At 40.1% G+C, this 252,329-nt stretch overlaps 2 protein-coding genes, 1 long non-coding RNA gene and 2 pseudogenes across 8 annotated transcripts; 3 read left to right on the top strand and 2 right to left on the bottom strand.

The window, feature by feature from the left end:
- Positions 1-28,564: 28,564 nt before the first annotated feature.
- Positions 28,565-73,141, top strand: TC2N (tandem C2 domains, nuclear). 4 transcript variants are annotated; one of them, XM_042990389.1, is made up of 13 exons: positions 28,574-28,651; positions 34,913-35,047; positions 42,506-42,628; positions 43,993-44,226; positions 50,497-50,664; positions 52,233-52,324; positions 53,528-53,603; positions 54,367-54,467; positions 54,849-54,965; positions 58,877-59,068; positions 65,625-65,739; positions 68,002-68,201; positions 70,142-73,141. In XM_042990389.1, the coding sequence occupies exons 3-13, from the start codon at positions 42,562-42,564 to the stop codon at positions 70,250-70,252; spliced, it is 1,473 nt and encodes a 490-aa protein (XP_042846323.1). In that variant the 5' UTR covers positions 28,574-28,651; positions 34,913-35,047; positions 42,506-42,561; the 3' UTR covers positions 70,253-73,141. The 4 variants fall into 4 exon arrangements, with proteins under 4 accessions (XP_042846324.1, XP_042846327.1, XP_042846323.1 ...); XM_042990390.1 differs by lacking the exon at positions 34,913-35,047 and having other exon boundaries at positions 28,565-28,651; XM_042990393.1 differs by lacking the exon at positions 68,002-68,201 and having other exon boundaries at positions 28,573-28,651.
- On the top strand, positions 57,259-58,607 carry LOC102959537 (annotated as a pseudogene).
- A 12,795-nt stretch (positions 73,142-85,936) lies between the features above and the next one.
- Positions 85,937-106,019, bottom strand: LOC122239302. 2 transcript variants are annotated; one of them, XR_006218262.1, is made up of 4 exons: positions 105,784-106,019; positions 101,663-101,757; positions 98,854-98,995; positions 85,937-85,999 (listed from the first exon to the last, which is right to left on the bottom strand). It is a non-coding gene; the product is annotated as an uncharacterized LOC122239302 (long non-coding RNA). The 2 variants fall into 2 exon arrangements; XR_006218261.1 differs by lacking the exon at positions 85,937-85,999 and adding an exon at positions 89,254-90,128.
- Positions 106,020-106,132: 113 nt separating this feature from the next.
- CATSPERB (cation channel sperm associated auxiliary subunit beta) lies at positions 106,133-213,754 on the top strand. 2 transcript variants are annotated; one of them, XM_007094959.2, is made up of 27 exons: positions 106,133-106,301; positions 109,972-110,050; positions 112,700-112,788; positions 115,263-115,403; positions 119,807-119,867; positions 131,013-131,108; positions 135,681-135,830; positions 140,756-140,851; positions 140,989-141,107; positions 142,774-142,806; positions 147,617-147,683; positions 147,954-148,000; positions 148,629-148,781; positions 150,327-150,479; positions 157,702-157,846; positions 170,425-170,579; positions 172,978-173,132; positions 184,708-184,898; positions 186,852-187,190; positions 192,284-192,423; positions 194,981-195,178; positions 196,000-196,110; positions 199,869-199,979; positions 201,341-201,476; positions 202,998-203,098; positions 203,782-203,856; positions 213,346-213,754. In XM_007094959.2, exons 2-27 carry the CDS (start codon positions 109,972-109,974, stop codon positions 213,547-213,549), a joined length of 3,345 nt encoding a protein of 1,114 aa, XP_007095021.3. In that variant the 5' UTR covers positions 106,133-106,301; the 3' UTR covers positions 213,550-213,754. The 2 variants fall into 2 exon arrangements, with proteins under 2 accessions (XP_007095021.3, XP_042846322.1); XM_042990388.1 differs by lacking the exon at positions 194,981-195,178.
- On the bottom strand, positions 127,850-128,861 carry LOC122239254 (annotated as a pseudogene).
- Positions 213,755-252,329: the final 38,575 nt, after the last annotated feature.

The following is a 252,329-nucleotide window of genomic DNA, read 5'->3' as shown; positions in this document are numbered from 1 at the left end:
CTGTTCCTAGGATTAGTTGAAAGTTTCTTTAGCAGAGGAAATAGTATATTTGGCTCCCTTGCCCAGAGAGCATTTCTCTCACCCATACTGTGCACCTGACTTTGCTCCCAGCTGTGTTTTTGTTTTTTAATTTCAAAGTTGATTTATTTTGAGAGAGAGAGAGAGAGAGAGAGAGAGATCCAACAGGGAAGGGGCAGAGAGGTGGGCGGTGGGGCAGAGGAGCCGAAGCAGGCTCTGTGCTGGCAGTAGAGAGCCTGATGTGGGGCTCGAACTCATGAACCATGAGCTGAAGTCGGACACTTAACCGACTGAGCGACCCAGTCGCCGCCCAGCTGTGGTTATTTTTTAATTAAAACCAAGCACAACCAAGCCCCTTCCCGTTGGGCAGCCGGTTTCCAGTGACGTTAACTAACAACATCGACGCCTCGGGTGCAGAGCTCAGAAGAATCAGGACAGGTTCCTAAAGACGTGCCAGCATGCAGGCCCGGCTCAGCTCCCTGCAGAGCACAGAGCAGGAGGTGGCCCCGAGCCTGGGACTCCCCTCATGTGGGCGGCTTAGGTGACGAGGAAAAGGTGTGTGTAGAACGCTGACAGTTTATGTGAGCTCGGCACCGGGCAGCTCTCAATTACCCGCTTCGGCTCGACACAGCACAAGGGTAAGGTTTCCTTAATGTCACAAAAAGAAGGCAGGAAGGCTGTCTCTTGGTGATTCGAGGACCCATTGGTGCCAAAGGTGCCACATTTGGAACCGGACCCGCGTCTCCGGGGCTCGCATTTTATTTGTCCACGTCAAAACGTGGCTTCCTGCTTCTGAGAAACAAAAAGGCACGGAGAGACTCATAAAAGCAGGCTGAAAGAGCTTCTTGGACCTCAGATCGCTCTTTCCAAACATGGCCTGATGAGTTCAGTGTAAATGAATCAGAAGCATGTGGGATCAATTTACCTTCAAATACACCGGGGCCTAAAAATTAAGGGACAAAAAAAAAACGCCCCGGGGCAAAGTGTATATTGACTGTAAGGCCCAACCCCAAACATTTGGGAAACCGTTCTAGAGGCTCCAAGAACCTGAAAAGCTGTCGGTTTCACCCACCCCTTGGGAAATCTTATTTTCACAAGATTGGGGATAAGCTTGCTCTTTGAATCACGGCATTGTGCTTCTCTGGAGTCTGATGGGGCTGGCTGTTCCCTCCGGCTCAGATACCTGGGCTCTGCATCGGGGTCGATCGTCAGCTTTGACCCATCCCCGAGCGGTGCTGAGAACTTGTTATATGAGCCCTGCTCTGGACCGCTCCGTCAGGTCCTGAAGGAGGAAGGGTTCTGTGGTGGGAGCGGCACCGGATTAAGAGCGGAGACACCTGCACCAATCCTTGTGTTACCTCCTAATCTTCTGGGCTCGATATGGATGAAAACTTCCATTTAGCTGCCTCTAATTCTAAAGCTTGGTGATTCCTTGAAATGTACTTTGGGGATGACAGCCAGCATTTCCATTAAACTGCAATTTTAGAGTTTCATCGTGGCTTGCCAATCATAACATTTTCTAATTGGCATGGAACCCACCTACCTGTTGCCTCGAGGCCTGGGTAATGTACTCAGAAATGTTCTTAGGTAACTGTCTTGGCCCTTGGGGTGTGATTTTTCCAGATGGTGAAAACATTTAAGGAGGTCTGATTACTTCATTTGCGGTGGTTTTAGGTGTGTTTCTGTGACCTGATTGTTTACTGTAATGGGTACAAATTCTTCTTCTGGGCGAGCCACCCAACGTCGGCTCCTCTAGTTTCTAGATTCAGAGAGGTGAACAAGACAGATCCGGTCCGGTCCATGGATAAGAGTTTCCCCAGGGTTACGCAGCCTGTGGAACAAAACTGGAATACAATGTGCTAGGTACCTTTTAGCGGTGTCAACAAAATGATTTTGATTAGAATGTAATAATTACTAAGACATATCTACTTTATACAACAAAAAGTCTTCTTTTTAAAATGAGTTAATTAGTTAATTAATTTTGAAATTTACATCCAAGTTAGCATATGGTGCAACAATGATTTCAGGAGGAGATTCCTTGGTGCCCCTGGCCCATTTAGCCCACCCCCCTCCCACAACCCTTCCAGCAACCCTCTGTTTGTTCTCTATATTTAAGAGTCTCTTATGTTTTGTCCCCCTCCCTGTTTTTATAGTATTTTTGCTTCCCTTATGTTCATCTGTTTTCTCTCTTAAATTCCTCATAAGAGTGAAGTCACGTGATATTTGTCTTTCTCTGACTAATTTCACTTAGCATAATACCCTCCAGTTCCATCCGCGGAGTTGCAAATGGCAAGGTTTCATTCTTTTTTGCTTACACAACAAAAGTTCTTATGAACATCTATAGATACACATTTGACATTTAGTATAAAATGCCTCTGCTTACAATTGTTACATACATGGCAAGAAAACACAGAATCAATGTTGGGTGAAAATATTCTTTCTTTTTGATACGCTTTGTACTTTGAAACGCAATGTTTTCTTTTCTAGAAGAGAAAAAAAAGCAAACATTTTTTAAAGCTTTTCGTTATTTTGGAATTGGCCAATGTTCATCAACCACAAACAAATACACAGATTGTTCCTTCTTACTGATATTTTTGTTCTTGAAGTTCTTAGTGTCTTTACTTAACAAATGGCTGATATCTTCATTAGAATCCATGAGCAACTGAAGATTAAAGAAAAACAAAACAAACAAACAAAGCAAAACAGGAGGCTTTAGGACAAAGGGAGGCCATAGAGGCAAGACTTATCACTTTGGTAGCTCTTAGAATGACAGCCTCCAGTTAGAATGTTTGACTTGCTAATGCTTCCTCCTTATGAATCTTTGCCTCCAGTCATCAGTGAAAAAAACCATCTGGGCAAGAAAACAGGTGTCAAATGGGTATGGCAGTACATTGCCATGGAAGGGAATTCCATATTCGCAGGCAGTGACTAACAGCACTGTTTTCTGAGGAGTTTGGCATATTCTTGAGCAATGGTGTAAAATGAAGGCAGACGCAAATTGTACATAGATGCAGACATCAGGGTCATTGGGATACTAATTTGTCAAGGTTAATTAATTAATCACTACGGATTTAGAGCCAGAGAGTCATGGGACAGCTTGATATCGTTTAAAAGTAGTTTTTGTTTCAGGAGGATTGTTTTGGTTTCAACCCAGCCTTTTTTTCTAATTCTTGCAATCCACCCTTCTGCACAAGGTATCTGATGTTGCACAACTGACTTGTATCACAAGAGAGCAACTATACTTAAAAACTGTGCTCTAGGGCGCCCTGGGTGGCTCAGTCGGTTGAGCATCCAACTCATGATCTCGAGGTTTGTGGGTTCGAGCCCTGTGTAGTAGGGTCCACACTCATGATGTGGAGCCTGCTTGGGATTCTCTCTCTCCCTCTCTCTCTCTGCCCCTCCCAGCTCCCTTTCTCTGTCTCCCTCAAAATAAATAAACTTAAAAATTTTTAAAAACTGTGCTTTAAAACAGGTACCTTGAGTTCTTCTGTGTTTTAATGTGCAAACCATTTATAATTTATCTGTAAAGAGGAGCATGGATTGCTGTTATATTTGTGAAATATAATATACCCTGTTCTTAAGAATTTTATCAAAAAAGCCATCATGGATGCAAGGCCAGGCTATGGCATTTGCAAGTAACCTAGCTCCTTACAGAGACCTGTAGTCTTACATTTTTGTTTTGTTTTGCTTTTGTCTAGTTCCACATCGAAAAATACCCCATGGAGGTTTCCACTGTAAGCCTGGCATTTCCACACAGCCTCTTGCCAGTTTTTCTGAAAAGCAGACCTATGTATGGTCCAATAACACTGCTGAATTTTTATGTGCATGGGCACTATTGAAACTATAATCTACTTCCAGTAAAACCATGGTTAGTCAAGAGGATCTTTTCAGCTCAGAATTTATGCATAGTTGGGGAGAGCTAGACGCCCTTGCTGCCTGTTTTTTTGTTTTTTGTTTTTTGCTTTTTTCCTGTTGGGAATTTGGAATGTATTATCTTCTTAGGGTTCTCTGCACTGTTAAAAAAAAAAAATTCCGTGACATCATTTTTCCTCCTAAAAGCCAGGGCTTTCCACAAGTAGGTGGTGAAGAGCTCTCAGGTATCATGCAAGAATTCGGGGACCATAAGGGACACTACAAAGGAGTGGATTGCCTCATTTGGAGCAACATGTCTAGATGGGGCAGGCCTGCCATGCTCCTGAGTGAGGTCATAGGCTTGGGGAAGTTCTTCGCCCTTCCACTTTCTCTTCCCAACTCTTCCCTGTCCTCTCTTCTCTCCCCTTGTCCCTTCTCTGACTTGTCCCTGCACCCCTGCCATTGAATCTCCATCCAAAATTGGAAGGAAGTGGCCGAGGCTAGGTCCTGTCCAGTGAGAGCACAGTGGGGTCTGGGGGGCAAAGCACAGCAACCCCCCAGCTCCTCTTTAAAAAAAAAAAATTAACGTTTATTTATTTTTGAGGCAGAGAGAGACAGGGCATGAACGGGGGAGGGTCAGAGAGAGAGGGAAACACAGAATCTGAAACAGGCTCCAGGCTCTGAGCTGTCAGCACAGAGCCCGACGTGGGGCTGGAACTCATGGACCACGATATCATGACCTGAGCCAAAGTGAGATGCTTAACCAGCTGAGCCACCCAGGTGCCCCTCCTGCCTAGCTCCTCTTGACTTCTCTTCCCAGCACACAGAATTTCTCCCAGACTCCAGAACACCCCTTCCTGAATAGAACCGGGATCTCCTTTTCCTTCTTCTCCTCCTGTTGTCCCTGCACAAAAAAAGGAAAGCATCTTCATCTGGTGATGTGACCCTGGGTCTTTCTTGCAGCTGTTTTTCATAAGGATTCATTTTCAGGGTTCCTTCTTGATCTCCAGTCTCTCCACTCTAGGGTCAGTCTCCTTTATTCCAACACCCCCTGTCCAGGAGCCAGGCTACCCCCGTCGTTCCCATTAAAAAAAAAAATCTTTCCATCTCTCTCTTGGTCTCTAGTCCATCATGGCACCTAGTAGCTGGACATAGCACCTATATTCTTCATGTAATCTGGAGCAGAGAGGCTGGGAAAGACTGGAGTCCCTTTAAACATGGGACGGTGCACAGTCTCCAGAGACCGGAGTCTCTGTGCCAGTAACAACCCTTCACTTTCTTTGTAAAACGCAGTCTAGCACTCTTCACAGAGTCACAGACTGCAGAATCATTCACCCAGACTACTCCCAAATGGTACATAGTGTGGTTTTATGGATAGTAGCCTTTAGTCAGGCTAATATATATCCTTGCAACGATCACCCATACACCACTTTTTCACAGTGGAGTTGATATGTGGCTATGACTTAAAGAATTCCTCAAGCATAGGGAGGGAAGGGCGCTGAGACCAGTGTGGTTGGAGCAGAGGAAAAGGGGCATGTGGATGGCAGGAAGCGATGGAAGTCGAGGTCAGATTGTTTATGTCCCTGTTCATCTAACTGAACTTGGTCTTTGTTGTGGAGGCCAACACTTCACAGAACACTAGTCCACGGAGGTGCTAACCAGTACTCTAAGACAAAAGAGTTCACTTGTTTAATAAGTTGAGGAATCTGAGTCTCCTCTTTAAAGACTGGCAAATGACATTAGAAAATGAAAGGCTCTGAAAAGTTCTGCAATAAAAGGAAACATGTTTACTTTTGTATGAAGGTTAACCAAACTTATTCACAAGGGATACGTCTGCCCTACCCCCCCCCCCCCCCCCAGATAAAACAACCATCAACATCGCCAGGAACAATCTTCTTTAGAGTTTGAGAGTTGCTGTCTCTGCTGCGGGGAGCTATGGTAGGGTTTTTATTTGATCTTGTTTTACTTTTTAATTAGGGGAAGGGGCACGGTCTAATCCCTTTGGAAATGGTGTGTGGAGATGGGAGAGGCAGAAGTCAAGAAAATCATTGCAGTTGTTCCCATAAGAGATCATGATCTCTAAACTGGTCTTTCTAAAGAGTGAAGCTGGCTAGTTTCTTGCTTAAAACTCTTTATCGACATCCGCTCTGCCCACAGGTGAAGGTTCAAACACCTGAATGTGGTTGACGAAACCTTCCTCAGTCTGGCCCCTGCCAGCCTCTCCAGCTCCGTCTCCTACCTCTTGCCCCTCCTTTATAAGCCATTTCGAACGAAACAAACCTGAAAAGGCTTATGTATTCTCTCCAGCTATTCTTGATAGAGCTGTCCTCCTTGGCTCCTCTCTACCCACTTGGCAAATGCCTTTTGGCAACATTGCCCTCACAGGTCAGGTGCTCTGGGAGCTTTCCAGACCCATGCCCGACACTCCAACTGCACTGCCACCCCCCGCCCCCACCCCCCCCCCCCCCCGTGTGGAGCAAATCACTCCTTCTGCATGACCTGCATCTCCAGCATTGTGGTCACCACGTGGAGCTCCAAAATGCAAACTCCTTCAGGACATGGTGTGTTGCTTCTCGCTATAGGCTTAAGGGCTAACGCAGTGCCCGGCACAAACTGGGCGGTCAGTGTCATTTGATTGAACATGATCATGGAAACTGACAAGAAAAAATGGAGGAAAAAGGGAAAGATTCAAGAGAATTGCAGTAGATGGAATCAGTAGGTCTCCGTGATTTATTGGGTGTGGAGGCTAAGAGACACCCTGAACCAGGCTAAAGAATACTTCAGGAAGAAGAGTTTGGGTAGTGGGGAAAGGTAAATTCCATTTTTTAAAAGTAGGCTCCACACCCAACGTAAGGCTGGAACTCACGCCCCTGAGATCAAGAGTCAGATGCTTTATGGACTGAGCTGGCCAGGTACCCCCTTCCCCCCAACACACATACCTTTTTTAGATGAATTCCATTTTTTTTTAAGAGAGAGAGAGAGAGAGAGGGAGTGTGTGTGTGTGTGTGTGTGTGTGCATGAGCAGGGGAGGGGCAGAGAGAGAGAGAGAGAGAGAGAGAGAGAGAACCCTACGGAAGCTCCACACCCAGCGCGGAGCCCCGATGCAGGGCTCAAACTCACCACCATGAGATCATGACCTGAGCTAAAATCAAGAGTCAGACACCTAACTGACTGGGCCACCTAGGTGCCCCTGATGAATTCCATTTGAAACCTGCTTCTTTAGTTCTATTTTTCGGTTGAGGTATAACTTACATACAGCGGAATAAATGCATAGATCTCAACTACACGGATATCTTGGGCAGGAAAACTATGCTGAACTTGCGATGACTGTAAGATAGCCAGCTGGAGATATTCTGAAGATGCTCAGAAGCATGTGTGGAAAGAGAGAAACTTGGTGCTAGAGATTGGACCCTGGGGGTCCTTCTGAGAAATGCCCATGGAGATGTAGATGAGGTGGCCCCTTGGAGATGAGAAACTTGAGGATCCAGTCTTTGAGCTAGATGACCAAACACACTTAGGACAGCAGTCACAGAGCCAGTCACTTCCTTGAGTGAGTGATGGGGCGCCTATCCTCATGGTCTGCACAAACCACATACGAGGAAAGAATGCTAAGATAAACCAAAGTGACTCAGAGCCGCATATGAAAATTGAAAATTGCATTAACCATGCCACCTAGTAGCTTCTTGAAGCAGCAGAGTCATTTTCCAATTAACCCATTAGGCAAATAAATGTTCCTGGTTGGAGGCTAGCATTTATTTTCCCCCAGAGTATACTGTATTTAATTAAATGTATAGGAAAAATTCTGTTGGCCTAAGGAGTTATGGCAATGTGGTAGGAAGAGCGCTAGTCTGGAAGTCTAGACATCCTTGGCTCTTTTGCCAACTCTCTCTGGGGAAAGAGAATTTTTCGAGGTTCTCTTAACCTAGGGCAAGGCGCGTGACCCCCTCAGAGCCTAAGGTCTTTCTTTTGTGACCTGCGGAACATTTTAACCCTGAATCCTGTGTTGACTCAACTCCTCAATTTTTATCCAGCTGCCATCTGGCCCTGGCTCTGACCTGGTTAAGAATCCCTGCTCTCACAACTCTTTGCTCTGGCCCCTGGCCAGATAACCCTTCTCTCTCCATTCAAAAGCAGCCTGCGTTCTTTACACCAGCAGATGGAAAAGTGAGCTGGGTTCTTTATAGGAATTTTATTCTATAAAATTCGGATCCCTGGGTGTAATTGTGTCAGCCTGGTGAGGCGGGAGGAACACTGGGATTGGAGGTGACTAGAGCTGGATTTGGGTCCTCATTCTGCCACCTAGCAGTTTGTGACCTGGAGAAGGTGCTCAGGGTTTATGAACCTCACTTTCCCCATCTGTTAAATGGAGATAATGATACCTCCTTGTTGTTTTGAGAAATAAGATGGTGCGTGTGGAAATGCTTGGTGCTTCTCTTCTAGCAAACAGCAATTGCCCCGTGCCTTTCTTTGCCTCAAATATTCTGAATATCCAAGCCACGATTCACCCGAGCCATGACTCAGTTTATAAACAATTCCTGGAACTTGGAGGACCAAAGTGGCCCCATGTGCTTTAGCACACCCTCAGCAATTTCCATTTCATTTCACTTCAGACTTGAAATCTGACCCATTTCATCCTCACTTTCTACAAACTGGGGACATGGTTTCTAGCAACATTTCCACTCTTCCAGTGCCCTACGGATGTACCAGGGAGGTGGTTTTAATTGCATTTTCTTGATGATGCCCTGTAGAGACCATATGGATCTGAAACAATTTAGAAATTATGCTATGCGGGCCAATTACTTTGTGCACAATGAGGGATCTGAGGTGGGGCTAGGGGGTTGACTAGCTCTGGTGACCTGGTGATAGATGGGCATACAGGTTTCTTGATTGTTGGTCTTGTTCTTTTCCCCTTAGACCACAGAATGGGTCTCACCCTAAACTATTTTAACTGCTTATATCTCGTGTAATCGGAAAGCTATTTCCTTAATCCACAGGGCTCTCCTTGTTCGTTTGTGTTGAAGGACCTTCACTAATTGAGGACAGTTTCGTGTCCTTTCTTGAGATTCAATAGGGTGAATTCTGGCACCATGAGGGACAGCAGAAACCACACATATAGAGGCCAGAGGTGTGTGCAGCTCCAGCTAGAGTTGAGGTAGAATACGCATCATCAGCAAAGGCAAGAGTTCACAAGCCTTGGGTGGAAAATGGACAGCTGCCTCTTCAGTCTAAGGATCTGTGATACAGAGAGAGAAGCAGAAAACGTTCCCATGCGGTGCTCTGGTCTTTGGAGTTCATGGAGGATCATGAGTAGGCAACCATCGTACGGACAGCTCTGGGTGATGGTGGAGGCCATGTTTGGTGACGGTGCGCGAGGACTGCCACACACACCTCTCCCTCTATCCTCCCTCTCTCTCTTTCCCTCCCTCCCCCTCTCTTCTTTTCTTTCTTATGCAAACTTATCTTGAGTATTCTTTATATACCAGGTCTTGTGCTGGATCCTTAACCCTGACTCTAAAGAACTTACGCTTCTCTCTCCTTGATTGTCCTTCAAAGACTCACCCATCTTTCTTACTCATCTCCCTACTTTTTTTTTTTCTTTTGTTCTTCCTTCTTTTCCACCTCTCTGTTTTTCCTTTTCCCATGGGTCTTTGTTTCATTGGTAATCCAAAAGATAGCTGTGGTCTCCTTGGTCTACCAGGTCTAGATAATATTGCCTTGAACTTCTCATTCCATGCCCTATGGAATTCCAAAGCACTCGCTGATTTCTGAAAACTTCCATGGGACATAGAGAGGGCTTTTATTTTCATGGTCACCTCTGACTCCAAACACCGAACTTCTCTTGAATTCGCTTGTTTCATAGGCTGTCTCACTACCAACCCAGTCCCTTGCCAAGTTGACCCTGACACGAAACTCTGCCTCTTGCTTGATTTCCAGAAAAACAAGATGAAACAACACTTCAGTGGGTTGAACAGTGTCTGCCCACCGCCCCCCCCCCCCGCCCCCCCCCCCCGCCCATGTCCCTCTGGAACATCAAAATGTGAACTTATTTGGAAATAGGGTCTTTGGATATGTAATTAATCAAGTTAAGAGGAGGTCGCATTGGAATAAGGTGAGCCCTAGATCCAATGACTGATGTTTTTATAGGAAAAACAGAGGACATACAAAGATACACAGAAAGACGGCCATGCAAAGACAAGGCAGAGCTGGACTGATGTGGCCACAGATCAAAAAGAACCAAGGATTTCCAGGAGCCATCAGAAGCTAGAAGGGTCAAGGAAGGATTCTTTTCTAGAGACTTCAGAGGGAGCTTGGCCCTGCTGACACATTGATTTTGGACTTTGAGCCTCCAGAAATGTGAGAGAATAGATTTCTATTGTTTTTAGCCAAGTTTATGGTACTTTGCTATGGCAGCCCTGGGAAACTAACACAAACACCGTTTTCATTTGGGTGTGCAGTCAGCTTTACAGAGGACGTGAGAGTGGAGACAAAGCAGAGAGGAATGCACATTGTAGCTCTCTGTGCCTGCTGTTTTGCTGGCTCCCTCTTCCATGCTCAACCTGCCTCTGCATCGCCTCTCCCCATGAAGTCCCCAAATTCCAAATCCATCTTACCCTATCATGCAGAACTCTGGGTCTCAAACTCGGCTCCCAGCCCACCACTGAGGCCAAACCCTTCCCGACACTTAGCTGTATGAAAATACTTTGCAGGGACTAGCAGCCCCTCTTAGAAGGGAGATGTGGATTGAAAAAAGCCACACCTATTCCCCTTTGGGGAGACATATTTCTTTTCTACTTCCTGTTCTGCAGCCTGCCAGAGACTGTGGGTTAGGCTCCTTTACCTGCACCCATCTTTAGAATGCTCAGGGTGTGGGTTGTAGAAATCAGAGCGACTTGTCTGACTGTCAGTCAGTGGATGCTGCCCTGGGTACTCTGGGGAGACATTCAAAGAATACAAGAGGTTATCCTGTCCTTGAGGAACATTCCAGAAGACCACCCTGAGCTTTTCTTTGTTCAGAGCTTTGTTCAGCTGGTTCAATCTCTCCCGTGTTCTGATAACAATCTCTTACCTTCTACTTCTTCCCCCTCCCCCTCTGTATTTCCAGTTCTCCAATGTGCCTACTATTAGCTTTAAAAGTTCTGTCACCCTTAGTATTCTGGTGTTTTATGGTTGTAAATTTCCAAGACCTGGGGGCAGTATTGTTTTTCTTCAGTTTTTTATAGGAGATAAGGAAAACCAAGCCCAGAGATGGAGTAAATTGTCCAAGATCAGCTGTGTTTACGTGACAGAGCTTGCTATCACTTTCTGAGAGTGGTTGATAGCCTCAGCCTTTTTAGCCTGGAAAAATCTACTTAATTTAGACTAGCCTTCTTCTCATTAGCATGAGAGCTCTGGATCCGTAAGCTTGATTCCACTTAGACACTCTCTGTTTTAAGAACTGATTTCTAGCCTGATTTTAAATTAAGTTTATTCAATGGTTTGAAGAACTCTGTGTTTAGACTCCGGTTTCAGAGAAATATTCTTACTAGGTTACACGAATATTTTGAAACTCAGCCCTTACTTTTTTTTTTTTATTCAATAAAAGTTTGCACAAACAATGCATCCCACAGGAGAAACTTATGCCAGATCCCAGATGTTTAACACGTTTGCTTCAGATATTGGAGTTCATGGCCTCTTGTGCTTGTTAAACTAAAAAATGTAAGACCATAGAAATGATTTTTAATATCTAAGAGCTCTGCAAGGCCAGGCTGGACTCTGGGCAATTGCATCATTTCAACAACCTTTTGATCACAGGTTTCTCATGTGTGTATGTGTATGCATGTGTGTGTGTGTGTGTGTGTGTGTGTGTGTGTGCATGTGTGTGTGTGTATGTGCCTGCGTGCATGTGTGTGTATAATTTTTTTAAACAATCCAAGCAAACGTTTCAAGCAGAGGAAGCATAAACTCTTTTTTAAATGTTTATTTATTTTTTTAAATTTATTTTGAGAGAGAGAGAGAGAAAGTGCAAGCAGGGGAGGGGCAGAGAGAGAGAGAGAGGGAGAGAGAGAGAATCCCAAGGAGGCTCCACACTCAGCACAGAGCCCAACGTGGGGCTTGATCCCATGACCACAAGGTCACAACCTGAGACGAAATCAAAAGTTGGTTGCTTAACCTGGGCCACCCATGCACCCCAGAGCACAAACTCTTTAGTTTTGACTCGTTTTCAGTTTATTTTGGTTTGCTCTATGCAGAAATGTTCAGAAAGTTCCTTTTCTAATCCTGATGTTGACTCTTACTTGTAACCACGCAGCTGGGTCTCCCATTTGATTACCCAACCCTGTATTGATGAGTCTCGGGGTTCAGAATGCCATCGTACATGATACTATCCTGCATCTCCTGGGGGCTGACTGTGCCAATCACTGCGCTGTGTCTTTGCTCGTGTTGTATCATTCAACCCTCACACCCATCACCTTCACACCTACTACTTTGGTCCCAGCCACCCTCCTGTCTTGCTTCCGTTATAATCAGTTGACTATCTAGTCTTTCTGCTTCCGTTTCCTCCCGGCTCCCTGCCATGTCTTCTCAACCCAACAGCTGGGATGATCCAAATAGAAGTTAAATCTTTTAATGTCATTCCTCTACCCCCAAACCGTTTAATGTCTTCTCAGCCTATTCAGAATAAAAGCAAATGTCTTTTTGATGGCCCATGCTATCTCTCTCGCCCCAAACCTTACCCTATGCTCCTCTGTCCCTAATTTCCCCTTCTCCCTCTCTTTCTCTTATTCTAGTTGCTGTGGCCCTCTTACAGCTCCTCAGATATGCCAGGCAAGTTTCTTCTGGATGGCTCAATAGAGCAGCAGAGGTTCGAGCACACATATAATATTACGTCTATTAAGGAAAGTGGAAGATAATTTGTTTCAAACAGTTAACAACAGGTTGGTGATCTACTGGTGGAAATTTCAAAAATAAGTTCAGCAGAGGTTAAAGCACACATAATATTATGCCTATTTAAAGTAGGAAAGTGGGAGATAATTTGTTTCAATTAACAATAAGTTAGTGATCTACTGGTGGGATTTTAAAAAAATATCTAAAGCCCACGAGGATTCACATTTTTTTCAACAATCTTTGTTATAGGAAACTTGGCCAAAGGCAAGTTTCCCTTATAAATACAAAAAGTTAAAATTAGTGGGGCAAAGCATTTTCGTCCCAACAGCATGCACTTAGTTTTGGGGGACTGTTCATTTCACCTACTGTGCAATGTTAAGGGTTGGGAGCTTTAAGTTATGGGCATTTAGTACCTGCAACTAACATACTGAACCAATGAATGAGCAATGATACCCAAAAACTAAGGCTCTCTTAAATAGCCAGAAAATAAATCATTTTGGGAGATGTGTTTCAGATCATTCAGAATACACTTTTTAAAGCACTAAAACTTTGAAATAATTGTAGTCATTCTGATGGATCTTAAAAGTAAAATATTGTCCACTTTCTTGTCCTGGTAGCCAGACTATGCCATATGGGAAGTTTTACTTGATGATGATTCAGGATTATCATTATAAACATTGGTGGCTACACTCTGCTGTATTATAACATTAGTGTATAAGTCAGTTTGTCCATACCTTGAATGGTCCCAGGCAATGGTGCTTCTTAAATCCCCATGTCTTCCTTGTATAATTTTATAATAGGCATGTAGGAAGGGAAAAAGGAGTCACAAATGGGCAATTTCCATCCTGAGAGTTTTGTGGGAGACTTAGCTGTGTTGGTGCTTCAGAGGGAGAGGTAAGCTTTATGTGCTAATCATAAGCAAAAGGGCCTTGGATCCTTTTAACAACCATTTTCTTCACCATCATTTCCGTCTTGACGCTTCTGCCAACACCATCCAGCAGCTCCAAAGCATTGGCCACATTTAGAACTGGGGACCAGAGACACTTTGACACACTGCCTGGACCAAAAAGAGGGAGAATAACCAAAGGGAGGGTGGAGGCGTACCGGACACAAGTTCTGTTCACTTCACATCTTGTTCATAGGAACCTTATATAGGAAGGTACAAAATTGTCATTCAGCCCAAAGATCAACTTAACCTGCCAACATACATCTTTAAAAAAATTTTTTTAATGTTTTTATTTATTTTTGAGACAGAGAGGCAGAGCATGAGCAAGGGAGGGGCAGAGAGAGAGGGAGACACAGAATCCGAAGCAGGCTCCAGGCTCTGAGCTGTCAGCACAGAGCCTGACGCGGGGCTCGAACTCACAGACCATGAGATCATGACCTGAGCCAAAGTCGGATGCTTAACTGACTGAGCCACCCAGGCGCCCCACCAACATACATCTTTATACATATACTCCACCATTGCGACACGGTCTTAATCACTTTAATTCACACTTAAATAGTGCTTTGGTGTACAAAATGCTTTGTATTTTTTTCTTTCCCTCATCGAATATTTGTTCAGTATCTACACCACTGTCCCAATACTTTCTGGTCGATATTAGGAGTACAAGGACAAATATGGCCTGTCCCTCCCCATTTTCTTCTTTTGAGCATCATAATGACCCTGAGAGGTTGCTAGGGCAAAGACTATTATCCCCACTTTGCAGGAAAGAGGTTGAGGCTCAGGTTCTCGCACTGTCACAAAAAAGTACAAGAGCCAGAAATTAAACTCGGGTCTTCTGCCTGTAAACCCCATGTTTTTTCCAGTACGTTATGCCTTAAGCCAATACTGAGAGGCGAGCATCATGCAAAGCAAATGAAAATGTATGCGCATCACAACCGAATGAAAATGCCAAAGACTCAGTTCCAAAGAATCTTGTAAGGACCTAGTTTTTGGAGAATTCCCGTTAAGCGTCTCGTGTTCGAGTGACAGAAACCAAACATGTGTTAACTTAGGCAAAGATGTAATTTGTGGGTTCATAACTGGTGTGGCTTATGTATTAGAACAGTGGTAAAAACAGGGTGAATCTTCCCTAAGGACTGAATGCAACCAAGAAATCTAGTGCAGACTGAATGCAACCAAGAAACCTCCTATACCACTTTTGCTTCTCTTGGCATATCTCCTTTATTCTCCTTTATTGTATATTGACTTCTTTCTTGGAGATATGGCCCCCAAAGGGTCTTCCATCACCAAAACAGAGGACTGACTGCTCTCTTCTGGTTACAGTTTGAAAAAAAATATCCTAGACAAAGATTCTGATGGATGTTCCTTGGGTTTAGGTGCCTTCTCATGAGCCAATCAACTCTGACGGGGGGTTGGGGGGGGTGAAATCATGGGAACATATAGCAGCTGCTGCTGGAAGTCCATGTTTGGAGTAGAGGACAGGGTGATTCTTATGATCAGATTATAAATAGATGTCTACTTTGAGCACCCTAAATTTAATCTACTCATGTATTTTTTTTTCAAGCAACATCCTATTCAGTTTTAGGAAATTAATTTTTGCTGAATGCCATCCCAACATTGTACTGTATTTAAAGGAGTCAGCGTAATGCCAACAGGTATGAGCAGGAAAAACTCCATGTAGAAAAGTTAAGGAATCCTCATTACTTTTAGCCAGTCTAGGATGTGAAGAAGGAAGGCAGAATTTGGAGATGACCCAGAGCAGTGAAAGCACTCTAAAGATAAGGGGATAGTGACTCTAAAGGGGAGCATAGAACATGACTGCCACAAAATGACATTGATTTTCAGGCATGGCTATAGCCATCTTGGAGAAGGTAGGAGGCAGAATGCAGAAACTTTTGGAGCTAGAAAGGTTATCAATCTTCTGGCTACTCTCTTCACTTTTCATAACAGTAGATAGATCCAGGGAGAAGTAATATGCCCAAGTCATAAAGCCTTAATTATTTTATCAGCAAAAATAGGAAAAATAGTGATACCAACAATTGCCTATTCAGGGGAGTTATTCTTCTGAGGGAAACTGGAATGAAGTTACCAGAAACTGAATAGTGCAATTTTTTCCTGCAAGGCCAACCTTCACCAGGGAGTAGAAATAAATATGCAGATGGCAGATAAAGGTGGGACCAGTGATAAAAGTGGAGATGCCAGGAGAGAGGACAAGGGAAAGGTTCCAAGTCAATGGGTTTTGAAAGTAGACCTCACAATCTATACAAAGGTAACTTTTGTGTAGTTTCCTCAGCACAATCCCAATCCTGTGACTCTTTTCCTAGTCATCATATGCTGGGGTTGGCCACACCCTGAGAGCTCTCCCCTTTACCTGACCCTCTTTTCAAATGTCTTAGGTCAATGAAGTGGCTTTCCCAACATCAATTCTACCCCATAAGTAGCAGCAGTATGGTTTGGGGAATTGATCTCAACTTAAGGGGTAGACCTGATTTGTCAAATTGTTATCTAATCCTCTTTGCCAAGTCACTGGTTCAAGAATGAGCCTGTGAGCCTGTTCTGACCAAAGGGACAGGAAGAGAGACGTTTGTCTGGAACAATTGATCTCTCAAGATTGGTTCTGGGGAATTCATTCTATCCCCCTCATCTGAATTCAAGAAAAAAGGTCTGATTGTCCATGTCAGCCATTATAGAAACATGAGGGAGGTCAATTTAGGGTAACGTTTACATAATCTCAAACAGAGCAAAGGGGAAGAAAACATTCAGTGGTAAATGATCAGATTGGGGAAACAGTGACTTGGAAGTTCAACCTACCTTTGCACTTCTTTTCAATGATCTGTGGTTGTGCAACAGACCTTCCCAAGATGTAGAGGCTTAAAACAACAATGTTTTATCATTATTTAGCTCCTAAACGCAATATGGGCGGGGTTCAGTGGGGAAGGCTCATCTCTGCTCCATAAGGTGTCAGTGGGGGTAGCTCAACCAGGAACTGAAGGATCCACTTCCAAGGTGACTCACACACATAGCTGGAAAGTTGGTGCTGGCTCTGTTGGATCAGAGGGTCTTGGCCCATGGTTCTTTTTATGTGGGCATCTCCATGTGGGTTTCTCCGCAAACTGCTTTGGCTTCCTCAGAGCAAAGGTGGCTGGATTCCAAGAACAAGCACCCAAAGACAGCCAAATAGAAGTTGTACTGCCTTTTATGACCTAGCCTTAGATGTCCTATTTCGTTATTTCCACATTCTGTAATTGACGAAGTATTCTCTTGGTCAACCAGTCACTATGGTTAGCCTACATAAAGGACAGGGGACATAGAACCCAACCTTTGAGAGGAGTTTCAAAGAACTATGAACATGATTTAAGTCACCACACAAGTTAATACATTTCCTTACTTTTATGACTACTTCAGCTGGGTTTTTTTTGTTACTGGTGGCCAAAAGTATCCTCATTGATACAGTTAGTGTCATCTCAGCTGTTGGCAGTAGAGTGTCCTAAATTCACAGCTTCCAAGTACAATGCCAATTGTAGCATGGTTTCCAATAATTTGTTACTAGTAATTTAATAACAAGGTTTCGAAACTATGATTTTTTTTCTGTTTGCAAATCAGAGCAGAATCAAGCTGACCCCTATAATAGCAGAACCGTCATATATTTTAATTCTATTAGACTTCTCTGAATGGGTAATTAAGGGATAGAATCAGAACAAGGATATGGTACATAGGAGCGTTATTCTAGGTTGAGGGCCATTGGCCTGGATGCCTCTTCTAGTAAGAGTGAGAAGAAACTCTGGGGTGCCTGGGTGGCTCAGTTGGTTAGGGCGTCTGACTTCAGCTCAGGGCGTGATCTCACGGTTCATGGGTTCGAGGCCCGTGTCAGTATCTGTGCTGACAGCTTGGAGTCTGGAGCCTGCTTTGGGTTCTGTGTCTCCCTCTCTCTCTGCTCCTCCCCCACTTGCACTCTGTCTGTCTGTCTGTCTTTCTCAAAAGTAAATAAAACATTAAAAAATTTAAAAAAAGAGAGACAAAACTCTAGATAGTCTGTGTGCTTAGAGTCAAATTCTTTTTCTTGTCCATTATGCTGCAGCTAAGCCAGTGGGGTTAAAGACTTGTGATCACATTTTATATTCTCTTTCTAATTCTTTTGGCCTTTCTGTGGGCAAGAAAAAGGATGAAGACATTCTTCTCGGTCATCTGCATTGTCCTGCCCCACGATGAACCCTAACAAAGCAAGTAATGTTTAAGTGTCCATTGTGTTCTTAGCACTCGGCTAGGCATTGCAGGTATAAGGATAAGATGTGGTTCTCTAGGAAACTAGAAAGTGAAAGGCACTTGGAGAGCAAGAGGAAGCAACTTAAAATTAAACCAGGTGCATAAGCCAGCCTTGTAAAGAAAAGGAGAGTGAGTAAGAGCTGAGCACTTCTTGGATTTTAGGGTGCTTCCTGCCCAGGTATAGCAGCAGATCATGTGATTCCCCCTTCCCTGCTGCCTCTGACTGAGCCAAGGTCAACATCTGACCCAGCGTGCCCAACTGTGTGCTGGGAAGACCGGCCAGCAGCCTGTGCCTTGTGTCTGGAAAGTCTGAGCTGAGCCCATCAGATTGCTGGAATCTGAAGGGAGCTGCAGTGTCTTCTTTTGGGCGGTAGGCCCTAAGCTCAAAGTTCTAGCAGATTTGCCACCAAGGCATGCATCATGGACTCCAGTGCAGACTGCAGCTCTGAGGGGTCAGAGACCCCAAGAAGCGGGTTGGGGTGTGCAGGCATGCAGAAAGAAGCAGCCTCTGGGAGATGAGGGGCCACAGGGTGTCTGGACATCCTTGGGTTCTGCTCTTCTTGGGGCTCACGTGTTCAGATTCCTGAAAAAGTATGTTCCCTTTGTTTCCTTGCCCAGTATGCCATGCTCTGTCTTTTACTCGAACTAATTTGAGTGGGTTTCTGTTCCTTGTAACCATCGGAGCTCTGTCTAGAACAAGTCAAGAATTCGTAGAAGAGATGGCGATTTCAATGGGCCTTGAGTTATGAATTGGATTTATGTAAACATAACTCCTATGTCTGGACTTTCCAGTTTGCTGACCGAGCCCGTGATTTAATGAAAGGAGCTTGACCTTTAAAGTCACACACACACAGCCTTAAGGTCAGATCCTGACTCCTTCATCACTTCCTTGTGATCTTGGGAAAGTTACTTCTCTATAAAGTTTAGACAATAATCCCCACTCTGCAGGGTTGTTGGAAGAATTAAAAATAAGTCTATTCATGTGTGTGTGTGTGTGTGTGTGTGTACACACACACACACCATTAACAGTGCTTTAGACAATAATCCCCACTCTGCAGGGTTGTTGGAAGAATTAAAAATAAGTCTATTCATATGTGTGTGTGTGTGTGTGTGTGTGTGTGTGTGTGTGTGTACAGTGCTTGGCATGTGATAGGTCAGCAGAGAATGGCAGCTATTATCATTCCAAATGTATTTGGATGGGAGAAGGGAAGTAATTTTTAACCCTGTTCTCAGTAATGCAAAGTGGTTTTGATTGAGGCATTTTATGTTTTTCAACTTTTTCTTGAGTTTATTTATTTATTTTGAGAGAGACAGCTTGAGTGGGGGAGGGGCAGAGAGAGAGAGAGAGAGAGAGAGAGAGAGAGAATCCCAAGGAGGCTCCGTGCTGTTAGCACAGAGCCTGAAACCGGGCTTGAACCCACGGACCGTGAGATCATGACCTGAGCTGAAACCAAGAGTCGGATGCTTAACCCACCGAGCCACCCAGGCGCCCTACATTTCTTCACATTTTTAAGTGGCTTTGTACGCTGGGGGCAAGTGTGTGGGCATGTGGGCATGCGTGTCTGTTTGGCAAGGATATTGTTTGTTCCCCTTGCCTTCTTTCCCACTGAAGTTGTATCCACTATGTTCTCCGGCTAGTTATTGTTATTAATCAGGCTTGCGGTATGAGACGAACAGCGGTGATGAGTTGGTCAGGCTTCCAAGCAAGCTCATGTTTTGCAGGAAACGCCAAATTGTTTCCTGAGGGGATGTTTTTTAGGAATGGAAGGGTATGCTTCATTGGCCCTCACAGACCCCGTGCTGTCCCCGGAGTGCTGTCACCTCCCAGGGTGATACAATAGCTCTTTAAAAGCCAGTGCGTGGAGCTGCTGTCCAGTTTTGCTGGAAGTGTGTTTGCGTCGTTGTTTTTCTTTTTTCTTCTGGTAAATGAGGCTCAAGTAGGAAATGGATTGCAGACCTCCCACATTTCCTCAAGAAAGATCCCAACTTCATCCGTCCCCTCATAAACTAGAAGGGTGGGGGAAGCTAACAACAGGCAGGGAGTCATGGAGGGGAAAGGAATGCCCGAGAAAATAGGACTGAAAGTGTTTTGAAGACACTCCTCCCCCAACCGATGCCTCTAATTAATAAAAAGATCAATGCGTACTTCAAACTAACAAATTAAGACGCAATTGTCGTAAGAATATGTCTTTGGATATTTGGCTCACCTACCAACCACATTTATTCGTGAATTCTCCTTTTGGAGCAGTTTTAAAGAGAAGGAAAGAAAGTCTTGGCATCCTAAACTGCCTGGGGATTTTTCTGGGCGTATGAGTTTTCCTCAAATTCTGATGAAAGCAAAAATCACAAATAATAGCCTTCAAATTTTATTTCAGATAGTGAGTTTGAGTTGCATTTGTAAACAACCACTAATATTCAGATGTAGTCATCCAAAGAGTTTTTAAATCTTTCTCTTTTCTGCTGTGACACATATTTTGATTTCATATCTGACCAAAAGGATAGAAAATTGTTAAACAGAATTTTACTGAAGGTTTTACTGAGGCTGAATCCTCTGATTTACCGTTGGCCGAACGGGAGCCCCCTAGTGGCACGAGAGGGGGTCTGGGCACACTGGTCTGGAGCTCTCCTCCACCTCACCACAGAAAATCATGGTTGGAGGGTGTGTCAGGAAACCATTGCCCTGCGACGGTCCCAACACGCCGAGGCATGAAATGACAATCATCTATTGTTTCTCATGTGTCTGCTGGTCAGCTGGAGATGAGCTCATCTCGTCTGGGTTTATCTGGAATGACTCTCATTCCATGTCTCTCATCCTCGTTGGACCACCTGTCTTGGCCCAGGCGAAATCTTCTCATGGCTTTGGCAGAAGCACAAAGGGCAAGCGGCAACATACAAGGCCTTTTCAGCTAAGCGCTGACATGTAGCACTCTTGGTCCTATATCACTCTATTGGCCAGAGCGAGCCGAATGGCTGAACCCATAATCAAGGGCTAGGCAAATCTAGTCCACTCCTTGAGTGGAAGGAAATTCAAAGTCATGGCCAAGAGTATGGGTACAGTGAGGGATGAAGGGCTGGGGCCAATACTGTAAACGGTCGCAGAGAAGAAGTTCTATGACTACTCTTGGTGAGTGAAACCATACTGCTTGCCTGCAACTGGGACATGCTGGTCTGTTCTGTGGCAGTGATGATGGCTATCATAACTTGGTGCTTTTAAGCCCTCAGTATTTCTCCTAATTTCTCTAATTTTGGTTCCACGTCTCTCCCTGGGCAACCTTCTGATTATCACTCAGCTTCCTATATGGTTGTTTCTGTAGGGTATAGTATAATGTTTGGACCATGAGCTAGAAGCATCTGGGACCCATAGCGATTGTTTGTCTCATGTTCTGTTCACAGACAGGCCCTATTAATATTGGTAGAATCTATTGTCTACCTCAGTCCCTAGGGAGCTTGGCTGAGCCTTCTTCTTCAACAGAGTTTTGCTTAAAATGCTAATGGTGAAAAGACACAAGTTTCTAAGCTTGAAAAGTCAAAAGTCAGTTTCCATACTCCAGTGAAGTCATTCTGTGAAGCCAGTGAGCAACTAAATAACTACCCTTCTTGGGGAGACCCCTGTTGGTGTATGATTCTACCCAAATATTTGTAGTTCCTACTTATAACACCAGCACTTTTTCTTTCACAGGGGAAGGGAAGAAAAGTATAACCCACGTAATCCTCCTGTTGGGCAGCCAAGGACATGCCTGGCGAATCAGAGGGCTCCAGCCAGGGAAGCAGAAGCACTAAAGTGTTACTGATACAAGAATAGGATCTTCCAGAGTTATGGGAGAAACTTGGGGGAATAAAGGTCTGGAAGTGGGGTTGAAGGATCAAAGCCTAAACGGCCCCCTATGAGGTACAGGTGCAGGTGAACGTACTGGGTCGGAATTTGCATCTAGGAAACCGGGCACACCTGGCCGCACAAGCAGACTCCACGGAAGAACTGTGGAAAAATCTAGGGATAGCTCTCAGCTCTGTAGGTCTTCAGCCAGGCTTTGGAGGAGGGCCCGGGAGGACTGGCTGTGGAACCTGACAGCATCTCTGTTGGTCTGCCACTGTAATTTTGGGGGGGTCTTCCAAGAGGAATAGCTCTGTTTCATTTATACCTTCCAGATCTTGTCCACATTCCTCTTGTGCTCAGACTAACATAGAGCCATACATAGGGAAAGAAATTTTGGGAGATGTAGTTACAGCTTAAGCAAGTTGACACAGTTTAAGCCATTGTACACGGGACTGCAGAAGAATGGAGACACATTTACTTTAGGTTTGAATCATTTCTTCCAATCCATCCAAAGTTCACAGGAAGTAAGAATTTAGATGTTTCTCTCCTTCATTAAGGGAGTCTGGGGGCATTTGTTCTGGAATCCTGGGGCAGTTCCACATGATGTGCTCCACGCATCTTTCATTCTCTTTAGACCAGCTTTCCAGTCTGGGTGAATTGATGAGGTGGTTGGTAGAAAATCCTCTTTTTTTTTTTTTTTCCTGAATCCTCTCTTCTTTTCCTCTTTTATAACCTTCCTTTGATCCCAGCGGTGCTATTGCCTCTTGTCCTAGGGGCTGAATAATTTTCATTTAGGCTTCCGTGAAACTGTCAGCCTCTTGGTGCTCTGAAGCTTCATTGATTAATGGGGCTTGGCGAAGGAGGAGGATGGTGATGTGTTGGGGAAGGGCTTTGGGGCGAGGGCACTGGGAAAAGAGGACTTCATCATGCTAGGTCTCTTGGTGGAGCATCTATGACCAGCCATTTTCCCACTGTTCCCTAGCTTTGGTGGGTACTAGTTACCCAGGAAAGAAGAGGATGGGGGAAGGAAAAGAAAAAAAAAGAAGCTCACTCCATTGCAAACAGTCCCGGTTTATTCATCACGTGTCCTGGAGATCAGTAGACAAACTCCCTGGTGGGATACTCAAGAGCCTTCAGAGCCAACTTCTCACACTTAGTTTCTATCTCTCAATATACAGTTGACCCTTGAGCAAGGCAGTGTTAAGGGATAGGACCCGTTGGGCAGTCAAACATCTGGGTGTAACTTCTTTTTAATGTTTATTCATTTCTGAGAGAGAGAGAGACAGAGAGAGAATCCCAAGCAGGCTCTGTGCTGTTAGCGCAGAGCCTGAGGCGGGGCTTGATGTTATTAATGGTGAGATCATACCCGAGCCGAAATCAAGAGTTGGATGCTTAACTGACTGAGCCACCCAGGCACCCCTGGGTATAACTTTTGTCTCCCCAAAACCTTAGCTGCTAATAGCTGTTGACTGGACGCCTAACTGACAACAAAACCAGTCAATTCACATCTATTTTGTACATTATATGTATTATATGCTGTATTCTTACAATGAAGTAAGTTGGAGGGAAAAAATGTTACTAAAAATCATGAGGGAGAGAAGATACATTTACAGCACTGTATTGTACCAAATTCACGTGTAAGTGGACCCAGGCAATTCAAACCTATGTTGTTCAAAGGTCAACTATATTCTCTGAGTGACACCAGACCTCCTGAAGCTCACTCAGGGAAATTCTTCAACGTGCAGGAAAGAGATTCACAAGGGCTGCTGAGTGATGGTGACTCTATGCCAGTTTTCAGGTCAAGATGTCAGCATTCTGATCAGGTGGCCACCCAAAAGAGAGCACAAAGAGCTGTGGATTCATAAAGATATTTATTTGTCCAATTGGGACAAACTTAAAGTCTGTGGCCTTAATACCTTTGAAAAATTTTCATGTTCCGTGTCTCCCATGCAATGCTTAGAGCAGGAGACAACATTTTCTGGTGTCTTATGTAATCTATATGCCATCATTTCTGACAGTGTTAATCAGGGTAAGTAAAGTTACCTGCTTGGTGGGGGTGGGGTGGGGGAGCGGAATCCCTAAATGTTAGGAGTTCACACCATAAAGTTTATTTTTCACTCCCATCACAATCCCGTCAAGATTAGCGGGTGGTGGGGAGAGCTTTGTTCTGTGAAGACAATCAGGGACCTGGCCTCCCATCTGGTCACATTTTCAGCTTCAGCAATGGTCTAAGGTGGTCAGGGAGAGAGTGGGGAGAAAGCTCACCAGTTCTTAATTAGCTAGACCCAGAAGTAAAACTCTACCTTTGCTTAAATTCTATTGGTGAGAACTGGCCCCATGCGAAGGGGAAAGGACAAAGTAATTCAGCTTTGTGTTCAGGAAAAGGAAAGGAAGTTTGGTGAGCATTCATGGCTCTGCTGAAATGTCACTTTCCCTCTGAAGCAAGTGCTTAGGATTGTTCCTGATGTACCATTGGTACTCAAGAATGTTAGTTGAACAAGTACATAAATGAATGAATGAATGAATGAATGAATGAATATGTATAGGCTTCTGCTTTTCTAAGGCAGAAAATGAGAAGAAAATAATTTGGGGGGAAGCAGAAATCTGTCTGCCACCTCCATTTTATTCATATGGCCATTTGTATTTGTGATATTACTTCACGAGCACTCTAGGAATTCATATTCTTTTAAAGACTTTTTTTCTCATTCATTCAACAAATATTTGAAGGCCTTCTATGGGTCAGGTGCTAGGCTCAGGAAGTTATAATTCCTGTCTATTTGGTAACTTACGTAGGATGAGGTTAGTAGGAGGAGGGCAAAGAAGCCAGCAATCACAATGATCGTGTAGGTGCCATGATCGAAATACGGATGGCTGGTGGTGGGAGTGCTGGGGTTAGGCACCTAATCCGCTCTGGGATGGCTGTTATGGCGTTTCATCTTCCAGAAGAGGTGATACGTCAGCTGAATGAACGTGAATTTGCCAACTGATACCCATACAATAGAGGTAAGGGAAACAGTAGTGCAAATTTGGCAATTGAGGGAACAACAGTTGGTTCAGAAAGTCAAAAATGTACCCCAAAATGGGTAGTGGAGGGGAGGCTGAAGGGGTAGGACTGGACTGAGTCATCCATCATTTATAAACTGCACTAAATGCAGGATGAATGAAAAGGGATTGGGACAGGGATGAGGTGATTTCTCTCTCAAATGAAAGAATATGAGTAGGAAAATCTAAGCAGCAATGTTATCCACACCAACCTGGTTATATTTTTCTCCTCAGATCTGCTTCAAAGAATATAAGACATTAAACATTAACATTTAACATTAAAACTAAGCCAACAAAAGCCACTCAGAATGTTGCAAGAACCATCACTTTATGGGAAGAGTTTAAAACACAAGGGCACAGAGAAAGGTATATAGTATCCTTTATTCCTATCTTGCCTCTGGAACAGGAAGGAGGCCCATTTCGAGGAAAACAGAGGACACGGTTTCATTGTTTTCAAAGAACTATGTTTGTCAACAGAAGTGTTCTTTTAAGGACACCTTTTTAGATGGAAGGTGGAAGGAAAGGAAGAACATTTCAGGGAACGCTTTCTCTTGGGACTTTGGCATCAGCGAGGAGGTTGGTAAGATTGTTCAGTTAGGGACCCAAGGGCTCAGTCCAGTTAATAAGTATTACTAAGCATTCACTCATTTTTTTTTCCTTCAGCACATCTGAGCGACACTTTTATGCCCTGCATTATGATGTCAGTTGCTGCAGGAGAGTAAAGGATAGGTGAAGGTCCCTCGCCTTGAGAACTAACACGTGCAGCTAGAGGTTTCTAGCTAAGGATGTGCTCTATTGAAGGGTGTGAGATGATAGAAAATAAATATCGGTCTCTTAGGAGTGCCTGGGTGGCTCAGTGGGTTGAGCATCCGACTTTGGCTCAGGTCATGATCTCGTGGTTCATGGTTCATGAGTTGGAGCCCCACATCGGGCTCTGTGCCAACAGCTCAGAGCCTGGAGCCTGCTTCAGATTCTATGTCTCCCTCTCTCTCTGCCCCTCCCCTGCTCGCACTCTGTCTGTCTCTCTTTCTCTCTCTCAAAAATAAAAAAAACAATATATGTATCTGTATCTATATCTATATCTATATCTATATCTATATCTATATCTATATCTAATCTATCTATAGACCTATCTATCTATCTATCTATCTATCTATCTATCTATCGTATTGGTCTCCGCCCCAGGTTCCTGGCTCAGGAAATCCTAAAATCCTTGTAAATTTCCAAGTGATAAGAGCACTAGGTGACTCTGTGTGGGCTCCTGGATGAGGAATGGTCACCAGAAAGACCATGATTACAAAATTGCAAGAGGGGAAAGTGGCTGAAGTGGGGCTAATAAGTGATCATGCCTATGTGAGGAAGCCTCCATAAAATCCCAATCAATAGTGCAGGGTTTGAAGACCTTCCAGGTTGGCAAACACATCCACACTGGAAGGATGATGCACCCCAACTCCACGGGGACCCTCCCAGACCTTGCTCTATGTATCTCTCTTCATCTGGCTGTTCACCTGCATCCTTTATCATATCCTGTAATAAACTGGTAAAACTAAGTAAGCATTTCCCTGTGTTCTGTAAGCTGCTCTAACAAATTACTTGAACCCAAGGTGGGGGGGCGGTTCATTGGAAACTTTGACCTATAGCTGGTTGGTCCGAAGCACAGGTGATAACCTGGCATGTGATGTGGGGGTGGGGTGGGGTGGGGGTGCAGGAAGACAGTCTTGTGGAATTGAACGCTTCACCTGTGGGATCTGATGCTCTCTCCAGGAAAGTGATGTCAGAATTGAGTTGAATTGTGGGACATCTATCTGATGTTGCAGAGAATTACTTGGTGTGGGGGGAAAACCTCCACATATTTAGTGACCAGAAATGTTGGAAATGAAATGTTTTATATGAGGAATAAAGGAGATACACGGGCAAGAGATAATGCAGGAGGAAAGAACTGGGTTTTCCCCTACAACAGGTGGGAAACTGAGTTTTTCTAATACAAAGTGTCAGAGAAAATAGACATATTCTCTCTCTCATTTGACCTTTAAATAGAGCACATCATATGTGTATATACACACGCACACATTTTATATAGTATATATTTAAGAGCCTTGGAGTCTGAAGTCCAGAGTCGGTCTTGACTCTTTACTCAGGCAACCACCATTTGTTTGACTCTCAATATTTTCAACTGTAAAACAAGGATAATAACAGTTACATCATAATTGTGAGGGTCGAATGAGATGACTCATGTGAAAGCTTTGTGTAAACAGTACAGAACTTTGCAAACATTTGTAATAGAGAAATGATTGAAGGTGAATGTACGAGGACTTTTAAGCAGTGTTTATCAAAGTGTGTGAGTTGAAACACTAATTCCCCAGGATGGCAACAGGCATCTCTCAGAAAGAGAGTTGTGTGGTGTGTAAGGGAGGTGAAACTTCACCGCCACCCTTTTAGGGTTTCTGGCTGGGACTGAGAATTAAATTGGCATAGATGAACAGGAGTGAAGCATACAGATCTTTAACATGGACACAGCAGCCCTTATGGGAGAATGAAGATCCAAAGAAGCAGTTAGAGATGAACATTATATACTAAGTTGAACAAAGGGTGCTAAATAATAGAAAAGGGGCTTGAGCTGGGGCAGATAATGGTGAAGGGACCAGGAAGATCAGGGTTAGTTTCACAAGGTTTGTGCGTATAGACTTCCTTTATCCTCTACTCCCTGGTGATAAGAATGTTTCTTGCCTCCCAGTATAGGGAAGACATCTTTCACTCGGGAGTTTCATCTTCCACTTTCAGGAAGAAAAAGGAGGGTCAGAGTGATCTTCTTGTATCTGCTGTTGTTCAAGTGCCTTTAACTTAAAAGAACCCTTATGTCAAAGTGGCATATTTTGGCCTACCACCCTTCAGGTCAAATAAAGTTGGGAACTACAGGATGATACAAAGCAAAACACAGTTCTTAAGCGTGTTAAGTGCCCGTGACTCTCAAGGAGGGTAATTATACTGTGTCTGTTTCCCAGATTAATTTGATCTTGGGATCTGGCCCCCCCTCCACCTGCACTCCAGCATCTGTAGGGCCTGGAGATGAGCAGAACCCACTTACCCCCTTTGGGACAGACTGCTCCTTGGGAAGAAAAGGCTGACCTTTACTTCAATTCGTACTTCCTCAGCCTTTCAAAAGCTGAGCCATTCATCAACAGGTAATCTAGGAATCCACTCAACAACTTTCCAGGAACCGGGCTGAGACTCCCACCGTGGGAGGCACAAAAGAAAAGGGCGAGCCCACTCCTTGCCAGGGTGCAGAGAGTGGATTCTAGCATAATATGGGGGCCCGGGCACTGTAGTAGACACCTTCCGACAGGCCTATTGCTAGCAAGGTGGTAGTAGATGTGAAGCCACAACAGTGAAGAGAAGCGGGCTGATCCTTAAAGAATTTAAAATTAGGGTGTAAAGTCAGGTGACGCTACAAGGCAGCTAAGAAAAGCTTCTTCCGTTTCCAAGGGTGCAGCCACACCTCTGGCAAGAAAGCCTGCTCCTCCGTCCCCTCTACATAAAAGTTCAGGTCCCAAACGTTCCCTCTGTCCCTTGGTTAGTTTTTATCTCCCTTCTGACCCCTCCAGGCACTCCGAAGACCTCTCCGGAGGGGCCCAGGGCGGCGGCTGGGAGAGGCGGGGAGGGAGGGGCCGAGCGCGCAGGCCCGCGCGCTCAGGTACCGGCCGGGCGGCCCCGCCCCGCCCCTCGGCGCGCACCTCCCGAGGGGCGGGGCGGACTTGGAGGGACCGGGGGCGGGGTCTCGGGGCGCTGCCGCACGAGGTGACCCCGGGCCCGGCTCCCGCTGGAGGCCACGGCGGAGCGCCCGCTGGCTGCAGGAGGTAACCGGCCTCGGCCGCGCGGCGCCGTCTCAGCGCGGCGTGGAGCGGGGGGGCGCCCGGGAGCGGCGCGTGGAGACCCCGCGCGGGGCGGCCGGGCGGCACGTCTCGGGCGGGGAGGGGGCCTTGGGCCCAGGTGCGCCCTGGGGCCGCTCCCGGGCGCGCAGCGTGGCGCGGGCCTCGAGCGGCCGCCGTCGGGGGCCTCCGGGGGTGGGGGGCGCGGTGTGAGAGCGGCCCCTGCCCCAGCCGCCCGGGGCTTGCGGATGTGTACGGTTTTTCGTCTCCTTTCACTCTTTAGAAACGTCGCCTTGCTTGGGGGCTGGGGGTGGGGGGTGGGGGGCGGTTTCCCGAGTCTCTCAGTGACACCTGCTCTCCGGAGCCCTCGGGGAGGTCCGAGGTCCCCGGACAGCCGAGCTCACCGTGGCCTGGGCGGGGAGGGGGCTCAGTGACTTGGGGGTGGGGGGCGAGGCCAGGCCCCTGCCCTGCCCGGGTCCGCTCACTGGGACGCCCGGACGGGAGGGAAGGGACCCCAGCCCGCACCCTGCACCCCGCACCCCGCTCTCTGCCCGGTACAGGTGGCCTCTGGGCAAAGAGGGAAGCGAACTTCCTTTGCCTGGAGAGTCCGGTAAGAACACATTAGCGGAGTGTCTTTAATCTGTGACGTTTCTGAAACTTGTAGAAGCAGAGAAGGGGTATTAAAATGTCACTTCCCTATGGTTTTTGCAAAACAGGAATTATACACCCAGCTTGATTTTAGATTTGCTTCTGTCTCTTACAGTTTTTTTTTTTTTCTTCTTCTTCTTTGCTGTGGTTTCCTTTAAATAAAGGAAAGTAGGATGACTGATTTGTGGGGTATATTGCACACAGGTAGGCGTCCAGGGATAGGCAAGATAGTTGCCAAGCCAAAAACACCGATTCCTTTAGAATACTAAAAAATACAGCATGTAGAAGGATTGCGTTAGTTTTTAGAATATTATTAATTTTCTCACTCCAGGTAGGCATGTAGTAGAATTTTGTCTTCTGATTAATACTGCAAAAAGTAGCCTGGAAAATACGAAGAGTTAACAACAGCAACACCGTCTATTTACTAATTTGATATTTTGGTACGTAACTTCATTGTGGTGAAAACTGCTTCTTCTGGAAGGACATGTTGATATTGCTTGCCTTTGAGAGCTGGGATTGGAGGAGATTTGCCTTTTATCTCTTGTGTTTTGTACTTTTTGTTACTATGAGTTACCTTCATAACTGGAGGAAAGTCTTTATAAAAATTTGTGTTTCTTTAAACCCTTCAAGAAAAATATTTCAAAAGTATCTCTTGTATTTTATGGCTCCACTTGAATAGTTGTATTCACGCATAAAGCTAACAGACTGAGATTAATTCAGGCTGAGAGAAAAGCAGTGAGATTCTTGGAGACCATCTGGCACACCTGTCTGGTATTGGGATTTTCCGAAGTCAGGATAAGAGTTGTAAATGTTGGAAGCATCATGGATTTGTGTAGTTAGTCCCGTGAGAGTGGAAGAAATCTTCCAGTAAGAACAAGAAAAGAAGACCAAGCACGGGAAACCAACATTGAAGTGCCGTATAGAGACAGCCATGGAGAGTGAGGAGGAGAATTCAGGAGAGAAGGAGGAAAATCTAGCAGATAATGGTGCTTAGAAGGCGGGAGAGGAAAGAGTTTTAATCAGGAGGGAAGTCTATCTCAGTCAAATGAGTCAGAAGGATCTGGAAGATAGGCGCTGATTAAATGTCTCTTGGCTTTGGTAGTTAGGATAGGAGGAGGTCATTGACCTCAGCAAACACAATATAAGTAAAATGATAACGATAGAAGCCAAATATGAATGAATTTGAGGAGTAAATAGAGAATGAAGAAATAAAGATAAGGAGTGTAGAGTCCTTATTTTGAGAGACAAAGATTAGAAGAAGTTACAGGTGGTAGAGGGGAGTTTATGGTCCGTTTGGAAAGAACATAAGGACAGTCGAATACCTTTATGTTAAAGTGCATCTCACAGCATTGTTCCCCTCTCGTGGTTAAGTAGCAGAAGCTGAGAGCAAATAGCTGAGCAGACTGAATAGAACTATTGTAAGAAAGATTTTCATCGTCCCTCATTCAAATTATCGCGATCTTAGTGGTATTTTGGTCTCTTGGGGTCTGGTGTTATCCGTATTAAAGTCACACTTTCACAAACTGTGTTGGATTGTATTTCACCTGAGTTCCAGTACTGTGAGACTCCCAGCTTGCATTTAAGTCATGTGATTCCTCTTTAGATATTTCAATGATTCTTCTAAATCTCTTATGTGGAAATCAGACGTCTTTACTAAATCGGAATTCATGAGGCGTGCACCAAGGGCTTTGCTTCAGTTATTACCATGCATTCAAGGGAAAAGGCCCTTAACGTGAAAATTTCTTTACAATGAGTGTCACTTCGGTCATCATTGAAGTTTAATTTTTTTCGTTGCCGTTCAGACAAGTAGTTTTATGTATATTTACCTGGTGAATATACAAATAATCGCCACAGTGGAAAAGGCCAGTAACCAAATGTTGCAAAGGATATGGAGCACCTGGAACGCTCATTCTCTGCTGATGGAAGTGTCGATTGGTAAAGCATTTTGGGAAACCTGACAGTGTCAAGTAAAGTGTGACATATGCATAAAGTGTGTTCAAACCTGACAAAATCCTAGAAAATGCAAAGTAGCCTAAAGTAACAGACAACAGAGGGTGGGTGCAAAGGAAAAGGACTGGAAAGGGGTGTGAGGAAACTTTTGGGAATGGTGAGTGTGTTCATTTTCTTTTTTTTTTTTGTTTATTTATTTTGAGAGAGAGAATGGACATGGGGGTGGAGGGAAGGGCAGAAAGAGAGAATCCCAAGCAGGCCCCGCACAGGGCTCGATCTCATGAACAGTGAGATCATGACCTGAGCCGAAATCAAGAGTTGGGCGCTTAACCGACGGAGCCACCCAGGCACCCCTTCATTTTCTTGGTTGTGAAGATGCTTTCACCAGTGTATACATATGTTTGACTCATGTAATTATACATTTTAAATATGCATAGGGATGCCTGGCTGGCTCAGTCGGTTGAGCTTCCGACTTCGGCTCAGGTCATGATCTCACGGTCTGTGAGTTTGAGCCCCGCGTGGGGCTCTGTGCTGACAACTCAGAACCTGGAGCCTGTTTCGGATTCTGTGTCTCCCTCTCTCTCTGCCCCTCCCCCTCTCGTGCTCTGTCTCTCTCTGTCAAAAGTAAATAAACATAATAAAAAAAAACCTTTTTAAATGTGTATAATTTACTGTAAGTACCTCAATAAAGCTGTAAACAAATAAATAAAAATAGTGGAAGATGGGGTGCCTGGGTGGCTCAGTCGGTTAAGCATCCAACTTCGGCTCAGATCGTGATCTCACGGTTTGTGGGTTGGAGCCCCGCATCCGGCTCTGTGCTGACATCTCGGAGCCTGGAGCCTGCTTCAGATTCTGTCTGTCTCTCTCTTTCTGCCCCTCCCCTGCTTGTGCTCTGTGTCTCTCTCAAAAATAAATAAACATTAAAAAAATTTTTTTTAAATAGTGGAAAAAGATATGCTAAATATATTTTTTCTTTTAAATACTGTAGTTATCTCAGGGTGATGGGATTATTGATAATTTTTATTTTCTTCATATAGTTTTCTGTAATTTTCATGTTTTCAACCACAGCCATGCATTTACTTCATTTTTAAATGAGAAATTATTTCATATGTACAAAATAGTACTTTTCACACAGCTATAGATTTAGAGAATACAAATAAAATAAATGCCCCTGTACTCATATCATGCTTTAGAAATAATACTTATTGGGGCACCTGGCTGGCTCAGTCAGTTGGGTGTCTGACTCTGGCTCAGGTCATGATCTCACAGTCCATGAGTTCGAGCCCCATGTCGGGCTCTGTGCTGACAGCTCAGAGCCTGGACCCTGCTTTGGATTCTCTGTCTCCCTCTCTCTCTGCCCCTTCCCCACTCACACTCTGTCTCTGTCTCTGAAAAATAAACATGAAAAAAAATTTTAAAGAAACAATACTTATGAATATTTTCAAAGCCCTGACTGTGTCTCTCTCTTTCCATGCTGCTACTTTTTTTTGGTATATTATATTTATGAGATTCATTGATGTTGCTATGTTACAGTTCATTTACTTTTTATTGCTCTATATCATTCCATTGTATGACTTGACTGCTGTTTATCTGTTTTCCTGTTAATGGATGTTTAGGGATATTTTCCATTTTCTTTTTTTTTTTTTTTTTTTTAATTTAATTTTCACTCTTTGCCGCTAAGCGCTGTTTTGTTATGGCCATTCTAACGCATGTCTCTTTGCCCAGAAGTAGAGTTGTGGATCTTCAGTTTTGCTAGAACATACTGAATTTTTTTTTTCCTTGACAGAGAATGTGAGCGTGAGTGGGGGAGGGGCAGAGAGAGAGAGGGAGAGAGAGAGGGACTCCCAAGCAGGCTCTACCCTGGCAGTGTGGTCTATCTGCACTGCCAGACCCGGGCATCTGTCTCACAAATGGTGAGCTCATGACCTGAGCGGAAACCAAGAGTCAGACGTTTAACCGACTGAGCCACCCAGGTGCCCCCATACTGAATTGTTTTGCAAAGTGGTTATACCAGTTTATACTTCCACAGGCAGTGTGTTCAATGTTCACCTTGTTCCCTTCCTCAACATTTGAGACGTTTGTACAACAACATTTGTAATGATCTGAATTGTTTCTTTTCGACAATCTGGTAGGTGAGAAATGGTCCTCCACTGAACGTTGAATTTACATTTCCTTAATTACTGATGATGTCAGATGTTCCACAATTCTGTTATGTCTGTTTATGTCTTTTGCCTATTTTTTTGACTTAAAAAAATCTCCTTCTAGAAGTTGCATTTATTTATTCATGGTACTGAGTCTTATTGGTTATGCATGTGGGAAATATCTTCTCCCCAGCAAGTGGCTTGTCTTTTACTTTATATGGTTTTTGATAGATGTATTCTATAGTTTAGAGTACTTGAGTGTTTCAGACTTTGTCTTTATGGTGTATGCTTTTGGCATCTTTCTGTTTTTAAGCTTTGGCTTTTTTTTTTTTTTTAATGTGTATTTGTTTATTTTGAGAGAGAGAAAGTGTGTGTGCGCCTGTGAGTGGGAGAGGGGCAGAGAGACAGTGAGCGAGCGAGCGAGAGAGAATATCCCAGGCAGGCTCTACACTCAGTGCAAAGCCCCAAGCAGGGCTCAATCTCACGACTTTGAGATCATGACCTGAGCCGAAATCCAGAGTCAGACACTTAACCAACTGAGTCACCCAGGTGCCCCTTGGCATCTTGCTTAACACATTTTTCTCTTCCTTGAGGTTAGAAAGATGTAGTCTTATATTTTCTTCTGAAAGCTTTAAAATAGTATTGCCTTTTGTATTTACGTCTTTAATCCATATGTGATTGATTTTTGTGTCATGTGAAGTGGGGGTCCAGTTTCATTTATTTTCCAGACGGGTAATCAGTTTTTCCTAGCATCATTTATTGAACATTCTGGTTTTCCTCCTACGGATCTATACACATCATATGCCAAGTTTCCATATATGTGTGTGTATGTTTTTGGACTAATCTTTCTTTGGTCTCTTTGTGTATTCTTGCTGCAATCATATTTACTTTAATTGTGTAAAGAGCCTTGATACCTAAGAGAAGGAGTCACCTACTTACAATTCTTTTAAAACTAGACTCCCCCTCAAATTAATTTCTAAAGTAAACTTTCATTGGAATATATTTTAAATCTTAAATATCTACTGTAATCAGCTGAAGTCACAAGGAATACTGAAGCTACTTTAATGTAGACTATATCAGGCTTTTTGTTTTTGCAGATCCTGTCCTAACTCATTAGAGTTCATTCTAACTTGAAAAGTAAATAGAGAATTTTCATTTTGGGAATATAGTTAAGATTTGGAAAAACTTTCACACTGAAAATAGCTAAGAATGCTGCAGTGCAATTTTTAAAAAAGGTACTTATGAATTAATATGCCAAAATCAAAGAGAAAGCTGAAAATCAGAGACTAAAGGAGCCCTTAATTCTTATTTGCTCTGAGTGCATTTGCTAAACTGGGGAGACTTGATTAGGTTTGATTAAGAATTCAGTGGATTTGCAGGACAGGAGGCGTAGTTAGAAGTCAGCCTAGGGCTCGTTCAAGGTAAGCTAACAAGAGAGTCTCTGCCTCTAGTTCTGGAAATCCCAAAGGTCTGTGGCCTCAAGGACTAAAACTCATTCTACCTCTTTTAGGGAACCACAAGGAAAGTTGCCTTGACGCCAAGTGAAACAGGAGAAGAAAACGTGTCCTTGGAAAGTTGTAACCATCTGGACGGTGGTAGAGAGGTGGTTCACATCACCTTGGTGGTCCCCCAAAAATTCCAAGATGTAATTTTTTTAATATCTTATTTTTCTTTAGATACAATTCACATACCATAAAATTCACCCTTTTGAAGTGTACAGTTCAGTGGTTTTTCATATATTCACAAAGTTGTGCAACCATCATCACTAATTCTAGACCATTTTTTCCCCTGGAAAGAAACCTGTACCCATTAGCAGTCACTTCTCATTTCCCCGTTTTCCCCCAATCTCTGGAAATCACTAATGTGCTTTCTATTTCTATGGATTTGCTTATTCTGGGAATTTCATGTAAATGAAATTATACAATACGTGGCCTTTTGTGTCTTGCCTTTTTCACTTAGCATGTTTTCAAGGTTTATCTGTTTGGTAACATGAATCTGTACTTGATTCGTTTTTATTTATTTATTTATTTATTTATTTATTTATTTATTAAAAAAATTTTTTTTAACATTTATTTATTTTTGAGACAGAGAGAGACAGAGCATGAACGGGGGAGGGTCAGAGAGAGGGAGACACAGAATCTGAAACAGGCTTCAGGCTCTGAGCTGTCAGCACAGAGCCTGACGTGGGGCTTGAACTCACGGACCGCGAGATCATGACCTGAGACGAAGTCGGCCGCTTAACCGACTGAGCCACCCAGGCGCCCCAGTACTTGATTCGTTTTAATGGCTGAATAAGATTCTACCATATTTTGTTTTTGTATTTCTGTTTGTTAGTTGATGGACATTTGGGTTGTATCCGCTTTTTGGCTATTATGAATAATGCTGCCGTGAGCATTTGTGTACAATTTTTGTATGGAAATATAGTTTTCATTCTCATAGCTGTTATCTATGGAGTGGAATTCTTGGGTCGTATGGTAATTCCATGGAGGAACTCCCGAACCATTTCCCAAAGCAGCCGCACCAGTTTTTATTCTCCCCAATAATCTTTGAGGGTTCCGGTTTCTCTAGATCTTTGTCAACACTTGTTTTTTTCTGTCTTTTTGGTTATAGCCGTCCTCAATGTATGTGGATTGGTATCTCGTGGCTTTGATTTGCATTTCCCATTACTGCTGATGTTAAGCACCTTTTCATGTTGTTTATTGGTCATTTATCTGTCGTATTTCTTTAGAGAGTCTATTCACATCCTTTGCCCATTTTTAAATTGGGTTATATGTCAATGTGAATTTAAAATAATATGGTAAACAAATGCAGATATTCTCTGTGGCAGTGTATTTTTATCTTTGTCTCTAAAAAGTTCTGTGAATAAAGTTTCAAAGTCACTGAATAATTTGTCAAAGATAACCAAGTGCACAGGAAATAAGACAGCCTGAACAAGAGTCAGCAGAAACAACAGATGATAAGAAGTAAACTTACAAAAGCTTACATATTGGAATTACTACTTATGGATTATTAAAATAACTAGGATGGGCTCAGGGCACCTGGGTGGCTCAATCAGTTAAGCATCCGACTCCTGATTTTTCACTCAGGTCATGATCTCAGTCATGGGATCGAGCCCCGCGTCAGGCTTTATGCTGGTAGCACGGAGCCTGCTTGGGATTCTTTCTCTCCTCCCTCTGCCCCTCTCTCTCAAAAAACAAACAAACAAAACTATGATAGGCTATATTTAATGAAGTAAAATACAAGTCCTTCCTTTTTTCCAGCTGCTTTTGAAATTTCCTCTTTATCACTGGCTTTGAGCCATGTTATTGTGATGTGTCTTGGCATAGTTTTCTTCATACTTCCTATGCTTAGTGTTTGTTGAGGTTCTTAGATCTGTGGTTGGTAGTTATCAAATGTGAAAATTTTTAGTATTTCTTCAAATGTTTTTTCTGCCTCCCCCCATCTCCTTCATGGATTTCAATTACACGTTTATTAGGCTGCTGGAAATTATCTCATGGGTCATAGATGTTCTTTTTATTTTGTCTTTGTTCTTTTTTCTCTTTGTTTCATTTTGGGTAGTTTCTCTACCTGTGCCTTTAAGTTCTTTAATCTTTTCTTCTGCAATATCTAATCTGCTATTAATCCCATCCAGTGTATCTTCTACCTCAGATACTATAATTTTCATTTTTAGAAGTTGCATCTTTTTTGTATCTATCATGTGACTTCTCAACTTTTTGAACATACAGTGTCAGAAATGTTTTAAAGTCTAACTGTCCATGTATTTCTGTGTGGTTCCAGTTGGTTGATTTTTCTCAATGGGTTTTTTTTTTTTTTTTTCCTTTTTGCATGTTTGGTCATTTTTTTATTGGATGCCAGATATTGTGAATTTTACCTTGTGTGCTGGATAGTTTTAGATTTTTAGAAGTATTTTTTGCTTTGGGACATATTTGTTTGTTTATCTTGAAAGAGAGAGAGAACCAGTGGGGGTAGGACAGGGAGAGAGGGTGACAGAGGATCTGAAGCGGGCTCTGTGCTGACAGCAGATGCAGGGCTCGAACTCATGAACCATGAGATCATGACCTGAGCCAAAGTCCTCAGGTGTTTAGCCAGCTGAGCCACCCAGGTACCCCAGGACATAGTTTTTTTTTGAAAATGGTTTGATCCTTTTGAGTCTTGCTTTTTAAATTTGTTGGTTGGAAAGCAGACTAGCATTTAGTTAGGGCTATTTATTACCCCACAGAGGCAAGACCCTTCTAAGTATTCTACCCAATGTCCTGTGAATTATGAGGTTATCCCAGTTTGGTTGGTGGGAACAGACATGAGTCCTGACCTTGGCGAGAGATGGTATGGTTTTTGTAATCTTTTCTGGTGGTCTTTGCCCAGTCTTGTGCAATTTGCTTGTGTGCATGCTCTGAGCAGTGCCCGGCTGAATCCTGGGGGGTAGGGGGAGGCTTTGCTGAGGTCTGTGGTTGTCTCTGTGTGTACCTCTCTACTCTCCAGTAGTCTGTCATGCAAACTCTATCTGCCTTCTTTTTCTTTTTAAGTTTTTATTTACTTTTGAGAGAGATAGAGAGAGAGAGAGAGAAAACGAACACATGAACTGGGGAGGGGCAGAGAGAGATGGAAAGAGAGAATCCCAAGCAGGCTCCGTGCTATCGTGACCTCAGCCGAAAACAAGAGTCAGAAGCTTAACTGACTGAGCCACCCAGGTGCCCCATCTATCTGCCTTATTCATATTCACATAAAGTTGTTTTCTTTTCTGCATCCCTCCCCCATAGTCCCCAGTTCATTTTGGATGACTCAAGGCCATCAACTTTGAGGACCTTTGAGAAGCAGTAATGGTTTTTAACCAGTCCTCCCACATTCCTTTCATGATTAATGTAAAGTATTTGCAGTCTGGCTGGGGGTCAGAAATGTGGTTTGATGAGTTCATTAGGAGTTTTTATGTGAGGTAGTTATACTTTGTTCCCTTGTCGATCAACTATATATTTGCTGAGTTCCTCCTATGTTCCCAGTATCATATAGGGTGCTGAGTGATAAGTAGAAAGTAAGTATAATATTGTTTCTGAAAAGTTTATATTTTAGAAGGGGAGAGAGAACAAGTATCATAAATGTCAAGAATGAATATATATATATATATATATATATATATATATATATTTTTTTTTTTTTTTTTTTTTTTTTTTTTTTTAAGTTCACTGGATGTTTAGAAATGAGAGAATTCAGTATGACCTGAGTGGTCAAGGAATACATCCTTTAAACTAGGGCTAGGGGCACTTGGGTGGCTCAGTTGGTTAAACATCTGACTTCAGCTCAGGTCATGATCTTCCAGCTTGTGGGTTCTAGCTCCGCATTGGGCTCTGTGCTGACAGCTCAGAGCCTGGAGCCTGCTTTGGATTCTCGGTCTGCCCCTCCCCCACTCATACTCTGTCCCTTTCTCTCTCTCTCTCATAAATAAACATTAAAATGTTTTTTTTTTCAACTAGGGCTAAAAAAGGGATTTTGAAAATGTATCAATTTTTAAAACAAATCAGTTACAAGATATAATGGAAGAAAAGATGCCGTTGCTGATAGCCAAACAGATCTTAAAAGCATACACTTAACAAGAAAAGTTCTGCATTTATATGAGAAAAACTACAAAAACTCTTCAAAATACAAACACAGGGCGCCTGGGTGGCTCAGTCGGTTAAGCGTCCAACTTCGGCTCAGGTCATGATCTCACAGTCCGTGAGTTCGAGCCCTGCGTCGGGCTCTGTACTGACAGCTCAGAGCCTGGAGCCCATTTCGGATTCTGTGTCTCCCTCTCTCTCTCTGCCCCTCCCCTGTTCATGCTCTATCTCTCTCTGTCTCAAAAAAAATAAATAAATAAACGTTAAAAAAAGTTTTTCAAAATACAAACACAGACTAGAACAAATGTTCTGGGTAGGCATGCACAACATCTTAAGAATGTCAGTTTTTTTTCTAAAATCATTTATAAATATAACAGAATCCCAACAAAAGTACCATTAGATTTTTCCTCCTGGGGCTAGACAGATTATAAAGTTCATTAGTAAGAACAGACAAGCAAGGAAAGCTGGGAAAACCTTGAAATTAAAGAGCAGTAAGGTTGGGGGGGCCAGCCCTGCTGCATATGAGAGCATATTACTATAGGCCATTATCATTTTATTTATTTTTTATTAATTTTTTAATGTTTATTTTTGAGAGGGGGGAGGGGCAGAGAGAGAGGAAGACACAGAATCTGAAGCAGGCTCCGGGCTCTGAGTTGTTGGGCACAGAGCCCGACACCGGACTCAAACTCATGGACCACGAAATCATGAGGTGAGCTGAAGTTGGACATTTAACCACCTGAGCCACCCAGGTGCCCCTGCACTTTAAAATGTGTTACAGGAAAAGACAGTCCAGTTGAAGAGAATAGAAAATATATAAATATCTCAATTATATGTGGAAGTTCAGTCTATAATAAAGGCAGCATTCTAAAATCATTGGAGAAAATACAGAATTTTAAATAAATGGTGTTTGTGATACTGGAATAGCCAACTGGGAAAGGTGGGATTGAATCTACTTCTCATACTGTATGTACACTGGGGTGTTAATATAGAAAGTAGCACCATACTAAGTATTAGAAAAGACCATGGGTAAAGTCTTTTATGACCTATGTATGAGGAAAAGTTTCCTGTGAGTCCAAATCCAGAAACAAAGAGGGAAAACTTAGGTAACCATAACTACGTGTATGTGTATTCACACATTCATGTATGTTTTTATATGTGTATATATATACACACACATCCCCCCCACGCCCCCTCCCCCCCCCCCCCCCCCACACACAAGGCAGAAAATACCTCAAAAAGACAATGACAGACTGGAAGAATGCTTGCCACTTATATCATGGACAACGCATTAATCTCTCAACTATATAAAAATCCTCTAAAACTGAGGCAGGAAAGGACCAATAGCTTTATAGAAAGATGGGCAAAAAAGGTAATGAACAGTGAGTTCATAGAAACAAATACAGATTAGCCTTATATGAAAAGGTGCCCAACCTCACGTAAAAGAGATGCTAATTAAAACAACACAAGATACCATTTCTTTCCTATCAGATTGGCATTTTAACAAATACTTTGTTGGTGTCTGTATTTGGAAGCTGGAGCTAGTGTATTGCATTAAGAATTTGCAGATTATGACCTGCTGAATGGGGAGGTACAAGCCACCGGCAGGGGTCTGCAGGTAGTTAGTTCCCTCATCATCCGAGCTCCCACTTTGGGGAAATGAAAACCCCCCGGGGTCGTTTTGATTGAAGGCACAGTGTCAGTACACCCACACAAAGGAAGTAAAGTCAGCAGATTTGTTACTTACAGATCCCAGAAACGGAAGTGGGAAGGTAGAGATGAATTAGGATTTGCTGTGAGTTGATAACTCTTTCATCTGGGCGATAGGGATTTTCTTACATCATTTTATCATCTTTTGTATACATTGGAATTTCCTATGAAAAATGTACAGAGTTTAAGTAGGCATAAATGAAGAGAGTGCATTTGGAATAAAGTCCGTGAGCCCAAGGTGGGCAATCGGACATAAAGTTCTTAATACAAACTTAAGTTCCTGGTAAATTTAAAACAGACTCCCAGGGCGCTTGGCTGGCTCAGTTGATGCAGCATAGTACTCTTGATCTTGGGGTTATAAATTCAAGTCCACACTGGGTGTAGATATTACTTAAAAATAAATCTAAAAAAAATAAGACAGACTCCTTTTATTTCCATCTTATGTTATATGTGACTTAGCTGATAACTGTGTGTGTGTGTGTGTGTGTGTGTGTGTGTGTGTATGTGTGTGTGTGATACAGTGTTTATTTTTATTTTTTTATGGCAATCACCTTTTATTTTTTTTTCTTTGCTTCTCTTTATTTATTTTTTTTAATATATGAAATTTATTGTCAAATTGGTTTCCATACAACACCCAGGGCTCATCCCAAAAGGTGCCCTCCTCAATACCCATCACCCATCCTCCCCTCCCTCCCACCCCCATCAACCCTCAGTTTGTTTTCAGTTTTTAAGAGTCTCTTATGCTTTGGCTCTCTCCCACTCTAACCTCTTTTTTTTTCCTTCCCCTCCCCCATGGGTTTCTGTTAAGTTTCTCAGGATCCACACAAGAGTGAACACATATGGTATCTGTCTTTCTCTGTATGGCTTATTTCACTTAGCATCACACTCTCCAGTTCCATCCACGTTGCTACAAAAGGCCATATTTCATTCTTTCTCATTGCCACGTAGTATTCCATTGTGTATATAAACCACAATTTCTTTATCCATTCATCAGTTGATGGACATTTAGGCTCTTTCCACAATTTGGCTATTGTTGAGAGTGCTGCTATAAACATTGGGGTACAAGTGCCCCTATGCATCAGTGCTCCTGTATCCCTTGGGTAAATTCCTAGCAGTGCTACTGCTGGGTCATAGGGTAGGTCTATTTTTAATTTTCTGAGGAACCTCCACACTTTTCCAGAGTGGCTGCACCAGTTTGCATTTCCACCAACAATGCAAGAGGGTTCCCGTTTCTCCACATCCTCTCCAGCATCTATAGTCTCCTGATTTGTTCATTTTGGCCACTCTGACTGGTGTGAGGTGATACCTGAGTGTGGTTTTGATTTGTAATACAGTGTTTAAGATATATTTTTCTGTTGGTGTAATTCTGAATGTTAAACCAACTTATAAAGTATGAAGTTGTATATTGGCTCCATTTATAGGACCTTTGGATTACTAAAAGAATTGATTTGGAGGAAGTGAAAATTTTTCTCAAACTTTTTATGAGTGCCATATTTTCTTGCAAATTTTGCTTGGGCATTGATTTGGGTATACCTGGCAAAAAAGAAGACTGAGAGTGGAATTTTCCCTTTTTTTCAGGTTTAACATTGAGATTTTTCATCTAGTGATTTTTGAGTATCTCATTTTAATAACTTATAAGAAGCCTAGCTTATACAAAATTATATATAAGATAAAAAATCTATCTTCCTTGAAACATTTTTGCTTTGTATTCCTCATTACATCTTAGAAAGACAGATAATATGATTTGTTTAGTGATACCTAACGCATTAAGCCTGATCATGTTAACTTGTTTTCTGTTCTGCCAACAGATTGATACTAAAATTGGAAGTTTGTATCAATTGCTGACTGTTAGAAATTGTATGTAATGGCAACAGAATTTCTAAAGAGCTGCTGTAGAGGATGTTTCTATGGTGAAACAGAAAAGCACAATTGTGAGTTTGGCTTCTTTTTACATCAACAAACATTTATTTAATATCTTTTTTACTTGTGGCATTTTGTAATATAAAGATAAATGAGAAATATTTCCTGACATCATGGGGGAAGCAGACATAAATGTAAGGCACACCAGGTAAGTAATAAGGTACCCTGGGGCATAAGAGACAGAAATTCAACCCGGCGGACACCCTGGGACATGACCACTGAGAAGATGGCATTCGGCATGGGAGTCTGAAGAGGACTTCAGCAACTGCGTGGGAAGAAGAAAGTCAGAGAAGGTGAAGATTGGACACGAGGGTTAGTAGTAGGTGGATGAAATTGCACAGGCGAAGGCAGGGAGAGAAGAGAACTGTTGAGTGTGTTTGGGGACACTATACTCCGGCAAATGTTTTAATTCGAATAAAGATAGTTCTAGTTGATGACAATGCATTAAAAAACGCCTTTCACAAATGAATGACTAACGGAGAAGAGACCCATTATTTCATGAAGACCCCATATTTATGAAGGACTTCTGGAGATTTCCCTTTCTATTTAATGGTCTCTTCATTTTCTTCAGAGTTATGACTGGAACTTTATTTGTCTTTGGCTTTTTCTTGTGTTTTATTGTCTGGAGCATAGCTCCCTAGTATATTTGAATAGGAAGGCTTCTTTTTGCATTAAAACCTTTCCCAAATTCCTACACAGTAGTAGTTGTACTTCCATCCAGTCGACAGACAACACCGCTCATACATAAAGATGAACTCTGGGTGTCCCTTACCTCCCCAGCCTAAGTCGCCAGCTTAGGAAACACATATAATTTGAGACCAAGGACAAAATAGGTCACAGAAGCTAATACAGGGAGAGTTGCTAGTGTATTAGGGTAAAAATACATTTTATTTTGTGATTCAGTAAAGATTTTTGGAGACTTGGGAGACCTTTAGCTTCTCTTCAGAATTGCTTTATATATTTAAGACCGATACTAACCACTAGTTCTGACAACAAGAATTGCTTCGTTGGCAGTATTTTTAAATGCCTGGCTTTTACTTGAAAGTATTGTGGAATTAACTACAAAATAAACTTATTTTCCATCTGTGAACTCTTTTTGTGGGAATGAGTTTCTTTAAAAACTGCTTTTACCATTATGATAAGTTAATATACTTTGGCAATGGTATGTTAATTTTGCAAATATTGCCTGGACAGAATTAATGTAGATTCCAGAAGTGCTTGATAGGACCAAGAAGTGGTAGTTTTTCTATCAGCAGTTTCTTCTAGAAGATTAAGTAAGTACCAAAGCATGGTAACTTTAGATTATTATATATAACTGTACATTCATATTTGTGATTTTTCTTTTTCTTTTCTTTTTTTCTTCTTTTATATGTAGTTTCCACAGAAAGAGACTTTAAAGCAGCAGTCCCAGAATGTCAGAATACCACTGTCTGTGTACCTCCATTGACTTCTGTCTCGGTAAAGCCTCAGGTTGGCTGTACTGAGGATTATTTACTTTCCAAATTACCGTCTGATGGCAAAGAGGTACCATTTGTGGTGCCCAAGTTTAAGTTATCTTATATTCAGCCCAGGGTACAAGGAACTCCTTCGCATCTGGAAGAACTGGAAGGTAAACAATAAAATGGCAGGATTTAAAAATCAACATGTAGCGTTTAAATGCTATTGTTTCTGTTATTTTGTTCTTTCATATGTTTAAAGATATAAAATCCTTTTATATATAAATTTTATATTTTGTTTCTTATATGTTTTGCTCTTTCTGTAGAGGAACTTAATGTATAATATTTTTGAAAGATCTCATTATGAAATCTGATCACATTCAACACATCTGTGTATAGATGTGTCCTTTTTGAAAGGAATCATGTAATATCTCAGTTATCTTTAACAGGTCTGGAAAGAAAATGAGGAATTTGTTTTTATTTGATCAGTAAATATAGAAAGCGTTCTTAAATTTTTTTTGTTTGAGGATAGTTCTTATTTTCTATCTTCTAAAATTTGGTGTAAAGAGAAGAAAGGAAGCAATGGAGTAGTCTTTCTTCACCACTACACTACATGACCCAGTCTCAATAGCCACTTGAATGAAATAGTCATTGGGTAGATTTTGGTTGATGTTGTTAGAGGCCAAGAGAGTAATGGTAAGAAGAAACAACATGTAACTCTTGTATTTTAAAAATAATTTGCTTCGGTCCATTGAAACACTCTCACAGTGTCCCCCCCCCCCCACCTCAAAGTTTTATTATGAAACATTTCAAACACACAGAAAAGTTGAAAGACTATAATGGTGAATGTCCACCACATAGAATCTGTTGTTAATATTTTACCAAAATTAATCACATGTCTGTCTATTGATCTATCCATTATTAATCCTCTTTGAGTGGGGCATGGGTGAAGAACACATTTCAAAGTAAATTGCAGACATTAATATACTTCTAAATACTTAAGCATATATGTAATTTATTAGAGTTCCGTATCTGTTTATAGTTTTCTTCTTTTGATATAAACGTTATACATAATGAACTACCTAAGTTTTAAGTTTGTATTTGTTGAGTTTGGTTAAATGCATCTAACAGTGTAATCCAGACTCCTGCCAAAATCTAGAATATTTTTCCAAATAGTCTTTTCTGCCCCATCCTTCTTCTCTTCTTTTTAAAAAAATTTTTTGACATCTATCCATTTTTGAGAGACAGAGACAGAGCATGAGCAGAGGACAGGCAGAGAGAGGGAGATACAGAATCTGAATCAGACTCCAGGCTCTGAGTTGTCAGCACAGAGCCCGATGTGGGGCTTGAATCCACAAACCGTGAGATCATGACCTGAGCCAAAGTCAGACACTTAGCTGATTGAGCCACCCAGGCACCTCCCATCCTTTTTCTCTTCTCATTTTGGGATTCCAATTAGACACATGTTGGACCTTTTTATATTCTTTTATGTGCCTCTGAGACTTTTTTTTTTTTTTTTTTTTGCTGTTCAACTTTTTTCCCCCTCTGTCAAGATTGGGTATTATTGACTGTCAAGTTCACTCTTTCCTCTGTCATCTCCATGCAGCTGTTAAGCTCATCCAGTTAATTTTTATTTTAGACATTATATTTTTCAGTTGTTGAATTTACATTTAGTTCTTTTTTTGTAGATTCTATTCTTTGGCTGTGATTTCATTTTCTTTTTTTTTTCATTATTGTGAGCTTATTTTCTCTTATGTCTTTGGACTCTAGCATCTTTGGTAATTCTAACATCTGAGTCACTTAGGTGTGGATTCTGTGCTTTTCTTTTCTTTTTTGAAAGTGGGTCAACTTTTCATGTTTCACTGTGTATGGAGTAATTTTGGATTATATTCTGGATGTGGGGTGTTTTGTTGTAGACACTTTAGAATCATATTATATTACTCTGAGAGGGTTTTTTTTTTTAAATAGGTGATTAACTTAGTTAGACTATGCTGCAAATTCTGGGTCTTTGGTGGCAGCTCTTAGCTTAGTTTTTGTATCTTTTCTTAAATTATTAAATTTTTGTTTTTTAATGTTTTATTTTATTTTTTGAGAGACAGAGCCAGAATGAGCAGGGGAAGGGGAGAGAGAGAGAGGGAGACAGAATCAGAAGCAGGCTCCAGGCTCTGAGCTGTCAGCACAGAGCCCGACGTGGGGCTTGAACCCACGAATGCAAGATCATGACTTGAGCCAAAGTCAGATGCTCAACTGACCGAGCCACCCAGGTGCCCCATGTATCCTTAGTTGGGGTCCGTCCCATATATGTGTGGCTCAGGGATCAGCCAGATATTTGAGCAGACTGTATTCACAAAATTTGGAGCTTTCTCCTTTCCAAGATTCCCACCTTGCTTTCTAGCAGCTGTGGTTGCTCTGAACTCCGCCCTCTGGTTCTTCAGGCCAGAAAGAGTGTGGATTTTTCTGTTGGAGTTTATCCGCCCTGTGCAGCACCAACTTTGGCTTGCCCTCAGGCTAACAGTCATTAAAACAGGCGGCCCTGTTCCCTTTCTTCCAAGAGTCAGTGCTCTCCAGAATCTGCCCTGCTTTTGATCACTGTCCAGTCCCTTCAGGGTTTTTGTTCATTTTGTTTTTGGTCTACAGTGTACTGTTGTTATCTATAGGAGAGTTGGGTTTGGTAGGAGGGATCTTTTTTCCTTCCTTCGTTCCTTCGTTTTTTCCTTCCTTCCTTCCTTCCTTCCTTCCTTCCTTCCTTCCTTCCATCCATCCATCCATCCATCCATCCATCCATCCTTTCTTTTTTTCTTTTAGAGAAACAAGGAAAGAGGAACCCTGTGCCTGGCCCACCACCTTGTTTTACACATATCAGTTGTATCTCTCACAAACAGTGTTTAAAAGCTTTGTGTCACAGGATACCTTGATAATTGGTCTTTCTCCTTTTCTTGTGCTTGTTAACAGCATTGAGATTAAGCCATATAAACAGTTTTGTAATCTGTTTTATTCCTATCACACATTGTGAACATGTTTTCATACTCATTGCTTTTTAATGGCCCCATAGTATGAAATCTATAGATGTGCCATAATTTGTTTAATCAATTTTGTCTTCTTAAAACATTTAGGGTATTTTATGTATTATTTTCATAATAAAAATGAGAAATACCTACCTAGCAATATGTGATAATTTTTCTTTTGTCTTTTCATTAAATCACTAGAAAACAGATTGCTTTTTGGTTTGAATGAGTGGGAAATTGGTTTACACTTAAATTATAGGCTCAATGAAGATGTGGTAAAGCCATCTGATTTTTATTATATTGGAGAGAAAATCATCAGAGTCAAGAAAGTATTCTTGGTGCCTAATTATAGAAATCAGACATGCGCAGGTTGTATGTGTATGTGCCTGTGAATGATGGGTTGACAAGGAAATTTTGAGAAGAAGACAGGACAGAGCACTGTCAGTAATGACTAAACTTATGTTTCAAGTATTCGGATTGTGTTTTGTTTCATTTCTTACTTACCGGTGTGTCTGATGACAGCCATAGATTACTGCTTTGTAACCCAGAGATCCCATCGTTAACATCTTACTGCACTTGCTCTGTCTCTTATCTACCTATCCATTAAGAGAATGTGTTTTGAATAAATACTGAAATTTTAAATAGAGCTTTCGAGAGGTGTAAAGTAAATGTTACTTTGCATTTCGTTTTATATTTATAGCACTGTGGTTCTGTAAATTGAGAAACATGCCTTTTGAGCTTTAAAAATAATATCACTGTATACTGTTTGAGAGGAGAATTGGAATTCTGTAAAGGAAAAATGAAATCAGAATATTCTTTTTTAGGTATAGCCCATAAAGGTAGTGAGTCATTTTTGGTACTACTACTCCTGACAGCATATTCTTGTTACCATAAACAGACTTGTAGCAGTGTTTGTGTGCTGAATGATTTAAGGGTTAGCTTATAAGGTGCACAGGCTCCTTAACAAAGCTCTCTGGCATCAGAACCCCCTCTTGGCGCCCCTCTGCCTATGTATTATGCTTGGATTGCACACATAGCTATTTGAACGGGGGTGAGGATAAGATCTCACCTCATAACCCCATATTTTATTTTTCTTTTCTGAACTCAGTGTGAAGCCACCTGTTTTATTGTTTAGCTCAATTCAGAAAATATTGGTTTATACTCTGGGTTCTATTTGAAATGGGACAAAAAGAATGAAAAGATGGCAATAATTTAAACTCTTAAAAACTTTATGCCTCTGTGTTATTTCCAGTGTGATTCTTAACTTTGAAAGGAACTTGATCTATTGTTTTACCCTTTTTAAATTGTGAAATATGCACATGTAGAAAAAAGGAACAACAGAAATATGTAACTCAGTGATTTACTCCAATGCAGGACACGTGTATGGTCACCACTCGAGTAAACAAATACGCACTGGCAGCAACCCAGATATGGTCTTTTGTTTATGATAGGTCCTTTCATTCAGCATTATTTTTGTGAGCTTCACTCAAAGTGTTGTCAGTAGCTTCAGTTTTAATATCTGTACAGAAAATACATTTATTTTCATTTATTATAAATGGCGTGGTATAGTGTTTCTGCATAGCATACAAAAGGTCTTTTTATATAGTCTATATAGACTACTGTTCATTTTACTGTTAATGGGCATTTGAGTTTTTTCCAGTTTTTGGCCATGGCGGATAATAATGCCTCTGAGCGTTCTTGTACTCGTCTGTTGGTGCACATGTGTGGGCATTTCAGTGGTGTGTATGTCCCCAAATGGCACTGCCATTTCATAGGGCATACGTCTCCCTCAGTCTTGGTGGAAATTGCCAAACTGTTTTCCATAGTGATTGCCTCCGTTTATATTCCCTCCGGCAGGAGTGCCATTTCTTGTCAATGCTTGCTTTTGTCAGGCTTTTTAGTTGTAACCCATGCTGGTGAGTTTGTAGTGGAATCTCACTGGAGTTTTCATTTGTGTGTCTACCTCATGACTAATGAAATCGAGCACTCACTCACGGTTTTGGCTATGTGGATGGCTTCTCTTCTGAAGTGCCCGCTTGAGGCTTACAGCCAATTTCTGTTTGGGGCTTGCTTTTTCTTATTGATTTGTGGGAGTTCCGTATACATTGTGGATATAAGCCCTTTGTTGGTTATATGTGTTGCACATAACTTTTCCCACTCTATGGGTGACCATTTCACTCTCTTCGATGGTCTCAAAAAATGGAAAATTTCAATTTTTAATGTAGTCCAGTTTATTAAAAAATGTTTTTTATAATAATGCTGTGTTGCATTTAAGAAGTTCTTGCCTGCCGTAAGGCTGTGTAAACTTTCTTATAAATTGACTGAAATGTAGACGTTTTATTGGTTTGCCTTTAACATTTAATTTAGATCCGCAATCCACATGCAATTAATATTTTGTGAATTTTTTTTAGTTGGGATGAGGTTGTTGTTTTTTTCTTCTGTATCAATATCCAATTGTCTTAGCACCTTTTAGTGAAAAGACTGTTCTTTCTGCATTCTTATCCAGTGCTGCATTGATTGTAAATCTAATGTCCATAAAAACAGTGTCTCTTTCTGGTCCTCTGTTCTGTTCAGTCTGATTTTATTGTGTACCAGTGTTCTGTTCTTAAAACTCAGTAGCACAGATCTTTCCATCTTGTTTTACTTCTTAAAGTGGATTTCGTTTTTTTGTTTGTTTTTGTTTGGTTATCCTAGGCCCTTTGTGTTTCCATGTAAATATTTTCTAATAATCTTTTTGTTGATTTCTAACTTTATTATATCGTGGTTAGAGAGCACACTGTGATTTCTGCCCTTCCAAAGAATTGCTCTGCATATCTCAGCATGTGGTCAGTTTTTATAAATGTTTTGTGTCTTCATCAAAAAACGATCTTCTTTTTACTTGAAAGATGTTCTTTATGCAAGTAGAAAAACAAAAGGAAACTCAGGGATGCCTGGATGGCTCAGTTGATCGAGTGTCCACCTTAGGCTCAGCTCATGATTTCACGGTTCGTGGGTTCGAGCCCCGCGTCAGGCTCTGTGCTGACAGCTGGGAGCCTGGAGCCTGCTTTGGATTCCGTGTTTCTCTCTCTCTCTGCCCCTCCCCCACTCACGCTCTGTCTCTCAAAAATCAACAAACGTAAAAAAAAAAGAAAAGAAAAGGGAAACTCAGATTAAAAAAATACAGGAAAATACAGGATTGTGTATAGGGCAAAGAGAAATGCCACAGCACAAGAGAGAAATTACCAGACTGTCTTGAGAGCAGGTTTCATGGCTGATCCCTGGCAGGATGCTCCATGCAGAGCACAGTAAATAAACGTGCGGATTTCTATTTTATATCCCAAGCACATGTGATTTAGTATTACTTGAGGAAAATTTTTTTCTTCCTCTTGCGTTGGATACACCAGCTGTTAGTTAATAACTTCAAGAAAAGGGTAAAACTGTAGAAACACTTACTTTCAGGATCTGCCAGAGCATCTTTTGGAGATCGAAAGGTAGAACTTTCCAGTTCATCCCAGCACGGAGCCAGCTACGATGTATACAACCCATGCTATAGGTATCAGCACATTTCACCTGATTTGATCCGGCGCCTTCCTCCACGTTCAGAAGCAGCGAGACTGTATGGATCAGGTATGAACATTTTTTGTGTTTTTTCTTTTCGTGTTCCTCTTTAACAAATGTAGAAATCAAATAAAGTCTAAGACCCTGGGAGAGATGATTCTCATGATGAAGAAGAAAAAATAAGTTAGAGAAAAGCAAGGCTTCAGAAGTGATATGAAAAACATTATGGCTTCTCTGTGGTATTCTATCTGATGTAAAAATTGAAAGATTAATGAATTATGTGTATTGAGAGTTCCAAGTTCCATTTTCTTTGTCCTTTTCTGAAAAGTTTCATTTTCAGATTATTTCTGTATTTTATACATCATCTGCCTATTCAGAAATTCTACAACAGGTATTTATTAGCTTTTTCTTTCCTGCTCTGTTCAGTGAAAATGATAAATTTACAAACTCATGATGAGATGACAAATGTAAAGAAAGAAAATAGAAAATGCCCAAATAAGGAATGCCTGGGTGGCTCAGCCGGTTAAGCATCTGACTTCGGCTCAGGTCATGATCTCATGGTTTGTGAGTTCGAGTCCCACGTCGGTCTTTGTGCTGACAGCTCAGAGCCTGGAGCCTGCTTCAGATTCTGTGTCTCCCTCTCTCTGCTCCTCTCCTGCTCACTCACTCTCTCTCAAAAATAAATAAATGTTAAAAAATTAAAAAAAACAAAGTGCCTAAATGATTATAGAATTTTCTCAGTTTAATATTTGAGGACTGTATCAATTTTAGACTGCTATAAATGTACATATCTGATTCATAAAATCCTGTTTTTCAAGATTTTAATGTTATATATAGCTACCTCAACAACTGAATTCAGGGTGAGGTACTGGAAACAAAGCCGAAGTATTTATTTAAATACTTATTTCAGCACTGTGTTAGAATACACAGTATACAGAGTTCCATTCTTTAAGAATCTCCTAATTTAGGAGAGAAGCTAGAAATATAGACTAGAAATACAGGAGCACATGGAATTCAGTATTTTTTTTTTTAATGTAATAAGTACTCATTAAATAGTTGAATTGCATTTAGCACAGAGGACCTATGTTCTCTTATATCATTCCTATGGGATATAGAATTGAGTAATGAAGCAAAAAGAATGAATATTTCCTGCTTGATGGTTGATGTGGATGTGAAAATGTATTGTTTGATTTATATTGGTTTCTGTTTGGAACAAAAGTAAAATAATTGTAAAAAGTTTTAAATTTTATTAGAAGAGGTTTTTTGTTTTTTTTCTCATGTTTATTTTGAGAGAGAGAGAGAGAGAGAGAGCGAGCGAGCGGGTGTGTGCACGCACGTGGGGGAGGGGCAGAGAGAGAGGGAGAGAGAGAATCCCAGCAGGCTCTGTGCTGTCAGTGCGGAGCCCAACTTGGGGCTCCATCTCAGGAACTATGAGATCATGACCTGAGCCAAAATCAAGAATCAGATGCCTAACCGACTGAGCCACCCAGGTGCCCCAAGAAGACTATTATCTCTTAAATCGATTGCATTAATATTCATGATAGATAGAACTAAACAGAGATTTAGTTCATGGTGAATAAGTAAAATTCCAATGTTTCTTCTTTAATGTAAAGACATTTTTCCATGTCCATTCGTAGTTTGTGATTTAAGGACCAGCAAACTTTCCAGTTCCCCTGGGCTAAGCAAGTCTATGTTTGATCTTACAAGTTCATCCCAGCGGTTCATCCAGGTGAATTACTTATATAAATGTATACGATAATTTATTTTCAAGCTAAAAACTCAGAAATGTGTGAATTACATTAGAAACAACATGTATAAATCTTTTGTAGATAAATCTATGTTAATATCTGAAGAGTTAACACTTGGCATTTCCCATGTATATTATTTCAGGAAGCTCTCAGCTGAATAGTAAAAGGCAGTAGTTTTTTTGTTTTTTTGTTTTCTTTTTAATGAATCTTATGTCTCTTGGTGTACACTCAGGCAGTCTTGAAGGCAGTTGGAATTTAAAACGGTATGGTTAAAAGTGCTTATTGATTTAACCTTCCTTGTTGATCGTAACTACCTAGTAAATAAAAAATACTATTTCTATTCAGACATAGGGCCTAATTAACATTAACACAGCATCCTCCTATTTTTTAAATGGGATAACTTTTCGATGTTTAAAAAAGTTTCTTCTAAAAATATAAGTAAATTGTAATCATTAAAAATTGGAAGATAGAGTTAAGCAAAGTGAAACGACAAATCACCTATATTCCTGTAACTGAGAATAAAAGTGCTATGAAAATATTGTTGCATATACTTGCGGGCTTTTTTTCCATGTGAATGTATATGCATACATTTTATTCAAATGGAAGTGTATTCTAAATAATCCTTAGCATCCTCAGTGGAGTTAATATTTTACAGAATTAATTCTTCATAGCATCAACTTTTTAATGTGTATCAGAATTGGTTGGAGAACTTGTTAAAATACAGATTGCCAGGCCTCACCCCCAGAGCTTTTGAGTAGCCCTGCACTGGGGCCGGAGTTTGTATTTCTAACAAATTCCTGGATGATGTTGATGTTGGTGGTTCAGAGGGACTGTGCTTTCATAACCACTACTTTGCAAGTTTTTAAGTAACAGGGCACTTCCAGATATATTCTTATTTTTACTTGTACTTTCAAGTATGAACGTAAACGGTGATCTCTTCCTCCTTATTATAAAACCAAACCCCAGACAGCAAAGGCTTTCCCCGTGTATGATCTAGTAAGCTCTTTAAGACTTTCCTGTTAACACACACAGAAAGCTTTTCTTCCTCTTTACTATCTGACCAGTGACACTGTTGATGGTTAGCATGCAGTTTGATGCTGGGGGCGTGGGGAAGTTGGGGCATAAGTTTCAGATCCTTGAACTTTGCTGTGTGATATCTGACTAGAGACCAATTTTATCTGTAGAGACATGATTCCCTGTCCAGTGTGCCTAGCAGCTCTTCTTCCAGGAAGAACTCCCAGGGGAGTAACAGAAGCCTGGGTAAGGAGTAAAGAACCTTCTTTTTATATTCTTAGGGGAATGAATTCTACCATGTCGTAATTTGAACATATAGTTGATAAGGTAAAAAAGGAAAACTCTAGATGGTTGTATCCATGTTACCGGCATATGAATACTCAGATTAGATGGCCCACTTTTTGTGTTCGGGCATGAATGCATCTTTAAAAAAGGCATAGCAGTTGCACACATCTTGTTTGTTTGATATAAAGTATACTAGTGAAGGAACTTCCGGTAGCATATAGGATTAAAGCCATATCATTTTTTTGTGGGAAAGTTTATCTTAGTTTTAACTTAAATCTCATGCTATACTTGGGTTAAGTTCTTAAGCCAGGCACTTTTTACAGCATGCCTTCCCCTGATATAAAACGTTGATGTGTCATTTTTGTCTTATTAAAGTGGCAATTTAAAAGAGTAATTTTGCCATTTTTCAGTTGTACTCTTAAAACTGGATTGTATCGGGGCGCCTGGGTGGCTCAGTCGGTTGAGCGCCCGACTTCAGCTCAGGTCATGATCTCGTAGTCCGTGACTTTGAGTCCCGTGTCGGGCTCTGTGCTGACAGCTCAGAGCCTGGAGCCTGCTTCGGATTCTGTGTCTCCCTCTCTGCCTGCCCCTCCCCTGCTCATGCTCTGCCTCTCTTTGTCTCAATAATAAATGAAAACATTAAAGAAAATTGGATTGTATCAAAGCATGATTGGATTAGAAGGATTGCATAACATTTCAAATGTCCCTGTCTTTTACAATTCAGATACAATTACTCTGTCAGGAGATGAAAGAGATTTTGGGAGATTGAATGTGAAAGTGTTTTATAATTCTTCAGTAGAGCAGATCTGGATCACAGTTTTACAGGTAAGTTAACTTAGTTAATACCAACTTTGCTTACAAAACTGAATATTTTCACTATAAGCATCTACTGCTCAATGGGGAATGGGACAATACTTTCTTTGGAATTTAGGATTCTGTAACATTTTGCAGAAAACTGTATTTAGTAAAGAGTAAAGAAAATAAATCTGTAGGTATGATGGAATTATGGTTTTAACCTCAAGAAGGAGATTGATACGATGTCTAGAACATTAAATGTCAAATTATTTCAATGTAGATGAAACGAGAGCTCAGTAGATTAGTTTACTTTTATAGTTTGTATTTAAGTCATTAACTCAAGAAATACATCAAATATTTGCATTGTCAGAGTCCTTTATAAAATTCAATCTGTATTTTCAATTTTTTTAGTGCAAAGATTTAAGTTGGCCTTCTAGTTGTGGAGACACTCCTACTATTTCTATAAAAGGAATACTAACATTGCCCAAACCAGTGCATTTCAAATCTTCAGCAAAGGAAGGCTGTAATGTAAGTGGCTGTTTTTGTTTTAATTTCTTTTTATGGGTTTTTTTTTTCATATTTGTCACTCTAAACCACTTAAAAAATTGGAATAAGAAAGTGTTTTTGGGGGGGAAATTGCAAATTATATACCTCTTGCTTTTTAAAGATAATTTTGAGCCTTAAAAATATTTGATACATCAGTGTCCAATATTAAGATGTATTTAAAAAGAAAATCTTTCTTTTTTTTTAAGTTTATTTAATTTGCGAGAGAGTGAGAGAATGAGCTGGAGAGGGGCAGAGAGAGAGAGAGAGAGAGAGAGAGAGAGAGAGAGAGAATCCTACGCTGCTCCACACTGCCAATGCAGAGCCAGATGTGGGACTTGAATTCCCAAACCGCATGATCATGACCTGAGCTGAAATCTAGAGTTGGACGCTTAACTGACTGAGCCACCCAGGCACCCCTAAAAAGAAAATCTTAATCACTAAAGTATGTACAAGATAAACAATATCTAAGAAGACTGTTTTTCTTGTATGAAAGGAAAATAAATGTCTGTATTTTTATCGTCCCTCCTCCTACCCTGCTTTGGCTTTGTGAAATAATTGCATGATTGCAATAAATTTCTTTTAAATACTTCCAGCTATTATAACTGGAAGACTTATCCTGACTTTGGTTTTATAGATTTCAGATTTCACATTAGTTTAAATACATCTTCATTTTTGTCTCCTGATACATGTTGAGAGGTTAGTGTTTTTCCATGCCAATGAAAGGTGTTTTCTGTAAGTACATATAATTTAAAAATAAGGTTTCTCAAATGACTAATACCATGAAAAAATTTACTCTCACTAGTAATTATAGAAATATGAATTTAAATTGCATATTGCTTTCTCTCTTTTTTTCTTTGCTTATTAAAATGAAGAAAAAAATTCATAAATACTCTAGAATATAGAACTTTCTGGAAATTATTTTGACAAAACACATCGAAACCTTGAAATATTTATGTGCTTTTACATAGTAATTCTACTTGGAATGTGTTCCATGTAAGGAGTTTAAAAGGCAAATAAAAAATGTGTAAAGTATTCTTGGCAGTTTTGTTCATAGGGGAAAAGTTGGAAACTATCTACGTGTCTTAATAGGGGATCGGTTGAGAAAATTCATGGTATATATACCATGTGTATGAGTTTCCTCTGGTTGCTGTAACAAAGTACCACAAACTGGATGGCCTAGAGCAACAGAATTTTCTCTCCCACAGTTTTAGAGTAAGTCTGAAATCAAGATGTCATTAGTGTTGGTTCTTTCCTTCAGCAGCGAGGGAAAATCTGTTCCATGCCACTCTCCAAGCCCCTGGTAATGGTTAGCAGTCTGAGTCATTCCTTGACTTTGTTTCATGCTTCCATCTTCCCATGGCATTTTCCTTCTGTCACTGTGTCTTCATGTGGCCGCCTTCTTACGAGGACTCTAGTCCTAGTAGATTGGCAGTCCACCTACTCCTGGATGACCTCACCTTAACGTCACTAGCTACATCTTCAAAGACCCTATTTCCAAAGAAGGTCACATTCTGAGTTACTGGGGGTTAGAACTTCAGCATATCTTTTGGAGGCCAAATTTAAACCATAACACTGTGTGATAGAATACTGGGCAGCTGTAGAAAATTTTTAGGTAGAATTTTTAAGGACATGGAAAAATGCTCTTAAGTAAAAAGACAGTAATCAAAGTTGGTTTATATGTATTAGTATCTCACACTGAAAATATGCCTTTTAGAAAGTCTAGATGGAAATAAATTTTAATTGGTTATGATGCTGACACTCAAAATGAATCCTTCCTGAATTAAACAATTTCACTTTCTGATTTTCAAATGAAACTGTGAGTTAACTTAGGAAAAGTTAGGAAAAATTGTTCTTACATTAAAGTTGCCATGGGATCTTACTTTTAAGATTTATTACTATTTATCAACTTGTTTACCTCTATTATAGCAAAATGTGAAGTCAGCCAACACACTTATTACTTCATGTGTAATCTCATTGCATCTCAATTTAAAAATTAAACATTTTATGTATACTATATTGTTGGTGTGGTCCTGTGGTTGAGACTCTGAGAGAAAAAGATAGCTCTGGTGGTTGGGAGGCTCTCAGAAACAATTTTGATTATACAGACATAAGCAATTACAATAAAAGTGAAAATTTGGGCACCGTATCTAAGATACTGATTTTAGTTACCCAGATCAGATATCTTGTCTTTTCAAAAGGAAAAAAAAAAAAAAAAACAAAACTCCTTTTCAAACGAAAGCAGTAAAGATGGGAAGAAGGAAGTGTATAGCGAAAATCAGTCTAGTGTCAAGAAGATGTTAGAATAACAAAATATTAAAAGTAACAAAAAGAACATTTGGGAAAATATTCTGAGCATGAAAAACACTAACTTGCTGCCTGGACTGGATGCTAATGAGAGAAGATAGGACTTTTTAAGGAGATTGATTTTCAGATTGGAGAGAGTGGAACAAACATCACTAAAAGTGAAATCAAATCCCAAGGTAGGTGGGAAGAACATTAGAAAAAGAATAGAAATAATTTAGGTCTCTTAATGTGAATGGATAGATTTGGGGTACTTCCTGAGAGAGCACATGTGAGATTCTTGAACCACTTACTGTTGAAAAATTGTGGTGGATAGCAGGAATGAGGCCCCAGAACCAAAGATGGAAAACAAACCCAGTTTTCAAAAAGGAGAAAAGCTATATTCTGCTAAAGTTGGTGTTGATATTGACCTGAATCCCTTAGTAATTAAAAGGATAATTTGTGACTTTCGCCCTTTTGGCTCCCTGAGCAGTGCCATCGCGGTAGGCAAGAACAAGTGTCTTATGGAAGGTGGCAAAAAGGGAGCCAAGAAGAAAGTGGTTGATCCATTTTCAAAGAAAGATTGGTATGATGTAAAAGCACCAGCAATGTTTAATATAAGAAATATTGGAAAAACACTAGTCATGAGAACTCAAGGAACCAAAATCACATCTGATGGCCTTAAGGGTCGTGTGTTTGAAGTAAGCCTTGCTGATCTGCAGAATGATGAAGTTCCATTTAGGAAATTCAAGCTAATTACTGAAGATGTTCAGGGAAAAAACTGCCTGACTAATTTCCATGGCATGGATCTTACCTGGGACAAAATGTGCTCCATGGTCAAAAAATGGCAGACCGATGATTGAAGCTCACATTGATGTCAAGACTCCCAACGGGTATTTGCTTCGTCTCTTTTGTGTCGGTTTTACTAAAAAACACAACAATCAGATTCGGAAGACCTCTTATGCTCAGTACCAACAGGCCCGCCAAATTCGGAAAAAGATGATGGAAATCATGACCTGAGAGTTGCAGACAAGTGACTTGAAACAAGTGGTCAATAAATTGATTCCAGACAGCATCAGAAAAGACATAGAGAAGGCTTGTCAGTCTATTTATCCACTCCCTGATGTCTTTGTTAGAAAAGTAAAAATGCTGAAGAAGCCCAAGCTTGAATTGGGAAAGCTCATGGAGCTTCATGGTGAAGGTAGTGGTTCTGGAAAAGCTACTGGGGATGCTAAAGTTGTGCTAAAGTTGAATGAGCTGATAGATATGAACCACCAGTCCAAGAATCTGTTTAAAATTCAGACATTTAATGGTGACAAATAAAAAATCTTATTTGGGATGTTTTAGATAGATAGATGGATAGATAGATAGATAGATAGATAGATAGATAATTTGTGACATTAAGAAAGGCAGTATCCAGGATAAATTCTGGAAAAACAACTCATGGTCATTGTCATCTTAATTTACACTGAAAGATATTTTTTTGTTGTAAAAAATTAGATCTTTCCTAGATTATAAAATGTTATTTTCATTTCTTTGGTATTGCCATATCATCTCTTTTTCAGTCCTTTTATTTATATATTTTATATTATTTTCCTGCATTTTTTTTTTAGCGTATTGAATTTATGGAAACTTTTGTATTTGCTATTAAACTCCAAAGTCTACAAACCGTAAGGCTTGTATTTAAGATTCAAACCCAGACACCCAGGAAGAAAACCATTGGAGAATGCTCACTGTCACTCAGAGCTCTTAGCACACAGGAGATGGATTACTCTTTGGATATAACGCCACCTTCAAAAATTTCTGTAAGTGATAGTAGTATCACTATAAAAGTGTTTTATTCTTTAAGAATTATTTTGTGGATGACCTTCTGTTGGGGTATAACTTGAACACTCTAGAATATATTAGAGGATCGGGAAGGCTCTCAAGAAGCAATAATAATAGTAATAATAATGATGTCATTGTTTAATAAGGCTTTTTACATAAGTGATAAAAGGTTAACAGAGACCCTTTGCTTTCTCCATTGAAAAATAACCTTAGGGTTACCTTCTCCTAGGACATTTTTATTAATGTTTCATATTTTATACTTCAGGAAAATCATCCTGAAGTTAGGAATCATTTTATTAAGTTTTTAAAAATTTCTTTTATAGCTGATAATTTAGGAAGAGCAAGAAAGAAAGTTGGGAATCATAAATTCCAAATTCAAACAAGATTGCCTTAAAAAAAAAAAATTCTGTTGGGTCACCTGGGTGGCTCAGTTGGTTAAGCATCTGACTCTTGATCTCAACTCAGGTCTTGATCTCAGGTCATGAGTTTGAGCCCAGCACTGGACTCCAGGCTGGGTGTGAAGCCTACTTAAAAAAAAAAAAAAAAAAAAAAAGAGTGCCTTAAAAGAGATTAGGAAAGTGATTTTAATCATGAGCAAGCTCAATATCTATCCATAAATTGGGTAGAATGGAGGTTCTTAACAGCTAGTTTGTCTGTTTTTGTAAAGAACTTGATTATCTGTAGTGCTGATTGATTTTTGAGACCTGATAATTTGTTTCTCTCAACTAGCCAGCTGAACACTGTCTTAAAATTGTTTAGAAATCCCTAATAATTTACTTATATAGTTTCTGTGTCAGGATAACAGTTATAGAAATTTTTTAATCTTTAAATCTTTATAAGCTTTTATAAGGCCAAGACTGTATGTAATTTTAAATTTATATAGGATTTATATTTTACCTGCCTTCAAAAATATTTAATGTGACTTAAAGTGGTTCTTATCCTGGCTACACATTAAATCAGAATTTGGTGGGGGGTGGAGAGGGTGGGTGGAGATGGGAGGTGGGAGGCCAGAATCATCTATAGTTGTTTTTTTTTTCTATAATTTATTTATTTTTTATAATTTACATCCAAGTTAGCATAGAGTGCAACAGTGTGTTCATGAGTAGATTCCTTAATGCCTCTTACCCATTTAGCCCATCCCCCCTCCCATAACCCCTCTAGCAACCCTCTGTTTGTTCTCTGTATTTTAGAGTCTCTTATGTTTTGTCCCCCTCCCTGTGTTTATGTTATTTTTGCTTCCCTATGTTCATCTGTTTTATATCTTAAAGTCCTCATATGAGTGAAGTCATATGATATTTGTCTTTCTCTGAATAATTTCGCTTAGCATAATACCCTCTAGTTCCATCCACATAGTTGCAAAGGGAAAGATTTCATTCTTCTTGATTGCCGAGTAATACTCCATTGTATTTGTATCCCACATCTTCCTTATCCATTCATCCATCGATGGACATTTAGACTCTTTTCATACTTTGGCTATTGTTGATGGTGCTGCTATAAACATTGGGGTGCGTGTGTCCCTTCAAAACACATACCTGTATCCCTTGGATAAATACCTAGTAGTGCAATTGCTGGGTCATAGGGTAGTTCTATTTTAATTTTTTGAGGAACCTCCATACTGTTTTCTAGAGTGGCTGCACCAGTTTGCATTCCCACCAGCAGTGCAAAAGAGATCCTCTTTCTCCACATCCTTGCCAACATCTGTTGTTGCCTGAGTTGTTAATGTTAGCCATTCTGACAAGTGTGAGGTAGTATCTCGTTGTGGTTTTGATTTGTATTTCCCTGATGATGAGTGATGTTGAGCATTTTTTCATGTGTCGGTTGGCCATCTGGATGTCTTCTATGGAGAAGTGTCTATTCATGTCTTTTGCCCATTTCTTCACTGGATTATTTTTTTGGGGGGGGGTGTTGAGTTTGGTGAGTTCTGTATAAATTTTGGATACTAACTCTTTATCTGATAATGTCATTTGCAAGTATCTTCTCCCATTCTGTCAGTTGCCTTTTAATTTTGGTTATTGTTTCCTTCACTGTGCAGAAGCTTTTTATTTTGATGAAGAAGCATCTGTAGTTTTTAGAAACTTCCCAGGTGATTCTACTCTGCACTCTGGCTTGAGAACCAGCGAATTAGAAGGGAATTAAAGTAGAGATTAAAAAATAAAAAAGGATTTCTATAACTGATCAAGAAGTGAAATTTTTAGATAGTTCTTTCTTGTCTATTATTTTCTGTCTCCATCTCCAATGTGTTCTCTGTACGGTATTTATTACAACTTAGAATTCAGTTACTTGGTTTAAACAAAACAAGGCTCAAGCTTCCATCCGTTTTCTTTATGTTTTACTGTGTTCTTAGCAAGGGCCTAATTATATTCTTGGCATTGACTGTTGGTACGTAGGTAGGAATGAAAGAATAAATGATTAAACGGAAGCATGCTATATTAGATTATTTTTATATTCTGTTTAAATGTAGGAAATTTGCTTTGTAACTGTGACAAGGAGTTTGTCACTTGCATCTTTGAAACTAGGTTTGGTAGACCTTAAGCTGCAACCATAGTTTACAGAAGGCACAAAATATATTATTCAAATGGATAATTCATTTACTAAAACTTTAAAGACGAGTAGAGTATATCAGAAGATAACTCAGCAAAGGTATTTTCTGGAGAATTGAGTTGTTATAATCTTATCTGCCTTGGAGAATCTGAATGAATGATTTTGGCTAAGTTTCTACCAAATTACTTCATGTTTTAGAGGTCTTGCGACAACTGTGTATCTGTTGTGTGTTAGGTCCTAGGGGTACAAAAAGATTGATGGCCTGAAAGAAGAACTTAGGGGCTATATTGGACCAGTGGGTTTATATTAGTGTGAATGTTTCATATTATTGGCCAGTGCAAAAATAGTATGCTTTGTTTCCTGTGTCGAGGAGGAAAATTGATATTCTAGTTGACAGAGCCGGACTTTCACACCCATCCTCCACGGTGACAATTATGCCACCACACACAGCAGAACTTTCATGTAGAGCTAACGTCTTAGTAGAGAGTTCTTGACCCTGACAAATAGTAACGTAAGTATTTATTTGAGAACCCAAGTCTCTGTGTTGAATAATGCGGAAAAGATGAGATTTTTATTTACAGAGCCTTACATACAACTGATGTGGTGTTAGGTGATTTAATGCTCACACTCAAATCTATGAGCTTTCTGCTCTCGGTATCCCTACTGAGGGCACCGACACACCAAAGCACTTACATGATTTCCTCCAGCCAGTAGTTGGCGAGCCAGGATTTGAACAGAAGCATCGATTTCAGGACCAGCTCTACCATATGTCACTTCCCCTCAAGAAGATATTCTCAGAGATCACCAGATCATGGTTTTCTCTAACTATGCTTTTCACTTTCAACAACGATTCAAGGAAGGCTTGGAAAGTTTTCTTTTCTTTAAAAAAGGATACATGTTGCAGGATTAGAGATCATGTATCTTCCATAGTTTTGTGGCCATTAAAAATGCACTTTAGGGGCGCCTGGGTGGCTCAGTCGGTTGAGCATCCGACTTCAGCTCAGGTCACGATCTCGCGGTCCGCGAGTTCGAGCCCCGCGTCAGGCTCTGGGCTGATGGTTTGGAGCCTGGAGCCTGCTTCCGATTCTGTGTCTCCCTCTCTCTCTGCCCCTCCCCCGTTCATGCTCTGTCTCTCTCTGTCTCAAAAATAAATAACCGTTAAAAAAAAATGCACTTTATACGTGCTAATTGGAATTTTATTTTATTTTATTATTTTTTAAAAGTTTATTTATTTTGGGAGAGAGAGAGCATGCACAGTGTGCACGAGCTGGGGAGAGGCGCAGAGAGAGAGCGACAGAGAGAATCCTAAGCAAGTCCTGTGCTGTCAGCTCAGAGCCTGACGCCACCCTCAATCCCACAAACTGAGATCATGACCTGAGCCGAAGTCAAGAGTTGGACACTTAACTGACTGAGCCACCCAGGTGCCCTGATTGGAATTTTAATTTTTCGGTTATAGGGACATTGAAAACCACTTTGAATAGTTTTTCACAATCTGAATTAATATCCTGGAACATAATAAATAAGTTGAATTCAGAAATGACACTGGCAAATTAGAAATAGCAAACCTTTGCCAAGCGCGGCTTTGTTTTGTGAGAGTGAGCTCTACAAGTGTGTAACACTGAGGGAAGTTTTGCCACCTTTAGGTGTTTTCATAAGTGTTGTTACATTGTGGACACAGAACCATAATAACAAAAAAATTTTACCCATAGTTTCCTTGGTGTTTTGTAAATAATAAATAGCTGTCGTTGTTTTTTTAATGTTTATTTATTTATTTTGAGAGAGCGCCAGCAGGGGAGGGGCAGCGAGAGAGGGAGAGGGAGAGTCCCAAGCAGGCTCTGCACTGTCAGCACAGAGTCTGACATGGGGCTCCATCTCACAGTTGGAAGATCACACCCCGGGGCCAAACTCCGGAGTCGTGCTCTCAACCGACCGAGCCACCGAGCACCCCAAGCAACTGTATTTAATCTATTTTTTTAAACGCCAAGAACAGCAGCATTTTTTTAAATAAGAAAGAGCTCCGTTTTATATATGGCTACCAAAAAAGATTTATTAATCCATTCTTAAACTCTGATTATAAAAGCAAAAATAGTACTTTCACTTTTTTATTAGAATTCAGCATTTGTTGCCAAAATAGACAAGTTTGATCATCATTTTAGACTTTTCAAGGGGGAGTCTAACCTTGACAGTTGAGTCTATACTTTAAAGTGGTTCACTTTTCACTGCCTCGCTCTCGATTTATGTCATGACCAATTTAATTTTAAAATTTTTATTTACTTATTTATTAAATATAATTTGTTGTCAGATTGGTTCCCTACCACACCCAGCGCTCATCCCAACAGGTACCCTCCTCAATGCCCATTACCCACTTTCCCCTCTCCCCCACCCCCAGAAACCCTCTTAAATCCAGGTATAATTGGCATACAGTGTTACATTAGCTTCAGGTATACACCATAATGATTCAGTGATTCTGTACATTACTCTGTTTACCACAGTAAGTGTAGTTACCATCTGTCACATGTAGTGCTATTATAGTATTCCTGACTATATTCCCTATGCTGTACTTTTCATCTCCATGACTTCTTTATTTTATAACTGGAAGTTTGCACCTCTTAATCCCCTTTATCTACTTCACCCATCCCCTCACTCACCTCCCTCCTGGCAACCACCAGTTGGTTCTCTGTATGTGAAAGTCTGTTTGTTTGTTTTGTTATTTAGGTTCCACATATGAGTATCATCATACAATATCTGTCTGTATCTTATTTCACTAAGCATGATACCCTCTGGGTCCATCCACATTGTAGCACATGGCAAGATCTCATTCTTTTTTATCGCTGAGTAATATTCCACTGTGTGTGTGTGTGTGTGTGTGTGTGTGTGTGTGTAGACACATGTACACATCTTTTTAATCCTGGCATGAGCAATTTTAAAATGCCAAATCCTGTCTTGAAGGAAATGTCCATGATTCAGTCGATGGCAGATACATGGAAAGGTTCTTTTTCAGTGAGTTATGTGCCAATGGTTGGGGAATACTCGGTAATTATCAAATACAAATCTCTTCATCAAGTGTCATTCAGCCATTCTGTAGCTTTGTTGGAATCCATACTCACAAAGATTTTTGTGCCTGTCTGTGCTGGGCCCCAGGGAGGTCTGTTAACCTGATGTTCTTTCTTCTCAACATGTGAACAGTAGTATTTTTCTGTTTGGATGACTTTGTGTTTCTCTCCTTGATTTTTTACTCCAAGGACTTTGAAATCCACATAAGTAGGCTGGCTTGTGTTCCATCTCACGGATTACTAACTTTCTTCTTTAGTCAGTGCTACAGAAGAGCACATTTTAACTTTTTCCCCTCTGAATCTCCTTCATTTCATTGTTTGCCTCAGGTTTTCTTTGACCTTTTCCTTATTATTTACTGCCTCCGTCGCTTTCATTAGCTTCCTTTTTGCCAACTTTCTTGGCTGGCTCTCATTCAGCATAGTAATTCAGCTCTTAACCTACACATTTATTCCTTGTAGTAATCCTTTGTCTTCAAATCTTCTAATCTGGGTAGCATCTACTGCTGTGTCTATAGTCATAAAAAATGATGGTGGTTCTTATATATGAAGCTTTTCATTATAGTTTATGTATTCTTAAAAACAATTCAAATGACTAAATGTTTTGAAAGTGGCCTTTTTTGGTGTTTATTTCATGGACATTTTCTTTACAAAAACTGCTGAAGAATTTCATTTGTTTTCAATTTGAAATATCTTTTGACCTCCCTGGTTTTGAAGGATCAAGTATGTAGGTTTAACTTGGCTTTTCAGAATCCGTGAAAGTGAGTACCTCATATTTACAGAATCCATGCATTTATCCTAACCATATTTTCTATCATAATTTTGTGTGTCAATAAAAGGCATCGCTTTCAAAACTTAAAATTGTAGCTCTTTGCTTTTGAATTTTTGAAATATCTCCAAAACTTTATTCTTAATTATCAAATGGTACTTTTTTGATACCTAGGTTTGCCATGCAGAACTTGAATTGGGGACTTGTTTTCAAGCAGTAAATAGCAGAATTCAGTTACAGATTCTCGAGGCACAATACCTTCCAAGCTGTTCATCACCTCTCACTTTGAGTAAGTATATCTGTGGTTCAAAGTGAAATCTTCGGAAAATATTAGTCAAAGCTAGTTTTTCCTATATTTCTTAACAATGGAAATTAAAATCATACTTTTGTTATTTAACTTAAATACTTACCTTTTAACTTAAAATTACTTTATTGGATTTCAGATTTTAGCCATGTGTCTACTGCATAGTCTCTTGGATTTTTATCCATTTGATGCTATTCCTTATTTGGGTCATTAGTTTATATAGGTTGAGTGTCCAGAGGACTGTCAGATATATTTCACTAGCCTAGATAATTTGTCTTTTCTCTAGGTCTATGCCCATTGTTGAGTATTCTGCTAACTAGAAACTTAATTCAAAAAGCCCCAGAAAATATCACACATAAACCTTGAAACACTTTTCCTTCCCTGTGCCTTTGGGCACCAGAAGGGGCTCTGATGTTTTGGTTGCATAGGCCTGGTTTATATGGCTGTTCCTAGAGCTGGAGGTGTGAAGTCAGTCCTCCCTAAGGGCTAAGAGTGGCGTAAGAGTGCTCCTTTATTCGGCTACAAGAAGAGAAGATCCCTGCAGGTGGGCAAAAAGCAGTAGATGTCTGAAAATAAACGCAAGCGACCATTCAGCTCAGGAAGTTAGGAAAAAAACAGCAAACACAAAGGAAAGTAGAGGTAAGGAATTAAAGGTAAAGCCAAAGTTGATAGATACGGAGACAACAGCAAAAGACATAATCAATAAAGCCAAAAACTGTTTCTTCGAAAAGATCAGTAAAATAGACAAACCTACAGTAAATTGGATCGAGCAAAAAATAAAGAAAACAGGCACAAGGAAAAAGATAACATTTCAAATTTGAAGGTGGTTCAATAATAAATAAGACAACCCCATTTATAACTATATCAATTCATTTGAACATCTCTGTAAAATAATTGATTTTTGGAGAAGAAAATTGTTGAAATTCACTGCAAAAGAGGGAGAGCATCTGAATAAAATGATAACCATGTGTAGGTAGTTAAAGAATTTCCTCTAATAAAAGCACCAGGCCAAGATGATTTTACTGGTGGATTCCACCAAACTTTCAGGGAACATTTAATTCCTATTTTATATAAGCTGTTCCAAAGCATGAAAAACGATGGAAAAAGTAACTTTATGAGGTTAGCATATTCTCGATATCAAAACCGAAAGGATAGTGCACACAAAAAATAGCTCTAGACTGTTACCACTTATGTAGATAGATGGAAAAATCATAAAATAAAAATAAGCAAATAAAATCTAACGTGGTATTAAAAGAATAAATTACCAGGGCTACATAGGGTTAATATTCTAGGAAATAAGGACATCAGTAGAAATCCACAGATGGAATTTATTTATGACATTAATAGGGTCTTTCTTTGATCAAAACTGCTATCAGGATTATCATAATCTCCATGTTGGAAATCTGATGGTCTGTCTAGGTCCTCACTTGGCAGCTCCCTTTTTTCTGGAAGTTCCCTCCTCACTCTCTTGCTGCCCTGGCCACCTCAGCTGTATCCCATGACTACTCAAACTAGTCAGACTGCCCTCTCTGCCTGAGCTGTAGGGACCACGTGTCAGTGAGACGGGGCAGACGGGGGAGTATGCTTAGGGGAAAAGTTATATAAACCTGAATTTTACCCAGTGCAGTTCCCATCTGTAAAAGCTGACTCTCCTCCAATTTCTTCCTGCTTTTGGTCAATCTTTAATGGCTTGTGCACTTGTTTTTTATATTTTTTTCCCCAGAATTTATAATTTTAATCTATGGGAAGGTTAGTTTCTACAACTATTCTGCCATTACTGGAAGCTCTCTATCTCCATTTATTTAAAGAGTAAATTTTCTCTAGTGGGTGTGTGTTTAACCTCAGGAGTCTCGAGCAAAGAATTTTATCTGTGTAAAACCGTGAACTAAATTCCTCCAGCTGTCCAAAGAGTTGGCCCCTCTCTTTTGTATAATACTTTTCAGTGTGTGCTGCCCTATTGCTGACTGTCCTGTATGCCTCCAGTTTCCAGTCTTTAATGGCATTCAGGTTAGAGAAAGATTAGATTCATTGGAGGTTGCTGTAGTTTTTTGTAAAGCGTGATGAGAACTATAAAGTTTACTAGAGATGTTTTCCGTTATGCCAAGAGCTCGTCAGATCTTTTTTTTTTTTTCGTCAGATCTTGAGAAGCGGCTTATCTGTATTTTCACACCAAATATAACATATAGATATGTATCTTTTATGACATTTAAAATAAAATTTTACATATCAAAATTTCTTATTGTTTAGGTTTTTTTGTGAAGGTGGCAATGTTTAGTTCAGGAGAGTTGATTTATAAGAAGAAGACACGCTTACTGAAGGCCTCCAGTGGCAGAGTAAAGTGGGGAGAAACTATGATTTTTCCACTCAGACAGAATGAAAAAGAAATTATTTTTCTCATTAAGCTTTACAGTCGGAGCTCTGTAAGAAGACGACACTTTGTGGGGCAGGTTAGTAGGGATTTTTTATCTTGAATTCTTTGCTTGCACTTCTGTATGCTCAAAGCAGTTAGTCATCAAAGGGAATACGGGATAAAATTGAAGTTGAATAGAGTAAAATTCTTCAGCATCATAAAATTTAATGTTGCCACAAAAATGAAATCTTGTCACACTTTGCTTTAATACAAATAGTTGGAATTTCTGAGCAATCAGGCTTCTTATCTTGAAATAAGTCTATTTCTGAGCTTCTCAGCTGTAAACACTATAAGAAAGGTCAGTTTTTCAGTACTGTTGAGTTTGACGCTAAGTATTTAAATCAGATTTTGTAAGGCTGGAGATATCCAACTTTCTTCTTTCTGTGTCCTGTTCGATTTAATGTTTAACTCTGTATGCTATTAACTGAATAATGTTAGATTTGAATTTGAAATTTGAATGTTAGATTTGAATTTGAAAACATTAGTGGTAGCAGTGGTTGTGGTGGTATTTAGATAGTATTGGTGTCTAGATTAATCTATTTAAAAATTTTTAGTCATCTGTGTAAGACAACAGAACACTTGCTTACTTGCCAATCCTATAGGGACTTGTTTCCTTTGTAGTTTCCAAAAGTAGCTCATTATCTTTTATCTTCATTATGATTGTTTGGCTTGAATTTAAGTTCCAAAATCTACATTACTGGTTTAAAGGCTTCTGTCTGCTTGATAACAAGATGTTATTAGCAGCCTATGTGAAATCCTTAAATTACATGTGAATTTTCAAAGATTGATAATAACTTTTTGACCGACTTCTTCATGTGTTTTACCTAAAACATTTATATAAAAAATTACAGTTTTGTCGTTCTTCATTTATTCCTACTTGGGAAAGAGTTTGGACTCAAAAACTCATATAGGTAGCATACTTTTCAAAGCCGTGAGGCCTATGAAGTGGATTCAGTTTAAGGCTTCCTATCTCACTAAGCCTCAGCGATCATGTAGGAATGGAATGGGAGATTTCAGGTGATTTTCAGCATAACGTTTTTGGTAATTCCATTTTCTTGGTTGACAGTCCAGTTAAGAATAATAATTCTGGAAGGGTTCTGGCTGTTCGTCTGTTCCCTCTGGCTTCTCTGGTGTCCTTAGTAGCCATCATGATGGGGTAGCCAAATGTGGACTCAAGGTCTCCCCACCCTTACATCAGCCAGAGCATGCTGGCGTTATCTGATTCATATCATATACTAAGGTTCTTTGTAAGATTTTATATGAAGTAAAGTTCTTCAGATCAGGAAATTAAGGGGGGAAAGGTTGAAAATCAGTGACCTGCGCCAGTTTCTTTATTTAAAAGAATTAGAAACTCCGTCTCACAGAAGTTAATTCCGAAGTAGCGGCACTTGGCAGGGCTAAAGCTGAGGTGAGAATTCAGGCTTTGGGTTCCTTGCCCACCTTGCCTCTGTGGTGTGTAACCAGTGTGATGTCTCACATTTGCATAATGCTTTGCAATTTTCTCAAATTCATTCATGTCTGTTACCTAAAGTTAGTTTAGATTTCAATTAAAGTCACAGCTTTATCTAATGTAAAAGGTGCTTAAAATGGACATTTCTTACCAATCTAACTTAAATCATGATTAGTCTCCATTAATCCTCACAGAAGTGTTTCAGATGATTAGGATCCATTGTAAGTTGAGCTCCTAGGCTTATTGAATAACGAAAGATACTAATTACTGTTTTGGGAGAAATGATTTTTATAATCTTTCATGTTGAATTTTTAAATTGGATTGATTCATCTAAAACAGTCTGTAGGGTGACTAGGTTAAGTATTTTAACATTTACGTTTCAAATAGAAATCAAACAAAATTTTGGAAAAATGGAAAGATGTTTAATTGAAAATACGTGAACCAAACTTCCACTCGTCTTTCATCCATAAGAGTTATTAGCAGTTTGAATTCAGACTCTGTTAAATGGTTGTACTGTTCCTTTCTAGATTTGGATAAGCGAAGACAGTAATAACACTGAAGCAGTGAATCAGTGGAAAGAAACCATTACAAATCCAGAAAAGGTTGTTATCAAGTGGCACAGATTAAATCCATCTTGAAGACATCACACATTAATTTGATGAAGAATTTGACATTCTTTTAGAAGACTTAGGATTTCAATTTGCTACCAATGAAAAGAGACAAATCAATACATTTGTCAATTTATTTATGGAGGTCATCATTGTAATGTGTAATGGATCTTATAGAAAATTAAATTTGATTAAAGAAAATGGGATGACTTATATCTGATATCCAAAATAAAGGGGATGTTTTAAAACTATGCCAAGATAGACAGTGAAATAAAGAGTAATATTTCTGGGGCAACTAAATAAATTATAAAATCAATGAGAATTTCAACCATAGGTGGTGATTGCTATCTTACATTTATGGGTTTTTTTGAAAGCTTTCCCTAGATATTTAAAATCTAGTATATCAAGTCTCTGTTAGTACTGTTAGACATGTAGAAGACTTTACTACTGACTGTTTCAGTGCCAGTCATTCTTGATTAGATCTTGACTCCACTGTTTACCTCTTGCTACCTCTCTTCTCTCAGAAAACAAATATGAATCATCGAACCACTTCAGCTCTTAGGTATTCGGGGAAGAGTTGTGCCCTAGGTTTCTTACTTCTTACCCATAAGGCGTCACATTGCCACTGTATAAATTATTTATCTCCGAGAAACTTCAAATATAGAACGCTATGTTTTGGCAAGAATAAACGAAAACACCAGAAGGTTGAAGTTTAATTGGAAACCTTGTGTGTACACATTTTGCTGTGTTTTCCTCCCTCAAATATTTTACCCTTTGTTTTAATTGGAGTTGGAATAAGATTATCCTCCATATAGCTCCTCCTAATTAGCAGAACTAAATGAGCTTAATTAGCAAGTTCAATATTTTATATAATTATTTCCCTTTTTTTAGTGTTTATATATATCTCTATAGATATAGAGATATAGAGATATATATATGAACTACTTGTTCTATAATCCACAATGCTATTTTCCCATGTTTTTTAAGAAACTGTACGTGATAGCATTATATAGCACATATTTTCTGTTGCAGTTTCTCTCAGGAACTCACTAGAAGTCAGTATGTGGGCCTGATTTCAGGTTAGTCAGCTATGCAAACTATGCCCCAAAAGAATAGCTGCTTGGAGAAACAGATAATGCCTTCCTTGATCTTGGCAAGTCTGACTTTAGTTTTGCTAATGAGTAGACCAACTGCTCTGTGGTCATGGTCTTCCATTTTTCTTTCTCTCTTACCTTGTCCACACATGCCAGGAGGTAGGTGGTGATATTTTAGACCAGAAGATACTTTGGTATAGCTGTAGAATACCCTCTTCATTCTAGTTCTTATGTTCTGTATGTCTCATTAAGATTTTCTGAAGTAAACCCTTAATTCCTTTTTTCCTAGGTATCATCTCCACAAGCTACAAAATATGCCTAATTTACACGTTCTTTGCTTCTGTTCCCTAGAGTTTATGTTATACTGGTGGTGTTGACAGTGTGCATTTGGAAATAATTTTCTGAGATTTGTGAACAATGAAATATTGGTCAGTACTCACGTGAACTTTCAAGGGAAATCACCTTGACTGTAGTGTTTTACATCTTTGAGACAAATGACTTTATTTTTTTAGAGCAGTTTTAGGTTCACAGCAAAATTGACAGGAAGGTACAGAGAGTTCCCAGGTACCCCTGACCCCCACATACACACACCTTGCTCATCATCAACATAGCCCACCAGAATGATACATTTGCTAAAATCAGTGAACCTACATTGGCATAGTGTTATCACCCAAATTTAGGGTTCGCTCCTGGTATTGTCCATTCTGTGAGTTTTGACAAGTGCAGGAGGTCGTATAGTCACCACTGTAGTCTCATACAGAGTAGCCTCACTGCCTTAAAAATCCTCTGCAAATACACCTGTTTTAATAGCCACCAAATAGGTATTTTGGCTTTTGGACAATAAATAACAGACTTTATTGTTTTTTTTTTTAAATCTAGAATTTAATTTGAGCAGTTTTTTGTGTTCTATTAATGCTTCCAATTCCTAAATTTATTATATGTAGTCATGTATTTAACTCAATTTAAATTATTTAATGTTTAATGTTTTTGCAATATGTATACAATGTATAATTTCAGAGAAAGTGTGATTTTTTGGTTTCTTGCATGTCTTAGAATCATAGGTAAATAAAAAAAATTTAAAAAAAATCTTTTCACTTAAAAGACCTTTCGGTTAGAGTAGTATTGACACAACTAAATTCCCAAATATTTTAATTAGTTTTACTTAAGCCTTTTTCTGGTGCAAGAGGTACCGAATACAGATGATATTCTGGTTGTCTTTGAAGCTTTACATGAAATATGAAAAGAAACACACTTTTTTGTTAATAGCTACTCAAATTATGAGAAAAAACATTAGCTGGTAATAAAAACATGAGATAGTAAGCAAAAATCACTTGTCTTTGTTTTTACTCGGGTATTTCTTGACCTTTACCCACTTATCACAAGGACAAGGGAATCAAAATGGTGCTAGATGACCAGAGAAAGCCATGGAAGGGTTCACACTGATAGCTGATAGTTTATACAATGCTAATCCCTAACACTGTGCTTACTTATGTATAAGCTTTCAGATTGATACAATTAGGTAGCTACAGCCCATGTCAAAATACAACATCACTCTTCAGCTTTCATTTGGTTTTGCATGACTTTTTCTTTTAGCAGACCTCCTAGGGAAATTATCATTGAAGTGTATCAGTTCCAGCATTTACCAGACCGTTAAGAAGAAACCAATGGCATTTTGAACATATGTAATTATGAGCTGAAAATAAGCTAAAGTGAACTTCTGCTTAAATATAGTTATGTGAATTTCTGTGATACTATTGTACTGAAACCATATTTCCCAAAATTTCCCCCCAAATTGTTACTGTTTGTTTAATAAAATAATTGTTTATTTTTGAAGGATTTTAGAAATTTTCAGTAAATTTCACTATTTTATATCATGACAGCAATATTTCAAAGGATACGTTATTTCCTTTTGGTATTTGATGGGGTATATTGAGGGAAGTACCAGATAAAATATCTCTATGTATACTATATTAGGGTTTTTTCAGAGAAACAGAACCAACAAGGTATATATATACATTTTTAAACATAGATATTTTTTTAATTATGAGAAGTTGGCTCATGTATTATGGAAGCTAAGAAATCCCACGATCTGTCATACAGGCTGGAGACCCAAAAAGGCCAACAGCATAATTCAGTCTGAACCTGAAGGCTTGAGAACCAGTGGAATCAATGGTATGAATCCCAGTATGAGGGCAGGAGAATATGAGATGCTCAGCAGTGAGGCAGGAAAAAAGGGATCAGTTCCTTCTTCATCTCCCTTTATTTTATTCAGGTTCTCAGCAGACCAAAAGATGCCCACCCACATTGGGGAGGGAAACTTTCCCAGCCCAGTGATGCAAATGCTAATCCTGTCCAGAAGCATCCTCTCAGACACACCTAGATATAACATGTAATCTGGGCACCCCTGGCCAGTCAGGTTGACACATAAAATTAACAGACATCTACTTGTGTTCTCTTGGTGGGTCAGCTGAAATGACTGTTCAACAATTTCAAATGCTTGAAGTTTTGGCTGAAACATTGAGTTGAGGAAAGAATTATGAAAAGTGAGTGTATATGAAGTACCATGTCCATTTTGAAATAGAGGTTTAATATTTTAAAAGATATTAAAAGAGTTAGTGTTACCCTCCAGAACTGGGTATTTTTTGGGTAAATTGTCTGAAGATGAATGCTGCCTGCGTTTTTAGTCCTTTCCTGGTGGGATTTCTTTAACTTGGCAATTACTGATTTTTAAATTTTTTTCATGTATGGAAGATCTGATGTCTAAAATGACTATTTTATTAGTTAAAACTGGTAAGTAAATTAAATTATATAATGATAACTATATTAACTATCTATATTAAGCCATAGGACTCTGATAACAGCAGCAGATGTCCAGAAAGTTCCGTATGTCTTCTCGGATGACTAAAAGGTATCTGATTCCATACTGAGCTAAATCACTGAGTAAGATAGATGATGATGTTTATTTAGTATTGATTTTCATATTGTCGTGCCATGGAATTTGTTTTCTGAGTCACCATTCTTTAGTTTCTGAGGCAGGAGGATGATAAAAAAATATCTGCCCTTAATGATAGGACTAGATTTATTTAAAAAAAATTTTTTTTAACGTTTATTTATTTTTGAGACCGAGAGAGACAGAGCATGAATGGGGGAGGGGCAGAGAGAGAGGGAGACACAGAATCGGAAGCAGGCTCCAGGCTCTGAGCCATCAGCCCAGAGCCCGACTCGGGGCTCGAACTCATGGACCGCGAGATCGTGACCTGAGCTGAAGTCGGACCCTTAACCGACTGAGCCACCCAGGCGTCCCAGGACTAGATTTATTTGAACAGATTTTGTTGACTGTGGCTCTTGCTGTCTTTTAGTTTAATTTCTCAGTCTTTAGTATTTCTTGATTATACAGTATATGGAGACTTGATCTTGAAACAACTAAATTTTTAAATGAGCCATTTTGTGTACTTCATAATTATAAAAATGTCTATATGTTACCTTTTGCAAAGAACTGTTGTAGGTGCTTTTAGGGGTAGAGGTGGCTAAGCCATCACTCTTTACTCTGGGGTTTTATATTTTAGTAGGGGAATAAAACAGCATAAAGCAGAATTGTAGTAAAAAGCAGGATTAGAGGTATGGTCAAAATGCTTTAGAGGCTCAAATAAAGAAAATCAAGTCAGCTGAAGGAATTAGGAGCATCTCTGATTTTTTTTTTTTTTTTTTAACACACGTAGCCCCCACACACAACATGGGGCTTGAACTCACAACCCTGAGATCAAGTGTCACATGCTCCACGTGCTAAGCCAGCCAGGTGCCCTTCTCCCTCCTGGAAACCATGTCTTCCCTTAGTTTTCATGTTCTTATGCTCTGTTTGCTGTCTTATTAGGCTTCTAGCCTTTTCTTTCTTCTCCGTTGGCTCGTCTTTGTGCACTTTAAACACTGGGACTTCTTTAGGACTCAGTCCTAGACCATTTTCTCTTCTCACTCCACTTTGCCCCTCAGGGCAGTCTCTTCTATTTTCATGGCTTCAACTGCTGTTTACTGGCCAAAGGCTGCCAAATATAAATTTAAAAAAATTTTTGAACGAGAGAGAGAGAGAATCCCAAGCAGTCTTTATGCTCAGTGTGCGCTCCATCCCACTACCCTGGGATCGTGACCTGAGCCGAAATCCATAGTCGAGCACTTAACTGACTGCACCCCAAGGCTGCCAAATTTATATCTCTACCCTAGTTTGCTAATGAGCTCCACTATCATTTGGCTGACACGGACATCCTGTCTCGAACATATCCCAAGCGAAACTTTGGGTTTCCCATTCTCCCACAATCTGGCCTGCACTGTTCCCTATCTTAATAAAAGGAGCCTGGAGCCACCTTGGAGCTTCTCTGTCTTTCATTTCCGGCACTCAAATCAGTCACCCTAGTCGGTAGCATACGTGCTACGGAGATCTTGAATCCACCCGCTTTTCCGTCCTGACTGTAAATTCCCTAGTCAAAGCCAGCATCGCCTCCCACCTGTAAGTTCTATTCTCGCCCCCTAATTGGTTTCCTGCCTCCCTCTGTTTTCCCTCCAAACCATTCTCTACACAGTGGCCAGGGTGATAATTTTTTAAATACAGATGTGATTGTCACTCCTTAGTTCCTATTGCTTTTGGTGTGAAGTCCAAAATGTTTAAGTCTACAAGGCCCTGCATTATCTGAGCTCTGCCTTTGACTGCAGCCCCATCTTTCCCACTGATCTGCTTTCAGTTCTTGGAAGGCAATACGCCCCTCGCTTCTACAGCATCTTCACACATGCCATTTCATCTAAGTGTAGTAGTCGTCCTTTTCACCCTTCCCTTTGCTAAATCCCTTGTTTAGGTGCTCACTTAAATATCTGTTCCTCAGAAGTCTTTGCCTTCACATCTTAGGCAATGTTAGAGGCTGTTTTCAGATGTAATTTTCCTTTATTGATTTTATCATAATTGTCATTAAATAATTACACGATTTTTGTTCAATGTATCTTCTACTCTGCAGTTTTCATGAAAGTGGGGTCATGTTTACTGCTGCATTCCTGAGGCCAGCATCGTACCTGGCACATAGGAAGTACATATCTGTTTACTCATCCACTTAACTGATAGGCAGTGGTCTGAGTGTTTGGGATACAGCAGTGGACAAACAGAAGAAAAATGAATGAACACATTGAGTCATGTCTTATTGCACAATAGAGTGGGCTTAAAGACTAATATCATCTTGTGGAGAGAGATAATGCTGGATTATTTAGCAAATTTACTTTTAAAATTCATTGACGCATTTCTTAATTATAGAAAAGAAGAACATGATAGCCTCACACTATGAGTTCTGGCCTAGGAAAAAAAATTCTGAAATTCTCAGCAGTGTTTAAAACCTATGATTCTATTCAGTAACACTTAATTCTAAATTTTGTAGATTGCTGAGATAGTAATCAGATTTTACCTTATTATTGCATGACAACAGCTTCATGTATATCATTACCAAGCACAAAAAGTATATTAATTTATCTAAAACATTTGTTTTTTTGAAGTTAAGTTTGCTTCCTGTATAAAATAGGAAGGTTACTTAGATTGTATTCAGCTTTGAACATTTCCTGTAAGATGTAAATAACCTCTTTAAATTAGCAGCCCAAACAGGATCCATATGACTTCCGTAGAATAGGTGAGTAGAAGATTGGTTTGTTGACAGTTCTAGTCCTGGAGGATAGAATGAGAGATTTGGAGGCCTACTGTGATAGAATTTAGGGAAGAGACTCAAGCAAGATGCTGTCTGAAAAGCAAGCCTAACCCCGTGTATGTCTCAGTGGTAAGGACGTGTCCTTAACAGGTAATGAGTCTGGAGATGAGGAAGGTGGGGAGGATTGCTGAGGAATGTTTTCTTATTCATAATGGAAAAGGAGCCCCAGGAAGGAGGACTGACAGTCACCAGAAGGAAGAGAGGCCTCAAGGAGGAAGAAAAGCCTGTGGAGAGCAGTTAAGGATAGAGGTGGGAAGGTAAGGATGTGGTTATATGAGGTGCCTATATGCTTCCTGATACTGTATCTTCTTTCTTTTTATAGAAGACACTTGTAATTCAGATTCCCTTCAGTGTACAAAATTCTTAGACTGTCCCTTCCTCTCCTCCTTTCCTCCATCCTGTTCCTGCCCCTCATTCCTCCCTCTCTTCCCCTCCCTGCCATTTACCAAAACCCGTGCTCAGTTTTCACTTTCTTTCTAGAAAATCTGAAAATGAGTTTGGCCTAAGATAGTAAAGTCATTGACTCTGACTTCTAGTAAAGTCTTCCAGGGTAAATGCCCATCATCCTGGAAGACAGGGATATTTATTCAACAAATAACTATTGAGTAACTACATTGTGCCACTCATTTTAGGTGCTGGGAATACACCCAATACACAACACCTCCACTCCCACCACCGAGCTTATATTCAAGCAGATGTATCAGAACATACAGAATATTTCCATATAGAATTTGATGGATTTCATACAACGGGCAAGCAAATAGAAGATCAGAAAATCTGTTCCTGGTCTTTCCTTCTGTATGACTGCTTCATATACTAATCGTCCTAATTTAAATTCCTTCTGTCTTAGTTTATTTCAAATACTCATGTTCATAATATATTGATGAGTTACTATGTAGGGTTTTTTACAAAAATACATTTTTTAAAATATTTATTTTTGAGACAGCGCAAGCGGGGGAGGGACAGAAAGAGGGGGAGAGAGGATCTGAAGCAGGCTTTGCCCTGACAGGCTGACCGCAGCAAGCTCGATGTGGGCGCTCGAACTCACAAACTGCGAGATCATGACCTGAGCCAAAGTCGGACGCTCAACCAACTTGAGTCACCCAGGTACCCCTAAAAAAATACATTTTAAAATGCTATTTTCCTTAAGTTACTCTGAGCTAAAGCAGGACATACAGAGATGTCAAGTGACCGTCTGAAGAGAAGAAACTCAGAATTCTTAACCCAGGCAAGTATTGTGATTATTTTAAGAAAAAAACACTTGTAAATAAATTTTTATCTGTGTTGCTTGTGTGTTTGGGTTTTCTTGGCTTTAAAAGACAGCAGAGATGAAGTTTATTTTCTAAATGTGATTTTGTTTTTATTGAGTTTAGACAAAAAGGCAACAGACATCTTTGTATTTTCTGCATTTACTTCCTGTGTGTGTGTGTGTATTCATATTTATAAACCTCACTGTAGTCCCATGTCAATCCTTTCCTGTGTTGTAAGGCTGGGGGTAAAAGGAAAAAAGTCAAAAGGTATCAAAAACATTTTCTTAAAATGTTAAAACTAGATTGTTTATTAACTAAGTATAGTTTCTTCTCTGGGACACTGAAAAAAGGACTTGAGTCTTTTCTAAAAACATTTCATTTCTTTTTTTCTTAAAGAAATTTTTATTGTTTTGAAGCCTATGGGCAAGGCAGCAGGAAGGGTGGACTGAGATAGTGGGCTTTTGCAGGGAAACGGTGACATCAGGGGTCCAGAAAACTGCATCAGGTGGTGGGATTTGGCTTATGGGGTGCATGTGTGTCTGTCTGTCCGTGCACTCTACACATGTGTCCATTATCTTGTAGAATTAGAAAAACGACATCTGTTTTCTTGAAAGGAATGGGAATAGATGATTCCAACAGGACTGGGAGAGTGAGGGAAACATTATGACAGATTTGATCTACGGTCCAGTTTGTTTCTTTTCCCAGTCCAGAAAAAAATAAACTTGAGAAATAACAAAGGGAAAAGTTTTCCCTTTCCTAGTCCAGAAGAAAGTAAGTTGCAGAAACAACAAAACAGGAAAATGTTTGGAATGATGCCTCTGTTTATTTGGCTTAGAGAGTGTGGTTCCAAGAGGCAGGAGTTGCTCATTGAGTCTAGCGTTCTAGTTCTGCTGTGTGGGTAATAAATAGTACATCCTACTCCTGGCTCCTTGAAAGCTGAAAGAGTTAAAACAGTCTTATTTTTTTTCCCCTAATGATATTACCTGGGTATATGAAACAAGATAATGGTTTTTGGCTTTTTTTTTTCTTCCCCCACGTGCCTGAGGGTGTGACACACTTCCGTCACTAACAATGAGTCACAGTGGTAATAATTTGCACCAGCTTGTGAATCTTGAAGGAAGTCCTCTGGGTGATTTATTGAATTACTGAAGTCAGTAGACCATGGTGAAATTCACACACATACCTAGACTTTGTAGTTTTCTGATTTTTCTCTTTTAGTGTGTGTGTGTGTGTGTGTGTGTGTGAGTGAGTGTGTGTATGGTAAAATAGACATAATATTTACCATCTTAACCATTTGTAAGTGTATAGTTCATTAGTATGAAATATATTCATATGTTCTGCAGCCATCATCACCATCCATCTCCATAACCCTTTCCATCTTGTAAAACCCATACTCTGTACCCTTTAAATTACTCCCCATTTCTCTACCTCTCCCCCAGCGCCTGGCAACCACCTTCTACTTTCTCCCCTTAGGATTTTGACTGTCCTAGGTCTCTCCTGTAAGTGGAATCCTATAGTCTGTATCCTTTTGTGACTGGATTATTTTACTTAGCATAATATCCTTAAGGTTCGTCCATGTTGTAGCACATGTCAGTATTTTCTTTCTTTTTTTTTTAAATATGAAATTTATTGTCAAATTGGTTTCCATATAATACCCAGTGCTCATCCCAACAGGTTCCCACCTCAATACCCATCACCCACCTTCATCAGGGGCACATGTCAGTATTTTCTTCCTTATTATGGCTGAATAATATTCTATTACATGTATATACCATATTTTGCTTATTCATTCATCCCATAGGGTATTTTTGGGTTGGTTATATATTTCAGCTATTGTGCATCATGCTGATATAAACATGGGTGTGCAAATATTTCTTTGAGATTCTACTTTCAATTCTTTTGTGTATGTATTGGCAAGTGGAATTGCTGGATCCTATGGTAATTCCATTTTTGATTTTTTGAGGAACCACCATACTATTTCCATAGCTGCTAAACCATTTTACGTTCCTATCAATAGGGTGGGAACAATAAAGCTTCCAATTTCTCCACATCCTTACCAACACTTGTTATTTTCTGTTTTGTTTTGTTGATCATAGCTGTCCTAATGGGTATAAGGTGATATCTCTTGTAATTTTGATTTGCATTTCCCTGATGATCAGTGATATTGAGCATCTTTTCATGTGCTTATTGGCCATTCGTATTTCTTTTTGGAGAAATGCCTATTCAAGTCTTTTGCCCATTTTTGAATTGGGCTTTGTTTGTTTGTTTGTTTTTTATTCAGTTTTAGGAGTTTTCTATATGTTCTGGTTATTAATCCCCTACCAGATATATGGTTTGCAAATATATTCTTTCATTTTGTGGACTGCCTTTTACTATGCTGATACTGTCTTTACTGTCTTTTGATACACAAAAATTTTAAATTTTTATTAAGTCCTATTTCTCTGTTTTTACTTCTGTTGCCTGGGCCTCTGGTGTCATATCCAAGAAACATTGACAAATCCCAAGTTATGTAATTTTATCTTTAGGCAGTTCAGATATTAAAATGTAATTTATCCTTTTGAATGTTTCAAAGTCCTTATTCCTTATTGATATTATTATGTAGATATTTTTTAAGTCCTATGGCTTAATGAGGAATGTGGAAAATAAACAAGTTCATATATTTTATTTTTAAAATCAAGATGTTGGAAGGTTAATCTTTTGGACTTTGGGCCACATTTGAGAAAAATTGAGTTAATTACTCAATTTTTTCCTTTATAAAGTAGAAAAACTTTTTTCAAGACCTTGTGTCATTGAAGTAGATAAAGACAGTAGATAAATGTGGTTGTTGCTGAAGAAGGGAGGTGGAAATAAGGGGAGACCAGCACTGCTCAGGACAGCTTCACCTGAGTGAAGTCTGGTGGAGCGTCTGGGCCCTCAGTTTTACAAGGCTTGAATTTTCATTCCGTCAGAACACTAATAAATTTGGGCGGTTGGCTAATGAGACTTTCCAAAGGCCAATGTACGAAGTACAATACCAGTTTACTAATTTACAAAGGAAACCTAGTCCCTTCTGTTAACAGAAATATCTACGTCTGCCTTCACAATCAGTGACGAGTTGAATTTTGGAAGCTAGATGATTGGGCGGAGAGCATGAAGTCAAAGCAAAGGGACATGGATTGTAGACAGAAGCTATTACCCAGGCTCTGGCGTGGCCGATCTAGCATCGTGCCCCTAACAGGAGACTGCTGAAGAGCCTTAACTTCTGATGTCTGTGTTTAACGCCTTTCTCCTGGAGGGCACAGGACCCGCACAGTTCGTTCTGCCTCTTCGGCGTTCTGGTTTGCGATATATCATTCTGATCATCCGTACCTATTCAGAGTCTTTGGCTAGGCAAGTTTTCACTCACTTGGTGAGGTTTCAGCTTGCTGCTAAATTATAATCCCCTTTGATGGCGCCTCCCAGACACAGGTCCTCTGAAGTGCAGCTTTACGAATTCCCCTCACATTTTGGTAATATTTAAACGTATGTCCAAAGTCTCCAGGTTTGTAATTTCTGTTTTATTAGTAGCGTTTGAAGTATTTGACACAGTTGATTACTCCCCACTTACAAAAACACTTTTCTTCATTTTTGAGAAACTTTTTTTTCCCCCATGTATTCCTGCATTAGTGGGAGTAGCTGTAAGCACTTTATGAGATAGGAAGGAAAATATGGCTCTGTCATCCACAGGGTAAGGAAATTCGACGGGGTTTGTATTGTGCTTGTTTGAGAGCCTTCCTAGCGCAAGGAGGGGAAGAGAAATTGATCAATGCAGAATTCCTCTCTGGCTTGTCAACAAACATCTTCAGTCATCATCCTCGTGGGAAGCTGCATCCCAAGAATATGGCATTTTGAGATTTGGATGACTGGAGCTCACATCATACAGCTCCAATAATGATCTGTTTCCCAAAGATAACAGGGAAAACGTTGTTATGAAACACCTGACTCGTCTTTGTGTGCTTCTCACAGTCCAGCAAGATTTCCATTTTTATTACCAGGTCATTTGAAAGTGCTCAAAGTGTACTTTTGATACCATTTGTCATCTCAGTTTACTTATCTGGAAGTGACAGTGTTCTGCTGTTTTTCTGCCTGAGGAAGAAAATGATGAGAAACAGGTTTGTCACTCCAAGTATGGTGTAGAGCTGTTTTGAAAGAAATTAGTCTTATATTGGTATCATGTTTTCAAGATTGACTGAAATTCCTTTACTGTTACAGTAATTCTCTGCAAGTTTCAGAAGTAGAGTTTCCTTATTATGAGAACATTAATTCATAATATAAAACTCTAAATTTTATATTTGAAAAATATAAATTAGTGGGTTGCCCGGGTGGCTCAGTCGGTTAAGCATCTGACTTTGAAAGCTCAGGTCGTGATCTCACAGTTTATGAGTTTGAGCCCCACGTCAGGCTCTGTGCTGACAGCTCAGAGCCTGGAGCCTGCTTTGGATTCTGTGTCTCCTCTCTCTGCCCGTCCCCTGCTCATGCTGTGTGTGTGTGTGTGTCTCTCTCTCTCAAAAATAAATAAACTTTAAAAAATATATATAAATTGGTTTATATGTTCATAAATTTTAAAGAAAGACTCCTTCAGTCAATGCTGCCTTTCCCGCTTCTGTGGGGTGGTGGTACTGAAAGTTATCTGCGAGCGATTTATCTTCTGCATTATGAACCCACATGGCAGGTTGTCACCATCCACTTGGCATATTACCACGGTGTTTGCTAGAGAAGTTACAGGTTCTTACAGCTACAGCTGCTGAGGAGTGTGCTAACTCTAAGGTTAACCTTTATGCTTGCTGTCTTTAGGATATGGCCACAATGACAGGAACCATCAATAATGTTTTTGGAGGGGAGGAGAGTTACTATAGTGTACTTACAAAACACAGCTGAAAGTTTACGTTTATGGAAAGGACTGTTACCTGCTAAGATTCCAAAGAATTTTGTCATGGAGGTGGGGTAAAAATGAGGAAACACTTACTTAGCTCCCAAGCATGGAGAAAAAACATCGCTTGTCACCAAGCTTATTGGTTTTAAGTGTAATCGTTCCATTTGAAGAGGTTCATGTCCATAAGAAAAGAAAATGTTAAATTATACACACATGAGAAATAGTTTATCTTATATAGATAAGTGACTTTCAAATTAACCAAAGTATACTGAGCGTCTATCATATGTGGGATCCAGAGAAGTCTGTATCTCTATTTTTTTTTTTTCAGTTTTACAATTAAAGCTATTTGCCAGTCATTTAAAATATTTAATTTTTAACTTATTCAGCATGTGTTTATATGCTGCCTCCCATACATGTCTAGGGGAATGAGGTGGGAAGGCTCAGCTGTGTTTTGTGTAACAGAAGGATCATTAATGGTTGGACAGCTTCCAAATTGAATCTGACTCAAGTTAAATAGCAGCAGTTAATAATAACCAAGAGAGATTAGTTACATGCCAGAAGTCTCTTGAAATAGGCTGTCCTGGGAAAAAGAGAAGTAATTTGATAATATGTAAATCCCATCTTCTTTGGGAATGCTTATTTCTCATTTTCTCAGGACACAGTATAAGAGACAGACTCTGATCACATCTCAGTTCCTGGTATCGTTAGCTCAGATCTTGGGCTTTATATGTGGGTGCCTCATCTACAGTCTTGCCCTTTGGGGCCGTGCTCATGGTGCTTTCCATTGCCTTCCTCTTTCTTCTCCACCTCACTACCCAATTCTAGGTGTTGTGAGAGTCTCAGAATCACTTTTTCTAGGAAACCTTCTGTATTAGGGTTCTCTGGAGAAACAGAATCAATGGGGTATATCTATATCTATATGTATGTATATGTATATACACATATATCCCATATGTATAATTCCTTATTATATATAAGGAATATATAAGGAGTATATTACTCTATATTGTATGTATAATATATAATACGGAATTAGCTCACAGGTCTGCAGTGTAGGCTGGCAGGCTCAAGACCTGGGAGAGCAGATGGTGCAGTTTTGGTCCAAAGACCAGTGGGCAGAGATCCAGGAGAGCCAGTGCTACAGATGAAGTCCAAAGGCAGTATGCTGGAGAATTCTCTCTTGCTCTGGGAGGCTGATCTTTTCATTCTATTCAGGCCTTCGGTTGATTGGATGAAACCCACCCACATTACAGAGGGCAATCCTCTTTACCAAAATGCACCAATTTAAATGTTAACCTCAAGGAAAACACCTTCCATGTTGACCCATAAAATCCGCCGTTACACCTTGCCTCTTCTCAGGCTAGCCCCAGTTTGGGTGGGGGCCCTGGATGCCTGAATTAATGTTGTCAGTGCTGTGCTTGTGCTTTTGAAGAAACCCTTAGCAATAGCTTATTTTATAAAGTTAAGAAATTGTAGCGTTTATGGTTTGAAGTTATACTGAATGTTCTAGATGTGATCTCACTGGCTCATAGCACTTGCCACAAGATTATTCTCTTCTGTGGTCTGGCTGCTATACTTCTGTTAATGTGACCCAAGGTTTTATTCATTTTACCCCATTTTATCACTGTTTGAATTTGTGATTAAACCACTAGTTCTTTTTCTCTATATGAACTGTTGTTAGACCAGTTTGCTTCCTCTCCTTCCTGTCCTGTTTTTCAGTACTTGATGGCATTTAACATTAAGTATACATTTCACATTATAATTCCTATTTTAAAATATTATTATTTAGCCCATCTGGTTGATTTTAGAACCATGGAACCATAGAGGCAAAATGAACATTTTTGTAGCAAAAAACTGGGATCCAAAGTCAATGTTGCATAGATTTTTTTAGCTAATTAGTGCCAAAGCTAAATCAAGGATACATATTTACTGGCGTCTAGTCTAGTGATTCAGCAGACATCAAGTACCTGTTATATCTCCAGGTAATGTGTTAAATTTTGGTTAATGTGCTATATTTTGGTTAAAATAATTTTAGAATATATAACAACTTTATAACATAAGTCACTGTCCATTTTAGTTATAGAGAAGGAAATAATGAGGGATCAGTTTTTATTCAAGCCTATGTCTTTGTATAATTCAAAATTCAATCGTTTTGTTATATCTTTGCCTTAGTTGTTAAAATTCTTTTCTTTTTCTTGTTTTCTTTTTATTTATTTATTTTGAGAGAGAGAGAAAGAGAGAGAGAGAACGAGCAGGGGAGGGGCAGAGAGAGGGAGAGACAGAATCCCAAGCAGGCTCCACACTGTCAGTGAGGAGCCCGATGCGGGGCTTGAACTCATGAACCGTGAGATCATGACCTGAGCTGAGATCAAGACTCAGGCACTTAACTGATTGACCCAGGTGCCCCTGTTGTTAAAATTCTTAAAGCATCCAAGGTAGACATGTTGCTCTACTGTCTGTTACAAGGAGCTGTTTACTTTAATAAGCATGCTTTAGGTATTTACTTAACAATAATTTAATCAAATAGAGATCTACCTAGTTGAATTACATTACTTCCCTTCTCTGTCCTTTATTTTTAAAAAACTTTAAGTAGACTGCATGCCCAGCTTGAGGCTTGAATACATGACCCTGAGATCAAGAGCTACATACTCTACTGACTGAGCCAGCCAAGGACACCCCGCCCCCCACCCTGTCTCTTCTCTTTCAATAATGAAATGAGGCTATTTGGATATGATTGGACAGGAGACATACCTTACCATGACGTTGTGCTTTGCCTTTTTGTTTCCACATCAAATAAGGGTTGACATCTCAAACTGTGAAGAAGTCAAGAGAAACTTGTTTTCAGGTTTATTACTGTTTCTTAAATACTACAAGTGGCAGCAAAATAGCCTTCATTTGAATCAGTACCCTCAGTCGCCCCACACTTTGAAGAATAAGTGCATTTTACTTAAACGTATTGGAGAATTTGAAGTTGAATCTCAGTAAGTGTTACTTCCTTTCTCTTTGGTTGTACACAGTGTCCCCAAGAGATGAAAGGCATAACATGGATTTCTTAAAAATGCCATTTAGGTTTTTTTTTTTTTAAATGTTTATTCATTTTTGAGAGACAGAGTGCGAGTGGGGGAGGGGCAGAGAGAGAGGGAGACACAGAATCGGAAGCAGGCTGCACGCTCTGAGCTGTCAGCACAGGGCCTGACGCGGGGCTCGAACTCATGAACCATGAGATCATGACCTGAGCCAAAGTCAGACACTTAACCAACTGAGCCACCCGGGCGCCCCTAGGTTTTTTTAATTTTGCATTTAGTAACTGTAAGCAGTGTGAACACAGCTTAAAATGTTTGCTTTTCTTCTGACTAAAATATGGGCAGTTGTATTACTGAGAGCAAATGCTCAGCTTTGAGATCTTAGATCTGAAAAGTCAAAACTGTATTTCTGTTAAACATGTTTTGGTTTAATGATTGACAGCAGGTAGTTGAAGTGCCGTGTGGTGTGAGTTGTGGTAGTTAGTATCCAGGCCCTTCTCCTAATAAGAGGATTTACCAAAGAACCAGAGAGAGGACAGTATGCCTCTCTTTGCCCAGTTCCTGCTGAGTCAGACTTGGATGAAGTATGGGGTACAGGCCGTCCATCTCTGGAGCCAGATGAAAACTTTGGGCCTTCATTCCAATTGTCACCCTACCTTTCAACTGGTAGCCACTAGTCTTTGATTAAAAAAAATTTGTTAAGCCCCTTAGAAGGTTTTCTGATGCACATTCCAATCTATCATTATCAAAGATGAGAGGGAATTCATTATGTCAGACCTACTTCAAAAACTATAAGTTTGGTTTTAAATCACTTTCAAAGAAATCAATAATCCAGGAATGAATGTTTTCATTTTAGCCTACCTATTATGGTTACCAGAACAGGGCGCCTATCTGATAACGAAACTGAGAAACTTTTTCATTCCTGGAATTTCCTGTTGGGAGTGTAGAGTTTTCTAAGCAATATGTACCACTGGCTAGTTACACAATATGTTGGATTTTACTGCCAGCTCTTTTGTTTAAAAAGGGCGTGAGAGGTTTGGCCCAACAGGAATGTGAAGTCAAAGTTAACTATGACGTCATCTTACTGCTTGTCACTTGAATGAACCGGATTCGTAAGTAAATACATATATATTAAAATTTTTTATCAGCTCTGATGAATCAGTTATAAAATAATTAGCTTTCCCTAGTACTTCCCTGCATATGATTTGGGGAAACTTTTTCTTTTTCACTCCAGGAACATGTTGAGGGGGGAAAAAAACGTGGCCCCAAAGTTGCATCCACAGGTTAATGGACATGTAAGGGAGGTTTCTTTGGTGATTGTAGCAGAGAGGAATGTGCACTCATAGAGTATTTACATCCCCAGACGTGGCTGGAAGTTGATTCTTCATAGTCCTGTCCAACTTGCTGAGCTTCAGGCCCCTATTCTCCTGTCTCTATGTGCACAGGTGCTTTGTCTGCCACAAAACATTTCAAGTTCTGTTTAGAATAAGAATCTTACACAGAAAAGTGTCTACAGTCTGTGCTGCTTTTAGAGGTGTATTTAGAGACCATGCTATAGAGTCTCCTTCAATAACACATTGCCTCATTTAATAATTGTAACTGTCAGGAATTCCTTAGGTTAATACCTAACTTACCTCTATAAGACAGGGTTTCTCAACCCCGGCACTACTGATATTTTGGACTGGAGAATTCTTCTTCTTCTTTTTTTTTTTAAGTTTATTTATTTATTTTGAGAGAGAGAGAGCAGAGAAAGAGAGGGGGAGAGAGAAAATACCAAGCAGGCTCCACATCGTCAGCACAGAGCCTGATGCGGGTCTGGAGCCTTATGTGGGTCTCGATCCCATGAACTATGAAATCATGACCTCTGAGTCATGCCCTCTGAGTCTGTTGCTCTACTGACTGAACCACCCAGGTGCCCCTGAGCTGGAGAGTTCTATGTTGGGCGTAGGTGGGACTGGGGGGCTGACCCATACATTGTAGGATGTTTAGGAGTGCCTCTGGTCCCCCCTGCCCCAGTTAGGACAACTGGAAATGTCTCCAAACATTACCAAGTGTTCCCCGGGGGGACGGGGGGGAGGGGGAGAATTTCCCCTGGTTAAGAGCCACTGTCCCGAGGCAAAATAGAATGTTAGAGAAAAGATCTTAGCAATTATCCAGCTCTTATTTTCTCATTTTCCATATGGCTATGATTTACTTAAGATCTCATGACTCCTTAGTCCCAGAGATGACTGGGGTTTCCTGACTTTGCAGTATCTTTTCCTACCATACCCTCCTTCCTTGGTTTGGGTTTAAGATATTCTGACGCCCTGCTTATGGGCTTGTCCAACCACATGGCTTCTGTTAGGGCATAACCACCATTTAGTAACCTGTTCCATACAGTGTGCACAAAATCTGTAGTTACCCTTAAGTATCCGCTTGTACACATTGTTTTAGTTTTTTTCCTCTCAAGCAGCAACCCTGAAACGTGGATTTACAAGTGGTTTATTAGCAAGTGTTCTCAGGACAACTTGGTAGAGCAGTGGGGAAGGGGACAGGGAACAGAAGGAAAGCAAATGAGGATACAATAGCAGACAGACTTCCAAGGAGGTAGTTTCAGCTCAGTCTGACAGGAGAGCTCTGAAGAGAGTGGATATAGATCTTATCTCAGAATTTTCCAGATCAGGCACAAAAGACCTGGAGTATCTACACTTCCCTCCCCATCAGTCATTGTTTAAGGTGGAGTTTCTTAATCTGGACACCGTTGCCATTTTGGGGCTAGTTCTTTGTTCTTTGTTGCGGGAGTCTGTCCTGTGCACTCTGGGTGTTCAGCGGCTTCCCTGGCTCCTGCCTGCTCGATGCCAGTGATCTCCCAAGCCCTCCCCCGCCAGTAATCACAACCAAAAATGCCTCTAGACATTTTCACCCCCGGAGGTCAAAATACCCCCCAGTTGAGAACCACCGGTTGAACGGTTGCCCCTGAGGAGGTCTGAGTTCCCAGGAACTTCACGTGATCAGACAAAGACACAGGTGGAGGCTGTGGGGTGGGGGGTGGGGGGGAGCACCGCAGGAGCCAGCGTGCCGGAGAGGTTAGTGAGTCCCAGTGGGTGTGCATACAGCACTGACATCTCCAGTTACACGTATATGAACTCCGTAAATTTCTCCTCCGCTGCAGGAGCAGTAGGAAGGATCTGATACGAAGGCCCCGTTTTCCTTTAAGGGCACATACTGGAGTGACTCCGACAGGTGTGAGTGGCCTCGCAGCAGGTGCCGGGTCAGCAGTACTAGGATCACCCTGCCATGGCCAGCACACACCCGAGCTGCTCCCCCACCTGGGCTCATCTTAATCTCTGTGGAGTTGCTTTGATCAGAAATATGATCTGAGAAAGAGTGCGATAACTTGGAACCATTCCTGCAAGGTTAGGGTTTCTGGCTTTTGTTTGCTGCACCATCACACAAAATCACCATGTTTTGGCTGTAATCTTGGACCTATTTTCTTATTTCCCTTCCTCCTGGTCATCTATTCATTTCTTCAGCAAGTGTTTCTTGAGTGCCTAATACATGCCCAGTACTTTGCTAGGAATACAAGAGGAGACAAAAGACATATGGTCCCTGCTTTCAGTCTGGTAGAGGGGAAAGATAGGAAATAAGTTGTGGTTCCAAGAGCAGGCTTGTCTGAAGATGGCCATGAGGCCTCACTCTTGGTTTTCTAGCCAATGAGAACTGGGGGCTCCTCTTCTCCCGGTAGGAGAGCTGTGCACAATTCTTACGGAGCTGGTGGCTTTGTCTTCCCCGTGGAAGTGATTGCAACTTTGCAGGGAAGCTGGCTGCCAAAGTCCGACTGCCTGGCACCAAGTGGTTTGCTCATTCCTCTAATGTGAAGGCTCTATAAACGGGCTCATTGTCTTCCTATGAGAAGCAAAGCACAGTAGTATGGCGGTTCCTGTAGGAAGAGGGTAAGATACTCATATCTTCTAAACACTGAGAAAGTTAATCCTGTGAAGACCTAGGGGAAGAACCTTCTAGGCAGAATATGGAAAATTTTTGAGGTGGAGAAGAGCTTGATATGTTTGAGGAATTCGAAGAAGGCCAATTTGGGTGCACAGAGCATGGTGATTGAGGGAGGGAAGGAAGGAAGAGGCATGAAACAAAGGTGGAGTTCAAAATACAGGTGGAATCCGGTCATAATAAACGGCCTCATTGGCCATGGTTAGGAAATCAAGTGGAAAGTGGAAAGGGGTGGAGAGAGAACTGAGATCAACTTTGGAGGCACAATCAGCTGGACTAGTTGGCCAACAGGATGGAAAGGAGAGAGGGAGAGTCCAAGATGATTCCTGAACATTTGACCCATGCTGCTAGAGGTGCTAAGACCAGGGTGGGGGGAAAATGCTGGGAGCAGCAGGTTTGTAGGACAGGATGCAAACTGCCATTTTTGTTATGTCATGTTTAAAATGTGAACCATCTGTGTAGAGATCAAAGTGGGCAGCTGAATACATACCAGTTAGAAGTTCAGAGACAAGGTATAGGCTAGAAATGTAAATTTGGGGGTCATCAGCATACATGTGATATTCCCAAACAGGTTTGCCAAAGGAATGAGTGCAGACAGACAGGAGTACCAGGGACTAGTACTGAGGTTCTCCAGTATGGAGAGGACACAGAGATGAGGAGGAACCAGGAAAAGATACTCAGATGACGGGCTATCTCCAGTGCCTTTGGTTAACGTAAAAAACATTACAACTGGGCGTTGGAAGGAGAAAAGGAATACCATGAACCATTCTTTCTGTTCAGTCTTGGAACCACAAGGAAAGTTCTAGATCATGAACACCTCCTTGGGTGATAGAATTGTACATGTTATCCAGTTATATAGGGTCATCCAAATGATGCAGAAAATGATTCTGTTTTTCAACATTTTCATAGAAATGAAAATACAACGTTTGAGAATTCTCAGAAACCTTCCCCATGCCTTCAGGATGAGTTTTTGCACTTCTCCTATGTACCCATCACACATATCCTTATCACCACATTGATATGCAGGATGGTAAGATGGGAAGAACCATCATGAGTTCACATGCTGTTCCTTCTGCCCTCCACACCCACCCCGTAAGTGTACGACTCTGAATACCAAAGGCCCTTCTCAGCTTTTAGTTTGGGTGTCATCTTAAGAGGTATTCCCTCAAGGGAACATAACCCCTACACCCTATTCTCTATTATAGCCTACAACTACTCATGATCTCTTATTAATGTATTCAATCCTTTGCTAATTTGTCTGTCTCCTCCACTGGGTTATAAATTCCATGAATGCAAAGACATGGCAGGCAGTATGCTATCCCAGTCTGCACATACGTAATAAATATTTTTTGAATGAATGAGTAGCGATTATGAAAATTTTTTGAAAATTAACAATAAGCAGTGATGTAAAGAGTTCCTTTTCCTTTCTCTTGCTACACAAATGTCTGTATCTTACCATTTGTAATTTTTTTTCACTATTACTTTTTGGTGTCTAGGTATGTGACAATGCCTGCCCCCACACCCAACTTTTCTCCATTTCTGTTAATTTCTTGAGCTTTACACTATGTCTGCCTACTCTTCTGCGTACCGCTATGTCTGCTTTTCACCACCTGTAGGTCTGTGCTCACTCTTCACCTTTTAAAATAATCTTGCCCTTTAATAACCATATTCTTCCAGCCTCCTTCTTGCCTGACCTCAGCTTGCTGCTTTGTTTGTACTTCTGGTGCTTACGTCCAACCTGTCCACCTTATTCCGTATCACTGGCTCCATATCGGCTTCCGATTTACAGGTACATTTCTGGGCCTATGCTCTTGTTGGGAGCCCCCAGGCATCGCACTGATTTGAAGACCTTAGGGAGGGGGACTTGAGAGCTGGGCCCCGCAGTGACTGGTGATGGGATAATCAGCTGTTACTTGGCTGGTATGCCTGTGCTCTTCCACAGATAATTTACCCCTGCTTTTCTTGGAGGCATAAGACTTTGGCACAAACAGAAGGATTTGCCCTGGAACTTCTCCACTCTATGGATGTCTGCCTAAGGTTTTTCATTTTCAGAGGCCTTCAGCTGTGATTTTTCCAATAAGATCTCTTGCTTGAATTATGTTTCTGCCTCAGTACAATCTTAGTTATTTAAAAAATCTTAAATAAAACAATCTGCCTTAGTTATGGTCTTATCCTGTTGGTTTTTACTTTTTACCATAATGGTCTGATACTATTTTTAAAGTTTCTGCCTGTAGTAGACATTGTCAAATACGTGGTATTGCCCAGAACCCTCTGTTCCTGTGTTTGGGATGTCCTTACATAGGAGTCTTGGTGTGAAATGGAACCCAAATCCCACATAGTTGGTATCTCAGCCTTCACCTTGGGCCCATGCATATGACCTAGGTGTGATCAGTCAGGCACATGGACTTTGAAACCGGAGCCTGTGTGGATAAGAAGCAGGGCAGTGGTGAATCTCAGCAACATCCAGTTTTAGAGGAAGTACCTTGTGTCCAGTTCCAGTGAAGGTTGTGTGGTAAACAGTAGGTGGTCAGTGGTTTGGGCTGTAGCTACAGCCATGTGCTCATGGATTCTTCTATGGCATGATATTTGGCTGTGATCTTGGCTCCTGTGAGCCTTTCCAGCAATTATGCAGGGCCAACAATGTCCTTTCAATTGACTCCTATTTAGAAATCAGCCATAGTTAGTTACATCTAAGAATTCTACCTATTTTCTTTACTGATTTTTCTCTTTATATCATTCCTTCTTGTACCTCTGATCATCTTTCTGGGGTCCTTTTCTTTCTTGAAGTGCATACTTTAAATTTTTTTAATGTTTATTTTTGAGAGACAGAGAACAGAGCTTGAGCGGGGGAAGGGCAGAAAGAGAGGGAGACACAGAATCTGAAGCAGGCTCCAGGCTCTGAGCTGTCAGCACAGAGCCCGACACAGAGCTCAAAGTCACGAACCACAAGATCATGACATGAGCCAAAGTTGGATGCTCAACGGACTGAGCCACCTAGGTGCCCCATGAAGTGCATACTTTAAAAGTTCCCTTAGTGTGGAGTTCCTGATGGTACAATTGACTTGAGCAATACAGGAATTGGGGGCACTGATCCACTGTGCAGTTGGAAGTTTGTGTATAACTTTTACCTCCCCCACAACTTAACTACTAATAGCCTACTGCTGGAACGGATGCCTAACTGATAATATAAACAGTTGAATAACATACATTTTGTATGTTTGTATGTATTCTATACCATATTCTTAGTAAGTTAGAGAAAAGAAATGTTACCAAGAAAATTATAAGAGAAAAAACATTTATAATATTGTACTGTATAAAAAGAATCCCCATAGGGGCGCCTGGGTTACTCAGTCAGTTAAGCGTCTGACTTCAGCTCAGGTCATGATCTCATGGTTCTTCAGTTCGAACCCCACATCGGGCTCTGTGCTGACAGCTCAGAGCCTGGAGCCTGCTTCACATTCTGTGTTTCCCTTTCTCTCTGCCCCTTCCCCACTTGCGTGCGCGCTCTCTCTCTGTCTCAAAAATAAGTATTAAAAAAAAAAAGAAAGAATCCCTATATAGGTGGACCTGTGCAATTTAAACCCATATTGTTCAATGTCAACCGTTAAGTGCTGTTTTTATCTACAAATGACTATTTTGCTCTCATCCTTGAAAGATAGTTTTTCTGGGCATTTTTCTCAACACTTTGAAGGTATTTTTCTGTGGGGGGCCGGGCCCCGGTGCCAGGCTGAGACCGGGTCGAGCAACGTTCCCTGTTGACTTAGCCAACCCGGTGGTTCCCCCTCCCATTCCCCCACTCTCAAGGGCATACGAAAGCCTTGTCAAGGCTGAGAAAGTTAATTCCTGAAGCCTGTGGTCTGCAGGTGTTGGCAGTAATGCTACCTCCCTTTTTCTACCCCGAGTCAGATAGAAACAAACACGGGAATTGTGTTTTGCTAGCAATCTTATCAACAAGGTCTTGTTGTGACCCGTCTAGAAAATGCACAAGAAACACAGAACTAAATGTTTTGGTTGGCAGCGATTATGTGAAACCTGTTTATTCTTAGAATGGCCCAACCCATAAGAGTCTGGATATAAAAGATTGTGTACAGCAACAATAAAGCCGTCACTTGGGCCATCAGCCCAGGGGACCCTCCTGTTCCCAAACTTTCTCTTCTCTTTTTTTTCTTGCATTCCCCTACCCTCAGGACCCTGACCTCGGTGTTTGTCGTGCTGGTCGTGACATTTTTCCATGGCCTCCTGGCCTTAATTATCACTAAAAAAAGTCAGTTGTCTTTCTAATGGTTTCTTTGTAGGTGGTCTCTTTTTTCACCTCCTTTTGCATTCTTCTTTTTAAGAACTGAAGATCAAACTGAGAAGGTCTAGAAATTACTAGAAATCTATTTCCCAGAAAATTTCCTAATAGTCATCCTGTTTTAGTCTGAATATCAACTCTAAGAGCCAAAAAACCCTTCCCCATCTATAAAATTGGTTCAGTTTTTCTTTCACTGTGATTCTGTTGCTTCTTCTCCCTCATACCTTCTTTGAATTCCATTTTTTAGGGTTTATTGTAACCCTCAGAAGTTTTACACTACCACCACTGTCCCACATAGCTGCTGACTCTCCATCAAGCCCTTCCCCTCTCTTAGAGTCTAGATTTAAAATCAGTAAGCAAAAATTATGGAAACAGTCCAAGTGTCCATCATCTGATGAGTGGGTAAAGAAGATGTGGTATATACACACAATGGAATATTACTCAGCTATAAAAAGAGAATGAAATCTTGCCATTTTTAGTGATACAGATGGAGCTAGAGAGTATAATGCTAAGTGAAGTAACTCCCTCAGAGAAAGACAAATACCATATGATTTCACTCCTACGTGAAATTTAAGAAACAAAAAACAGATGACCAAAGGAAAAACAAATAGAGAAAGAGACAAACAAAAGTTCAGATCTCTTCACTATAGAGAAGAAACTTCTGGTTACCAGAATGGAGGTGAGTTAGGGGGATGGGTTAAATAGGAGATGGGGATTAAGGAGGGCACTTGTGATGAGCATGGGACGTTGTATGGAAGTGTTGAATTACTATTTGTACACCTGAAACTAATGTTACACTTTATGTTAACTGACTGGAATTTAAATAAGAACTTAAAAAATAATAAAATAGAATCAGTAGGTGAGGATGTAATGAACTGAGGTAAACTGAGCCCATCCAAGTTGAATGATGTTAACAGATCAGCAACTGTAGAATCAAACAAGCATAAGTTGTTGAAGGCTAACCAAAGCATCGTGCTCGATAAAGAAGCACTCCCATTCAATCAGGAATGACATAAGGATGAATTCATCATAACTATCTTTGTTCTCAAGGTATTGGCCATTGCAATTAGGCTGAAGTAGAAATAGATGGTAAAAAACAAACATTTTGGTTTTTTTAATGTTCATTTATTTTGAGAGAGAGAGAGAGAGAGAGAGAGAGAGAGAGAGAATCCCAAGCAAACCCCACACTGTCAGCACAGAGCCTAAAGTGAGGCTTGAACTTACAAACTGTGAGATCATGACCTGAGCCAAAAGCAAGAGTTGGATGCTTAACTGACTGAGCCACCCAGGCTCCCCACAAGAAACATTTTAAAAGGAAAGAGATTAAACCAATATTTGCAGACCCTGGGATTCAACTGAAAGGCTAAATGGTGGGATGATTCAGTAAGGTCACCAAGACAAAAAGCATATAAATAGAAATTTATATATTCAAACAACAACCAGTTAGAAGTAACGATGGAAGAAATGATCCCACTGCATAGATTTGAAAAAGATAAAAAGAAAGGTATAGACTTAGCATGAAACATGAAGAATCTTTCTGAAAAAAATTATAAGACACCATGGCAAGAACAACAGCAAAAAAAAGACATTTAGGTAGGACAATTTAATGTCTTCATAGTATTCTCCTTCAGTCAGTCCGACTGACATCAACAGGATATTTTGGTTTTTGTTTTTTGTTTGGACAAACTGATTCCAGAAATCACATGGACAAAGAAGTAACAGTTACCAGGAAAATTTTGAAAGGAGAAAATTAATGAAAGGGTACTAACTATACTAAAAATAACATATTCTACAGTACTAATAAACTACTGGCACATGAATGAATCAGTAATTCAAAGGAACAGACTAGAAGACCCAGAAACAGACCTGAAGATACGCAGCAATTAAATGAAAGTCTCATTTCAAAACAGTGGAGAAGAAAGGGATTATTCAGTAAATTGTGTTGGGACAACTGAGTAGCCATCTGAAAAGAAAAAAAAAAAAGTTGGATCTCTACTGCAGAGATTATACCAAAATGATTTCCAGATGAATCAAAGAAGTCACATTAAAAAAAATGAAACCATGAATTACCAGAAGATACAAGAAAATCCACTTATTTAACTACAGAAAGGAAGGAAGGAAGGAAGGAAGGAAGGAAGGAAGGAAGGAAGGAAGGAAGGAAGAAAGAGAAAGAAAGAAAAAAAGAAAGAAAGAAAGAAAGAAAAAGAAAGAAAGAAAGAAAGAAAGAAAAAAGAAAGAAAGAAAGGAAAGAAAAAAGGGAAATCGCATAACCATAAAAAGAAGTCTAATGAGAAAGGACACAAGGTGGGGCTATTTTGTAATTTACCTCCTCGACAAAGGGCTAATTCCCTTAACATATAAAATCATTAAGAAAAAAAATCAACAGTCCAGAAAAAAATGGGTAAAACCTAGGACAGTTAAGAAAAAAAAGGCAGAATTTAATATGAGAAATGCGAATGCAGTGACAATACGATATTTTCCGCAGCATGACGGCGCTTGGTTGGTGAGGAGGTGGAGACACCATGTTCGTGCTGGGCTGGAGCCTGTTTCCACAACAGCTGTGATGGGCAGTTGGGAGACAGCAAAGTTCTAGGAGCACTTTTCCTTTAACTCAGCAATTTCACTCTCAGAAATTTATCTCAGAGCTATATCCACATATGTGTGAAATGACATATGGACAGGAATATTCTTTTGTAAGTTTTTAAATTTATTTTGAGAGAGAGAGTATAAGCAGGGGAGGGGCAGGGAGAGAGGGAGAGAGAGAATCCCAAGCAGGCTCTGAGTCATCAGCACAGAGCCCAACACGGGGCTAGAACTCACGAATTGCAAGATCATAACCTGAATTGAAACCAAGAGTCAGACACTTAACTGACTGAGCCACCCAGGCACTCCAGGAATATTCTTTGTAACTGAAAAAAGATTGGAAATGAGCGACATGTCTATCAACGGTGGCTGTTTATATAAAGTATGGGACACGCGCACAATAGAGTAAGAGGCAGCCACTAGGAAAAAATGGGACAGCTACAAGGAAAGAGCTCCAAGATTTAATATATATATTAAAAAGTAACACAGATAACAATGACCACAGGAATAAGAATCCAGGGAATCTGACTTTAGGGTTCCTAGTCTTTACTAATATATATTGTCCCCAGTGGGGAGGAGAATGTTTACTCTTTTTTTAAAAATTTCTTTTAATCTTTATTTATTTTTGAGAGAGACAGAGCTCGAGAGGGGAAGGGCCAGAGAGAGAGGGAGACACAGAATCCTAAGCAGGCTGCACAGAGCCTGATGTGGGGCTCGAACTCACAAACTGTGAGATCATGACCTGAGCTGAAGTCGGACGCTTAACTGACTGAGCCACCCAGGTGCCCCGAGAATGTTCACTCTTTAAAAGCTGCCCAAATGTTCACTTTCTTTTATTTGAAGACACACAAACATGTGGTAACAAAGTAGTACTGAAACACTGATGACAAAAAGGACAATCTCAGGCTCAGTCAGTTCTTGTCTTAGCCCTCCTTTCCAGGGGCATCATCTTTAACAGTGTGTGTGTCCTTCCAATGATTACCCCACACAGCCTTATAAAATATGCTAATCCTTCTATTTCTTGATTTGCCAAAGTATGCTTTGTCAGTGAGTTCAGTTTAAATGGTGGAACCAATAAATAGCATTTACTACGACTGTATCATAGTCCAACCAGAGAAGCAGAATGAGTAGGAGATTATATCTAGCTATCCAGCTATCCAGGTATCAATCTAGCTATCTACATATCTATGTGTAAATAGACATACATACCTATGTGTCCACACACACACACTAGTTTGTTTGCTGTTTTATGAAAGATAAGAGTAATGTGCCTATAATATCGGCAAGCTGTCTTCTGATCATACTTTATACTCCCTTCCTTCCTTCCTTCTTTCCTTCCTTCCTTCCTTCCTTCCTTCCTTCCTTCCTTCCTTCCTTCCTTCCTTCCTTCCTTCCTTTCCAGCAGGAGTCCTCTGTCATCCTTTTCCAGCCTAGACTGTGCACCCTCCACGCTTGCTGCCCGCTCATCATCCCAGGACCTACCTTTCACTATTCTTCTGGATTACTCCAATTCTTTCTGGATCCCATGTCTTTTGTTTTGCTCGAGTACGTCTGCAAGCAACTTCTAAGAATGACACATGGGGTATACATTTCTAAGTCCTCACTGTATCTGTTAGATACTGCATTAGAAATAGACTCGCCACATAATCAAAAAGGAATTTATTTGAAGGATAATTGGGTGCTCACAGACTCCAGGAGACTCAGCCTTAGAAAAAGATAAAGGTCAGGCAGGTCCAGGGAAAGTCACAGCAAAAAGTGCTCATCTATATTGCTTGCAACCTACCTCAAGAATGGACTCCTATTGTCAGTCTTGTTCTGCTCTGATTCCCAGTCCAGGAAAGGAGCACTTGTTTTTTCTGGTGCGTGGGTCACATGCTTGCCACTTGGCTATGAAAAGGTGAATCTTGATCAGTGGTGCCATTGGACTACACGGAGAGGTTAAGTCCCCAAAAGTGAAAAAACAAAAACAAAAAAGTGGTGGAATAGATGTTGAACGAAATGTGTTCATTAAACTCTGCCTGAGTAAAATGTCTTTTTTTAAGTTTATTTATTTATTTACTTAGAGAGAGAGAGAGAGAGAGAGAGAGAGCAGGGGAGAGGCAGAGAAAGAGGGAGACAGAGAATGCCAAGCAGGGTCCATGCTGTCAGCACAGAGCCCAATGGCAGGGCTCGAACTCACAAACTGTGAGATCATGACCTGAGCTGAAGCCAAGAGTCAGACTCTTGACCAACTGAACCACCCAGGGTCCCCAAGTAAAAATGTCTTGAAATGTCTTTATTCTGTTCTCATGCTTTCTTATGTGATGGGTTATAGAATTCTAGGTTGAAAAATCATTTATTTTTTCTGTAGGACCTTGAAGGCATTGTTCTGTTTCTTCTATCATCCAGGACTGTTGATAGGACTTATGTCAGCGTGATTCTTATCCTTTTAGTGGGAATTTCTCTCAAGGTTTTTAAATAAAAACTCCAATGGCCGACAAAAATCCAACTGCCTCTGAAGATGCTTTCTTGGGGCCGTCTTGTTAAACCACCCAATTGTCAGGCGACTCTTTCTAAGGAAGCATAAACAGTTATTGGTGTCAAAGGATGCTGTGATCTTTGGATTTGAATTTCAACCAACTCTTCACATCTCTCTAAAAGGGCCCAGTAATAGAACAGAAGTCGATGAGAGACCAGCATGCACTCAGAGTCCAGATTCTTATCTAATGCAGATAAGTTCAAGTATGCCAGATTCTTTCCATGATGCGCTCACCACGGATTGCCCCAACTGGATGGCAGGCGGCTGGCTGAGGACCACCTGAGTCTCCAGCCAGAGGCAGGCGTGAGCTAGGCTGGAGGGGAGCCAAGGGTGGGACGGGCTGGGGCAGGGAGGAGGAAGCAGGGGCTGCTCTCCAGAAGTTTATAAGCATCTTTATCCTTGTTCTGAAATTTCATCAACTGGGATCAGATACGAGCCTGATTTCATTTCTCACGTTGACATTTCAGTCTGTATACTTGTGTCTTTGTTTTGCTTCGAGAAGGTGTTGAATTTTCTTTGCCCATTGTCTATATTAATACTTTTTCTCCAATGATTTTACCATTTAAAAAAATTCCTCTTGTTCTCTTGATAGTTTTCATCCCTCTTCTCTATGACCCTGATGATAGTTGTGATCAAAACTGTTTTCCCCTGGACACCTTGAGACTTACCTTTATTTCTGAGATTATTTTGTCTTTTTCTTCCATTTCCTGAGTTTGGTCAACTCTGACTTCACATCTTCCTGTTTTTTTCTCTGTTTCTATTCTTGGTTATTTCAAACTTATTATTCAAGGTAATTTTTGTTTTAATGTGCAGATTCTTATTTTAACACTTTAATTCAGATTAGAGGGTTCTGTTAAAGTTTCCTCTCCTTTGTACTTCTTGTTTGTTGCTTTGGGCAGGGAGAATATTTTCTTTTTTTAATTTTTTTAACATTCATTTATTTTTGAGAGACAGAGAGAGACAGAGCATGAGTCAGGGAGGGGCAGAGAGAGGGAGACACAGAATCTGAAGCAGGCTCCAGGCTCTGAGCTGTCAGCACAGAGCCCAACGCGGGGCTCGAACTCACAAACTGCGAAATGGTGACCTGAGCTGCAGTCGAATGCTTAACCGACTGAGCCCCGCAGGCGTCCCTGAGAATATTTTCATCTGCTGAAATGTTTCACTTCTCATGATCTGTCTTCTAATAGCTTTGTCTGATGTTCCCGCCACTTTGTGTTCATTTTCAAACATATTTTATCTGGACAAGCCTCAGGGAGGGGGCGGAAGTTGACTGTCTAGCTAGGTTTCTGAATTCAAAAGCACCTTCTGTTGCTTTAGTGAAGTTCGTTTGCGAAGTAGATGCAAACTTTCTGAGGTAGAGTCAGTGTGTTTTCCAATTTTGTGGTTCTCGTCTATCTCTGTAAGACCTTCAATTTCTACGGCTTTCTTTTTTCTCTTCACCATCTAACATCTGTGAGATTCCTCCACCTTCCACGGCATCTTACCTCTTCTTCAGAATGCTGCTCTCCTAAAGCTGCATGAGAACTTTCAAGCCAGTGCTCTGACCTGCCGGTTCTCAAAGCTGGTCTTTGTATGTCCTCTCTTAGGCGGGGGATTCCACAAGAGAGATTCTCTGTCTTCCACCTCTGCAAACTCTTGCTGTTCTCTCTTCTTTTCTTTACAGTCTCTCCCTGACCTACATGTGACATAGACTCTGGAGTCGGTTCTTCTGGTTCTAGAAATTGCTTTCTCTACTTATATGCAAATTGAAAGTGTTATTAATCTCTGTTTCCTAGTTGCTCTAGGATTGTTTTATTGATTCCTCTTATTTGTGTGACTTTTAGGGAGAATATATGGGGAAATTCAACTGTAAGTAGCCACCATTTACCTTCCATAATGTTTTGTACTTATCAGTTTGTTCATTTGTTTGTTTTGTACGGGTTTTATTTTTACGTAATCTCTACACCTGACATGGGGCTTGAATTTCCAACCCCAAGATCCAGAGTCACCTGGTCTACTGACTGAGCCAGCCAGGTGCCCCTTCATTTATTTTTAAGAAGTCTCCCCTAGCCCCCAGATTATGGTTTAAACATACCATTTCTCAGTAAAAGGAATCACAATTCCGTACAGAAATGACTGATTGCCTGCCTGGGACAGGAAATGTATAAGGTGAGCCTGGAGTATCTTGTCCTATAAGGAAGGAAAGAAGGAAGGAAGCTATCAGAGATCACTAGAGTCATTTCAAGAAGACCAGAGCCAACTTTCAGACAACACCTGCCCAAAATTGCACACTTTCAGCAACAATGAGGATAATAACTAATGGATAGAAACACTCAAATATTTAAATAGAAACCTATTGGGGTGCCTGGGTGGCTCAGTCAGTTGAGTGTCCGACTTTGGCTCACTCAGTTCATGATCTCACAGTTAGTGGGTTTGAGCCCCATGTCAGGCTCTGTGCTGACAGGCCAGAGCCTGGAGCCTGCTTCGGATTCTGTGTCTCCCTCTTTCTCTGCCCCTCCCCTGCTTGTACTCTGTGTGTCTCTTTCTCTCTCAAAAAATAAACATTAAGAATTTTCTTAATCTAAAAAATAAATAGAAACCTATGAGTTCATAACGATACTAAAAAACAAACCTTACTGATTGCTTCTATGAGGATTCTAGAGAATCAAGTCGCTATTTTCAAACTGGTAAGTGAAAGAACGAAGCATTTATTTTGCCTTTACTTAGGAACTATACTCTGAGTAACCAGATAACTGTTGAAGGAAAGTTGATCTTTATAAACATATTCAAGCAAATAAATGAAGAATAAATGATAAAATATCACCATATTGCAGCCTCTAATGAATTTAACAGGTGTAGGAAAGAAACGACAGCTGCTATGTCATGAAAAGAGAGACAACCAGACTTTATGTGCCTCCCATTGAAAGTATCCAAAAACACCTATGAAGTGTTCCTGCTGAAAAAATTAAACCTGAATCTGACCAAGCCTCTAAATCAACTTAACAATTTACAGGACAAATGAGATAGACTTAATGGTAGAAAAAGATACCATGGTGATGCCATCAGCAAAATCCAGACTGTGAGAGACACATTAGCAGTAGCGAGTTCTTCAACTAATAAGTTGCAAGGAGAAAGAGAAAAAAATGATAGGGGAGAGGTAGGGAAGTTACCTGTAGATTAAAAAACTTCAAGGATAATGGCTAAAATGAACAACTCAGGAAACAACAGATGTTGGTGAGGATGCAGAGAAAGGAGAATCCTCTTACACTGTTGGTGGGAATGCAATCTGGTGCAGCCAGTCTGGAAAACAGTATGGATGTTCCTCCAAAAGTTAAAAATACAACTATCCTATGATCCAGCAATTGCACTACTAAGTGTTTATCCAAAGCATACAAAAATACTGATTTGAAGGGACACATTCCCTGATGTTTATAAGCAACATTATCAACAATAGCCAAATTATGGAAAGAGCCCAAATGTTCATGGACTGATGAATAGATAAAGAAGATAGATATAGATATATACACACACACATGATGGAATATTGCTCAGCCATAAAAAATAATGAAATCTTGCAATTTGCAGTGACGTCAATGGACTAGACAGTATTATGCTAAGTGAAATAAGTCAGAGAAAGACAAATACCATATGATTTCACTCAATGTGGATTTTAAGAAACAAAACAGATGAATATGGTGGGGGTGAGGTGGAAAGAGAGAGACAAACCAGAAAACAGACTCTTAACTCTACAGAACAAACCGAGGGTTGCTGGTGGAAGGCAGGTGGGTGGGAAGATGGGTTAAATGGGTGATGGGTACTAAGGTGGGCACTTGAGATGAGCATTGAGTATTGTCTGGAAGCGATGAATCATAAATTCTCCTGTAGCTAAGATTGCGCTGTATGTTAACCAACTGGAATTCAAATAAGAACTTGAAAACGGAAAAAAAAACTTCAAAGCTGTATCAATTAATTGCAAAGTATGAACCTCATTGGATTTTTATTCATAAAAAGTATAACCCATTTTAAGCACGAGACAGATGGGAAATAGGTACTATCACTGGATAGACATTCCAGGACTCATCCTTAGCTTTAGGCATGAAATGGTATCATGGCTTTAATTAAAAAGTAATTTTCCCTAAGGAATATATACTGCACTATATATGGATGTTTAAGATACCTTCAGGATAATCCTGGAGAAGAAAAATGAATGGGTAGGTGTATCGATGAAACAGGACTAAAACTAGGTGATGGATGCAAAGAGGCTAATAATACCATTCTTCCTGCTTTTTCTAATGTTTGAAATATCCCATAATAAAACATTTTTTAAAACTGGGAGAGAACTGTTAATCTGGGGTGATCAAAATGCCCTTGTTATTTTATTCTTTGAACTTTCTGAGTCTTTAGAAGTTTTCTTATATAGAAAGTATGAGCAAAGTATGTCTCTGATTGGAATGGACTTTGAAACCATGAAGCAATGGAAATGACCAGAAAGGAAAATACAGATAAATTCGATTGCATCACATTTGAATTACTGTCCATCCAAGCTCATCATAAACAAAATTGTGACAAATTGGGTTTAATATTCACAGTAAATATTGCAAGGGACTGTTTTACCATTTCACAAGCAAAACACTAAAATTCCAGTAGCCAGTAGGACATGGTCAAGAAGTCTTCTAATTTATAGAAGAAAAAATGGCTAATAAGCATATTGTAAATTTTCAGCTGCACCAATACTAAAACAAGAAAAACGGTGAGATACTTTTTTTGGCTTATTATAGACTGTATCTCATTCTCAGTGCTGCATTTTCTGGAAAGCAATTTGCCAACATGTATCAGGAGTCTTCAACATATTCATAGCCTAAGAAAACCTTTCAAATGTTGGGACAGATTTTTGTTTAAGACTGTTTATTACCACATTATTCATAACAGGAAAACACTGAAAGCAGCTGAATGTCTTACGTTTAAATAATTTGCGTGTAGTTACTTTAAATATGTAATTGTGAAAACTTCTGAAAAAACACTTGAATTATGCGAGAAAATAATCAGAATAACAATGACTGAAAGCTATATATAGAAGGATCCTACATGAAATGTATAAATGTGTAGGGAAAAGACTGACTAAATTTGTCAGAATGTTAGCAGTGGTTCTATCTGACCATTGGTTTATAGGTAAATTTCCCTATCCCTGATTATATTTTTCAAGTTTTGCATTATGAGCACTTTTATAGTCAGAAAAAAATCCCCTCGCCCCCCCCCAAAAAAAGTCAAAGTCATTCGTCTTTCAATTAGCCCCTTCCCTGGTTCTCAACCCTCCTAACTGGATATCCAGTTCCTGACTTGTGTTCCAGGGGGAAGAACATCTCTCATTGCACTGTTAACAGAGAAATGATCTGCCATGGGAGTTCTTTGGTCCTCATTTGCATCAAAGTTAATTCATCAGTAACTCTGACTGAAGCAGATCCTTGTCTTCTAGGGGAAGGAAAACACTACTCAAATTGGGAGGAAGCATCACATGGGGGCAAATGAAGAAGGGAAACAAAGGTGTTGCTGGGGGAAAAGAGGGCCATGTCACCTGCTGCTTCATAATTTTCTTGAGAGCCCTCAGTGTGCGCCTTCAACACTGCTCAGGCATTCCTATTTTGATGCAGTGTGGGCAAGCAGCAACCACAGTGTTGCCACAGAGACTGAAAATACAAAACCCTCGTCACCTTCCGTAGTCAGAAACCAGCAGCAAAAAGGAGTCCCAGGTTTCTGATAACTAACTTCTTGTTACAGAAGAAACGTTTTGTTGAGTTCTCCTCGTTATTTCAGATTGAGGAGTAACTTTCTTCTTTAGGTCAGTGGGAAAGGTAAGAGAAAGGTGTTTCTTACACAGGCTCTTCCAGGAATAGATTAAACTAGCGGGTTCTACCTGGCCATGGAAAAGGATGTCTGAAGGAGAGCATGAGTGTAAAACAGGTTTTATTATCCTTACTAAAAAAATGGCTAGTCCCGGTGACCATTCATGACTTGTCAGGATACTTAGTAAATCAGAGAGGTTCAGTCTGGGCTCAGTAGCCAAAGGCACCCTAAGTGGATATAATCAGCAAGACCAAAGCCATTCACAGAACCATGAGTCTGGAGAACAGCTTGGTATCTCACTTGGTTTTGCTGATTCCCAGGCATACACAGCTCATTCCCATCTTTGTGCTTTGTGTATTTATTTATCTTGTTTACCCCATCAACAAGGTTGTCTCTCCTCTTCTAAAAGTCCCGATATTTCTTTAAGACATAATTATGAAGCTCTCTTTGACAGATTTTCTTCTCTTAAACCTCACTGTATGTAGTTAGCATTTCCTTTTAGCATTCATGCTTTTGCCCAGGCACTCAGTAGTCCCACGATGATTTGCGGACTTTGAGAATGGTCATTTGTAGGTTTCTGAACCTTCCTGGATGGAACATGGTAGGTTTGGTGAAACTCCCCCTCTTAAAATTTTTAAAGAAGATCACCTTTGGTTCTCTGAAAGAGGCAGTTAATTGGAAATTCTAACTGCCTAGCCTTTAGATTTTCCAAGCCCACTTCTGTACTTGGTAGCAGCTCATTGGCTGTTACTAAAGTTAAGTGGACCATTAAACCAGTAAACTGAAAATTTGGACCCGAGTCTTCTTTCTGAGCCTGAATGGAAGAAAGCTTGGGAAAACACAACAAAGAAAGGGGCAAGTGATCAGGCATCTACTCTTAGGAAGCAGTCACGGTAAGAAATAGTAAAATGAGGGCCCTACTATTGTTCACACTGATAACGTCATCACTCTTCTATAACGGAGTGACTTAAAAGGAATCAGATGGTGGGAAATGCAACTTCATTCTTTAGGACAATTCCCAGCGTTTATTTGGTGCCGGAGAATAGAAAATACCCAGCTTTGTGACTCACATCTGACCATTAGATAAAGCTCATAATAGTTAGACGGGATTGAAAACTGGAGGTAATTTAACGGCTGAAAGAGTGAGTCAGGAGTGGGATGAAGACAAAGAAATTGCTTCCGGACGTCAAGACACGGATTCAGAGCTGGTGTTTATCCATGGTGTAGCCTGGGTAAAGCAGCTGCTGAAAGCCTGAAGTGCATCATTCATTCAGTTCTCACAACAACCCTGCGAAGTGGCTGTTATACCTGGTTTACTGAATTGAAGGAGTGAAGTAGCTTTCCAAAGATCAGACATCCCAAACGGGCAGAGCCGATCTGAAGTCAACGTCAGTGCTTTTTCTGTAGCCATAAGATGGTGGTCGAGAGGAGGTAGGACTACATTGAAGAAAGTTGTAATGCTGAAGAAGGAGGAAAGGAGACTAATGAACGTATGGAACAGAATCTCGGTGGGCACATGTAGCAGTTTCAGTAAGAGGTCAGATCTAATCATGTACTTAATAGCTTTCTGTTTTTAAATTCTCATTTTGTGGCGTCTCTGTGTGCTGACTAAATCTTTTGAATCAGGAGGTCTTGGTTCTATGCCCAACATGTTACTAGCTAGTAATGGGCTTTAGACATGTAACTTCGTGTCTCATATATTAACTCTAAAATACATTCCATCTCTAAGTGTAAAAAAGAATAAATATGGGCTGAATTACTAGCACAAGGGAACATGCAGCCACTAGCAAAGTCACAGAGGGCCCAGAGGTCCTTCCTCAGCTGTCTCTCTCTTCAGTTATGCTCTCTTGGCTTTCCTTTCCTTAATGAAAGCACTTAAAAGCCTTTCAAAGTAGGTTTTTAGTTCTTTGGTCAAAGATAGATACAACCAAATCCACTCAAATGAAATTAGAGAACTTTTTATATTTATTTGAGAGAAGTGAACTGGGACAAGTCTGAGGATAACGTAATAACAGCATCTGTCTGGAGCCCCGGGGCATAATAGATTTCAGTCAGTTTTTTAAGGAGGAGAAAAACTAATGGGTTCTGGTACTGGTGTTATGTCATTTAATGTGAATATTGAGCAAAATAATACAAGATTTTCCTGGCAAAGGCACTATTTTCTTTTTCTTTTTGTTTATTTTTTTTTTGAGAGAGAAAGAGAGAGAGAGAGAGCGGGAGGGGCAGAGGGAGAGGGAGAGGGAGAATCCCAAGCAATCTCCATGCTGTCAGTGTAGAGGCTGACACGGGGCTCAAACCCACGAACTGTGAGATCATGATCTGAGCCGAAACCAAGAGTGAGCCGCTGAAATGATGGAGCCGCCCAGGTGACCCTAAGGCACTATTTTCAAAGTGACTGTGATGACTTCTCCATTTAATGTTAAATTCATTCCTACACCACAAATATAATGGCACATAGCACCATGCTGATACAGTTTCACCATGCTGAATAACTTTTCAGGGTTGTGTGAATTAGGCAACTGACTGTCCTAGATGCACTACATGATTAAAAAAAATAATGTTCATAAGGAGTCAATATGTAGTTTAAGAGACAATCGGTGTGTGTCTTATATAAATGGTACATCTGTGGTTTTTAATCTGTGCTGGACTTCAAAACTGTGATCTACTGTTTTTGAATGCAACCTTGAGCTCCACCTCTGCAGGGTTTCTTCTGTGATTAAATTGATTACGGGGCGCCTGGGTGGTTCAGTTGGTTAAGTGTCTGACTTTGGCTCAGGTCATGATCTCACAGTCCGTGAGTTCGAGCCCCACATCGGGCTCTATGGTGACAGCTCAGAGCCTGGAGCTTGCTTCGGATTCTGTGTCTCCCTCTCTCTCTCTCTGCCCCTCCCCTGCTTGCTCTGTCTGTCTCAAAAATAAATGAATATTTAAAATTTTTAAAAAAGATTACAGTTGTAAGCAAATTCAGAGCAACTGACTATCTGAAAAGAGTTTCTTTGGCTGGAGGTGAGCTGCACTAAAACTTAACAACAAAATGTTTCTGGACAAAGAGAGTGAGAGAAGAGAAACAGAAGGACACTAATTCATCTGTTTTGTGTCAGTTTGTGAAAACAAGTTGTTTTCTCAGATGACCAAAAAAAAAAAAACACTTAAAAAAACCCACAGTTCTCCCCAACCATGTGATAAAGATGATGAATTTAAAAATCCGATGAATGTTTGAATGTTATATTGTTGATTAAATGTATTGAATCAAGCAAACCAATTTTAAGGGAGGAAAAACATCAGTGAAATTTAATTTACTCAGCAGATGTCAGGAACCACACAGGATCTGGATTATGCTTTACCTGCGTCTGGCAAGTCAATCTGTAACTATTTCTTGGATGCTGGCAAAAGACACAAGACTCCTAGGTCAGAGACAAAGGACTTCATCACTAACAGCAAAAGCAGTAGCCAGAGTGTCAGCATGATGTTCACTCCCAGTCTCCATGCCCCCCAAATCCCATGGAGTAGATATCCATCATGGAAGCTTCATTAGCATACTAAGGCTACAGTAACAAAATGCCACAGACTAGTTGGCTTAAACAATAGAAGTGACTCACACTTCTGAAGGCTTAATGTCTAAGTTCAAGGTGTTAGCTGGGCTGGTTCCTTCTGAGGGCCAAGAAGGAAGGATCTGTTCCAGGCTTCTCTCCTTGGTCATCTTTTCCCTGGGTCTTCACATCATCTTCCCTTTGTGCATATCTGTGTCCAAATTTCCTCTTCTTATAAGGACACTAGTCACACTGGATCAGGGCCCACCCTAATGATTTCACTCATTACTCATTCATTCACTCATAATGATTTAACTTAATCACTCTTGTATAAAGACCCTATCTCCAGCCACAACTGCATTCTGAAGCCCTGGGGGTTAGGGCTTCAACATATAAGTTTTTAGGGGACACATTTCAGCCCGTCAACAGATGCTTGCTTACACACATAGCGGGGTGTATTACAGGAGGAGAACACCGAGCCTGGGAGATTCACCATGGAAACAAGTCTGCTCTTGCCCAAGGGGGATGTTACCTTGTTCCTCAAGGATTCTTGCCACAAACACGACTCTGAGAAAAGGCCTGGGTAAAGAGGGGCCAGGGCTTTGCGGTGTTGGCACACGGGGGCGGGGGGACATACAGGGATGCTCAGGGCTCGTGTGCATTCTCTCTCTCAAGAGCAGTGCAGTCAAAATATCAGATAAGGTACAGCTCTGCCTTCTCAGAGTCTTTATCAAGTCAGGCTCTGTTTTATACAGTTGTAGAATTGATCACACCTCTCCAACAGTTATCTACATTGAAGAAAAACCAGAGCCCCAGCTCTTTAGTTTGTGGTAATTATAAATATCTTTAATACCAACAAGGAAGTAAATGTAGAGCTTAGTCAACTGTTAACATTGTTTTGTCACATAAAGGGAAATATTTTTAACTTAAAAGGAATAGATGATTTCTTTACTATGTAGTTGTTTATAGAAAAAGGAACTAAAAAGTACGTTCAGAGCAACTGAATAGAAATAATTCTCATTTCTTTCGATAGATGGAATTGCCACTTTTATATATTATAATTTTACTTTTGGCCATATTTGACCTTTCATCAGGAATAATATATAATAAAGGTAAGTTTCAGACTCTCTTACTCTCTATTTTCTCGTAGGAGTTTTCCTTTCCATCCCTTCCTCGTTAACAGTTAAAATAGTTTCTTGGTACTTCTCTTTACCTTACCTCTCAGTTTTTTTCAGGTATTATTTGTTGTACTCTTGTCTAGCGATTTCTAATAATGTTGTGAATCTATTGTTATTAAGTTGTGTACATAGAGACCTTTATTATAGTGTTTCATCATTTATAAGTCATAGAATATTAAAGTTTGAGGAGCACTTTATTTTATATTTTTAATTAAAAAAAAATTTTTTTAACGTTTATTGATTTTTGAGACAGAGAGAGACAGAGCATGAACGGGGGAGGGGCAGAGAGAGAGGGAGACACAGAATCGGAAGCAGGCTCCAGGCTCTGAGCTGTCACCATAGAGCCCGATGTGGGGCTCGAACTCACGGATGGCAAGATCGTGACCTGAGCTGAAGTCGGACCCTTAACCGACTGACCTACCCAGGCGCCCCTATTTTTTTAATTAAAAACATTTTTTTAAGTTTATTTATTTATCCTGAGAGAGAGAGAGAGAGAGAGAGAGAGAGAGAGAACGAGCAGGGGAGGGACAGAGAGAAAGAGAGAATCCCAAGCAGGCTCTGCACTAACAGTGTGTAGCCTGATGCAGGGCTTGAACTCATGAACCAGTGAGATGACCTGAGCCAAGATAAGAGTCGGACGCTTAACCAACTGAGCTATCCAGGCGCCCCTAAGGAGCATTTTATATTTGAAAAATTGTTCATTATTTAAATAGATTTTTTTCATTCTTCCTACATGAATGGTTACCTGTGGTATGAATTATAAACTGCATCATAAAGCGAACAGATTGAGACTGAAGATTATTTTCTGAAACTAATACATGGATTAAATCACTCAATAGGACTTTTATGGTGGAAATGCTTTGTAAAAGGAATGAAACAATCCACCTCCACTTGTGCAGATTGTTTAGATTCTCTAACATTTTGGACTGGGTCTGCTAGAACGTAGTAGATGCTTGATTCAAAAAAAAAAAAAAAAATTGTTGACCAAACAATGAAGAGGGGGATTCAGTCTGTCTTCTGTTCACAGGTTTGTTGCAGAATTGCTTGAGTTCTAGGATGACCCAGTACCAGTTCCTAGGTTCTTCTGAAGAATATGTAACACACATATGGGTATACTCTAAGACTGGAGAGTCACAGGCCAACTTATAAGATTTCAGAGAAGGGAGAGTTGACTTCCACCTGAGTCGGGGGTGGTCGGGGAAGGCTTTGAACAAAAGAGAGAAATCAATCCAGGCCCCCAAAATGAGTAATCTCTATCTATGCATGCATGGGGAAGAGTATTTTACAAAGACAACATCAGGGTAAGTGATGGTAAAGTCATGGAGGTAGGTAATCATATAATGTGAGGGGAGAAGTGTGTAGTTTCGTTTGGCTGGAATGAAGGGTTAGAAAAAGTAAAATACTTTGGAAAGGTAGGAAACCGGCTCATGTCAACGAGATACTGGAATGCCAAGCTGGGATTTGGGGCTTTAGTCTAAATTCCTTGTGATGGAGGTTGTCAGAATGGATAAAAACACATGATCCAACTCTGCTGTCTACAAGAGATTCACTTTATTATTATTTTTTTCAATATATGAAATTTATTGTCAAATTGGTTTCCATACAACACCCAGTGGTCATCCCAACAGGCGCCCTCCTCAATGCCCATCACCCACCCTCCCCTCACCCCCACCCCTCATCAACCCTCAATTTTGTTCTCAGTTTTTAAGAGTCTCTTATGCTTTGGCTCTCTCCCACTCTAACCTCTTTTTTTTTTTTCCTTCCCCTCCTCCCTGGGTTTCTGTTAAGTTTCTCAGGATCCACATAAGAGTGAAAACATACAGTATCTGTCTTTCAAAGAGATTCACTTTAGATCAAGATAAGGAGAAGGGATCTTCCTCCCACCCCTGCCCTTTTGGGGGAGGAGTCACCTATCTGTGGCTCTCTATTAAAATACAAATTCTGCCTTCTGTCCCCTTTCTGTGCTCCCCAAAGACTTGAAGAGTCAAGAACTATTTAATATTTACATGGCAGATTTTCCAGCTTTGTTTTATTGTTGATCTTTACTTTTGTACCATTGTGGCTGGAAAATATACTTGGTATGATTTCAGTCTTACTAGATTTGTAGTATGTGTGATGTCTCTTTTAGTGTGATTTAACCAGGGGATTCTTCTGTGTGTACTTGGGGATAATGTGTATTCTATTTTTCTTGGATTGAATGTTATATATAATATATATTATATATAACATATATATAACATGTGCATGTGTATATATATATTATATATTCTGAAGAGTGCTTCAAGTTATATATATATGCATGTGTGTGTGTGTACATATATGTTTTTTTATGTATTCTGAAGAATGCTTCAAGTAAAAAGTGTTCTTGTTGATTTTGCATCTGGATAATGAAATTTGTTGAAAATTTTAAAAATTAAAAAAAAAAAAAAACCAACCCTGGTTTTTGGCCACTTCTGAATTTAAAATATACAACTATAATTCTTACCCCCTTAAAATTATTTTGTCAGTTTAAAAAATATGATTCTTTTCATGGAAATCCTTCTATCAGCGACCTAAAGTATGTGTATTCTTGTTGTTATTTAGGTGATATAGAGAAACACTTTGCTTGTGCCAGTGAAGGGATCCCCCCAAAGAATGAAATAATCAAGCTGTACCTTTCTTCCAATGACTTGGTAAGATCCATTAATAATATGTGACAACCTCTCACATTCTTTTTAGCTCCACGTGTAAAACCACTAACACTGTACTTTTTCAAATACCTTCTACTATGTTCAGACTTGGGGAGGTAAAATTCTACGTAAATAATAATCTTTTCTATTCCATTCCATTTGTATCAAGTGAAATATTGCATTTAGCCATTGAACATCCTGGGTTGTTTTTTCTTTTTCTTTTTTTTAAGATACCCTCTCCTTCCCTTTTTATTTTATTTTTTTAAGTTTATTTTGAGAGAGGGAGAGAGAGAGAGAGAGAGAGAGAGAGAGAGAGAGAGAGAGAGAGAGAGAAAACAAACATGAGCAGGGGAGGGGCAGAGAGAGAGAGAGAGAGAGAGAGAGAGAGAGACATTCTCAAGCAGACTCTGCACCATTGGCACAGAGCCCAACTCGGGACTTGAACTCATGAACTGTTAGATCACAAGCTGACCCAAAATCAAAAGCTGGATGCTTAGCTGACTGAATGGCTCCCTCCTTCCCTTTTTAAAAGGTGGGCTGTAATGATTTTTATTTTTTATAGATCTGATTGGTTCTTTTGAAGTTTGACAGATACAGCCTGTTAGAGAAATTTACTTCACATGACCTAGAGAAAGAATCTTTCTCTTTTAGAACAAGTACCACATTGCAGATGTCATTTGGGGTCAGGGATCACTTGATTTCTTCATTTCATATAATGGCATTTAAACACACACACACATCAAAATAAGATAGCCATGCAGCAAATGCTAACAAAAACCTAAGTTAAGAAAAAATGTACAGATTGTTTGAAAGTCTATGATAAATATAACACCCCACAAGGACAAACACATTTTTCCCAAAGTCTTTTTTGACTTAGTTCCCAGTTCTTTCCTGATATGCCAGACATATATTTAAGTCTTTTATTCACAACTGTTGCGAAGGGCATGCCCCTTGAGTCAAAAATGCCTTTCCTCTTTGTGATTACTTATGGGGCAAAAAATGGATGTTAGAGGAAGAAAAACCTTCAGAGCTGGGGTCAAATCTTGGAGTTATACACAGACATACATGGTCTGTCATGCCCTGGAGCAGGTTACCTAACCCCTCTAATCCCTAGTTTTGTCCTCTTAAAAAGGAACTTAATTATCACCTATTTTTTAGAGAGTTGTCATATAGTAGTTCTAGAATATATTAGTAGAAGTAAAACCTAACATTTATAAAATGTTTGTATGTGTCAGGCATTTTTCAAAGCGTGTTATGTTCATTACGACCTTTAATCTTCTGTAAGATGAGTACTGAAGATAAGTAGAGGAGTACTGGACCTACCCTCTTAGGTTCTGTACCTGGGGCCTGTAAAATAAATGGACAAAAGACAGATTAACAGGAGAAAAACCCAGACTTTACTGACACATGCAGTATGTATAGCCACAGGAGAACTCAGTGGTGAGTAATTCAAAAGGGTGGTTAGAATTTGGGGCTTATATGCCATCTTAACAAAGGGCAATAACTTGTAAATCAGTGACAAGACAGGGAAAAGGTGTTTGTCTTCATCTGTCTTCCAATCTCCATTAGAACCTAAGTTCCTTGAGAGCAGGGCTTTTTGTCTGTTTTGACAGTTCTGCTTCCCCAGCCCCTACAACACTGCCTGATTTGTGGTAAGAGCTCAGAAAACGTTTTTGGGATGAATATGTTTCCCTATTTTGTAGATAGGGAAACTGAAACTCAGGCAACTTGCCCAAAGTGGTCTTAACTATTAGGAGAACTAAATGAGGTGAAGTTGTTAGCATCTATCTTGTGTTGGTTTTCATTTGTGATTGCTGCATTTTCTGTTTTTTTTTTTTTTATGTTATTTTACTTATTTTTGAGAGAGAGAGAGCAGGGGAGGGGCAGAGAGAAAGGGGGACAATAGGATCCGAAGTGGGCTCCACGCTGACAGCAGAGAGCCTGATGCGGGGCTCGAACTCACAAACTGCGAGATCATGGCCTGAGCTGAAGTCAGATGCTTAACTGACTGAGCCACCCAGTGCCCCAGTTGCTGCATTTTCATACACCTTCTCAAAACTGAGAAACAGCAATAAAAATACACTAAAATGAGTTTTCCTTTATACATTTGCTCCTTGTAAAATTTAAACACAAAATAATGATTTTAATAAAACAGGGATTTCTACATGTGATGGGCATGTGGCTTTGATTCTATATTTATTAAATGTAATAACTTTATGTCCATTCTTTTTACAGAAAAGATTACCATATGGTTGAGGTTTCAACCTATTATGACACTAGTATGATAGGTTACTAAGTTCTAGAAGTGTGCTTTTTCAAAATAGATTTTTTTTCCTGGTTAGAGACGAAAATTACTACAGATAGATGTCTTTAGCAGCATAGACAATTCATAGATTACCTCTCATTTTTAAATTAATGTAAGAGATGCTTCTCGCCATCAAATTGTCATTACTTTCCACCCCTTCTCTTTCCTACAGAAAATCCAGTGTTTTTTACTATCTGAAAGTGGGCATACTTCGCAGGAATTTCTAGGTGTGTTCACATCAGGAGGACTTGCTCCCAGCTTGGAAATTATAAATAGTACATATACAGGCATCTTCCACTTTAACTTAACTTTGGTAATGACACTTTATTTTATTCTTTATATTATTAATGAGAAGCATACTCTCTCTTGTAGGATGTGTTTTTTTAAATAGCTAGCCCATAAGATCACATTTATATATGTTTTAAACCTAACAGTACAGTGTTACATGTTTTGCTTTAAACAATTTTTAAGAAATTAAAGAAAAAATACATTTTTTTTTTTTACCATTTACCTATGTATTAATGATTTCCACCACTCTTCATTTTTTTGCAGAGATATAAGTTTGGGCTATTTTTTCAGCCCAAAGAATTATTATCATTTCTTTTCTTTAATATTTTATTTTATTTTATTAATTTTTTCAGAGAAAATGGTTTATTCCTTGTCTCATTCAAAATATTCATGCCAGCACTTTCCTTTGGGTAGCAAATAAATTTGTAAATTCTGGACATCCCTTCCCACATCATTACAAATATACTTGAAGTGTTTATTTATTTTTTTAATTTTTTAAAATTTAAATCCAAGTTAGTTAACATATAGTGTAATGATGATTTCAGGAATAGAATTTAGTGATTCATCACTTACATATAACATCCAGTTCTCCTCCCAACAAGTGCCCTTCTTTTTTTTTTTATTAACTTTTTTTTAATGTTTATTTAATTTATTTTTTTTTTTTTTGAGAGAGAAAGAGTACGAGCAGGGGAGGGGCAGAGAGAGAGGGAGACACAGAATCCGAAGCAGGTTTCAGGCCCTGAGCTGTCAGGACAGAGCCTGAGGTGGGGCTCAAACTCACGAACTGCGAGATCATGACCTGAGCTGAAGTCGGATGCTCAACTGACTGAGCCACCCAGGCACCCCATAAAAAATGCCCTCCCTAATTCCCATCACCCATTTAGCCCCTCCCTGCACCCAACACCCCACCAGCAACCCTCAGTTTGTTCTCTGTAATTAAGAGTCTCTTATGGTTTGTCTCCCTCTCTGTTTTTATCTTATTTTTGCTTCCCTTCTTCTATATTCATCTATTTTGTTTCTTAAATTCCACATGAGTGAAATCATATGATAGCTGTCTTTCTCTGACTGATTTATTTTGCCTAGCATAACACATTCTAGTTGCATCCATATTATTGCAAATGGCAAGATTTCATTCTTTTTTTATCGCCAAGTAATATTCCATCGGGTCTGTATACAACATCTTCTTTACCCATGCATCAGTCATGGGCATTTGGGCTCTTTCCATAATTTGGCTATTGTCAATTGTGCTGCTATAAACATTGGGGTGCACGTGCCCCTTCGAATCAGCATTTTGTTGCCTTTGGATAAATACCTAGTAGTGCAATTGCTGGGTCGTAGGGTAGTGGCTGCACCAGTTTGCATTCCCACCAGCCGTGCGAAAGGGTTCTCCTTCTCTGCATCCTTGCCAATATCTGTTGTTTCCTGAGTTGTTCGTTTTAGCCACTCTGACCGGCGTGAGGTGGTATCTCATTGTGGTTTTGATTTGTGTTTCCCTGATGATGAGTGATGTGTGTGTTAGCCATCTGGATGTCTTCTTTGCAAAAGTGTCTATTCATGTCTTCTGCTTGTCTCTTCACTAGATTATTTGCTTTTGGGGGAGTTGAGGTATCATTTCTTACAGTACAGGTCTATGGGCAGTGAATTCTCCGGGAGTTTCATCCCCTTGAAAATGTCTTCATTCCCCCTCATTTTTTCGGGGATAACAACTTTATTAAGATATAATTGCATACCATACAATTCACCTATTTAAAGTGCACAGTTAAATGGTGTGTAGTATATTCAGAGAGTGTGCAAAAATCACTACTGTCTAATTTTATAACATCTTCATCACCACAGAAGGACAGCCCATCCCTGTGAACTCCCCAGCACATCCTCTGCTCTTCAGATGCAGGTAACCACTAAACTACACCCATCTGTTGTAGATTTGCTTCTTCTGAACATCTCATGTAAACGAAATCATACAACATTTAGTTCTTTGTGACTGGCTTCTGTCAGTTAGTGTAACGTCTCCAAGCTTCATCCATGTGGTAGGATGTGTCCTACTTCATTTCTTTCTTAACTTAAATTCAAGTTAGTTAACAAACAGTGTAGTCTTGGCTTCAGGGTAGAACCTAGTGGTTCATCTCTTACATATGACACCCAGTGCTCATCCAGAAAAGTGCCCTCCTTAATGCCCATCACCCATTTAACCCACCCCCTCACCCACCTCCCCTCCAGCAACCCTCAGTTTGTTCTCTGTATTTAAGAGTCTCTTATGGTTGTCCTCCCTCTCTGTTTTTATCTTATTTTTCCTTCCCTTTCCCTATGTTCCACTTTTGAGTTTCTCAAATTCCACATAGGAGTGACATCATATGATATTTATCTTTTTCTGACTGACTTATTTCGCTTAGCATAATACCCTCTAGTTCCATCCACGTTGTTGCAAATGGCAAGATCTCATTCTTTTTCATCGCCCAGTAGTATTCCGTTGTATGTGTGTGTATGTATGTATGTATATATATATATGTATATATGTATATGTATATGTATGTGTATGTGTATGTGTATATATGTATATGTATGTATATATATGTATGTATACGTATATATATACATATATATGTATATATATACATATATATATATACGTATACATACATATATATATACACATATATATACCACATCTTCTTTATTTGTTCCCTATATGTAATGTGTCATTTTTCTCTGGATGCTTTTAAGATTTTCTCTTTGTATTGACTCTGATTGGGTTTCTATGGGCTTCTTGGATTATAAATTTACCAAATTTGTGAAGTCTTCAGCTACTATTTCTCTGAAAAAATATGTTCTGCTCCTTTGTCTGTTTTCTTCATGAGATTCTAATTATGTGCATTATCTCACGGATATCTAAGGCTCTGTTCATTTTTCTCTAATCATTTCCCCCCTTTTTCAGAATGGATAATTTTAACTGCTGTATCTCTAAGTTTACTGATTCTTTTTTTTATCATCTCCAATCTGCTCATCTACTAAATATTTTATTTCAGTTATTATACTTTGCAGCCTCATTATTTTCATCTGGTCTTATTGTTATATTTTTCACTCATGTGCTAGGATTCCCTATCCATTCTTTCACTAGGACATTTTCTTTAAGCCTATGTACATTAAAAAAATTTTATGTTAGAGAGACAGCACTGGCAGGGGAGAGAGGCAGAGAGAGAGAAAAAGAGAAAGAGAGAGAGAGAGAATCTTAAGCAGGCTTTATGCTCAGTGCGTAGCATGACATGAGACTCGATCCCACGCCCAGGGTCATGACCTGAGGCAAAATCAAGAGTTGGATACTTAACTGACTTAGCCACTCAGGCACTTCTAGCCTATGTACATATTAGTAATAGCTGCTTTGAAGTCTTCATCTACTCTCTGGACTCACTCTGGGTCAGTTTGTCATCTAACTTTTTTTTTTTTTTTTTTTTTTTTACCAGTTAGATGTTTCTGTTTCTTTTCATGTCTTGTTATTTTGGTTGAAACTGGACATTTAAGATAATAAGCTGTAGCAGCTCTGGATTCTGTTATGTTCTTATGAGAATTTTCTTATGTTCTTTTGTTGTTGTTGTAGTGTAAAAGGTTCTTTCTTGTCTGGACACAAACTGTAAACTGTCTTAGCTATGGTTTCAGCAGCTGCTATCTTTGCTCAGGTTTTAAGCTTCCATGGCTGACTTTTTAAAAATGTTATTTAATGTTTATTTATTTTTGAGAGAGAGAGAGGAACAGAGTGTGAGCTAGGGAGGGGCAGAGAGAGAGGGAGACACAGAATCCGAAGCAGGCTCCAGGCTCTGAGCTGCCAGCACAGAGCCCCGACGTGGGGCTCGAACCCATGAACCGTGAGATCATGACCTGGGCCGAAGCTGGATGCTTAACTGACTAAGCCACCCAGATTCCCCAGGGCTGATTATTTTAACCAGGACTTCATGAGTCTCCTCTGCACTTGTCTTGCCCCAGGGCGCAAGAAGAGTTTATATTTAACTCTTAGCTCACCACTCTTGCAGTTCCCTTGTTCATGGGATTTTCCTTTTCAATTTCCCAGTTCTCTTTTAACACCAAGTTCTGTCCTCTGACACATCAAGCCAGTAATGCCCCAGTTTTGTGCTACCTGAGCGTGGTTGCATGGTATTCCACTTTATGGCTATACTATTTTACATCCCTATTAAGATTTTAGTTATTTCCAATCTATACTATTACAAGTAATGCCAAAAAATATCCTTGGATATATTTTATTTCACACATATGTGAGTATAATGTAGGAGAATTCCTAACAGTGAAATTGCTGGGTAAAATGTATATGCATTAGATGCTCTTGTTTAATTTCATTTTTAAAGATAAGGTTGAATATGCTAAATAAGTGTGGCCACGAACATTGTAAAACACTGTGTTCTGATGTCTTCTTTATTCAAGTTCAGTGATCGACTTTACTGGTTGATTGAAATTCCCAGAGAAAACATTACGAAAAATACAGGTAAGAGTGATCTGAATTAATTCTTTTACTCATGGGTCTGGATTGCCAAATTTAGCAAATAAAAAATTATTTATTGTATTAAAAATTATTTGCTATTCCATATGATGTCTCATGTAGTATTTCAGACATACTTACTAAAAATTATTGTACTTTATCTAAAATTAAAATTTAACCTGGGTTCCTGTATTTTATCTGGCAATTCTATTATAGATAGATTGGTTTGACACACATAACATTTATATTGTTCTTCATTTAAATAAATTCATTTTCTAGAACTCAAAAACTATAGCATCAAGAAATTCATGTGCCAATAGGTTACCTTAAAATAGACTGCAATATGTAATGAATTATTCACTATGGAGTCTTCTATTAAATGTTACACGGCAGCATAAATAGCTTTATATCCTACTGCAAATACTCAGATGGAAAAGGAGGAAAGTAAAATATCAGGAGTTATAAGTATTGAGCTGGTGGACTGAGCTAGTAGATCTTGAGGCATGAGATACATTTAATGAGATAGATTAAAAATGATGGAGGGTAAATTGTTTTAATATGGTAGGGGAAAGAAGCAGAAACCAACTTGGCTTCACTGAAGGAAAAATAAAACATTTGCTTTTGTCATGGAACCAAATAAAAATGCAACCAGGTTACAGGAAGGAATTAGTACTAATAAATGGACAGTCATCAAGACCCCATAGACTGCTTTCCTCCTATTTCTCTTTTCTATATTTTCTGTAAATCTACATTTGTTTCTCTCTCTCTCTCTCCCTCTCTCCCTCTCTCTCTCTCTCTCTCTCTCTCTCTCTCTGCAGACTATCTTCCTAAACACGCCTCATTGCTAGTCAATTTTTTAAGTATATATTTCTTAGGGACCAACCCAATTCCAAATTCCCAGAGGGGTATCTTTAATCAACAAGTGTTGTTCCAGCATCCACCTGTGTATCAATCAAATAGTCATGAGGGACCAGGACAATGGGAATCCTATAGGCCAACCCCTTAAGGTACAGGAGTAATTAAAGGACATATGAAATTGTGTGTCCTTCGGAGTAAAAGTGAGGGTTCATCAGATAAATGATAGAAAAGATTCCAAATAGGAAAGTGTCAAAGCAAAAGTCTGTAAAAGAAGTCCCAGTGCTGTAATACCTGATATGGTTCATATCGACATTTTTATCCTTTATTCATCTCAATTTTTTCCAAACTAATCTATTGAAAGCTTGGTGGGTTTTTTTTTTTTGTTTGTTTTTCAAGGAATTCATCCAGAAAATCATACTCTTTCTTTCTTTCTTTCTTTCTTTCTTTCTTTCTTTCTTTCTTTCTTTCTTTCTTTCTTTCTTTCTCTAACTTCACTCTCATCAGTATAAGGATGGATCATTCTAGCTCCTTGGCATAATATTGATATTACTTTGAGACCTGAAAAAGTGAAGATCACTCATTATTTTTGCTTCTTCTATTTACAAACTTTAGTTTCAGAAATGCAGTGATTCTAGGGTGACCCAGAGAGGAACAAAGGCGAGCTGAGAGCTTGAGTATTTTATGGAAGGACACCAAATGAGCTCTGCCACAACTCCCAGGACCAAGTAAAAGAAATATATTTGAGTGCATAATTTAATAGGAGAGGATGGTCTAATTAGTAATATGCTAGAAATTGGGAAAAAAAGTATTCAGGAGAAAGGAGATCATACTTTCTCATTCATTAATCTCTTCCTTAATCGTATCTTATTTCCTGTCCTGCCATGAATTGGAGTATTACGTAAACATAACATCTTGGGAAGGGTAGTTGAGGTCACATCAACCACCAAGGTAGCAAAAACAGTCATCATAGTAATGGTGGAGCTGGCAGGTAACATTGATTGAATCCTTGTATTTCATCACTACTGTAAACACTCTACTTATATTAACTCATTTATCCCTATATGGTAGGTCCCGTTATGATGTCCATTTTCAAATGATTTAACTGAGGCCCATGGAGCCGTAGGGAGATGTAGTGATAGCTAGAGAGTGCTGGAGGCAGCCTGAAGTTTGAACAGCGTAAAACTATTGAAAGTCAAAAGAGTTGCTCTTTGATTTACACTTCATAATTTGTCCATCTTTTCCCTTTGAAAATGAGGTATAATTTACATTCAGTAATATGTACCCTCTTTAGCGTCTAGGTCTAGAAGTCCACACAAATGTATACAGTTGTGTAATCACTACAATCAAGATGCAGAACTGATCCATGACCCAATAAAATTACCCCACCTGTAGTGACCTCTCCCTGTTGCCCAAACCCCAGCAACCACAGATCTGTTTACCCTTCCTATCATTTTGCCTATTGTAGAGTCATATAAATGGAATCACGGAATACGTAGCCTTTTGAATCTGGCTTCCTTCACTCAGCGTAATTCATTTGAGATTCATCTGTGTTGCAATTTCTTCCATTTCCTTACTGGATAGGATTCCATTGTATGGATGAACCATAGTTAATTTTATTGAAGGGCATTTGTATTTTTCCAGTTTGAGGCAATTTTGGGAAGAACTGCTACAAGCATTCTCATACAAGTTCTCTTATGAACATAAACTTTTATTGCACTTAGCTAATATCGACTAGTAGGATCACTGTGTTACGTGGCAAATGTAAGTTGCACTTTATAAGAAATTGTCAAACTGTTTTCCAAAGTAGCTGTATCATTTTGCATTCTCACCAGCAGGTTATCTGACTCCATATATAAGAGCGTGTGTGTGTGTATAATTTTATCCATTCTAATAGGTGTGTAGTGGCATTTAATAATAGTTTTAATTTGCATGTCCCTAATAATGACATCGAACATTTTTTATGCTTATATTGCCATTTGAATTACCTATGCAGATCTTTTGCAAGTTTGTTATATATTTTGGATACAAATCCCTTACCAGATATATGACTTACAAATACTTTTTCCCAGGCTGTAGCTTATATTTTTCATGTCTTAAGAATATCTCTTAGGTCACCTGGGTGGCTCAGTTGGTTGAACATCCAACTTGATTTTGTCTTAGGTTGTGATCCTAGGATCATGGGATACAGCCCCACATCAGGCTCCCCACTGAGTATAGAGCCTGCTTGAGATTCTCTCTCTCTCTCTCTCTCTCTCTCTCTCTCTCTCTCTGCCCTTCTCTCCCCCACTCATGCTCACTCACTCTCTCTCTCGCTCAAAAAAAAAATACATATATACACATACATATATATATCTTTAAGATATATTATGTATATATACATATCTTGAAGATATATTAAATATCAGAGTTTTTAATTTTGGTAAAGTCTAATTTATCAGTTTTTTATTTTATGGATTGCACTTTTGGCATCACAGCTAAGTCAAATTCACAAAGATGTTCTCCTATGTTTACTTCTAGAGGTTTATGGTTCCAGGTTTTGTATTGAGATCTATAACTCAATTTGAGCTAATTTTTGTATGTTATATGGACTGAGGTTAATGGTGGGGGAATATGGATATCCAGTTATTCCGGCACCACTGTTGTAAAAACTCTTTGTCTCCATTGTATTACTATTTCTGGGTTCCCTGTCTTTTCACAAATACCAATTGTCTCGATTACTTCAGCTTTATAAATAATAAGCTTATAATAAGTAATATTAATCCTTCAACTTTGATCTTCTTTTTCAAAATTGTTTTGGTTAGTATACTTCTTTTATCTTTATAAATTTTAGAGTAAACTTATTTAGTTCTATTTGAAAACTCCTGTGGTTTTAAAATGTTGGATAGCATTAAATCTATAGAGAGAATTGACATCTTACCAGTGGACACTGTATACTCTGTATCCATGAACACTGTATACCTCTCCATTTATTTATATCCTCTTTGAACTACTTCATCAGGGCTTTGTGGTTTTCAGCATAGAGATCTTACACATTAAAAAAATTATAACTAAATATTTCATGGCTTTGGTATAGTATAAGTGGTTATTTTTATTTTATTTTATTATTTTTTAAATATGAAATTTATTGTCAAATTGGTTTCCATACAACACCCAGTGCTCATCCCAACAGGTGCCCTTCTCAATGCCCATCACCCTAAGGGGTTATTTTTAATATTTGAATTTCCAACTGTTGACTGCTGCTATGTAGAAATATGATTGATTTTGTAGACTGACCAAGTGCCTTGCAATCTTGTTAAAGTCACTTATTGGATCAAGTAGCCTATTGTATATTCTTTGATTTTTCTATGTGGAAAAACAGATATAATTTTATTTCTTCCTTTCTAATATGTATTCATTTTATTTCTTTTTCTTTCCTTATTGTAAAGGCAGGACCTCCAGGACCATGTTGAATAAGAATGGTAAAAGGACATCTAGGCATTGTTTCCAACTTTAGGAGGGAAACGTTCAATATCTCAACATTATGTATTATGTTAGGTATTTTGTAGATACCCTTTATCATGTTAAGGAAGTTCTCTTCTTAATTTGCTGCATTTTTGTGGTGAATTGGTGTTGCATTTTGTTAATGCTCTTCTGCATCTGTTGAGAAAATAAGGATTTTCTTGTTTAGTATGTTGATATGCTAGATTTCCTTGATTCATTTTTGAATTTTGCACTAGCCTTGTAATCCTAGGATAAACAACTCTTGGTCATGATGTATTATCCTTTTTATATATTGTTGGACTCATTTGGCTAGTAGGTTCTTGTGGTTATCAGTCTAGAGTTTTATTTTCTCCTAATGTCTTCATCTCCATTTAGTATCCAATAAAGCTATCACTATAAAATGAATTGCTTTGTTGTTGTGGATGCTGCTGATGAACGCCAGGGTGGTGCTCAACTTTAAGTGAAAAAGGTCAGACAATGCAAGGCTTTGGGGAAGAGTCCAGGTAGCCCAGCACAGCTGGTAACATTCAGGAGTTCTTATGGAGCCTCAGATGCTTTAGAGTCCTTATCACCCTGGGGAATGTCTTCATGAGGCCCTGCAGGATCAAGCTTTTTGGCTCTTGAGCCCCAGATATGGAACTAGAAACACACCCGCCCAGATGTTGTGTCTCCATCCCTCCATTCCTGATGACTTCAAGAATGTTTTTGACTGGGAAACCACTGACCTTCCCAGAAAGCCCAAGCTCATGGTGGGTTGGAAAATATTTGCCAAGAGGCACAAGGTTTCCTAGCCACATTATTCTTCTTTCAAAGATATTTTCACTTTGGTCTCTGAATTAAAATGCTTTCTACTTAAGGATTTTCAGAAGGCTTAACTAAGGGGCTGTGATACCATTGCATTCCCCATAGATAAAAGAATCTGTCTAAATCATTTTATTGCATTGGAAGTCAAGCTTTCACTAGAAACCTGTTTCTGGATATTTCTTGGTTTATTTTTAATAGTTGCCCTTTTGGTTCAAATTATACAGATTTTTAAAAATCCTTTTTATCCAGGAATCTGGGCAGAAAGGTTGGCTTTTAAGTTTTGATGCATGCTCTTTATTGGACAGCGTTTATGAATAGTGAACAGGTTCATTGTTGCTGGGTCAGACAGCAGTGCTGGGACCAGCAAGGGGCCCTGTGTCCAAATCCCCCCACCCCTCCCTCTCCGGATGGGCTCTGCTTGGCAACTTGGTGCAGCTGAGGTCATCTCCTGGACTTTAAGGGTGAAGATTCCCATGGAAACAGATGTAGAACAGTCAAGTCAGCAGGGGCAGGTGAGATTGCCAAGAAATTCTGCCTGGTCTTGAAGCCCTCTGTTAAATAAAGTAACTTTGGGGGCTATTGGTTGTAAAATTACCATAGCAATGGTGATACTATAACCAAGTTCTGAAAGCTTGGGTTTCTGGGTCTTCTTTTCAAGAGGGTGACTTCAAGGTTGAAAAAACATGCGCCTCATTCTAGAAACACGGCACTTTGCATAGAAGTTTCTTTGAAAGGGAGTCCTGGTTTAATTGCCAAAATGAAATGCAGGTGGTCACTGCCTGAAATCCCACAGTGCTGTGTGTTTGTTTGTTGGGGTTTTTGAAATCTCGGCCTGCAGGTAAACCTGGTGGGAAGGAAAAGTAAGTACATAGGCTGTTAGAACTAAATAACACTGAACATAAAGCTGACTTCTAAAAACAGAAATAAACAAATACATACACACATAAAATGAGGAAGAGTCTCTCCGATATTATGGAAGGAATTTTGTAGTATTGATACTCTCTTTTCATTAAATGTTTGGTGAGCTTCTCCAGGCCAGTGAAGATATCCGGGTCTGGAGTTTTCTTTGTGAGAAAGCTTTTAACCACAAATTCAGTTTCCTTAATAGATGTGGGAACATTCGCATCTTCTAGTTTTTCTCAAGTGTGTTTTGGCAGTTTGCATCTTTGTAGGAACTTTTCCGTTTCATCTACATTTTTGAATTTATGACACAGCGAGTAGAATAGACAGTCCCCAGTGAGGTTCCCTATTTCACCTCTAATATGAGTTATTTGCACCTTTTTTTCTTCTTGATTAGTCTGGCAGTTTCCTCAATTTTATAGACCCTTGCAAATAAACATCTTTTGATTTCACTGATTGAGAATATTAGTTTTTTGGGGGTTTTGTTTTGTTTTGTTTTGTTGATTTTTTTGGCCTTCATTTCATTGAACCTCACTCTTTATCTTATTCTTCTATTTGCTTTTGGTTTAATTTGCCCCCTTTTCCCTAGTTTCTTAATTTGGGAACCTGTAGATTAGGGGTCGGCAAACTACACTTTTGGCCCGTAGCCTGTGTTTGTACACAAAGTTTTATTGGTACACAGCCGTGTTCATCAATTTATGTGTTTGCTGGGGCTGCTTTTGTATTACCATGCCACAGTTAGTGTTGTGACAGAGACCATATGGCCCACGAAGCCCAAAATATTTACTATTTGACTCTGTATAAGGCCTTGACTGTCTTTCAACCCGAGCTTCAGATCATTGATTTGAGGTATTTCTTTTATCCAGTATAAATATTTTACTGCTATATATTTCTCTCTAGCACTGCTTTCGCTGCGTCTCGTAAATTTCGATGTGGTGTGTTTTCATTTTCTCTGTTAGAAATACTTTCTCATTTGCCCTCCTGCTTTCTCTTTGACCTGTGATTATTTAGAAGTACATTGTAAGATGTCCACATACTTGGAGATTTTCTAGATATCTTTCTGTTATCTATTTTTTCCAGATTAATTCTGTGTTCTGAGAACATATTTCATATGATAATTTGTTAAGACGTCCGGTATGGCTCGTCTGGGGAATCTTGCACACACACGTGAAAAAAATATTCTGCTATTCTCAGCTGGAATGCTCTATAAATGGTTAGGTCAGTTGGTTTGATAGCATTCAGCTTTTCTATATTCGTACTGATTTTTGTCAGTTACTGAGAGGGAGTTTTGAAATATCCAAGTATAATTGTGGATTTTTGGATTTCTTTTTTCAGTTTTATCAGCCTTTGATTCATGTACTTTGAAGCTCTTGTTAAGCATGTACACATTTGGAGTTGTTTCAGCTTTTTAGCGAATTGATCCCTTTATCATATGCATTGCTGCTCTTTATTCCTGATATTACCTTGATCTGAAATCGTCTTTGTCAGGTATTGATACAGCCACTACAGCTGTCTGTGAATTAGTATTTGCATAATGTATCTTTCTTTTTTTCATTCTCTTGCCTATTTTTCCCAAGGCAACCATTAGAACTCATTGACCAACAGAATGAAAGTGCACAAATGAATTTTAAAATAAAATCAAGGCGTCAGTAAATAAGATCAAACACAAAAGTACTGATGCCTCCCGCCGAGAATCCAATCAGATGGAGGAAGGCAGAAATTTAAATCAGAGAGCAGAGCATGTGAGGAGGGAATTAACCATAGCGCAACAAGATAGGATGAAAAATTGCTCAGGTTACTAGTGTAACGGAGGAACTGGAGCTGTAGGAAGGACTCCATGGAAAACAACCAGCTAGTCTGGCAAAAATAAACATTCAAGCACTGGAATAGCTATGGTGCTATCCCATAGCTATCCCATAGTGATGGGATACCATCGCCTTGGTCACTTATCTAGTGGACACATCCTCTTTACCCAAAGTAACTAGGGTTTTAACAGCCGGATATCCCTCTTTTCTATAACTCTTAATGCAGTTCTACTGTTGTTCTCACTGAATTCTTGAATAGCGTGTGAGACCGATGTGAGGGCACATCAACGACCTGACTAGGTTTGTGTGGAGCTTTGTCATTGAACCTCTTCAACTTCCAGTTCTGGATTTACCAGCTAACCCTGCATTGCATGGCTTCTTGGCTGTTTCATATACATCTTTCACTACATTAACCACATTGCAGGTGGGATTAACATTTCCTGTGTGTTTAGGATGAGCGGGATTAGTATTACCACCAGAAGCGTGTGCCGGTTAATAAACATGTGGGAAGAGATGCAGTTGCTATAAATCCAACCTAATTGGATTTATAATAGATAATAATTGGATGTTACTGTTAATAAAGAATTAAATCCAGAGGCGCCTGGGTGGCTCAATCGGTTAAGCATCCAACTTCCGCTCAGGTCATGATCTCGCAGTTCCTGAGTTCCAGCCCCATGCAGGGCTCTGTGCTGACAGCTCAGAGGCTGGAGCCTGCTTCCAATTCTAGGTCTTCCTTTTTCTCTGCCTCTCCTCTGCTCTTGCGCTGCCTCTCTCTCTCTCTCTGCCTCTCTCTCTCTCAAAAATAAATAAACATTTACAAAAAATTTTTAAAAAAGAATTAAATCCACACTTTTCCTTATATTCAATCACTCCATGTGCCATTATAGGAACCATACCATTTCTGTCTTTAGTCAGAACTTGTAAAGAGTTATCCAAGACGTGGGGATCCCCAGGGCTCTTCATATTTTAAAAGTCAAAGATGGTTATGAACATACCAACTCTGAACCAATCCCACGGAGGGCCAGTTAAGTCATCCATCCAAAGATTGACTTCTCTGGGTCAGCCAGTCACGTGGGAAGCTCCTTTTGTAGAAACATACATGATGTTTTCTCACACCATTATCTTTCTCAAAGTCCAGGAATTGCTCGATGGAAAATAGTGACAGCAAGAAGCACAAATATCATCTGATCTATTTGGGCACACTAGCTACTTCAGCAGCCACTGCACAGACCCAACTAGATGCCTGCGTGTACATGAAAACCCATTCAGCTGTCATTTGGGTCAGGCATGTTTTTCACGAGTGCACCCTGGTTTTAGCCTCAGCCTTGGCCCATGTCACAAGAGCTCCCAGGCTGAGTTCACCACCCATGGCTTCCCCATCAATGCTTTTATATTTATATTTTTATATATACTTTTATATTTAAAGTGGATCTCTTATAGATAGCATATTCAGTCTTGATTTTTCCATCTTGTCTGGAAATCTTTTGACTGGTATTTTTAGATCATTTACATTGAATGTAATTGTTGATATGGTTGTTTTGAAATTTATCATCAGGGTATTTTCTATTCCTTCTCTTCTGTTTTCTTTTTTCTCTCATGAACCAGTGAATTTTAATATTAGTTACTTAATAGTTAATTTAATAACTAACACTTAATATTAGTTATTAATTTCATCCACTGCAACAGAATCATAAGCCCTGTCCCCAGCTAAATCTGCCCCTACCACCCCCCTTTAAAAGATAAGCCCCTGGGATCTGGGGCCCAGTGGGGTAAGTGTCCCTCATGTGAGAGAAGTTGTAATTCTGAAGAAAATGACCACCAGAGTAGGAAGAGCTTTTAGCCCAAAGGGAAGCCAGAGGGCACAAGTCCAGCCACCCTCAGGGACCAGGAGCCTATCCCAGGCAGACAGAAATTTTTGCATGGGATGAGGCTCTGTGCTGAGCCTGAGGTACTGGTGAATGGACTTGCCAGTGAGAACAGAAACTCAATAGTGAAAGCCACAGGGGGGAAGAAGTGGCCAGCATTCGTGTTGCCATTGTGTGACTCTGCCCCTCACCCCACAGGAGGAAGGGGCGGGTGTCTGTGGTGGCCAGACCCTGAGCTCGTGAGTGGATCCGCAGCCAGGAAGGGAACCAAGAAAGGGCCAGCGGGCAGGAAATGGGGAAACAGGATGTGCAGACCACCAGCCTGGGGAAAGTACACTGTGTGAGGCAGAAAGTTCCATCCCTGCCCCTCCACACTCCCTCCACGCTGACAGTGTGGAGCCTGATGTGGGGCTCAAACCCATGAACCATGAGATCATGACCTGAGCCAAAGTCAGACACTTAATTGACTGAGCCACCCAGACACCCCTCTTCTGTTCTACTTTTCTTTCTCTGTCTTCATTTATATTAATTATGTTTTATTCTATTTATCTCTACTATTGGCTTATTATTTATACCTTAAATTATTTTTTTGTGTGTTGGCCCTAGGGGTTACACCATATATATATATATATATATATATATATATACACACACACACACACACACACACATATATATACACATAAAGAATATATATATATTCTTTATGTGTATATATATGTGTGTGTATATATGTATATATACATGTACATATACATATGTATATACATATATACACACACATATATATACATATATATGTATTATATATATACATTATATATATACATTATATATATACATGTATATATATGTGTGTGTATATATATATATATATATATATATATATACACATGTATATATATAAAGTTTATTTTGAGAAAGAGCAAACTGGGGAGGGACAGAGAGAAAGAGGGAGAGAGAGAATCCCAAGCAGGCTCAGCACTGTCTGTGCAGAGCCCGACGCGGGGCTCAAACCCACAAACTGTGAGGTCATGACCTGAGCCAAAGTTGGATGCTTAACCAACCGAGCCACCCAGGTGCCCCTACACTATATATTTTAATTAATCATGGTCTGCTTTAAAATAGTATACCACTTCACATGAAGTGCCATCATTTGCTTTTTACCAAGCCACAACAGCTCTTATAGAAAAATTATGATCTAAAATATTATCTGGATTTATGGTTGTGGTAGTAAGACCACTTCATAATTCTTTTTTTTAATTTATTTAATCATCAAAATGTCTGTAGGAAAAGCATGGGAAACCTTATATTTAAATGCAGTCAAAGCAATTGGGAAATGAATAATAATGTTGTTGGTCATGTGTATATAGCCTTAAATTTCACCAATTTGGCACACACAAAAAATAGCTAATTATTTGCCTTTTGTTTTCAAACAGATATCGCAGCTGTAGAAGAATGGTTAGTAAGGATCACATTACAACACGGATTCCATATTTATACCACTGAAGGAACACTATTGGATAATGTCCGAGGTAAATGACAACAGATAAAAGTAAAATGGAATTCATAATATTCTTTCAACAAATGTTGTAACCTACTATATGCCAGACTCCGTGCTAAGTTCTAGCGATAAAAGAGAGAGAGAGATGATCATTACCCTTGAGGGGCTCCCATTCTGATGAGGAAGACAAATAATTAAATACACCTCTAATGGTTAATAGAGGTCTGCAAAGAGTGCTATAGAAATATGGAAATATATCTTTTTTCTATAATCATATGGAGGTCATGATAAATAATGGCTTTATAAAGTTAGTTTTTGCACATTCTATGAACATGTTACAAAAGATACTGTTCATTGCATTTCGGTTTCCTTTATGATGACCATCAGCAAAAATATTTGCTCATTCTTTGTAGGAACATTTACATTTTTTCATGAAAAATTGGTTCTTTTAAGGTTATGAACACTGAGTGATATAATTGTCTAGGCTTCCCTTTTCCAATTGTCTGACTTATAGTCCAATTTTTGATCATCCATAGCATTAAATTGTATTTTTTTAAGTCCTCATTCCTGGATCTTGTATTTATCTTTACTTTCCTCGCCTTCCCTTTTTTTTTAAATTTAAATTGCGGTTATTTAACATACAGTGTAATATTAGTTTCAGATGCTTTTTACTTTTATTCTTTTACTCCCACTCTGATAATGGTGCTATGTAGAATGCAGAATAAAGATAAATAAATAATACATCTTATGGAAAGTAGTAGCTTTAGGAAAGTGGGTAGCTTTAAGAAAAGTAATGATGTCCCACCCAACCTTATGTCAATTAAAATCTGACCTCTAAGGGTGCCTGGATAACTCAGTGGATTAAGCATCTGACTCTTGATTTTGGCTCAGGTCATGATCTCGTGGTTCATGGGTTCAAGCCCCACTTCAGGTTCTGTGATTACAGTGCAGAGCCTTCTTGGGATTCTTTCTCTCTCCCTCTCTCTCTGCCTCTCCCCCCCACCCCAAATAAATAAATAAACATAAAATAAAATAAAATCTGAGCTCTAGAAGTGGAGCCAGCCATCTGTAATTAAAAAAAAAAATCCCACCAGGTGATTCTGACGTGCAGAGGATTGAGAACTGGTCTAGAACAAAGGTTGCATGTGTGCAAAAGACAGATCTATTTAATGTAGCATTATTTGTAATAGAAATGAGAAACAACTTAAATGTCCATCAATAGGGGAAAAGACAGATACCTGTAGAATTTTCTGTTAAAATGAAGGAAATAGACCCATATATATCATCAAGAACAGAACTCAAAAGCATTGAATGAAAATTCAAGTTTCAGAATAGAATAGGAGAACATTTACTCAAAATTTAGAAAACACATAACAATGCTATGTACCATTCATGGGTACATATATATTGTAGTAAAAATGTAAAAACATGGGATTAGAATTATACACAGCAATTTCATGATAGTGGTTGCATTTGGGGAAAATTTGGAAATGGGGCCACAAAGGGAGCAGAGATATCTTCAGTCATTCTATATTGTTTTATTTCTTTAACCAAAACTAAAATACCTGAAAAATGACAAAATGGTGTGCTTTATTATTTTGTCATAGCGTCCAGGTTTTTTTTTTTTAATGTTTATTTATTTTTGATACAGAAAGAGACAGAGCATGAATGGGGGAGGGTCAGAGAGAGGGAGACACAGAATTTGAAACAGGCTCCAGGCTCTGAGCTGTCAGCACGGAGCCCGACGCGAGGCTCGAACTCACGGACCACGAGATCATGACCTGAGCCGAAGTCGGCCGCTTAACTGACTGAGCCACCCAGGCACCCCGCGTCCAGGTTTTTAAAAAATAGTCAATTATTGGGGCGCCTGGGTGGCTCAGTCGGTTAAGCGTCTGACTTCAGCTCAGGTCATGATCTCGTGGTTCTTGAGTTTGGGCCCCGTGTCGGGCTCTGTGCTGACAGTTCAGAGCCTGGAACCTGCTTCAGATTCTGTGTCTCCCTCTCTCTCTGACCCTCCCCCACTGACGCTCTGTCTCTCAAAAATAATAAACATTAAAAAAATTTTTTTAATAGTTATTCAATAGCAATCGCAAGCCTTTGAGATGGATATTTTGAAGTCCTGTGCTAGCTACCTTTAAGTACTGAAGTAACAGTCCATAATTATTTCAGTTTTCAAAATATTTTTGAAATCTGAATCACAACACATTGAAATGCACCCAGGTTATTATCTACTGCGTTTAAATGTTAGCATACACTTCATTTAGAATGTATAGAGGTAACGTGGTAGCAAAGAGTTCTACAAATGAGTTGATCTTAAAGGTTCCAGATGCAGAAATGAGATTCATGTGTTTGAGGAAGGGAAAGGAGGCCTGTGATGTGGAAGCAGAGTAAACGACAGGCAGAGTGGCTTATAATACGTTTGGAGAGGCCAGCAGGGAGCATGGTAATAAGTGCAGGTGTTATTCTAAGGAAGAGCCTTTGGAGCGTTTGAAGCTGCAGAGGGATACATTCTGACTCATGCTTTCTAAGTGGGTCACCTTGGCTGCTGTGTGAAGACACTCAGAGAAGGATGGCAAGAAGGGCATAGAGGAGATTGGCTGACAGCTGTTGCCCTGGTCCACCCGGGAGGTGGTCCGGGGCACATGGGCCGGGGGGTGGAGATGGTGAGAAATAAGAATCTTGAGAATGTGTTTCGGAAGTAGAGCTGGTAGGAGTTCCTTCCTGGTGGACGAGGGATAAGGCAGACAGGAATCAGAATGAATCCTAGATTTCTTATTGAGCAATCAAATGGGTGATGGTCTCATTTACTGAAATGCTGGAGACATGGGGAGAAAGCATTGCCCTTAATTGGGGCAATTAAGGGTTAAAGTTAGGGCTAGAGTAGGAACTCTTTATTCACTACTAACTCCAAATCCACCCCCTAGACCCCTCCACTAACACTGTTCCTAATCACAATCCCTGGTTCCCTTTCATAAGGGTCCCTTTTCTGTCTCCTCCTTGACTTCTCAATAGTAGTCAAGACTTATAACCACTCCCTCATTCTTAAAACATTTAAAATACAGTATCTGACTCTAGGGAGCTTGTACATCGAGGTGTTTTCATTTTGATGTGATCATGTCCCAGCAACAAGGTCCAGTCTCTCTGTCCTGTAAGATCTGGTTATTAATTGCCTGCACAGACATGCTGTCACCCTGGAGACTCAGCTGCCATACCCCAAATGCGTTTGAGTTTCAGAGTGAATAACATTGGTTTATAAGTTCTATCTCTTTCTGTTCTAAGCTACACTGTATCAACCCAGATGGAAATCTACCTCCATTTCTTGCTTTTGCAGGAAGTGGAAAATGTATCACTTAAAGTCTTTGGGCTTTGCCGCAGATTTGGGGGAAATGGTAAAGATCTACATTGTAGAAATGTAAACAGCTAAAGAATCAATTATTAGATATCTGTTTATTTTATTTTTTTTAATGTTTTTTTCATTTTTGACAGAGAGAGACAGAGCATGAGCAAGGGAGGGGCAGAGAGAGAGGGAGATACAGAATCTGAAGCAGGCTCCAGGCTCTGAGCTGTCAGCACAGAGCCCGACATGGGGCTTGAACCTACCACTAGATCATGACCTGAGCCAAAGTCGGACACTCAACTGAGTGAGCCACCCAGGCGCCCCTAGATACTTCTTTTTAAAAATCCCTTGGCTGTTTTTGAAATTCAGACAGCAGTATTCTGTCAAATTGCCCTGGCTTGCGTTTTGTACTCCCTTTTCTCGTTTTTCAGAAGAAAAAAAAAAATTCCCCTATTTTCTTATCATTAAAATTTGACTTCATCCAGGCCCAATGCTTTGCATATCCAAGAATAGATTGCCAGGTTGAGGGGTGGAACCTGTACCCCTCTCATTGGTTTTTCCTTGTAATCCCAGCCCAGCTTCTGTGTCTCTTCCGGAAATCCCCCAGTGTCTCAGCCCCTACTGATACCTTTCCCCATCTACTGGTATTCTGGATTTATTCCCATTGTTCTATATCTGCTGCCGTTTCTGTGGAATCGGAGGAAGAGAACAAAAAGTAAATGTGTGGTGTGGGCTTTTGAAGCAGGAGCTGTTCTCCATCGTAAGTGTCCTATGACCCAGCAATTCCATTTCTAGGGAGAGATCCTGCGGCCAGTCCTCGTCCCCAAAGGTGACCAAAGCAGTGTCTGCCATCCCACACGTTCTTCTGCAGTGTGACTGTGCCAGGCCCCCATGAAGGGCACTTAGCCTTCATTCCTTCTACTCTGGAAAATAAGAATCAACCTTTTTTTTTTTTTTTTTTTTTTTTTTAGCTGATGAAGGGTGAGGTAATACACCCGCTTTTTGGAAAATGAAATAGGCCCTCTACATAGTGCTTTAAAAATCCTTAAACGGGGCACTTGTGATGAGCACCAGGTGTTGTGTGTAGGTGTTGAATTGCTAAATTCTACACCTGAAACTAATATTACCCTGTTTGTTAACTAATTGGAATTTAAATAAAAACTTGGGGGAAATTAAAAATAAAAAAAACCTTTAAAGGAAAGCAGTAACATCCCCTATTCAAGCCTGCAGCCACGATTTATAAACACCTAAATTTGATTTCCACAGAACCTATTCTTCAGGGGGATCTCGGGGCCATAATGACAAAAAATGATATCAGCAAAGTGTATCAGCACGTGATAGACCTCAAAGTGGCAAAATGCCCCTGTGCTAATGATGTAGCGTTACTTGGCTTCATTCTGAATGAAACCTACAACGGTAAGTCCGTGGCTGTGTTGAAAGTTGGGTGTGGGTTTTGTGTTTTATAACAGCAGTGTTTAACTGGCAGTACGAGTTAGACTCAACGGAGTCAAAACGTTTCCTAAAACTACCTGCGAATTTACTCTTTGTCACTTCCCCTTGTCAACTTGCAAGTGTGATCAACTACTTTTACTCTGTGACTTTTGGTCATGTTCATCATGACTGTAGTGTCTCTCCTAATGTCACTTATCCCCTGATTTCTATTAATATGTTATTTCCTCTCAGAGGTGACTCCTTGTGTAAATGGGAATCATGTTCTAAGGCATCATAACATTACTTCATTTATTATGTAGGTGCCTTTAGATTCCTGCTGTAGTATTTAAAAGCATCCTACTCTGTTTCAACTTTTTTTTTAGTGTTTATTTTTGAGAGAGAGCGAGAGAGAATGAGCGGGGAAGGGGGCAGAAGGAGAGGGAGACACAGAATCCGAAGCAGGCTCTGAGCTGTCAGCACAGACCCCGACGTGGGGCTTGAACTCACGAGCTGTGAGATCATGACATGAACTGAAGTCGGACACTTAACTGACTGAGCCACCCAGGCACCCCATCATTTCAACTTCTAATGTATTATGATAGTTGTTTTTCCTAGATCATCGGTAACCTTCTAGTCCCCAAACCCAATGAATGAAAAGGAAAATAAAAGAATTAAAAGAAACAAAATATTATTACTCACAAATAATATGGGCACCCTAAAATCCAAACTAAAATCCTAGAATCCAACTCACCATCCATATGGATGACCGACGTAATACTCAACGGCCAGACCTCGTTTCCTGCAATGATCTTCCCCCATCGCACTTCTGTGGCCATATTCTAGACCTCATCATCTCCCCTAATGTTCTTACCTGTGGAGTCTCTACCATGAGCAACTCACACTGTCCACGCCCCCTCCCCTCACGTTCTTCTAGTGCTCCCACTCCGGCGGTCCTTTGATTTCACTGAGTGTCTTGTCCCTACCACCTTCTCCACTTCCCAACACCCTTGGTTTTCTCTCTCCCCTCCCCTATAATTTGCATAGCCCACCCTTACAGATCCTTCTGTAGCTTCCCTGCCCTGCTCTGTCTTCCATTCCCCGAGCAGTGCCAACTCCGGTTAAAACCACCTCTAGTCCTGCCCTGAGACAGTGGAATGTTGCTAGAGAAGACACTGCACGCCAGTCTCCCTTTCGCATTCCACCGACCGCTCTCACTTTAAATTCCCGATCACAAGTCTCAAGTGGGCCCTCAGCACCACCCAGAAACCCTGTCCCTCTTCGCTGGTATGTTTATTTTCCAATTCCGCCAAGTGGCCTTATCTCACACCTCTTCCCACACCTCAAACCCTCCACGTCACCCCCTTCCCCTTCCCACTCTCAGCTGTGCCTTTATCTAATATTTCATATAGAAAACTAAGATCGACCACAAGGCACTCCTTCGTCGTTGCACCTGCAAACCTGCCGTTCTACCCGCATTGGTGCTTGTGAGCCTTGCCTTCTCGCCTGTTGCATTGCGAGAAGCATCTCTGCCCAGACTCCACCTGTCGGAGGCCACCACCCCCAACCCTTGTGTTCTGGATCCCGTTCCCTGCGACCATCCGAAGCACCTTGCTCCTGCTGCCTCTCTGCTGCAAATGCCACCTTTCCCTCTGCATCGTCTGCTCTCTCTCCTCGCTGGATTGGGTCCATTGGCGTACAGACAAACCCTCCTTTGTTTGGGAGCATCCTAGCTGTTTTTCTGTTCTCCTTCAAAGCAAAATTTGGGCAAAGAACTTATTGTAGATGGTGCTCCGTTGTCCCACCTCCCGCTTTGTCTTCATTCCACTTAGAGATTAGAGATGAGTGTTTGGTGCCCGCCAGTCTTGTGAAACGTTTCTTCCCAAGACCATTCCTGATTTCCATATTGTCAGTTCCAGCCACCCGTTCTTCTTTTTTTTTAATGTTTATTTTTTATTTTTACTTTTTTACATTTATTTATTTTTGAGAAACAGAGTGAGACAAAGCGTGAGCGGAGGAGGGGCAGAGAGAGAAGGAGACACAGAATCCAAAGTAGGCTCCAGGCTCCGAGCTGTCAGCACAGAGCCCGACGCGGGGCTCGAACCACAAACCGTGAGATCATGACCCGAGCCAAAGTCAGACGCTCAACCGACTGAGCCACCCAGGTTCCCCAATGTTTATTTATTTATGAGAGAGAAAGAGAGCACAAGCACAGAGCTTGACACGGGGTTCAAACTCACAAGCTGTGAGATCATGGCCTGAGCTGAAGCCGGACGCTTAACCAACTGAGCCACACAGGCGTCCCCAGCCGCCAATTCTTTATCCTCATTCTACTTTCCTTCCCAGCAGCACTGGACACAGCTGGCCACTCTATCTTCAAAACACTTTATCCTCTTGGCTTTCTTGGTATCACCTTTGATTGCTTTTATCTGACCACATTGGTCATTCCTTAGTTTTCCAGACAGACTCCTCTTTGGTGTGTCCCCTCAAGTAGTTGTGAAACTCAGGGCTTTGTCCTTGACTCTCCTTCCTTAGGGAGCCACGTCTCTCTCTTTGAAAAACTTAACCCAGTCCTATGGTTTAAGTGCCATCTCCAGGCCAGTGATTCTCAAACCTATATTTCTGGTGCTGAGCGCTCCGTGGAGACCAAACTCCTCTATGCAATCGTCTATAGTTTACATTTCCTCCTGATGTCTCCTGAGCATCTCAAATACAGTAACTCTGATCCAGAACTCTTGACTCATCTCCCTCTGAAATCTGTTCTTCTCCAGTATTCCTTATCCCAATTCATATGGAGTTGCTCCAAGCTAAAGTCTAGAACACATTCTTGACTGCCCTTAACCCTCATGACATTCCAGGATGGTGCCGTACCCAGTGTGTATCCCCAGTGTGACCGCTTCTTTCCTCTGCTAAAGTCTTAAGTCAACGTTGGTTTTCCACGAGACTAATTCATAGCTTCTTAAGTGGTCTCCCTATTTGTATTCTTGCCCTGGTACAACCCATCTTCCATACAGCCACCAGAGTGTGGTCTTCTCAAGTATAAACCAAATCACATCACTTCCCTGCCTCGGACATGCAGCGGCTTCCCTTATGGCCAGTAGAATAGAATCCAAACTCTTCACAGTGGTCCACATCAGCTTCTGTAACCCTGGGGTACGGTCGTGGTCGTTTGTGATACAGAGTGGCTTTGTAACTTAATTTGAGCCTCAAAGTATTAACCAGAACAAGACATTTGTTTTCCTACTTACCCCTCTATTGAATATTTCTAAACTTTGCAGGGCCCTGGTCATGTGACATCATACTGGACACCGATGATCATCCCTACTTAGAGTATAGGATAGTATTATCTGTGGAACGAGACTTAGAGCGCAGAATGGCAACACACGTCGTTAGCTTTTTCTCTCTCTGGAAAAAGTATATGGTGACAACACTTCCTGCTACAGCTTTCCCTACACAGAAAACAGCTGAGAGTGGAAATATACACTTCACCACATGAGTGGTCCTACATTCGTCTTTGGGAAACAGAGCACATGCATTAGATCGTCAACCGTCTTCAGGCTCTCCCACCACCCTCAATAATTATGCCTGTTGACTAGATTTCAGGTTAATATTCCACATTTAAAGCAAAAGACTCTCAACACTCCTAGGTATGGCCAAAGAAAAGTGAGATCAAAGTATTTGCGTTGTGTTCTGTCTTCTTTCACGAGGTTCTCATGAGGCATAAGCAAATACTTTTTCTATTTTTTTTAAAAATCGCAAATAGTAAAGTAAATCAAACATAGTTTCTTCCTCTTGGAATTGTAACTTCCTTCTTGGAGTTTTAAAACTATTGACTAAGATTGTATTTCTGAACTAGGAATGTACTTATGCTTACAAAAGTACCATCAGGGAAGAAAAAACCCTCTTCCTCTACTCTCTTATGTCTAGTGAATGAGGGCTGTGAATTAAATTAACAAAGGCAGATTATCAGGAAAAAAAAGGCACACATTTTAAATTAATATTTACATTCACAGGAGCACCTGGGTGGCTCAGTCGGTTAAGCGACCGACTTTGGCTCAGGTCATGATCTCGCGGTTCACAAGTTTGAGCCCCGTGTTGGGAGTCTGTGCTGACAACTCAGAGCCTGGAGCCTGCTTCAGATTCTGTTGTCTCCCTCTCTTTCTTCCCCTCCCCCCCTCACACTCTGTCTGTCTGTCTGTCTCTTTCTCTCTCTCTTTCTCAAAAATAAACATTAAAAAATATTTACATCCACAGAGTTAACTTAAAAGCAGCGAAGCTCAAATAAGTGGTTAAACTTGGGGGCATATATACCATTTTAACAAAAGAAAGAAGGTTGGGCTTCAGGGGATGATAAAGTATGGGGAAGTGACTAGGAAAGATGTGAGGGGATTAATGAAAGAGAAGGGCTGTTCTGGTAAAGTATGTTTATGCAAACGTAGCATAGACTTCTCTTCCATCTTTGGTGAGAAGAGAGCTCTTCTCTTCCTGGCACAGGGGTGGGGAGGCATGTGTCCCAAAGAGAAAGTCATGCTCTGCTTGTAGCCAGGTAAGGGGAGGGCAGAGATCTCTTCCTGAATCTGTTGATTCTCAGTTGCCTTCAGCTCAAAGGAATCCTTAACCAGAGTGGCATGTTTTGGGGGGACGTATTCTGATCCCCTTCGATAGAAAACAGAATCCTTAAAATTTAAATCAGACAGTTGGCTAAAATCCTATGTTAACCTGAAGTCGCTTCATCTTTCCAATGCTTAGGAAGTGAGATTCTAGCCGAGGGGAGGTGAGTTGAGGCAGGGCAGAGATTGGTTTGGAAGGTGGGGCAGATGTCAGTTCTGGCTGCGGCAGTCTGGGAACCATAGAAGTGGGTTACTCTCTTTGTAATCTTATCTAAACTGAATCTTCCTTTTTTCTCCCGTTAGGTATTTACATAGGCCTCAGTTTTTCTGGATTTTGGAATTACAGTGATACCACGTGGTATAACCTGACAGATACGATCTATTCCCAAGTTGGAGAAGGTAATTCCTCTAATGGTGACTTCATCTTCAGGATCCCATATATAGCAATACTTGATCAGTATGAATGAAACGAAATGTCTGTGCTGAGGAGCTCACCTTTTCCTTCCTTTTTAACCTGGTGTGATTTCTCCCCTTAGAACACACAAAGCTTTCAGTGGTGGATATGGTTTTAACCAATCACTTTTTAGTTATCCTCACCTCTCTGGGTCTTTTTGTAAGTGGAGATCTCCGTTATCCATCATCCTCTGTCTTAACGGTATGTGAATTGCTTTTAAATACATTCCTAGTTCGGGGCTCCTGGGTGGCTCAGTCGGTTGAGCGTCCGACTTCGGCTCAGATCACGATCTTGCGGTTTGTGAGTTCGAGCCCCACGTTGGGCTCTGGGCTGACAGCTCGGAGCCTGGAGCCTGCTTCGGATTCTGTGTCTCCTTCTCTCTCTGCCCCTCCCCTGCTCATGCTCTGTCTCTTAATAATAAATAAACGTTAAAAAAAATAAATAAATACATCCCTAGTTCAGAAATACAATCGTAGTCATTAATTTAAAAACTGTAAGAGGAAAATTAAAAATTCCAAGTGGAAGAAACTATGTTTAATTTACTTTACTATTTGTGACTTAAAAAAAAAATAGAAGTATTTGCTAATGCCTCATGAGAACCTCCAAGAGGAAGAAACTATGTTTGATTTACTTTAATGTTTGTGATTTAAAAAAAAATAGAAAAAATATTTGCTAATGCCTCATGAGAACCTAGTAAAAGAAGATATAACACACTCCAAATACTTTGATCTCACCTTTTATCTACATAAAGTAGACATACTTGATACTTGAGCTATGTGTGGTGTGTCTTAGGATTTAAATGCTTCTTCCTTTTAGAAAATGTAAAAGCAGAATACAGTGGCTTTTTCCCTTGCTTCATAGTGTTGACCATATCCTTTGGAAATGGTGCTAATTTTACTGCCACACAAGTTTATGTTTTAAACATGCACATATAGATTGTTTATCTATTTATAGCTATGTATGTTCCCCAAATACTTTATGGTAATTTATACAGCTAAATATAGTATTACAAATGAACATAAGTCAAAAAGTTAGCACTGGGATCGAGTGGAGGGCCATATACATTTTGGTGAGGATACACAATACATATACCATGAAATTCTCAAACATGTCAATAAACATCTCTCAAAAAACTACCACAACAGAAATACGAGCAGTGACAGGGATTTTGAAACAGTGGAAAAAAAGATGAGAGAGTATAGAAGGGGTGATTGCTTTGGTTGAGAAGCAGGTATTTCTTACATGTGGGGATTGTGAATATGCACAGCCTTCCCTCCTTCCTCACCATTTCTGAGGAAGTACCATTTGTTGCTGAAACCACCGACAGATCTGACCTTTTATGTGCTTACCGTGGAATTGTTGAAGTGGAGACTTGAAGAAGCCGGGCACGGTGACTTAACAGTCCAAAACATGAAGGATTGGGCACAGGTTGTACAGTGAGGGCTGGCCCTGGGTGAGGCAGGAGAAACAGGGGACCGTGGAGGAAATAATATGTTAAGGGATTTCCTAATCCCAGTGGGTGGCAGATTTAGTACCTTTCTGTACCCTTCTAAACTGTTCCGTTTAAATCATTACGTGATTTAAAAAACAAAAACAAAAACAAAAAACTCAGATCCTTTCTGTAATTAAGTCCAAGTACAAATAAATCAATAAAACAGCGAAACAAAGCAAAGACCAGAGAGGAAATCTCCAGGATATTATTTAAACTATGTTAGAGGCTGGTTTTAATGGGTGACACTCCTAACTGCTGGGATACAAAAAGGGTCATTTCCTTTAGTATAATTCAAATTGCTGTGTTTTGTTATGCCTCCTGATACGCAAGCAAAAATTAAAGTGTTGTTGTTGTGTTTTTTTTTTTTTCTTGCAGTTTTCAAGGGCAGACTTTTGTGGTTTCGAAAGGGTAAGAAGCTTAAATTTTCCAGGGGTTGGTTAGAAGAGGAGTGTTTCCTTGATGACCCGAGGGATGAGGCACAAGATTAAGAATTCACAACACAGATCATTCCTGTTACTATGACTTTATTTCCAGTTTGAACTTAAAGAAACTTACTTCCAGCAGACATTAAGCAATGATCTCCTTCCCTTTCTTTCTTTTTTTTTTTTTCTGTAATTATTTTTATTTTATTTTAGATTTTTTTTTTTGTTTTTTAATATATGAAATTTACTGTCAAATTGGTTTCCATACAACACCCAGTGCTCATCCCAAAAGGTGCCCTCCTCAATACCCATCACCCACCCTGCCCTCCCTCCCACCCTGCCCTCCCTCCCACCCCCCATCAACCCTCAGTTTGTTCTCAGTTTTTAACAGTCTCTTATGCTTTGGCTCTCTCCCACTCTAACCTCTTTTTTTTTTTTTTTTTTCTTTCCTTCCCCTCCCCCATGGGTTTCTGTTATGTTTCTCAGGATCCACATAAGAGTGAAACCATATGGTATCTGTCTTTCTCTGTATGGCTTATTTCACTTAGCATCACACTCTCCAGTTCCATCCATGTTGCTACAAAAGGCCATATTTCATTTTTTCTCATTGCCACGTAGTATTCCATTGTGTATATAAACCACAATTTCTTTATCCATTCATCAGTTGATGGACATTTAGGCTCTTTCCATAATTTGGCTATTGTTGAGAGTGCCGCTATAAACATTGGGGTACAGGTGCCCTTCCCTTTCAAAGGAAGAAGTGTATCTGCTTGTTTCATTGTTCATTGGCCTCCCCTCCCCCACTTCTTCCCCTGTTCTCTCCAGAACTGTTGTGGTTGTTCAGGTGTATTCTGCACAAGGGCACCCCCTTGAAAAGAGAGTTGGGGCTGAAATTTGGCTAACACTTTTCTCCCCAGTCCATCTACCCCCGCCCCCCCTTGTGGGTCTCTGCCTGCCTGGAGAAAGGGGCACTTCCAATTTTCACAAAAGTGCCATTTAAGCCAGCCACAGCTCCGCTGCTGGCCTGTTAAGGGTGGGGTGGGGAAGGGATTCCATCCGTCTTTTCTTTCCTCTGTTATTACAAAGTCAAGTTTTGTGATTCAAGTAGGTCATTCCCATCAACATAAGCATGCTTGAGTTTGGAGCCCACCACAAAATTATGAGGATTCCTAGCCTATTGCCATGGCCCGTCCCCCTTCCATCCTCATGCAGGCCTGTGGGCACACACCCAGCTGTGCACACACACACACACACACACACACACACACACTCACTCACTCACTCGTTCTCACCATCTAGAAGGAAGGAGCACTTATGTCTCAGGACGCAAAGGCAACAGATTCCTGCCACACTAACTGGAAGAAATGTAAAGCAGAGACCCAGGAAGGTCCGATGGGCAACACTGATGTACATTAGAAAGAACAGGGTGAAGTACCTGCCAAAATAGAATTCCGTACCCGGCACAACTCTGTCATTCAAGAACGAGCCGGAAGGAAAGAAAGTTGCACAGATAAGACATTAGCGGAGCTTGCTACCCAGAAACCCCCACGAAGGAGTGGAATACCAGAAATAGTGACAGACCTAAAACGTATGCTCTAAAATCTAACAGAGGAAGGAACTTCGTCTGTGAGCTCCACTCTGGGATCCGCGTCCAGCACGATGCCTGCCACAAAGTAGGCACTTAGTAAATATTTGTTCAAAGAATGGAATTGGCGTAAAAAAAAATGTACAGTTCCAAATTTTGTGTTTAATACTTGGGCGGAACCAAAACTCCAGATACTACAAGGAGGAAAGGGAGATGATTTTCAGCGGATGACCAGCCTATTGTGAGACCCTCGTTTGGTGGGAGAATCAATATGGGGAATCATTTTGCAATTTGATAGAAAAACGTATTCAGTTCAACACAAACCATACAGTTTAAGGGATAATTACCCAAAAAGAAAAGGAAATATGGCCACCAGAAGAAGGGAAGAAGATTAAGGACTAATCCATCAGTTCCCACAAAAAGCAAGAAAGGAGGAAAATAGGTGCAAAGATAGAAGAATGGAAAACCAACCATAAAGTGAGATGTTAGAAATCAATCCAAATATGTCAGCTAAAATTGAATCATACAAGAAGCAATAAAATAAAGAGACAGAGGGGACTATACCCTGAGCTCTTCTTACCCCTCGGCTCCCACTAACTTTCATCTCCGGTCCACCTGGCTGTCAACTCAACAGTGTTGGGGATGCTGGACAGCTGGACTCAAAGCCCGAGCTTTGAGGAACCCCTCAAGCTTTGGGGAACCCCACTGAGGAGACCTGGCATGTCTTTCCTCTCATGGGTCAGGTGAGAACAAGGCATTTGGCGACCTGCAGGTAGAGGGCTAGAAGGTGGAGGCTCCTGGAGAGTGCTTGGCTTGCAGAAATCCAGGAATCCAGAAATGCAGAAATCCAGAGAAGGTTTCAGTCAACCTTGTGAGAGTGGCTGGCCTCCTGGAGAAAAAAAGCCCAGTGGGAAGGCTGTTTTCTCCCTGTGCCTGAGGTGAGCAGGGTGAAGGAGATGGAAGCAGAAAAGCTTCTTTCTGGTTCTGAGGTGAGGGGGAATGGCAGCCCAGAGGTGGAGAGACCACTTGGCCTTCTGTTACTTCACAGTCTGAGATGCTTCCCAAACCAGACTTGAGTGCTCCCTTCAAAATACGTCTAAGCCAGCTCAGCAGGCAGAGAGCACAAAAGATCGTTAGAATCAGACCATACAGCAGAGTTGCTGATGGAGAAGGTGATAAATGAAGAAGAACAACAAAATGAATCGACTCATTTAACAAGTATCCAATGAGCGTCTATTCTATGGCTGCTGTTCTTGGCACTGAGGTATTAGCGAGAAGAAAAGACCACCAGCATCTGTTAGCTTCGAGTTTCAAGTGCCACATGAAAGTACTCTCTGGGATTAAATACTACACTGCAATTAAAAAATAGGATGAATTGGGGCACCTGAGTGGCTCCATTGGTTAAGCATCTGACTCTTGATTTTTGGCTCAAGTCATTAACTCACGGTTGGTGAGTTCAAGCCCCACCTTGGGCTCTGCACTGACAGCATGGAGCCTGCTTGGCATTCTCCCTCCCTCTGTCTCTGCTCCTTCTCTGCTTGTGCTCTCTCTCAAAATAAATCAGTAAACATTGTTTTTTGTAATGGAATAAATTGAGGGATAGAAGAGCCACTGTTTAGGTGCAGATAAGCAGTGCTGAAGATGAAGAGGAAGAAACTTCTCAAACCAGGGAAGATGGGTAAAAATCACGGGGCAAAGATAGGCCTTTGAGGATAATCCAAGTCTAAGAGGTGAGAGAAGTTTGGGGAGGAATAAAAAGGAACAGATAGAAGACAGGCAACAATAACACAAATAGCAGAAGAAAATCACACCAAGATTAAGAAAGATCCAAGGCTATCTATTGAAAAACCCACTATATCCTGGAAGAATTGAAAAAGATGTATGCTTGGGCATATCCTAATAATATTTCCGAATTTGACGATTAAGGGGAAAATACTACAACTTTCCAAACAGAAGAAACAAAAGCAAAATATACCTCACTGCCATTAGAGTTCACTTATACAGCAGTAGAAGCTGGAAAAGAGTGAAATACACATCTACAGACTATCAAGACAGAGGAACCAAAATCCAAAAATCCTTTTTCCAGTCAAGAGATTATTCATCTTTCCAATTAAGAAAGAATTTGGAAAGTGTATCACCCAGTTATTCCAGCTAAGGAAAATACTCAGGAGAGAACTTTAACAGAATAAACCAATGAGCACAGAGGTTGGGGAGATAAAGAGAACAGGAAACAGTGATGAGCAGTGCTTAGCTGTTTCTCTCGTTTTACCTAATACCTATGTTTTCTGTCTGTGTAAATCAAAATGGAGTGCTTGACGAAGATCTTGAAACAGAGAGAACATGTTGCAAGGGAAATTAGAATTTTCAACATCTAAAAATGACTATTTTCAAACAGTAATACATTCCCATAATTAAAAACCAAAACAGTTACATAAAGATCTACATTAAAAAGTCCCACTTGCTCCTTTGTATATACTCTCCCTGCTTCTTCCTGTCCCCTACATCTTTTAGATTTTCAGTGACATACACTTTTTTATTTACTTATTTATTTATTTAGTTTATTGAAAGATTTAAGTTTTTTTTTTTAATTTTTTTTTTTAACGTTTATTTATTTTTGGGACAGAGAGAGACAGAACATGAACGGGGGAGGGGCAGAGAGAGAGGGAGACACAGAATTGGAAGCAGGCTCCAGGCTCTGAGCCATCAGCCCAGAGCCTGACGCGGGGCTCGAACTCGCGGACCGCGAGATCGTGACCCGAGCTGAAGTCGGACGCTTAACCGACTGAGCCACCCAGGCGCCCCGAAAGATTTAAGTTTTAAGTAATCTCTACCCCCAGTGTGGGGCTCGAACTTAACAACCGAGAGAGCAAAAGTCCCACACTCTACCAGCTGAGCCAGCCAGGTGCCCCCTCAGTGACTTTTAAATGTAAATTTAAATAATTATGAATACAAACTCTCCTCACTTGCTCCCACTATATCCTAAATACGAACATATCTGTTGTTTTCACTTAACAACATGTCAGAGGGGGAAATGCCCTATTATAATTCTTGTTTCTTGCCCAACCATTTCCTTTGTTGACATAGAATTTTTCTCCATGTATTTGGCTCACACTCCTAAACTATCAAACCTTAGAAGTTTTCATTAGGTTTTTCTCTTTTTATATCTTAAGTCTCCCTATTGCCTAAATGATATTTTTCTTCTTTTATGTAGGTTGACTATGTCAAAGGAAAATTGTGGTATAATGAAAAATGTTTTGCCAACAGAGAACACTTTGAAGGTAAACTGAGAAGAGATATTAGCAGGCCTTTTTCAACATAGATGGCGTATAAAGATGAAATAAAATGACATAAGATAAAAATAGAATGAAATAGAAAAGTAGGTTTATTTTATATAAGTTAATGGCCTAAAACTGAGGGGGGAGGGAAATTAAATCTGAAAGAGGCAGGCCCTGTTAGGAGTGAAAAAAAACACTGTAGTTGAATGTACTTAATGATACATTTAAAACTGTAGATGCTGCTTTTAATTTCTGTACCTTTGTATTTTATAGTTGATTATGTTACGATCACCTTTGAGAGAAACAGGACCCTAAGTGAGGTATGTTCTTAAATATTTTAAAAGGTAAGAAAGTTTAGGGGTGCCTGGGTGGCTCAGTCGGTTGGGCGTCCAACTTCGGCTCAGGTCATGATCTCACGGTTCGTGGGTTTGAGCCCCGCATCGGGCTCTGTGCTAACAGCTCGGAGCCTGGAGCCTGCTTCGGATTCTGTGTCTCCCTCTCTCTCTGCCCCGCCCCCACCTGTGCTTTGTCTCTCTATCAAAAATAAATAAAATGTAAAAAAAAAAAAAGGTAAGGAATTTTATTTCTTGGATTATTTCATGGATTGTTATTAATCTAAAAAAAAATGGCAGTTCTACAGACTGAAGGACTTCATCCCTCTTCGTGCACAGTTGTGTTTCTACTTGGGTTTAACGGTACTTACCTAGCTACGTTAAATCCGGAACTACACAGTAGTTCTCGAAAAACAATTCATGCCAGAAAGAGAGGCTTCGCAGTGTTTTCTGGACTCCCCTCCCCCCGGAAGAGAAGCACAGACAGCAAAGATTTATCACTATTATTTGTGGTTGATCAGGAGAACACAGTGGCTCACTAGTGTATCTGCTTAAGAGAACTAATTAGAACTTATATTTTAAAAATGGCATTAACTTTTCCTTTCTCTTTTTGTAGTCAAGCTCTTGTTTTTACAGCAAAGAACCACTCCGTCAATGGTTACCTTGCTTACCTCACATTTTAAAAGGAAGGAAAACTATCGCTTCAACTCTGGTAACGTTTCTTGTTGACCAAGAGCACAGTGCTGGAGTCTACCTCTTCTCCAACCAGGTAAGCGTTATGGCCCCCGGAGGTTACTCTTGATGACACAACAGTGAAAATTTACCCTTGCAAATTTATCTCCAAGTTCTTGTTATCTTTGGCAGTAGGAGTGGCTATAATTAACCACCACAAAATTATTTATGGTTGATAATATAGTTTAAGGCACGTTAGGGATTTCTTGCCTCTGCTTTACCGTTCAGTTTGATGAAAACAGAAAATACGATGGTGTCTGCATAGTGATTCTTTACTTCTTCTCCAGGAGAATACAAGCTGAGCTTGGTCTATATAAGGTTAAGGTTCCATAAATTGATTCGTTTAAATGAACAAAAACTGGGGCGCCTTTGTGGCTCAGTCGGTTAAGTGTCTGACCTCAGCGCAGGTCATGATCTTGTGGTTCATGAGTTCGAGCCCCATGTCGGGCTCTGAGCTGGTAGCTCAGAGCCTGGAGCCTGCTTTGGATTCTGGGTCTCCCTCTCTCTCTGCCTCTTCCCCCACTCTCTCTCTCTCTCTCAAAAATAAATAAACAGTAAAAAAATAAATAAATAAAATGAGCAAAAAATGGGACTAGCCCTACCCTTATAATTTTAGTGGAGAAAAAATAATTTTCTTCTACCCTCTTAAGTTCAGTTCTTGAGGCCCTGCAAATTAAACTGATAAAAGACAGATAACAGGAGAAAACAATCGATTTACGCATGCGGTGTACATACATGTGGTTGAAAATCAGTGATGAGAAACTCAAAAAGGTGGTTCAAATTTGGGGATTATATACCATCTTAATAGTTTAAGGGGGCAGGTGAGAAAGGTGCTTAAGGGAAAACAACTGAAAAGATAATGGCTAACAGGAGAACAAACAGGAGATAAGAAAGTTTGTGATAATGTTTGCTCATACAGGTTTGAATGGTTTTCCCATCTCCTCAGGGCCATAAAACTCCTCTGGAGGAGGGATTTGGGGTGGGCTTTATTTGGTTCTCCCTTCTGGAAGTAGATCTGCTCTGAAGAGGAATTAATGATAGTTTTATTTCCCAGAAGTTGCTGCTTTTAGTCAGAGAAGGGAAGGCTTTTTTTTCTGCATCTGTTGAATCTTAAATGTCTACAGCTTAACGATGATCTCTATACCACAGTGGCATATCTAGGGGTACACTTTCTGACCCCCTTCAATGCCACGATCCAAGTAGAGTTGTAAGGTGACCCAGGCATCCACGCTTTTAAAAGGTAGGGTGCCATGACAGTTGTAAGCATGGGCGTTGGAATCGGTCTATTTGAGCAATAGCTCTATAATAAACTTCCCCATGCCATTTATTATAGAAGCTTGGACAAATTATTTAATCTTCTAAACCTCATGCTCAACATCTATAAAATGGGCATATGAGGCAGTGAGAAGCAGAGCAAAGACATATTGATGGTTGCCACTCCTTCCAGTTCTCTTCTGTGCTAATGGATGTGTCCCTGTCTTAATCAAAATCCAAGTAACAGGAAACACAAAAAACTGTAACATCGTCTAGTAATATAAATGGTAAAATTCTTATGATTTGTTCATGCTTAATCTATTTCTAGACAACCACCACTGTCTCTGTGAGCACCCTAAAAAATAACAAACCAGGATTAAAACCAAAATTTCCACTTTTCGTATTTCCTTCATCATTCTCTTCTCCTGTTGGAATGGTATTCCATCCGCGAAGCCATTTTCTGTATGCTTATGGTGATCAGGTGAGTACACATGACATTTCACGCTCTAGGGTAGGTGTAAATCATTCTCTTGTTCTATGCCGAGTGGTTATACGTCAAGTAAAAAACAGCATCGTTCTGATGAACAGGGAGATAGAAGGCCCAATGAAGAGAAATGAGAGCAGAGGAATTAGGAGAGTGAATACAACAAACAAATCCTTTGCAAAGTTTTGCTGAAAAGTAGAGCAGTAAAATGCACCAATGGTAGCAGGAGGAGGGGACGTCAAGAGAAGAGGGAGAGGGGCACCTGGGTGGCTCAGTTGGTTAAGCGTCCAACTTGGGCTCAGGTCATGATGTCACGGTTTGTAGGTTCGACTCCCCACCCCCCGCCCCCAACCCGTCAGGCTCTATGCTGACAGCTCTGAGGCTGAAGCCTGCTTCAGATTCTTTGTCTCCCTCCCTCCGCCCCTCCCCCACTTGTGCTCTGTCTCTGTCTCTCAACAATAAACATTAAAAAAAATTTAAAAAGAGAGAGAAGAGGAAGAGACAGAAGGAATTAGGCTATGCAGATGGGAATTATTCAGTAGAGAGGGAAAGACTGGTGATGCGGGTGAGAGAGGGAAAAGTTGCTGGAGCGACATGTCTAAATACAGTACCAGGAAGAAGGGAGGGCTTTTGGATTCCAGAGCCGGTAAGTGGGTAGATGTGGTAATGGAAGGGGGTGGAAATTTATCTTTTATTTTCTCCACAAAAACCAAAGTTATTGTTTGAGCATGAGGGTGGAGGAGCGTTGGGGGTTTGAGGAAAGAGACAACAGAGAGAGATAGTTGCCTACGAGAGCGGGAGAGTGGATTGACGGATGACAGAAGGCAGGACAATTGCTTGGGCTTTGTGCTCATGGATTCCAAGTGCGACCAGTTCAGCATTATTGTATGTTCTTCTCTGTGGCCACTTGTGGGGGTCCACACCCATCGGAGAAGACAGAGAGTTGGAGTTAACCACAGTTGGAGTTTTATCAAGAGGTGATTAGGAAGTAAAAGAGTGTACAGAAGGAAATGCAGTGAGACAAAAAAAAAAAAAATTAAGAATTCAAAGGCATGAGTAAGAAAATGTAAACAAACTATTTACTTGCAGAAGATCTGATTGCCTATGTTGAACACTTAAAAGGTACATACACATTATTAAAAAGAGGAAAAGAGTTAAACAGTGGAAGGGAAAGTCAGTTTCATTTCTGCTCATGATCAGCAAATTTGAAAGCGTAATTTTTTAAAGTTTATTTATTTTGAAAGAGAGTGAGCATGAGCAGGGAAGGGGCAGAGAGAGAGACAGAGAGAGAGAGAGAGAGAGAGAGAGAGAGAGAATCCCAAGCAGGCTCCACACTGTTAGCACAGAGGTAGACGCAGGGCTCAAACTCACAAACCATGAGATCATGACCTGAGCCGAAATCCAGAGTTGGACGCTTAACTGCACTGAGCCACCCAGGCACCCCTGAAAGCATAATTTTTAAGACCTTATTTACAACAGCAAAAACAAAACAAAGCAAAACGACACACACACAAATTTTAAAGTATGTAAGAATAAATCTAAGAAAAGATTTCTGAGACTTATATGTAGAAAATTATAAGCTTTATTGAAGGACGTTTAAAACTTTAAGAAGAAACAGATAAAAACATACTTGTAAATAGGAAAACTTATAATATCATTTCTTCCTTAAATTAATCTGTAGATCTAATACAACTTTAATTAAAATCTCAAGGCTTGTTGTGGAGTTTAAGTTAATTCTAAAGCATGTATAGTGTATATCAACTCTACCTCAGCATAAAAAAAATTTTTTAAATAAAGCCCCCCAAAAAAGTATATATGGAAAAACGAAAGACCAAGAATAACCAAGACACTTCTTTTTTTTTATTTTTTGAGTTTATTTATTTATTTTGAGAGCAAGAGAGAGCCCGAGCAGGGGAAGGGCGTGGGGGGGGGGGGGGGGAGAGGGAGAGAGAGAGAGAGAGAGAGAGAGAGAGAAAATCCCAAGCAGGCTCTGCACTGTCAGGACAGAGCCTGATGTGGGACTTGATCCCATGAACCATGAAATCATGACCTGAGCCTAAATCAAGAGTCAAACACTTAACCAACTGAGCCACCCAGGCACCCAAGACACATCTAAAGAAGAATAAAGATGAGGGATTTGTACTACCAGATATTAACACTTTTTTAAAAAGTTTTCATAATTATAATGTGTTTTGACCCAGGAACAGACCAACTGACCAATGGAATGAAAGAGAAAGCAAATAGACCCATCCATATCTAGAATGTTGATCGAGGCTAAAAATAGCATCACAGCTGAGGGGAAAATAAAAGATTGCTTAAAATAGGGTGGGAAGCATTGGTTACATATGGAAAATGTTGCAACATACATCAAGTCCAACTCCTGATGGATTAATAATTTAAATATAAAAACTTTTACAGGAAAATATAAGTAAATGCCTTTCTGAAATCAGGATAGGGAAAGCATCTTAAAACAAGACATAAAAAAACAGTGACCATTAAAAAAGATAGCATCACTTCTATTAAAAAGAATTCTGGTTCTGCAAGAGGCAGAGTTAGAATCTTTGGGCCCTTGTTCTCCCGTAGACACAGTGAGTTAGCTACAAAATACAGATCAGAGTGTCTTTGCAAGAACTCTAGAGACCAGTTGATTAGCTACAGCACCAGGCCAACATAAAACCAAAAAGGGATTCTACCCCTTTTGGGTAGGAAAATTTGCCCATCTGTGCCCCACCCCCAACCACCTTAGCATGGCACAACCAGGAGGAAACCTCCCACACAAGGGAGCTGCCCTTGGGATAAAAACAAAAGAGTGGACCTTGCATCCAACATTCTGGCTTGTCTGAGGGAGGCTCAAGGGACTGGTTTCAGTCTTGCCTAACCCAGAGCACTGATGGAACTGGCGGAATTTTTTGGAAACTGCTGTAAAGGAGGTGGAGTAGCATGGGCAAGATGGCGGAGCAGGAGGCATCAGACATCCCTTTCCCCCAGAGACACCAATATAACAATATACAGACCACAATGCCTTTGAAAGAACTCCAGAATCCATTTGAGAAGCTACAGCATCCAGACCAACCTAAAGCCCAAGAGATTCCAACAAAAGGGATAGGAAGACTTACGGCATTTTCCATATCCATCCATGACTCTCCTTCTATTTGACTTAATGCAGCACCACTTGGAGGAAGCCTCCCCCTCCGGGGATCCTCCCTCAGGATGGAAACAAAATAATTAACTGTGTGTCCAACATTCTGGCCAGACTGGGGAATCTGTGTCACCTAACTCAGAGCACTGATGGAACTGGCAGCCTTGCTCGGAAACTGTTGAAAACAGATATGACCTCTGCAGCACTTTAAAGCTGCAGTTCTACAGGCACATGCCAGGAGCAGCAAGAGCTTATGGGTGTCTGGAAGGAGAGGGATAAACTGCTTAGGCAACTTGAAACAACTAAAAACACAGCACAAGCCAGAGAAAACACATCCTTGGAAGAGATTGCAGAAGTCCTAGAGCCTCTAGCTGGTCTAATTGGTAAAGGTCTGCGTGAAGCCAGTCCATAAACAGTGGGAGAAGCGGTTGTGTAATCAAATGCCCAAGTCTCAAAACAATAGCATCACAAGGCATGCAAAGAAACAGGGAAACGTGGCCCAATCAAAGGAACAGAATAAAACCCCAGGAAATGACCGTAAAGAAATGCAGACTTATGAGCTGCCTGACAAAGAATTTTAAACAACTGTCATAAAGATGTTCAACGAACTAGGAGTGAGCACGGCTAGACAACTAAAAGAAATAAAGAAAATAATGAACTAATGGAGAATATCAAAAATAGATAGGAACTATAAAAAAGTTCAAACAGAAGTTCTAGAGCTGCGGCATACAATAACTGAGCTGAAATACTAGAGGAATGGACGTTAGACTTATTATTTGAAATCATCAAGTCAGAGAAGCAAAAAGCAAAAAAGAATGAAGAAAAGTGAAGAGAGTCTCAGAGACTTACAAGGACTATCAAACAGACCTATCTATGCACTATGGGAATTACAGAAGGAGAAGAAAGAGAGGAAGAACTTATTTAAAGAAGTAATGACTGGAATTTTCCAAAGCTGAGGAAAGAAATGGATGTATAAATTAAAGAAGCTTAAAGAATTCCAATCAGGATAAATCCAAAGAGACCAACACTGAGACATAATCGAAATGTCAAAAGTCAACAAAGAATCTTGAAAGCAATGAGAAAAAAGTGGCTCATTATATACATTGGAACTTCTGTAAGATTATCAGTGGATTTCTCAGTAGAATCCTTGCAAGCCAGAAGTGAGTGGGATAATACATTCAAAGTGCTGAGAGAAAAAAAATGTCAATCAAGAATACTGCATTTGGCAAACTGTCATTCAAAATTGAAGGAGAAATTAAGATTTTCCAGGCAAACTAAAGATGAGGGAGTTCATTACAACTAGACCTGTCAGCAAGGAAGGAAGGAAGGAAGGAAGGAAGGAAGGAAGGAAGGAAGGAAAAGAGGGAAAGAAATTACTGAAGAGCCTCCTTCAAGGTGAAAATAGAGGATTCTAGATAACATCAAGAAGTCACATGAAAATTTAAAAGTTTTCCAATAATGTAAATACATGGACAAATTTAGTACTTGCAATGTAATTTTGGTGCATAAATTCACTTTTAATTCTCATATAGAATTTAAATGAGAAAATCATTTTTTAAAATTATAATCCTATGTTAATAAATATATAAAAAGATGTAATTTGTGACATCATTGACATCAAGTGGGAAGGCAGTGCTATGTAAGAGGAGCTTTTGCCCACAATGAAGTTAAGTTTTTATCAGATTTAAAAGAATGCTATAACTTTAAGATGTTATAGTGCAATGGTTACCACAAAGAAAAAAATGTATAGGATATATGCACAAGAAAATAAGGGAATCAAAGAATGTCACTACAGATAATCAGTGAAATGCTAAAGAAAGCAGTAAGAGAGGAAAAGAGGAGGAACAGAAGCTACAAGATGCACAAAAACACAAACCAAATGGCAATAGTAAGTCCTTCCGTATCAGTAATTACTTTAGGCGCAAATGGATTAAATTCCCCAGTCAAAAGACAAACATAAGCTGAATCTATAAAAACAAAAAACATTGAGAAAAACTCTCAGGATGCAACCATGTTCTGTCTACAAGAAATTCACTTTAGATCTAAGCACACCCATAACCTGAAGGTAAAAGGATTGAAAAAAATATTCCATCAAATAGTTACCAAAAGAGAGCAGGGTTGGCTATACTAATACCATACAAAATAAACCGTTAGTCAAAAAGTGTTGGAAGAGACAAAGAAGGACATTATATAAGAATAAAAGTTCAATTCACCAAGAAGATCTAACAATTATAAATATTTATGCCCCAAGCCATCAGAGCTCCTAAATATAATGAAGCAAACTTTAAAAGAATTGAAGGGAAAAACAGCAATGTAACAGTAGGAGCCTTCAATACCCCGCTTTCAATAATGGATAGAAAAACCAGACAGAAGATAAGTAAGAACACAGAAGACTTGAACCACACTGTAGACCAATTAGACCTAACAGACATAATCAGATGACTCCACTTGACAACAGCAGAATATAAATGCTTCTCAAAAGACACCAGAGAATTCTTTAGGACAGAACATAAGCAAGGCCACAAAAAAGTCTCAACACATTTAAAGTGACTGAAATTATACAGTGTTTTTTTCTGATCATAATGGAACAAAACCAGAAATCTATAAGTAGAAAGAAAACTGGAAAATCCACAAGTATATGGGAATTAAAACAACACGTTTTTAAACAACCAGTGAGTCATAGATGTAGTCAGAAGGAAAATTAGAAAATATCTTAAGAAAATTAAAATGAAGGAGCGCCTGGGTGGTGGTTAAGCATCCGACTTCGGTTCAGGTCATGACCTTTTGGTTCGTGAGTTCAAGCCCCACGTCGGGCTCTGTGCTGACAGCTCAGAGCCTGGAGCCTCCTTCAGATTCCCTCTCTCTCTCTCTCTCTCTCTCTCTCTCCCTGCCTCTCTCTCACTAGAACTCTCTCTCTCTCAAAAATAAATAAAAACATCTTAAAAAATGTTAAAATGAAAATGAAAACAAAACACACCAAATTTATGGGACGCCCAATAGCAATACTAACAGGAAAGATTATAGCTACAAACACACACATTAATAAGGAAGAAAAATCTCAAATCAACAACCTGACTTTACACCTTAGGGAACTATAAAAAAGAACAAATCAAACCCAAAGTCAATAGATGGAAGGAAATAATAAAAATTAGAACAGAGATAAAGGCAATAGAGAATACAAAAATAATAGGAAAAATCAACAAAACTAAGAGTTGGTTCTTTGAAAGTTGAAAGGCCAACAAAATTGATCAACCCTTAGCTATATTAACTAAGAAAAAAAGGGAGGAGTCTGGGAAGGGATAGAGGAGACCATAGAGGTATAAAAGGAAAATTATTTGGACGGTGGTCAAAGAGACTTCAGCTGCATTTATAACGTGTTAAATTTAAGAAAAGCCCATTTGCAGGTATAACTTGTCATTAAAATTCATTTTTAAAAAGAACTTTAAAAACCTGAAATCTTCATGTGAATAAGACTTAGGCTATTAAAAAAGGTAGCAGGCAGGATTCATCCAATACAGGATCTGATTTATCTTCAAGCAACCCGTAACTGAAAGATGAGGGGATAGAGACACTCACGTGCTATGGTGGAGTATACGTGAGGATTTACCAAGGTCCCAGGACACACTCTTGCAAGTGTCCGGGGCCTCTTCCACACAAAACACGTTCACATCCAGATCGGCTGGATGCCTGGAACGTGAAAGTCTCATGTCAGTATGAGGTGAGCTCGCTCCTTCCTGTCCAAGTGCACCCAACATTTCATCCTTTTAGAATCAAAGGGACCCCACTTGGGAGATGACGGGATACCTTCATTCTCTTACGCATTCACCACGCACACTGTGTAGACCTGTGACTCGGCCACGTACACTGTCATCCAGGCCCTAGGAAAGAACCAGAGCGTTGATGAAGTGGGGAAGGAGTCTGTACGGGCGTGCGTGCACGCGTGCGTGCGATGGATGCGTGGGGACATGGGGAAGGCCATGCTGTAGGACTCTGCTTACCTAGGAAGATAAGGCTGATAGGCGAATGCTGACGGTCAGATGGCAGCCTCTCCAGTGAGCTCTTATCTTTTTATTTCCTCAGGTATGGTTTTCGGTCGACGGCGGCAACACTTTCGAATTTTTAGCGGACTTTCACGATGATATCATAGAGAACACTTACCATAGTTTTTATACTTCAGATATTACTTTCGTCTCCCAAAGTGGAAATGTTTACTTGACGAAAGCGGGTGAGGAATTCACTTTTATTGGCGTAAGCACTACATGTGAGTCAGGGATTAGAAGATACGTGAAAAAATTCTGCCATTTTAATCAACTAATCTTAAGGTCTCAAACCTGTTAGGGGTGACGGATTTTTAAAAAATATTTTTATTGTGGCAAAATACACATAGCATGAAGTTGACCATGTTGCTCACTTTTAAAGTGTACAGTTTGACGGTATTAAGTACATTCAAAACGATCTGCCATCAGCATCGTCCATCTCCAGAACTCTTTCCATCTTATAAAACTAACACTCTGTATCCCTTAAAAAATAAATCCTAACTTCCCCCTGCCCCAGCCCAGCAACTCCCATTCTGCTTTCTGTGTCTATGATTTTGACTACTCCAGGCCCCTCATATAAGTGGAATCTTCCAGTGTTTGCCCTTTTGTGACTGGCTTGTTTCACTTAGTATAATGTCTTCAAGATTCATCCGTGTTGTAGCAGGTGTCAGAATTTTCTTCATTTGTCAGACTAAATAACATTCCACTGTATGTATATACCACATTTTGCCTATCTATTCATCCCATCAAGGGACCCTTTGTGTTGCTTCCATGTTTTAGCTATTTTGAATAGCACTGCTATGAGCATAGGTATACAAATATCTCTTTGAAACCCTGCTTTCAATTCTTTTGGGTGTCCGCCCAGAAGTGGACTTGCTGAATCATATGGTAATTCTATTTTTAAGTTTTTGAGAAATTGCAATTCTCTTTTCCATAGTAGCTATGCCATTTTACGTTCCCACCGCCAGCATAAAAGAGTTCTAATTCCTCTGCATCCTTGTCAACACTTGTTATCTTCTGTTGTTGTTGTTGTTGTTGTTGTTGTTGTTGTTGATAGTGGTCATTCTAATGGGTATAAGGTAGTATCTCATAGTTTTGATTTGCATTTTCCTAATGATTGATCATCTTTTCTTGTTCTTATTGGCCATTTACGTATCTTCTTGGGAGAAATTTCTATTAAAGTCCTTTGCCAATTTATTAATCAGATTACTTGCTTTTTATTGCTGAGTTGTAGAAGTTCTCCATATATTCTGGATATTAATCCCTTGTGAAACATTTGCAAACATTTTTTCCCATTCTGTGGGTTGCCCTTAGTCTCCTTGGTTATGTTAATTCCTAAGGATTTTATTCTTTTTTTTATGATATTATAAATGGAATTTTTTTTCCTAATTCCCTTTTCTGATTATTCATTGTTAGTATACTGAAATACAACTGATTTTTATGTATTGATTTTATGTTGCGCTACTTTGCTGAATTTGTTTATTATAACTTTTTTTGGTAGAATTGTTGGGGGTTCAACATATAGGATCATATCACTGTGAACAGAGATCATTTTACTTCTTCCTTTGTGATTTAGATGCTTTGTATTTTTTTTTTTTTTTCTGGCCTAATTGTTCTGGCTAGAACTTCTAGTACTGTGTTGAATAGAAGTGGTGAAAGCAGACATTCTTGTCTCATTCCTGATCTTAGAAGAAGAGCTTTCAGTCTTTCACTATTGAGTATAATGCTCACTGTGGATTTCTCATAAATGGCTTTTATTATATTGAGATAATCTTTTATTCCTAGTCTAAGTGTTTTTATCATGAAAAGATTGGAACACAGATCCCAATATTTGGAGGACAGGGATCTTTTTACCCACCCTGGCTCCTATAAACTGCCCCAGGAATATGTGCACAGCTGCCTGCCAGGTGGCTTGAGTAGAGAATGGGTAAATACTGCCAAAGGCTGACCTTAACCATAATTTACCATCCAAGCCTTACTCCTTGCAACTGAAGTTGCAAGCCTTCAATAGACTCCAGAATTCCAAAGTAATTACATCAGATATACTCTGCCAGTGCAATTGTTGTCGGCAGACAGATTCCTGGGACTTCCTACTCTACAGTCTTCCCAGAATCCTCCAGGGGGTGATAGAGTTTTAGGATCTACTAAAGTAGGACCCTATGAACAGCCCTAAAGAGGGGGACCCTGGAACATCATGCTAAGCTCTCATTTACAATTTCTGTGATGTTTTACTTTCTCAATAGACAATAATATACTCCCACTTACTGAGCTACATTTGTGCTTAGCACAAATGCTTAGCGTTTAACATTCACAGCGTCCCAGCTGACGTAGGTAATGTTAGCCTACTTTTTCAAATTGATGCAACTAAAATCACATGATTTGTAAGAGGTGGCATTGTATAAATGGTATATGACTCTCGATCTACTTTAATTTTGTGATTTTGTTGACCAAGCTCACATAGCTCCTCTCAGTTTATTGTGCAGCAAAAGAAACAGTTATGGACAGATGCCCAATCTTTTCCAAATCAGTTGAATTTTGTTAACCAGTCTTGGAGCCTAGAATGATAAATGAACATGGTTCTCTGTTCAGGTCTACATCTCTATGATCTGCATTCTCATTTTATTTTGTTATTCAATTACTAGGTCTTTGAGATCTTGTTTTGTTGAATCTATTAACTTATTAAGGTCTTTTGATGCAAAATATGGGGGATATTTTACCTTATCTTGAGACAGGCTTCGTCTCCACTGGATTCTTTATATCTTTTAAATGCTATAGTACCTTCCTTCTCTGCGTTTTCATTCCTCTTCCCCTCTGCTCTTCCCCACCTCCCTCTTTTCCCCTTTTCCCTCACTATGTCTTCTCCTCCTTCTATCTCCGATCCTCCTTTCTTTCTCTCTAATTCATCACAAAAGTGTGTAGCACCGGTCAGATCTTCTGTTTGCTCTAATATAATGTAGGTGAGTTATTCTTGAAAACTGTTTGCTTCACCTCATCAAGGTAGCACTTGAACTTGTTCTGCTAGGACAGTGCCTTGGAAGGTGGTAAACCTGGCTACACTCAAGAGGGTTTGATTTTTTCCTTTGAGAACCATCTCATCCATTGTCAACTTCTCTCTTGTTAGGAGAATATTCCTGAGAGTCCTCAGGATTTTGTTGATTTATCTTCCTTCTCTCAAGATTACCTAAAAGGGCTGGGTGTAGAGTGGTGTGACCTGTTACATCAGAATTTTCTTTCTTCCCTTAGCACTTTCTTTTGTATGTTTTGATATATCGTTCTTTTCCCTATTTTGATTGTTGCTGGTGGTTTTGTTTTTGTCTGTTACTTATTTTTGTGGCAAAATATACCTAGCACAAAATTTAGCATCTTAACCGTGTTAAATGAGCCATGTTCATCAATGAACTGACATCAAGTACATTCACGTTGTTGGGCACCATCAACACCGTCCATCTCCCGCCAGATCTTTTCCATCTTCCCGAACTAAAATCCTGTACCCACTAAACAATAACTCCCCATTTTTCCTTCCCTCGAGCCTCAGGCCACTACCTTTGTCCCTGTGAATTTGACTACTCTAGGGACCTCAGATAAGTGGAATCATACACTTTTTGTCCTTTTGTGACTGGCTTATTTCTCTTGTCTTCAGGTCTTTTTTTTTTTTTTTAATATTTGTTTATTTTTGAATGAGAGAGAGAGCGCGTGCACAAGCGAGGGAGGGGCAGAGAGAGGGAAGACAGAGGATCCAGAGCAGGCTCTGCGCTGACAGAAGCAAGACTGATATGGGGCTCGAACTTAACAAACCCAGAGATCCTGACCTGAGCCGGAGCTGGGCAGTCAACCAACTGAGCCACGCAGGCACCCCCATGTCTTGAGGTTTTTACTCATGTTCTAGCAGGTTATTAGTACTTTATTCCTCTTTATGATCGAATAATATTCCATTTTATGGATATGGCACATTTTGTTTATTAGGACATTTGAGTTGATGGACATTTGATGTTTAAACACTTTTTAGCTCTTATGAATCATGCTTTTATGAACATTTATGTTCAAATTTTTGTGTAGAAACATGCTTTCAGTTCCCTTGGGTACGTGTGTAGGAGTCTAATAGCTGGGTCATACGGTAACTCTGTGTTTACAGTTTGAGGAGATGCCAAACTCTGTACTGTTTCACATTCCCACCAGCAATGCGTGAGATTTATTTTTCCACACCCACACCCACACTTATTATTTATTGTCTGTCTTCTTTATTTTAATTACTTGAGTGAGAAAATGTATCTCATTGTGGTTTTGATTTGCGTTTCACTAGTGACTAATGATGTTAAGCAGCTTTCCATGTTTTTGGCGGCCATTTGTACGTCTTTGGAGAAATGTCTGATCAAATCCTTTACCCATCTTAAAGTTGGGTTAATTGTCTTTTTATTGTTGAGTTGTAAGAGAACTTTATATATTTTGGATACTTGTCCCTTAACAGATACATGATTTGGATGCGTTTTCTCTCATTCTGGGTTATCTTTTTGACTTGTTGATGGTGCCTTTGGTTCACAAACATTTTTAATTTTGATGAAGTTCAATTTGTCTATTTTTCCTTTTGTTGTTTGCACTTTAGGTGTCATCTCTAAGGAAACAACCACTGCCTAATCCGAGGTCATAAAGATTTACTCCCATGTTTTCTTTAAAGGGGATTATAGTTTTCATACATACGTTTTGGTCCGTTTTGTTAGGTGTTCATAAGACGATGAAGCTATCCATTGAATAAAAAATAAAACTGAAATTCAATCAATAACTTCATAGGCAAGGAGATTTGCCTTCAGAAATACAGTCTTCCCAAACAGTGCTCCAGTGGTACTTTTGTAGATTATTGGGTAAATTTGGAATTGGGGCTAAACTTAGAGATAACTGATCAGGTCTAACCACAGTGAGAAAAACATTGATTATTCCCAAGATAAGAGTGAGGCTGGATTCACTGTTGTTGTTTGTTTTTAACAAGTCAGCATTCTTTACTGTTTAGTTTCAAACCAGTTTCTTCTGGTCTCTGATATGATGTTAAGCAATAAGCCTTCTGAAGCTTTCTGCTATAACTTCAAAAAGCAAGGTTTCTTCGACCTCAGTATTGTGTCCTCAGTGAACACCACCAGAATTCAGTGCCACCATCATAGAATCTCCGTATTGGTTCTTCCTTACTCAACGATGAGGAGAGACCACAGAATTCTGATTCTGTTTCTCCAGGACTGCACCACTGCGTTTATGTATTCTATATCCAATTTTTTTCAGCTCATTTTTAAACTTTTATTCAATTTCTGTTGGTATCAGGTTCATCTTCTTGGTGTATTTGCTGCTATATTCGTTGAGACAGCAGTTGTGACATAGCATTTCAGAATCTAATGATCAGCCATCACAGGATTATGAAATAAATGAAAATGGCTATGAGTAGTATTAGGAGGGGTTGGAAAGTAGAGTGGGATGTGGAATACTTCCAGTATTCCAGAAAGCTCCCTCACGCTACTTTCCCATCAGTATACCTTTAAGGGTTGCCCTTATTCTGACTTCTAATACCATAGATTAGTTTTATCTGATTTTGAACTTCACATAAATACAATTATGCATGTATATTTTTTTCCTCAGTCAACATTATGACCGTGATATTCCTGCACACTGATGCAGCAATTTGTTCTTTTTCACCACTGTGTAGTCTTCCACTGTCTGAATACCATATCTCTTCCACTTCTAGTAGTTATTTGAATTGTTTCCATTGGGTGCTGATTATAAATAGAGAAGCCGTGAACATTTTTGTATTAGTCTTTTTCTGGACAGAGCTTTCGTTTCTGTTTGGCATATACCTAGGAATAGAATTGCTGCACCGTAAAGTGTATGTTTATTTGGCTTTTTGTGGAAAAAAACGTTAAGTACTATCAACGTTTCTCCAAAGTAATTGCATCGATCTATTGTCCCATGAGCAACATGGAGGAATTCTCGTTGCTCCTCCTCCTCCCCAGCACTCAGGTTGTTAGTCTTTTAAATAGGAAGCCATTGTGATCAGTATGTAACCATATCTGCTGAAGATTTGCTTTGCATGAGTAATAATGTTTAGCACATTTTCGTATGTTCACTGACCAATTTTTATATATTTTTGGTAAGTTATCTCAAGCCTCTTTGTAATCTAGTTTTATTGGAATGACCTTTTTGATTGATTGCTCTGAATTTTTAACATATTATGGACATGAGTCCTCTTTCAGAAATATGACTTGCAAACATCTTTTTCCAACCAATGGCTTGTCTTTTCTCTTCTCTTTTTTATTTTATTTTGTATTTTTTTAATGTTTATTTATTTTTGAGACAGAGCATGAGTGGGGGAGACACAGAATCCAAAGCAGGCTCCAGGCTCTGAGCTGTCAGCACTGAGTCCGACACGGGGCTCAAACCCACGAACTGCGAGATCGTGACCTGAGCCGAAGTCGGACACTTAACCAACTGAGCCACCCAGGCACCCCTCTGTTCTCTTTATGGTGTCCTGTGAGGGGCAAAATTATTGGTTTTTAAAAGTTCAGCTTATCGGGGCACCTGGGTGGCTCAGTCAGTTAAGCATCCAACTGTGGCACAGGTCATGATCTCACGGTTCATAAGTTCGAGCCCCGTGTTAGGCTCTGTGCTGACAGCTTGGAGCCTGGAGCCTGCTTCGGATTCTGTGTCTCCCTCTCTCTCTGTCCTTCCCCCGCTCATGCTCTCTCTCAAAAATAAACATGAAAAAAAATTTTTTTAAGTTCAGCTTATCCATCTTTTCTTGTATGGCAAGTACTGGTTCTTATATCCTGTTTGAGAAATCTTTGCCTATCCCAAAGTTATGAAGATCCTTTCCTGTTTCCTTCTAGCAGATTGTCCTAGGTTGGTTGTATAGGTCTACGTGACCTTTCTCTTTTCGTGTGCGGTATGAAGTGAGGTTCTTTTCTCCCCATAAAGCTGTCAGGTTTTCTACTATGGCCTTGAGCTGAATACTCAAGGTCATGAGTTGTCGTTGTTGTTTGTAAGCTCTTTGGTATATCCATAAAGTCGTACCACCCTACCGTCTTCGTGAAAATCTTTGAAAAAATCTTTGTAGTTGTCATCGTTGTTAGGTACAGCAACCGCATTTGATCATTTAAAGCGCAGCCGTCCACAGACACGCCATCCCCTGCCACTGCAGTAATACTTTGAGTAACTGTGATGCCCTTGCTTGCTGTGGATTGCCAGCGTCACGATAACTACCAGGCATAGAGGTCATCTGTGCATTCCTTGAATATGTGAGCGACCCCATCCCAGAATCCAGCCTGGATATTCTATTTTCCATGGACATTTCTAGTAAAAATACTGTGCCACTTCTAGTCCTGGCAGCAAATATAATTCCACTCGAGTGTGGAATTCAGGCTTTCACCTGAAGAGCCTTTATAAGGAGACGATTTTCAGAGCAGTGGACAGAGCTAAAGGAACCAACAATGACACTGAAGTACCCAGAGATTAGCAATGGGAGAAAACCATTACAGTCCTCGGATTTAAGAGGCAATGCAAATTGGGGCGCCTGTTAAGCATCCGACTCTTGATTTCAACTCAGGTCATAAGATTGAGCCCCACAATGGGCTCTGCACTGACACCGGGGAACCTGCTTGGGATTCTCTCTCTCCCTCTCTCTCTGCCCCTCCCCGACCTGCGTGTGTGTGTGCACACTCGCTCTCTCTCTCCCTCTCTCTCTCAAAATAAACATTTTGGGGTGCCTGGATGGCTCAGTCAGTGAAGCATCCGACTTCAATTCAGGTCATGATCTCACAACTGGTGAGTTTGAGCCCCATGTCAGGCTACACGCTGACAGCTCAGAGCCTGGAGCCTGCTTCGGATTCTGTGTCTCCCACTCTCGCTGCCCCTCCCCCACTCACGCTATTTCTCTCTCTCTCAAAAATAAATAAACATTTAAATAAATAAACATTTTAAAACAGAGGTAATGCAAATAAATAGATTATAGATAGACAGATAGATAGTAGATAGGTAATAACATCACCCAAGCCCAGTCAAAGCTGGGATGGAAGAGGGGGCTGTCCTATAAGAGGAATAGTGTTGGAGGCTCAAAGCTACTGCCAGAACTGTATCACTAAAGTAGGGAGAAAGGCAGGGAGAAACTACCTAGACTTTTCCCTCCTTCCCTTGTTCTTCTCTCCTGCTAGTGCCAAACCCAATCAGAAGCCTTCTGGAAACAGAGCACAAGTATTGCAGTTCGTAGAGGTCAGCCTTCCAGTGTAGCAAACAGGGAAGAGGAAGTCTAAGGATGGATCTGGAGGAAAAGGCAAACAGAGACTCAACAGCACATATTATGAAATAAAAATTGAAATAGGCTAAATAAGATTACTTTGCAAGCAGTAAAAATAACACCTAAGAAAATGGAACTAAATTGTCAATATAAATGATGAACTATGACAAAGTATAGATAGAAACTAAAGAAACATGTCTTGGGAATGCAAGCTGGTGCAGCCACTCTGGAAAACAGCATGGAGTTTCCTCAAAAAACTAAAAATAGAACTACCCTACGACCCAGCAATTGCACTACTAGGCATTTATCCACGGGATACAGGTGTGCCGTTTCGAAGGGACACAGGCACCCCCATGTTTATAGCAGCACTATCGACAATAGCCAAAGTATGGAAAGAGCCCAAATGTCCATCGATGGATGAATGGATAAAAAAGATGTGGTATATATATACAGCAGAGTATTACTCGGCAATCAAAAAGAAAGAAGTCTTGCCATTTGCAACTACGTGGATGGAGCTGGTGGGTATTATGATAAATGAAATTAGTCAGAGAAAGACAAAAATCATATGACCTCACTCACAAGATGACTTTAAGAGACAAAACAGATGAACTTAAGGGAAAGGAAACAAAAATACTATAAAAACAGGGAGGGGAACAAAACAGAAAAGACTCAAAAATATGGAGAACAAACTGAGGGTTACTGGAGGGGTTGTGGGAGGAGGGATGGGCTAAATGGGGAAGGGGCACTAAGGAATCTACTCCTGAAATCATTGTTGCACTAGATGCTAACTCATTTGGATGTAAATTTTAAAAAATAAAATAAATAAATAAATAAAATAAAGAAAGAAACATGTCTACATGGAATAAAAAAAAAAAAAAGTGGAAAGAATCTAAAATGATAAATACAAATGCTTGAGAAACAAAGTTGTAGGAATTTCCAGTGAAGAACGGAGGCGGTGTCTCTGTTTCTCTATTATCTACAGTTCCTGGCACGTCCCCTCCGATACGAGTGGACAGATGGGTGAATGAATAAATACTGAAAATAGAAAACAATACAGGAAACCAAAAGTGACAATAAGATTTTTTTAACTAAAAGCAAAACACTTCTGAATTATTTGAAATAGAAAATGTAAATCAACTTTAAAGGCACAGAAAAATCAAGTCAGCCTTGGATTTTTTTCTGCTGCCACGATGAAAGGCACATATTCTTCTACAGAACTTTCAGAGAAAAATAATATTACCTAAGAATTTGGAGCCAACTAACTTCACCAGTAATTCACGTGCAAAGCCAACAGAAGAATGTTGTAAAACCTATGTTGAGTCAAAGCTGGGGTTCATTGATCATAAGATGACTTTGTTCTGTTACCACAAAGAAAAACTTCCAATTAAACCTTAACACCCTGTTTTGTTTTTTTTTGTTGTTTTGTTTTGTTTTGTTTTTTAATTTTATTTTCAACGTTTTTTATTTATTTTTGGGACAGAGAGAGACAGAGCATGAACGGGGGAGGGGCAGAGAGAGAGGGAGACACAGAATCGGAAACAGGCTCCAGGCTCCGAGCCATCAGCCCAGAGCCTGACGCGGGGCTCGAACTCACGGACCGCGAGATCGTGACCTGGCTGAAGTCGGACGCTTAACCGACTGCGCCACCCAGGCGCCCCCTTAACACCCTGTTTTAACAGTGTTCCTGAGTGATGCTTGGATTACTGTGACATTATTGCCTTACTTGGTATGTGATAGGGTAATCGTTTTGAGTGGTATTTCACTAGCAAAAGATAATGTAATGTCATCTCCTGTGGGATTCTTCCTTCCTTTTTTTTTTTTTTAAAGAATTTCTTTAATGTTTACTTATTTTTGAGAGAGACAGAGACAGAGTCCAAGTGGGGGAGGGGCAGAGAGGGAGACACAGAATCCGAAGCAGATTCCACGCTCCAGCACCGGATGCGGGGCTCAAACGCATGGCCCACGAGGTCATGACCTGAGCCAAAGTCGGAGGCTTAACCGACTGAGCCACCCAGGCGCCCCGGATTCTTTCTTTCTTAGGTTCTATAAAACGCTTGGTGTCGTACAAGAAAATGTGACATTGTGGTGATTCTTCCAGTGTCGCTTACTGATAAATATACACCCTGCTTTGTTTTCTTCTCTTACTGCGCCCATAACAATTTTGTTTCAGTGCCAAATTATAATGTAATATTATTGAAGGCATCTTAAGCATCGGTAAAATTCAACAATATTATACCAGTGTTTCAGGAAACTTGAAGTGATGGGCAATATAAAAAGCTGGCACAAAGTACATGCCTGTGTGGCCAAATGACCACTGTACTTTGAGTGCCACCTGGTGGGAAATGATTGTAAGACACGGCAATTACGAAAGTGATCTCAATCAAAATGTTAAAATGTGAAGAAAGTGTATCTTATGTTCATAGATGAAATATAGCCTAGTGAACCCTAGCAACTGTAATATTTAATTTTGTGTCAACTTGACTGGGCTAAGGGGTGCCCATATTTTTTTAAATTATTTTTTAAATTCTTTATTTTTGAGAGAGAGAGACAGAGAGGAGACACAGCATCCAAAGCAGGCTCCAGGCTCTGAGCTGTCAGCACAGAGCCTGAAGCAGGACTTGAACTCCCCAACTGTGAGATCATGACCTGAGCTGAAGTCGGACACTTAACCAACTAAGCCACCCAGGCACGCCAAGGAGTGCCCAGATTAAACTATGTCTGAATACGACTGTGAGGGTGTTTCTGGAGGAGATTAGCATTTGAACCAGCAGGCTCTGTAAAGCAGACTGTCCTACCCAGTGTGGGTGGGTGGGCCTCATCCAATCCATTGGAGGCCTGAGTGGAACCAAAGGGTGAAGGAAAATGGAATCCCCTCCTTTGCTTCCTGCCTGCCTGTGAACTGGGACGTAAGCCGTCTCCTGTCCTTGGCCTGGGACTTAAACTAGGGGCCTTTCTGGTTTTCAGTCCTCATGTCTTTGTCCTCTGACTGGGAGTTATGCCATCTGATCCCCTGGTTCTCAGGCCCTTGCTTCTGTAGCTTACAGCCGATCACAGCCGTTCTCAGCCTCCATAATTGCATGAGCTAATTCCTCACAGTAAACCTCTGCCCATATCCACTTGTGCGGGGCGACAGAGGTGGAATTGGCGAGTAAAGGTTGGCTTCTATATGCATCTTGAAGCTAGAGTCAGTAGGATTTGCTGATGGCCTTGATACAGGCTGTGAGAGGAAGAGGAGAATTAAGAATGACACCACGGGAGGTGCCTGGGTGGCTCAGTTGATTAAGCGTCCGACTTCGGCTCAGGTCTTGATCTTGCAGTTCGTGAGTTCAAGCCCCGCATCGGGCTCTGTGCGGACAGCCCAGAGCCTGGAGCCTGCTTCGGATTCTGTGTCTCCCTCTCTCTCTGCCCCTCCCCTGCTCACACTCTGTCTCTCTGTGTCTCTCAATAATAAATACACATTAAAACAAAAAAAAGAAAGAAAGAATGACACCACGGTTTTGGATTGAGCAAAAGGAAAACTGCAGTTGGTGTTATGGAGAGGAGGAAGGCTGAGGGTGGAGGAGTTTGCCTGGGGGTTGGGAGTCCAGTCTGGGATGAGTTTGGTTTGAGATGCCTGACCGCCATGGATCTGGAACGGTCAGTAGGCAGCCAGATATACAAATCTGGAGTTCAGGGAAGAGAATGGGATGAGAGGTTTACATTTGGGAATCATCTGCATAAAGATGGATTTAGTGGCACCTGGGTGGCTCGGTCAATTAAGTGTCCCACTCTTGATCTCAGCTCAGGTCTTGATCTCAAGTTCTACGCCCCATGTTGGGCTACGTGCTGGGTGTGAAGCCTACTTAAAAAAAAAAAAAAAAAAAAAAGGATTTAAAATCCTAAAACTGGATGAGATCTCCAGAGATAGAGAAGAGATCTAAAAATTGAGCCCTGGGGCACTCCAACATTCAGGGATTGTGGGAGGCAGCTCTCTCTCTCTCTCTCTCTCTCTCTCTCTCTCTCTCTCTCTGGACCAGTGTCTGTTCGGTTAGGTGAATGCTTTGCTACTACCAGATTACTGCCAGGACTGCCCATCATGTTTCTCTAAAGGCACGAGAGAAACACAGGATACCAAATTTGGTTCAACCTATTCATCGTAGGATGGCTAATGACTCCACGGTCTCTGCAGATAATTCTCCTGGCATCAGAAAGAGGAACCACCACTAGGGGGAGCTCACTTCTCTTTCTCCAGATCTCTCCTGTGACCCTCACTCTGGCCTTCACCTACTTCAGGGAACAGGTTCTGTAATGAAATGGAGCCCCGAAAGGACTTTTGAGGGACTTAACCAAGACCAACATGTATTTTACTAATTGTGGAGTCTCAAAGCCTTACTTCCACCCCTTAGTTTAAGTGAAGGGTTTTTTAGTTTTTTGGGGTTTTTTTGTTTTTTACAAGGTATGGTATTAAAACGTCTCTAGTTGTATTATATCGACATCAAGAGACTTCTGTTTCTTTCCTCGTAGGATTAAGAAGATATAGTAAAATCGGATCTATTAATGACAATATCTTCACATTATACTATGACCACATGGGTTTCATACATAAACTGACTCCAGACCATTTTGAAGCTGGTGGGTCATTTGCAGCCTTTGGAAATTCTAAAGGTATTTTTGGACAGGTTAGTGATATAATGCATTGAAACTGTTCACCTTGCTTTAAGAATACATATACCACATTCCACACACGGAATTGTGGGAAAACAGGAAGGTATTTTCCTTGGGACAAACTCGTATTAATGCACTTTGCTCTGTTTGACTATAGGAAAAGCCTCCAGATAGCAGAGAACATCTCCAAAACCTTCTTCCCAGTCCCTTTCAGGGTTCTATAGATTTAACTCCACCCAGACTATCTTCAGAGCAACATGACCAGATATTCTAAGCTTATTACTTAGACCTATTACTTCCAACCCAGGGTCACGATAGGTTTGGTTTTCTACCTCCCAAGAAATATGAGCAAGAAATATGAGTTCCATTTTTCCCAGTGGTTTACCTTTCCTCTTTCATATTAACCCTGCCCCTTCATTTTTTTTTCCTTTTCTGATACTAATATAGGACTTCCTCACACGTGACAGTGCAAAGAGTTGTTCTAATAATTTTAATGTATAATGTGCCACTTGTGATGGTGCATGTGCCTAAGAACTCATCACTGGGCACACGGTCATGAAATGAACTTTCCTGAGTGTATCAGCAAAGAACAAGGTTTTTGTGTTCACTGGGGCTTAACAAAACCTTCCCTTCGGCCTAAAGGAAATGGAATAAAGGCTGACTCTGGTTTTAACAGATCACTGCAAACTACCAGGCCAAGACTGGGGCCGAAAGGTTGTTGTCTTTGCTTTCCCTGTCCGAGATATTCCTAGAGAGGGTGGCGGGAACTTCCCTGTGACTGTAAAATGCCGCCATATGACTTTCTGTGCAGTTGCCAGTCTGCCGTGTGGGCTCTGCATAGACACAAATCAAATGACATGAGAGGAGGGTGGAACTTGCCAAAAAAGCAGATTCCACAGTTTTTCACTAACTTCACAATTTGTAGGAAATGTCTTAGTTCTCTTATGTGAAAGTTTACATTCTTAAAATCAAAAGCCAATAAATAGGTTTTTTTTTTTTTTTTTTTTTTTTTTTTTTTTTTTTTTTAACTCACCTCTCTCCCCCAGACAAGCTGTGCGTGCACCCTCCCGGGGTAAAAATCACCACTGGCTTTTTCGTGGCTCTGTGTCCCGAGCACTGCTCTGCTCTCTTAAATCTTTGTAACAGCTACGTATCCTCATTTTACTGATGAGCAAAATGAGGCAAAGCAAGGCTGAATAATCTACCCCAAATCACACACACCACTGACATCTACCCAGACAGCAGGTCCCAGGCCCAGCGTGTTGCCTTTCATTGAACTTGTACACACTTTTCATAGGGTGGTCTTGTCACTCCCAGGCTAGAATGGCATTAGGAATTCTAAAATTGTTTTTAATCTTTATTTGTTTTTTTGAGAGGGAGAGTTGGGGAGGGGAAGACAGAGAGAGAGGGAGACACAGAATGTGAAGCAGGCTCCAGGCTCCGAGCCATCAGGACAGAACCTGATGTAGGGCTTGAACTCACAAACTTCAAGATGACCTGAGCCACGGTCAGATGCTTAACTGACTGAGCCACCCGGGCACCCCGTGGTGTTTGGAACTCTAAAGCACTCTCAGCCTTTCGAGAGCCCTTAGGACACTGATTCTGTCTCATGTCTATTCTCCTGGCATCTGTTTCCCACTCTCTCCCCTCTTCAGTGGGTTCCCAAGTTGAAGACACTAGGGGGACAAGACATGACAGAAAATGGGTCTTGGAGGCACTGTTGAATGGCCACACCCCCAACCAGTCTGCACTACCTACCAGCCCCACTCCCCATGTCATGACGAGGTCAAACCACAACACCCCCTTCGGGATGGTCCTCAAAGTTCCCCAAGCTGGACAGGATCAGGATCAGAGTAGAGTGTGTTGGAAAGACACTACGGGTCAGAAACTGGGGCAGTGGTGCTGGCGTGGACTATAGGGAAAGGCTTGTGAAACAGAAGAAATGAGAAAGGCTATGGCACAGGAGCGGGGGGGCTGTGGGGTCAGCCGTGGGGTCACTGGCATGCAGCGGTGGGAGCAGCGGCTTTCAAGTGAGGAGCTGTATGCCACGCCCCTTCCTGTAAAAAAACAAAAACAAAAAACAACTCCAGCAGGAACCGAGCTCCAAAATCTGCCCCTCCAGACCCCTCGCACACAATGGAAGACATGCCTCGGTGCATCCTTCCACTCCAGCTCCTGCCAAGGTCCCAAACTGAATCTTACTCCCCAGAATTTGCCTCCGCACCAGGAGAAGATGTCATCCCTCACACACGCGTGGATATTCAAACAGAACATGTTGAAATATTACTCCTACTGATGAACAAAAACGGTCCTGTTTTGACCTGAACTGGAAACAAATCTCATATTTGCATTTTGCCCTAATTGAAGTATAAAGTAGTTTAGATGCACTGTTTTCTTTTCTTCCTACTCCAGCCTCCTGACATGGGCTTCGAAACTGCACTCGCGCCACAGTTTATCACTTTAAAAGAAGTGGTTTTTTTTGCGTACGTCCCCACAAACGAACCTCAGGAAAGTAGATACACCAAGAAATTCAGCAACATCCACTTGGGAAAAGTGATACACTCCAGGTAGGGACTGATTTGCCTCACATGCATTTAGATTTCGCACTGGTTTCTAAACGCTAAATTCCGAGCCGACGTTTTTGAGTCGTGTTCTTAGCTGTACCAGATAGAGTATATCTTTTTCCGATACCTCAGAAGCCCACATACGTTGGTAGATTCCAAGGTGCCTTGACTGATGCCCCAAGTTCAGAAACACAGGATTGATCACGTCAGCACCTTCAGTGTCAAAGATTTCGTCTTTGAGTAATCAAAGATGTCCTGGGCTACACTGGATACTGCTTGTCTATACTGCTCACTTACATGGCATTTCTCACATGTACTAAGGACAAACACATCTAGCAAAGCGAAGGTCATCTTGCACAAAATACCGCACAGCAGGGTATGTGGTATTCTCAGCCACGCTTACTTCTAAGATAACAGCAAGAGCCCAGGACCTTTAAAGCTACCTTTAGGGCTAAAAACCGTCTTTGAAGACCACTATGAATTTTACAACCCCGAAAATCTAACAACCAGAAAGGGAACAATTTCAGATGACCAGAAGAAACTCACCCTACTCCAAACAGGTGTCTCCACCAGATTGAAATCTGTTTACTATATTTGTATCGGGATATCGGTTTGCACCTTGTCGCGTAGCCAACAACTTCATGTGCCGTGGGGCAGCTCACGCAGAGATGGAGGTAAAGACTGAAATTGGATAGGATGGAACAAATGCTGGTAGCAGTCCCCCTATCCCACACAAGGATGGTAGAACTTTCTGTGTCTAAGAAAAGTACCTGGGATTTTGTGTGTGTGACATTTCCAAGCCACTTAGTCTTTTTTTTTTTTTTTAATTTTTAATGTGTGTGTGTGTGTGTGTGTGTGTGTGTGCGCGCGCGCGCGTGTATGTGTTTAGAGAGAGAGAGAGTGCAAGAGCATGAACAGGGGAGGGTCAGAGAGAGGGGGAGACACAGAATGGGAAGCAGGCTCCAGGCTCCAAGCTGTCAGCACAGAGCCAGACGCGGGGCTCAAACTCATGGACTGCGAGATCATGACCTGAGCCGAAGTCGGACGCTTAACCAGCTGAGCCACCCAGGTGCCCACCACTCAGTTTACATAGGCACGTCCTTGTAGAAAACATACAGAATCACTTTTTAAAAGACTAACATATGATTAATATAATCTCAATGTTAATATTAGTGTTTTATATCCTAATAATTTTAAAAAGCATATGATCCTCTTAAGGATCCAAATACAAGTTTCCCCTCACTCTCCAAAAGTAGAGTGTTCCTGTGAAACTTTTTGGAAGCCAAACTGGCGTAAAGACACAATTACTCTTAATTTTTATGGAAAAATTTCTGAGCATTCCCAGACCCCAAAAATAACCTCCATTAGGCTTTTTCTGATGCCTTACGACATATCTTGCTAACGGATGCACAAAATGAATGGAGATAAACCACAGCTGCTCGCACAGGTCAACCCTCTGGCATCTTGGTGCAGAGAATGCTGCGTGCAGCTCGAGGGGGAGGAGTTCGGCGGGACCTTCTTGCTGCTGGGGATGTGCGCTGCCCCTATGAGGGCTCAGCTCACTGCAAAACCAAAGCTGGATTCTGTTTTCACTTTTTGTCTCTTCTCGTGGAAGTGGGCGTCCTCTTGGGATTTCTTTCAGTTAGGGAAAACAAGGGCTAATGTTGGTCTTTCCTAAAGGTGGAGCGGCACAAGGTGAACTCTGGAAAAGTGAGGGTGCCTGTGTTTAAAAATCAGAACAGCACATTCTGGGGTCAGATTCTAACTTTGCTCTACTGGTGCGGAAACGAGGGAATGGGCATCTCCAAGGCAGGAAATGGGAGAAAAGAGCCAGTATCAGAGAACTAGAAGAAAGCCAAACTTCAGCTGGACTGGTCAAGGATTTGGGACCCAAGGTTCCAAAGTTAGCAATCGGCCAAGGCAGATTCTAGGTATTCAGGGGCTGGAGCAGGGTGAGCCCTTCATTCATTTTCCCACAAACAATTGCTTAAAACCGACTATGTGCAAGGCACTCTGGATACCATAGAGCAGTGAAGATGACATTCGAACCCACGCACATCTTGAACTCACGCCATTGACAGCAAAAGAGCATGGGCCATCAAGAGAGTGTTTTCCTGAGGGTTGAGCCCTTATTGGAGGATGTTGGAAGGTTGCTCGGGGGCGGTGATGCTTATGATGGGAACAGAAGAATGCGGATGAAGAGAGGGGTGGGGGGAAGTTTCCAGACTGAGAGGACAACACGTAGAAGGCCCCCAGGCCAATGGGAACATGGTGTGTGTTTGAGAAACCAAAGGAAAACCAGAGTGACTTCAGTGTTGTGAAAGGAGGAGAAAAGTCATTCAAGACCGTGGAGCCAGGTTGGGTGGGGCCTTCTGAGTCCCGCGGGGATGGGGTTGGGGGGTTAGATGTCATTCCAGGTGAAGGAGAGGCATTGAAGGCTTCTAATTATGTGAGTAACTGGATAGATAGATGTGAAATTTGCTCACTGAATAAGCTGGAGAGGCCACCTTTAATTTTCCTCCTACTGTCCTTCAAGCCCCTCCGTGGACTTCTCTCCGTTCTATCTCTAGATGAATATCAGGCAAGTCCCATAACTTTTCTCTTCGAGGGCAGGTGAATATTTCCTTGGTCTAAAAATGTCTAAGTCAGTCTAAGAATCACGTGACTCTCTTCTTGTCCAGTGTTTTAGGAGAGGTCAAATTCTTACCCATTTTAAATTTGTTTCCCAGCCCCTGTTTGGGCCTGACCTGGACTGGGGAGCTGGGGGAGGTGGGGTATTGCTCATTCTTACTATTTTTCAGCTTCTAGTATCTTCTTCCCTTGAAGCTTATGGTTTCTAGCCCTTCCAGAGTTCGGGGGAGAGAAAGCAGGTGAAATAAAGGGGGAAGAAGCCCTCCTGATGGAGACCTCCAGAGTCCTTTGGAAGGGACAAGGCCACTACTCCACCTGTCCACCCTGCTGGTTCCCTCCACCCCTTGGGCAATCCCCCTGGGAAGGTCTCCTTTCTTCCCCACCCCAACACTAGGCCTGGTCCCCCAGAGATCAGCATCATCTTGATTTCTGCGTGAACATTGACACATTTTTTTCTTTATGGCTTTAACATGTACCCATGCATCAAAACATACTATTTAGTTTTGCTAAATGTATTATTCTTCTGTGACTTGCCTTTTCCATACAGCGATAGGCTTTTTAAATTCCTCGGTATTGATGCATCTGTAATTCACTCACATTAATACACCACGATCTATTTGGCAACTCTCCTGTATTTTCGTGTAATAGTCTTAGTTTGGCTTTTCATTTTTAAGTGTTTGGTCTATCTAGCACCAATGTGTGTCGTGTGAAGTAGGAACTGATTTCTTTCTTTTTTTATACGTATAACCAGCCATCTGTAGAAGTCACTCTTTCCCCCCGCTGATGTGGGCTCCCCCCACCCTGCAACATGTGATGAGTCCATGTGTGAGGGAGTCTGTTTCTGTCTCTCTTCTGCTTCACTGGAGTATTCATGTTCCCTTTGTCACAGTGACTAAAACTCTGTGTAACAACCCCTCCTGGTTTTTCTTGGCCTTTGTCCTTGCTTTAAAAATTTTTTTTTCAATGTTTATTTATTTTTGAGAGACAGAGAGTGAGTAGGGAAGGGACAGAGAGAGAAAGGGAGACACAGAATTCAAAGCAGGCGTCAGGCTCTGAGCTGTCAGCACAGAGCCCAACACGGGGCTTGAACCCACGAACCGCGAGATCATGACCTGAGCCAAAGTCGGACGCCTAAGCAACTGAGCCACCCAGGTGCCCCGTCCTTGCATTTAAATGTTACGTTCAGCTTGTCAGGTTCCATTAAGGGAGGGGAAAAAAAAACACCAAAAAACAATAATCTGTTAATAGAAATTACCTCTTGCAGCCAAATTCTGCCTGGTATCTGAGATTCAATCTTGGGTGGAAATTTCCAGCTCTTCTCCTCACAGTGAGATAATGCTTTAAAAAAAATTTTTTAATGTTTATTTATTTTTGAGAAAGAGCATGTGCAAGCAGGGGAGGGGCAGAGAGAGAGGGAGACACAGAATCCCAAGCAGGCTCTGTGCTGTCAGTGCAGAGCCCGATGTGGGGCTTGAACTCACAGACCACAAGACTGAGCCAAAGTCAGATGCTTAACCAACTGAGCCATCCAGGCGCCCCAAGAGACATTCATTTTATGGACAACCAATGTGACACTGGATAAGAATGCAAAAAGAACAGTCTAGTCTTTTCACTAAAAGGTGCTAAGACAGCGGCCTGAGCTGAAATCAAGAGTTGGATGCTTGACTACCTGTACCACCCAGGCACCCCTAGATAATTCTACCAGAACTATAGACACAAGACAGCTTCCTGACCCTCTATAATGGGTCGAGTGGTATTATTTTATACTTCTCTCATCCTGATGTGTCTTTGCCTGTGCCCCATGGCTTTTGCTTCCTGTCTCCCAGTAGCTTCAAGCTTTTGCTACATAGGGGGACAGAGGGAGGGGAGGAGGGAGGGAAGCAGGGCTTCAGTGCCAGCACCCTCCAACCACCCCTCCCAGCACTGGTCACTTCTTTGGAGGCCAGTGTGCAAAAGTGGTTAATATCTTGCTTCCTATGGCTTGAAATTTTTGCTTCTTATGAAAGAAAGTTTAAGAAAGTGGGTGATGCTTGATGCCTGTTTCCTCCCATCCTCCATGCTGCCTGGACCACCACCAGGGGGTCTCTCTGGTCTATTGCCCTGCTCCTGTCTTTCTCATGAGCCTCTGGGAAAGCCCATGGGAAGGAAGTAACTTGTGAGTTCAAAGGGGACACCCCTTTGAAAGGTACCCTAGCTTCTCCAAACTCATAATGCAAGCATATACTCGGGCTCCCTTTTTTTTTTTTTTTTTTTTTTTAACAATTTTAGCCAATTCTTACTTGCTTGTGTTGTGGCCAACACTGGGTCTCTCCCTCCCAGGCTCTTCTATTGGTAAGTCTCTTCCTGTGTTCAGACTCTCCTTGGAATGGCTTATTCCCCTGGATTTAATGTTAGTTGGTCATGTTAGTTGGTGACCTTAGTTCTCTAATGGACTTATGGAGAGTGATGACTTTGTGCTTTATTTCCTTTGTTTTCTTGTTGGATTGATCTTTCTTCCTCTAAAGCAAAATCAGAAGTCTTATAACTAGGGGTGCCTGGGTGACTCAGTTGATTGTGTGTCTGACTCTTGATTTCAGCTCAGGTCATGATCTCACAGGTTTGTGGGATCGAGCCCCACACTGGGTTCTGCTCTGAGTATGGAGCCTGCTTAAGATTCTCTTTCTAACTCTGCCCCCTCCCCTGCTCACATACTCCTTCCCTCCCTTTCTCTCGCTCTCTCTCAAAAAAAAAAAAAACAAAACCCACTGATTTCTTACCTCTCCCAGAACAGTAGAGCTTAATTACCCCCAACAGCAAACCCTAGACACTTGAGTAAAAGAGACTCGGGTGGAGAAGGGGAGAAACAGCTTTAAGTCAAAGTGTCTGCCTAGCCATTGGTCATTGACTTCAGAGGCAACGAGGGTCATTTTTTCTCATTAAGAAACTTCACTCTTTTTTAAAATTTTTTTAATGTTTTATTTATTTTCAAGACAGAGAGAGACAGAGCATGAGCGGGGATGGGGCAGAGAGAGAGGGAGACACAGAATCCGAAGCAGGATCCAGGCTCTGAGCTGTCAGCACAGAGTCTAACGCGGGGCTCAAACTCATAGACCGTGAGATCATGACCTGAGCCGAAGTCAGAAGCTCAACCGACTGAGCCACATGGGAGCCCCTAAGAAACTTTACTCTTTAGAGAAGTTTTGGGTCCATAGCAAAACTGAACAGGAAGTGCAGAGTTCTCATACATCCACCCTCCGTACCCACATACACAATCTTCCCCACTGTCAATGTCTTGCACTATGGTGGTACACTTATTACCTACATTGACGTACCATCAGCACCCAAAGTCCATAGATTATATTATGGTTCACTCTCAGTGTTCTATATTCTGTGGGTTTTGACAAATGTATGACATGGACCCACCTTATAGTACCATACAGAGGAGTTTCACTGCCTTAAAAATCCCCTGTGCTCTGCCTATTCATCCCTCGCTCCCAGATAACCCCTAGCAATCACTGGTCTCTTCTCTGTCTTCATAGTCTCGTCTTTCCCAGAACGTCATACAGTTGGAGTCATTACAGTATGTTGGAATCATAAAATATACAGCCTTTTCTGGTTGGTTTCTTTCACCTAGTAAAAGGCATTTAACTTTCCTTTGTGTCTCTCCGTGCCTTGAGAGCTCATTTCTTCCTAGTGGTGAATAATATCCCATTGTCTGGATGCACCACAGTTTATTTATCCACTCACCTGCTGAAGGACATCTTGGTTGCTTCTAAGTTTTTGGCAATTATGAACAATAGCTCTTATAAACATCCTTGTTTAGATTTTTGTGTGAGCTTAAGTTTTCAACTCACTTGGATCAATACCAAGAAATGTGATTGCTGGATCACGTGGTAAGAATATGCTTAGTTTTATAAGTAGCTGCCAAACTGTCTTCCAAAGTGTCAGTACCATTCGGCATTGCCCCCAGCAATGAATGAGAGTTCCTGTTGCTCCGTGTTGTTGCAGGCATTCAGTGTTGTCACTGTTTTGTATATTGGCCATTCTAATAGGTGTGGTGGTATCTCATCATTGTTTTAATTTGGATTTCCTGATGATGTATGATGTGGAGCGTCTTTTCATATGCTTATCTGCCATCTGTATATCTTCTTTGGTGAGGTGTCTGTTCAGTTCATTTGCCCATTTTTAAATTGGGTTGATTTTTTTTATTACTGAGTTTTAAGAGTTCTTTATATTGTAGGGGATCAGAATATGCCACCCCAAAATATTCCAGTTTGGCGTGAGGATTGTTTTCAGCTGAAGACAATTGAGAAGAAGCAGATACAAGAAAAAAAAAAATCTCTGACTTTAAACCCAAGTTGCCCCTTTAATGAAATGCACGTAAGGACACTGTGACTCGTAGGGATAGGCATTTCAAGGCATCACACAACTGATAAATGAAAGAGCTTTTATTTCTCCTCTGGTCTTCTAACGAAGAGCATAGATTTTTATCATTTTCCTGAATTCTCATCTTACAAAAAGAAAAAGAACAAAGAAAAACAGTGAAGCAATTAAGCTCGTGCGTGTGCGCACAAACACACAAAGAAAAAAAAATCTCTGCCCTCTCCCTCCCCACCAGGAAAGGCAAGATGATTCCTAATCTCCAGAGACTCTTTTAAGCCCAGAGGCCAGAGTGGAATCTACATAACCAATCTTACTAAACAAGACTTCTCTTTCCTTAGTTTCCCTCAGAGGCATATTTACTTTTCCAGTTTGGCACTCCTGAAAGCCTAAACCCCTTTTCCTTTGCCTTGTCACTTTTCAGACAATTTACTGTTCTTTGTTAAAATGCTTTGTAAGCCTCAGGTTCTAACCACCCCTTTGAGTTCCTCATCACTGAAGTTTCTCTAGTGTATAAACATGACACACAGGTTAATAAACTCTATTTGTTGGACGCCCAGGTAACTCAGTTAGTTAAGCATCCAACTCTTGGTTTCAGCTCAGGTCATGTTCTCACAGTTTGTGAAGCCCCTCGGCGGGGTCCGTGCTCACAGTGCAGAGCCTGCTTGGGATTCTCTCTCTCTCTCTCTTTCTCTCTCTCTCTCTCTTTCTCTCTCTCTCTGCCCCTCCCCCACTTGCTTTCTATCCCTCTCTAAATAAATAAATAGATAGATAGATAGATAGATAAATAAATAAACATTAGAAAAATAAACTCTATTTGTTTTCTTCTTGTAATCTGTCTTTTGTCAGTTTAATTTCCAGGCCCTCAGGTTCAGAATTTAGGGAGGTAGAGGAAAAAAAAAAAAAAAGAAAAAAAGGCTTTTTTCCTTCTCTACAGTTCATTTTGGGTAACAGTCCTTTATCAGGTGTGCCTTCTGCAATATTTTCCCCCGGTCTGTGGTTTGTCTTCTAATTCTCTTGACAGTGTCTTTCACAGAACAGATGTTTTTAATTTTAATAAAGTATGGCTTATCAATGTTTTCTTTCATGGATCATAACTTCAGTGTTATATCTAAAAAGTCATCCCCATACCCAAGGTCATGTAGATTTTTCTCCTATGTTAATCTTGTATGAGTTCTATGGTTTTGCATTTTATATTTAAGTCTGTGATCCATTTCAAGTTAATTTTTGCGAAGAGTGTAAAGTCTGTGTCTAGATTTTTTTTTTCTTTTGCATGTGGATGTTTCAAGTTAACATTTTTTAAATGGATTTTTTTCCTTGACTGTAAAGTACTTACTCCTTGCAAATTTCTTAGGAGTCAGATAAACATGAAGAAGCAAATTAGGATCACAACTGTAAACATTTTGATGAGTTAGCAATTAATCCTTTTAAATATGCATTTTTAATTTTTTGCTTACCATTTTTCACCTTGCTTCTTTCATTTATTCTTTGTTTCTTTTCTTCCAAGATTTTATTTAAATTCAAGTTAGTTAACATCCAGTGTAGTACTGTTTTCAGGAATAGAATTTAGTGATTCATCGCTTACAGACAATACCCAGTGCTCATCACAACAAGTGCTCCTTAATGCCCATCACCCATCTAGCCCATCTCCCCACCCACCTCCCTCCATCAACCGTCAGTTGGGTCTCTACTGTTAAGAGTGTCTTATGGTTTGCCGCCCTCTCTGTTTTTATCTTATTTTATTTTTCCTTCCCTTCCCATATGGTCACCTGTTTTGTTTCTTAAGTTCCACGTACGAGTGAAATCACTCTGATGGACTTGTTTCATTTAGCATAATACACTCTAGCTCCATCCATGCTGTTGCAAATGGCAAGATTTTATTCTTTTTGATGACTAACAGTTCACTGTATATGTATCCATATATCTATATCTATGTGTCTGTATCTACATCTATATCTGTATCATATCTTCTTTATCCATTCATCAGCTTTTGGACATTTGGGCTCTTTCCATCATTTGGCTATTGTTGATAATGCTGCTATAAACACTGGGGTGCCTGTATCCCTTTGCATCTGTATTTTTGTGTCCTTTAGATAAATACCTAGTAGTGTAATTGCTGGGTCATAGAGTAGTTCTATCTCTAACTTTCTGAGGAACCTCAACTGTTTTCCAGAGTGGCTGTACCAGTTTGCATTCCCATCAACAGTGCAAGAGTGTTCCCCTTTCTCCACATCCTTGCCAACATCTGTTGTTTCCTGAGTTGTTCATTTTAACCACTCCGCCTGATGTGAGGTGGTATCTCATTGTGGTTTTGATTTGTATTTCCCTGGTAATGAGTGATGTTGAGCATTTTTTTCATGTGTGTGTTAGCCACCTGGATGTCTTCTTTGGAAAAGTGTCTATTCATGTCTTCTGCCCATTTCTTAACTGGATTTGGCGGGGGGGTGGGGGGGTGGGTGTTGAGTTTGGTAAGTTCTTTATAGATTTTGGATACTAGCCCTTTATCCAATATGTCATTTGCAAATACTTTCTCCCATACCGTAGTCTGCCTTTTAGTTTTGTTGATTGTTGCCTTCTCTGTGCACATGGTTTTTATCTTCATGAAGTCCCAGTAGTTCATTTTTGCTTTTGTTTCCCTTGCCTCCGGAGATGTGTATAGTAAGAAGTTGCTGTGGCTGAGGTCAAAGAAGTTGCTGCCTGTGTTCTTCTGTAGGATTTTGATGGTTTCCTGTCTTACATTTAGGTCTTTCAAAAATTTTTTTTTTAACGTTTTTTATTTATTTTTGAGACAGAGAGACAGAGCATGAACGGGGGAGGAGCAGAGAGAGAGGGAGACACAGAATCGGAAGCAGGCTCCAGGCTCTGAGCCATCAGCCCAGAGCCCGACGCGGGGCTCGAACTCACGGACCGCGAGATCGTGACCTGAGCTGAAGTCGGCCGCTTAACCGACTGAGCCACCCAGGCGCCCCACATTTAGGTCTTTCAACCATTTTGAATTTATGTTGTATATGGTGTACCAAAGTGATATAGTTTCATTCTTCTGCATGTCGCTGTCCTGTTTTCCCAACACCATTTGTTGAAGAGACTGTCTTTTTTCCACTGGATATTCTTTCCTGTTTTGTCAAAGATGAGTTGACCATACAGTTGTGGGTCCACTTCTCGGTCCTCTACTCTGTTCAATTGATCTATGTATCTGTTTTTGTGCCAGTACCATACTCTTGATGATTACAGCTTTGTAATACAGCTTGACGTTTGGAATTGTGATGACTCCCACTTTGCTTTTCTTTTTCAACATTAGTTTGGCTATTTGGAGTCTTTTGTGGTTCCATACAAATTTTAGGATTGTTCTATCTCTGAAAAAATGCTGGTGTTATTTTGATAGAGGTTGCATTGAATGTGTAGACTGCTTTGGTTGTATAGACATTTTAACAATATTTGTTCTTCTGATCTGAAAGACTACACCAAAAAAATTGCTAGAATGATACATTAATTCAACCAAGTCGTAGGATATAAAAATCAACGTACAGAAATCTGTTGCATTTCTATGCACCAATAATGAAGCAGCGGAAAGAGAAATCATGGAATCAATCCCATTTATAATTGCACCAAAAGCAGTAAGATACCAAGGAATAAACCTGACCAAAGAAGTAAAAGATCTATACTCTGAAAACTTTAAAACACTTATGAAAGAAATCGAGGACACAAAGAAACGGAAAAACATTCCACGCTCACGGATCACATTACTTCTTTCATTTAGACATTAGAACATGACCACTTTCCTTATATAAGGAAAAACACTTTCTAAATATGATTTTAATAGTTACAGCTATTCTAACTAGATCATGTATTATCATTTACTTAATTCTCTGATTGTTGGTATTTCTTATTTCTAACTTTCATCATAATGCCATGATGAACATCTTTGTGTGGAAAGCTTTTTTTCTTTTTATGCGTTTCAAGTTATTGCCTTAGGATAGAGCCCTGTCAGTAGACTTATGGAATCATAGAGGGGAAATAATGATAGAGCCCTTCATGCACAATGTCAGTCTGCTTTCTGGGAAGCTTGTACTAATTTACAAACCATCAGTAGTGGATGAGTGCCTATCTCCACTCAATTCTTGCCACTCCTGAACCCTGTCATTTAAAAATCTTTGCTGGGGCCCCTGGGTGGCTCAGACAGTTAAGCTTCCGACTTTAGCTCAGGTCATGATCTCCCGGTTTGTGAGTTCGAGGCCCACGCGGGGCTCTGTGCTGACAGCTCGGAGCCTGGAGCCTGCTTTGGATTCTATGTCTTCTCCTGTCTCTGCCCCTCCCCCGCTCATGCTCTGTGTCTCTCTGTCTCTCAATAATAAATAAACATTAACTAAATAAATAATAAAAATCTTTGCTGATCTCTGATGGGTGAAAAACTGTATCTAGTTGCAGTAGTTGAGATTTCATTGATTGCTAGTGAGGTTGAATAAATGATAATCAAATACTCATTTGTTAGTCATTTTTGATATATTTCTAAACCATATTTTCACAAACTTTCTCATTTAAACCACTGTTTTATCCAGATGGGTTTGATATTTGTTGCTTTGGTCTTTAGGAAAACTGGAACAGCTTATATAAGAGAGATACTACAACATAACCTTACCGAAGGATTTTTGTCCTCTATTATTGTGGAAGTGATAGACCCTTTTGGAATAGAAGAAGTGAACGAGAGCTCTTGTTTGTCTAGTTCCCTTTCCATTACTCAAACTGGCAATGTCACCTATAAACTTACTCTTCAACCGCAAAGTAAGTGTAATAATATAGCACATCTCTGATAGCTTAAAAAAAAAAAGATGAAGAATTATCTTTTTAGGAGGATGGTTCATGCTTACTTATAAAACAGTATATTTCAAAATTTTGTCCAGTTGACAATCTGCTGAAGTCTACATACTCAGGTTCCTGGAGGAAGTTTTGGTTTCTAATATAACAAACCCTAACTATAACTTCATTAATATTTCACCGATACTAGTGCCTGTCTTTTATGCCTGTAATGTTATTGATTTCATCATAAGCAGTATTCAGGAGAAGTAAAACAAACAAACAAACAAACAAACAAACAAAAAAACGGAAATCCAAAAAAAAAATTGTTCGTGTAGATTTTGCCCTACATACTAAAATAATTTTAAATCACTGTTATGTAGGGTATTATACGTGATAGATACACAGCCAAAGTTAGTATAGTTTACTGTAAGGATTTGGATTTTATTGTGAGTCAATGGGGGAGCCATTGGAGGGTTTCATGCAGAAAGTAACATGACTGGACTTAGATTTTAACATGTTCACTTTGGTTCCTGTGTTGAGAATATACTGCGTAGGTGATGGAGAGAGGTTAAGAAGGAAAGGACAAGAGAAATCAGTTTCGAAGTTGAAGTAATCAGGTGAGAGATTATATTAAATTGAAGATGCCTATTACTCATCCAAGTGGGGAAATGAGGTTCACATTTAGGAAGACAAATGTGGAGTTCAGGAAAGGCATCTGGACTGGAGAGAGAAATTTGAGCCATCAGTACATGTATGATAGTTGATGCTATGCGACCAGATGACGTCGCCCGCAAGATGAGTGTAAATACGGAAAGAAAAGGCCTAAGATGCAATCCCTAACATTCCGACAAGGCAGGAAAGGAGACTGGATGGTCTGCTCAAAGAAGAACTAAGAGAAACTGTCTCTCAGAAGCCAGGTGAGGAAGGTCTTTCAAGAAGGAGGTCAGGTCAGAAGAGGAAGGAAAACTGACCAGCAGATCTGTATGAAAGTTACTGACAAAAGCTTTTGTTGGGTGGAGTAGTATAGATGAAAGTCTGGTTGGATTAGATTCTAAACATTAGGGAAGGAGAGGAATTGAAGACAGTGAATGCAGGCAACTGTCCCGAGGAATTTTTTATAAGGGGAGGAGAGAGATTATGTGGCAGTTGAAAGAAAGCTGGGAAAGGATTTTTGTTGGTTTGTTTTAAGTGGGAGAAATTAGAGCATGTGTTCATGGTAAAGAGAGCTATGAGGGTCTCTTCTGACTGCTTTATTTTTTCAGAATGAGGAGAATATTGGTGGTGGTGGTATGTTTCATGACCTATCAAAGACATTTGATTGTGATGACTCCCCTTCCTTGAACCAGCCTTCTTTTGGCTCCCTGCACATCCTCTCTGATGGATTTTCTCCACTGATTTCTTCTTTATCTGCTTGGTGAAATCTTTCTCCCTTTCCATTCCTTATATGGTGGTGTTCCTCACGGTCCTTCCCTAAAGTCTAGTTTCTTTTAAATCTTCATGCTTTTTCTGAACAATTACTCATCTACTCAGCAAATATTTGTTGAGCACCTTCTATGTAATAGGCACACCTTTAGGTACTGGGGAATCACTGGCTATGTTATCCTTCTCTTGTGAAGATTCTAAATTATTAAGGTTCTTGGCATTTCTATAGTAATCAGCTTTTTTGTCACTACTTAGCCCTATGTGGGTATTTTTTTTTCTGATAAGGATTTTATAGAACTAGTTTCATAATAAAGTTAAAGTATAGGTTTGTGCTTGACATATTTGTGATATACTTTCTACAAAATAATTTGGATTCTGACCTCAAAATCCGGCCAGCGTGTTCTCTGGTTAAGACCATAGTTTAAAAACTCAAATTGTGTTTTCATCAGTTACATCCACCAGTGTGCTTGGAGAACATTTGCTATTTTATTTTATAATAAATGATTCCTGTTTTAGCCTCAGGTACCATTTCTTCATTTCAAGATCTGGATGTGGAGAAGACCGTGGTGATTCCTGGTTACAGCAGTTTCATGATCATAAGCATTTTAGATGATAAGAATGCTTTGGCTATTGCTACCATGCCTGCAAAAGTACTCAGCAATATGACCGTCCCCAAAGACTCCTGGTTCCTATACAACTTTGGGCACAGGAATGGACGAATGTGGAAAATATATGCAAAACCATGTAATTACTGGTTTCAACAACATGATGATTCCCTATCCCTCAATGTCCTGAAATACATTGATCTGGGGAAGTCTCATACTTTAAAAGTTAAGGTCATACCTAATACAAAAGGTAAGCTTATTTGTATTGGGAAACATCAAAAGGAAATGTTGTTGTTTTTCTGGAATATATACTCTTTGATATTATTTCCTTTATCTTTGGCTTATGTAGTAACTGGCATTCTGCTAATCACAGTATGAGCTGCTAATGACTGAATGCTTACTGTGTGCGAGGCTCTGTACTAAATTATTTTTGTGTATTTTTACTACTTACAACAATTCTAAAAGGCTAGATTTTAATTCTCATTTACAAATCAGGAAAGTGAGTTAAGTTCCCAGCCCAAATTTACACAGGATTTTAGTTTAGATTTTTGCTGTCCTCTGAAAAGAAAATCTTTTAGTTACTTTGGTGTTATTGTAATTATTTCAAGTATTTATTTTAAGCCCCCCAAAAGGCTTTTAAAATAGAATTCTATACTTTTCCCTATTTTTCCATGACATTTATTTATTATAAAAGTAATATTAAACTTCCTAAAGATGATGGAGAAATGGCATACTAGAAAAATAAAATAAAAATTTTAGTAAGAAGCTGAGCTAGAAAGAGAGGAGGAAAGATGGAAGGAAGGGAGCAAAAGAGAAAAAAGTCTTGTCACCAGAAATGAAGAGGGAACTCAAAGCCAAATAAATTAGCTACTTTGTGGCTCCCTGAAGGATGTGAGACTCAGATATAGGCCATATAGACAGAGGGATGGATTTTAATGCCCAAGCATTAGCAGAATATGCTTTGTGGTAGGAGGTTGGAACCAAGACCATTAAGTAAAGCTAAGAGCTTAAATCATGAAGAGGGGATTAGGAAAACTTTACCAACAAACCAAAGAGGGAGCTCGGGAGGTTATCGTCTCCACAAGACTCAAAGTAGAAAAAAAGGATCTCCTGTAAAAACCCCAACTCCTTAAAAACCCCAAACTCCAAGACTGTATAATCCCCAGAGACTACACACCAGTTGCAGGAATCCCAAGCTGAGAAATAATTATAAGACCTGGGCTCCAAACACAGGCAAGCTTCATAGGAATACTTTCATAACCCAGGGAACATAGACTTCCATGGAAAAATCAATATCCATTGAACATGAATTGAGGAAAAGAATCTTGTTTTATTTTCTTAATGTTTATATTATTATTTATTTTGAGAGGGAGAGAGAATGTGCAGGAGAGGGGCAGAGAGAGGAGAAGAGAAAGAATTCCAAGCAGGCTCCATGTTTAGCATGGAGCCTGATGCAGGACTCGATCCCACAACCGTGAGATCATGACCTGAACCACTTAACCCACCCAGGCGTCCCAAGGACAAGAATTTTAAAACATGTAAGAAAATGACCTAAATGTAAAAGTCTGCAGGCTCTCTCCAAGAACTTGATATTTAGTCTCTAAGAAGTTGAGATAATAGAAAAATCAGACACAATAAAACAAGTACATGTAAAACCCTCGAAGAGACAAAAGAAGACCTGAACCATGATGAAAGGACAAAACGCTACTTTTAAAAGGGCTCATTTTGAAAAGCAGAACCAAATACAATTTATACAAATGAAAATTACAGCCTTCGAAAAAAATGGAGGATATCTATTTCTGTTTCAATCAATATTGTGGACTTAAATTTTGTGGAAAGCTTCCTCTTGAAACCCTTAGAATCCTCTCATTGATTATATGACTCATTGTCCATATTTCCTTCAAGTAATTTTAGAGTTTTAATTTTATAGTTTTAACTTTCCAAGCCTTTAATTGATCTAGATTTTGCTTTGGTATATCGTAGGTGGTTAGCCAGTTGTTCGAACATCCCTTCTTGAACAGTGTGTCCTTTCTTAACTGATTTCAAATACAACTTTATCTTGTAAACAATTTACCTATCACTTGGACCATTCTGGGTATTTAAAACTCTGTTCCTTTGTTATCTCTTTGTATTCGGGCACAAATCCTACAGCGTTCTAATTATTGCAGCTTTAAAATATACCAAATTTGTTGTTGAATTATATAGTTTTACTTGTTCAGTTTGATGGAAGCCAATAGTAATCAGCAAATCAACTCAATTGCCTCTTTGTGAAGAAAAGCCTAGTGCATGCTATACAAAGTGTGGGTGTCTTGACGAGCCACATCAGCAGCATCTGGGTACTTGTACGAAGTACAGAGTCTTTTGTGGTTCCACACAAATTTTAGGGTTTTTTGTTCTATTTCTGTGAAAACCCCTATTTTCTCAAATGCTTTTTCTGCATTTATTGAGATGATCAAAGATTTTACCCTTCATTCTGTTAATGTCATACATCACATTAAAGTCCCTGAATAGTAAAGCAGTCTTTGGAAGAACAAAGCTAGGGGGCACCTGGGTGACTCGGTTAAGTGTCTGACTCTTTCGGCTCAGGTCATGATCTCACGGTTTATGGGTTCAAGCCCCATATCGGGCTCTTTACTGACAGCGCGGAGAATGCTTGGGACACTCTCTCTCTCTCTCTCTCTCTCTCTCTCTCTCTGCCCTTCCCTTGCTCTCTCTCTCTCTCAAAATAAATAACAAACAATTTTTTAAAAAAAGAAAGAACAAAGCTGGAGGCATCACACTCCATGATTTCAAACTACATTACAACACTATATTAATCAAAACATATGGTCCTGGCATAAAAGCAGACACATAGGCCAATGGAGAAGAATAGAAAGCCCAGAAATAAACCCATACATATATGGTTAACTAATCTTTGACAAGGGAGGCAAGAACACACAGTGGGATCTATCCTCTGATAGATCCAGTGTTGGGAAAACTTGATCATCATATCCAAAAGAATGAAACTGGTCCCCTATCTTATACCCCTCACAAAAATTAATGAAATGGAATAAAGACTTAAATGTTAAGATCTGAAGCCATAAAACTCCAGAAGAAAAGATAGGGTGAAAGATCCTTGACATTGGTCTTGGCAATGACTTGGATATGACACAAAATTCAAAGGCAGCAAAAACAGCGGTAAACAAGTGGGACTACATCAAACCTAAAAGCTTCTGCACAGCAAAAGAAACCATAAGCAAAATGAAAAGACAACCTACAGAGTGGGTGAAAATATTTGCAAACCATATGTGCAATAAGGGGTTGGATAATACTTACGATACATAAGGAACTCATACAACTCAATAGCAAAAACAAACAAACCCTACAAATAATGCAATTAAAAAAATAGGCAAAGAACCTGAATAGACATTTTTCAAGGAAGACATATGAATGACCAACAGATAACGTGAAAAGGTGCTCACCATCACAAATCATTAGGAAAATGCAAATCAAAACCACAGTGAGATATCACCTCACACCTGTTAGAATGACTAGTATCATAACGCCAAGAGCTAGCAAGGACTGCTGAAGATGCGGAGAAAAGGGAACCCTCATGCACTGTTGGTGGGAATGTAAACTGGAACAGACACTATGGAAAACAGTATGCGAGTTCCTAAAAAATTAGAAATAGAACTATGATATGATCCAGCAATCGCACTTCTGGGTGTCTATCTGAAGGAGATGTAATCAGTATCTCAAAGAGATATCTGCAGTCCCATATTCATTGTGGCATTACAATAGCCAAGATACGGAAACAACCTGAGTGTCGGTTGATGGATGAATGGATAAAGAAAACATGATGTGTGTGTGTGTGTGTGATGAATATGGACGATATGCTAAGTGAAATCAGCCACAAAGGGATAGACAAGTGCTGTGTTATCTCACTCAGGTGTGGAGTCTAATTTTTAAAAAGTCTAACTCACAGAAATTGAGAGTAGAATGCTGGTTGCCAGGGGTTCAGGAGTAAAAAGAAATGGACAGATGTCAGTAGATACTTCTCACTGTAAAGTGAGTCATCGTAAAGTGAGTAAGTTCTGGGGATGTAATACATGACATGGTGACTATAGTTAATAGTACTGCATTATATCCTTGAAATTTTCTAAGAGAGTAGATCTCATATGTTCTCACCACACACACAAAGTAACTGTGAGGTGGTGGGTGTGTAATTAACTTACTGTGATGATCATTTGACAGTGTCTATGTATACACACACACACACACACACACACACACACACACATATACATGAAATCATCATATTATACGCTTTAAATATATACAGTTTTCTTTGTCAGTTATACGTCAATAAAGCTGAGGGGGGTGTGGAGCTTCAGTGCCCTCCACAGACCCCGCTAAATCAGAATCTGCGTGTTAACAGAATACCCGATGATAGTTTAGGAAGCACTGGCCAGATCGCTTTGGTTTAAGGGAAACTGTTGCAGATGAAACTTCAGGCTAATCATTTCCTACTTCTCAGCCCTTTCTGATTAGTAAGGATGGAAGTTAGACTACTTGCTCTGCCAAATCTCTTTTTCTATTAAATTTCTCAGTATGGAGTGATTGCAAGGCAGAGACTGGCCTGACGATGTGCCGCGTTAACTGCCTAGTTTTGTCTTGGCAACGGTGGCCGACAGCTCTTTTAACTGAGCATGTATCCTTCAGTTTCTTCCCTGAGCCATCCAGTTCAGTGTGACCGGTACTGTCCAAGTGACCTTTCCATGCATTTGAGAACTTGGCTGAAGAACGAGAAGGGGAGGGGAGCAATATTTCTTTAAGAAAATATTTGCAAAGTTGAAGTTTTCTAAGAACCATCAAAGTTAACTCTACATAAATTCCTAACTATATTTGTGGCCATTATGCATCCTTCATAACGGACTCTGCAGATGTTCTAGAATCCTGATTAGCCAGTCATTACGAAATTGTTTAAAATTTTCATGATTATGCAGCCCTTGGGTTGCTCAGTTGGTTAAGCGTCCAACTTTTAATTTCGGCTCAGGTCACGACCTCGCGGTTCATGAGTTAGAGCCTCACATGGGGCTCTGTGCTGACAGTGCAGAGCCTGCTTGGGATTCATTCTCTCTCTCTCTCTCTCTCTCTCTCTCTCTCTCTCTCAATAAATATTTAAAAAAGTAAAAAATAAATTTTTCATGATTTAATTTTTTCTTTTTTATTAATTTCCAGAAGAATTTTACCTGGAGAGATAGATATAAATGTAGATACCCATAGTTAGTAGATACCCTTAGTATAGTTGACACCCAGTGATATAATTTTAACTAATTTTAACCTTTGGCCTTGTTTCCATAGGTGTTCGAACACTTGAAATACCACTACTGAATGTCATTGTTGGAAACCCAAATTTGTTAGAAGTTAAAACTGAAGGCTCTTTCGATGATACTGATAGTTACGTAATGAAAATTTCTGCAGCTAGCAAAGCTTTACGTCAAGTAAGATTTTAGTTACAAAAAAAAATCTATTACTTATGGAAAACTTAGAGTATAAACTAAGAGAAAGAAGAGAAAATCAAACATAACCCTATCTACCAAGAATGACTAAGCACTTTTAACATTTGGGAATTAACCAAAGGCATCGTAGCATTACAGAACAGAGGTTGAATGAGTTTTGGAGAAGACTGGCTGGTATAGATCTTCTGGTACTGTCTGTGAACTTGGGAAGGTCACTTTACCATGGCTCAGTATCCTCATCTAGAAAATGGAGATGGTAATGATAATACCTACCTCATAGGGTTGTTTTTGAGAATTAAATGTGATAATTCAAGTGGGACATCTAAAACAATGTCTAGGGGCACCTGGGTGGCTCAGTCGGTTGGGCGTCAGACTTCTGTTCATGACCTCGTGGTTCACAAATTTGAGCCCCACATTGGGCTCTGTGCTGACAGCTCAGAGCCTGGAGCCTGCTTCGGATTCTGTGTCTCCCTCTCTCTCTCTGCCTGTCTCTCTCTCTCTCTGTCTCTCAGAAATAAACATTAAAAAAAATTTTTTTAAATAATGTCTGGCATGTAGAAAATCCTCAGTCACTATAAACGAACCGTATTTTTCTTTTCTTTTTTTCCCTAAAACTGGGAGAGCTTTGTACATACACTTTGAACATTTTGCCCCTTCCATTTAACTATATGGTTTAATCCTTTTGAGTTACTAAATATTTTTCTACATATTTCAAAGTTGTTTTTATCATGAAGATTTTTGGATGCAGAAACAAGTAGAATTTCCATGTACTTAATACTCAAACAGTAGTCGAGACATTGCTACTTTTGTTTTATCATCACCCCTTCCCCCCACTCTTTGGATTTTGGTTTATCGTCTGAGATATTTCAGAATGAAAGCAAACATCATGCCATTTCACTTCTTACATGATTCAATACACATGTATAAAAAATGTGACTATCTCTCACATAACTATTATCATGCCATTGTTTTTCCTAAAACTTTTTAAACAATTTTTTGGCATCCTATAAAACCTAGTCCATAATCAAATTTCCCCAATTTTCTTAAAAATATTTTTAGAATTGTTTTGTTTGAACTTGGATCCAAACAAGATTCACACAGCACGTGATTATTTTTCTCTGAAGTGTCTTTTGTTTGAAGGTAGGTACCAGTCCATTTTCTTCCCTTGTCATTGAATCGTAGAAATCAGATCAGTTGTGTTATAGAATGTCCAACATTTTGGATTTTTTTGTTTGCTTCCTTGTCTCTTATTTAACTTGCATGTCTCCCAACCCTAACCATATTCTCTTTAATGGTAGAACAAACCGTGTTTAGATTCTGGCCCAATGTATTTTGGTAAAACTTTTTAAAAATACATCGTGTTTAATGGGTACAGAGTACAGGGACAGAGGTACAGTCTACAACATCACTACAGTTATTAGTATTTCTAGGTTTTTAAAATTCCAAAAAGACTTTAAAATTTCAAACGGAATATAGCTAATTTTGTTGAATATTCAACAAAGTGTGTTCAAACACACATATTGTGCATAAATTCCTACTAAAAAACATATCTTTGTGAGCTACAGCAATTGCTACATGTATATCTTCTTTTCAAAATGAATACCAGTGGAAGTTATTTTATTCACATCATCCAAGCAAATCCCCAGATGTTCATGAGTGAAGGGGGGGAAGCATCATCAGTCTGAGTAGGGTGTAATAATGGAGTTTATTTCATAAGCTTTCTCATTTCCAGTGTTGCCCACAGCTGTTAGATTGCAATGTACTTCTTCCTGGAAAAGAAAGTGTTTTCTGTTATGATTTATCCTCAAACAATCTTTGTGGTCAAACATATCTCTCTATTTCTATTTTCACTCATTTCTTTTCAGATATTCTTAAATTTTTTTAATGTTTATTATTTTTGAGAGAGAGACCACGAGCAGGGAGGGGCAGAGAGAGAAAGAGATGGAGACACAGAATCTGAAACAGGCTCCAGGCTCTGAGCTGTCCGCACAGAGCCCAATGAGAGGCTCAAATTCACAAACAGTGAGATTATGACCTGAGCCCCAGTCGGACATTGAACGGACTGACCACCCAGGCGCCCGTCTCTTTGTATATTCTTTCATTGGTCACTGTGTTAGTTTACTTGGGTTGTCATAACAAAATACCACAGACTAGGAGTCTTAAACCACAGAAATTCATTTTCTCATGGGTGTGGGGGCTGGAATTCCCAGATCAAGATGTCAGCAGGGTTGGTTTCTTCTGAGGCCTCACGCCCTGGCTTGTAGACGGCCGTCTTTTCCTCGCGTCTTTACGCTGTCTCACCTCTGCGTGTGTCTGTGTTCAAATTTCCTCTTGTTATAAAGACAACCATTATATCATATTAGGGTGCACCCTGATGATCTCAGTTTAACTTAATCCTCTCTGTGAAGGCCCTGTCTCTAAATAACAGCCACGTTCTGAGACACTGGGAGTTAGGGCTTCAACATACAAATTTTGAGTGAACACACTTGAGCCTGTAACAGTTACTTTAAGTGATCTTCATTTACTTGGATATTTCCAGGGTTCAACCTCATTGGCATTAGTTGTCTGGGGAGCATCTACTGAGTGCTTTGTCACAACGGTCGTGCCAACATTGAAAAACAGCTGTAGTTATCTCAAATCCATGCATCATATTCCGAGTAAACCTATCCCACTGGAAGACTGGACTAGTGGCATTCACAAAGACAGTCAGGGGTTCAATATGATCAAAACTTTGCCGGTAAGAAACCCAAGCACATTGTCGTAAGGGTGCCCATGACATACTACTTTTGTGTGATTGGCTGGCCATCGTGTCCGAACGTTTCTTTCCTAAGATACTCAAAACACTGGTTATTTTTCAAACTTCTTGTCATTTGGAGGATGTGATTATTATTTATTTCTAAAATATAAGAACTTCCTGAAATAATGATGTTTCTTGGTAACTCAGTGCCACCATTTTAAAAATCACTTTATGCTATATTATGGTGGCATAATCTCGGGGATTTTGTAATATACAGTGATTTGTCATTATGTTGACCTGTCCCGGGCTGATAGTTTACTGGTTCCATTGTGATATAGTTACAGTTTTAATTTGTGCCTTGTCAGTATCTGTGACACCTTAAAAAAATATATATATATATTATATACATATAATATATATATAATTATTATTCTTTGCCAGCTATTACTTTTAATTTTCTCTGTGACAAAAAAGCAAATAACCAAACTTGCAGGTTTATTTACTAAAGACATCACTAAGACTTTTTATAAAGTGTTGAAACTTTATTGCATTTGCTTCATGGTGGCTATTTTATCTACTAACATTTTTTTCGCTTATTTACAAGTTGCAAACAGTTCTTTACCATGGGTTGAGGTTGTCGAAATTCCAGAAGAATAAGGTGTAAGGAGTGCAGGGGAAGTAGAAATGGACTCTAATACCTGGAACTAAAAATTAAAAAAAAAAAATTGCTTTGAATGTTTTTATGGAAAAGCAAGGTTTTTAAGTTAAAGACTTAGTAAATAACAATGAATTACCTGTTTTCTTTGCTTGGTCACTTACAGGTCAACTACCGGCCTCCATCTAATATGGGGATTGCCATTCCCCTCACAGATAATTTTTACCATGCAGACCCTAGCAAACCCATACCGAGAAATCTATTTCCTAAGTCAAAGGTAAATAATTTTTCACATTTAAACCAGTACTTGTTTGAATTCGAGAACTCATTCAGCGAAATTACAGATGGCCCTAGCTGCAGGGATTAAATGAGAAGGTGTATTCTAAACAATGTTCTACCTGCCCTGATGTGTCAACACTGTTATTATTACTACGACTCCTGCCCTCTTCCTCTTCCTCCTCCTTTAGCCCCGTCTCCTCTCACTGCTATTTCTAGAAGTGGTTTTGGAGCCAAGATGTCTAAGTGGACCCCTTTCTCCTGACTGTTCCCTGGTTCCCATCTGGATTTCCAAGGGGATACGTGGCGTGAGAGTATCTTTTCTCAAAGGAAAGGAGCCCCAGGCCCATTTCATGTCCAGCTTAGTGAAGTGAAGGGTTGTCCTTGAGGAAAGAAGACTGTTTGATCCAACACAGGCACATTTAAAGTGCTGCCAAGGTTCTTCCTAGAGAACAACCACACTCTCTGGAGTGTGGACTGAACACGGTGGGAAGAACAGAGAGAAACCAATAGGTTCCGAGGAAGAGTACGTGATGGGCAACGCACCTACCTGCCTGTAGACGTGCACAGACATCCACATCCATTCCATATCCGCACGCACTGTGTATGTGCACGCACACGTACACAAAGACATAAAATGGTTCTTTCTCTTGTTCAGAACTCTCTCTTGTCACCCCATGTCATTGGGAGTAAAAGCCAAATTCTCACAGCGGTCTATCAGGTCCTTCATGATTTGGCCTTGGCATTGCGTCTGACCTGATTTCCCCCAGGGTTAATCTGCTCTAGCCACACTGGCCTCCACGTGGTTCTTCAGATATGCCAGACATATTTCCAACTCAGGGCCTTTGCAGCTGAAAAAAATCCTGTCTGGAATGCTCTTCTGCCAGAGAGCACACGGCACACTCTGTCACTGTCCTCAGGTCTTTGCTTCAATGCCACCATCATTGTGAGGCCTGCCTTGACCACTCTATTTAGAATTGGAAACTCCACTTCCGTTGTTACCCACTCCTTGTCCCCCTTCTCTCCCTTATTGCTCTTCATTGCACTTATTATAATTTTACGGATTTTGCTCATTTGTTTTAGTTATCATAAGTCAGGGTTGTTGCTGTTGATTTGAAATCTTCTCCTCTGCTGCCTCTTTAGTACCCAGAACAGTGCCAGACGTAAAGAGTGCTTTAAGACTGTTGGACAAACTAATAATACACATTTGTGCAAATATTATTACACACATAATACAGGGGGAGGTTGACTTTTGGTTGAATCTTGCATTTGGGTGTAAGAAGCTCCATTCTAGGCAACTGAGTTCTGCTTTGATTCCCCTTTTTTTTTTCCCAAAGATAAACCCTGTTGTGTCACTAGAACCAAGCTTCCACTACTGAAATATGATTTTGCTACACTTACATGGAAATCCTTAATTTGTTTGGATTTTCAAGATTCTCTTGGGAGTCGAATAGTAAATGTATCTAATTTACAGCTAAGTCAGTAATTTTTTAGTGTACTTTTTATGCAGTCGACACGTGTTAATTTCAACATTTCTAGTGCTACCAGCTACTGTACAAACAGATGTTCTCTGAGGATACAGCAACAAACAAGATAAACAGATACCTTTATACATCTTTCCTGTAATGGGGGAGGATAGGAGTTAAACAAAAAAGTTGTACAAATTAAATACTGTTTCTGTATGTATGGCCGTGCATAACCCGAAGCAGAATTATCTAGGCATATTTCTGCAGTGCAGCTTTCTCAATTGTCCCTCGCAGCTACTGAATCAGAAACTGTGGGTGCAGTCCTGAAATTTGCATTAAAAAAAACCTCTCCTAATTAATCCTTACTTCCCTTAAATTTAAGACAGCCAAGTAGTAGAAATAGACACAAAACACACAAGATGACTGTGGATCAGGGGCATATAATCTAGTCCAAGGGAGTCAGACTGAAAGAGGAGTAGGGGTAAGCCAACAAAGGAAGAGCAAGGCAGGGTGTAGAAGAGGGTAAGGGAGAGACAGAGAGCATCCCAGGAGAGGAGGTGTTGTCACAAGGGCAGTCATGGCAAAGAGCTCCATGAGTCAGGAGAACCGGGAGGCATGGAGCGCAGTGAGCGTGTCTGTGTAAAACAGAGAATACACATTCCGTTCAGTCTGCGTGGAACATTCATACAAAGTGATGGCTTATTTTGTGATAAAGTCTTAATGAATTCCAAAAAGGCTTAATATGGTCCGCATTCTATAACTGTAATTCAAATTAAAGAAATGCAAAAAAATGCAAAAAGAAAATAGTACGTGCAGACACACATATATCTTTAATTCACTCACCCCTAAATCTGTCTAGTGTGACTTGTGAAAAATCCTAAGTAAAATATTACCAGCAAGTCAAATGCAGGAATACACTAACACCGTAGTGTATCAGGAGACTGTAGAGTTTCTCCAGTGTGAGCAAGTTTGAGCGTAGGAAAACATTAAAATAACTTACTGTATAAATGGATCGAAGTAAAACTAATCTCAACAGAAGCCATAAAACATATTTGATACAATGTAACATTCATTTCTGAATAAGTTTATGTAAACCAGAAATAGAAGTGATACCACCCAATGCAATAAAATCGGTGAGAAGTCCTTAGCAAAAATATTAAAATTCAATATTAAAGCATGAATGCTTCAATGCTTCTATTTTATTTTGTTCTGTAGGGTCAACCTAAGCCAACACAACAAAAAATAAATAAAGTGTAAATATTGTAAAGAGACAAAACTCACCATTTCCACATATAATTACTTACTTAGAAATATGGAAGAAACCACTGGCGAACTATTAAAATGAATAATAATTATCACTAATGTAGTCCAATGGATATCAGATCACAAAGAAAAATCAGTAATGTTCCTATATATCTGTACTAATTAATTGGAAGTAATAATGAAAAACAACCCACACTTCATCTGCATACAATAAAAGATGTAGAATTTAATCTAAAATTATGTGTAAGGCAGGTATGAAAAACATTGTATGATTTAGGTGAAGCACATAAAAAACACCTAATAAATTGAGAGAAGTCTCATGTTCTTGATGGGAAGGTTCACCATTAAAAGCTCAGTTCTCTCCAGGGTAATTGCACTGCATTCAGTGCAAATACAATCAAAACCCACCAGGGTATGTTTGAGGGAACACGGTGGGCTTATTCTAAAGTTCATAGTGAAAAGAAAATTTGTATTAATAAATAATCTGAAGGGGCTCCTGGGTGGCTCAGTCGGGTAAATGTCCAACTGCAGCTCTGGTCATGATCTTGTCGTTCGCGGGTTCAAGCCCCGCGTCGGGCTCTGTGCTGTCAGCTCAGAGCCTGGACCCTGCTTTGGATTCTGTGTCTCCCTCTCTCTTTGCCCCTTCCTCACTCATGCTTGCTCTCTCTCTCTCTCCCTCTCTTTCTCTCTCTCCAAAATAAACATTAAAAATAAAATAATAATAATAAATAATCTGAAGAACAGAAAATGAATGGATTTGTCTTCCTCTATATAAAAAGTAATTAAAATAATATAGTATTACTCAAAGTAAGCAGATAGAAGGAAGTAGTAAAGATTAGAGTGGAGGTGAATAAAAAAGAGAATTGAAGAAAGGTGGAATCAACTTTTACTTCATTATTAATGGATATTTTTGCCCTAGTAACTTCTCAGGGATTTTATGCATTCAGGGAACAAATATTTATTGAACATTTACTCACTTGGCAGAAAGCCTGCCATAAAAAAAGCAAGTCAACCTGTATTCTATTTGCAGAAATCTGGTAAATTCAAACAGTGTGCTAATGCGTCTACTCGGGAAGAGTGTAATTGCACAAATGATCAGAAATTTTCACATGCTGTTGCTTTCTCAGACTGCAGAGAAAAGGTAAGATAATGTTTAATTACCCGAAGACAAAATACCTTCATATCAATAAAGATTTTGAAATGTGCAGTTTGATTAAACATGAGTGTTAAGACAAAGAAACGTCTCATTATGACACAGAATTAAATAGGACACAGAGCTAGAAAGATCTGGATTTAAATGTGCCTAAGCCAGTTAATTAACCGCTCTATAAAATAGAAGAATACCCGCCCTACCCCGTCCATTTCACAAGATTCTTATGAAGATACGCACACAGGCACGTATCTCTATGAAAACAATTTGTGACCTGTCCTACGCTACACTAGATTATGATGAACATTGATTCACTAAAAAAAAATGTGTATATGGGTGTCAGTGCTGGGAATATGGGAGATCAAGTCCTTGTAATCAAGGAGTTCGGTCTGGTAGCAGCCACCAAAATAGAAGACAGTATAGTATATTGGTTAAGAGAAGGGGTTCTGTGTCAAATGTTTTATTCTGTTAGCCTTAAGACATCCAAGAGTGTATCAAATGGATATTGATGTTTGCAATAGGTGAGTTAAATGTCCACTTAGTATAGCTTTCAAGTAGATCTATTTCAAGGCCTTGTAAGACTATATAATAGCATTATAGACTCTCCATCTCTGTCTTCTATCTATCTATCTATCTATCTATAGCATTATATTAAGTGATTTGATTTTTATAAAATCTTTTATATAAAGATAAAATCACTGAATACCATGTTGGGCATAGAGTTAGCATTCAGTGAATTGAGAGGAGTGTCATATATACCCCTGCAACTCTCCCCTCACTGAATTACAATGTATCTCCCCTCACTGAATTACAATGTATCTCTTGAACATTTGCTGACTGCCAAACGCTGCTCTACGCATTCTTCGTGATTCGTCTCCAATTCAAGGCACTGACAAGCCAGGTAATTTGCCAAAGATCACCTTGCTAATACATGAAAGAGTTAGATTTCAGCTCTGACTCCAGAGCCTGAGCTTAAAGAGTGTGGTTGAAAGATCATGGCTGGCTGGGAGAGAGGTGTGAGAGAGGTGGCCAAGAGCCACTTCATGCAGTGCCGTTTGAGATGCGGGTTAGCCAAAAAGGTTTGAATACCATCATAGAAAATTTCTGAAAAAGACCAATAGAAAGTCATGAATTTTGTTAGCACAATGTTTGTGTATTACTTTTGGAGTTCACATTAATTCTGCTGTAAGACACCGTGTCTTTCATGCCCTGAGAAAGCAGAAACCCTGAGAGGCACATGTCCCTTAGAATGGCCAAGCTCTTGGAGAATGTATCTATTCACTCTTTACCAGGAAATGAAATTAGTTCTGAATTGTCCAAATTGACGTTCATTCTCGGAATTTGCATTTTAGGTTCCTCGTTTTAAGTTTCCAGTTACACAATATCCAATTTCTTTGGAAATTTACAGTGAGGATGGACATATCCCAGTGGAAATGCCGTATCTGGTTACCGTGACTGAAGTGAACAGGAGGGAAAATTGGAACCTAAGTAGGATTTGCTTTCTTCTATAATTATTTTGTCTTATAAGTAATGTTGTTATTACCTAGGTAAGCGGCTTATAAAACCAGTTTACAACAACCAATAGTTCTTTGGAAAAGAATTTGAGTCCGTTGGCAACGTGCGGTTTACTGTCCTCCTTGTCTCCCACGTATTTCATTATTACTTTCGGTGCCCTGGATTTCGTGGCATAACAGCATTTTTGAAGAATTTGAACTGTAAAACATTTGAAAGCCATTTTGTAGATGAGTAGCAAAAACGATTGATTGAATTTGTGCTACACGTTGGTCTAGTGTCTCTTTCGAATGGTTTCGTGTTACAGAGAAGGTTCTAAAAGGTGTGGCCAGATAGCCTATAGAATCTACTCTCTAATATGAGCAAAGTTTTTTCAAAATTCTATGGTAAAATAATTTAAGGGATGCAGAAATTTTTTTAAACAAGAAAAATCAGGGGCACCTGGCTGGCTTAGTCAGTAGGGCACGCAACTCTTGATCTCAGGGTTGTAAGTTTGAGCCCCATGTTGGGTGTAGAGATTACTTGAAAGTAAAATTGTAAAAAAATAAAATTAAATTAAAATTAAATTTACCACAATTCAATGTTACCTCGAATATACAACTTTTTCCTGCACATTTTGTTTATAAATACTTTAAGGCAATCTCCCACTCGATCAGTAAGTAGACAGACAAATAGATTGATAGATAGAATTAAATGAAATTTTGATCAGTTATTAATGTTACCAAATATCCAGACACTGGGTGTTCTGTGAGTCTTACTCTGCCCAGTATATGCATTCTTGAAATGAAAAATCTAGCAAAGAAAACTACTATTTTACTTTACTAACATCCCCATTTTCTGTGGTATGCTGGAGCCTAATGTTGCCAGCTTTTGAGTATCAATTGTTAAATATTCAAGCGTTTTGTGTACTGGTTGTTAAGCCATTAGTAGAGAGATTAGCCATGGTGAGGCTATTTATACCGTGGAAATTGGCAAATGCTGCTATCAAAGCTTTCTCCTCCCTTAGATCCCATGTACCATTATACCACTGCAATTTCTAATCCCCACACCATATATCTGGTTTTAGAAAGAATTACAAGAAAAGCAAGAACACCTGATCGTTTCTTTTAGAAAAGATTTAAGGGATCCTATTGTGAAAGTTTTCTGCCACCTTATCGAAAATCATTTACCAACCACTAAGGTTGCATTATCTCATTGCCAAAGATATAAAGTATGTACAGGTTAGAACTTGTCATAAGCATGGGGTTGGAAGAAAAGGGCAGCCTGAATGAAGTGGTCAAAGGGCTTGTCCTTCTTGACAATGTCCTTGAGAAGATGCATTGTTGGCCTCATTTCCCTAAGTACATTTTCTATAAAGTCAAACAGAACTGAAGGTCTGGGATAACTTAGCCATGTTACAGAGTAAATTCCTTCATTGTACCTTGATGTATGTAGTAAATTTTATGCAAAATGTGAAAACAGCATAATGTGCTTAAAATATACCTCATGTACTTTTAGAACACAGTGTACCAGAGAATGTAAAAAAATTGAAAGATTACTTAGAACCACGTCTTGATGCTCCAGTGTATAATCCTTTAGGCCTCAACTTAAGTATAAAGGTGAGTTGACAGCATTTTTGTTTTTCCTGTTTTGAGTTCACAAAGAACATGTGTCTAAACTAAGATTGGTTTACGTTTTAAAGTATAGCTGTCCATCAGTAGCAGAAACCGTATCTTTAAGATACATGGAAAAGTGTTTATTTTTCCTCCATTTCTCTTGACATTGGTATTTCAAAAGGTATCTGAAAGTAAAATTGAACACTTTACTGGTTTTTGAGCTGATAGGCAAAACTAATAGGTTATTTTTCAAGGTAGAGCAGAAACGTTATTTCCAAAATTTAGGAGGTAAATGAGTTTTCTTGTGTGTACTTTTGGATGTATACAGGTACGTCTTCATAGCCGCCCATAAGAACACATGAAATTGATATAATCTAGGTAATTATAAAAGTCAGTAACAATTAGTGAACGTATCAAAACCATGAATATGATGATTAACCCAAATTGCTCATCAAGTCCATGTTAGGTTTTGTGTCTCTGTTTCTTCATTCTAAAAAGAAGTATCACCTATTTGTCCTTCTCCCTCCGTTCTAATTTTGATACATGAAGTAGATGTGCAAGAGCCTTAGGAAGGGGATCGGATTTTTCTATGCATCATCTGTAGGGAAAGTGGCCACGGTGTGTATTTTAGCTTGAAGGAATATACGTGTCCATGCTGCTAATGACCAGGTGTGTTTTTTCCACAGGGCTCTGAACTTTTTCACTTCAGAGTGTCTGTTGTTCCGGGCGTCACTTTTTGCAACTTAGTTGAAGAATTTCAGGTATAGTAAATGCACAAGGTACTGATGGGATGATGGCTGGGGAAGTAACATGACAAATGTCAGTGCAAGAGACACTAAAGAGAAAAAAAACAAACAGCATAATTTGTGTGATACACAAGGCTTGGAGACCAGAGATCCTGAAGAATGGGGATGACATTGTCAGTAATGGTGAAGGCAGAGTGCGTGACAGGTATAGGACCCAGCAATGCTGGGAAAATTTTAATAAGTGCTTGTATTTGTTTTTATTCTCTCTCCATCTTCCATATTTAACTCAGTTTTCAGACTTTTACCGCACTTCCTCTCACGGCATCTCCCCAGAGGAACACAGGTCTATAACACTCAAGTTTCCATTATGATCTTCCCTTTGATTATCATTGTTGTGATGATAGTCTTAATAGCCTAAAGCTGTCAGGATCCAAAAGTATTTGGAACCAAAATCAGTGCCCCTTAGGGGGCAGGGAATGAGAATTTGAATTAATTGATTAATGACTCATTCATTATCGAATAGTGATACCACATTATCAAAAATAAAATCTCTCTCTCTCTCTCTCCCTCTTTCCCCACCCCTCTCCTTTTTTTTTTTCAGTATATGAAATTTATTGTCAAATTGGTTTCCATACAACACCCGGTGCTCATCCCAAAAGGTGCCTTCCTCAATACCCATCACCCACCCTCCCCTCCCTCCCACCCCCCATCAACCCTCAATTTGTTCTCAGTTTTTAAGAGTCTCTTATGCTTTGGCTCTCTCCCACTCTAACCTCTTTTTTTTTTTCTTACCCTCCCCCATGGGTTTCTGTTAAGTTTCTCAGGATCCACATAAGAGTGAAACCATATGGTATCTGTCTTTCTCTGTATGGCTTATTTCACTTAGCATCACACTCTCCAGTTCCATCCATGTTGCTACAAAGGGCCATATTTCGTTCTTTCTCATTGCCATGTAGTACTCCATTGTGTATATAAACCACAATTTCTTTATCCATTCATCAGTCGATGGACATTTAGGCTCTTTCCATAATTTGGCTATTGTTGAGAGTGCTGCTATAAACATTGGGGTGCAAGTGCCCCTATGCATCAGTACTCCTGTATCCCTTGGGTAAATTCCTAGCAGTGCTATTGCTGAGTCATAGGGTAGATCTATTTTTAAATTTTTGAGGAAGCTCCACACTGTCTTCCAGATTGGCTGCATCAATTTGCATTCCCACCAACAGTGCAAGAGGGTTCCCGTTTCTCCACATCCTCTCCAGCATCTGTAGTCTCCTGATTTGTTCATTTTGGCCACTCTGACTGGCGTGAGGTGATATCTGAGTGTGGTTTTGATTTGTATTTCCCTGATAAGGAGCGACGTTGAGCATCTTTTCATGTGCCTGTTGGCCATCCGGATGTCTTCTTTAGAGAAGTGTCTGTTCATGTTTTCTGCCCATTTCTTCACTGGGTTATTTGTTTTTCGGGTGTGGAGTTTGGTGAGCTCTTTATAGATTTTGGATGCTAGCCCTTTGTCTGATATGTCATTTGCGAATATCTTTTCCCATTCCGTTGGTTGCCTTTTAGTTTTGTTGGTTGTTTCCTTTGCTGTGCAGAAGCTTTTTATCTTCCTAAGGTCCCAGTAATTCATTTTTGCTTTTAATTTCTTGCCTTTGGGGATGTGTCGAGTAAGAGATTGCTACGGCTGAGGTCAGAGAGGTCTTTTCCTGCTTTCTCCTCTAGGGTTTTGATGGTTTCCTGTCTCACATTCAGGTCCTTTATCCATTTTGAGTTTATTTTTGTGAATGGTGTGAGAAAGTGGTCTAGTTTCAACCTTCTGTATGTTGCTGTCCAGTTCTCCCAGCACCATTTGTTAAAGAGACTGTCTTTTTTCCATTGGATGTTCTTTCCTGCTTTGTCAAAGATGAGTTGGCCATACGTTTGTGCGTCTAGTTCTGGGGTTTCTATTCTATTCCATTGGTCTATGTGTCTGTTTTTGTGCCAATACCATGCTGTCTTGATGATGACAGCTTTGTAGTAGAGGCTAAAGTCTGGGATTGTGATGCCTCCTGCTTTGGTCTTCTTCTTCAAAATTACTTTGGCTATTCGGGGCCTGTTGTGGTTCCATATGAATTTTAGGGTTGCTTGTTCTAGTTTCGAGAAGAATGCTGGTGCAATTTTGATTGGGATTGCATTGAATGTGTAGATAGCTTTGGGTAGTATTGACATTTTGACAATATTTATTCTTCCAATCCATGAGCAGGGAATGTCTTTCCATTTCTTTATATCTTCTTCAATTACCTTCATAAGCTTTCTATAGTTTTCCCTCTCCTTTTTCTATCCTGACCCTGCCCTAAGGCTAGCCCCAGTAATGAGTCCACACTGCTGCAGATGTATGTTAACTGACTATAATTTAAATAAAACCTTAAGAACTCAAATAAAATAAAATTGGCAAAAATACAGTAATTCAAAACAAAAAAAATAGAAGCATAGCAAAGGCTTCAAAATAAAAATGCAATATACACACCACCTAAGTTCTAGAGTAACCCCTGAGCAACATAGAAACCAGGAACACATGCTAGCATAGCAAAGGTTTTGAGAACTAAACTGACAATGGAGCCACCACAGAAAGTAAAGCAGAACCTGGGGTCTGAACTCGACCAGTGTGTCCAAATACTAAAACAAACAAAACACCCAACAGGGGCACCTGGGTGGCTCAGTTGGTTAAGCGGCTGACTCTTGGTTTTGGCTCAGGTCATGATCTCACTTGTGAGTTCAAGCCCCGCATCAGACTCTGTGTTGACAGTGCAGAGGCTGCTTAAGATTCTCTCTCTCCCTCTTTCTCTGCCCCTCCCCTGTTCATGCTGTCTCTGTCTCTCGAAATAAATAAATGAACTTAAAAAAACGCTTTCCAAAGAATTTTTATCAGGACTCAGAGTCTCACAACATAACTATATGTTTTTAATATTTATTTTGAGAGAGAGAGAGACAGACAGACAGAGCACAAACAGGGGAGGGGCAGAAAGAGAGAAAAACACAGAATCTGAAGTAGGCTCCAGGCTCTGAGCTGTTAGCACAGAGCCCGATGCGGGGCTCAAACCCACAAACCATGAGACCATGATCTGAGCTGAAGTCAGCTGCTTAAGCGACCAAGCCACCCAGTTGTCTCCCACAACATAAATATCTTAAATGTCCAGGATAAAATCTAAAATTACTCACTATGCCAATAACTAAGAAAATATAATCCTCAAAAGACAATCAGCACTGGACAGCAAAATAAAATAATTACACGTTATTATTTTTTTAAGTTTATTTATTTTTGAGAGAGAGAGGGAGAGAGGGAGGGGCAGAGAGAGAGGGAGAGGGAGAATCCAAAGCAATCTCCATGCTGTCAGCATAGAGCCTGACGTGGGGCTCAAACCCATGAACTGTGAGATCACGATCTGAGCCAACACCAAGAGTCAGATGCTTAACTGACTGAGCTACCCAGGCGCCCCCAGACAGATGTTTTAAACCAGCCATGATAACCAGCTCCCATGGGGTAAAGGTAAACACTTGAAATGGCTGAAAAGGGAATGGAAGAAATTCTCAGTAGAGAAATGGAAGCTGTAAAAAAGAACCACATGGAAATTTTAGAACTGAAAAATACAGTATTTAAAACTTAAAAATCACTTGATAGACTCAGTAGCAGAACAAATATGGCAGAGAAAAAAAAATCAGTGAATTTGAAAATAAATCAGTAGAAATCCACCCTGAAGAAAAAAGACTTCACAAAGAATGGCCTCCTTTCTGCCCATGAACGCCACTGAGGAAGCATCGTGAAAGTCTCCCTCCCACCGCCATCATGTCTAAGTCGGAGTCTCCCAAAAAGCCTGAGCAGCTGTGGAAGCTTTTCATCGGAGATTTGAAACAACCGATGAGAGTCTGAAGAGCCATTTTGAGCAATGGGGAACGCTCACAGACTCTGTAGGGATGAGAGCTCCCAACACCAGGTGCTCCAGAGGCTTTGGGTTTGTCACGTGAGCCACTGTGGAAGTCGTGGATGCAGCCATGAATGCAGGGCCGCACAAGACGGGCGGAAGTGTTGTGGAACCAAGAGGGCGGTCTCCAGGGAAGATTCTCAAAGACCTGGTGCCCACTTACCTGTCAAAAAGATTTGTGTCGGTGGCCTTGAAGAAGACACTGAAGAACATCATCTAAGAGATTCCTTCGAACAGTATGGGGAAATGGAAGTGATTGAAATCATGACGGACCGAGGCAGTGGCAAAAAGAGAGGCTTTCCTTTTGTCCCGTTTGATGACCATGACTCTGTAGACCAGATCGTCATTCAAAAACACCATGTTGTGAGTGCGAAGTAAGGAGAGCCCTATCTGAGCAGCAGACAGCGAGCGCTTCATCCGGCCAAAGAGATCCAAGTGGTTCCGGAAACTTTGGTGGCGGTCGTGGAGGTGGTTTTGGTGGGATGACAACTTAGGTGTTGACAGATTTGTGCGCTCAGCCACGCACAGTATGGCAGGGCCTAGCTGCTACAGAGAAGACCTGTTTTAGACCATACTCATGTGTATGGGCCAAAAACTTGAGGCCTGTGTTTGTGATTAATTATATCACAGGTTCTTTTATTTTCGGTTCTGTGGAAAGTGTAAAGCATCCCAACAAAGGGTTTTTATGTCGATTTTTTTTTTTGCACCCATGCTGTTGATTGCTAAATGTGATAGTCTGATCATGATGCTGAATAAATGTGTCTTTAAAAAAAAAAAAAAAAAAGAATGGCCTCGGGAACCTATGTGATGACATCAAAAGGTGTGACCTTTATGTCACCAGAGTCAGTGAAGGATGGGAAAAAGGGATTGATGCAGGAAAAGAAGAAAGAGGAGAAGCGGGGGGAGGGGAGAAGGGGGGGAGGTGGAGGAGGAGGAGGAGGAGGAGGAGAATGAAGAGAAATAAAGTCTGAAAATGTCCCAAATTTGGTGGAGACATAAATTTATATATTCAAGAAGCTTAATGAATCCAGACCAAAAGAGATCCTGTCTAAACACATCATAATCAAACTACTAAAAATCAAAGACAAAGAAAAAAAATCTTGAAAGCAACCAAAAAAACAAACAAACAAACAGAAAACATGTAAGTGGACAATAATTTGAATTACTGCTGATTTTTTTCTCGGAAACCTTAGAAGCTAGAAGAAAGTTGTCCAACATCTTTAACGTACGGGGGACAGGGGTAGTTTGGGAAGCAAGGGGGGCCAATCCAGAATTCTATATCTAGTCCTTCAGGAATGAAGGAAATACAAAAGCATTCCCAGATGAAGGAAAATTAGGATAAGCCACTGTCAGCAGAAACTCTCTTAAAAAAAAAAAATGTATAAAGAAGTTCTTCAGGCTGGAAAGAAATGTCAACAGAAGGAAACAAAGCTTCAGGAATGAAAGAGGGACCAAAAAAAAATGAATGAAAGAAAAGAGGGGGGTGCCTGGGTGTCTCAGTTAAGCGTCCAACTTCAGCTGAGGTCACGATCTCACGGTTTGTGGGTTCGAGCCCCACATTGGGCTCTGTGCTGACAGCTTGGAGCCTGGAGCCTGCTTCAGATTCTGTCTCCCTCTCTCTCTGCCTCTCCCCCACTCACACTCTGTCTCTCTCTCTTTCTCACTCAAAAAATAAACATTAAAAAAAATTTTTTTTTTAAGAAACAGAGGAAATGATTGCATAGTTAATAAAAAGAATCAGGGCACCTTGGTGGCTCTGTTGCTTAAGTGTCCGATTCTTGATTTGGGCTCAGGTCATGATCGTAGGGTTGTGACATTGAGCCCTGTATCAGGCTCTGTCGTGAGTGTAGAGCCTGCTTAGGATTCTCTCTCTTTCCCTCTGCCCCTCCCCTGCTTGTGTTCTCTCTCTCTTTCTCCCTCTCCCTCTCAAAATAAAATAAAGAAAGAAAATCATTAAGAAATAGAAAAAAAGCGTAAAATTTCTTGGGACTGTTGAAACCTGCTTTTCAAATATCCCGAAGCAACGGATTTTTGTGCACCATAAAGGACATTATTGGGAGAACTGAAAAAATCTGAACATCTGTAGATTAGATAACAGCATTGTCTCAGTGTTAATTCCTTGATTTCGGTAATTACAATGTGGCCATTTAAGTGAATTCTTTGTCTTTAAGAAATGCAAATTGAAGTATTTTGGCAGTAAAGAGACATTGTGTCCAGAATATACTCCTTTATGATTCTGGGGCTTAACCTTTTTTGAGACATGGTGTGGAATATTTGGATAGTCAAAGAAGATTGGAAGGGAAACATTTGAGGAAAAACTGTTTTCAAGAACTTTGGAGGAGGCGGTTTTGCTGGAGAATACGGAATTCAGAGGTGATGCAGGTGCCTAGTCTCAAAAAATAATGGATGGCTTAACTGAACAAGTGAAACTTTTATAGTGTCTGGCGAGGTGACTCAAATTTTATTTTAGGTAAAAATGGGTAAGGAAGGGATTCTGGGTAGAGGGAACAGCAGCCTCAAAGACAGATAAGGGAACGTATAAAACTTACCTCTTGAGTAGCTTATAGACATTTGGATGGACCTCAAGGTTATGTATAAGAACATGGGTAGGTTAGGGTCAAATTGTGGGAGATCTCAAATGTCGTAAAGAGAGCTCTAGAACATTCCTATTAGCAATAAGAAGATATTAAACATTTTCGAAGAAAGGTGTTTGGGGATGGACACGAGGTCTATAGGAGCCCAGTCAGAGTCAGAGTGAATCAAGGTTTACAGCAGCCCAGTCAGAGTGAATCACAGGATTTTTGTTCCAAGCGCTGGGACATGTATTTGCTCTTTCTTGATGATATTGAACAAAAAACTTGTAGCCCCAGGAGCTGCTGCTGTCACCCATGAGGGCTGTGGGGACTGAGAGGGGAGATACCCAACACCGAGGAAGCAGAACAGAAAGATGGAAACAAACCCCAAACGGACTATGATTACAGTAACTTGTATCCTCTGGCTCTAACTTCTGCATAGAAAAGAAAATTCACTTTTGCAATTACAGGTAGCGTATAAACTGTCTCTCTCATTGGCCACAAACATATTAGATCTCTCTTTTTTTTTTTTTTTTTTTTTAATTTTATTTTTGGGACAGAGAGAGACAGAGCATGAACGGGGGAGGGGCAGAGAGAGAGGGAGACACAGAATCGGAAACAGGCTCCAGGCTCCGAGCCATCAGCCCAGAGCCTGACGCGGGGCTCGAACTCACGGACCGCGAGATCGTGACCTGGCTGAAGTCGGACGCTTAACCGACTGCGCCACCCAGGCGCCCCTCTCTTTTTTTTTTTTGAATGGAAAATTGAGGGTTCTTTTTTTTCTAAGTTTATTCCGTGAGAGAGAAAGCACACGAGACCATGAGCTGTGTAGCAGCAGAGAGAGAGAGAGGGAGAGGGAGAATCCCAAGCAGGCTCCATGCTGTCAGCACAGAGCCCAACCCAGGGCTCTATCCCATGAACCATGACATGACAATCTGAACCAAAATCAAGAGTCAGACGCCCAACCGAGGCACGCAGGCACCCCAGATTAGATCTTTCTTAACAAAGCTAATTATCCAAACTCTTCTGATGGTCCAGCTTAAAAGGAAGATTTTGGTTTTTAATTTTTTTTAATGTTTATTTATTTTTGAGACAGAGAGAGACAGAGCATGAGCAGGGGAGGGGCAGAGAGAGAGGGAGACACAGAATCCGAGGCAGGCTCCAGGCTCCGGGCCATCAGCACAGAGCCCAACGCGGGGCTCAAACTTGTCAACCGCGAGATCATGACCTGAGCTGAAGTCGGACGCTCAACCGACTGAGCCACCCAGGCGCCCCTAAAAGGAAGATTTTTGTTTTCTTACAGTACCGTTTGGAAGACCACAAGTAGAATATCCATTCAGCATCTAACATTTTCTACCAAATTCCCAATAATTCCAGTACCAACTGAACACATACCATTGGCTCTAAAGAACAACAGGAGATGGTTAGGCCAGCTGATCCGTTATTGCAAGGATAAGTATCTGCCCGGATGGGAAAGAATGGTTTCTCGCTGCTCTCCACACCACTCAGCCGGGTCCACCTTTTAAATTCTGCAGCTTACAACATCCCACTTCCAGTAACAGTTCCCTATGGTCAAAATTCTTTTGGTTGCAAATAAAGCAACTTCACTTAAAAAAAATAAGTGTTTTACGGACAGATTGGTGTCCTACCAAGATGAATCTGGCGATGTTATTATGTCAACCTGGATTGACAGGGTGGAAAGGAGGCTAAGTGGTTGGTTTGTACAAGGTGAGTCGATAGAGCTCACAATAGCAGGCTCGAAAATGGAATGGAATAAGTGGAAAATAAATAAATAAATAAGAAGGGCGCCTGGGTGGCTCAGTCGGTTAGGCAGCCGACTTCGGCTCAGGTCATGATCTCGAGGTCTGTGAGTTCGAGCCCCATGTCGGGCTCTGTGCTGACAGCTCAGAGCCTGGAGCCTGTTTCAGATTCTGTGTCTCCCTCTCTCTGACCCTCCCCTGTTCATGCTCTGTCTCTCCCTGTCTCAAAAATAAATAAAACATTAAAAAAAAAAAAGGAATGGAATAAGTGAAGCTGAGAGAAATTGTAAAAGAATTGACGGCATACGAGGGCTGTTTCTAAGGAAAGGCATACCTCCTTAGGTCACTAGGAGGGATGGTGGTAGTAACTTTAATTTGAGCTATATCCTAAAACAGCGTATTGATCCTTTTTCTTATCCTTGGCATTTTCCCACATTTGCCACTGTCTTACTTCCACTCATCCCTTCTTTACCTCAAAATATGATCTTGCTTCCTGCCTCACAGACAAAACCCAAGTCACCGGGCTCAAACCACCTCACTCTCTGTCCCCACTTCTACATTTAACATAAACGGTGCCCATTCTTGACTCAAGTCCCAGAGAAGATGCCTCTGTGTCTCTCTGTTAACAATCCTGTCTCTCTTCTAGGAACTTATTTTTATTAGTTATCCATTCAGGTGTAGGAAGCATTTTGAATATACAGAAGTTTCCCTATGTTAACACCTAGAGGATTTTCTAAAGAGATGATGGCTTGAAAGAACACATACTGATTCCCCCTCCTGGGAATGCCCATTCTTCTTCTCCTCTTCTGTGGACCCAATTATTCTTCAAGATCCAGCTCAGGAAGCTCCATCCCTAGTCACCCTAGGCAGTTAGTCATTCCCTACCTGTTTTCCCAAAGCACGCTGTCCATTCCTCTATAACTGAACACAGAACTTTTCCCCACCGTATCCTGCCTACCGCCGCCATTAAAGACCAATGATAAAGGTATAGGATGGTAAATAAAATTCTTATCCTGTATTGTGTGCAAATCATTTCTTGCCAGATTGTCAAGTGACTGTCTCTGGGCTTTGTGGATGCCAAATATCTGCATGTAGCTGAGCAGAAGCTTGCTAAATTGGTTAATAATACCTCTGCTGTTGGGGAAATCATATGAAGTTCAGTGTTTCGAATGACTAGATTCAGAAAGCTAACGGACTTTGCTTTTTCCATTGCAGATTTATGTTGATGAAGTACCATTGCCATTTCCGGGACACACACTTATTGCTGTGGCCACAGCTGTAGTGCTGGGGGCATTGATTTTTATAACATTTATGCTTCAAATACGTAACATCCACCCAGGTGATATGTTCCAAAACTTTATGACAACAAACAAAGTGAACTTATCAAATCTCAGCATCAATCAGCTGCCTTATAGATGAAAATCTGAATAGTGAACAAACAATAATCACAATTCTCTCTTTATTTCCTGTTTTTATTAGACAATTCCTAGAACAATATGTTTAAATGTGAATATAAAAATGAGATAAAATGCTATTACCATTCAACTCATTATAACTCAAATTGCTATTTGTCAGTGTGTTTACCATTCTGTGTTCCTATTTTAAATACATGAAAAATTACTTATTTATTTATTTATTTATTTAATTTAATCCTTACACCCAATGTAAGGCTCAAGCTCACAACACCAAGATCAAGAGTCACATGCTCTTCTGCCTGAGCCAGCCAGGTGCCCCTACATATACAGAAAGTTTCTTTTTTTATTTTTTAGCGTTTATTCATTTTTTAAGAGACAGAGACAGACAGAGCACTAGTGGGGTAGGGGCAGAAAGAGAGGGAAACACAGAATCCGAAGTAGGCTCCAGGCTTTGATCTGTCAGCACAGAGCCTGACGCGGGGCTCGAACTCACAGACCATGAGATCATGACCTGAGCCAAAGTCGGACACTCAACCGATTGAGCCACCCAGGTGCCCCCCCAAATTTCTTATGTTAACCCTTACATAGAAGATTTTCCTTGAGGTTTTTAGAAAACTGTAAAATGACAACCATCTCTGTGTGGGATGAATTTTCCGTATGTTTTAGCTTTTATTGACTGGAGCCCATTCTGTGGAATCAGAACGCCTGTGCCTTGCTCTGTTCACAAAAGAGTATAAGCAGAACGCAGTCCTGCCAGGGAAAGGCAGGTGCGGAGGAGACCCATCCGCAGGTGTACTGTCAGAACCTCCTAGGAATTAAAGATGAAGCCATTTGAAGCAACTTCAAAACCAGACGGTAGTACCTAAAAAGAGGGAGATGCGACCCTCATTATGGGGGTGTTGGAAGAACACTGTGTGTGCAAGGTATTGGTTTACAAACCCACGTGCAGATATCCAAGAGATGTACCTCTGCGTGCTCTCTCAGAGCACCTGCTCCCAAATAGTCAGAAGATGGCCAATACATTCTGAGATCAGGCTACACTCTCTTGGAAAAGCTCAGGAGAGGCAGCACACTGCTCTGACAACGTAAGGAAAAGGTAAACATCTCGTTCAGGAGAGCCCAGCTCTGAGAGCTATAAACTGTGGCCGTGCCTGTATATCGGGAAAGGTCTCTTGAGGTGGCAGTGAGCAAAGTGGCTCCAAGGATCAGACTCAGGAGCCAGGGATCCAGGATTGCCACTTCCTGGATTTGTGACCTGGGCAAGTTACTTCCTTGTGTCTGAGTTTCTTCACCTGTAAAAAGGAAGTAGTCTTAATACTCACCTGATAGTAGATAATTAATAGGCAGGTTATTGTGAGGGCCGAATGAATAGTTGCATGTAAAGTACTTAGAACAGCGCCTGGCTCCATGAATACTATAATTGTTAGCTGTTGCTGTTTGGTGGTGCATAATAGAGAGTGATCGTGTCTAATTGTAATAAAAAGGGAAATTTATTGGAAGAATACTATAGAAAGATAATCCGAGCAAAATCTGGACAATCGATTCTTGTCATGGGCAAGAATGAGAACGTTCTGGGGACCTAGGAAACAAGAGTTTTTCAACTCTTCAGAGCATCCATTGGGCCAAAGGTCTAGAGATAAAACATGGCACCGTGGTTAAAAGTGTAAGTTCCAGAGTCTAACAGCCTGGTTTTTTTTTCTTTCAATAAATGTTTACAAATTTTAGAATAGTTTTAGATTTATAGGAAAGTTGTGAAGATAGTATGGAGGGTTCCCATATAACCCACACTCAGTTGCCACTGATATTAACATCGTATGGCCTGGTTTTTATCTCCCTCCATCACTTACTAGCCATATGGCCATTGGTAAGTTATTTAACCTAAGATTCTATACTATGGTCTATAGATGCACACGTGTGTCTTCCTGTACATTCAAAGATCCTCCTGCTAAGATAATCCAACTATTGTACATGCACCCACAAATTCATTCACCTCTTCCCCCAAAAAAGACAATTCAAAGTCTACCTGCTATCAATTTCTCTTAGTTTCTTCTTGAAAAGGGGGGAAATGGTGATAATTACAATGCTTTCGCAGAAAACAAGAAATGTGAATAGAGTTTATGACCCTTGTTTCTGTAACACATACTAAAGCTGATATTAGATTCCTCTCCACTCTACATTCCATGTGCTTCCTTGCCTTTGAACCTCAGCAGCTCAGCTGACTAGGATCCTTTGCCCAAGAGAAGGAACTATCTTCATTTCCAGAGGGTCTGAGCCTTTGGTAAACCTACCCTTTGGTTATCGGGTGTCTGTTACTTTCCGTTGGTCATTATCCTTGGGTATTTTTGGTAATAAACCTTTGTGGCCCAGGATCCACCCAGGTTAATGTTGGTCCTCATTGTGTTACAGCATCTCTACTTTTCCTCAGTAAGATCAATTATTCTCCCTCTGCCTGTTTTCCTAATATACTAGGAACCACAAAAGGCTACATGGCAGTCTTGGTTTCCAAGTCAGTGGAATCAATATCGTGTTCACTGCTGGAAGCATTTCTACACTAGCTGGAGAGACCACTTAATTGTCAGAGCCCAAAGTTCAGGGCGCAGAAAGCAAAATCTCAGGAGTATTTTATTAAGTGAAATATTAAAAAGAACCGTTCATTCTCCATCCTTGTTTCCCAAATGAATGTGTTATAGCTATAAGGAATAACCCTGTTTACTGGGAATTATGGCATAGAACATACATTTTATCCAACCAGGGAAATTGCCAGTGTCCAAGGGGCCATTGTGCACGGACTTTCAGTAGACTTTCTCCTTATCATAAGATCACCTATTTCTGGGTGACAGAGTAACAATAATGCAGTGAATTCCAGAACATCAACCCATTGCTTCACTTGTTTTTGTGCAGTTGAGGATAAGGTCACAGGCAAATCGTGAGGGGCTGAAACTAATAAAGTCGCGAAGTACTGAAAAGAATATCATGTCTCCCCATTCGTAACTAAAAAAAAAAAATTTGACCTAATACAAAACTTCAATGTATGTGGAAACGAGAATAACCTGTTTCTAGATTTTCCGATTGGAAAATTCCGAATACATTCAACAGGGCTTTACTATTCTCATGGCGGGGGCGGGGGGTGCAGGGATTGCCCCATTCCTCATGTTGGTATATAAAGTGGCAGGGATGGAAGAACACCATGGCAGCATATGAGGCATTCAAAGCAAATGGGCAGGCACAATTACTGTGTAGTAAAGATGAACGTCTTTTTCAAGAGCAAAAGGCAGCACGCTTACTGCCTGTTATCAAAGAGTCAAGTTCCCTAAGTTCAGGGTTCCTTTCACATAACATAACTCGTTACATGGGTAGATGTCACCCCACCCTCTTTGTGTTACCCTGAGACTCAGGTGAAAAATGTGGTGCCCAAACGCTGATAATCTGGCTAATGCTATTGCTGAAGGTGATAAACAGTCCTTTGTTCTGTCCCGGGAGTCTTGTCCCAGCACCCAGAACTACCTTGTAAGTTTGCAAGTGGGAGAAAACCTCAGAGCCTTCAAAGTGATTGACACAAACAGGACTTAAATTTGTTCGTAGGTTTGCTAGATCATGAGAATAGAGTAACCAGATCTGTACTGCAGCCTGTATTGGGCTAGACGCCACTCAAAGCTGTCCACTTTTTGAACCAAAATGAATTAGAGCAGAATATTCTAAACATTATGTGTTATGTGCTGCCTCATGTTTCCCAAATGACCTACCAGGCGCTGTTTGCCCTCCTTAGTGGTGGGGATGGAAGGTGCCCTCGCCTGCCCTTTACTTTGGATTGAGAGGCCCCCACAGGCTCCAGAATACTGAATTAGCCCAGACTTTGCCAAAGTGTATTCTTGTTGAGTTTGATTTTCTTCTCCATCACACATGTATCCTATCAAGATATCTTAAGAACTTGCTTCTACATGTTTCTCAGGGCCATGAAACATAATATTCTATAGCCTAGTGAGGTGGTCCACTCACTCCCCACTAGCCTGGGGAGCAGAGTCAAAGGGGGCAGAACAGTAAAGGTATATTGCTGCCCTGCCAGGGGGAAGGCCTGCACTTGAAATAGAGCAATACTCCAAGTACCAGGCCCTTCACTGGTTGTCTCTGTACCGTGATTACTGTGCCTACTCTGCTGTCATTGTAATGACCATGCAGGACATGGTCATCTAGCACCTCCCATCTCCACCAATACCAGGATCCAGCTCTCACTGCAGCACCACCCACCCCCATCCAATCCTACTATACAATATGGCGGGTAAGAGCTTGGGCTCCAGAGTAGGAACATCTGGGTGGGAATGCTGTCTTTGCCACTTTCTAGCTGCGTCCTCTTGAGGAAACTATTTCTGTGTCTTGGTTTCTTTGTCAGTGTGATAATGTTACTTACCTCATTGGATTATTTGGGAATTAAAGGAGATAATACACAAAGTGTAATAGAACAGAGCCTGGCACCTAGGAAGTGCTGTGGACGTGTTAGCTACCCAAAGAGAAGGTCAGGGAGCATGTCTTGAAAGATTCAAATACTTTCCTTATCAATCCACTCCTAATGACACCAAAAAGAAAAAAGAAAAAAAAAAGGGAGAGAGACTTCCAGGTGTCATCAGTCTGAATTCCTCTCCACGGGCCAGGCGCTCTATGGCACCTGACATAATGCAGATAGTGGGTCAGATCTGCATTAGTTCATCCAGTCCCTTAGAAGCCCAGCTAGCAGCCTCAGCTAGCATACTGACTACAGTATCGCTGTGACAATAAATTGAGAATAATCAGTACTATATTCTTCAGTCTTTGGTCGAACGTCTCCAAACTCTTGGCCCGTAAACATTTCCCTAGAGTTTTGACAATAAAATCAGCACATTTCTATACCGGCAATTCTGTGATGTAACTCTTCTGTTGAACACCATCCTGTTTATTTTGAGTCAGAACCCAGCATTCAATAAAGAGTTGGGCACAAGAAAGATTTTGAGATTCAGCCTACAAGAGAGGCCCATCTGGAAGCCACAAAGGTTTCACCGAAGGAAGAATTTAGACAGTATTTGGTTGGCTGAGCATATTGGATTCTAAAGGAGCAGCGACCCTCACACCTCAGCTCTCTGTGGTTCATGGCAACAAACATGTATTTCTTGCTCACTGGTCTGTGGATAGGCTGTGGTGCTTCGCCTCGAAGCAGGTCTGCCCTGCATATCTGTGGTTCTGGAACACAGGCTAAAGGGCAAGGGCCAACCTGCCAGCTCTTCTCACAGCACAGGACCAGACACAAGAGACCAGCCAACCCATCTAAACTACTTAAAACAAGAAGTACGCATTATGTTTGCTCACATTCTGTTAGCCAGATCAAACCACGTGGCCAAGCCCAACAAGACAGGCATGTCCATTACTTTCATTCTAAACATCAAGTTTTAAGATCCCTCTCTTATCTGATTGCTGCTTTTATCTATTGCTGTGCAACCAACTCCACAGTTTCGTGACTTAAAACAATAACCATTACATTTGCTCAAGATGGTGTTGTCTGAACTGGACTTAGTTGAATTGTTGTGCTGGTCTTGCCAGTGATGATGTCTGAGCTGCTTTCTCTCTCCGTGGAGTCTCAGGGCCTCTCCTTTTCAAGAGACCTGTCCACATGGCCTCTCTTTGTGGATTCTCTACCAGGATAGCCAGACCTCTTTTGTGGCAGCCCGGGGCTCCTAAAGATGCAAAAGGAGAAGCTTGGGCCACCTACTGGCACAACATCATCCATGTTCTGTTGGCTAAAGAAAGTCACCAGGCTAGCCCAGATTCAAGGGAAGAGGCCTATGCCCGATCATGAATACTGAGAGATGAGGTTTTTTGAAGGCCACCAATGAAACAGACCACCAGAAACCACCCTCCTTAGCAAGTCTAGGCTCCTTCATGTGCTGGGATGAAACATCTAAGATGGCTTCCTAACTCACATGCCTGGCTCTTCAGGTGGCCTGGCCAAAACAGCTAGAAGCTGGCCAGGCACCTGCCTCTCCACATGGCCTAGCTCCATGGAGCTAGCTTAGGCTTACTCACACCCTTGTGGAGTCGTGGTAGTTGGATTTCTTGCATAGCAGCTGGCTTTCCCCCAGAATACAAAAGCAGGAGCTACCAGATTTTCTTCAATACTTGGACTTCAAAGTCTCACAAGGTCACTTCTGCTTCATTTTAATGGTCAAGGTAGTCCCATGGCCAACCCAGATTCAAAGGGAGGAGGAATAGACTCCACCTCTTTTGTGTGGCAACACGGCATGGCCAAGAGCCTGTGGGTCTGGTGGGATTGTTGCAGTCGTCTTTGGAAATATAAGATGCCATTTTGATGTTCATCAAAGAAATATACCTGGTCTCTGAACACAACTGGAAATCCCTAAACTCATTTCTGAACCAGGTTTTCATCACCTCAGCTTTTGACCATGTGTAATGAGAGCTTCATTCAGAAGGGTCACAAAGCAGTCTGGCCAAGACTATCTTACATATACCACTACTTTTGGGATAGTGTCTCTGTACTGTCAGAAGCAACCATCCATTCCTCTTTCAGTAAGTCAGCGAGTATCAGGGCACCTGGGTGGCACAGTCAGTTAAGCGTCCGACTTTGGCTCAGGTCATGATCTCATGGCTCATGGGTTCCAACCCCACGTTGGGCTCTGTGCTGAGAGCTCAGAGCCTGGAGTCTGCTTCAGATGCTGTGTCTCCCTCTCTCTCTGCCCCTCCCCTGTTTGCACTTTGTCTCTCTCTCAAAAATAAATAAACATTAAACAAATTTTTAAAAATTTTTAAAAAGCAAGTCAGCTAATATCTATCCTGCTCCCCACACACCCCCATCTCATGTCACACCCAGGGGACTCAGGACCCTGCACTGACCCAGGCAGCTTCAGGTTACAGCAGCAGGGGGTTCCTGGTGAGACCTTTTCACACACTGCTGTTGTGTGACTAAGCTCCCACACATCGAGCCACACACAACTACAACTTCTATCTCAGGTCTCCAATTCAAGTAAAAAATCCTTGGCAGGAATCAGGCTAAAGGAGTCTCAATGAGATGGTTATCCCAAGATCAACCAGCTGTGGTCACGTGACAGGGACATGAAATTCAGCGTAGCCCTTCTGTTCACTGGGGTCATCCCAAGAAGACAAAAAATTATTATTACATAACTTTGTCTCATTTGATATATTTTGTCTGGAACTCAAACTTGCGGAATTTTATTTTGATTTCTCCTCTTTTTTTTTAAGTTTAGAGAAACATTTATTTATATGCAAGTTAAATTCATCCTTTTTGGTGTACAGCTCTAAGAATTTTGACAAATGTATGTGAACATTCATGTAAACACAATCACAATCAAGATCTAGGGCGCCTGGGTGGGCTTGCTGTTGTCAGCACCGGGCCTGCCTCTGTTTCCCTCTCTCTCTGCCCCTCCCCCGCTCAGGCGCGGTCTCTCAAAAATAAATGGTAAAAAAAAAAAAAGAGAGAGATCCAGAGCTTTCCCATCACTCCAAAAAATTTTCTCCTGACCTTTTTTAGATAACACCTCTCCCACTCTTACTGCCTGGGAGCTGTGGGTCTGTTTTTGGCTCTACAGTTTTTTCTTTTCCAGAATGTCATATAAGTGGAATCATCTGGTATATAACCTTATAAGTTTGGCTTCTTTCTCATAGGAGAATGCAGTTGGAATTTGTCTATATTGTGTATATCACTACTTTGTTTCTTTTTATTTCGGAGTGGCATTCTATTGTATGGATGAACCACAGTTTGTTAAACTGTTTACCGATGAGAGCATATTTTGGTCGATTCTAGTTCTTGGCAAATAGGAATAAATGTGCAACGAACATTTGTATACAGGGTTTGGTATGATTTCAACAAAAAATATGGGATTTTGATTGAGATTGTGTTGAATCAATAGTTAGATTAGGGGAGAATTAATTTTTTTTTTTTTTTTTTGAGAGAAAGAAAGCATGTGTATACACTGGAGCAGGAGCGGAGTAGAGGGAGAGGGAGAGAGAAGATTCCAAGCAGGTTCCATGCTCAGCACGGAACCTGACACTGGGCTCTATCTCACAACCCTGATATCATGACCTGAGCCAAAATCAAGAGACAGACACTTAACTGACTCTGCCACCTAGATGCCCCCAGAGGAATTGAAATCTTAACCATACTGAGTGATTCACCTCCTGAATGTGCTACCTCTCTCCACTTACTTATATCTTCCTTCATTTCTCTTATCGGCCTTTTGTAGTTTTCAGCATATAGGACTTGCATACAATTTAAGAGACTAAGTATATCATGGTTTTGGTGCCATTGTAAAAGGTACTATTGTTTTAGTTTCAATTTCTATTCTCTATGAGAAGAAGAAATATATATAAACCAATCATAAAATATACAGGATCCATATGCTGATAATTATAAACAATGATGAAATAAGTCAAAGAAGATCTAAGTAAACAGAAGAGATATAGTGTGTTAAATCTATGAATTAAAAACTCAATATTGTTAAGATGTCAGCTCTCCCCAATTTGATCAGCAGGTTAAATGCAGTTCCAATCATAACCCCACAAATTTTTTATAGATATAGACAAGCTGATTCTAAAATTTATATGGAAAGGCAAAGGAACTAGATTAGCCAGAATGATTCTAACAAGAAGGACAAATTCGGATGTTCTTGCTGTCGGATTCCAAGACTTGCTATGATTCTACAGTCATTGAAGGAAGGTGGTGTTGGGGAAAAGATAGATATATCAATTAAGGGAACAGAATGGAAAGCCTTTGCAGTAAATGGTGCTCGGACAACTAGATGTCCATATGCAAAAAAATCAACCTCAACACATACTCCCAAACTTACACAAAAATTAACTCAAAATTATCATAGAAAAAAACTTCTGGAAAAAAAACGTAGGAGAAAATTTGCATGACCTTGAGTCTGCTGATGAGTTTTTAGATACGATACAAACGCACCATCTATAAAAAAATAAATAATGACCTGTGCTTTTGGAAATTAGTAACTATTGCACCGCAAAAGACATTATTAAGAAAATGAAAAGACAAATCAGACTGGAAGAAAATATTTGCAAGTCACATATCCAGTGAATGCAGAGGGGTGTCTGGGTGGCTTAGTGGGTTAAGCATCCAGCTCTTGGTTTCAGCTCAGGTCATGATCTCACGGTTTTTGAGTTCAAGCCCTGCATCAGGCTCTGTGCTGGCAGCGTGGAGCTTGCTTGGAATTCTCTCTCTCCCTCTCTCTCTGCCCCTCCCCTGCTCTCTTTCTCTTTCTCTCTCTCTCAAAATAAATAAACTTAAAAAAAAAACTTGTATGCAGAATACATAAAGAACTCTTTAAACAAGAAGAAAATGAGCAGCCTCTAAAATGGGCAAAAGATCAGAATAGACACTTGCCAGAAGAAGTTATACATATGGCAAATAAACAATAGAATGTGGTGGTTGTGGGGCACGTGGGTGGCTCAGCTGGTTAAGCATCTGACTCTTAATTTTGGCTCAGGTCATGATCTCACTGTTGGTGAGTTTGAGCCCAGTATCAGGGTCTGTGATGACAAGTGAAGAGTCTTCTTGGGATTGTCTCTCTTTCCTTTTCTCTCTTCTCTCCACTCGTGCTCACATGTTCACTTGCTCTCCTTCTCAAAATAAAGAAATAAACATTAAACAAACAAACAAAAAAAGAATCTGGCAGTTGAGCGGCAGAGGAGGAAGCACCGTGATGATGTCAAATACTGGTGTGGTTGCAAAGTCATGGTAACTCTTAATCATTGCTGGTGGGAATGCAGAACAGTACAGCCACTTTGGAAAACAATTTGTTAGTTTTACTAAAGGTAAACATACACATACCCTTTGACCCAGTAATCCCACTCCTAGAAATTAATCCAAGTAAATTGAAGGCTTGTGTTCACACAAAACCTGAATGTAAATGTTTAACTCAGCCTTATTCATGATTCCCAAAAGTGGATTCAACCAAGCTATCCTTCAGCTGGTATACAGATAAACAACCTGTTTAGAGAATGCTATTCGCTGATAAAAAGGAATAGACTGAGTTTTGTTTGTTTTTTTAGACAGAGAGAGAGAGAGAGCGTGAGCAGTGGAGAGGGGCAGAGGGACAGAGAGAGAGAATCTTAATCAGGCTCCACACTCAGCATGGATCCCGACACAGGGTTTGATCCCACCACCTGGGATCATGACCTGAGCCAAAATCAAGAGCCATATATATGCTCAACTGACAGAGCCACCCAGGTGCCCCCAAAGGAAAGGACTGTTAATCGGGGTGCCAAGGTGGCTCAGCAAATTAAGCGTCCAACTCTGGATTTTGGTTTAGGTCATGATCTCATGGTTCCTTGGGTTTGAGTCCCGCACCCAGCTCTGCACTGACAGTGCAGAACCTGCTGGGGATTCTCTCTCTCCTTCTTGCTTTGCTCCTCCCCCCCTCAAAATAAATAAGTAAACTTAAAAAAAAAAAAAAAAAGGAATGGACTGTTAATTGATGCAACAACATAGAGGAATCTTACATGTATTTGGCTAAGTAAAAGAACCCAAACCCAAAAGACTATATTGGCACTTTCATATGATTCTACTTCCACAACATTCTGGAAAAGGCAAAACTATAGGAGCAGAAAACAGATTGGTGGCTGCCAGACATTGGGGGAAGTTGGAGAGGTAGACCACAAAGGGGTCATAGTTGGATTTGTTTAGCATCGTGGAACTGTCTATGGTCCTGTTGTGGTGGATACATGACTCTACATTTATCAAAAGTCTTGGAAATGTATATACCACGAAGAGTGAAGTTGACTCTATGCCATTAAAAAAAAAAATCATCCAGGAGGTTGAGACATCTCAGAATGGAATGCACTTTGTAACAAATGAATCTAACTGTATTGCAAATGTCTGATATGACCTTAATGAAATGGGTGAAGGAAAAGGAGGTGACCTGAGTAATTTGGGAAAAGAAGCGTCTTGACTAGATACTGTAAGGCTAAAGACAACAGGAACAGGAGGTACTGTACTTTAGTTGTTAAATTTGTTTCTTAAAGGGGTACAGATTGGAAATTCTGAAACTACTTAATGCATACTCTAGGGTGGAACAAATAAGTAAATAAAGTGTAGACTATAGGCTCCAGGTTTCTCACTGTGAGAGAAAGAAATTGCGAAGAAATAAAGGAGGAGCCCCTGGGTGGCTCAATCCATTAAGCCTCTGACTCTTGATTTCAGCGCTGGTCGTGATCTCAGGGTTGGTGAGATCGAGCCCCGTGCTGGGCTGCGTGCTGGGCATGAGGCCTGCTTAAGATTCTCTCTCTTCTCTCCCTCTGCCCCTGCCCCATTCATGTTCTCTCTCCAAAAAAATAAAAATAAAAAATAAAAACAAAGAAGCAAAGGGAGAGAAGCTAGAATGAGCCCTGTGATGCTAAAGTGAGAGACACTAGTATAAACTCAGGTTTTTTTTCTTTTAATTTCATTTAGTTTGATTCCAAGATAGTTAACATACCGTGTTATATTAGTTTCAGGTGTACAACATAGTGATTCAACAATTTTATACGTACATACTCTGTGCTCATCATGATATGTGTGCTCTTCACCCCCTCACCTGTTTCCCCCATCCCCCACCCACCACCCCTCTGGTAACCATCAGTTTGTTCTCTATAGTTAAGAGTCTGATTCTTGGGGGCGCCTGGGTGGCTCAGTCGGTTAACCCACCAGACTCTTGATTTCAGCTCAGGTCATGATCTCACGGTTTGTGCATTTAAGCCCCACATCGGGCTCTGCACTGACAGTGTGGAGCCTGCTTGGGATTCTCTCTCCCCACCCCTCCCCCACTCTTTTTCTCTCAAAATAAATAAATAAACTCTAAAAAATTAAAAAAAGAAAAAATCCTATTACTACTAGCTATAGACAGCTAGTTTTAACTTAACATATGCAGTATGTGCGTATATGCATTTGACTTAAATGGTATTATGGTGCAAATCTCATTCTGTTCTTTATCGCTCAAGATTTTGTTTGGACTAGTCTGTTGCTTCTAACTGGTGCATAAGAATTCGTATTTTAAATGTGCATTTACCACGTTCTAGGTATCCATTCCCTAATGATCAAACCTAGATTTGCCTCCAACTTTGCAATCCATAAACACCACCACAGCAAGCACCCCATTATATGCCACCTTAAGGGCAGAGGGGGTATCTGTCCCACCCCCAGACACACACATCTAGACGCTGATTGCGCTTTGCTGAGTCAACGGGAATTTGCATTCTTAATCCACTATGTACCTCCAAATGATTATTTCTAGAATGTCCTAACCAGTTTCTACTTGCATCAAAACTTCCAGAGTTCCCCTGTACCCTAACACTCAGTAGCGTACATCTATTTTATTTTTGTCCTTCTGGTGTAACATAGTTTTAAAATGTATTTGCCAGATTACTAATAGGTTTGAGCACCTCTTCATATAGCTGCTAGCCATTCAGTCTTCTCGCTCTGTTCACTGCCTTTTGGTGTACTTTGCTCAATTTTCTGTTGAGTATCATTATTTTCTCTGCGATTTGCTTGAGCAGATATCGAGTGGTTTTCACGACTTTGATCATAATCAACAGGAAGAATATATTTAATACTATAACCAATGCATATATATTATCTATAATATATATCATATTAGTATATGTAAAGATTATATATGAATATATTAATTATAATATATATTGATTATATGAACAATATATAATTGTATATTAAGTCTATGTAAGTAATTTTGATTAATTATATGTTACTATGCATTAATATAGATGTATATGTAAATATTATATTTTTCATACACACTATGTGTATATATGTATATATTTTATTTATTTTTTATTTTTTTAATATTTATTTTTGAGAGAGAGTGAGACAGAGCATGAGCTGGGAGGGGCAGAGAGAGAGGGAGACACAGAATCTGAAACAGGCTCCAGGCTCTGAGCTGTCAGCACAGAGCCCAATGCAGGGCTTCAACCCACAAACCGTGAGATCATGACCTGAGCTGAAGTTGGCCGCTTAACCGACTGAGACACCCAGGTGCCCCAGTGTATATATGTATATTTTAATTTGCATTTTATTTACATAATCTAAACAAAAAGTTGATGAGTATATTCCCCTAATACTTACTATGATCTCTGATATTCTCCATTCTATTCTACTTTATTTTTTAAAAAAATTTTAAGTTTATTTAGTTTGAAAGACAGTGAGCAAGCTGGGGAGAGGCAAGAGAGGGAGAGAGAGACAATCCCAAGCAGGGTCCACACTGCCAGTGTGGAGTCCGATGTGGTGCTTGGACTCACAAACCGGGAGATCATGACCTGAGCCAAAATCTAGAGTTGAACGCTAAACTGACTGAACCACCAGGTGCCCCTCTACTTCATTTAAAAACAAACAAACAATGTTTATTTATTTATTTATAATTTATTTTTTTTAAATTTACGTCCAAGTTAGTTAGCATATAGTGCAACAATGATTTCAGGAGGAGATTCCTTAATGCCCCTTACCCATTTAGCCCATCCCCTCTCCCACATCCCCTCCAGTAACCCTCTGTTTGTTCTCTATATTTAAGTCTCTTATGGTTTGTCTCTGTCTCTGTTATTATATTATTTTTGCTTCCCTTCCCTTATGTTCATCTGTTTTGTATCTTAAATTCCTTATATGAGTGAAGTAATGATATTTGTCTTTCTCTAATTTCACTTAGCATAATACATTCTAGTTCCATCCACGTAGTTGCAAATGGCAAGATTTCATTCTTTTTGATTGCCGAGTAATACTCCATTGTGTGTGTGTATATATATATATATATATATATATATATATATACATATATATTCCACATCTTGTTTATCCATTCATCCATCAATGGACGTTTGGGCTCTTTCCATGCTTTGGCTATTGTTGATAGTGCTGCTATAAACATGGGGGTGCATGTGTCCCTTCAAAACAGCACACCTGTATCCCTTGGATAAATGCCTAGTAGTGCAATTGCTAGGTCATAGGGTAGTTCTATTTTTAGTTTTTTGAGGAACTTCCATACTGTTTTTCAGAGTGGCTGCACCAGCTTGCATTCCCACCAACAATGCAAAAGAGATCCTCTTTCTCCACATCCTCACCAACATATGTTGTTGCCTGAGTTGCTCATGTTAGCCATTCTGACAGGTGTGAGGTGGTATCTCATTGTGGTTTTGATTTGTATTTCCCTGATGATGAGTGATGTTGAGCATTTTTTCATGTGTCGGTTGGCCATCTGGATGTCTTCCTTGGAGAAGTGTCTATTCATGTCTTTTGCCCATGTCTTCACTGGATTGTTTTTTTGGGTGTTGAGTTTGATAAATTCTTTACAGATGTTGGATACTAACCCTTTATCTGATATGTCATTTGCAGATATCTTCTCCCATTCTGTCAGTTGCCTTTTAGCTTTGCTGATTGTTTCCTTTGCTGTGCAGAAGCTTTTTATTTTGAAGAGGTCCCAGTAGTTCATTTTTGCTTTTGTTTCCCTTGCCTCCGGAGATGTGTTGAGTAAGAAGTTGCTGCAGCCAAGATCAAGGAGGTTTTTGCCTGCTTTCTCCTTGAGGATTTTGATGGCTTTGTGTCTTACATTTCGGTCTTTCATCCATTTTGAGTTTATTTTTGTGTCTGGGGTAAGAAAGTGGTCCAGGTTCATTCTTCTGCATGTTGCTGTCCAGTTTTCCCAGCACCACTTGGTGAAGAGACTGTCTTTATTCCATTGGATATCCTTTCCTGCTTTGTCAAAGATTAGTTGGCCATACATTGTGGATCCATTACTGGGTTCTCTATTCTGTTCCATTGATCTAAGTCTGTTTTTGTGCCAGTGCCATACTGTCTTGATGGTTACCGCTTTGTAATACAGCTTGAAGTCCGGGATTGTGATGAGTCCAGCTTTGGTTTTCTTTTTCAGGATTGCTTTGGCTATTCGGGGTCTTTTCTGGTTCCATACAAATTTTAGGATTGTTTGTTCTAGCTCTGTGAAGAATGCTGGTGTTATTTTGATAGGGATTGCAATGTTTATTTATTTTTGAGAATGAGAGAGAGACAGAGACAGAGTACGAGCAGGGGAGGGGCAGAGAGAGAGAGGGAGACAAAGAATCTGAAGCAGGCTCCAGGCTCTGAGCTGTCAGCACAGAGCCCAATGTGGCGCTCGAACTCTCAAACCTTGAGATCATGACCTGGGCTGAAGTCAGAGGCTTAAGCCACCCAGGTGCCCCTACCTCATTGTTTTTAATGCTGATTGCAATCACTACACTGAATTTATCACCCAATAATGGTCTACAAATGATCAATTTATGTAATTCCTACTCAGTCTGTCATGTCTCTATTTTGCCAATGGGTACATTGTTTATCAGAAAGTTTTAATTTTGATGGACTCAAATTCATCCATTATTTGAGTCTTGTTTAGGAAGTTTCCCTCCACTTCTAGTTCACATAGATATTTTCTTACATTTTCTTCAATTTGATTTATAATTTTAACTTTTGAATTTAGGATTTCAGTCTGAGACACACCCCCCCTTGTTTAATAAAAAAATGGAGACTTAACTTTATTTTCTTTATTTTTCTCCATGGAGTGAGCTAATTTCCCCAATACCCTCAATTAAACAAAAAATTTTTTTGCCACTCTTTTGTGGCACCTTATTTATCATAGCAGGGTGTTTTTGTCTTTAGACTTTTGTAAGGAGGAGTAAACAAGTTGCAGATGGGGTGATTTAGAGTTGGGGTTGTTTTTCAAGCATGAGAAGTTTCAGTCAGTTACATGAACAGGAAATGTTTTTCTCTGTGGTTAGTTAGTTTCAGGGGACAGCTTTGATCTTAGCAAATCAATCATGAGACAAAGAATGGGGAATTGGAGGATCAGTGTCTGTCCTTGTCAGCAGGTTCAGGCAAAGGGGAAAGGTCTGTGTTTGGCCTTGTCAGTGGCCCCTCTTGTGCAAGAAAGACATCATTTGTCTCAGAACACTCTTAGGGGTTAGAGTCATTTCTGCGGGGTCTTGATCAAGGCTCAGTGAAACTGTCCATGGAGTCAGGAGTTCCTTGTTGGTGCTCTCCTTGGAGCACTGGCTGAACCATCTGTTGAGCTCTGATGGTGGTCCAGAGCTGAGAAGGGGTTTTGGAAGCAAGGCATTTAGTTGGGAATATAATTGTAGGAAAGAGGAGACAAGTGACAGAAGCTGTGTTAAGAAGCACAACGAGGACTCGAAGCCAGTGGGAACCCATCTAGTGGATTCAGACAAATTGGTGTGAGAGGTCCTTTGATAATGGGTCAGGACCATGGTTGCCATGCAAAGTCATTTCTTGGTTAGCATCTTAAGTGTCCTTGCTTATGATGTGGAGGTCAGGGAGGTTGAGGGGGAACAAATGTGCAACACCGGGGGACTTGAGTGTTTATGGGTAGATGAGGAGTAGAGAAAGAAATGGCAAGGAGGGCTGAACTGAAAAGGAAAGGGAAGGCATGACTCATGGAAGTCCTGGAACTAATAGGGGATAGACAAATGGAAGAATAATGAGAAGGAGATGAAGGAGGAATATGAATGAGACCAGATCGGAGGGTCTGAGGTACTCATGTTCCAGAGTCATGGGCAGAAGCTGGCCCCACTGTGATGTCGTCTACTTGTTCCAAAGCTAGTGGGAAAGTAGTCTGTCTCCTGTCATTATCTGCTTCTGACAGCTCTCAAAAGAGCCTCAGTTTAAGGTCTCCTGTTGGGGTGAATTTCCCCAACTTCAAAATAAGACTGGTGTGGTTTTTAAATTTTTTGTGAATATTTATTTACTTTTGAGAGACAGAGAGAGAGAGACACGGTACGAGTGGGGGAGGTGCAGAGAGAGAGGGAGACACAGAATCTGAAGCAGGTTCCAGGCTCTGAGCTGGCAGCCCAGAGCCCAATGCGGGGTTCAAACCCACAGACCGCGAGATCGTGACCTGAGCGGAAGTCGGATGCTTAGCCGACTGAGCCACCCAGGTGCCCCTAGACTGATGTTTTTTAAATTGTGAAACATGAACCCAAAGTTGTACTCCTTACAGTTTTACAGCAGTCAGTGGTTAAGAAGGCAGTACGGTTGACACGGGTTTGAACTGTGCAGGTCCTCTTACACACAGATTTTTTTCAACAAATACAGTCCAGTACTTCAAATGTATTTTCTCTTCATTATGATTTGCTTAATAACAGTTTATTTAGCTTTCTTTATTGTAAGTATACAGTATATAATACATATAACATACAAAATATGTATTAATTGGCTATATTGTCAGTAAGACTTCCGGTCAATATTAGGCTATTAGTCATTAAGTTTTTTGGGAATCAAAAGTTCCTCCAAGGATTTCTGACAGTGCAGGGGGTCAAGGCCCATACCCTCTGCATTGTTCATGAGTCAACTGTATTGGTCTTCCTAAGATTGGGTTCAACATTGGTGTTTTGGTGATATTTCTTCCAGAAGCCCTTTAACCTAAAGATAAGGGCTGAAGTCAGATGTCTGGGGGAAAGACAGACTTGAACTACTGGTAATAAATAAGAGTATATTGAGTAAGACCTTGGCAGTATTTGAGATTATCAGATTGGGGGTGCCTGGGTGGCTTAGTCAGTTAAGTGTCCGACTTTGGCTCAGGTCATGATCTCACATTTCGTGAGTTCAAGTGCTGTGGACAGCTTGGAGCCTGGAGACTGCTTTGAATTCTGTGTCTCTCTCTCTCTGCCCCTCCCCTGCTCGCTCTCTCTCTCTCTCTCTCTCTCTCAAATATAAATAAACATTTAAAAAATCTTAAAAAAGAATATCAGATTGGATCAGATTTGAATCTTCTATGGTACAAAAAAAGTAAGGAATCTTCACTGGCTTTCCAGTAATTATTTCATAAAAGGATAATCAGTGTTGAGAGGAGAATGAAAATCAAAGGGTCAACAAGGTTGATGGCAAGACCTTGGGCTAAGTCAGGTTGAGTTCTTCAGAGTTGGACTGGTTTAAGTGTAAGAGCACCATTGGCCCATTCTGGTTTTGGTGGATTGAGGGTGATACGGACCATGCAATTTTTATAAGATGAAAGAACGCATTGAGTATCTTGAATAACTTGAGCAATGAGGTGAGTTCCTCTATCTCTGGAGAGGAACAAAAGGATTCCCCAAGTGGGGAAAATCCTTTCTAGCAGTGACTTAGCTAGAGTTGTGGCAGTAGCCTATTTGCAGGGAAAAGCTTCCAACCATCCTTTTTCAAATGCAGACTATAGTTAGAACATATTTGTATCCATGAGACTTTGGGAGTTTAATCAATTCCATTTTCCAGTGGAGAAAGGGACCTGGGGAGCTGGCTATCATCCTTGCTCTCCCTTTACATTTTTACCAGGACTATGGTTCTGGAAGATGGGACAAATTAAGTAAGGTTCCCTGTTCAATATGAGGGCTGAAGTGTCCTCATCATTTTTGGAGGAGACCCATTTGTAGAGGAGACCCTTAAGATTTCCACTATCACAATGTACGATATTATGAAGGGTGTGGACCAGTATGGAAACTGTTCATAAATAAGAGGAAAGTACCTGACCACTGGGTCTAAAATGAGGTTAAAGAGCCAAAAAGGCTGATAGCTTGTTGTGTGCTTGAGTGAGGATGCTTTCATGTTTGTAAATAGAGTAGGATAATGAGTTTTAATTTTAAGTGCTAGTGAAATAAAGCAGAGCTTCAGTCAACCCCTGAAGTATAACAGTCCATGGGTATTGGTGATCTGTACCTGTGAAGGCAAAAAAAAAAAAAAAATTGTAGTTGGGGTGAAGAGGTATATTGGAAAAAGCAGAATATAAGTCAGTGACTATGAAATGAGTAGTGTGTGGGATAGAGGCCAGAACAGTGTGGAATTAGCAGCTGGAGGAAACCTGAGTTTGACTATTCTGTTTCTTGTTCATGAGTCTTATGGGGTCCAGTATCTCTTGGCAGTAAGTCTCTTTACTGGGAGTATAGAGGTATTACAGGGACTGCCTTAAATTATAAGTTGAAAACCATGGAAGGATTCTGCTTTTAGAGGATCTTACGGTAATCTTGGAAGTAGCATGGGCTGGTTTATTTCTACTTTGAGAGATTCAGCCTCCCGGATTTGGCCTATAAGTGGAGGGAGCAAGTTCAACGGGAGTCAGGTATCTTAGTGAACATAGCTAGTACTTGTCTTAGTCTGCTCAGGCTGCTATAACAGTATCAGGCACTGGGTGGCTTATAAACAGCAGAAGTTTATTTCTCATAGTTCTGGAGGCTAAGTGCAAGATCATGGCACCACTTCAACAGCCATCATGATGGCAAGGGTCAAGAGAGCTCTTCTGCAGTCTCTTCTATTAGGCACTAATCCCATTCAAAAAGGCCCCACCCTCATGACCTAGTCACCTCCCAAACACCCCACCTCCTAACACCATCACATTGGGAGTTAGTTTTCAACACATGAATCTGTGTGGGACAGAAACATTCAGCCTGTAGCATCACTTAAGGGAATCCAAAGGGTTTTGACTCAAACAAGAAGTTATATGATGCATGAGAGTCATTGAAAGGCAAGGATAATAGGCATGGAGTCAGGGACTTGAGGGTGAGGTCATAGGGCAAAGACTGATATTCCAATTGGAGAGTAAATATCTTCTCAGAAGGTTTACTGGGCAGTGGGCTAAGCAGAAGGCTGTGCTGTAGTGAGGGGTCTTTGTGAGACAGAGAGATGCTTAAATAAAGGCAAATCATGTGGCAGATTATCTAGTCTTGCCTCAGGTATGGCTTGTATACTCCAGGGGATGGTGGTGGGGAAAAAAGGGATGCTGGTTGTGGAATGAATTGTTCCTGTATCCACTGGGAAGGTGGTGGGATCATTATTTCCCCTTCCACACTGAGAGTCACTTGTGGAGACAAGGTGGAGGGTCTCTCGGGGAAAAGTCACTCTTCTATTTGTTTTAAGGTCAGGTGACTCAAGTCTGAGATTCCCCCCTTTTTTTAAATAAGATTTACAAGTATCCCTATGTGTGGTTGCTGTGGAAGGAATAGATCGCCCTGGTTTCTTTCTAACTCTTTCAGTTGTGAAGCAACAAAACCAAACAGAAAGAGAATTCAAACCAAGAATCAAAATCAAACCCTAATAAAGATCAAATGTATATCAAAATTAAAAGTACAGTGACATATCATGGTACTTTTCTTTTAGTTTTTTAAATTAAATTTTTGATTTTAATTCCAATATAATTAACAGGGTTATATCAGGTGTACAAAATAAGTGATTCAACAAAAACTCTATACATTGCTCAGTATTCATCACAACAGGTGCACTCCTTAATCCTTATCACCCACCCATTTTACCTATCCCCCCCCCACCTCCCTTGTGGAAACCATCAGTCTGTTCTCAAGAGTCTGTTTCTTGGTTTGTCTCTCTTTTTTTCCTTTGTTTGTTTTGTTTCTCAAGTTCCACAAATGAGCGAAATAATATTTGACTTTCTCTGACTTACCTCACTTAGCATTATACTCTCTATGTCTATCTATGTTATTGCAAATGGAAAGATTACATTTTTATGGCTGAATAATATTCCATTGTATATATATACCACATCTTCTTTATCCCATTCATCTAGCGATGGATACTTGGGCTGCATCCATAATTTGGCTATTGTAAATAATGCTGCAATAAATATAGGAGTGCATGTACCCTTTCAAATTAGTGTTTTTGTATTTGGGGGGTAAATCACACCCAGCAGTGCAATTATTAGATCATAGGGTTCTATTTTTTATTTTTTGAGCAACCTCCATGCTTTTTTCCACAGTGGCTGCACCAGTTTGCATTCCCACCCACAGTGCATGAGGCTTCTCTCTTCCCCGCATCCTTGCCAACACCTGTTGTTCCACTACACAACCATTAGAATGGCTCCATTTCAAGACTGACCATACCACGTGTTGGAGGTACAGGTCATACAGTGGTTGTACAGCCACTTTGGAAGACAGTTTTATCATTTCTTAGAAAGTTAAACTTCTGCTGACCACATTCCTATGTACTTTCCCAAGAGAAATGAAAGTACATGTCCATACAAAGACTTCTACCCAAATGTTCATGGCAACTTTACTTAGACTAGCCTAAAACTAGAAACAACACAAATATCCATCAATAAGTGAATGGATAAACAAATTGGGCTATGACCACACAATGGAATACTGCTCAGCAAAAAAACGGAATGAACTATGGGTATAACCACAACAGGGGTGAACCCCAAATCATTATGCTGAGCAAAAGAAACCAAAGAGAATACACATTGTATACAAACCAATCTATTGCAACAGAAAGCAGATCAGTGGTTGGCTGGGGGTGGGGTGAAGCAGTGGGAGGGGCATTGGGGACACTTTAGCAGGGGATGGATATTTTCATTATCTTGATTGTGGTGATGTTTTTTACTGGCATACACATTTGTCAAAAATTACCAAATTATACACTTTATATATGTGTCTTTTATTATATTTCAATTACATCTCAATAAAGCTAATAAAAATTAAAAATGGAAACATGAAGACAATATAACCACAAATCCTGGCAAGATTAAAAGATGTATGATATCTCCAAGGGCAACAGGACAGAAAAAGCAAATTTAAAAAGCTGGAAGAGGGGCACCTGGGTGGCTCAGTCGGTTGAGCGTTCGACTTAGGCTCAGGTCATGATCTCACAATTTGTGAGTTTGAGCCCCACGTCTGGCTCTGTGCTGACAGCTCAGAACCTGGAGCCTGCTTGGGATTCTGTGTCTCCCTCTCTCTCTGCCCCTCCCCCACTCAGGCTCTGTGTCTCTCTCTCTCTCAAAAAATAAACGTTTTTTTTAAAAAGGAAAAAAGAAAACAAAATAAAAACATGGAAGAATGCATTCTTCCCTAACAAATTCTAAGTTACCAAAATGAACCTAAGAAGTGATGGAAACTTTGCATAAACCAATTATCATTAAAGAGACTGGAAAAGGTATTAAGCAACTGCCACTAAAATAAAACCAGAATCAAATTAACAGCTGAGATTTGTCACCTATACAGAATAGATCATTCCAATAGTATTTGAATGTTTCCTTGCCATAAAAAAAATGGAAACTCCCCCAATTATTTTTCTTTTTTTTTTTTAATTTTTTTAACATTTATTTATTTTTGAGACAGAGAGAGACAGAGCATGAACAGGGGAGGGTCAGAGAGAGAGGGAGACACAGAATCTGAAACAGGCTCCAGGCTCTAAGCACAGAGCCCGACGCGGGGCTCCAACCCACAGACCGCGAGATCATGACCTGAGCCGAAGTCAGATGCTTAACCGACTGAGCCACCCAGGCGCGCCCCCCAATTCTTTTTCTAAAGTTTATGTACCTTTAATGGTAAAAATGATCAGTGATTCCAAATAAAATATTAGTGAATCTAATCCAGCAGTGCAGTTAAGTGCACAATACAGCATGACCAAGTCGTATAGTCCAAGGGTGCAAGGACAATTCAGGGTCAGGAAGCTAAGCAACAAAGTTCATTTCAAATGCATCAGTAAGTTAAAAGAGAAACATTAAATAATCATATAATTTAATCCTTAAAAGGTACTTGATAAAATTTGGTAGCTCTTCCTTTTATAACATAGGCATAGTTACGAAAACATCAATAGCAAATGATATCTTTAAGCGACAAAACACTGAAGCGACATCAGTGAAAATCAAGAACATGACCAAACATTTGTGGAACAAAGGTACTCCAAGTCCCCTTCCATGGTACCCCTTCTTGAATGTACGCGTCATGTGTCCAGGGATTTTGCTTTATCCCCCCAGGTATCCTCCGCCCCTAGGGCACTGCTTGACTCTCAGCAAACATTCAACGAACATTGGTCAAATGATCAAAACCATTAGGAACAAGGCAGGACAACCTGCTACTATAACAGTCCACGTCGTCTTGGAAGTTATAACAGGAACACTAGGACCAAGAAATAAGGTACTGGCATAACACTGGAAAAGGAAAGATAAAAACCATCTATTTGTTGCTGGTATTATTTTATAACCAGGAAGGCCAAGAGATTCTCATGAGAAGAATGCATTAGAATCAATAAAATTCCTTGGGGCGCCTGGGTGGCTCAGTCGGTTAAGCATCCCAACTTCAGCTCAGGTCATGATCTTGCAGCTCACGAGTTCGAGACCCACATCAGGCTCTGTGCTGACCGCTCGGAGCCTGGAGCCTACTTTGGATTCTGTGTTTCCCTCTCTCTTCCCCTCCCCCACTCGTGCTCTGTCTCTCTCTCTCTCTCTCTCTCTCTGATAAATAAATAAACATTAACAAAATTTATAAAAAATCAATAAAATTCATGAAGTTCATAAAGTGGCTTATAAGTTAAATGCACAAAATAACCATTCTCTATTTTAATTTCCTAGAAAAATGGGGTATTTTTCCCATTCATAATAGCAACAAAATCTATTAAGTACTTGGAAGTAAATGTAACAAGATTAGAACCTATATGAAGAACACTATAAAAATCTTTTTGAAAGCCATAAAATAAGATTTGAGCAAAAGGAAAGACACATCATGTTCTTTTTTTTTTTTTAATTTTTTTAATGTTTATTTTTGAGACAGAGAGAGACAGAGCATGAATGGGGGAGGGTCAGAGAGAGAGGGAGACACAGAATCGAAGCAGGCTCCAGGTTCTGAGTTGTCAGCACAGAGCCTGACGCGGGGCTCGAACCCACAGACCGCGAGATCATGACCTGAGCTGAAGTCGGACGCTTAACCGACTGAGCCGCCCAGGTGCCCCAAGACACATCATGTTCTTGACTGGGAAAAAATACAAAAATGTCAATCCTTTAACCCGTCATTAGAATAGATAAATAGATCAGTAAAATGTATTGTCCCCTAATATAAATATAGTAGTATTCATATTGACAAAGGTATTATTTCAAATATGTGGAAAATAGCGGATTTTTTAATTAAATGGTGCTGGCACAACGGGCTAGTCACCTGGATGAAAATACAGTTGAAGGCCTATCTTAGCACCATATATAAAAGTAAATTCTAGAGGCACCTGACTGGCTGAGTCAGTTAATCGTCCGACTCTTGATCCCGGAACAGGTCATAATCCACAGTTCATGAGACTGAGCCCTGCATCAGGCTCTGCACTGACAACACAGAACCTGCTTGAGATTCTCTCTCCATCTCTCTCTCTCTCTCTCTCTCTCTCTGCCCCTCTCCCGCTCATGCACTCTCTCTCAAAATAAATAAATAAACTTAAAAAAATAAATTCTATATGGATTGAAGCATAAACATCTTTCAAAAAAATATAAAATATCACATGTATAATCTAGGACAGGGAAGACTGTGGACAAAACTGGAAATCCAAGAGCTATAAAGGAAAGGTGAGCATTTGGACTACATAGAAGTTAAAATCACGTTTCGGAAAAAATACTATAATCGAAGTCTGTATATTATAACAACTTTAGAATCATCAGGGAAACACAGATCAAAACTCCAATGAGCTACCACCTCACACCTGTCAGAATGGCTAAAAGCAACAATACAAAAAACAACAGGTGTTGGCAAGGATGTGGAGAAAGGGGACCCTCTTGCCCTGCTGGTGGGAATGGAAGCTGGTGCAGCCACTCTGGAAAACAGTGTGGAAGCTCCTCATAAAAGCTAAAAATAGAACTACTCTACGATCCAGCAACTGCACTACTAGATACGTATCCAAAGAAGACAAAATACTAATTCGAAGGGACACACGCACCTCAATGTTTATAGCAGCATTATCTTCAAAGCCAAATGACGAAAACGTCCCAAGTGTCCATCAACTGATGAGTGGATAAAGAAGTGGCATATATATACGAATGTGCATGCCAAAACCTTGCCATTCATTCTTTGGATGGAGCTAGAAAATATAATGCTAAGTGAAACAAGTTAGAAAGACACATACCATATGATTTCACTCGTATGTGGAATTTAAGAAACAAAACAAGCAAAGGGGGAAAAAGAGAGAGAGAGAGGCAAACCAACAAATAGACTCTTAGCCATAGAGAACAAACTGATGGTTACCAGAGGGGAGGTGGGTGGGAGGATGTGTGAAATAGGGATGGGGAGTAAGGAGGGCACTTGTGATGAGCACCAGGTGTTGTAGGGAAGTATTGAATCACTATTCGTACACCTGAAACTAATATTACACTGTACGTTCACTAACTGGAATTTACATAAAAACTTTTTAAAAATAACGAACTTAGAAGATATTTTAAAAACAGAGAACAAATTATTTATGATCCCTAAATATAGAAAGAGCTCTTACATTTCAGCAAAAAAATGGATTAGGTAGCCCAATGAAAAAGTAGATTGTTCACAGACAGGCAAATCTGAAAGACAACAAACATGAAAAACTGCTCAAATTTGATGATACTCAGGGAAATTCAAGTTAAGATAACAATGAAATGATCCTTTTACTAGTGGCCTGGTAGCATCTATTCCTTATAGGGATAGCAGAATATTCTCAGATATTGCTGGTAGAAATGTTAGCATCAGACTTTCTGGAAAATAATCTGACAGTAGCCACCAGTCCCTTTCCTGGGGACCTAGCCCATAGAAATAAGAGAGTATATATATTCTATGAACTTTATTGTAGCATTGTTTATACTAGCAAAAATAAAACAAGTACAAAGTGAATGTTTACCAATAGAAAATAGATACATGCCCCAAACCATGGAGTATTATACAGCCTTTATGAAGACTGAATTAGGGATATACTGGGTGACTTGGATGAACTTCCATGAGATATAAAAAGCAAGACAGACATAAGGGTGTTTAATTCTACTTTTATAAGACAATATATGTTTGTGGATATATGTTTATTTTGTATGTGATTAAACATGAGGAAAAGACAGGATGATATCAATTAAGTCATTCACATAAATTCCCCTGGTGCATGGTATGAAAGTAGGGAAGGATGTAAAGGAGAAGAAGGAGAATGAGAAGGGAAACAACCAAAAAGCTAAAGAAAAAACACTGCATCAAAAAAAAAAAGTTTATACGTATTTTTGTAAAATTATAAGTGGGTGTTTTTGCAATTTTACGTATGGTTGATTCTTCTTTCTTGCAGATTCTATATTTTCCAGTTTGCCTATTTACTAAAATTTATTTGTAACTCCAAATCGATCAACAGAAACACACATTAAAACAAGGTTATGGTCAGTTGACAAAAATGTGGTGACCAGAGGCTCACAGGAACCTAAGCCTGTGTTTCATTAGAAGCGATGATGCACTATTCACTAATTCAGGGTTTGCAGTGACCTTGGAGAATGTAACTACCACATATAATGAGAACTGACTGTGTTTAGTACCCATTTTTTAAAAGATGAGGTAAGGGAGAAATTATCTTATATTTTCCATGCTAAAATACTTGAGTGTTCTTAACAACTGTATTTATCTTATTCACATTAAATCTTACTAAATCTGATTAGTTCTGGGAGTTTGCTGATTTCTTTGCTAATTTCTGAGTTCCTTGATTTCATACAATGATGTCACATTTTAGTCTCATCATTTCCAACAAGTACTTCTTGTACTTTTTAATGTCTTTATATATTGTCAGTGCCTTTTAAACAACAGAAAAAAAGGGTGAAAAATGAGGTTCCTTGTAATATCGCTGAGTTAAAAAAGAATAACTTTGGAGCGCAGGTCGCAAACTCAATATCTGTGGGGCCAGGCATGTCATTTTGCACAATCAGGTGTCCCAGAAGCACCCCCTTGTGGAAGCTTCATTACAAACATTGCAATTTTCAGTGTTTGCAACTAATTCAGAATTTTTTAATACATGTGTGAGCCAGATACAGTCGAAAGTCTGCCAGTTTATGACATGTTGCCACATGTTGACTTTTAAAAAAAGGTTTTTTTTTTTAAATATTTTTTTAACGTTTTTTTTAATTTATTTTTGAGACAGAGAGAGACAGAGCATGAACAGGGGAGGGTCAGAGAGAGAGGGAGACACAGAATCTGAAACAGGCTCCAGGCTCTGAGCTGTCAGCACAGAGCCTGATGCGGGGCTCAAACTCAAGGACCGCAAGATCATGACCTGAGCCGAAGTCGACCGCTTAACCGACTGAGCCACCCAGGCGCCCCTAAAAAAAGCTTTTAAATGTTTTTGAATGTTAATAACTCTGTTCCACAGCAGCTGCTGGTATATTGTATTTACCATTTATTCAAGTGTTAGTGGGAAATCTAAATGTGCTTAAAATAAAAATGACAAATTATACGGATGATACTGATAAGCTACACAGTAGAAATAATAGCTTCTAGTAAGCTCCACCATTAGAAGCATGTCTGCTTGATTCACAACCCAATATTGAAAAGAAAAAATTAATCACTTTAGAAAGAAAAAAATGGCTTTGGTAAAGATCTTAGATTACTTTGATTAAATAATCTAAGTTCTAATCTAATGTTCTTAGCAAAAGAAAAACACGTTAGATAGATAAACAAATGAATTAAGGAATTTCAAAAGGGATATAAAACAACACCACCTAGAGGAATTTTCATCCTTTTTAATTAAGTCTGCTGAATTTCTGGAACTTCTTTTTCTTGGGAACAAATGTTTTTAAACTGCTCTACTGACTCATCTGCATATGGTTACCTATTGTAGCTACAAGGCACTTACTGATTCTTCTAATAGAAACTTAAGGGCTTACAGGGGCCAGGCACGGATAAAAAAGCAGGACAAGTGAGCACTGACAGGTGTGTATGCTCTCTCTAGACGTAGTTTCTACTCTGTGTCACCTATCCGTTGTTGTCCCATGGTAATGTGAGCAATGTGGCCAGATTTCCCAATCCCTGAAGAGAAGTCAGAAGTCCAGATTTTTTATGTAAAATTTCCCAATTTTTAAACTATGCAGGCAAGTGTCATAGGTCAGCGAACTGGATCTAACCCTTAGATTAGTAGTTTGCAACCCCTGGTTAAAGGATCAAAAGGTTAAGCAGGCAGAAATCAGAAACATATTGATTATTAGAATTTTAACTGACACTGGTGGCCCCGTAGGGCATTGGACCATAATCTCTGTTCTTTATCTCCTTCTCCTCCCTTTAGAAATGTAAAGATATTTTGAATTTCAAATGTCTTCTGAAAACGCAGCTCTTTGCCAAGCATTCTCACGTATAGTTTATCAAAAGAGCCAACACGCTCTTGATGTTTGTTCTATTATTTAATGTTTTAAAACTCAAGAAGTCAATTCCATTAGGAAATATCAAAAAGCTGACTCCCAAATTCAAAAAGATCATGTTGAACTTCTGGGTCAAAAGAGTTGGTGGAGGGTATAAAGGGATGACCACACTAATAAGAAACATCTCCACCTTCCGGCTCCTAGACGAAATGCAACAGAAAATAGTATTGGGAGCCAGTTAGTGCCTAACTGGTTACACGAAAAGTTCTGAGTCGGGCCGCCTGGGTGGCTCAGTCAGTTGGGCCTCTGACTTCAACTCAGGTCACGAACTGGTGATGTGCGGGTTTGAGCCCCGTGTCGGGATCTGTGCTGACAGCTCAGAGCCTACAGCCTGCTTTGGATTCTGTGTCTCCCTCTCTCTGCCCCTCCCCTGCTCATGCTCTGTCTCTGTCTCTCAAAAATAAATAAGCATGAAAAAAAAAAAAAGTTCTGAGGACAGCCACAAACATTTGAGTTGCTCTGGCAACCTATTATACAGGAGGCTTGTCAGTGTATCCTGAATGGGATCCAGTTCTGGAGTGATCATTGCTAGAGTTTCAGAGATAACATGCCCGGTTTCCGTGCAACTTTATTTATTTCTGTACGGAAAACATAGTGTACATGTAATGACTCTCTAGACGTAGTTTTTGGTAACTGGATATGATAGGAAGATATATCAGTCAGGGTTTAAGAAGACACTTAGGGAAGGTGGAAGGATGAGGAAAGTATAAAGAATAAGTCACTTTACAATTTTTTTTAATGTTTATTTATCTTTGAGAGAGAGAGGGAGAGAGAGAATCCCAAGCAGGCTCTGCACTGTCAGTGCAGAGCCCAATGTGGGGCTCGAACTCACAATTGGTGAGATCATGTCCTGAGCCGAAATCAAGAGTCGGGTGCTTAACCGACTGAGCCACCCAGGCACCCCGACACTTTACAATTTGACCAGAGCAGCCCTGATCATGTCATGCAAATTATCTTGTAAATCTTTTAAGCATGTCTTTCATTAGTTCCCAACTCTGTTAAAAAGAAGATAAAGGATAAAGGATACCCAAGTACTATTGCATGCTTGTAATCCTAAAATTTTTTTCAGTGTAACCTGCATTCTTCAGGACAATTTGAGACGTTTTGGTTTGAAAATTATCTAGTTCAGGCCAGCTGGGTGGCTCTGACTTCAGCTCCGGTCATGATGTGGCAGTTTGTTGGGCTCTGTGCTGACAGCTTAGAGCCTGGAGCCTCCCTCTCTCTGCCCCTCCCCCACTCACGCTCTGTCTCTGTCTCTCTCTGAAAAATAAACATTAAAATAAAATAAAATAATCTAGTTCAAGTAGAATCCCAATAGTGAATACCTGGTAGGTAATGACACTGTCATACTGGGTCCATATTCTGTTTAAAAAGTAAATCTGTTGCTAAACCATACGGGAGGGTGATACAAACTTTTTTTTTTAACCTTTATAATAAAGACTTGACATTCCCTCTATACATCATGTTAACAAGCAATTTTAAACCATGGTTTTTAAAAAAATAACAGGGAATGGGGCCTCTGGGTGGCTCAGTCAGCTAAGCATCTGACTTCGGCTCAGGTCATGATCTCGCCACTCGTGAGTTCGAGCCCTGTGTCGGGCTCTCTGCTGTCAGCACGGAGCCTGCTTCGTTCCTTTTCCCCTCTCTGCTCCTCCCCAGTTCATGCTTTCAGCCTCAAAAATAAATAGAAACATGAAAAAAATTTTTAAAAAAACAGGATATACTTAACACTCCTCGATATATTATCATATGCTCTTAATAAAAGGGACTCTTTAGAAGTATTGTATCCGTTATTTGAAGAGGAAAAACCATACATCTTTTTGATGAATAGCTTCCTGTGGTAGAAAGAACATTGAATTCAGGGTCCAGAGCCCACCTTCAAGCTTTAAACTTCAAACGCCATCTTCTCTCTTGCCAGCTATGAGAAGCTTGGGTGAGCCCTAATTCTCTCAACCTCATTTTTCTCCTCACTAAAATGAGAGGCTTGGATTTCATGATTTCTGGAGTTCAATCCCACTGCAACCACCTTTAATCGCATTTATTTTTATTCTGAAGAGTGCTTCCTAGATATTGTTTGGCTAATTGATGAAAACTGTAAAATAAGAAAATACCAATCATTTTTTAGCAGAAGACACATAGGATATGAAATTGTGAAAACCCCTTTAAATACAGAATTATCCTATGAACCATCATATCCCCAGAAAAGTTAAAGTACGATAGTCTTTGGAGGAATCCCGTGCTTTACATACAATTTAAATTCCTCTTCAGAAGCCACAAAATATTCAAAACTTTTTTTTTTAAGGTTTATTTCATTTTGGGAGGGGGGTGGGGGGCAGAGAGAGGGAGAGAGAGAATCCCAAACAGGCTCCGTCTGAGCTATCAGCCAGGAGTCTAAGACAAGGGCTCAAACTCACCCACTGTGAGATCATGACCTACCTGAGCCAAAAACAAGAGTTGGCCTCTTAACTGACTAAGCCACCCAGACACTCCAGAAATTACAATATTTTCAGATAATCTTTCCAGATGCAAAATTTAAAATTAAATATGGGAAATACAGGCTTCCAGCTATAGAACAGTAAGTCAGGGGAATAAAAGGCATGGGTTGGGAATACAGTCAATGATCCTGTAATAGTGTTGTATGGCGGCAGAGGGTAGCCACACTTGTGAGCAGAGCAGAACATACGGACTGAATCACTATGTTGTACACCTGCAGCTAATAGAACGTTTTGTGTCGACTACAATTTATTTTGCTCAGGCAAGGGTTTTTTTTTTTTTTAATATGAGATCTTACAAAATACGCCAACCAAGAAGCAAGAACATGCAAAATAAGATCAGGATTAGGTACAGCTGTGAGTAACAGCAACTTCAAGTAACCATGATTTAACAGGGAAATTTGTCTTTCACATAAAAGCCTGTAATTAGCAGTCTAGGGCCAGTAGGGTGGCTTGACTCTCTGATGTTCTTAGAGATCCAGGCTTTCCGTAATTCTTTTTCTCCCTAGCTTTAACGAGGTATACTTGACAAATAAAATTTTCTATATTCAAAGTACACAACTCAATGACTGATACATTGTGAAATGACAACCACGATCAAGTTAATTAATGCATCCATCATCTTACAGTTACTTTTTTTTGGAGGGGGGGATATTAAGAACACTTGATATCTACTTTCTTAGTGAATTTCAAGTATATAATACATTATTATTAACTATACTTACTTTGTTGTGCATTAGATCCTCAGAACTTACTCATTTTATAAGTGTAAGTTTGTACCTTTGGACCAATATCTCTCCATTTTCCCCACCTCCCAGCCCCTGGTAATCACCATTCTATTCTCTTCTATGAGTTTGACTTTAAAAAAAAAAAAGTGGAATATACTATATTTGTCTTTGTCTGGCTTTGTTTGGTTGTTTGGTTTTGTATTTATTTGTTTGTTTGTTTATTTTTCCAAATTTTTATTTAAATTCTAGTTTAACATACAGTGCAATATTGGTTTCAGGAGTAGAATTTAGTGATTTAGCACTGACATATAACACCCAGTGCTCAACACAAGTGTTCTGTTTAATACCTGTCACCCATTTAGCCCATCCCCCCCCACCTCCCCTCCAGCAACCCTCAGCTTGTTCTCTGTAGGTAAGAGTCTTCTATGGTTTACTTCCCTTTATCCTCCTTCCCCTATGTTCATCTGTTTTGTTTCCAAAATTCCACATATAAGTGAAATCATATGGTATCTGTCTTTCTCTGACTGACTTCTTCTGCTTAGCATTTTACCCTTGTTCCATCTACGTCCATGCAAATGGCAAGATTTCATTATTTTTGAAGACTGAGTAATATTCCCTCATATATATACCACATAACTATATTTCAATTTTTTGAAGAATTCAACTTAAAATTTAAAAAATTTTTAAGTTAAACTAAATATGAAAATGTTCAAATATGCAAACAGTTGCTGAATGTAAATTCCTATCATTCATAGGCTACTGAAAGGATGACAACTTCTGAACACATTTGTTCTCTCTATACATGTTAGGTTTCTCATTTAGGTTGGTCAGTGAGTTGGTGTTTGCATAGTGTGGCTGTAGAATTTAAATTGCCGAATGACATGTTGATATTTTCACAAATTGTATTTATAAAATGGGGTTTATAGAGACAGCAGTTAATGTTAGCATTCAAATTCCAGTTAATCATTATTTTGTTTGATCTTAACAGTCTGCTCATGTCTAGCACGTAACATCCTTTTTCCTAAAAAAAGAGAATGACTTCATCTTTTTCATTAGAAATACTTCAAAAGATAGCCTTACAGTAAAAATCTTTTATATTGAACTGTCTTCTCTTTAGTTGGCATTAAATGTAGTGTATTGTGACTTTTTCCCAGCGTTCAACATCAGGTGATGGTATCACCTGCATGCTTTGTACCAACAGTTGTCTGAAACTTGAAAGGATCTTTAGTTACACTAAAACTTTGTATTTCATTTTCAGGTATTCTGTTCCTTTAAATGATTGGGATAGTGGAGCACACCAAGACTCTAATGGTTTCAACATAACAACCACACTGCTGATAAGAATTTAAGTAAATTAGAGTCAAGTGAACAATGTGTATTAGTGATGTAAATACCAGGCCATTCTAATCTAGTTCCTTTCTTTTGAGATGCTTAAAATGCTTTATGACCATTTTCTGTATTATATATTACATATATATTATTATATATTATATGTTAATGTACTATTATTAGAGAGACTACATGTTTATATTTATATTATATTTATATTATATTTATTTATATCTATATCTATATCTATATCTATATCTATATCTATCTATATTTATAGACAGAGGGAAAGAGAGAGACTTTGTAAGACGTTCAATTTAGCCAGGTAGAAATAATGATAAAACAGGGGCGCCCAGGTGGCTCAGTCGGTTAAGCATCTGACTTCGGCTCAGGTCATGATCTCGTGGTCTGTGAGTTTGAGCCCCACATTGGTCTCTGTACTGACAGCTCAGAGCCTGGAGCCTGCTTTGGATTCTGTGTCTCCCCCTCTCTCTGCCCCTCCCATGCTCATGCTCTGTCTCTCTCTGTCTCTCAATAATAAATAAGTGTTAAAAAAATAATGATAAAACAATATTCAAATGAACTTTCTAATGACTATTATACATTTTAACAAGTTGTTACCACCCAAATAGCTATACCTAATTTTATTTCCCATCATATCACCTGTAATGGGTTCAATGGTGGTCCTTAAAAAGATATATCCATGTCCTAATCCCTGGAACCTGCGAATGTTCCTTTACTTGGAAAAGAAGCCCACAGATGTAGTTCAGTTAAGGGTTCTGAGATGGGAAGATTATCCCAGGTTATCTGAATGAGACTTAAATGCCATCACAAGTGTCTTTGTAAGAAGAAGCAGAGGGAGATCTGATGCATACAGAAGAGGAGGAAGCAAAGTGACCATGGCAGCAGAGGTTGGAGTAATGTGGCCACGAGGCAAGGAACACCTGCAGCCACCAGAAGCTAGAAAAGGCAAACAACAGATTCTCTCCCCTGGTGCCTCTGGAAGGGAGCACCACTCTGCTGGCACCGTGATTTTGGACTTCTCGCCTCCAGAACTGTAAGAGACGGATTTCTGTTTTAAGCCCGTTTGTAGTGATTTGTTATGGCAGTTCCAAGAAACTAATACCTTACATTAGTTACACTACTTTCAGATGTGTTTCTAGGATGTCAACTGCTTTTCAATTTTCTAATCTTCCATAGTTGCTTATGTCTATATGTTTTAATGATAGAAATTTAAAAGAACATTGAAGAAAGGACTATTATATTCTGGGTTCAATGATTATTTGATCTGTGACAACAAATTGTAATATTTCAGATCTTATCAAATGAGGTTTCAAGTATGCATTGTTCCTTCAGATCCCTTTATTTAACTATGTAGAATGTGGTAGCTATTGAGAATTTTGTATCTACTAAGAAAAAAAAGATACCATATGTCATCCTATCATGGAAAGCTGATTTATTTGGTGAAAATAACTAAAATTGGTGAGTAAACATCTGTAAATATCTTAACGCAACCTGTGATAATACAGTCAGAAATTATAAGGCCAAAAGTGAAGAGAACCCAATTCCCCAGGAGAGAAGGATGGAATCAAAGTCCAGGACATTAGGAGGAAGCCTTATTGGAGAAGACAGACCAGAAGCAGAACACCCCTCACAGAACTATAGCCAGTTTTCAAGTCACCTGGTTTGGCAAAGGTATTTTTAGCCTTAAACTTGCTTTAACATGATTCTTAATTGGTAGTGACCCAAGGACCTGGCAAAGGCAAATGAAACTCTTCTTTGAAGTAAAGTACCTCCATTCTTGGCCTCGAGTTATATCTACAAATAATTTTCTTTTCTTTTTTTTTTCTTTCTTTCTTTTTTTTTTGGGGGGGGAGAATTTATTTATTTATTTATTTATTATTTATTTTATATGAAATTTATTGTCAAGTTGGTTTCCATACAACACCCAGTGCTCATCCCAACAGGTGCCCTCCTCAATGCCCATCACCCACGTTCCCCTCCCTCCCACCCCCCATCAACACTCAGTTTATTCTCACTTTTTAAGAGTCTCTTGTGGTTTGGCTCCCTCCCTCTCTAACTTTCTTTTTTTCTTCCCTTCCCCTCCCCCATGGTCTTCTGTTAAGTTGCTCAGGATCCACATAAGAGTGAAAATATATAGTATCTGTGTTTCTCTGTATGACTTATTTCACTTAGCATCACACTCTCCAGTTCCATCCACATTGCTACAAAAGGGCATATTTCATTCTTTCTCATTGCCAAGTAGTATTCCATTGTGTATATAAACCACAATTTCTTTATCCATTCATCAGTTGATGGCCATTTAGGCTCTTTCCATAATTTGGCTATTGTTGAAAGTGTTGCTATAAACATTGGGGTACAAGTGCCCCTATGCATCAGTACTCCTGTATCCCTTGGGTAAATTCCTAGCAGTGCTATTGCTGGATCATAGGGTAGATCTATTTTAAATTTTTTGATGAACCTCCACACTGTTTTCCAGAGTGGCTGCAGCCACTCTGGAATACAAATAATTTTCAAATACAATGCCCAAACGGTAGCCCAAGAATATCAGGAACCCCCAGAAATCAGACTCTGAGCAAGAGAAGGCAGAAACAGACCTGCAAACCCTTCAGGCTTTGAAGTCATCAGGCACAGGCTATGAGACAGCTGTGCAAGCTAAGTTTACATAAATAAGAACCAAGGTTGGAAATATTTCTAGGGAAAGAGAGGGGTAGTTAACTGGATCACAGGTTGTTATAACAAAACAATCCAGATAAAAAGTAAAGGATGTCAGGGCACCTGGTTGGCTCAGTTGGTTAAGCGTCTGACTCATTAAATGAGCTCATAAAATGATCATGACCTGAGCCTGGTTTCGGCTCAGGTCATGATCTCACAGTTCGTGAGTTTGAGCCCTGTGTTGGGCTCTACACTGACAGCTCAGAGCCCGCTTGGGATTCTCTCTCTCCTTTTCTCTCTCTTCCCCTCCCACCACTCACCATATCTCTCTCTCAAAATAAATAAATAAACTTAGGAAAAATAACAAAGGATGTCAGACTAGATTCGAGAGAAAAATTGTGGAAAATACAAAAGATAGGGTAGATTTAGAAGAGACAGTAAGAGACCGTCAGATGGAGTCCCCCAAAGGGAGGATAGGAGGGCAGGGGTGACTCTTAATTTTGGCTCAGGTCGTGATCCCAGGGTCGTGGGATGGAGTCTTGCATTGGGCTCTGTGCTAAGTGTGGAGCCTGCTTGAGATTCTCTCTCTCCCTCGCTCTCCCTATCTCTCTCTCCCTTTCTCCTTCTGCCCCTCTCCAGCTCGTGCTCTCTCTCACTCTAAAATTTCAAAAAAAGAGGGTAGAAGGCAATACTTGAAGAATGATGGTTGAGAATGTCATACAGGTGATGAAAAACAGTGCGTTAGCCAACTGTATATAGTGGTTACACTGGTTGTTTGCTTCATACTAATAGTTTTATTTATTAAAATGAGATAATTAGAGCTTCACATGCAGTTGTAAGAAATAATACAGAGGAATCCAGCATAACTTTGAATCCACTTTCCTCCAAGGAGATAACTTGCAAACTATATATGGTACAATATTATAATCAGGATACTAGCATGGATACAGTCAAGATACACAGACAATGTTTCCATCACCACAAGGATACCTGCTGTTGCTATTTTATAACCACACCCACCTCCTTAAGCCCTGGCAACCACTAATCTATTCTCCATTTCAATCACTTTATCATTTCAAGAATGGTCCATAAATGAGATCCTAGAGTATGCAACCTTTTGGGATTGGCTTTTTTCACCCAGCATAGTTCTCTGGCTATTCATCCAGGTTGTTGCATTGCTTTTTATTGATGAATGCCATTCCATGGTGTGGATGTCCGGTATCTTGTTTTACCATTCACCCATAAAAGAACATCAGGGTTGTTTCTAGTTTAGGGCTATTACAAAGAAATTGCTATAAATATTTGTGTACAGGTTTTTATGTGAATGTAAGTCTTCAGTCTCTACAATAGATGTCCAGGAGTGCAATTGCTGGGGCTCATAATTCGTTTTCCTTTAAGAAAATAACAAACTGTTCTCCACTGGTATTATGAGTGGTCCAATTTCTCTGCATCCTTACCAGCATTTGGTGTTGTCACTACTGTTTCATTTTAGCTATTAAGTGTATAGAGACATCTGATTGTAGATTTAATGTGCATTTCCCTAATGGCTAATGATGGTGACCATCTCGTGTGTATTTCCCGTCTGTACATCCTCTTTGGTAAAATGTCTGCTCATATCTTTGGTCATTTTCTAATTGGATTGTGTGTGGGTTTTTTTGTTATTGTTGTTTTGTTGTTTTGAATGTTCTTTTTATGAAAAAATATTTTGTCTGACATTATGGTTTGCAAGTAAATTCTCCCAGTCTCTATCTTTTCATCTAGAATCTATCATCAAGGAAGTTTCTATTTTTGATGAAGTCCTTTTTATCAACTTTTTTGATAAAATTGGAGTCCAAGAATTTTTTCCTTCTTCTAGTTCCCAAGGAATTTCTCTCTCTCTCTCTCTCTCTCTCTCTTTTGGTAAATGGGTTATAGTTTTACATTTTACATTTAAAAGCAAGGTCCAGGGGCGCCTGGGTGGCTCAGTCGGTTAAGCGTCTGACTTTGGCTCGGGTCATGATCTCGCGGTCTGTGAGCTCGACCCGCGTCGGGCTCTGTGCTGACAGCTCAGAGCCTGGAGCCTGCTTCGGATTCTGTGTCTCCCTCTCTCTCTGACCCTCGCCTGTTCATGGTCTGTCTCTCTCTGTCTCAAAAGTAAATAAAAACATTAAAAAACATTTTTAAATAAAAAATAAAAATAAAGGCAAGGTCCATTTTTAGTTAATGTTGTGTAAAGTGTAAAAATTAGATCAAGTTTCTTTTGTGTATGTGTGTGCCTATGGATATCCTAATGCTCCAGCATCATTTGTTGCAAAGGTTCTTTTGCCTCCATCAAATTATTTTTTGCACTTTTGTAAAAAAAAAAAAAAAAAAAAAAAAAAAAAAAAAAAAAAAAATTCAGTTGGACATGTTTACATAGGTCTATTTTCTGCGTTTATATTCTGATTAACCTCTATGTGTATCCCTTTACCAATACCAATCTTGATTACTGTGGCTGAATGTAGTAGGCTGAATGGTGGCTCCCAAAAAGATATGATCACATCCTAACCCCCAGAACCCACGAATATCCCCTTACACAGCAAAAGGGTAATATTACATTATATGACAAAAGAGGTCATTAAGTTAAGGATCTTGACAGGAAGTTTCCAGTGAAACATCTGGGCCTGAAGATTTCTTTCGGGGGAGATTTTTAATTACAAATGCATAGGGTTAACAATGCTAGGGCTATTCAAATGATCTATTTTATATTAGGTAAGTTGTGGTAGTTTGTGTTTTTCAAGGAATTGGTCTATTTCATCTCAGCTGTCAGATTTATGTGTATAGAGCAGTTGATAGTATTCCCTTCTTACCCTTTTGATGCCTGCAGGGTCTGTAATGATATCCCATTTCATTCCTCACGTGGACCATTTGTCTTTTTTCTCCTTTGTCAGTCTTTGTAGAGGTTTGTCAATTTTATTGATCTTTTCAAAGAATCATCTCTTTTTTTAATTGACTTCCTCTATTATTTTTGCTTCCAATTTCATTGATTTCTGCTCTAACCTCTATTCCTTCCTCTTTTGTGTATGCTGTGGATCTATTTTGCTCTTCTTTTCCTAGGTCTTGAGGTGAAAGGTTAGGTGATTATCTGAGAATTTTCCTCTTTTCTAACCAATGCATAACTATAAATTTTCCCTCCACTCTGCCTTAGCTGTGTCCTACAAATTGTAACGTGCTATTAAAATTTGTATTTTAGTTTTCATTCAGCTCATTTTTATTGTTGTTAAAATAATGTATTTTTATTGTTCTTCAGTTAATTTTTTTTTAATTTCCCTTGAGACTTCCTCTTTAGTACATATGTTGTCTAGTCTCCATTTGCTAGAGACATACCTGTTCTCTTTTTGCTACAGATTTCTAGTTTGAGTCTATTGTGATTGC

Source organism: Panthera tigris, chromosome B3, assembly GCF_018350195.1.
Source record: "Panthera tigris isolate Pti1 chromosome B3, P.tigris_Pti1_mat1.1, whole genome shotgun sequence".
Classification (NCBI taxonomy): domain Eukaryota; kingdom Metazoa; phylum Chordata; class Mammalia; order Carnivora; family Felidae; genus Panthera; species Panthera tigris.
Note: the sequence above shows the minus strand (reverse complement) of the source record. Positions and strands in the feature narration are given on the sequence as shown.

Excerpts from the sequence above, each read along its gene's own strand:
- TC2N (XM_042990390.1), top strand. The coding sequence starts at position 42,562 with ATGGCAACAGAATTTCTAAAGAGCTGCTGTAGAGGATGTTTCTATGGT. Across the intron at positions 44,227-50,496 it reads GCATCTGGAAGAACTGGAAG|GATCTGCCAGAGCATCTTTT; the intron begins GTAAACAATAAA and ends ACTTACTTTCAG. Across the intron at positions 53,604-54,366 it reads GGGGAGTAACAGAAGCCTGG|ATACAATTACTCTGTCAGGA; the intron begins GTAAGGAGTAAA and ends TTTACAATTCAG.
- CATSPERB (XM_007094959.2), top strand. The coding sequence starts at position 109,972 with ATGGAATTGCCACTTTTATATATTATAATTTTACTTTTGGCCATATTT. Across the intron at positions 141,108-142,773 it reads CATCATCCTCTGTCTTAACG|TTTTCAAGGGCAGACTTTTG; the intron begins GTATGTGAATTG and ends TTTTTCTTGCAG. Across the intron at positions 147,684-147,953 it reads CAACAGAGAACACTTTGAAG|TTGATTATGTTACGATCACC; the intron begins GTAAACTGAGAA and ends TGTATTTTATAG.